We start from the raw sequence: 285,917 nt of genomic DNA, 5'->3' as shown, positions 1-285,917 counted from the left end.
AAGAAAGATGTTATACATACCTAGGGCTTCCTCCAGCCCCATAAGCCTTGATCGCTCCCACGCCGCCGTCCTCCGCTGCCTCTATCGCCGGTACCAGGTCCCGTCACTTCCGCCGGACGCGACCAGTTGTACGCATGCGAAGGGTCTCCCTCCGGCTCTGCATGCAGGCGCCTGCGCAGTACGGAGGGAGCGGACTGCACTTGCGTCGACTGGCCGAAATTACGGGACCTGGTACCGGTGGACAGAGGCAGCGGAGGAGGGCGGTGTGGCAGCGATCCAGGCTGATGGGGCTGGAGGAAGCCCCAGATGTGTATAACATCTCTAATGTTCGTCGTCTCTGGTTCTCTTTAAAGGAAAGCTTTAGTGAGGGTTTGTTTACACTAGGGGGGTTTTCTGCCTTTTTTCAAGAGCAGGGAGGGATGAGCAGAAACTACGCCAGTGCGAATTTACGCATCGTAGTTCGCATCTATTTCTAAAGAAATTAATGCGTACAATTTTCTGCATACGGGCATAAGTATCCGCATACACTACGCTTCGCACTACGCGTAATTGCGTATTTTAACGCGTATTCTACGAAATGCATACGAAGCGAATAATTGTTTTCGAAGCCGTAGTTTGGTGGAGCGTAATTGCGTAAAACTACGCGTATTTCCAGCGTAACGAAGTTGGCTGACTACGACCATCTAAAATCGCCCACAAAACGCTTGTGCAATGATTCCCTATGAGAAGGTTCATATCAGCATATCAGGAACTACAAGGAGGACGTGATTTTTTTTTTTTCCATAAAGACTGCAGCCTCTGACAAGAAGCCGTCGGTTTTTCTCCCGGGGACTTAGATCAATGAATGGGAACAATGTGAAAGTCACGTCCAAAAGGCGAAAATGGTTAAAGTGACACTGAAGCAAAAAAAAAAAAGAAAAGTATAATATAATGAACTGTTTGTGTAGTACTAATAATGAATAGTACATTAGTAGCAAAGAAAATAGTCTCATATATTTATTTGCATTTATAGGGTTAGGGTTAGTTTACAAACTACACTCTGTATTTTAAATTATGAAACAGAGCAGAGCTAATGACCCTGGAACGTCCTGGCAGTAAAACATTAAAAAAAAAAAAAACAGTGAGAGACAAGTTGAGATAAGTGCTTCAGAAAACAGCACTGTAGCCGACCCAAGTTGTGGAGGAGAGCTCAGAGAAGCTCTTTTGCATAGAGATAGCAACTGGAGTTTCTTAACTCTTCCTGTACTGGAAGCAATATGGGACTCATATCTGTGCTAATAATGTTTCATTAGATCTGAGATCAGGAAACTTTTTGGCTGAGAGAGCCGTAAATGTCACATATTATAAAATATAATTCTGTGAGAGCCATACAATATGTTTCAAACTAGCTCAGTGCGCATGCTCAGCAGGGGGCTTACATCCCTGTTGCCATGGTGATGTGTATACAGTTGATCCTCCGGAAGTGTCAGACACGTCTTCACCTTCTCTTGGGTTTCAGCAACATCAGCAATTTCCCAGAGAGCCAGATAGGAGAACTACAGACTAACAGCTTGTACAATTAGCTAGCTGACTTGGGGGTTGATTCACTTTGTAGGAAGAGATTCCCGCACTTTGGCCCAATAGGCTGCCTGTCAAGTGACAGGCAGCCTATTGGGCCAATCAAAGTGTGGGGATCTCTTCCTACAAAGTCACTGGGCCTGACAGGGTCCAGAGTGGGACAATTGGAGCAGCCGTTAGTTTTGTGGTAGTGCGAGTAAGTTAGTAGTGCATGCTACAGCAGTAGTGAGTAAGTTAGTAGTGCATGCTACAGCAGTAGTGAGTAAGTTAGTAGTGCATGCTACAGCAGTAGTGAGTAAGTTAGTAGTGCATGCTACAGCAGTAGTGAGTAAGTTAGTAGTGCATGCTACAGCAGTAGTAAGTAAGTTAGTAGTGCATGCTACAGCAGTAGTGAGTAAGTTAGTAGTGCATGCTACAGCAGTAGTGAGTAAGTTAGTAGTGCATGCTACAGCAGTAGTGAGTAAGTTAGTAGTGCATGCTACAGCAGTAGTGAGTAAGTTAGTAGTGCATGCTACAGCAGTAGTGAGTAAGTTAGTAGTGCATGCTACAGCAGTAGTGAGTAAGTTAGTAGTGCATGATACAGCAGTAGTGAGTAAGTTAGTAGTGCATGCTACAGCAGTAGTGAGTAAGTTAGTAGTGCATGCTACAGCAGTAGTGAGTAAGTTAGTAGTGCATGCTACAGCAGTAGTGAGTAAGTTAGTAGTGCATGCTACAGCAGTAGTGAGTAAGTTAGTAGTGCATGATACAGCAGTAGTGAGTAATTTAGTAGTGCATACTACAGCAGTAGTGAGTAAGTTAGTAGTGCATGCTACAGCAGTAGTGAGTAAGTTAGTGGTGCATGCTACAGCAGTAGTGAGTAATTTAGTAGTGCAGGCTACAGCAGTAGTGAGTAAGTTAGTAGTGCATGCTACAGCAGTAGTGAGTTAGTGGTGCATGCTACAGCAGTAGTGAGTAAGTTAGTAGTGCATGCTACAGCAGTAGTGAGTAAGTTAGTAGTGCATGCTACAGCAGTAGTGAGTAAGTTAGTAGTGCATGCTACAGCAGTAGTGAGTAAGTTAGTAGTGCATGCTACAGCAGTAGTGAGTAATTTAGTAGTGCATGCTACAGCAGTAGTGAGTAAGTTAGTAGTGCATGCTACAGCAGTAGTGAGTAAGTTAGTAGTGCATGCTACAGCAGTAGTGAGTAATTTAGTAGTGCAGGCTACAGCAGTAGTGAGTAAGTTAGTAGTGCAGGCTACAGCAGTAGTGAGTAAGTTAGTAGTGCATGCTACAGCAGTAGTGAGTAAGTTAGTAGTGCATGCTACAGCAGTAGTGAGCAAGTTAGTAGTGCATGCTACAGCAGTATTGAGTAATTTAGTAGTGCATGCTACAGCAGTAGTGAGTAAGTTAGTAGTGCATGCTACAGCAGTAGTGAGTAAGTTAGTAGTGCATGCTACAGCAGTAGTGAGTAAGTTAGTAGTGCATGCTACAGCAGTAGTGAGTAATTTAGTAGTGCAGGCTACAGCAGTAGTGAGTAAGTTAGTAGTGCATGCTACAGCAGTAGTGAGTAAGTTAGTAGTGCAGGCTACAGCAGTAGTAAGTTAGTAGTGCAGGCTACAGCAGTAGTGAGTAAGTTAGTAGTGCATGCTACAGCAGTAGTGAGTAAGTTAGTAGTGCATGCTACAGCAGTAGTGAGTAAGTTAGTAGTGCATGCTACAGCAGTAGTGAGTAAGTTAGTAGTGCATGCTACAGCAGTAGTGAGTAATTTAGTAGTGCAGGCTACAGCAGTAGTGAGTAAGTTAGTAGTGCATGCTACAGCAGTAGTGAGTAAGTTAGTAGTGCATGCTACAGCAGTAGTGAGTAAGTTAGTAGTGCATACTACAGCAGTAGTGAGTAAGTTAGTAGTGCATACTACAGCAGTAGTGAGTAAGTTAGTAGTGCATGCTACAGCAGTAGTGAGTAAGTTAGTAGTGCATGCTACAGCAGTAGTGAGTAAGTTAGTAGTACATGCTACAGCAGTAGTGAGTAAGTTAGTAGTGCATGCTACAGCAGTAGTGAGTAAGTTAGTAGTGCATACTACAGCAGTAGTGAGTAAGTTAGTAGTGCATGCTACAGCAGTAGTGAGTAATTTAGTAGTGCAGGCTACAGCAGTAGTGAGTAAGTTAGTAGTGCATGCTACAGCAGTAGTGAGTAATTTAATAGTGCATGCTACAGCAGTAGTGAGTAAGTTAGTATCGCGTGCTACAGCAGTAGTGAGTAAGTTAGTAGTGCATGCTACAGCAGTAGTGAGTAAGTTAGTAGTGCAGGCTACAGCAGTAGTGAGTAAGTTAGTAGTGCATGCTACAGCAGTAGTGAGTAAGTTAGTAGTGCATGCTACAGCAGTAGTGAGTAATTTAGTAGTGCAGGCTACAGCAGTAGTGAGTAAGTTAGTAGTGCATGCTACAGCAGTAGTGAGTAAGTTAGTAGTGCAGGCTACAGCAGTAGTAAGTTAGTAGTGCAGGCTACAGCAGTAGTGAGTAAGTTAGTAGTGCATGCTACAGCAGTAGTGAGTAAGTTAGTAGTGCATGCTACAGCAGTAGTGAGTAAGTTAGTAGTGCATGCTACAGCAGTAGTGAGTAAGTTAGTAGTGCATGCTACAGCAGTAGTGAGTAATTTAGTAGTGCAGGCTACAGCAGTAGTGAGTAAGTTAGTAGTGCATGCTACAGCAGTAGTGAGTAAGTTAGTAGTGCATGCTACAGCAGTAGTGAGTAAGTTAGTAGTGCATACTACAGCAGTAGTGAGTAAGTTAGTAGTGCATACTACAGCAGTAGTGAGTAAGTTAGTAGTGCATGCTACAGCAGTAGTGAGTAAGTTAGTAGTGCATGCTACAGCAGTAGTGAGTAAGTTAGTAGTACATGCTACAGCAGTAGTGAGTAAGTTAGTAGTGCATGCTACAGCAGTAGTGAGTAATTTAGTAGTGCAGGCTACAGCAGTAGTGAGTAAGTTAGTAGTGCATGCTACAGCAGTAGTGAGTAAGTTAGTAGTGCATGCTACAGCAGTAGTGAGCAAGTTAGTAGTGCATGCTACAGCAGTATTGAGTAATTTAGTAGTGCATGCTACAGCAGTAGTGAGTAAGTTAGTAGTGCATGCTACAGCAGTAGTGAGTAAGTTAGTAGTGCATGCTACAGCAGTAGTGAGTAAGTTAGTAGTGCATACTACAGCAGTAGTGAGTAAGTTAGTAGTGCATGCTACAGCAGTAGTGAGTAAGTTAGTAGTGCATGCTACAGCAGTAGTGAGTAAGTTGGTAGTACATGCTACAGCAGTAGTGAGTAAGTAGTGCATGCTACAGCAGTAGTGAGTAATTTAGTAGTGCAGGCTGCAGCAGTAGTGAGTAAGTTAGTAGTGCATGCTACAGCAGTAGTGAGTAATTTAGTAGTGCATGCTACAGCAGTAGTGAGTAAGTTAGTAGCGCGTGCTACAGTAGTAGTGAGTAAGTTAGTAGTGCATGCTACAGCAGTAGTGAGTAAGTTAGTAGTGCAGGCTACAGCAGTAGTGAGTAAGTTAGTAGTGCATGCTACAGCAGTAGTGAGTAAGTTAGTAGTGCATGCTACAGCAGTAGTGAGTAATTTAGTAGTGCAGGCTACAGCAGTAGTGAGTAAGTTAGTAGTGCATGCTACAGCAGTAGTGAGTAAGTTAGTAGTGCAGGCTACAGCAGTAGTGAGTAAGTTAGTAGTGCAGGCTACAGCAGTAGTGAGTAAGTTAGTAGTGCATGTGCATGCTACAGCAGTAGTGAGTAAGTTAGTAGTGCATGCTACAGCAGTGGTGAGTAAGTTAGTAGTGCATGCTACAGCAGTAGTGAGTAAGTTAGTAGTGCATGCTACAGCAGTAGTGAGTAATTTAGTAGTGCAGGCTACAGCAGTAGTGAGTAAGTTAGTAGTGCATGCTAAAGCAGTAGTGAGTAATTTAGTAGTGCATGCTGCAGCAGTAGTGAGTAAGGGCTGGTGCACACCGAGCGGCTTTTTCAGCGTTTCTGCAGCCGCTTGCGGCTGCGGATCCGCTTGGTCAATGTATCTCAATGGGCTGGTGCACACCAGAGCGGGAGGCGTTTTGCAGAAACGAAAAATGCCGGGGTCAGGCATTTTTTGGATTTCGGATGCGTTTCTGCCTCAATGTTAAGTATAGGAAAAACGCAAACCGCTCTGAAAAACGCCTGTTCAGAGCGGTTTTGCAGGCGTTTTTGTTACAGAAGCGGTTCAGTAACAGCTTTACTGTAACAATATATGAAATGTACTATACTGAAATCCGCTGCAGCAATCCGCAAAACGCTATAGAAAAATAACAAAAAGCGTTTCAAAATCTGCTAGCATTTTGCGGATCTGATAGCGGGTTTTGGTGTGCACCAGGCCTCAGTTAGTAGTGAATGCTGCAGCAGTAGTGTGCACTACTTTGAACATTTTACTTGCGCTGCCACACTGAGCTGTGCTGCTTGAGCCGTGTATCTTAGTGAATCAACCCCTACTGATTTGTCTGTGAGCCAGATGCAGCCATCAAATGAGCCACATCTGCCTCCCGAGCCATACGTTCCCTACTCCTGCATTATATCATAAGTTTATTTTCACTTCAGATCAGATTCCCTTTAACAGTACAATTTGTAGCCACTGATCTTTTTTTCAATAAGGTCATGCAAATCAGAAGAAAAGATTTTATTTAATCAGTCCAGAGTACTAATGAATCTAACTTACAATCATATTTGCCATCGTATCGTTGAGCCTCCCCGCCTCCCCAATATTGGTCATTCCCTCCCTGTTGCCTGATTGGTCAGCAGCAGGAGGAGGACCTGAAACTGTCTCACCTGCCCTGCCCCGTGTTTGCCCCACCCCCTCCTGTCCACCATTCCCTTCTTCAGAGACCACATCCTTTTCCCTGCGGAAGTCGATCAAGTCTCTGCCACTAGCACCAGGTAAAAGTGAGTGCGGCACCCCCAGAGGCATCCCTAGCACCTACATGGCACCCTGAGCAACTACAGTGCCATCTCTAGCAACCACTTGGCACTCTGAGCATCCCCAGTGCCATCCCTAGCACCTACATGGCACCCTGACTCCCTGAGCACCCCTAGTGGCATACCTAGCAACCACTTGGCACCCTGAGCACCTACAGTTGCATTCCTGAGCACCCACTTTGCACCCTGAGCACCTACAGTTGCATTCCTGAGCACCCACATGGCCCCCTGAGCACCCACATGGCTCTCTGAGCACCCACATGGCACCCTGAGTGACCACCCACATGGCCCCCTGAGCACCCACATGGCACCCTTAGCGCACACATGGCACCCTGAGCACCCACATGGCGCCCTGAGCACCCACATGGCCCCCTGACCACCCACATGGCACCCTGACCACCCACATGGCACCCTAAATACCCCCATGGCACCCTGAGCGCCCACATGGCACCCTGACCAGCCACATGGCACTCTGAGCACCCACATGGCACCCTAAACACCCACATGGCACCCTGAGCGCCCACGTGGCACCCTGAGCACCCACATGGAACCCTGACCACACACATGGCATCCTGAACACCCACATGGCACCCTGAGTGACCACCCACATGGCCCCCTGAGCACCCACATGGCCCCCTGAGCACCTACAGTGGCCCCCTGAGCACCCACATGGCACCCTGACCACCTACATGGCACCCTAAGCACCCACATGACCCCCTGAGCACCCACATGTCCCCCTGAGCACCCACATGTCCCCCTGAGCACCCACATGGCACCCTGACCACCCACATGCCCCCCTGAGCACCCACATGGCACCCTGAGCACCCACATGGCACCCTGAGCTCATACAGTGGCACCATAAGCACCCACATGTCACCCTAAGCACCCACATGGCGTCCTGAACACCCACATGGCACCCTGAGCACCCACATGGAAACCGGGACCACCCACATGGCCCCCTGACCACCCACATGGAACCGTGACCACCCACATGGCCCCCTGAGCACCTACAGTGGCACCCTGAGCACCCACATGGCCCCCTGAGCACCCACATGGCACCCTGAGCACCCACATGGCACCCTGAGCACCCACATGGCACTCTGAGCACCCACATGGCACCCTGACCACCCACATGGCACCCTAAGTACACACATGGCACCCTGAGCACCCACATGGCACCCTGACCACGGACATGGCACCCTAAGTACACACATGGCCCCCTGAGCACCTACATGGCCCCCTGAGCACCCACATGGCCCCCTGAGCACCCACATGGCACCCTGACCACCCACATGGCACCCTGACCACCCCCCACATGGCCCCCTGAGCACCTACAGTGGCATTCTGAGCACCTACAGTGGCATCCCTGAGCACCCACATGGCACCCTGAGCTCATACAGTGGCACCATAAGCACCCACATGTCACCCTAAGCACCCACATGGCGTCCTGAACACCCACATGGCACCCTGAGCACCCACATGGAACCCGGGACCACCCACATGGCCCCCTGACCACCCACATGGCACTCTGAGCGCCCACATGGAACCGTGACCACCCACATGGCCCCCTGAGCACCTACAGTGGCACCCTGAGCACCCACATGGCACCCTGAGCACCCACATGGCACTCTGAGCACCCACATGGTACCCTGACCACCCACATGGCACCCTAAGTACACACATGGAACCCTGAGCACCCACATGGCACCCTAAGAACACACATGGCACCCTGAGCACCCACATGGCACCCTAAGTACACACATGGCCCCCTGAGCACCCACATGGCACCCTGACCACCCACATGGCACCCTGCGCACCTACAGTGGCATTCCTGAGCACCCACATTGCACTCTGAGCACCTACAGTGGCATCCCTGAGCACCCACATAGCACTGGCATTATTAATTAGAGAAGGAAGTTGGCAGCGTCTGTATTCCTCTCACCTCAGCTTCCCTTTACAAGGGAGATTTTCAGTCTGCCTGGAGGTTCCTGTACTGATTTCATAGATAATTCGATTCAGCTAAGGCTTATCTGAATTTAATCAGCACAGAAATGATCTATTAGTTTGTGTCTGTCATTCAAATCAGTCTGCTGCCAGCATGAAGTCAGAAATCCACAAGCCTGACCTAACTGCTGGCACAGATAGGTGGCACTGCTGGCACATATAGGTGGCACTGCTGGCACATATAGGTGGCACTGCTGGCACAGATAGGTGGCACTGCTGGCACAGATGGGTGGCACTGCTGGCACAGATAGGTGGCCCTGCTAGCACAGATAGGTGGTCCTGCTGGCACAGATTGGAGGCACTGATGCCACATATAGGTGGCACTGCTGGCACAGATAGGTGGCACTGCTGGCACAGATAGGTGGTACTGCTGGCACAGATGGGTGGCACTGCTGGCACAGATAGGTGGCCCTGCTAGCACAGATAGGTGGCCCTACTGGCACAGATTGGAGGTACTGCTGGCACAGATGGGTGGCACTGCTGGCACAGATAGGTGGCCCTGCTGGCACAGATAGGTGGCATTGCTGGCACAGATAGGTGGCACTGATGGCACAGATAGGCGGCACTGCTGGCACAGATAGGTGGCACTGCTGGCGCAGATAGGTAGCACTGCTGGCACAGATAGGTGGCACTGCTGGCACAGATAGGTGGCACTGCTGGCACAGATAGGTGACACTGCTGGCACAGATACGATGGCCATACACTGGTCGATTTGCCATCAGATCGACCAACAGATAGATCCCTCTCTGATCGAATCTGTTTAGAGAGGGATCGTTTGGCTGCCTTTACTGCAAACAGATTGTGAATCGACAAAAACTCGGTATACAGAGGCGCCAGAGTAGAGTAAAACATTTTAAAAACCGCTTAAAAGGAGAGGGGGATGTTAAGGTGGACTCACCTCCCTCTTACAAAAAAAGAAAACTCACTTGAGTCTCGATAAAGCAGAATTGACAAATAATTTATTCGACTCCACAAATGCAACGCGTTTCGCGGGCGTGACCCCGCTTCCTCAGGCAAAAATGGGAGCACAACTCAGTGAGTCAAGCAATAGGTTTGAGCGCCTCATAGAGGCGCTGCTGCGTGTTTACATATCGCCTGCGAGCCGCGATCGGAGGCTCGCAGACTGTTCATGGAGACACCCTCCATGAACTGACATGGAACGGCCTCCATGGAAAGTCACAAACGACCAGCCGCCGCCTATCGGCGTTAGGCGGTCGTTATGTGGTTAAATCGGCCCTAGACTAAGATACAAAACTACATAATACATACAGGATCTTTTCAAAAAATTAGCATATTGTGACAAAGTTCATTATTTTCTGTAATGTACTGATAAACATTAGACTTTCATATATTTTAGATTAAAATACACACAACTGAAGTAGTTCAAGCCTTTTATTGTTTTAATATTGATGATTTTGGCATACAGCTCATGAAAACCCAAATTTCTATCTCAAAAAATTAGCATATTTCATCCGACCAATAAAAGAAAAGTGTTTTTAAAACAAAAAAAAAGTCAACCTTCAAATAATTATGTTCAGTTATGCACTCAATACTTGGTTGGGAATCCTTTTGCAGAAATGACTGCTTCAATGCGGCGTGGCATGGAGGCAATCAGCCTGTGGCACTGCTCAGGCGTTATGGAGGCCCAGGATGCTTTGATAGCGGCCTTAAGCTCATCCAGAGTGTTGGGTCTTGCGTCTCTCAACTTTATCTTCACAATATCCCACAGATTCTCTATGGGGTTCAGGTCAGGAGAGTTGGCAGGCCAATTGAGCACAGTAATACCATGGTCAGTAAATCTTCATCTCCATAAAGCTTTTCAGCAGATGGAAGCATGAAGTGCTCCAAAATCTCCTGATAGCTAGCTGCATTGACCCTGCCCTTGATAAAACACAGTGGACCAACACCAGCAGCTGACATGACACCCCAGACCATCACTGACTGTGGGTACCTGACACTGGACTTCAGGCATTTTGGTATTTCCCTCTCCCTAGTCCTCCTCCAGACTCTGGCACCTTGATTGCCAAATGACATGTAAAAGTTGCTTTTATCCGAAAAAAGTACTTTGGACCACTGAGCAACAGTCCAGTGCGGCTTCTCTGTAGCCCAGGTCAGGCGCTTCTGCCGCTGTTTCTGGTTTAAAAATGGGTTCATGCTTCCATCTGCTGAAAAGCTTTATGGAGATGAAGATTTCATTTTTCAGCACGACCTGGCACCTGCTCACAGTGCCAAAACCACTGGTAAATGGTTTACTGACCATGGTATTACTGTGCTCAATTGGCCTGCCGAATCTCCTGACCTGAACCCCATAGAGAATCTGTGGGATATTGTGAAGTGAAAGTTGAGAGATGCAAGACCCAACACTCTGGATGAGCTTAACGCCACTATCAAAGCATCCTGGGCCTCCATAACACCTGAGCAGTGTCACAGGCTGATTGCCGCCATACCATGCCGCATTGAAGCAGTCATTTCTGCAAAAGGATTCCCGACCAAGTATTGAATGCATAACTGAACATAATTATTTGAAGGTTGACTTTTTTTTTTTTTTAAAAAAACACTTTTCTTTTATTGGTCGGATGAAATATGCTAATTTTTTGAGATAGGAATTTTGGGTTTTCATGAGCTGTATGCCAAAATCATCAATATTAAAACAATAAAAGGCTTGAACTACTTCAGTTGTGTGTAATGAATCTAAAATATATGAAAGTCTAATGTTTATCAGTACATTATAGAAAATAATGAACTTTATCACAATATGCTAATTTTTTAAGAAGAAGATCCTGTACATGGGCATAGGACTATGTGAAGTCCATTCTACACGATACGATTCTTTGTGCGATTCGATTACATGGCAAAACAATGGCAAATTGAATTGAATTGAATCGAATCCCGATTGGACATGTCGGATTTAATCAGATCGTAAATAGAATCGTAATCGAATTGCACAAAGAATCGTATTGTGTAGCTGGGGCTTTAGGGATTAGATAGTGAGCCCCTCTGAACAGTTGGTGAGTGGTGACAAGACTATATACTCTGTACAGCTCTGCGTAAGATGTCAGCACTATATAACTACTTTGATTGCTGCTTAGTAAAATAAACAGCCTGCCAGCACCAAAATGCTGGCTGGCAGGCTGATCGCTGAGGTCCACTATGCTGGCTGATGGGAGCGAGTGCTCGTGCGAGCTCCCGTCACAATGCTTTCCTCGCAAGATGACGCATGTATGCATCACGGAGGAACGAGAGAGCTGCTGTCCTGCCGCCACTCTGCGTTAGGCGGTTGGGAAGCAGTTAAGGTGGCCATACAGTACATCTATCGATTTTGTGCCCAATTCAACCATCCAATTCTTTCATTTTATTGAATCGGATGAAAATTGGTGCCGCAACAAGCATTGGATGCAACATGGTGATTAATCTCAGGCCAAAATGGCCGATCGCTGGTGACTTATAGAGTCTCTAAGACAGGGGACTAAAAAAAAGTATACATAACTGGGGCTTCTTCCAGCCCCCTTCCCGCTGTTTGCTACCTCGCCGTCCTCCCACGCCTGCCGGGATCCTCTGCTTGCTGCCCTGGTTATTCCTTGTAGCCAGACGGCGCATGTGCAGTCCGTCTGCACGCTCACCCCCATCACACTCTCGTCGCCGGGAGTGTTATGCGCACTCGAGCAGAGGGGCACCCAGCAGAAGCAGCTTACCCAACTCCCGGGCTCCGTCTGCTACACTTCCTGCATCTTCCAGTGGCTTTCCTATACGGCTCCCGACGCGTCTATGCATGCCCCCCAACCGTCCCGTTTTCGTCGGGACTGTCCCGATTTCGGGGGGGGGGGGGGGGCTCTCCCGCTATCCCGATATGAGCCCCTCAAGTCTCGGGCGGTAGTGGGCAGAGAGGGTAAATAAAATGATCGAGGCGCCAGCCGCGCCTAAGTGGGATGCCGGCAATACATTACTACCTCCCTCCCTTGGAATCTGCCCCCCTGTGTCCCCCTTGCTAGCAGAGTGCGCAGCTGAGCGGAGCGGGCTGTCATCTTACTGGCGTCCATCCATATGTACCGGTATCCGACTTCACTCTGCTTCCTGTGACGTAACAGGAAGCAGGAAGCCAGATGCCGGTACGCATGGATGGACGCCGGTAAGATGACAGCCCGCTCCGCTCAGCTGCGCACTCTGCTAGCAGGGGGACACAGGGGGGCAGATTCCAAGGGAGGGAGGTAGTAATGTATTGCCGGCATCCCGCATCCCACTTAGGCGCGGCTGGCGCCTCGATCATTTTTTTTACCTTCTACAGTGGCACCCTCCTCCCCACTCACAGCCATCCTCACCCTCCTCCCCACCCACAGGCACCCTCACCCTCCTCCCCACCCATGGGCAGGGTATATGAGGGATATATTTATTAAAAAAATATAAGGGCATTGATATTAATTAAAAAAAAATCTTCAAAAAACGTTATGGTAGGTGTGACTAGGGGCGTGTTGGGGGTGTGGTTAGGGGTGTGGCCTGTGTCCCGATGTAGATCAGGTGACACACTGTGTATGCATGCAGGAAAGCTGCTGGGTACGGCAGGAAGTATAGAAGAGGTTTGGTAAGTTGCTTCTGCTGCGCAAAAACTCTGCAAACACCAAAAAGTTCCATCCACGTTCTTCCCCTCAGGCACGCTGGTTAATTGAGACTTACGGATGCCTGAGTTCTGTTACCGTATTATCCTTGCCCTCAGTGCAGCAAGAGTACTAACCACTGCACCACCGCTTCACTCGTTCGGGCAATGAGAGCAATTTGGGTTTCGCTGGGAATTTTTAGAAAACCTTCTGCTGGATGCAAATAAATAAGTAGGGTTTTCAACAGCATTCATTTGCAGAAAGACACAATATGGGTGAAAGAGGTGCCCTGATGTGTATAAAATTCTTTAAAAACAAATAAAAAACGAAAGAAAGAAGGGTAGCTTACCTCAAATAACAAAATATTTGTAACAACAAAAGATTTTTATTACTACGCATAAGCAACATGTTTCACGGGTCTAAGCCCAGCATCCTCAGGCCAATTACAGTGCCAAATGACCTCTACCTCTAGAGGCTCTCTATGCTAATGAGGTTTTTTCCATTTGGCACTGTTATTGGCCTGAGGAGGCGGGTTTAGACCCGGGAAACGCGTTGCCTGTGGTTAATAATAAAAATCTTTTGTTGTTACAAAGATTTTGTTATTTGAGGTAACCAGAAGCATTGCTAGGATCCTAATAGATCCGGGGCACTATTGGGCACTCCAACTGAAAAATGGGTGTGGCCATGCACCAGAATGTGGGTGTGGTCATGGGTGGAGCAACATTTACATAAACGTAACAGCGGTCTAAGTAGGCCTGCCCAGCAAAATGTTGGATTAAGCTCCCCTCTCCATTTATACAAAAAAAAACAATAACAAAAACATTGCAGCATATCACATAAATAGGCAGTGCCACTTAAACATAACTAGGCGGAGTTACCTGGTTTCTGTGCTGGCTGGTCTGGCTTTCTGCTGGGCGGGCCGCCCTCCACCAGGTTATCTTGGAGTTCTCCCCGATAGCATTGCCTGACCTCCCATTGAGGCACCACAACTCCCAACGTGCCCCCATAGAAGAACCACAGCTCCTTGCATGCCCCCATAAAGACATCACAGCACCCAGCATGGAACCACAGCACCCTGTGTGGTGCCATTCTAGGTGCCTCTATTGGGGATGCTGGGTGTTGTGGTGGAGAAGTCCGGAAGAGAAGATGACTGCAGAATCTGGAGACCAAGTAGCTGGAGGTGAGTACAGCCACCTGCTGCCTGGGGGACATCTGGTGCAGATATCCAAGCAGAAGCTAAAATCACCTTCATTGCCAAAAATCCCTTTTGAAGAGAGAAAGAGAGAGAGGGAGAGAGAGAGAGAGAGAGGGAGAGAGAGAGAGGGAGAGAGAGAGAGAGGGAGAGAGAGAGGGGGAGAGAGAGAGGGAGAGAGAGAGAGAGGGGGAGAGAGAGAGAGAGAGAGAGGGGGGGAGGGAGAGAGAGAGAGAGAGAGAGAGAGAGACCTCCGAAAGGGGTTTTTGCCATTTGAAGAGACTTTTGGAAGCATTTTAAAGAGACTCCGTAACAAAAATTGCATCCTGTTTTTTATCATCCTACAAGTTCCAAAAGCTATTTTAATGTGTTCTGGCTTACTGCAGCACGTTCTACTATCACCATCTCTGTAATAAATTAAATGGAACTGAAAAAAGACCTAAAGAAACTCGCACAGCTGGACAGCGACATCTTTTTCTTGACTACATGCAAAAAGGAGAACCTTATACCACAAGGACTGAGGATACAGAATCCCACCCTGCATACATACAATAGCAGGTTTGCAGAACAAATCTGCAGGAGGAGCTCGGAGAGAGTACGAAACAACCTAATAAAAATCTGCTATAACCTGAAGAGGATTGTGAAGGACCATATACAAAGTCTGAAATCATCTTTAACTGATGACCCCACAGGAGCATGGGAACAGCTACAGACCTTTTATAGGAAATTGCAGAGGATCTTAATTGAAAACAAGAAGAAAAAACTTCAGAGACTCAAAATAAAGAGTGGACACTTGGATACCGCAGCAGCAGAGAAAAAGCAACCCACAGGTGTCATTAACCTTTCCTCTTATCAGGCCACTGAAGCTGAAATGGCAGTACTGTCCAAAGGCCTGTCATTTTGCCCTGCAAAGCCCATAGACAAGATTGCACTCTGTGGTGATATGGAACAATTCTTCAGGAAGCTACGTCTCAAGGAACACTACTATGACAAGGAATCTTGCAACACTACTGATAATGAGCCAACACACACCAGATCCACAAAAAAACGCGGATGGACCCCTGCAGCTGGAAAAAAATCCTACCCTGGACAAATACATCAACAAATTTAGACGCCAAATCTCTGACAGGGTTCTGAATAAAAGAAAAACACTGGCTCATAACATAACATTGCAAGAGCAACAAGCTATCACATCCCTTAAGGAGAATAAGGACATTATTATTAAGCCAGCGGATAAAGGGGGTGCCATAGTCATCATGAACACCGGTGACTATATCCAGGAGGCACAAAGACAGTTGTCTAACACCATGCACTATGCCAAATTACAGGAGGACCCAACAAAAAGGTACAGGATGGCACTCAATAGGATGGTAAAGAAATTGCCCGTAAACACCAGGCTTCATGTACAGACTCTTATCCCGGAAAAGCCGAGAACCGCCTGCTTTTACATGCTTCCCAAAGTCCACAAAGAGGGGAACCCAGGCATGCCCATAATCTCAGGGAATGGAACTCTCACAGAGAATATCTCAGGGTGGTTGGAAAACATTTTGAAGCCTCTAGTCTGTAAAAGACCCAGCTACATACAGGATACTACACACCTCCTGAACCAACTGGCAGCCATTGGCCCAGTGCCTGAAGGCACCATTCTTGCCACTATGGATGTAGAGTCTCTGTACACCAACATTCCCCACAATGATGGAATTGCGGCCTGTCGCAAATATCTTCAAGGTTTGGGCACACCTATAAACTCAATTGCTGGACTAATGAGATTCGTTCTCACACACACTTATTTCACTTTTGGGGAGGACCTCTATTTGCAGCAAATGGGAGTGGCAATGGGCTCACGGTTTGCACCGCAGTACGCAAATCTCTTCATGGCAAAGATTGAAGAAGAATACCTGAATACTTGTCATATAAAACCCATGGCCTACTTCCGTTTTATCGACGACATCTTGATCATCTGGTCTGCAAGTGAGGAGGATCTTGTCCAATTTCACAGGAACTTCAATGCTTTCCATCCCACAATCAAACTGAAATTGAGCTACTCTCACAAGGAGATTAACTTTCTTGACACCACCATATACATCAGAGAGAACAGCTTACAAACGTCCATGTACCGCAAACCGACGGATCGTCCCACATACCTCAGGTATGACAGTTTCCACCCTAAACATATAAAGAATTCCATAATTTACAGCCAGGCAATAAGATGCAATCGGATCTGTTCTGACAAGGATGACAAAGACAAACACCTGGATTACCTGAAGAAGAATTTCATAAAACAGGGATACAATCCTCTAATGGCTGAGACCCAAATCAGGAAAGCTAACAACATCCCTAGGACTCAGCTCCTGGAGTACAAGCAGAGCCAGGAAGAGAGCCGTGTCCCACTGGTAGTAACCTACAACCCACGCTTGGAAATCTTAAGAAAGATTGCAAAAGAACTTCATCCTGTTCTACACAAGGATCAGAGACTGAAAAAGATATTCCCTGAACCTCCCCTCCTTGCGTTCCGACAGCCACCCAATCTTAAGCAGATGATAGTGAGGAGTGCCTTAAATAGGCAAGAACAGAATGGAACATTCCCCTGCCGAGGGAAAACATGTGGGACCTGTGAATACATCCATTCCACTGACAGGATACTAATACCGGGTACACAACAGGAATACAAAGTACAAGGCACCTTTTCCTGCGACTCATCTAATGTGGTATACCTGATCATGTGTGCAAAATGCCCCAAAGGAATTTATGTGGGAGAAACAAGTCAACCACTGCGGGATCGCATGACACACCACAGATCCACTATTAACAGCAGGAAAAAGGATATTACAAATTATACTGATCTCCCAATACCAACACACTTTTGTTTACCTGGACACAGTTTAAGCGATTTTCGCGTCACTGTATTAATGGGTGGCTTCAAATCGGGAAACATGAGACTAACACAAGAAACTAAGCTTATACATTGGCTCAAAACTGTACAAGATGGTTTAAACAAGGACTCCAACTTCTTGTGCTGGTACGATGGGTTTTAAATGCCACAGTTCTTTTAATTTTAATTTTTCTATCTTTTCATTCATTTTTGTGCCATATGCTGTGTAAGATGGAATTCACTGTCACTATTCATTTTATTTGCTTTCAGGTGCTGGCTTTAAATGCCACAATTCTCTTAAGCTTAGAATTAATGGTGCATGTAACCAGGCCAGTTACCATTTGAATTCGGAATTTACGATGTCTCTTCATCACCAGAGTCTGCTTTATGTCATGTTGAGGATTCTATTGATCTTATCAATTTAGATAGGATGCCTGGGAAAGCCTCCTCAGTAACAGTTAAGGCATCTAATTACATTTATGTTTGCTAAAGAATGTTTCTCCTCTGTATGTCAGTGTATATAAGCTGTGTTTTTCAGTTCTGGTCAGGAACTAGTCCGACGAAGGCTTTTTATAAGTCGAAAGCTCACTGTTTATCCATCTCTAAGTTAGCCAATAAATGGTATCATCCTGATTCAAAACTTCTTGCTTCTGTAATAAATCAACTTATCTCTCTCTTGTCAGACTTGTCAGGCCTGTGTCTGGAAGGCTGCCAAGTTCTTCAGTGTTGTGGTTCTGCTATGAACTCCCCCATCCAGGCCCCTCTCTGCACACTGCCTGTGTGATATTTAGATTAGTGCAGCTTCTCTCTGTTCTATTATCTTTTACAAGCTGGATAAATCCTCCTCTGAGCTGGCTGGGCTTTCACATACTGAGGAATTACATACAGACACAGCTGTCTGCACTCTGCAGGAAGAAATAGCCTGACACTTCAGTGGAAGATAGCTGCAGGGGGAAAGAAACACACAAATGATCTCTTGAGATTCAAAAGGATGGCTGTATACAGCCTGCTTGTGTATGGATGTATTTTCTATGTGTGGACATACTGTACATCAATCTACTTCCTGTTTTGGTGGCCATTTTGTTTGTTTATAAACAAACTTTTTAAAACTGTTTTTAACCACTTTTAATGCGGCGAGGAGCGGCGAAATTGTGACAGAGGGTAATAGGAGATGTCCCCTAACGCACGGGTATGTTTACTTTTGTGTGATTTTAACCACTTTACCCCCGCGCGTACGTATTTCTCCGCCCCTTTTCCCATCCTTTAAAAACCAGGGACGGAGAAACACGTACTTTCCGCGTTCCCGACGCTGTCCGCGCTCCCGCTCGTAAACACGCCGCCCGCCGCTAGTAAAACCGCCGCCGCCCGCTCGCCCGGAGATCAATGAACGGGAAAATCCATTCCCGTTCGTTGATCTAAGCCCCACAATGACCCGCTGCTCTCCTATGGGCAGCGCGATCATTGTGAGAAGAAACTCACGTGTCCAGCCTCCTTATTCTTCCTCCAAGCTTCCGGAAGGAGGCTTGGAGGTCGCAATAAAGCAAAAAGTTACTGTGGCCATCTTGTGGCCAAATAGTAAACTACACCCTACACATTTTTCACATACAAATAAATGACTTTTACACACAAAATTAACTCATTACCTCCCACACTCCCCATTTTTTTTTTTTTTGTAATTAAAAAAAAATTAAAAAATGTACAATTAAAAAAAATACATAATTAGTTACCTTAGGGACTGAACTTTTTAAATATTTAAGTCAAGAGGGTATAACACTGTTACTTTATAAACTATGGGCTTGTAATTAGGGATGGACGCAAAACTGAAAAAAATGCACCTTTATTTCCAAATGAAATATTGGCGCCAAACATTGTGATAGGGACATAATTTAAACGGTTTTATAACCGGGACAAAAGGGCACATAAATTTCATGGGTTTTAATTACAGTAGCATGCATTATTTAAAAACTATAATGGCCGAAAACTGAAAAATAATTTTTTTCCCCCACATTTTTCCTATTTTCCCATTAAAACACATTTAGAAAAAAATAATTCTTGGCATAATGTCCCACCTAAAGAAAGCCTAATTGGTGGCGGAAAAAACAAGATATAGTTCATTTCATTGCGATAAGTAATGATAAAGTTATAGACGAATGAATGTAAGGAGCGCTGAAAGGTGAAAATTGCTCTGGTGGTCAGGGGGTAAAACCCCTCAGTGGTGAAGTGGTTAACAATACAGATTCTCTTTAAGCCATTTTCAGGTCACTTACGGTTTTCTATCCGGATATCCAGGATAATGGGTTCGGATATCCGAGTTTACTCGGATACCAAAAAGTTCGGATTCGGATATCGATTCGGATCCGGATATCTGGGTATCCGGATCCGAATTCAGTTCGGATTTTGAAAAGGGGTATCCGAGCAGCACTGATCCTGTTAGAGGGATTCAGACAGACTGCATGTGGTTTACACCACAGGGGAAAACTGTCTATTTTCCTAAGAGAGCGACCACCACCAGGTCCAGCTGGACCACCCCGAGTGGAGTCGGGTTTATTGTCTCCACCTACTTCTTGCGGTCAGGGCCGGATTTCTGGAAAGGCCACAAAGGTCAAGGCCTAGGGCGATAAAATTCAGCAGGGCGCAGGACTTGGAAGGATAAGAGGTCACATGTCAAAGTAAATCACTTCTGCTTTGCTCTATTCTGCCTAAATTCCAGAGATCCCTGCATCTCTCTCACTGTAGAGTGTGTGTAATGACAGCATCTGTTGTCATCTGAGGATCTTGTCCTTAGTATAATGAGTGGGGACATACAAGCTGCTGTGAGAAGAAAAATATATGGGCTCAAGAAGTAGAACTTTTGAGTTCAGATTAGTTTCTTTATGCAGCACGCATTCACGGACAGGAATTATCAGCTCTCCTCTCCCCCTGACTGATGTTTTATTACTTGGTCAGAGCTGTTAAAGATCTGAGACCTGTTGAATTTATGGTTTGTTTTCTTTCCTGACAGCAACATTCTCTCTTTGCTACAGTTTAACTCTTTCCTGACATGTTTTAGAAGCAGCAAAGCATTGTTCTGTGTTAGCCATCAGTGAAAGCAGGATGTTTTGAAACAGAATGACAACTGTATTACATTTATTTATATTTACAAAACAATGTATGCATCTCCTGCTGACTTTATATATATATCTGGGTTCCCCAACATCTTACATCTTGTATACAGGAACAAAGTCTGAAGATGACTCATTAGCCAAAGGCTCACTATTTTCTTTTGGTTAGCCAATAAATATTATCATTCTATTACAAAACGTAAAAACTTCCTGCTGACTGATTAAGATCTGTCTTAACTTGCCCCAAGTGCTAAATTGTCACTGTGTAAAGTACACCTGAGCTTATGCTAGGTACACATGATGCAATTTTCTGACAGATTTACTGTCAGATCGACTATTTCCAACATGTCCCATCTGCTATCCGATAGATTTTCTGAATGATTTTTTTCATAGAAATGAACGGAAAATCGATTGAAAAATTGATCGGAAATCAGATCAGACACTGGAAATAATCGATCTGACAGTAAATCTGTCAGAATTGCACCGTGTGTACCTAGCATTACACGACATCTATGCCAGCGTGTGTAGTGTTGGATCCTTCTACTTACCTGTTCTGGTTTGGATGGGTTTCTCTCCTTTGCGCTGCACCATCACCTGTTTGTGGCTCTGACTGCAGCTAGTCGCACAGAGGACAAAGAAGCAGTGCATGCTCTGTGCTCTCGGGCTTCTTGTTATTACGCACTCCTGTACTGATGTGCACAGCAGCCGAGGCTGGGAGTGTTATGGGTATGTGTACTTGACAAGTGCTGCTCATATATGAGCATCATTTCTGAATTATGCAAGCCCAGAACACTATCGGCTGCTGTGCATCCAGGCTGGAGTGCAAAATTACATGGAGTGGCCAGAGCATGCACTGCTTCTTTGAACAGGGGGGGGGGGGGGGGGCAAAGCAGCAAAACAGACAGGAGCCCATGTAACCCAGTGATCACTAGTCAGAGTTGGACAGAATGGGGGGGGGGGGGGGGCGGTTGGTGACAGCCGGCCTAGGGCGCTGGAAAGTACAAATCCGGCCCTGCTTGCGGTCAGTTGCCCCTCTGCAACCCGCCTTTGTGAGTAGTTTTTATTATACCACTTATAGACCTAATACTAAAACACATTACGCTATTGGGCTCCCGTCCTTTTTGTGTTTCCTGTGTCTTTTCTCCAGGGTATGAAGACACCCCACCATACCACAAATTGCAGGAAAACTCATGTAGATGAGATACGTCTATGTCAACTTTTATTCACAATCACAACAGATAAAGTTTCACTTTAAATGTAGGGAGGTGGGGTGACCGTGTTTCCAGAAATTATTATTGTCGTTATTTGTGCTATTATTGAAATGTCAGCCTGCCTAAAGCGTGTTGTGCTGGGAGAAAAATGTCACACATTTCAAGAATGACGTTTGCAGAGAGAAGAGGCCTCATATACAGAAAGCGGAAGAGATGAAAAGCTGCCAGCAGCCATCAGTCACAAGCGTGTCTTCTTTACATAGCTGCCACTTTGTTGTTTTTCTTTATAACTCAATCTCAGATGTAACACGCCATTGCCACGTGGCCCAATCCAAATCAGTCAGGCTTTTATCGGAACGCTCTCTGATTGGGTGGGTAACTAGCCTAAACTTTTGACTAGTGATAATCATAATCGTAATTATGATCATGCGTTATTACGATTTGGACATTCAACTGATTTTGTGTAATCCATTTGTAATTTCACGTAATTTTCACACAAATTAATGCCGACTTTAGTGGTTAATAGCAAAGCCCCCTTAAAGGACAACTGAAGAGAGAGGGATATCGAGGCTGCCATGTTTATTTCCTTTTAAGTAATACCAGTTGCCTGGCTGTCCTGCTGATCCGTTGCCTCTAATACTTTCAGCCATAGCCCCTGAACAAGCATGCAGCAGATCAAGGGCTTGATTCACAAAAGGGTGCTAACTTAGTTAGCATGCCTAAAGCCCTTTAAGTTAGCGCGCGCAAAGTTTAGCGAAACGTCACACCGGGTGCGACTAAAACGTCACACTGGGTGGACCTAAACCGTCGCACCGGGTGCACCCGAAACATTGCACACTGCGACATCTTCATTAAGAAGCTGGAGTGGTAACCAATCATTTCTACTACTGGTATTGTTTCTGTTGTCCTTTAATGATGGTGACAACATGTGTGGAACGCGTACGTTAAAAAGGGGCGCTGGGAAAAAAGGGTGCGGGGTTTTAAACGATAAGCATGGATAACGTTTAAAAATGTATTGTACTGTATTTCGTTTAAGATTAATGTTTTATAAAGTTATAAATCATTAAATAATGTGCATTAAATCGGCAATTGTAAAAACGTTAATGTTTCGTTTAAATAGTGAAACGTATAATAACGTTTAAAAAAAAAATTACTAAGTAACCCTCCCTGTACCTACCCCTAACCCCTAGACCCCCCTGTTAGTGCCTAAACCTAAGACCCCCCTGTTGGTGCCTAAACCTAAGACCCCCCTGTTAGTGCCTAAACCTAAGACCCCCCTGTTGGTGCCTAAACCTAAGACCCCCCTGTTGGTGCCTAAACCTAAGACCCCCCTGTTAGTGCCTAAACCTAAGACCCCCCTGTTGGTGCCTAAACCTAAGACCCCCCTATTGGTGCCTAAACCTAAGACCCCCCTGTTGGTGCCTAAAGTCGGCACTCCCACACTTGCAGCTGGCCACATGAGTTATTTATCAGCCACTGCGATCGTGTAATCCACATCTGGTTGGTTCAGATGTCTTTTGCCTTCTTGGTGTCCTAAATGTGCATTGTCCACAGGATTGGCAGACAGTGCTTTCTGCAACTTGGCCTGATGAAGGGCCTTCTGTGCCCGAAACGAGCGTGTCGTTGCCTTTTTTAAAATTTGCATTAAGTCTACAATAAAGCCGATGTCTGCACTTTAAATTCTGTATTGGAAATATCCACAAGGAACCTCCAATGGGGGATTTTTTACCCTTCTCTGTCTGTGTCAATAAAGTTTTGATGTTTTTTGCATTGGAAAGTCCCTGCCCGAATTTTTTCATTTTCATAGTCCTTTCTATATATGCGAAGCTTTGATAGGGGAGAGTGGATCACCCCAAAAAGGATTATAAGGTTTTCTCTTTTTCCCTTTTGTGTAAAAAGACTATACTCCCAACTATATACGAAACAGGTGCCTAAACCTAAGACCCCCCTGTTGGTGCCTAAACCTAAGACCCCCCTGTTAGTGCCTAAACCTAAGACCCCCCTGTTAGTGCCTAAACCTAAGACCCCCCTGTTGGTGCCTAAACCTAAGACCCCCTGTTGGTGCCTAAACCTAAGACCCCCCCTGTTGGTGCCTAAACCTAAGACCCCCTGTTGGTGCCTAAACCTAAGACCCCCCTGTTAGTGCCTAAACCTAAGACCCCCCTGTTGGTGCCTAAACCTAAGACCCCCCTGTTGGTGCCTAAACCTAAGACCCCCTGTTGGTGCCTAAACCTAAGACCCCCCTGTTAGTGCCTAAACCTAAGACCCCCCTGTTGGTGCCTAAACCTAAGACCCCCCTGTTGGTGCCTAAACCTAAGACCCCCTGTTGGTGCCTAAACCTAAGACCCCCCTATTGGTGCCTAAACCTAAGACCCCCTGTTGGTGCCTAAACCTAAGACCCCCCTGTTGTTGCCTAAACCTAAGACCCCCCTGTTAGTGCCTAAACCTAAGACCCCCCTGTTAGTGCCTAAACCTAAGACCCCCCTGTTGGTGCCTAAACCTAAGACCCCTTGTTGGTGCCTAAACCTAAGACCCCCCTGTTGGTGCCTAAACCTAAGACCCCCTGTTGGTGCCTAAACCTAAGACCCCCCTGTTGGTGCCTAAACCTAAGACCCCCCTGTTGGTGCCTAAACCTAAGACCCCCCTGTTGGTGCCTAAACCTAAGACCCCCCTGTTGGTGCCTAAACCTAAGACCGCCCTGTTGGTGCCTAAACCTAAGACCACCCTGTTGGTGCCTAAACCTAAGACCCTCCTTAGTGCTCACTGTATTGTGTGTAGAATAATGTTTTAAAAACAGTAAGGGATAAAATATATTACAATTTACATTACGTACTGATCGCTTTGTTTTGTGAATAATAATGTTTTACAAACAGTAAGGGATAACATTTAAAATAATGTTTTATTGAAATAAGAAACGTAAATTATCACAAGCAGTTATAAAACATGAAAAATCTTCGGGCGCCGTTGAAAAACGTTATTATTCTCGGGCGCCCTTTTTTCCTGTTCGGCGCCCATTAAACGATAATTATTATAGGAGTGAATGGCGGCGCCCGATTTGTCCACTAGCCTCCTGCGCCCTTTTTTACTGTATACAAGGGAGCTATAGATGCAGATGGACAGAAGCCCTTCATCCCTTATAGCTTGTCTCTCCTCACCACCTCAGCAGAGTACGGAGGAAGCTGCTCTCACGACTGGAGTACAGATTATACCTCAGATGCAGGGAGACCCAGAAGATCTGGAAGAACAACTGGATGTGCAGCCAACACCCGAAACTGGGACATCACTGCCACCCTGCCATTACTGAGAGCAGCAGCTGATACGGGCCATAAAACCATGGATAAACTACAACCATGGATAACCTACAGTCATGGATAACCTACAACCATGGATAACCTACAGTCATGGATAAACTACAACCATGGATAACCTACAGTCATGAATAAACTACAACCATGGATAAGCTACAGTCATGGATAAACTACAACCATGGATAACCTACAACCATGGATAACCTACAGTCATGGATAAACTACAACCATGGATAACCTACAGTCATGGATAACCTACAACCATGGATAACCTACAACCATGGATAACCTACAGTCATGGATAAACTACAACCATGGATAACCTACAGTCATGGATAACCTACAACCATGGATAACCTACAGTCATGGATAAACTACAACCATGGATAACCTACAACCATGGATAACCTACCGTCATGGATAAACTACAACCATGGATAACCTACAACCATGGATAAACTACAACCATGGATAAGCTACAACCATGGATAACCTAGAACCATGGATAAACTACAACCATGGATAAGCTACAGTCAGCCCGGAGGCTGAGGTCCCGTTTACACTGCGCGCATCACACGAAAATGCCACATCCCATCGCAGGAGCGGTATTAGCCCTATGGGGCTATCACAGTGCGGTAGCTTGTTACATGCGCGTGTACCAAACACAAAAGGATTGTTCACTCCCAGACAGCACCCCGCCACTTACATGTATATAGTCCGCAGACTGCCAGTCAGCCAATAAGAAGTGCAAATACATTACACCTAGTCTGCAGTACTTAATTGAGCAGAGGCTGTGCAATACAGCCAATCGTTGGAGAGGGCTTCAGTCGCATATAGACAAAGGCTATATGCCAGCAGGGGGCACCAGCATGCAGGAAACTCTCATCTGCCCCCCTCCTAACTAAACTGCATAAGGAGCTGCAAATTAAGTTTAAAATATGCAAACACTACTGCACATGACAGGCGGGGGCCCTGAGCACTGCCACTGATCGGGACCCCCAAACCAGCATGTAACGCAAGTGCAGGTGAGTCCCGGAGCTGCCACCACCAGGAACTCACCCCCACCACTCCTTCAACTTACCAAACACAAAAGGATTGCTCACTGCCAGACAGCACCCCGAACTACCAGTCAGCCAATAAGAAGTGCAAATACATTACTTGCATGTGTACCCCAGAAGTGAGGCTTCTTTTCAATGGTGGCCAGGGCCGGATTTGTACTTTCCAATGCCCTAGGCCTGCTGTCACCAAATGCCCAGTACACAGCGGAACTTAGTTCTATCTGCTTTGTAATGTAAATCTCTGGTATTTCTCACATCATCTGTATGTCCATTGTCCATCATACAGAGGAATGGATTATCAGGTGACAGTTATGATTGATCCTGATTGTTATAACACCCCAGGAAAGGTGAGCGAGAGAAGCAGGGATTGGGGAACTCTGGAATTCAGCTATTAGTGCAGAGCAGGGCGCTGACTGGCTGCGCTGCGGGACCAGAAGAGATGATTTACTTTGACGTATGACCTCTTCTCTCTCCAAGTCATGACGCCCTTTTTATCTAATCTGATTTTATCTCCCTAGGCCTGGGCCTTTCTGACCTTCCCAGAAATCCGGCCCTGATGGTAGCACTGATGTGCAACTTCTCGGGACCGCTGTGGTGTGTTCCCGACAGTGATGAGCGAAAATGTCCATATTTTTTCCACATTAATTTTCGGGAAAATAATCCGATTTTCAAGTGAAAAATATGTTTTGTTATATGAGTTTCAAAAAAAAATAGTTTTTTCTGCTTTTCGTGAATGTTTGCGGTAAAAATAGCTTCTTTTTTTTTTGCGTTTTCATTGTAAAAATTGTCACTGTAAAAATATTGGTGTAAGAATACTGCAACAATATTAATGGCACATGCTCGCCATCTGCTGGCTATCTATGGTAGTACTCATCCTATTTTCTATTTGCTTTCTTCTCTCTCTTATCCTCATTCTATCTATATCCGGGGCTCTCCCTTCTATTCGGGCAAACAGGCTGGAAAGCTTTCCCCAGGTCTCTCCCTAAGTGCATAGTGCATAGTGGTCCCCAATCCCCGTGGTTCCCTGTAGAGCAACAGAGCATGTTTTGTGGAAATCCAGAGGTAGTTACACAGCTCTGCTGAGACACTAATTACCCCTCCTGTGCATGTTTGTGGTTTCCTGCAAAACATGTACTGTTGGTGGGCCTTGAGGACAGGGTTGGGGAACTCTGAGTATTCACCTGTGAGTAGAGATTGCTCGAACCTCCGATTTTAAAGGTTCGCGAACCTCGAACGCGAGCTTCCGCAAAAGCTCACGAACATGCAAACTTTTCGAACCGCAATACACTTCAATGGGCAGGCGAACTTTCAAAACTTCAAACATTAATTCTGGCCACAAAAGTGATGGAAAAGATGTTTCAAGGGGTCTAACACCTGGAGGGGGGCATGGCGGAGTGGGATACATGCCAAAAGTCCCGGGGGAAAATCTGGATGTGACGCAAAGCAGCGTTTTATGGGCAGAAATCACATTGCATGCTAAATTGCAGGCCTAAAGTGCTTTAAAACATCTTGCATGTGTATACATCAATCAGGGAGTGTAATTAGAGTACTGCTTCACACTGACACACCAAACTCACTGTGTAACGCACCGCAAGCTGTTTGTGTAGTGACGGCCGTGCTGGACTGGTGCGCACCATGGCGATAGTGCAGGTGATGGCGGTTTTCAAGCCCATATGGTCGCCGGGCTGAGGTAGCTCAATGACAGAAGCAAAAAACAGGAGCACCAATATTTTAAAGAAGAGCCTCAAAAGGATCCAAAAACACAAAATCTTTATTATAGACCAAATCTTGATTTTCAACACACATATATAAAATCAATTAAAATTAGGGCCCCCGGAGCTCCTCATCCACCCCTCACACCTCATACCGCATCACACATACAATTCGCACATTGATCCTGGTAAATGGATATTGCAGCAGCTAAAGCAAAGCAGGTAAGTATCAATAAATTATTTTCTACGTGGCTGTCCCTTTAAGAGCTAATGCATTGCCCATATATGTTAATTTGGGAGTCCCACGAATGCCTCCAGTATTTTTTAAAGCCGGGGCAAGTTGTGATGTTCTGTGCCTGGGTGGCACAGGCGCAGAACGATCCAAGCAGCGTGAGCACGACAGAGGGTGCTCATGCCCAGGTCATGCAGGTGCAGAACACCCCCATACCCCACTGGGCGGGATCCTGGGTGAACCGTTATCACGGATGTAAAATGCAGAAATCATTACCACAGATGTGAAATGCAGAAAGCATTACTCTACATATATGAAATGCAGAAACTGTTACCACGGATATGAAATGTAGACACATTTCTTTAATGGGTACTGGAACTACCGTTTGAAGGTCATGTTGTGGATAATTCTTATTGCACATGGTTTGCAATTGTTTACGCTGGATAGCTGCCTCTTATATGCTTTTGGATGTATAGTATGCTGAACTTCACGTGACATCAATTTATGTTTTCTGTATTTTTATACCTTTTATAAATAAAGAATCTTAAAAATAAAGAAATACTGTACAGACACTGTTATCATGTGAAATGGGATTCGTGTGAAATGCTCCCTGCGCACACTCACGCATTTTCAGTGCGGAGCCCCCCAAAGGCTTCCAAAGCCTCCTGTGGCGGCAGATTTGAATGGGGGTGACAACACTGGAACAAGGGCACCGTGAGAGGAACAGGAAGGCTCTATTAGATCCAGACCCGCCCCTCTCCATAGGTAAGTATCTGACTTATTTATTTTTAGCTCACTTTACATTCCCTTTAATAGGCACAATAACTAAATACTGTAAATCAGGGATGCTCAGATACCCCTTTTTATTATTCGAGTTTGGTCGAATTCGAATAGTAAATTATTCGAGGTCGGTCGAATATTCGAGTCGAATATTTTTTACTATTCGATTCGACCTCGAAACTCGAGCTCACTATTCGAGTCGGTATTCGAGCTCATTATTCGAGCTGACTATTCGAATTGGCCTTAAATAGCTTCCAACACTTGTTTTGAGGGTGAATGATGCAAGAAACATCTTTTTTTCCAAGTAACAACAGCAAGTGATTATGTGGGGATGTTCCTTTAAAAAAAAAAAAAGGTGGAAAGAGAAGTTGTGTCCAAAATGTTGTTCAGTACTGTATATACTTCTTCTTCTTCTTTATCTTCTTCTTCTTCTTCTTTATCTTCTTCTTCTTCTTCTTCTTCTATATCTTCTTCTTCTATATCTTCTTCGTCTTCTATATCGTCTTCTTCTTCTTCTTCTGTATCTTCTATATCTTCTTCTTCTTCTTCTATATCTTCTTCTTCTATATCTTCCTCTTCTTCTTCTATATCTTCTTCTTCTATATCTTCTTCTTCTATATCTTCTTCTTCTTCTTCTATATCTTCCTTTTCTTCTTCTTCTTCTTCTATATCTTCTTCTTCTTCTTCTATAGCTTCTTCTTCTTCTTCATCTTCTTCATCTTCTTCATCTTCTTCTTCTTAATCTTCTTCCTTATCATCTTCTTCTTCTTAATCTTCTTCTTCATCATCTTCTTTTTCATCTTCTTTTTCTATATCTTCTTCTTCTTTTTCTATATCTTCTTCTTCTCCTTCTTCTTCTTTTTCTATATCTTCTTCTTCTTCTATATCGTCTTCTTCTTCTTCACTTTTTTCTCTTCTATTTTTTTAAAGAAATGCAGCTATTTTTGAGCATAATAAATAGCTGGTGGCGCATGGTGGAAGCGCCATTGTATGTGCTCCCTGGCAGTGGAAACACACAGACAGCAGGAGGTAAATTCAGCAGCAGGAGGAGGATGATTGTGTGGCAGCAGGCAGTCAATGAGGCTGGCAGCGAGACATAATAGGCTGTGGTACCTAGCGGTGGTACCAGGCCGTAAATACACAGCATGAGGTTCCAGACAGCGGTCGTGAAGCCCACATCGTGTCCAATACACAACTGGGACAACACAGTTTTCAACCCGGACACCTCTAAAAATAATATCACAGAGTATTAAAAAAAGTATATATATTTTTTTCATTTTTTTAAAGAAATGCAGCTATTTTTGAGCGTAATAAATAGCTGGTGGCGCATGGTGGAAGCGCCATTGTATGTGCTCCCTGGCAGTGGAAACACACAGACAGCAGGAGGTAAATTGAGCAGCAGGAGGAGGATGATTGTGTGGCAGCAGGCAGTCAATGAGGCAGGCAGCGAGACATAATAGGCCTTGGTACCTAGCGGTGGTACCAGGCCATAAATACACAGCATAAGGTTCCAGACAGCGGTCGTGAAGCCCACATCGTGTCCAATACACAACTGGGACAAGACAGTTTTCAACCCGGACACCTCAGAAAAATTAAACCTTTTTTTTTACAGCAAATTTAACATATAGCTATTGTTGGACGTAATAGCTGGTGGCAGAGTGGCAGCAGAAGGTAAAATCTGTGTACCCTGGCAGTGGGAAACACAGACAGACAGCAGCAGCAGCAGGAGGAATGGAGGAGTAGTTTGAGTGTGGCAGCAGGTAGGTAGGCAGCGTGACATAATAGTCCTGGTACCTAGCGGTGATACCAGGGCTGTAAATAAACACAACAGGAGGTCCCAGACAGCGGTCATGCAGCCCACATCGTGTCCAATGCACAACTGGGACAACACAGTTTTCAACCCGGCACCTCAGAAAAATTTAAACTTTTTTTTTTTTAATGGTTTACTTTTTTTTTTTTTTTACAGCAAATTTAACATATAGCTATTGTTGGACGTAATAGCTGGTGGCAGAGTGGCAGCAGAAGGTAAAATCTGTGTACCCTGGCAGTGGGAAACACAGACAGACAGCAGAAGGGCAGTACACAGCAGCCCACGGTAGGTGTAAAATGTGTGGCTGCAGGCGACGTAATAGTCAAAGTGAACCAGGCTGGCTTAGTGAGCAGGAGCCAGGAGGTGGTAAAGGGTGGTAAGGCACATTAACGATGGTTCTTAGCCAGTTCATGTCCCCCTCTCGCCGACAACAGGGGCCAGGAACTCGCCTTCCACCCACGCCTGGTTCATCTTGAGAAACGTCAGTCTGTCCACAGACTTGTGAGACAGACGTGAGCGTTTCTTGGTGACCACGCCACCAGCTGCACTGAAGCAGCGCTCGGACAGCACGCTGGAAGGGGGACAGGACAGCACTTCCAGGGCGTACTGCGCCAGCTTGCTCCAGATCTCCAGGCGCTTGACCCAATACTCCATGGGATCAACAGGGGCATCGCTGTCAAGCCCGCTGTAGGACCCCATGTAGTCAGCCACCATGCGGGTCAGGCGCTGGCTGTGACCGGAGGAGGATGCTGCTGCATGCACCTCCTCTCTAGTCACTGCTGCCGGAGCCTCTACAGTCCTGTAGAGCTCGTTGCTGAGAGACAGCAGGTCTGTGGGGCGCTTGCTGCTGGATGCAGGCACCTGCTGCTGCCTCTGTGCTGGCTGGACAGTGGGGGTGGAAGGCTGGGGGAAGGCTTCCTCCAAGCGCTCAACAAGGGCCTGCTGCAAGCTCCTTATTTGTTGCGCTGGGTCTCCTCCTGCAGGAGGCAGGAACTGGCTCAACTTCCCCTTGAGGCGCGGGTCCAACATCATGCTGATCCAGATGTCCTCCCTCTGCTTCATCTGGATCACCCTGGGGTCCTTGCGCAGGCACGTCAGCATGTGCGCTGCCATTGGGAAGAGGCGGGCCACGTCTGCTGGCACATCGATGGCAGTGCTGTCCTCATCCTCCTCCTCTGCCGCCTCATCCTTTCTCCACCCCCGCACCAACTCAGCTGCACTGTGCTGATCCACCTCATCAGCAGCAAGGTCAGGGACCTCCACCAAGTCCTCCTCCTCCTCCCCCTCAGAGGTGGACTGTGCAGCTGCATGCCGCTCCTGCTGGGCCAAGGCTGCCGCTCCCTGTTCCAGCAAAGCATCGAGGGCCCTGTTCAGCAGACAAACCAGGGGCACCCACTCGCACACCATAGCATGGTCCCTGCTCACCATGTTGGTGGCCTGCAGAAAGGGAGCCAGCACTAAGCACACCTGCTGCATGTGCCCCCAGTCGTCATCGGGGACGATGGACGGGATGTTCTTGTCCCTTTTCTGAGCGGCGGACACAGTGGCCAGGGCAAGGTACTGGTTGACAGCGTGCTTCTGTTCAACCAGACGCTCCAACATCGCCAGGGTGGAGTTCCAGCGAGTTGGAACGTCAAGGATCAGCCCATGGCGTGCCAGCTCCTTTTGCACGTCTTCCAGGCTCGCAGAGGCTGCAGGTGAGCGCCGGAAGTGACGCACAACATTCCTTGCCATTTCCAGCAGTTCGCCCATCCTCTGGTAGGTGCGCAAGAACTTCTGCACCACCAGGTTCAGCACGTGGGCAAGACAGGGGATGTGGGTCAGGTTTCCCCTGTCGATCGCGGCAACCAGATTGGCCCCATTGTCAGCCACCACCTCTCCGACTCTGAGGCCTCTGGGGGTCAGTCAAATCCTCTCCTGCTCCTGGAGTTTGGCCAACACATGGGTTGCCGTCAGTTTGGTCTTCCCAAGGCTGACCAACTGCAGCAGCGCTTGGCAGTGGCGGGCCTTCACGCTGCTGCTGAGGCGGGGGGTTTGGCCTGGTGTGCCGGAGGATGGCAGAGGATCGGAGGAACCTGCTGCAGTTCCCCTGACCCTGCGGGGTGGCACCAGCCACTGTGTTGCTGCTGCTGCTGTGCCCGCTGCTGCTCTCCCATCCTCACCCCCTTCCACCAAGCTGACCCAGTAGACAGTGAAGGACAGGTAGCGGCCTGCTGCTCCAGGAGTCCATGGTGACGTGGACCCTTTCACCAACCGCGTGCTCCAGCCCTCGCTCCACATTGGCCATCACAAAGCGGTGCAGTGCAGGAATGGCCTTGCGGGCGAAAAAGTGTCTGCTGGGGAGCTGCCAGTCTGGGGCTGCACAAGCAAGCAGCGCACGCATGTCGCTCCCCTCCTTCACGAGCGTGTACGGCAGGAGTTGGGAGCACATGTCGCTCCCCTCCTGCACGAGCGTGTACGGCAGGAGTTGGGAGCACATGGCCCGTGCCAGCAAGCCGTTCAGCTGCCGCACGCGACGGCTGCTGGGAGGCAGAGCCCTAACCACCCCCTGGAAGGACTCGCTCAAAAGGCTCTGGCGTTGCCTTTTGCTGGCACGGGAATCAGCGGAGACAGCAGAGGAGGCCACTGAGGACTGGCTGTCAGAACAGGCCTCAGTGTCAGCGGCAGGAGTTGCAGAGGGGGGAGGGAGGAGCAGTGCATGTCCGCACTCCTGCTGGTGCTGCTGGAGGAGCAGGAGGGCGAGTGACTGCTGTTGCTGCTGCTGCTGCTGAAGGCTGTGCAGTGATGGGTGTGGTGCCACTGCCAGCACCAGATGCCTTCAGCCTCTGGAACTCCTCATGCTGGTTGTAATGTTTAGCAGCAAGATGGTTGATCAGAGAGCTGGTGCTGAACTTTAAGGGGTCTGCACCTCTGCTCAACTTCCGCTGACAGTGGTTGCAAGTGGCGTACTTGCTGTCAACTGTGGGCATGGTGAAAAATTGCCAGATTGGTGACAAGAAAAGCCCCCTACGGCCTGGAGCCGCTGCTGCCTGTCTTCCTGTGGTGGTTGGGGGGGGAAGCATAGGTGCGGCTGGTGGTGGTACTGGCAGATGCTGCTGCTGCTGCTGAGCCTGAGACACCAGCAGGCTGTGGGACCTGCCTACTGCTGCCAATGCTTGCAATGATGCGCCTCCTTGCAAGGCCCACAAGCGCATCCTCCACCTCCTCCTCAGAGCTGCTGATGATGACATCCCCAGGTGCTGGTGGTGGTGGCACCCAGTCTTTGTCTGTCACCACGTCATCATCATCATCATCATCATCCTCCCCCTCCTGAAACATGTCCTGCTGGGATGATGACCCCCCAAACTCCTCTCCTGATGCATGGATGGGCTGCTTGACTGTCGCCACAGTCTTGCTGTCCAATCCCTCCTCCCCCAAAGTGCCCATCAGCATCTCCTCCTCAAAATCGCCAACAACAGCAGACAATTGACTCATGATGCCTGGGGTCAAAAGACTGCTGAATGACAGATCGCCAACTGACAGTGAACTGGCCTCCTCCCCAGGCCCTGCTGGGTGGCTGCTGCGAACAGTGGTGGTGGTGGTGGTGAGGGTGGAGGCCTCGGATACAGAGCTAATGGCGGGCTGCTCATCCTCCGTCATCAGTTGCACCACAGTGGCTGCATCCTTTTCCTCAATGGGACGTTTCCGACCCGGCTGGAGGAAAATAGGAGCAGGTACTACACGCTGCTGCTGCTGCTGCTGCTGCTGTGTCTCTGCAGCGTGAGTTGCTCCTGCTGGGCGGCGCCCTAGGCGTCCACGGCCAGTGGCTATAGGCGGAATGTTAGCCACTGACGCAGCTGCTGCGGAACTGTGCATGGTGGCGCGGCCGCGGCTTGCCACAATGCTGCTCCCTCTCCTCTTGATTCCCTTGCTGCCCTTCCCCTTGCCCAAACCGCGCTGGCTGCCACTTCCAGACATCTTAGATGTTTTGGGCGTAAACAAAAAAGTTTTTTAAAAGGGCGGGTGAAAAAGTGGGGTACTTTAAAGTGGATCCGAGATGAAAAACTAACTAAAACTAACTATAACAAGTAACTTGTCTATATATCTTATCTAAAGTTTAGATAGTTTACACAGCAAATCTAGCTGCAAACAGCTTTAATAGAATATGATCATGTCTTCCTGTGATACAATGACAGCAGACATGTTGTTTGTAAACATTACACAGAAGCAGGCTTATCTGCATCTTGAGCAAAAAAACCTAATCCCCCCTCCTACTCCCTCCTCCCCTCTGCCTCTGAAATCTCTGGCTAGTAATATCTCCCCCTCCTCCTGCCCAGACTGAGCTCCCATGAGCTCTTGCTACTGTCTGAGAGAGCCTTGGCTCTCTGAAAACCTGTGGGCGTGGCTTGGTTAGTTTATAGGGAATTAGAGTATTAAAACAAAAACAAAAAACTATTTGGCTTGAGGAATGCCCTATAAACAATAGGAAAGGAACACAATTATGCAATGTGTAAAAGTTCATCTCGGATCCACTTTAATGGAGTGGGTTGGTGGGTGAGGTGACACTAATCACTAAGTGATTAGATCGCTAAGTGATTACTAGTACAGTACAAATACAAAATACAATAATTCAGTAATCAGTAAGTGTGAACAGTGAACAGTGAGTGTGTCCCCTAGTACACTAACTAGAAAATACAATAATCAGTAGTAATCAGATTCAGTAGAAGGTAATAGAGTGTGTGTACTGTACAGACAGTGCATGCACACACACGCAGGAGCTAGCCTATGAACAGTGACTGAGTGTCCCTCTAGTACAGTAAGTACAACTAGAAAATACAATAATCAGATTCAGTAGTAATCAGATGATTCAGTAGAAGGGAATACTGTGTACTGTGTACAATACAGACAGTGCACGCACACACACACGCAGGAGCTATGAACAGTAACAGTGAGTGTCCCTACTCCCTAGTACAGTATACAAAATACAATAATCAATCAGTAAGTAAAGGACAAGACAGGGTAGAATAAACAGCAGAAACACTGACTGGTATAGATGAGAAATAAACTAACAGAGGACATAAGGACAGCTGCCCACACAGGCAAGGCCCTGAGGCCTAAAGCTGTGTAAGCTTGCCTGCAGCAGCAGCTGTCTCTATGTAACACACAAGCTACTAACTAAAATACAATCTCTATCTAGCTAACAACAATATAGGTGTATATAGCAGGTGTATGTGAGCAAAAACGCTAGGTAATTGACCACTATAGAGCACCTGCTAAGCCAAAGCACAAAGGAGCAGATCTCTCTCTGTACAAAGTCAGGCAAGGACGGAAAAACCGAACATGGCGGCCGCTATTTATAGGGTAGGGGCTGGCCAGGGTCCCCCTCTGTGATTGGCTGCCGTCAGAGGGCCTGGGAGCCCTCTGATTGGCTCTAAGGACATTAGTCTGGGCTATGACGCTATTCGAGCTCGGTATTCGAGCTCGAATAGCGCTGTTTGCTCGAATAGTGAGTGGGCTATTCGAGTTCACTCGAACAGCCCATTCGAATAGCTGTAGCTATTCGAGCTCGGTATTCGAGCTCGAATAGCTGAAAAAGAGCTCGAATATTCGAGCTACTCGAATATTCGAGCTCTGCTGAGCACCACTGCTGTAAATACAAGAATAAAGCATAATGTTATGCAGTATTGTACTGCAATTTCCAGAAAGGCCACTAGATGGTGCTCTTGGTGAACAAAAAACAGTGAATAATAATGTGCTGTACAGCGTAACACTCAATGCAGCAGATATACCCTCTGTTTCTGCATTCTAGGATTTTATAAGCAGCAGTGACTATTATCAGCATCTGGCTGCTAGGATAAGAGACCATTAGTTGCATCTTAAGGTAGCCATACACCTGACAATTATGGGAAGAATCGACAAAGAGACAAATGTATCTCTAATCGAATCTGATTAGAGATATATTTGTCTTTTGCAGATTCTGCCCATACACTGCAGGCCGATTCCCGTCCAATTTCAGCATGAAAGGAATTGGCTGAGCCCGCCGTGTCCGCCCCGCCGCTGCCGCAATGTATAAATGTTCCCCCCATGTGTACATTTATACATTACCTGTCCTGTTGCAGCCTCCACGCGGTGTCCCTCACCTCTGGGCGGCTCTCCGCACACGCTACTGGCGCATAGCGTTTGACATCTCCGCATAACGTCTGACGTCAGACGCTAGGCGCCAGTAGCGTGTACGGATAGCCGCCAGGAGGTTACGGACACCGCACGGAGGCTGCAACAGGACAGGTAACGTATAAATGCACACAGGGGGCACATTTATACATTGCGGCGGGGGTTTCATCATCTCCCGGAAATCACCGCCATACTGCCCCACTCCCGACCAAGCAACTTCAGCCTGACAACTTGCGGCATGCGCGATAGACAAAGAGACCAATTTCTGTCCCGAAACTGGTTGCTTTGTCGGTCAGGCATGCACTTGGCGGCAATGATTTTCATCCAATTTGATTATAATAATCGAATTGGATGATCGATCAGCTGAAAGTCACCTGATGTATGGGCACCCTTAAAAGCAAATCTGTCAATTTTAAGAGAGAGAGAGTCGGACACTCACCTAGGTAGAGGGACGTCTCTAGATCAGGGGTGTCACACGCTTTTGGCTTGCTAACTACTTTGAAAATTACCGAGTCTGAGATCTACCAACATTTCAAATGCTCCCCCCCCCCCCCCCCCCATTTGCCTGAAACCTCCCCAACCACCACCACAGAGAAAATATAATTCTATATATCTCATTAATATTATAAATGGGAAAGGTTGTTTGTTACTCGATCACGCAACAATGGCTGAACGGATGTGAATGACATTTGGCCACACACATAGTACATTACCTGGAATAACATATGGGATACTTTTTATTCCCATAACCATAAAGTAGGCGGAGAGACAAGACAAATAACATTTATATTGTGCTTTTCTCCTGGCGGACTCAAAGTGCCAGAGCTGCAGCCACTAGGACACACTCTATAGGCAGTAGCAGTGTTAGGCCGGAGCTGCAGCCACTAGGACACACTCTATAGGCAGTAGCAGTGTTAGGCCGGAGCTGCAGCCACTAGTGGGCGCTCTATAGGCACTAGCAGTGTTAGGCCAGAGCTGCAGCCACTAGGACACACTCTATAGGCAGTAGCAGTGTTAGGCCGGAGCTGCAGCCACTAGGGCGCGCTCTATAGGCAGTAGCAGTGTTAGGCCAGAGCTGCAGCCACTAGGGGGCGCTCTATAGGCAGTAGCAGTGTTAGGCCGGAGCTGCAGCCACTAGGGCGCGCTCTATAGGCACTAGCAGTGTTAGGCCAGAGCTGCAGCCACTAGGACACACTCTATAGGCAGTAGCAGTGTTGGGCCAGAGCTGCAGCCACTAGGACACACTCTATAGGCAGTAGCAGTGTTAGGCCGGAGCTGCAGCCACTAGTGGGCGCTCTATAGGCACTAGCAGTGTTAGGCCAGAGCTGCAGCCACTAGGACACACTCTATAGGCAGTAGCAGTGTTAGGCCGGAGCTGCAGCCACTAGGGCGCGCTCTATAGGCAGTAGCAGTGTTAGGCCAGAGCTGCAGCCACTAGGGGGCGCTCTATAGGCAGTAGCAGTGTTAGGCCGGAGCTGCAGCCACTAGGGCGCGCTCTATAGGCACTAGCAGTGTTAGGCCAGAGCTGCAGCCACTAAGACACACTCTATAGGCAGTAGCAGTGTTAGGCCGGAGCTGCAGCCACTAGGGCGCGCTCTATAGGCAGTAGCAGTGTTAGGCCAGAGCTGCAGCCACTAGGACACACTCTATAGGCAGTAGCAGTGTTAGGCCGGAGCTGCAGCCACTAGGGCGCGCTCTATAGGCACTAGCAGTGTTAGGCCAGAGCTGCAGCCACTAGGACACACTCTATAGGCAGTAGCAGTGTTGGGCCAGAGCTGCAGCCACTAGGACACACTCTATAGGCAGTAGCAGTGTTAGGCCGGAGCTGCAGCCACTAGGGCGCGCTCTATAGGCACTAGCAGTGTTAGGCCAGAGCTGCAGCCACTAGGACACACTCTATAGGCAGTAGCAGTGTTAGGCCAGAGCTGCAGCCACTAGGACACGCTCTATAGGCAGTAGCAGTGTTAGGCCAGAGCTGCAGCCACTAGGACACACTCTATAGGCACTAGCAGTGTTAGGCCGGAGCAGCTGCAGCCACTAGGGCGCGCTCTATAGGCACTAGCAGTGTTAGGGAGACTTGCCTAAGGTCTCCTACTGAATAGGTGCTGGCTTACTGAACAGGCAGAGCCGAGATTCGAACCCTGGTCTCCTGTGTCAGAGGCAGAGCCCTTAACCAGACAATTCAAATTGGAAAATGTAAACTTCAGCCATTCTTACACTGTTAATGGCAGAGTTCTCACACTTTGCACAGTTGGTCATTGGGTGACGGGATTCAAATTCAGAAAAAGGGGTGGAGCCACAAACAGCCAATCAGATTTGTTTCAATTCAGGCCTCTTTCACAGTGGGACGTTAAAGTCGCACGTTATAAACATTTATAACGCGGAGTAACGCACAGCAATACAAAGTCTGTGCGACAGTCACAGTGCACACGTTGCGCTGTGTGTAACGTGTAGCAATATTTAGAAAGTGCTGCATGCTGGGCGTTTAGCAATAAATCTTCCGCGTTGTGTGTGTTGCACATGCTCAGTAAGGTTTTTTTTTTAATGTACCGCATGCGCCGTTTTCGTTCCATCAGTATGCGACAAAAACGCTGCACCAAGAGACACATAACGCAGTGCAAAATAACGTCCAAATTCATAACCTACATGCGCTGCGTTAGGGGCACGTTGTGCGACTTTAACGTTGCATCAAATGCAACGTCCCACTGTGAAAGAGGCCTCAATGTAAATTATTGATGCCAAAGACCGCAAAGCTCACAAACTTGGTCATTGAGTGTTTATGTGTTAGGGTTAGAAAATGGGCGGAGCCAAAACCAGCCAGATACATACCCGCGCAACGCCGGGTCATCAGCTAGTATATATATATATATATATATATATATATATATATATATATATGTGACCTAATAATCTATCTCTTGGTTGTTGTTTTTTTTACCACAAAGTGGACTTTTGGGGGATGATATTTATTTTCAGTAATTACCTTTTTTTTAATGCATTTTAAAGGGGAAAACAAGAAAAAATTTAAAAATACACTATTTGTCAATTCTCAAATTCCACCCCCTGTAGTTTTAAAATAAACAATGTCACTGTAGATGAAACCCACACATATTATTTATTTGCCCATTTGTCCTGGCGATCACAACATTGAAATGATGTCCCTAGTACAGTGTATGGCGACAATATATTATCTGGAAATAAAGGTGTATGTTTTCTGTTTGGTGTTTTCTGTTTTCTCCCTGTACCCTATCTATAATCACAAGCCCTTATTTACTAAAATAACAGTATCATACTTATGAAAAAAAGGCCCTTGGGTAACTATTTATGTATTTTTTTAAATGTCACTTTTTTGTTACGCTTTATTATGGTAACTATGGGGGGGGGGGTTAATTTTTTTTTTGTATTTATTTATGTAGTATAGTAGTATAAAAGGTGTATTTTTTATGTAATTATTTTTGTACCACTAGATGTCTCCACACACTTTATTCTGAGTACTCTGAAAAGAGTTCAGAGCACACAGGCAGTGTTTATTACAGGAATGACCATTGGCTTTTTGTAGAAGCCCTTACTGACACTTACTGACACTGTGGTTGGCTCAGGGAACAAAGGATCCCATTCACCAATCACAGATGTCAACTCCAAATATTTACTGGATTTTTTTTGTTAATAAGGGATGCCTAGAAATATACTTTTCACAGGTTGCTACATGATCAAATACAACCCCCCCCCCCTTTCAAAAAAAAAAAAAAAACATCTTCCAAAGACTATCCAAACTTATGGAAGACAATTAAAGATTATTATTTATTTACTGCATGCTTACCGCTGAAATACCTCATGTTTTACCTCACTTTATGCATTTACCTCATGCTTTACCTCATGTTTTACCTCACGTTTTACCTCATGTTCAGAAATGAAGAAAAATCTTTCAGAATTTCTAAAAAAAAAAGAGGAAAATACCTCTTGAGCTATTTTACTTACAAAAAAATATTTACCTCACATAGCTACCAGAATTGAGGCCATGAGCGTCCGTGCGATGCAACTTTTTGTAACTGTTGCGCCTCCATTAACATACAATCACCTCTCAATATAAAGCAAGAAGTGAGATGGATTATAGGGCCCTCGGCAAAGTAGAAGATTTTGAGCCCCCTTGTGTTTCTTTTGGTAAGATGAAGTGAAGAGAGGTCAAAGAAGGAGGCAAGTGGGCTCCTTGACACCCAGGCACCTGCCTAGGATGCCTAGTGGATAATCCTACTCAAGGACCTCAGGGAGAGGTGGGGACTGTTGGTGACGACTATTTAGGATCCAGATAAACTCACTGGCATTGTAATCTACTGGAAGGAAAGCTTATGTTTTCTTTGGCTTAATGGTTATTATTATTTAGTATCTATATAGCGCCAACATCTTCCGCAGCGCTGTACAGAGCATATTGTCTTGCCTAATAACTGTCCCTTAGAGGGGCTCACAATCTAATCCCTACCGTAGTCATTTTAGCGGGAAGCTGTAACGATCGGTGTCAGCACGCAGAGAGAATCTGATTATTGATGATCTGCAGAATTACAGATAATACAGATATTGTACTAACCTCTGGACACCTATATATATTGGTGAGTGTTTGATGTAACAGTAACTTTGAGTAACACACCTGATGAGCAGGTGATATTAGGCAGTATGGGCAATACTGCTCTTAGAGAGTACCGGAACCTTCCAGCAGCCTGAGACTCTCCAAGGGATGGAGTCAGGCTGAAGGTAGGAAGGACCAGAGAGTGAGTGACACCTGAAGGTGGATGTCACTGACTGATCTGGAGACTATCTCTTAAGTGGAGAGAGATAGCTCTGGAGGTCAGGCAAGCCAGGTCGGCAACACACGGACAGACAAAGTACAAAGACAGATTCGGTATCCAAGATAGGCGGGGTATGGCAACGGAATATCAGATATGCGTGGTACCGAATCAGAGATCAGAAGAGTAGTCAGGAAAGCAATAAGTCATAACAGATATCAAACAATGCCTAATCTGAGTGTGAGGTCCGTGGTCTCCACACCCTGGAACTAGTCTGATGTATAACAGAATGATAACACAAGTTCCCTAGTCTGGGTGTGAGGTCTGTGGTCTATAAACCCTGGAACTAGTCTAATAAATAACAGAATGATAATATAGGTAAACTGGGTCAGTTTGAATTCCCAGGTCCTCCTGGTTCAAATACACTGTTGGATCTGACTAAGGTCTGAGTACTTCCACTTAGTGTTCGCAACGGCAGACAACTTGTGACTGGCCAGCAGTAACTATATATGGAGTAACGCTCTCTGGCGCCACCCCTAAGTGATCAACCAATAGTTACCAACTCTAGGGTCAGTTGATCGGCTTGGTCAGCTGATCCCCCCTTGCCCATCATAAAAGTTTTGCCTCTCAGCGCGCACGTGCGTATTCCTAAGCCTGTGTGAACTAACAGACTCAGCCACACCAGACACACGCTGCTGCGTGCAAACCGCCACGCTGGAAGCGGAACCAGCCACCTTGCTGTCAATACATGCGGCGGCTTTTCCGCGTTCTGCCATGTTACCAGACACACGCTTCCGCGTGCAAACCGCCGCGTTAGACATGGAATCAGCCGCCTTGCTGTCAGTACACGCGGCAGCTTTTCCTCGTTCTCTCACAGAAGCCAATTAGCTTATCTGTATGGTTTTTTGGGGGGATATGGGAGGAAACCTAAGTGCTTGGAGGAAACTCACACAGATATGCAGAGAACATACAAACTCCATGCAGATAATGCCCTGGCTGGGATTTGAACCGGGGACCCAGTGCTGCCACTACACCACTACACAGCAGCCCATGGTATAATACAAGAAGTTGTACAATTAAGGTACAGACTAACCAGCAGGCTCATGGTGACCCAGAACTGATTGGAGTGTGTGAGGGGCTACAATGGTCCGAAAAGCCCCCTTACTAAAATACTATGGAAAACAAAAGTTTGCTTTATTAAAACAGAAAGAATTTGCGATAATTCAAAGGGCACTGCAGCGAAAAACTGTAAAATGTAAAATACTGTATGTACAAACATATACAAATAAGAAGTACGTTTTTTCCAGAGTAAAATGAGCCATAAATTACTTTTCTCCTATGTTGCTGTCACTTACAGTAGGCAGTAGAAATCTGACAGAAGTGACAGGTTTTGGACTAGTCCATCTCTTCATAGGGGATTCTCAGCAAGGCTTTTATTCTTTATGAAAATATTCCCGAAAAAGGATTTAAGCAATGATGCTGGCCAACTTCCCTGCTCGCTACACAGTTTTTTGGCAGTTGGACAGAGCTACTGCCATTCACTAAGTGCTTTTGAAAATAAATATATCCCTGAGAATCCCCTATAAAGAGATGGACTAGTCCAAAACCTGTCGCTTCTGTCAGATTTCTACTACCTACTGTAAGTGACAGCAACATAGGAGAAAAGTAATTTATGGCTCATTTTACTCTGGAAGAAATGTACTTCTTATTTGTATATGTTTGCACACATTTTAAATGTTACAGTTTTTCGCTGTAGTGTCCCTTTCAGGTTGGAGTGAGCTTGAGATGTCTCCCAGTGCATCACTGCTGAATATATGCAAATTAACCATTGTCGCCCTTAGAAGCTAAACGCGCCTCCAGAACCGCTGGAATGCAATGATGTGTCAGTTTGTTAATTTGTACAGAGCCATAATAATCCAACGTGCATACAGACTGTTTCCGATTGTTTGATCCATGCACTGATGAGGATCAAACAATCCGAAACAGTCTGTATGCATGTTGGATTATTATGGCTCTGTACAAATTAACAAGCTGTTTAGCTTCTAAGGGTAACAATGGTTAATTTGCATATATTCAGCAGTGATGCACTGGGAGACATCTCAAGCTCACTCCAACCTGAATTATCGCACATTCTTTCTGTTTTCAGAAAGCAAACTTTTGTTTTTCTTAACATCTTAGTAAGGGGGCTTTTAGGACCATTGTAGTCCCTTACACACTCCAATGAGTTCTGGGTCACCATGAGCTTGCTGGTTAGTCTGTACCTCTCGGTTTACAAGCCCTACTCCATAGAGCCAAATTAATCCATGCCATGCACTGATGAGGATCAAACAATCTGAAACAGTCTGTATGCATGTTGGATTATTATGGCTCTGTACAAATTAACAAGCTGACACATCATTGCATTTCAGCGGTTCTGGAGGTGTGTTTAGCTTCTAAGGGTAACAATGGTTAATTTGCATATATTCAGCAGTGATGCTCTGGGAGACATCTCAAGCTCACTCCAACCTGAATTATCACAAATTCTTTCTGTTTTCAGAAAGCAAACTTTTGTACAATTAAGTTTCTAATATTTGTTTTCTCTCCACAAACTGCGAACCGCCCGGAAAAACTGGTATAGCAGTGCGCGGGCGTCATAGGTGGGGGTAATGTGTGTAAAATAAACCTGTCTGCCCGCCTGAGCTCGCCTATCTGTGGAAACACAGCAGTTTTGCCTTCAGCAGCAGCAGCAGCAGCAGCAGCATATAAACCACTGATGTATAAACAGAGACTCCCACATACAAATATCTCCCAGCTGTGCTTTATCTGCAAAGTTTACACAGAGCACCATCTCTATGGCTACTCAGCCATCCACAGGGTTAACAGCTTCCCAGTATCTGCTGTTCCTGGGATGCCATTGGCTGGAGGTGGCTCTGCCTGAAGCATTTAATAGAGTGATTGCTGGAATGTGACATTATTCCTGAGGTGCGGAGAGAGAGGAGCAGCAGCACTGCTCTGTGTCACACAGGGGAGCCTTTCTGCTGCTGATACCCCCCAACATGGGGGCCACATCCGGGGTGTCCTGGCTGCTGCCCTGCCTCCTGGCGGTTCTGGTCCAGGCACAGAAGGAAACCGACAAGTCGGTGAGTAAACCATCCAACCATCCATCTCACACAGATGACAGGGGTGTGTGTCTTCTGTATATTATTGTGCAGATGCTTCCTACACAGACAGCTGGGGCTGACCCAGAGCCGCTAGGAGAGTGTAAAGGACTAAATGAGACTAAAAATCCTGCAATTAAAAAGCAAAATTGAAGTGGACCTGAACGCAGAACTTCCTCTCTTCTCTAAAAAATACACAACACCAGCATAATAACCTTTAAAGAAAAAAAAATTGCAGTGTGTCTACTTCTTGCTGTCATGGAAGCAGACATATTTTTAACATTCTGTGTTTACAAATTAGGTGCTCTGCCGAGGCAGCCAGCTGACACATATCTAACTTGTGATTAGTCACAGATGAGGGGGAAATAGACAGGCTAAACTCTCTAAATACATACAGGGTGAATTTCTCTCTGTTTTCCTTCTGTCCTGTGCAAGAGTTCAGGTCCACTTTAAATGTAATTTTGCCTTCCTATTCAGTTAAAAAAACACAAACTGAGCGGCGTGGAACCAGACAAAGCGCTCGTTAAACTGGCACAATCAGATGGCAACGTGGTGCTGAGCCAGGGGCATAACTACAGGGGAGCGGCCCATGCGACCGCAGGGGGGGGGGGGGCAGAGCTGCGAGGGGCCCTAAATACTACTTCACTCCCTCTGAAAAAAAGGGGCTATCCTTCAGATCAGGTGTTTTTGTGGCTACACTTGTTATTATGATGTCCACACTTGCAGACAACAGGAGCACAAATGGTGCAGCATGTCACCGTAGTGGGAGAATATTGTAAGAGTGAAGGTAGATTATACTGACAGAGGTGGGTTGCAGAAGGGCAGCCAACCACTGCCGGCAGGTGGAGATGCACAAACCCGACTCCACCCGGGGGTCCGGGCAGAGCTGGGGGTGGTGATAAAAAACAACAACAACCTCAAGTGACCTGTAAATGGTCCAAGAGGGATGTTTCCTCTCCAAAAGGAGGGTGACAGCACAAGATACAGGGGGAAGAGGCGCCTCTGCGGCTACTCCTACTGCTTGGCACTGCTATTTGGCCTGAGGAGGTGGGCAAGTACCCACGAAACATGTTGCCAGTGCAATAAAAACTCTTCTATTAAGTGAGTTTGTTTTCCTTGGGGTAAGCCACCTCACTTTTTTTTCATTTCATTTGTTTTTAAAGTACTGTATGTTATTACTCCCGGGCGCTCTCTTTCCCCTATATAGTCAATGAGATGCAAAAGAATGCCGAATTTATGCAAATTTTATGCTGATTTCAAGAAAAGACGCCGCGGCTGCATTTGGTCCTTTTCTTTAGCTGCGCACATTTGCATGATATTCGCATAGAATTTGCATCTGAGTCACCATCCCTGCTGGTTTTCACAGAAATGGCAGCAATATTAAGGTGGCCATTAACGGTACCATTGCCATGGTGATCAATCGGAAATGATTAGAAATGTCTGAATTCCTGAAGAAGGGATCAATGCCATTAATCTGGTCGAATGAGCTAGCGGGAATTCAGCCATTATTGGGCACGGTCAATTGTTTCGGAAGTGATCCATCTGCCGCAGGATTGTATATTGTATAGTATATGGGCAGCTGTACAGCGGGGGAGAATTTACTGATTGTCTTTCCCCAGTAATCCCAATACTCAGCTTGTTATTGCTGCATTGATGTCATTATGATGTCATTATGATTATTGATGTCATGAATCTCGGCTCTGCCTGTTCAGTAAGCCAGCACCTATTCAGTAGGAGACTTTGGGCAAGTCTTCCTAACACTGCTACTGCCTATAGAGTGTGCCCTAGTGGCTGCTGCTCTGGCGCTTTGAGTCCGCCAGGAGAAAAGTGTGATAAAAATGTTCTGTGTTTGTCTGTTTGATTAGTGTGATCGTAGGTTGTAAGTCATGGCAGAAGCAGCACATGACAGCATGTTGGTTGTATAACCTGTGATCTGGGCTTAGCTGAGGCCAGTGGTAATCATCATCAGCCTGAATCATAAGCCCCAGGCTAAATCCTACACCCAGTTCCCAGCCTTCCCTTCCCACTGTATGTATAAAAATCACATGCTACTCACCTGGGCTGCCAAATCATACCTTTAATGCTATGCTATGCAGGGGGTTCTGGGGCTGCTTACACCTAACCAGTGCCTAAACTGCATGTAACAACCAGCCACAAGACCTGTATAATCCATATGTGTCAGTAATTAACCATTTCTGCCGCCCGGACGTGTAGCTCACGTCCGGGCGGCTGCTCTCCTGCGCTCCCATGCTTCGGCGCGATCGCTTGCGCGCCCCCGTGTCCCCGTAGGGTCCCCCGGTAGCCCTGGGATCAGTGAACGGGAACATGGTTCCCGATCACTGATCCCTTTCCCCCGCAGAAAAACCGAAGCGCTCACACATGAGGCTTCAGTTCTTCTGCCTGGAAAAAATTCCGCATCCCCCTTGTACTTCCGCTTAGTGAGAAGTGCAAGGAGGGAAAACAAAAATGAAGGTGGCCATCTTGTGGCCAAATAGTAAAACTACATCTACACATTTTTTACATTACAATTTACACATTCAACAACATTAAAAATGAACTGTTTATGTCCCACACCAAAATATTACCCAAATAAAATTTTTAATGGGAAAAAAAATTACATTAAAAAAAAAAAGATAAATAGTTACCTAAGGGTCTGAACTTTTTAAATATACATTTGAAGGGGGGTATACTGCAAACATTTTTTAAATGATAAGCTTGTAAATAGTGATGGATGCAAAGCGGAAACAATGCACCTTTATTTCCAAATAAAATATTGGCGCCATATGACACTGTGATAGGGACAAAATGTAAATGGTATAATAACCGAGACAAACGGGCAAATAAAATACATAGGTTTTAATTATGGTAGCGTGGATTATCTTACAGCTATAATGGCCGAAAACTGAGAAATAATGAATTTTTTCCATTTTTTTCTTATTAATCCTATTAAAATGCATTCATAAATAAATAATTCTTAGCAAAATGTACCACCCAAAGAAAGCCTAATTAGTGGCGGAAAAAACAAGATATAGATTAATAAATTGTGATAAGTAGTGATAAAGCTATTAGCAAATGAGTGGGAGGTGAAAATTGCTCTGATGCATAAGGTGAAAAATCCCCGTGGGCTGAAATGGTTAAAGGACACTTGAAATGAGAGGAGTATGGAGACAGACATATTTATTTCCTTTTAAACAATGCAGATCACCTAGTTGTCCTGCTGATCCTCTACTTCTGATAATTTTATCCAAAGCCCCTGAACAAGCATGGAGGATATCAGGTGTTTCTGACATTATTGTCAGATCTGACAAGATTAGCCGCATGCTTGTTGCTGGTGTTACTCAGACACTACTGCAGACAAAGAGATCAGCAGGACAGCTAGGCAACTGGTATTGTTTAAAAGGAAGTAAACATGGCAGCCTCCATATACCTCTCACTTCAGGTTCCCTTAAAGGACCACTATCGCAAAGAAAAGAAAAATACATGAAAAAGTAGAAATCTGACAGAACTGGCAGGTTTTAGACTAGTCCATCTCCTCATGGTGGATTATCAGGGGTTTCTTTATTTTTGTGCTTAGTGCTTAGTTTTACGACAGTTGCTCCGCCCAACTGGCAGAATAGTGTGCATAGAGGTGAGGGCGGCCTGCACCTTTGTATAGATCCTTTCCAGGGAGCGCTTTGTAAAGAGTAAGGGCATATTTCCACTAGACGCAGATTGGATGCAGAATGGATGCAGAAAAACTGACTCCAATGAAAGCCTATGGGCCTGTTTCCACTAAACGCGATTTTTCTGATGCAGATTTTCCCATAGGCATTCATTGGAGTCAGTTTTTCTGCATCTAATGTGCATGTAGTGGAAATAGGCCCTAAATGAAATACTGAGGTTCCCCTTTGAAGAGATGGGCTAGTCAAAAACCTGTCAGTTCCGTCAGATTTCTACTACGTACTGTAAATGACAGCAACATAGGAGAAAAAGAAATACCTGATATATTCATGAATAGGCCTAATTTTTCAGTACAAAAATGTGCAGAAAAGTTACCCCCCTAGGCTTATATGTGAATCAGTGGAGCAGAACGGATGGTTGATCAGGTTTTGTTACTGTCAGAGTAGTGTAAGGATTGTGCACCAGTGGTCCTGCTCTTATCAGCTGCCTCTCTGCTGTGTCCCCCCCATCCCCTGCAACATGGTGTGCAGAGTGTGCTGCTCAGGACTACCTGTGTCCCCTGGCTTGTGGAGCGGAGCGTGCAAGCAACGTGTCAGCAGTGCAATGATCGGGGATTCTTCCTGTGTGGCTATCACTGTGTCTCATATCTATGACGCCATCTAGTGGCTTCTTGAGACACAGCTGTATCATCCTTATGGCACATCTGGCTATGGGGAGAGAGGCTGGCTTATACTGGGGGCACATCTGGCTACTGTGGAGGGGGCTATATTGGGGAGGGGGCTTATACACGAGTCAATCACTTTTTCCTGGTTTCTGAGGGAAAAGTGGGTACCTCGGCCAGGGCCGGCCCTAGACTTTTTGCCGCCTGAGGCAAATTTAAGAGATGCACATATAGAGGTGATCGCTGATCATTACCAGCATAGCACCAATAATTAGCTAGTACAGAGGCTGGAGGGGCCCCCTCAGGTTCACGAGAATGGGCAGCCATCGGTATTGGCTTTTACCGTCATACACGCAAACGCTGCGCTCAATCACGGAATTTCCCTTCATCTTATTTAGTCCCAGAAGCTACATGAAGCTTCCAGAATCGCTTAAAGGGGAACTGAAGAGAGAGGTATATGTAGGCTGCCATATTTATTTCCTTTTAATCAATACCAGTTGCCTGGCAGCCCTGCTGATCCTCTGCCTCTAATACTATTAGCCACAGCCCCTGAACAAGCATGCAGCAGATCAGGTGTTTCAGACTTTAAAGTCAGATCTGACAAGACTAGCTGCATGCTTGTTTCTGGTGTTATTCAGATACTACTGCAGAGAAATAGACCAGCAGTGCTGCCAGGCAACTGGTATTGATTAAAAGGAAATAAATATGGCAGCTTCCGTATACCTCTTACTTCAGTTCCCCTTTAAGCACAGCACTTAATAATGAATAAAATTGCTTATTTTCTACTATATTCATTTATAGATTATTTAGCCAGTGTTCTCTCATTGTAAAATCTTTCCTCTCCCTGATTTACATTCTGAAATTTGTCACTGGTGGTGATCTCTTTAGTTCTGCCAGGTGATCTGTGCGGAATGTTCGTTACTGAGAGTTCTATGCACAGAGGGAGATACTGCTTGCTTGGCAGTTGGGAAAAGCCGTTATTTCCCACAATACGAGGTTCACAGACAGGAAACTGTCATGGTCATGACATCACACTGTGGGAGGGGTTTCACCACAATATCAGCCATGCAGAGCCCCCTGATGATCAGTTTGAGAAAAAGAAAAAATTTCTCATGGTAAAGGGGGTATCAGCTACTGAGTTAAAGTTCCTTTTTAAGTTAATAGCTACCTTTAAGTCAGGGAACACACATCTTAGAATTGTAATCAGTGGTGTGCTTGGGAACTGGATGTCGTTTGTCCATTTACGTTTTGCATTAGTGATTTTTGCCGCGACTTTAAAGCAAACCAGTAAGATATTTTGGGTGGGAAACAGTCACCAGTAGAGACTTCCCATGTCCTCCCCTCCTCGCCATCCCAGCGCTGGGACCCCCTAAGCTCGCGGACGTGCTCCTGTAAGATGATGAGTGCAGCTGCACTGTAGCGTCGCGCAGTAGCATGGTGCCACCGCTTGTGCACACCAGAAAAAGGCACTCAGCTCCGTGAAAACAGTGTGGCCAAGCTCCGCCTACTGGCCCTTGCAACGGGGGGAGGGGCCCCAGTGCTGGAACGGCGAGGTGGGAGAGCATGGGGAAAGCCGCTGGATTATCCAAATTTGCCCCTTTTTTTTATCTTCAGGTAGACTTTAAAGGAAAACCGAAGTGAGAGGTATATGGAGGCTGCCATATTTATTTCCTGTTAAACAATACCAGTTGCCAGGCAGTCCTGCTGATCTATTTGGCTGCAGTAGTGTATGAATCACACCAGAAACAAGCATGCAGCTAGTCTTGTCAGATCGGACTTTAAAGTCTGAAACACCTGATCTGCTGCATGCTTGTTCAGGGGCTGTGGCTGAAAGTATTAGAGGCAGAGGATCAGCAGGATAGCCAGGCAACTGGTATTGCTTAAAAGGAAATAAATATGGCAGCCTCCACATCCTTCTCGCTTCAGGTGTCCTTCAAATTGCACAATGCGGAAAATGGCGAACAATCGTGAAAACAACATGCGAGAGACAAGATCGCAAACTTTCAGAAACATGCGTGAAATTGTCTATGCAAATATGCTCCCACCTTCAAACGGCTTCTCCCCGCAGGTTCACTTTAAAGGACCACTCCAGTGAAAGAATAAAGTAAGCAGTTAAAATCTGACCGAACCAACTGATTTTTGACAAGTCCATCTCCTCATGGGGGATTCTCAGGGTTTTCTTTGATTTCAAAAGCATTTCTTGAAGGCAGTACACTGCTGCGCTTGGGCTTGATTTTTAAATCGCAAATCCTTCATGAAAATAGAAAAATCGCATCGCACCAGTGTGTACAGGTCTTTGAGATTTTCATGTTTGTTCAAAAGAGCTTGCGATTAAAAAACGCATGCGATTTTAAAAGCGCGAGCGCAGCAGTGTGTGCAGGCCCTAACTGTCAAAATAGTGTGCAAGTGATTTGGGAGGCCGGCTGGTATCTTACTATACTGGCAGTTAAACTGCTGTTCAGGAATTGCTGTTGAAAACAAAGAAAGCCCTGAGAATCCCCCATGAGGAGATGGACTGGCCCCAAACCTTCAGGTTCTGTCAGATTTTAACTGCCTACTTTTTTCACTGGAGTTCTCTTTAAGGACTTGTTCACATCTAGGGGCATTTTTTGGCCTTAATTTCAAGCGCAGACGATTTTCAAAATCGCCCACAAAATGCTTGTACAATGAATCTCTATGTGAAGGTTCATATCAGCGCGTTTCGTATGCCTTGCACTCCGCAATGTGGTGCCTGTACCATTTTTTGTGGCGATTTTGGTCTAATGGAAGGTATAGGAAGAGCGCTGTACGCTTACAAAATCGTTTTGTGCAGCGATTGCGTTCGCTATTTTAAGAATAATTACATTGTATTTATTCTTTTATGCGTCAAAGAGTTCACTTCCTGACTTGCATCAGGGAGTGAATAAAAAAAGAATCATTCTGCAAAAGTGCTTTAGAAAAGCGCTTTTAAAAAAACGCAGTGTGCAGGCAAGCACCGGGAGGCGCTAATAAAAAAACGCACAAAAAAATCGCAAAACCCTTGCGTCTGCGATTTCGATTTTAGATGTGAACAGAGTCTCAGCCCTCTGCCTGCACTCAGCAGTGACTGCAGCTGTAAAACAACATACAATACTTACAAAATGTTAAAAACTAATTGCCAAGCTCTCCCCAGGGCCGGGCCGAGGCATAGGCTGGAGAGGCTCCAGCCTCAGGGCGCAGTGTAGGAGGGGGCGCAGAATTCATTCAGCTGTCATTCATAATTGTGTTTGAAGCAGAAATAAATAAGAAAAGGGGATACATGGCAGTTACCGCAAGCCAGATAACTAGATATTAAGGTGTTGGGGAGGTTGTGGGCCCTGTGGCGCCTCTTAGTCTAATAGCAATCAGTGTGTGACGGCTGGGGTGGCAGGGATGGAGGGGCGCACTTTGCTGTCTCAGCCTTGGGTGCTGGAGGACCTTGTCCCGGCTCTGGCTCTCCCTGTGATATTACAGATGTACAGCGATCTGCCGCCCCCGTTTCCCCGCCGTGGAGACACACGCCGCTCTGCCAACCGCCGCACGCTGTTCTCAGCACTGATCTCCAGGGACCCTGAAGACTGCTGCAACAGGAGTTGCGTTGGATCATCCAGGGCTTGTGGTTGCGCGGTTGTGTTTTCATAGTACAGATTAACCAGCAGCAGATGGTGTTTTCACCGATTTAAGCGCAAACAACGAGAAACTCTGACATTTTCACCCCGTCGCCTCTCTGGCAGAGACACTCGCAGAACATTCCGTAAACAAACACTGGAATAGAAGCTTGTTTTGGTGGATCGTGTCTGTGAAAGGGAAAGCAGAGGATTATGGGGGAATGTCAAAGGGTTTTTACAAATCAGAGGATGCTGTTTAAATGCAGTTTAATTTACAGCATCCAGGTGGCGCTAGCGACAAGACAAGATAAATAACATTTATAGGGGTTGATTCACAAAACTTACTTATTTTTCATCTTAACTGTGAGGAATGCTAATGCATGTAAGGAGAGATAATTCATGAGATAAACAGATAAGGAGAGCTAAACCATGAGTTATGCCAAATAAGGAGAGCTAAACCACGAGTTATGTCAAATAAGGAGAGCTAAACCATGAGTTATGTCAAATAAGGAGAGCTAAACCATGAGTTATGTCAAATAAGGAGAGCTAAACCACGAGTAATGTCAAATAAGGAGAGCTAAACCATGAGTTATGTCAAATAAGGAGAGCTAAACCATGAGTTATGACAAATAAGGAGAGCTAAACCATGAGTTATGTCAGATAAGGAGAGCTAAACCATGAGTTATGTCAAATAAAGAGAGCTAAACCACGAGTTATGTCAAATAAGGATAGCTAAACCATGAGTTATGTCAAATAAGGAGAGCTAAAGCATGAATTATGTCAAATAAGGAGAGCTAAACCATGAGTTATGTCAAATAAGGAGAGCTAAACCACGAGTTCTGTCAAATAAGTAGAGCTAAACCATGAGTTATGTCAGATAAGGAGAGCTAAACCATGAGTTATGTCAAATAAAGAGAGCTAAACCACGAGTTATGTCAAATAAGGATAGCTAAACCATGAGTTATGTCAAATAAGGAGAGCTAAAGCATGAATTATGTCAAATAAGGAGAGCTAAACCATGAGTTATGTCAAATAAGGAGAGATAAACCACGAGTTCTGTCAAATAAGTAGAGCTAAACCATGAGTTATGTCAGATAAGGAGAGCTAAACCATGAGTTATGCCAAATAAGGAGAGCTGAACCATGAGTTATGTCAAATAAGGAGAGCTGAACCATGAGTTATGTCAGATAAGGAGAGCTAAACCATGAGTTATGCCAAATAAGAAGAGCTAAATAGTGAGGTATGTCAAATAAGTAGAGCTAAACCATGAGTTATGTCAAATAAGGAGAGGTAAACCATGAGTTAAGTTAGATAAGGAGAGGTAAACCATGAGTTAAGTCATTTAAGGAGAGATGAAATGGGAGTTAATAAATAAGGTGAGATAATTTAACAGACAAGCTTTGTGAATCAGGCCCAAACTGCGCTTTTCTTCTGGCGCACTCAAACGCCACAGCTGCAGCCACTAGTACACGGTCTATAGGTAGTAGCAGTGTTAGGGTGCCTTGCCCAAGGTCTCCTTACTGAATAGGTGCTGGTCTACTGAACAGAGCTGAGATTTGAACCCTGGTTTCCTGTGTCAGAGGCAGAGCCCTTACCCATAACTAGGGAGACAGTCAGTTTGGAATACAGGCTATCCCACACTAACAGGTTACTATCCAGGAGTTTGTTAGCTGAATGGGTGTGTAAGTCACGTCCTGTGTTATACATAGAGAAACATGGATAAATGGTTTCATTTTGGACAACTCCGGATTTGGACATACACGGTAGTATAAACAATGTTTGGTTTTTTTTTGGTTGTTTTCAGTGTACTTTAATTTGTTTTAAAGTGTCCATTAACAGTACTATCTCTTGAACGATTGCCTGTATGATCGATAGGGTCGGGCACTGTTAATGCTGATGACTGATAATAAAAAATCATTCTATTAATCGTTTTGTTGATCGAAATACCAAACAATTCTTTTAGGCTGATCGGATTGCGTACCATTTTCCCCTTTATTAGTGGGCCAAAATGATCGTTTTCAATGATCGCAACCATCGGGTGGTCAGTCGTTTGGGAAATCGAACGTTTAATGGGCACCTTTACACTACTTACAACAATTTATACAATAATGTAACCTGTAACAAGAAAAGCAGCAACAACAAAACAAAACAGAAATGTACCGTTTATGCTTGAATATAAGTCCATCTCGTGTATAAGTCGACTCAATCTTGGACCCTCTTAGGCTGCTATTTTTATTGACTCAAGTATAAGTCTACCCAGCAAAGTCTACGGCTGCTCTTGGGGACCAGGAGGGGTTAATGATTGCACTGCATGCAGTATTGAAGCTATTAACTCCTCCTCATGGGCGTAAAAATAGACCCTGCAAAGGATGCAATGCTGGGGGCCCAGAAGTCACAGGGGGCCCTGTGGGGGGGAGTTTATTTCCCCTGTCCTAAGAGACTGACAACTAAGGGCTCAGAGAGGAAAAACATTCTGCACAATTGTTCTAATGACTGCACCTGCCCAGCCACTGATAAAGAATCATACAAAGTTTTTTAGAGAACGATTTGTACACAGCCCCTATTCAGTGTCCCATCCAAAGTTTCGCAGGGGGCCACTTTCCTTGTTAATTGTTGTGCCCAGGACTTTCATACCTGTGTTTTTTTGGCATTTCCTTTATCAAAAAAGTGTCACTTATTTGTCAATTCAGAGGCGTAGCTTGGGGGGAGTGGGGAAAAGGTGGGGCATATGTCCCTGGGCGCAGCACTGTAAGGGGTCTCAGCGCAGCTGCTGGTTGTTTTTTTTTCTACACATGATCAGGAGCGAGAGTTGGCTTGCTGACTGAAGCACACAAATAAATATGCTGTGTTGCTTTTCTTCTTTCTCTGCCTGAAAGATGAATATTCAGCATAGGCAACTGACAGTGTTTCTCCAGTCAGACTATAGCGTCCCTCACTAATAAGGAATTACAGCCATAGAAAACTTTCCTGGCAGAGAACTGAGGTTATTAAGTGTAGGGGATCACGGTGTAGGGCAGCACGGTGGCGTAGTGGTTAGCTCTCTCGCCTTGCAGCGCTGGGTCCCTGGTTCGAATCCCAGCCAGGGCACTATCTGCAAAGAGTTTGTATGTTCTCTCCGTGTCTGCGTGGGTTTCCTCCGGGCACTCCGGTTTCCTCCCACATTCCAAAAACATACGGATAAGTTAATTGGCTCCCCCTAAAATTGGCCCTAGACTACAGAACTTACACTACATAATATAGACATATGGTAATGGTAGGGATTAGATTGTGAACTCCTTTGAGGGACAGTTAGTGACAAGATATATATATACACTGTACAGCGCTGCGTAATATGTCGGCGCAATATAAATACTAAATAATAATAATAATAATAATAATAAAAAAATAGGGGATAGATTAAAAAAGCCATTAGTAAATGGCTTTTGTCCCTAGGCTTTCACAAAGGACTAGAGCAGTGATGGCTAACCTTGGCACTCCAGCTGTGGTGGAACTACAAGTCCCATGAGGCATTGCAATACTCTGACAGCTCTAAGCATAACCCAGGGAGGCAGAGGTGTGATGGGATTTGTAGTTTTGTCACAGCTGGAGTGCCAAGGTTAGTCATTACTGGACTAGAGGACATAATCTGCGCATGGAGGAAAAACGTTTTAGCCTTTAATTTATTTAAGGGTTCTTTACAGTAAGAGTGATTAAGATGTGGAATGCATTATCACAGGAAGTAGTTATGGCAAATTCTATACCGGCATTTAAAGGGGGCTTTCCTTGCGTTGAAAGACATCCATGGCTACAATTACTAGGTAATGCCTAATGATGTTGATCCAGAGATTTTATCTGATTGCCATCTGGAGTCGGGAAGGAATTTTTTCCCTTTTGGAGCTAATTGGACCATGCCTTGTAAGGGTTTTTTTTTCTGGTTGAACTCGATGGACGGTTGTCTTTTTTCAACCCAAATAACTATGTAACTATGTAATACAGTGGTGTAAAAAAACTATTTGCCCCCTTCCTGATTTCTTATTCTTTTGCATGTTTGTCACACTTAAATTTTTCTGCTCATCAAAAACCGTTAACTATTAGTCAAAGATAACATAATTGAACACAAAATGCAGTTTTAAATGATGGTTTTTATTATTTAGTGAGAAAAAAAACTCCAAACCTACATGGCCCTGTGTGAAAAAGTGATTGCCCCCCTTGTTAAAAAAATAACTTAACTGTGGTTTATCACACCTGAGTTCAATTTCTGTAGTCACCCCCAGGCCTCATTACTGCCACACCTGTTTCAATCAAGAAATGACTTAAATAGGAGCTATCTGACACAGAGAAGTAGACCAAAAGCACCTCAAAAGTTAGACATCATGCCAAGATCCAAAGAAATTCAGAAACAAATGAGAACAAAAGTAATTGAGATCTATCAGTCTGGTAAAGGTTATAAAGCCATTTCTAAAGCGTTGGGACTCCAGCGAACCACAGTGAGAGCCATTATCCACAAATGGCAAAAACATGGAACAGTGATGAACCTTCCCAGGAGTGGCCGGCCGACCAAAATTACCCCAAGAGCGCAGAGAAAACTCATCCGACAGGCCACAAAAGACCCCAGGACAACATCTAAAGAACTGCAGGCCTCACTTGCCTCAATTAAAGTCAGTGTTCACGACTCCACCATAAGAAAGAGACTGGGCAAAAACGGGCTGCATGGCAGATATCCAAGGCGCAAACCACTTTTAAGCAAAAAGAACATTAAGGCTCGTCTCAATTATGCTAAAAAAACATCTCAATGATTGCCAAGACTTTTGGGAAAATACCTTGTGGACCGACGAGACACAAGTTGAACTTTTTGGAAGGTGCGTGTCCCGTTACATCTGGCGTTGAAGTAACACAGCATTTCAGCAAAATAACATCATACCAACAGTAAAATATGGTGGTGGTAGTGTGATGGTCTGGGGTTGTTTTGCTGCTTCAGGACCTGGAAGGCTTGCTGTGATAGATGGAACCATGAATTCTACTGTCTACCAAAAAATCCTGAAGGAGAATGTCCGGCCATCTGTTCGTCAACTCAAGCTGAAGCGATCTTGGGTGCTGCAGCAGGACAATGACCCAAAACACACCAGCAAATGTACCTCTGAATGGCTGAAGAAAAACAAAATGAAGACTTTGGAGTGGCCTAGTCAAAGTCCTGACCTGAATCCTATTGAGATGTTGTGGCATGACCTTAAAGGCGGTTCATGCTAGAAATCCCTCAAATAAAGCTGAATTACAACAATTCTGCAAAGATGAGTGGGCCAAAATTCCTCCAGAGCACTGTAAAAGACATGTTACAAGTTATCGCAAACGCTTGATTGCAGTTATTGCTGCTAAGGGTGGCCCAATCAGTTATTAGGTTCAGGGGGCAATTTCTTTTTCACACAGGGCCATGTAGGTTTTGAGGTTTTTTTTCTCACTAAATAATAAAAACCATCATTTAAAACTGCATTTTGTGTTCAATTATGTTATCTTTGACTAATAGTTAATAGTTTTTGATGAGCAGAAACATTTAAGTGTGACAAACATGCAAAAAAATAAAAAATCAGGAAGGGGGCAAATAGTTTTTCACACCACTGTATATTTTAGCACTCTGAGACATAGGACAGACTGTGTCATTAAGATGAGACAAAACAGAAAATCTATTTTTTTTAAACCATAACATAGAACTGTGGGATATCTTAAAGTATTTTTTTAGGAATAGGAAGATATCTCATCAGTTTTTATTAACTTGCAGACAAGGTTTTTGCAACTTTATTTTTAAAGGGGAACTGGAGAGGTATATGGAGGCTGCCATGTTAATTTCCTTTTAAGCAATACCAGTTGCCTGGCAGCCCTGCTGATCCTCTGCCTCTAATACTATTAGCCATAGCCCCTGAACAAGCATGCAGCAGATCAGGTGTTTCAGACTTTAAAGTCAGATCTGACAAGACTAGCTGCATGCTTGTTTCTGGTGTTATTCAGATACTACTGCAGAGAAATAGACCAGCAGGGCTGCCAGGCAACTGATATAATAAATATGGCAGCCTCCATATACCTCTTACTTCAGTTCCCCTTTAAAACATTTTTAATGCATTTTGAACGAAAGCTTTAATGCAGCCTTGCATGTATTTTAGTTTGATTTGTGGTGGGCAGCTCTGAGCCCGATGTTTTTGCTGTGAGGGTCAGATGATGATGGTAGGTGACAGTGACAGCATGTCCGCACTCTGGGAGTGACAGTGACGGATGTCAGGGGACACAGATATGTAATGCGTATAACAGGCCCCGGAGGGACAGATAACTGTGTCAGTCTACTGTGAAGGTTAGATGTGTCCGGGACATGCAGCATAGATACAATGTTCCAAAAAAACTCAAACACTGCAGAGTTTTAAGGCCCATACTTAGGCCCATTTCTGATTCAGGCGCGTTTGTTCTCTTTGGAGTATTGTACAATTTTGCAGGGGTGGCCACCTAAATACATTTTATAACTATAATATTAATTATACAATGTGACTAAACTTCCTGCAGTATTTATACAAATTAAACCTCTTGCTGCATTAACTACTTAAAGGGGTTCTGTGGATAGTTCTAAAAACAAAAACTGACACTTACCTGGGACTTCTACTGGCTCCCTGCAGCTGTCATGTCCCGCGCCGTCCTATATACTCCTCCATTCCCTGCCGCCGGTCCCGGTCAAATTTATTCATCTAACTAGACAAATGCAACCGCGCCTGCGCGGCCGCGTGCATCATGGCTCCCACCCGCGTCTCCGGTAGCTTACAGTACAGGCACAGTACATGAAAACTTTGTACTGCGCCGACACAGGAGGCTCCCGGAGACACGAGTGGGAGCGATGACGCACGCGGCCGCGCAGGCGCAGTTTGAGCCTCGCTAACCCAATTAGGATGTACAGGCTCATCCTGTCATTCAGCGACGTATGCACGCGTGTGCGCTCCCGCCGCTCGTTCACAGCAGAACTTACATGTCTGGGATTGGTGATTGGGAACATGTGTTCCCTGAGCCAATCAAATGCCTGTATATGAATGATCATGACTCCACTCCAATCAGGAATCATGTTTATTACTAAACATTAAAGGGAAAATGATTGTAAAAAAATGATCAAACACTTCCTCGCAATTCAGGAAGTAGCACCATCTTGTGACTAAAAGTAAAAATAGAATAAAAATGCACAAATAAATGTACTATAGTTTTTAACCTCTTCTAACCCCCCTCCTCCATAGTTACCAAATTGAAACACTTTTAATAAAAACAAACAAAAAAACACCAAAGTGACAGCATTTAAAAAAAAATATATTAATAGTTACCTACCTAATATGTAAGTTATGAGGGTATATTACTGTTATTTTTGCAAATAAGGGCTTGTAATTATTGATAGGGTACAGCAAGAAAGCAAAAAAATACAAAACAGTAAAAACACACCTTTATTTCCAAATAATATATTGTCATCATACATTGTACTAGGAAAAAAATTAAAATTTTGTGATAGCCGGGACAAATAGGCAAATAAAATGTGTGGGTTTTATCTATAGTAGCATTGTTTATTTTAAAACTACTTGAGAAATGATATTGTTCCTTGTTTTCACTGTAAAATACATAGAAAAAAAGTAATTGCTGAAAACAAGTATCGCCCACAAAAAGGCTAATTTGTGTTGACAAAAACAAGATATACAGTAGATCATTTAGGTGTGATAAATAGTGATAAAGTTATTGGTGAATGAATGGGAGAAGTGCTGAAAGGTGAAAATTGCTAGCATGAAAACAACCCGCGGGCTGAAGTGGTTAGTATGTATCTTGTTTTTCTTCTCTGTACAATATTCATAGGCCAGTCTGCATTTTAGACAGCTGCATTATCTCTAAGGTAGCTAATAGCAGTTGTCTATTTACTCCCTGGAATAGTGATGTATTTATTTGTTTTGTTTTTTTATTATAAAGTTGTCTTCAGGCATACATTTTCTAGCAAGGTACATGTGGACTTTACATGTTTCAATTTTCAAATGATCATTCCTGATTGGCCAAATGTTCAAAGGAAGATCCTGCAGTACAGCGCATCTTGCACACCTCCCCTCCCCATACAACAGGACACACTACTCAAACAGCATCTCTGTACAACAATCAGTCCAAAACAGTCACATTTGTTTTGGACCACAGAAGTTATCACTGTGTACGTGGCATTAATTATGTGTGAACATACAGTGGCAACTGGCAAATGTGGTTTTACTTGTTTAAAAGTTCTTTAATAAACCACATAAGTATGCACTTTTAACCACTTCCCTACCTTGGTCATTTTCCCCGTTCAGCTCAGCTCTGATTACTTTAGCAATAACTTTATCAATAATTATCACAACTAAATGATCTACCATATTTTTCGGACCATAAGAAGCTCTGGACTATAAGACGCACCTAGGTTTAGGGGATAAAAACCAGGGGAAAAATATATACTAAACTTGGTGCATCCATGGTGAAATGGCATCTTGTGGATCTTCACCCCGGCCCAAATTATATGTCCCCCTTGTACCTCTTGTGTCCCTGTCTCCTCTTTGTACCTTTAATGTCTCCCTTGTGGCCTCCTCTGTCCCACTGTGTCCCTTTAAATGCCCCCATGTCCTCTAAAGTGCCCCCTGTGTTGTCTTAAGTGCCTCCTGCGTCCTAAAGTGTCCCTTGTGTCTTTCAAAGTGCCCCCTGTGTCAATTTAAGTGTCCCCCGTGTGCTTTTAGATGCCCCCCTGTGTGCTCTCAGTTGTCCCTTGTTTCCTTTAAAATGCACTGTGTGCTCTTAAAGTGAACCTTAAGTCAAAAATAAAAAATGAGTTTTACTCACCTGGGGCTTCCCTCAGCCCCCTGCAGCTGATCGGTGATCACTCGCAAACGCGAAAATTCGCCCGAAAACAGCCGTGCTAACAGTTAGCACTCTTTTGTGAATCAAGCCCTATGTGTCCCCGCGGCTGTCCCGACCCTCCATACAGGTGTGTTACCGCCCCCTGTCCTCCTCTGCCCCACCCCCGGTTCTCTAAGGGATACGAGTGGAGTGTGAAGGCTGCAGCTTACCGATTAATGCTAGCACTGATCAGGGGTAATCTTCTGTGATAAAGCTGCTGGGTGGTCCGTGCACGCTGCCAAAGTGTCTCTCTCTCTTCACTTCCGCTTACATCACCAATGCGGAAGTAATGAGAGAGAGACGCTTCGGCACTCGGCAGCGTGCTCGGACCACCCAGCGGCTTTATAACGGAAGATTACCACTGATCAGCGCTAGCATTAATCGGTAAGCCGCAGCCTTCACACTCCACTCGTATCCCTTAAAGAGCCGGGGACGGGGCAGAGGAGTACAGGGGGCGGTAACACACCAGTATGGAGGGGCGGGGCAGAGGAGGACGGGGTGGTAACACACCTGTATGGAGAGGCGGGGCAGAGGAGGACAGGGGCAGTAACACCCCTGTATGGAGGGTCGGGGCAGAGGAGGACAGGGGGCGGTAACACACCTGTATGGAGGGACGGGATGGCTGCGGGGACACATAGACTCTGCATTATGATCCTGCAAACCTCACACAGATGACTTGGACAGACAGGGGGACTTGACAGTTGCGGGGACACAAGATTTAAAGGGGGTGACAACTGGCGCTGAGTAGAAATTGCAGCATCTGGACCATAAGACGCAGGCACTTTTTCCCCCATGTTTGGGGAAGAAAAAGTGCGTCTTATGGGCCGAAAAATACGGTATATATTTTTTTCAGCACAAATTTGGCTTTTTGTGGCTAATATTTGTTTTTATTCATTACCTTATTTTCCATGCATTTAAAAGGAAAATAAGGAAAAAAAGTGAAAAAATATACCATTTATCCACTTTCATAAATTCTATCTTAAATGTAAACAGTTCTATTGTACATTAAAGGGGTTCTGTGGAGGTTCTAAAAAGACAAAATCCGACACTTACCTGGGGTTTCTATCTGCCCCCTGCAGCTGTCATGTCCCGCGCTGTCCTCATCCGATCCTCGGTTCCCCGCCGCTGGTCCCAGTCTAATATTCGTCTAAATAGACCAATACTGCTCGCTATCACGCGCATCATCGGTAGCTTACTGTGCAGGTGCAGTATGAAGTTTTCTTGTACTGCTCCTGTGCAGTAAGCCCCAGATGAGGCGCGCGACCGCGCAGCCACAGTGTAATTTGTCACGTATTTAGGATGGGACCGGCGGTGAGGAACGGAGCATTGGAGAAGGGCGGCGCGGGACATGACAGCTGCAGGGGGCAGATAGAAGCCTCAGGTAAGTGTTGAATTTTGACTTTTAAACAACACCAAAGAACTCCTTTAAACACACACATTTTATTTGTCTATCTCTCTTGTTTATTTAAACAGTTCATTTCGTTTGATAATGCATTAGATGTAACAATTAAGTAATGTATACAATCTGCTACTGTCTGCTCCTGGAATGTGTATTTTACACTTGTTTACTAATTAACTCTGCCAGTTAATTAGGGAGGAGGAGAGGGGTTAGCTATAATTCCTTTTCAACTCTGTAGTGATGTTATCAGGTTAGAGATAAATAAACAGTGTTATCTAAGATTTTGTAGGGAGGAGAGTGCAGAGACTTATTTTCACGTCATGGGGCAGGAAGTGGTTAAAGTGGGGCGGGTGCAAGAATAACCAATGGTAATCCTTTGAGCCTCTTTTCCGCTTTTGTGTCTGTTTGGCTCCAGTTCTCCTTGTGCTGATGTTTGAAGGGCACCAGTTCCCCAGGCATTATTTCACAGTTTCCTGTTAGCTGGCACTATGGTTCTGACTATCTACATGTTTTACAACGCATTCATTTCTCCTGTCTGTGTACATTAGGTGGACTGCTACAGCTCGGTGACTGGGACCATCTATGACTACGGGGCCCTCAGCCTGGAAGGGAGCCAGTTCATCCCCTTCAAACAGTATGAGGGGAAGACGGTGCTGTTTGTGAACGTGGCCACTTACTGAGGTCTCACCATGCAGTACCTAGGTATGCCTTTACGTGGAATGTGATATGTTGTCTGTATTACATTGGTACAGTCTTTTTATGATACCATAAGTATTGTATAGAAATGTTTCTTACTTGCTGTTCACAGCCAGCAGGTGTCACCCATGTTAATCTGTAATCCGTACACTGACCGCTTATTGAATGGTGCAGAACTGACAGGGCCGGCCTTACCATGAAGCTATGGGAGTCCAATGATTCAGGCGGTAATGTCTAGGGGGAGGAGGCTGAAGAATGGCCCAATCTGAAGGGAGGCACTTAGACCTAATCCAGTGCCGGGTCTTCTCCTCCTCTTCACTGCAGCTTATTACCTTGCAGCAATGCCTTTACCTAGGCTCCTGATGTCACATGACAAACATTGGGAGCCTATGGAGAGATGCTGCCACATGGTGATAGGCTGCAGGGAAAAAGACAAGAGCTGACTCAGTGCTGGAGTAGATATTCAGATGGGGGGGTTAGACTTCTTATACTGGGTGGGGGAGAGACTAGTCCATCTCCTCAGGGGGGACTCTCAGGGTTTTCAACAGCATTTCCTGAACGGCAGTTGCTAAGTCTAACTGCCAAAATAGTGTGCAAGTGAGTAGGGAGGCTGGCTGGTATATTACTATTTTGGCAGGAAAGACGTATTTACCTCTTCCCTTCTAAAAATGCTTGCCTTGTGGAAAAAAAAAACAAAAAAACTTGAGGGCTGTTTCACACTAGGAGCTGATCCGAGCTCGCACCCCCCACCCTCTAATGCCACGTCACCCCTTCCATGGTGACACCCCAGTGCGGCTCACCCCCCCGGCCCCCCTTCTAATGCCAGGTCACCGCTTCCATGGTGACACCCCAGTATGGCTTGCACCCCCCCGGCTCCCCTTCTAATGCCACGTCACCCCTTCCATGGTGACACCCCAGTGCGGCTCGCCCCCCCCCCCCCCCTCCTTATAACACAGCTGGGCAGATGCGCACATGTGGGAAGCTTTTCGTGGCAGTGTTGCAGTAAGCCTGGCTGTGGTTAGGGTTTGGGCATATCATGAGGACCATCAGGCTATCAGGCTGCAGTGTTGCAGTAAGCCTGGCTGTGGTTAGGGTTTGGGCGTATCTTGAGGACCATCAGGCTGCAGTGTTGCAGTAAGCCTGACTGTGGTTAGGGTTTGGGCATATCATGAGGACCATCAGGCTGCAGTGTTGCAGTAAGCCTGGCTGTGGTTAGGGTTTGGGCATATCATGAGGACCATCAGGCTGCAGTGTTGCAGTAAGCCTGGCTGTGGTTAGGGTTTGGGCGTATCATGAGGACCATCAGGCTGCAGTGTTGCAGTAAGCCTGGCTGTGGTTAGGGTTTGGGCATATCATGAGGACCATCAGGCTGCAGTGTTGCAGTAAGGATGGCTGTGGTTAGGGTTCGGGCGTATCACGATGACCATCAGGCTGCAGTGTTGCAGTAAGGATGGCTGTCGTTAGAGTTCGGGCGTATCATGAGGATTATCAGGCTGCAGTGTTGCAGTGAGGATGGCTGTGGTTAGGGTTTGGGTGTATCATGAGGACCATCAGGCTGCAGTGTTGCAGTAAGGATGGTTGTGGTTAGGGTTCGGGCGTATCACGATGACCATCAGGCTGCAGTGTTGCAGTAAGGATGGCTGTGGTTAGGGTTCGGGCGTATCATGAGCACCATCAGGCTGCAGTGTTGCAGTAAGGAGGACTGTGGTTAGGGTTCGGGCGTATCACGATGACCATCAGGCTGCAGTGTTGCAGTAAGGATGGCTGTCGTTAGAGTTCGGGCGTATCATGAGGATTATCAGGCTGCAGTGTTGCAGTGAGGATGGCTGTGGTTAGGGTTTGGGTGTATCATGAGGACCATCAGGCTGCAGTGTGATGTTTGATGTTCATATTTGTGGTTGGGATAATTTCACCCTGGCTTTTGTATTCTGAAGGAACACAAATATTGAATATGCCACATGGACAGCGCTGTGTCAGCAGAACGTCTGGGACAGGTCAGGGATAATCCGGTTTGTTTTCTTGTCATGTTCTTATTTGGCTAAAGCCATTAAATCAGCAGAAATAAAGTAAACAGGATGTAAAATTATTTAAAGGAAACTTGAAATCTTATAACTGCATTTATTTATACTCACCTCTGGGTTTCTCCAGCTCCCTCGTCGTTTTCTCCGTTCTGCCGCTACGCCCATCCAGGTAATCCAGCCAGTTGCGGTCTTCTGCGCATGCAACCACAAGGGGTGCCCTTGTCATGCTCCCGTCGCAAGGAGCGTTCTGTGCCTGCGTACCGAGCTGCGCATTCACAGGAGCACACGAATGGCACAAGAATGGAGCGGCCGAAGAGGCCGGCGATAAAGCCCACGGTCCTCATATGGCTGGAGGAAGCCCCAGGTAAGTATACATAAGGCACAATGTACCATCTCCGGTACACTTCAAACAGGAGTGGTCAGCCATCTCTATCTCAGAAAAGAACACATATATAAGTAGATAAACATTCTACTTATATAACATATGTATTGCACTGTCCAGGTTTTGATTTTAGTGATTTTTCTACAGTAAAAAAAAAGAGAAAATCCTTCTTAGCATTTCCCATTTTAACTGTGGCTATTTTGAAGCCAATCCTGATGTCATTTCCTCCCTTACTCTCTTCTGTCTGATTGTGTATGCATTGCCCGCCCTCCACTATAGAAAGTGTATTGTCTCAGCATGAGAAATATTGGCCAATCAGAGAGGAACAGAGGTGTGGGAGGGGAAAACAGGAGGGAAAGAGGCTTCAGCCAATCAGGCTGCATTAGTTAAGTCTGAGGGGAAGTACAGAAGCAAAAAAGGACAACCCAGCATGCCCTGCAACTTCCCTTTTGCGTACCAAATTTTGTGTGTACCAAATGGGAGTCAGATAACCTGGGGAATGATCATTTATCAGCAAGAAAAGTAATAGTGATTTTATCTTTTGGATTGCCTAGTTAGCATCCTTATTACTTGTTTACCAGATAAAAATAAAGACTTGATTTTTTATTTTATGCCCGACAGGTACACTTTAACACAGCAGGAGAATGTGTAAAATAATAATAACAATGATGGTGGCCAGAAGATTATGTCTGTATTGCTTCTGGCAGTATACAGACTACATATACACCGCAGGCCCCATTCACACTTGTAATCGAATTACAAGTACGATTGCGTTCACAATTTTGTTTAGAGATTTTCCGCAATTGTGCTTTGGGATTCTCATTTCAGTGAATGGAAAATGCTGGAAAATGCAGCTGGTTTGGGGTCGCTGCAAATTGCAATCGTGACACAAGCACTGCAGTGATTACTTGTGCTGCAGCGCTTTGCAGATCGCTGACGATCAGTAAAGTGCCTGAGTGTGAACAGGGCCTAATGCCTGGTGCACACCATGCAATTCCCCATCCCGAAAGGATTATTTCCAACAGGTCTGATCTGATTTCCAATTGTTTTTATCATCGATTTTTGTATAGAAGTGATCGGAAAATCGATCATAAAAATGGTTGGAAATTAGATCAGACCTGTGGAAAATAATCATGGTGTGAACCAGGCATTAGATTTCCTGATTATCTCAGCTGAAAAATCTAGAGTGCGTGAGTGTCCCTCGATGTCATGGTCCTCGTTTTCAGTAATCTGGCAGAAGCAGGGGCGTTTTTAGGCATAGGCATTCCAGGCCACTGCCTGGCGTTCCATTGGTCCTGGTGGGCGACATGCCCCTGATTAAGCCCTGCCCCAGGATTAAGCCCTGCCCTGAACTAAGCCACACCTCTTGAATGAAGCCACGCCTCCCAAGAGTCCTTTTGTGCCTCCTTTTCCCCTTTGTGCCTCCTTCTGTCCCTTTGTGCCTCATTCTGTCCCCTTGCACCTCCGTCTTCCCCCCTTTGTGCCTCCTCCTGTCACCTTGTGCCTCCTTCTGTCCCTGGGGGAGTTCAGAAAGGGACAGGGACAGACAGGATGGTCACACAGGCACAGCCCTGGACTCCAGTGGAGAGGTGAGAGCACAGCTTCTGCTGCATTATACTCTGCATTACACACTAAGCTGGAGGAGTGCAGGAGGGGGATGGGGACAGACAGGATGGTCACACAGGTACAGCTCTGGACTCCAGTGGAGAGGTGAGAGCACAGCTTCTGCTGCACTATACTCTGCATTTACACACTAAGCTGAGGGAGTGCAGGAAGGGGATGGGGACAGACAGGATGGTTGTACAGACACAGCGCTGTACTCCAGCGGAGAGGTGAGAGCACAGCTTCTGCTGCACTATACTCTGCATTTACACACTAAGCTGGGGGAGAGCAGGAGGGGATGGGGACAGACAGGATGGTCACACAGGCACAGCACTGGACTCCAGCAGAGAGGTGACAGCACAGCTTCTGCTGCACTATACTCTGCATTTATACACTAAGCTGGGGTAGTGCAGGAGGGGGATGGGGACAGACAGGATGGTCGCACAGGCACAGCACTGGACTCTGGCATAGAGGTGAGAGCACAGCTTCTGCTGCACTATACTCTGCATTTACACACTAAGCTGGGGGAGAGCAGGAGGGGGATGGGGACAGACAGGATGGTCATTGTCTTCTGACCACCATTGTTCCTTTGAAGTTCCCACACCAGACTGCTTCCCGCTCATCTTCCCTTCCCCCCTCTCCATAGAACAGAATATGCTGCCCAACCAAGCCAAACAACGTGTCTGTACAAGGCTCACTACAAAGCTGCCTCCTGAAACGAGAGTGTGAATGTCCAGAAATCCTTATCATTTTTGTAATACTGCTTTTGCTCTCTTCCAGAACTGAATGCACTACAAGAGGAGCTGGGAAATAATGGGTTTGTCATCTTAGGGTTTCCCAGCAACCAGTTTGGTCTACAAGAACCTGGGTCGAATGAAGAAATCCCTAAAGGACTGCAGTAAGTGGAGAATACACATCAGACAGTCACTCTCATAGAGAGAACGGTCATGTGACCTCAAATTGCACTGTAGACTTTGGTCGCAGACTTATAAATTGTAAAATTGGTCACGGAAACAAGATAGTCAGGGTTAGACTTCTGGAAATGCCACAAAGGCTGTGGCCTTGGGTGCTAAAAAAAAGCAGAAGGGCGGCAGGACTTGGGAAGAGATAAGAGGCTACATGTCAAAGTAAATCAACTCTCCTGGTCTGAAGCTGCCCTGCTTTGCTGTACACACAGCCTGAATACCAGAGTTCCATGCATCTGGCTTACTTCCTGGTGTGCAATGAGACGGCGCTATCTCCTGTGCTGCACACCGCCTGAATACCAGAGTTCAATGCATCTCCCTTACTTCCTGGTATGCGATGAGACAGTGCTATCTCCTGTGCTGCACACACAGCCTGAATACCAGAGCTCCATGCATCTCCCTTACTTCCTGGTGTGCAATGAGACAGTGCTATCTCCTGTGCTGCACACACAGCCTGAATACCAGAGCTCCATGCATCTCCCTTACTTCCTGGTGTGCAATGAGACAGTGCTATCTCCTGTGCTGCACACACAGCCTGAATACCAGAGCTCCATGCATCTCCCTTACTTCCTGGTGTGCAATGAGACAGTGCTATCTCCTGTGCTGCACACACAGCCTGAATACCAGAGCTACGTGCATCTTCCTTACTTCCTGGTGTGCAATGAGACAGTGCTATCTCCTGTGCTGCACACACAGCCTGAATACCAGAGCTACGTGCATCTTCCTTACTTCCTGATGTGCAATGAGACAGTGCTATCTCCTGTGCTGCACACACAGCCTGAATACCAGAGCTATGTGCATCTCCCTTACTTCCTGGTGTGCAATGAGACAGTGCTATCTCCTGTGCTGCACACACAGCCTGAATACCAGAGCTATGTGCATCTCCCTTACTTCCTGGTGTGCAATGAGACAGTGCTATCTTCTGTGCTGCACGCACTGCCTGAATACCAGAGCACCGTGCACCTTCCTTACTTTCTGTTGTGCAATCAGACAGCGCTATCTCCTGTACTGCACACACAGCCTGAATACCAGAGCTCTGTGCACCTTCCTTACTTCCTGGTGTGCACTGAGACAGCGCTATCTCCTGTGCTGCACACACAGCCTGAATACCAGAGCTCCATGCACCTTCCTTACTTCCTGGTGTGCAATGAGACAGTGCTATCTCCTGTGCTGCACACACAGCCTGAATACCAGAGCTCCGTGCATCTTCCTTACTTCCTGGTGCGCAATGACTGAGACAGTCACAGCTTGCTCTGCTGCATCAGCTGTGTCCGATGATCCCAAGCCTTGGGTGCTGGAAAGTACAAATCTGGCCCTGAGGATAGCGTTGCTTTCAGTGTTAGATTTGTCTTTTCCTGCCTCACTGAACTGTGTGTAAAGTTCCTTCGATGTAAGAAACAGAGCTACTTCTCAGAGAAGGCAAACCCCGCCCACATGAAGGCAGCAGGAAGTGATGACACTGTGGACACGCTCCCCAGAAGGATACAGAAGGCGTGTCACTGACCACTTCTGTGTGAGCCTCCAGCAGGCTGAGAGCACAGGCCTATTCGATTAACAAGCTATTAGGCCTTGTTCACATCATAAATCGCCAGCGCTTTTTCAAGCACTGAGCAATTTTTTGCAATTTCCCTGCGCTGTATAAAGGGATTTTTTTTTTCACTTCCTGACGTTAGTCAGGAAGTGAACTCTTGTACTCCGGAAATGAATAAATACAATGGCCTCAATTCACTATGCTTATGTCCTATCTTTAATTACGTTTTTAGTGTTATCACCATGGTGATGAGGCATGTCGTATTCAGGAAACATTTTACCGGCAAACCTAAAGTTAACTCTTCTGTCTCTAAGTTAACTCTCCAATTCTTAAAATAACTCCAGAATTCTAAAGTTAAAGACAGGCTGTTACTTAACTTCGTGTGAAAATAACTACAGAGGAGGTAACTTAACTACAGAGGAGGTAACTTAACTACAGAGGAGGTAACCTAACTACAGAGGAGGTAACTTAACTACAAAGGAGGTAACTTAACTACAGAGGAGGTAACCTAACTACAGAGGAGGTAACTTAAGGAATGAAGAGATAATATAACTCTCTCACTGCGTGGAGGTAAGTTTTCTCTTGCCTTTTTATCTCCAGCATGATCTTAGTGAATTGAGGCCAATGTATTTATTTATGAAAGCGTTGGGAAAATCGCTATACAAAGCGCTTTTTCAATCGCTTTGCGATTTCCCTATATCTTCCATTGTAGGCAAATCACCCCCAAAATGGTCCAGGCAGCGCTTTGCTGAGCGTGATATGCCAGACTGCAGTGGCATAGCTAAGGAGCTATGGGCCCCAGTGCAAGTTCTACATTGGGCCCCCCACAAACAATCTATACAGAGGATAGATAGAATTGTCAATCTCATCAGTGAATTTTCCCCCTGGGTTTTCTTTAATGAATTAACATATGACTAAATGAACCTGTTGTTAAAGGGAAACATGGCGAATGGCGATTATTGCTGTGACAGAATCAAGTGATGTATTTCTCTCTCCCCCGCAGATATGTCCGTCCCGGCGGTGGCTTCATTGCCAATTTCCAGCTGTTTGAGAAAGGGGACGTCAATGGGAAGAAAGAACAGAAAGTATACACATTCTTGAAGGTATATAAGAGTCTGCCTTCCCTGCACTCATACAGCATGTGTCTCTTTTCATTGCGTATTATGCTGTATTTCGCTGTGAACCCATGGCATGCTACAGCGTGCAATCACACATGCGGCGCTGTCCATTCCTCTCCATGTTCTCCCAGCAGCCACAATTACTGTATTTTTCAGACTATAAGACGCACCCCCCCCCCCCCCCTTCAAAAAAATGTGTGTGTGGGAGGAGGATTTAGAGTGAGTTAGAGAGTCCTCCAGTGTCCCCCTTCCTATGTCTCATGTCCGATGTACATATTTACATCGGGATGCTGCCCCAGACCGCTCTTCTTAATTGGAGCCGATGGTCTCGAGGGCGGGACCACGACTCTGCCATTAGGGCCAATCACTGCACTCCCTCAGTAGCAGGGAGTGCAGTGATTGGCCCCAATAACAGAGCTGTGGTCCCACCCTCGAGACCATTGGCTCCAATTAGGAAGGGAGCAGTGAGTGGCTGTTATTAGCATTTTGGGGTAGTGTCCCCCACCTGATTGGTAGATTGCTACCCAAAGGATACCATGCTTCTTTAGATCAGAGCGGTGTGGCTGCTATATAAATATGTACATCAGACATGGGACAGAGAAGACGGGACATAGGTAGGGGGACATGGGGACATATGGACAGGGGGCCACCGGACACAGGGGGACATGGGGTACTGGAGAACAGATGACACTGGGGGACAGAGGGGGACATAGGGGACACTAGAGGTACAAGGAAGGGGATATAATATTTGGGGGAGAAGGTCTATAAGACTCCCCTGCACCATGGACCTACCAGGTTTAGTATATTTTTTTCCCCTGGTTTTGTCCTCTACAGCTAGGTGCGTCTTATGGTCTGGAAAATAATGTACATCTTCAAAATTTCATTTCTGGCTAAAGTCAAATTTTAAGACAGGTGGACGGAGGCGGGTTTGCTGAGATGTTTCCTCTTTTCACGCTCCCATTTTCTTCTCTTAAAAAGGCACAAGCACAAAAAAATGTAAAAATTAAAATACATGTATGTTAAATGTACATTTTTACCAGAGTAACATGCTCAATAATGTACTTTTTCCTATGTTGCTATCACTCAAAGTAGATAAAAAAAAAATCTGACAGGTTTTGGACTAGTCCATCTTTTCATGGGGGTTTCTCACATCTACCTTTATTCTTTACATAAGCACTCCCTGGAAAAGATCTACAAATACACATCACTCGGATTCCTTTCTTATTTGCACACTATTTTTGCATTTGGACTGAGCAACTTCCGTTCAGTAAGAACTTGTAAATAAAGAAATAAGTAGGAACCCCCCGTGAGGAGATGGACTGGTCCAAAATCTGTCAGATTTTCAATAACCATGGTGACAACTAGGGATGGTGAATGAGATGCAAATAATTTTGTGTTGATGTAGTATTATGCAAATTTTGTATGCAACTTTATGCAGCTTAACCAGTTCGGCCTTTCTGGACGAGCTTTCTCATCCAGAAAGGCACTGCTACTTTCCCTGCGTGGTGCACGCGATCGGGCGCACGCCCGCACGCGCACCCGCCGCCCGATCAGTGAATGGGAATATAATTCCCATTCACCGATCTAACTTCCCCGCAGAAATACCGACGCTTTCTATCCAGAGAGCGCGGTATTTCTGCCCCCAGGAAACAACTCCCCTGCATTTACGTTCCTGGATGCGACATCGTTCGCATCCAGGACTTTTCTCACTGTGGCCATCTTGTGGCCAAATAGTAAACTGCACCCACACACAGTTTTAATTAAAGAATTAAATTATCTTACATTTAAAATTAGCAATTTCCCTCCCACACCAAAAATTACCCACATACACTTTATATTAAAAAAAAAAAAATACAATAATAAAAAAAAAAAAACATCATAAATAGTTACCCAAGGGTCTGAACTTTTTAAATATGCATGTCAAGAAAGTATGTTATTATATTATTTAAAATTATAAGCTTATAAATAGTGATGGACGCAAATTGAAAAAATGCACCTTTATTTCTAAATGAAATATCGGCACCATAAATTGTGATAGGGACATTGTTTAAACGGTGTAATAACCGGGACAGATGGGCAAATAAAATACATGCGTTTTAATTACGGTAGCGTATATTTATTTCAAACTATAATGGCAAAAAACTGAGAAATAATAAATTTTTTAAATTTTCTTCTTAATCTTCCTGTTAAAATGGATTTAGAAAAAAATAATTCTTAGCAAAATGTACTACCCAAAGAAAGCCTAATTAGTGGCGGAAAAAACAAGATATAGATCAATTAATTGTGATAAGTAGCAATAAAGTTATAGGCGAATGAATGGGAGGTGAACGTTGCTCGGATGCATGAGATTTTCGGCACTGCGGCGCTGAACCGGTTAAAGTGGATCCGAGGTCCGAGGTGAACTTTTACTCATTGCATAATTGTGTTCCTATCCTATTGTTTATAGGGCATTCCTCAAGCCAAATACTTTTTTGTTTTTGTTTTAATACTCTAATTCCCTATAAACTAAATAAACCACGCCCACAGGATTTCAGAGAGCCTTGGCAGTAGCAAGGGCTCATGGGAGCTCAGTCTGGGCAGGAGGAGGGGGAGGTGTTACTAGCCATTGATTTCAGAGGCAGAGGGGAGGAGGGATGAGGAGAGGGGATTAGGCTGAGTGCTCAAGATACAGATAAGCCTGCCTCTGTGTAATGTTTACAAACATGGCTGCTGTCATTGTATCACAGGAAGAAATAATAAGTTTCTATTAAAGCTGTTTGCAGCTAGATTTGCTGTGTAAACTATCTAAACTTTAGATAAGATATATAGACAAGTTACTTGTTATAGTTAGTTTTTCATCTCGGATCCGCTTTAAAAATGAACCAATCAGATTTTGCCTCAGCAGGATTTGATTAGTTAACTTCCAAGCTGCATACTTTGGCATACAAAATTTGCATAATGCTGCATCAACTCGAAAATTATTTGCATCTCATTGATCATCACTAATGAAAACACCATAGGAAAAATGTAATTTATAGAGCCTTGTATTCTGGGAGAAATGTACATTTTTTAGATATGTATTTTAAATGTTACAACCAGGGCTGCTCATCACGGAATATTCATGCTTAACCACAGTGGTTACTCGTGATTTAAATTTGCTTTAATTGCCCCAGCTGAGTGGGTAGATGCGGCGGGGTTAATTACCCATAATGCTGCTCTCCGCGCAGCGTTTCAACGAGCTTGCATGCGTCCTAATGGATGCGTTGCAAGCCTCGCTATGGAGCACTTCCTGCTTGAAGGAGGAAGTTCTCCATAGCGAGGCTTGCAACGCGTCCAATAGACGCTTGCAAGCTCGTTGAAACGCTGGGCGGAGAGCGGCATTATGGGTAATTAACTCCGCCTCATCTACCCACTCAGCCCACTCAGGAAAAATCAAGTGCAGACGTTGCGTTGGTGTCTAACGCTGCACGGTAAATGAAAGTGCAGCATGCTATGCGTTATACACGTTTTTAGCTGCGTTAGACTGTTTGCACATGCTCAGTAATGTTTTCTTTTTTCGTTCTATCACTGTGCGAAGAAACGGCGCACCAAACGCAGGGCTAAATAATGTCCAAGTTATAGTCTTTCAATGCGTTGCATTAGGGGCACGTTATGCGACCTTAACGTCGCATCAAACACAGCGTCTTACTGTGTAAGAGGCCTAAGGGTACTCACAAACCATGGGTGCCGTTAGGAATAACTACTGTAAACTGGTGGAGGATGACCAATCACCCTAAAAAACAAGACTACAGAGACAACGAGGGCCCTAATGGTGCACTACGTCATAGATTGCTTGGTAAAAGCGAAAGAGAAAACTGTGGTGCTCACAAAGGGGTGACCGACCAACCACTGAAGGCTGGTACAGATGTATAAACCGGACTCCACTCCGGTATCCGGCTGGAGCTGGATGCTGTCGTACTCTTGGAAAAGTACCAAGGTCCACCCCTCCCAAAGGGATTGAGAGGCACCCAAAAGTAGATAAAACATATCATGATATATTGTTGTGCCCAAGCACTGAGCCCCTTGTGATTGATGTTTGTAGGCACTGTATTTGGCCTGAGGAAGGGGGCGCAGACACACGAAATGTGTTGCCTGTGCTTATTGAAATTCATATTTATATGAACATGTCATTATTGAGGTTAGCCACCTCTTGTTTTACTTTTATGCTGGGTACATGAGATGCAATTTACCCACCCAATAGAAGGGAATCAGGTGATTATTTCTGACATGTCCGATAAGCTTCCGATCGATAAAGTGATCGATTTTGCACACTTATAATTGGTAAATTGATCGCTTCATCGATCGGGTGCAATTTAAACATACACACACGATGTAATTTCCTCTCTGATCACGCATCAATTAGACAGGAAATTGCATCGTATGTGTGCCCAGCATTAGATGTTTTAACCCAGTTTTATCTATTATTGGGTGCCTCATAATCCCTGTGAACGACTGTAAACGCCGATGAGGAGTTTGACCCCGCCCTCTCTCGGGTGTGTCATCGCTCCTGTTACCTACGGCTGTACTCCAAAAAATGTTTTCTGGCATAAAGAGAAATAAATTAACACCCAACAGAGGTAATAATAAAGTACGGTAGATAAAATGAAGGTGGTTTCTAGTGCTGATGAAATATGTCTAGACGCGCTCGACGCTCATTTACGTTGTGGCACTTTGTATGACCCGATGAAGTGGGCGGGTGCGACTCACAACATGTGTTTCCTGTGTTGTGCATGCCAATAAACGTTTTGGCTGGTTGGTGATGTCTGTGTGGAGGTAAGCCAACTCTTACACATTCATTTTTAATGGTTTTTTTTAAGTGTTTTATCATTACTGGGCACCTCCTCAAAGCTTTCTGGTATCTTTGGTGTAATTTTCGTGAGAATTCAATAAAGGTGTCACAACCCAAACTAACCAGACTCCTTTGTCTCCAGAACTCCTGCCCCCCTGTCGGTGAGATCTTAGGCAATCCCTTAAACCGTCTCTTCTGGGACCCAATCAAGGTGAACGATGTTAAGTGGAATTTTGAGAAGTTCCTGGTTGGGCCTGACGGCCGCCCCATGAAACGCTGGCACCCCCGCACGCCGGTGGCCCAAGTGAGAAGAGATGTGATGGCCTACATGAAAACACAGTCTGGTCTTCAGAAGATACTCATGATGGAGCGGGAGCAGAGCTAGACTTTCATCAGTACCACTGCTTAATGTTGCCCTGCTTGTTTATATAGATATATATATTTTTTTTGTGCTCTTTTTTGCAGAGTTTGGAGTGGTTGGCAGGAGACCGAAGGTAGTCTGAGATCCCATCTGTGTGAAGGATGGGTCCAAAAGTACCACAGTACGGGATCCATCCAGAAACCAGGACTGGGTAGGCTGCTGTTTAGTGCATTCCAGCATGTCTGCCATTCTGGGATGGGTCTGCAGCTCTACCGGAGGCCACCTGCCTTCCGCCTGGACTCTAGGGTGAAGCTTCAACTGTGCTGGTACTTAATAAACATAGTCTATTGATAAAGCTAGTCTGCAGTCTGGCATGATTTTCTTTAACTGAATGTATTGAAGTATATTGCCATATAAAAATGAGCACCACTATAAGTCATAATTCACCTTACAGCCTATGGTGGCGCCCAAGTGCCGGCCACTATGCTGTGCCCCAAATTCGTTGTTTTCGTTGTTCTATGCTTCTCCTCCTCTGTTTCTAAGGTGATTCCGAGCTGAAGCAGAATAATGCAAATTTTCTATGCAAATATATATGTAGGTTGAGAACAGACCAATCTAAAACCACCTCAGCATTCATTGGACTGGCCAAAAGTTTGCATAACTGAGCATCATCTGGGAATTACTTGTAGCTCATTGACTATCCCTAAATGAAAGCAGTCTTTGCGTTAATGCACACCTTGCACCTGAGACGTGTACAAATAAAATGTAAAAAAACAAAATCCAGGCTCCTCACCTTCAGCTAGGACATTTACACACTTGTAGTTTTAATGGGGAGGTGCTGGAAGGGGTGTGGCAAGCAAAACATCAAAATGAACTTCCGCACACTCATGCGAATCCTCATGCGAATCCACTTACAAAAATCATGCAGCAATCAATGCTGTCCCTACAGCTAAGTTAAAAGCTGGGATCTTTGGTACAAGAATAAGTCTCTTGCGTAGTCACACACACCGCGTAGAGGTAGCCCAGTGTCGCATGTGTCCTAACCCTGGCCCTGTAACATGCATAGCATAAACATGCACACATTCAGCGTATCAAAACCTATGTAGGGAATAGGAGCACATAACCTTACCGTCCTCCCTGGGACAGATAGTGCATCTAACTAATCCTGCAAGGGAGCTGCTAGTACCTACACATGTACCATGCGAACACACCATGTTAAAGGATACCCGAAGTGACATGTGACATGATGAGATAGACATGTGTATGTACAGTGCCTAGCACACAAATAACTAGGCTGTGTTCCTTTTTGTCTTTCTCTGTCTGAAAGAGTTAAATATCAGGTATGCAAGTGGCTGACTCAGTCCTGACTCAGACAGGAAGTGACTACAGTGTGACCCTCACTGATAAGAAATTCCACTTTTTATCTCTTTCTTGCTCTCAGAAGCCATTTTCTGCTAGAAAAAGTGTTTTATAGTTGGAATTTCTTATCAGTGAGGGTCACATTGTAGTCACTTCCTGTCTGAGTCAGCCACTTACATACCTGATATTTAACACTTTCAAACAGAGAAAGAAAAAAAGGAACACAGCCTAATTATTTGTGTGCTAGGCACAGTACATACACAGTTCAGTTCAGGAAGTTCATTTTGATGTTTTACGTGTACAGATAAGACTGGATACACTTATGCCTGTTCATCTCAAGTCACTCCTGGTTAGTAGGGCTGATCAGTGAGACGCAAATATTTCTGACTTCATGCAGGGTTATGCAAAATTTAATGCAAATGTATGCAGCTTGAAATGGACCAATCAAGTCCCACCCAGGTTTAAATCGATTGGTCCATTTCCAAGCTACATAGAAGTTTACATAGTCCTGTATAAACTCAAAAATATTTGCATTTCATTGACCATCCCTATTGGTCAGAAGTTGGGGGGGGGGGCGCATCCAAACTTTCCAGAAGGAGGACATCAAGATTAGAGACAGTCCATAAGATATGAATGATTCTGGATTACCTCCATAGTGTAGGCAGAGTATTAGGGATGTCTTTGCACCTTGCGGGAAAAGACACAGGAGACAAAAGACGGGAGCCCAATAGTGTGATATGTTACACGTCAATGTAAAAATAAATAAGTGGATTACTACTTACAAATGAGGGTTGCAGGCAGGGGCGTAACAAGGTCCCACCGGGCCCCCTGCATAAATACTGAGCGGACCCCCCCCCCCCCCCAGGGGCCCGCTTGGGGGCCGTTTTGGGGGGTCTGGAGAAGTCGCAGCATGAGGGGAAAGTCATGCTGCAGTTTGGCAGGGAGGGGGGACGCCCCCCCCCCCCCTCTAGTGTCTGATGCGACTTCCTGTTTATACAGGAACTCGCGTCAGAGACTAGAGAGAGGAACGTCCACGCTGGAGGGCACGGAAGGTATGTATCTGCCGCTGCTCACACAATCGTATTGATGCTGGAGGGGAGCGCAGAGGGGAGAGCCCTTGGTGAGGGAGGGGGGGTACCATCCCCCCTCCCCGCCGAAATGCAGCATGGCTTTCCTCTCATGCTGCGACTCTTCCAGCCCCCCAAAACGTCCCCAAGCGGGCCTGGACCCCCCCCGCGAGGGCAGGGGCTGCAGGCCCTATTGTTACGCCAGTGGTTGCAGGGGGTCCAACCGACCACTGGATGCAGGTGGAGAGCATAAACTCGACTCCACTCGGGGTGGCCCTTATGGACCTGGCTGCGGTCGCTCTCTTGGAAAAAAAGGGGTAAAGAAGTCCACCGTGGTGGAACCACGTCTGTCACCACCCCTCGTATGTACGAGGGGTAGAATATGCACAAATAGGGAAAAGAGGCACCCTGGTGGATAAAAGCTTACAAAAGCAGGTTAAAAAACGAAAAGGGAAATGAGGTAGCTTACCTCAATGACGAAATCTTTGTGTTAATAAAAGATTTTATTTAGCACAGGCAACGCGTTTCGCGGGTCTAAGCCCGCTTCTTCAGGCCATTAACTGATAAATTCAATCTAGCATAGGGAGCCTACCTATTTGTGCATATTGTAGGCAGCTCACAAATGCGCAAGTCGAAATGAACCATTTCTCATTATGATCCAGATATCCAAGCCCCGAAAATTGAGAAAGCAGGGACTAAAGTTGTGTACACACTTGAAAGATTAATGAAAGATCCCAGACCAATTTTACCCCCTTCCATGTAGTATGAGAGCCATACTCTACACAGTCTATTCTATGGAGCTGCACTCCCCATCAGACAGAAATCTTACCCCCTTCCATGTAGTATGAGAGCCATACTCTACACAGTCTATTCTATGGAGCTGCACTCCCCATCAGACAGAAATCTTACCCCCTTCCATGTAGTATGAGAGCCACACCTACACAGTCTATTCTATGGAGCTGCACTCCCCATCAGACAGAAATCTTACCCCCTTCCATGTAGTATGAGAGCCACACCTACACAGTCTATTCTATGGAGCTGCACTCCCCATCAGACAGAAATCTTACCCCCTTCCATGTAGTATGAGAGCCACACCTACACAGTCTATTCTATGGAGCTGCACTCCCCATCAGACAGAAATCTTACCCCCTTCCATGTAGTATGAGAGCCACACCTACACAGTCTATTCTATGGAGCTGAACTCCCCATCAGACAGAAATCTTACCCCCTTCCATGTAGTATGAGAGCCACACCTACACAGTCTATTCTATGGAGCTGCACTCCCCATCAGACAGAAATCTTACCCCCTTCCATGTAGTATGAGAGCCACACCTACACAGTCTATTCTATGGAGATGAACTCCCCATCAGACAGGAATCTTACCCCCTTCCATGTAGTATGAGAGCCACACCTACACAGTCTATTCTATGGAGCTGCACTCCCCATCAGACAGAAATCTTACCCCCTTCCATGTAGTATGAGAGCCACACCTACACAGTCTATTCTATGGAGCTGCACTCCCCATCAGACAGACAGCTTACCCCCTTCCATGTAGTATGAGAGCCACACCTACACAGTCTATTCTATGGAGCTGCACTCCCCATCAGACAGAAATCTTACCCCCTTCCATGTAGTATGAGAGCCACACCTACACAGTCTATTCTATGGAGCTGCACTCCCCATCAGACAGACAGCTTACCCCCTTCCATGTAGTATGAGAGCCACACCTACACAGTCTATTCTATGGAGCTGCACTCCCCATCAGACAGAAATCTTACCCCCTTCCATGTAGTATGAGAGCCACACCTACACAGTCTATTCTATGGAGCTGCACTCCCCATCAGACAGAAATCTTACCCCCTTCCATGTAGTATGAGAGCCACACCTACACAGTCTATTCTATGGAGCTGCACTCCCCATCAGACAGAAATCTTACCCCCTTCCATGTAGTATGAGAGCCACACCTACACAGTCTATTCTATGGAGCTGCACTCCCCATCAGACAGGAATCTTACCCCCTTCCATGTAGTATGAGAGCCACACCTACACAGTCTATTCTATGGAGCTGCACTCCCCATCAGACAGAAATCTTACCCCCTTCCATGTAGTATGAGAGCCACACCTACACAGTCTATTCTATGGAGCTGCACTCCCCATCAGACAGAAATCTTACCCTCTTCCATGTAGTATGAGAGCCACACCTACACAGTCTATTCTATGGAGCTGCACTCCCCATGAGACAGAAATCTTACCCCCTTCCATGTAGTATGAGAGCCACACCTACACAGTCTATTCTATGGAGCTGACCTCCCCATCAGACAGAAATCTTACCCCCTTCCATGTAGTATGAGAGCAGGGGCGGCGCCAGGGGGGTGCTTGGGGGTGCTCGAGCACCCCCTAGAATTGTCCAAGCACCCCCAAAGCACCCCCTGGAGTGAACTGACTTCAGGCGTCTAAAAGACGCCAAGTCAGTTCACACAGCGGCAGCACGGAGCAGCAGGCAGGGCTACGGTAAGATGGCCGCCCGGAGCCCTGTTCTGCAGACTTTGAGTCTGCAGTGCATGGCTTCGGGCGGCCATTTTCCCGTAGCCCTGCTCTCTGCATGCAGGCAGGAAGTCTCGTCGTGACGTCGGGAAGGAAGAGGATCGTGGGCGCGTGGGCGCTGCGCGCCACAAGGAGGTCGGGACTCGGGACAGGAGGTCGGGAAAGAAGGTCTTCTGGCTGTAGGTGAGTAAATGGGTTTTTCTTTTCTTTTTCAGTTGATGCTGATTGTGCATATTGGGGTCATATCTGCTACGGATTGTGCATATTGGGGTCATATCTGCTACGGATTGTGCATATTGGGGTCATATCTGCTACGGATTGTGCATATTGGGGTCATTTCTGCTACCGATTGTGCATATTGGGGTCGTTTCTGCTACCGATTGTGCATATTGGGGTCGTTTCTGCTACCGATTGTGCATATTGGGGTCGTATCTGCTACGGATTGTGCATATTGGGGTCGTATCTGCTATGGATTGTGCATATTGGGGTCGTATCTGCTACGGATTGTGCATATTGGGGTCATTTCTGCTACCGATTGTGCATATTGGGGTCATTTCTGCTACCGATTGTGCATATTGGGGTCATTTCTGCTACCGATTGTGCATATTGGGGTCATTTCTGCTACCGATTGTGCATATTGGGGTCATATCTGCTACCGATTGTGCATATTGGGGTCATATCTGCTACGGATTGTGCATATTGGAGTCATATCTGCTACCGATAGTGCATATTGGGGTCATATCTGCTACCGATTGTGCATATTGGGGTCATATCTGCTACCGATTGTGCATATTGGGGCCATATCTGCTACCGATTGTGCATATTGGGACCATATCTGCCACCGATTGTGCATATTGGGACCATATCTGCCACCGATTGTGCATATTGGGACCATATCTGCCACCGATTGTGCATATTGGGACCATATCTGCCACCGATTGTGCATATTGGGACCATATCTGCCACCGATTGTGCATATTGGGACCATATCTGCCACCGATTGTGCATATTGGGACCATATCTGCCACCGATTGTGCATATTGGGACCATATCTGCTACCGATTGTGCATATTGGGACCATATCTGCCACCGATTGTGCATATTGGGACCATATCTGCCACCGATTGTGCATATTGGGGCCATATCTGCTACCGATTGTGCATATTGGGGCCATATCTGCCACCGATTGTGCATATTGGGGCCATATCTGCCACCGATTGTGCATATTGGGGCCATATCTGCCACCGATTGTGCATATTGGGGCCATATCTGCCACCGATTGTGCATATTGGGGCCATATCTGCCACCGATTGTGCATATTGGGACCATATCTGCCACCGATTGTGCATATTGGGGCCATATCTGCCACCGATTGTGCATATTGGGGCCATATCTGCTACCGATTGTGCATATTGGGGCCATATCTGCTACCGATTGTGTATATTGGGGCCATATCTGCTACCGATTGTGCATATTGGGGTCATATCTGCTACCGATTGTGCATATTGGGGTCATATCTGATAACGATTGTGCATATTGGGGTCATTGGACGTGTTTTTTGTTAAAATCTGCTCACATTACGTGTATTTTCTTGAGAAAACCTGCACAATTATGTGAATTTTCTGGGAAAAGGGTCACAAAACTTGGGCCCTCTGTCTTTGCGTTGCACTTTTAAAGGGAACCCGAGGTGAGAATAATATTGAGGCTGCCATATTTATCTCCCTTTAAGCAATACCAGTTGCCTGGCTGCCGTGCTGGTCCTCTGCCTCTTATTCTTTCAACCATAGACCCTGAACAAGCATGCAGCAGGTCAGGGGTTTCTGACAATATTGTCAGAACTGACAAGATTAGCTGCATGGCTTGTTTCTGGTGTAATTCAGTTCACTACTACAGCCAAATAGATCAGCAGGGCTGCCAGGCAACTAGTATTGTTTAAAAGGAAATAAATATGGCAGCCACCATATCACTCTCACCCTGGGTTCACTTTAAATTACAGTTAGCCCCGCCCTCATCCGGCCATGACCACGCCCATTTTTCGCAGGTTGTAGCCACACCCATTTTTTGCCGCGGCGCGCTTCGCGCGCCGCAGGTCGTCAGCTCCCCCCGGAAATTGGTCCAGCACCTGCATAGCACCCCCTAAAAAATTTTCCTGGAGCCGCCACTGTATGAGAGCCACACCTACACAGTCTATTCTATGGAGCTGACCTCCCCATCAGACAGAAATCTTACCCCCTTCCATGTAGTATGAGAGCCATACTCTACACAGTCTATTCTATGGAGCTGCACTCCCCATCAGACAGACAGCTTACCCCCTTCCATGTAGTATGAGAGCCACACCTACACAGTCTATTCTATGGAGCTGCACTCCCCATCAGACAGAAATCTTACCCCCTTCCATGTAGTATGAGAGCCACACCTACACAGTCTATTCTATGGAGCTGCACTCCTCATCAGACAGAGATCTTACCCCTTCCATGTAGTATGAGAGCCACACCTACACAGTCTATTCTATGGAGCTGCACTCCTCATCAGACAGAGATCTTACCCCCTTCCATGTAGTATGAGAGCCACACCTACACAGTCTATTCTATAAAATCTTTGCAAGATGCTGCACACACAGATGCTGTACACATGCAACAGATCAGTATCTGCAAAAGATCAGTTCCTGCAAAATGCATTCATAGTCTATGAGATCTGCAGATCCTCATACACACCTTGTTTAACCACTTCACCCCAAAGTGTTTTTACCCTAATGGACAAGAGCGATTTTCACCTTTCAGTGCTCATCCCTTTCATTTGTCAATAGCTTTATCACCACTAATCACAATGAAATGATCTATATCTTGTTTTTTTTCACCACCAATTGGGCTTTTTGGGGTTGATATTTGTTTTCAGTAATTATTTTCTATGCATTTCAAAGGGAAAAACAAGGAAAAAATACACTATTTCTCCAATTTCATCCTCTATAGTTTTAATATAAACACTGCTACTGTGCATAAAATTAGCTCATTTGCCTATTCAGTGGCGTAGCTAAGGAGCTGTGGGCCCCAATTCAAGTTTTACAAGGGCCCCCCAAGCACACTATACATAACAATTACGGAATTACGGAACACCAAAACCTGCTAATGGCAACTACAGTGTCAGAGGTGCAAGAAGGGGATGGGGAACTGTTTGTTAATGATTACTGCTATTCAAAGTATCTAGAGAAGTGATTATTATATGAGCACAGGACCAAAAGAGAGCTAATACTGCAATTAAAGGGAGGGCTCTTCGGGGCCCCTCTGGCCCAAGGGCCCCGATGCGGTTGCAACCTCTGCAACCCCTATTGCTACGCCCCTGTGCCTATTTGTCCTGGTTATCACAAGATTTTAATTATGTCCCTAGTACAAAGTATAGTACAATATAGTATTTGGAAAAAAAGGCGTATTTTTTCTATGGTGGGTTTTTTTTCCCCACTATTTTCACACACACAGCACAGCGCCAGCAGCACTGTGACTTATAAAAACGTCCTGGAGCCATTAAGAGGCGCTAGCAAGATGTTTTTATAAGTCAAGTTGTCATTAAGCGGTTAACAGACATTCATCTGCAGATTTGAAGATCCTTCCTGGTGGATCTGATCTGCAGATAATTGTCAGTTAAACAAGGTGTGTATGATGATCTGCAGATATCATAGACTATGAATGCATTTTGCAGGAATGGATTTTTGGCAGGAACAGATCTTTTGCAGATAATGATCTGTTGCATGTGTACAGCATCTGTGTGTGCAGCATCTTGCAAAGATTTCTGTCTGATGGGGAGTTCAGCTCAATAGAATAGACTGTGTAGGTATGGCTCTCATACTACATGGAATGGGGTAAGATTTCTGTCTGATGGGGAGTTCAGCTCCATAGAATAGACTGTGTAGGTGTGGCTCTCATACTACAGGAAGGGTGGTAAGATTTCTGTCTGATGGGGAGTGCAGCTCCATAGAATAGACTGTGTAGGTACGGCTCTCATACTACATGGAAGGGGGTAAGATTTCTGTCTGATGGGGGGTGCAGCTCCATAGAATAGACTGTGTAGGTGTGGCTCTCATACTACATGGAAGGGGGTAAGATTTCTGTCTGATGGGGAGTGCAGCTCCATAGAATAGACTGTGTAGGTATGGCTCTCATACTACATGGAAGGGGGTAAGATTTCTGTCTGATGGGGAGTGCAGCTCCATAGAATAGACTGTGTAGGTGTGGCTCTCATACTACAGGAAGGGTGGTAAGATTTCTGTCTGATGGGGAGTGCAGCTCCATAGAATAGACTGTGTAGGTGTGGCTCTCATACTACAGGAAGGGTGGTAAGATTTCTGTCTGATGGGGAGTGCAGCTCCATAGAATAGACTGTGTAGGTGTGGCTCTCATACTACATGGAAGGGGGTAAGATTTCTGTCTGATGGGGAGTGCAGCTCCATAGAATAGACTGTGTAGGTATGGCTCTCATACTACATGGAAGGGGGTAAGATTTCTGTCTGATGGGGAGTGCAGCTCCATAGAATAGACTGTGTAGGTGTGGCTCTCATACTACATGGAAGGGGGTAAGATTTCTGTCTGATGGGGAGTGCAGCTCCATAGAATAGACTGTGTAGGTGTGGCTCTCATACTCAGTGCAGTTTCTAGGCTAAAATGCACCCAGGGCGAGGGTGTAAAAATTGCGCCCCCCCCCTAGGTTAGATAGGTAGGTGCCTCTCAGTATAGGTTAGATTAGGTAGGTGCCCCCTAGTATAGGCTAGATTAGACAGGTGCCCCCCAGAATAGGTTAGATTAGGTAGCTGCCCCCCAGTATAGGTTAGATAAGGTAGCTGCCCCCCCAGTATAGGTTAGGTAGGTGCCCCCCCAGTATAGGTTAGGTAGGTGCCCCCCAGTATAGGTTAGATAGGTAGGTGTCCCCCAGTATAGGTTAGATAGGTAGCTGCCCCCCAGCGTAGGTTAGATTAGCTAGCTGCCCCCCAGTGTAGGTTAGATAGGTAGCTGCCCCCCAGCGTAGGTTAGATTAGGTAGCTGCCCCCAGTATAGGTTAGATAGGTAGCTGCCCCCCAGTGTAGGTTAGATTAGGTAGGTGCCCCCCAGTGTAGGTTAGATAGGTAGGTGCCCCCCAGCGTAGGTTAGATTAGCAGCTGCCCCACAGCGTAGGTTAGATTAGGTAGGTGCCCCCAGAATAGGTTAGATAGGTAGATGCCCCCAATAATGGAGGGGGGAGCCGCAGGGAGGGCAGCCCGACCTCTCCCTCCCTCTCCTCTCCCGGGCGCCCTCCGTGCTCCCCCCTCAGATGCAGAGTCCGTGAGCAGCAGGGAAGCGCTGTTTACAACTCACCGGCTGCCTGGCTCCAAGCGCTGCTCTCTCGTCTCGCCGCTGGTCTCCTCTCTCTGTATACATACTGATACACGCTGCTTCCGGCTACAGGAAGCAGCGTGTATCAGTACGTATACAGAGAGAGAGAGGAGACCAGCGGCGAGAGAGCAGCGCTTGGAGCCAGGCAGCCGGTGAGTTGTAAACAGCACTTCCCTGCTGCTCACGAACTCTGCATCTGAGGGGGGAGCACGGAGGGCGCCCGGGAGAGGAGAGGGAGGGAGAGGTCGGGCTGCCCTCCCCGCGCTCCGGCTCCCCCCTCCATTATAGCGCCCCCCTCCCAACAGCGCCCCGGGCGGCGGCACGCTCCGCACGGGGCAAGAAACGGGGCTGCTCATACTACATGGAAGGGGGTAAGATTTCTGTCTGATGGGGAGTGCAGCTCCATAGAATAGACTGTGTAGGTGTGGCTCTCATACTACATGGAAGGGGGTAACATTGGTCTTTCACTAATCTTTCAAGTGTGTGCACAGCTTTAAGGCGGATACATACATCCAACTTACATTGGCCAATTTTACCACCTCCATGTAGTAGGAGTACTTACCTACACAATCTGTTCATAGTAATCAATATCTGTTGGCTCTCATACTACATGGAGGTGGAAAAAAACTGGCCACGGACAGTCATCGACCAATCAATATGGATGTGTGTACCAGGCTTTAAAGGATACCCGAGGTGACATGTGACATGATGAGACAGACATGTGTATGTACAGTGCCTAGCACAGAAATAACTAGGCTGTGTTCCATTTTTTTTCTTTCTCTGCCTGAAAGAGTTAAATATCAGGTATGTAAGTGGCTGACTCAGTCCTGACTCAGGCAGGAAGTGACTACACTGTGACCCACGCTGATAAGGAATTCCAACTATAAAACACTTTCCTAGCAGAAAATGGCTTCTGAGAGCAAGAAAGAGATAAAAAGGGGAATTTATTATCAGTGAGGGTCACACTGTAGTCACTTCCTATCTGAGTCAGCCACTTACATACCTGATGTTTAACTCTTTCAGGCAGAGAAAGAAAAAAAAGGAACACAGCCTAGTAATTTGTGTGCTAGGCACTGTACATACTCATGTCTATCTCATCATGTCACATGTCACTTCGGGTATCCTTTAAAGTGAACCGAGCACCATTTTTTAGCACCCAGGCCATTTCAATAGCACATCAAACATGCATGCTAAAAATGTGCCTGGTTATTAAAAAAAACAAGTTTCCTCTTATTTTTACATTTATAAGTTTAGCAGAGGCCTTTCTTATCCTACCTTTTTCTAATCCACGGTCCTGCCGTACCGCAGAAATATCAGACAGATGAGGACTGATGTATTTATTTTATTGCTGTAACGGTTGGATTCTGCAACTCAGACGTCTGATTATAGGTGATCTGCAGTATCACCAATAATACAGACACTATACCTGATTATGTGGTGATCTGCAGAATCACCAATAATGCAAGTATAGCCAGTAGAGATCCTGACAGAGTTGTGTATTAGTGCAACCGTAACTTTAATAGTAGAGAGGAACTTTACCAGAGGAGCTGGTAAAGTACTATCAGTACACTGACTGTATATACTAGCTAAAGAATGTTTCTCCTCTGTATGTCAGTGTATATAAGCTGTGTTTTTCAGTTCTGGTCAGGAACCAGTCCGACGAAGGCTTTTTATAAGTCGAAAGCTCACTGTTTATCCATCTCTAAGTTAGCCAATAAATGGTATCATCCTGATTCAAAACTTCTTGTATATACTAGCACAGACCTTTCCAAAGGGCTGGAATAGGTACAAACAGTGAGAGAATAGGAAAATACAGACTAGTCCTTCACCAGAGGGGCTGGCCAGGTACTAGTAGTGAAAGTGACTGCATAGACTTGATCAGACCTTTCCAGAGGAGATGGAAAGGTGCTATCAGTCACTAATGGAGCAATAACAAACTATCTCCCCAGAGAAGCTGGTGAGACAATAGTACCTCACCTGTGGCGAGGGCCCACTGGTGATTAGAGAGGTCAGACAGGCTAGGTTCGGCAACAGAGAGGTAAGTATCAGCACAGAATCGTGAGGCAGAAGAGTAATCAGTAATCAGGCAGAGTTCAGCAACTAATCAGATAGGCAGAAGTACAGAAGCGTAAGCAGGAAGCAAGGTCAGAGGTATAGCCAGAATCATACACAGGTAATCAAATACAATATAACAACAATCCTAGTCTTGGTGTGAAGTCCTTGGTTTCAACACCTGGCACTAGTCTAAGGTCTGAGCACTCACACAAAGTATTCACGACAGCAGACAGGGAACGAATGAAGACTGGAGGCTTAAGAAGCGGAGGCACGCTTCCAGCCACTCCCACCACGGAATATGCCAAATCGGCGCGGCGAGAGTCATCAGTGACGTCAGCCGACCGGCAGGTCAGCTGACGCGCCTTCTGCCCGCATAAAGGTCCTGTCTCCGTGCGCACCCGCGCGAGACAGAAACCCCATGAGCTGGAGATATCCATTCCCTTGGCGTCTAGCACGCCGGGAACGATGTTAACGCCTGAGAGCCAGGGAGAGAGGCGGCTGCACACCCCCCGTGCGAGTCAGCAGCCGCCAGATCCATGCTTTTTACAATTGCACACATTAGCAAAAAGCTGTCATCAGCATAGGGAGTGGCGATATTGGTCACTATGCAGCTAAGAGTTTAGAGAAGTCACAGATGCCCTCTTCACACTTTCTCCTGGATAAATAATGGGCAGCTAGAAGTGGGAGGGGGGACATGTCAGCATCTATAGCCGTTTGAACCAGGGGACAAAAAAGTGGTGCTATGTTCCCTTTAAAGAGAAATAGAGATGAAGCACCCTCATGTATTTTACCTTATAAATCAGTGGGAACATGACAGGAAACACCTAATCTGCTCTTTGTTTCATTGTTCTCTGTTTAATCTGACTGTTCTCACAGCTGATAAGAATCCCCGACTGAGCACTCAGTTTGGCTTTGCTACGGAAAGATTATAGCTGAGTCTGTCTTCTCTGGTGTCTTTTCAAGCCCAAGCCTGCCCCCTTGTGGCTCTGCTATAATGACTCAGCTATAATTATTCCCTGAAAAGCCAGACTGAATGCTCAGTCGGGGATTCTCAGCTGATAACAGACACTTTTAGCAGTGAGAATGAAACAGAGAGCATGGTAAGTGTTTTCTCTAATGTTCTTACCGATATATATGGTAAAATACATGAGGGTGCTTCGTCTCTGGTTCCCTTTAAGGAGCAGTGTTTACGTCACTCAGAATGCGTTCAGGCCTTGTCCATGCTATTTGATGCATTGGAGTAGGTGTATCAATATGCACCATTTTCATTAGTGCACGGTAAAACAGGTACCTCCACAGCTGTATACAATTCAACAGACAGAAAAAACCCACCAAGATATTCTTGAAAAAAATCATCATGCCGCGTTTTGTTTTAAGGCCCACAGCATTAAGTGTGAACAAGGCCATTGGCTTGCATGGGCAGTTTTTTTGCTTTGCAAGATAACGTACAGCTGCAGTGTGAAGGGGCCCTGGGAGTTTTGTTTGCGCATGCGTAGCAACCTCTGCTATTCTTCCACAGTTTGAGCCGGGGGCCTGAATGCTCTGAACTCCGTGGCCGACTGACTGTGACTAAACACATTCTGCACCCATCGGGAATAAATGACATTGTGCATGCGCACTCAGGGCCCGCGCTATTTGTAAGGCAAAGGGGGCAATTGCCCCAGCACCTGAGCACTGCTGGATCCCACACAGTACTGGACCCCCTCCCCTCAGATCTCCCCCGACTGCTCTCTGTGGCCGCCACAAGATTTGTGTAAGGATAACAGCTCACCTGTTCCGACACGGTGCTCCATTCATGCATCCGGTCTTCATCCTCGCTGCCTGCATCTCCCTCAAGCTACATACACATGAGGCACGAATGTCTGCAGTTGCATGGAGACAAGCAACAGTTGAAAGTCTCCAGCAACGACAGTTGTATACAAGCGACTATTGTATACACGCGGCAACAACCTGTCTGCAACATAGCGGAAACTGTTGCTCAGCAACTTCTGTCGCAGGTTCAATGAACTGTCGGACTCACAAGAGTTGCTAGAGACTAGCATACACACGACCGCACCGACTTGAGACTAGGGACGGTTGCTGCAACAGCTGTTGCCGGGGATTGAACAAGTCAATCGCCTGGAGACAGCTCTGATTAGCAACAGTTGCTTGCGCGCGCCTCATACACATGGAGGACCTGTTGCCGCAACATGCGCGTGCCATGTGTTTCCAGCAACAGTTGTAGCCTGTGTGTATGGGCCTTTAGACACCGCTCACTGTGACAAAATGCAGCACAAACTGATCCCCTCTCGGTGAGAGGCTGCTACACAAAGCTTTCGGACATGCTCAGCCACATCCTAATCCTGCCAGCGGCGCTGTATGATGGTAGACATGATCTGGAGGATGTGATGTCACAGGACTCAGACGCCCCACCCACACACGGGAGAATGTCGACTCGGATGAATCGGGAGTCTGGATCAAGTGGCCACTTCATTTAAATCAAACTTCAGGCTGTAATAAAGACCTCCTTTTAGAAGGAGAGAGCGCTGCAGGAAATCTGCTGCCAGCAGGCTGTGCCACGGTGCCCTTACACTGGATTTTGAAATGCCACATTAACCAGTTCAGGACTGGCCTTATTTAAAACTAACATAATACGGCGTAGTTTGAACGCTGCCTGATCCCTTGCACAGGATGGGATTGCACGTCCCCACCGGCACCACCCTCAAAGACAGCTGAGCTCCGTACCTCGGTCGACTCCTTCCCCCTGATCACTGTGAGCCAATCACAATGATCCGGAGGTGTAAAATAAAAATAAAGCTCTGGTCCTTAAAGGCGTCAGAGCCTGCAGTACGCAAGTTATTAGTTTTAGAAAATTATATCAATTGCTGACCTCTTGCTGCATACAGGGTTGTTTTTAGGCATAGGCAAATCAGGCAGATGCCTGGGGCATTAACTGTAGGAGGGAGCACCACAGATCTATTCTTACAGCACCGCGCTTTATGGAAACAGAAAGAGATGGTATGTAAATGGTAGTAGGCACTGCTGATGAGCATAACAAAAGGAGGTCTGAACATCATAACAGTCATATGACAGGTAAAAAAATGAATGTGCTATTTAACCACTTGATGACCCAGCCTCTACCCCCCCCCCCCCTCTTAAGGACCAGCGCTGATTTTGCTGATCTGTGCTGGGTGGGCTCTACAGGGGATGATGTGCTGGGGGGGGGGGTCTGATCGCTCCTGCCTGCGTGTGGTTGGCGGGGGGGGGGGCACCTCAAAGCCCCCTCCACCGCAGGATTCCCCCTCTCCCTCCTCCCTTCCCCGGAGATTGGAGGCTGCACAGGAACGGATCTGTCCTGTGCAGCCTCTAACAGGAACAAGGGTAGGAGGCGCCCGTGGACATATATTGCTTATATCGATCATATAAAAAATAATTGTAATGCTTGAATTCCTACCTTATAGTAGTAAAACTCACTGGTAGGCAGTAATTGGTAATTTTCAAACTTTATTAGGGCAATAATGACAACGCGTTTCTCGGTCAACACCGCTTCCTCAGGTCTATAGATGTGCCCTTGGGGCATATGAAATAATCCTGGGCGCCTCCTACCCTTGTTCCAGTCTCTTACACCCCAGGTTGGGGAAGTGTACACTTGGAAGTTTTCCAGTGATCATCTTTTTGGAGTTGCGACCATCCATTCTATTTGAAGCAAGGCTGAGTGGGGACGGTACTTCCTCACATGCGATAAAGGTGGTTGCTCTATTCGGCAACCCAATTTTGTGAGTATAATACTTTGTAGTTTATATACTCCCAGTGTCTGTTGGAGAATACACGAGTGGGCTCCCGGTGTCCCTGTGTTTCTTTTTGTTTTCCATAAGAACTCAGCCTCTAACAGGCTCCTGCCTGTCATGTGACAGCGATCCCTGGCCGCTGATTGGCCGAGGATCGCTGATCACACAGTATTCTGACCCAGACCTGACTCCGACAGGAAGTGCCACTTACATACCTGATGTTTAACTCTTTCAGGCAGGGAAAAAAAGAACGGAACACAGCCTAGTTATTAGTGTGCTAGGCACTGTACATACACATGTCTATCTCATCATGTCACATGTCACCTCGGGTGTCCTTTAACAGGAAGAGGTTTTTTGTGTGGGTTTTGCGAGTTTGGGTGGGTGACAGGCACCTGCATATTCACAAGCCCCTCGTCTGGGCACTAAAATGGACAGAAACCCCCCGACTGCATACATGTTCTGGGCCAGTGACTGAGAGGTAAACACAGAGGATATGCATGACAACCAGGAAAGTCAGCAATAGCAGCAACCACTTCTAATTGATAGTGCCCATACATGGTACAATTGTTTCATTTTTGTTTCCCTCGACCAGAGAAATTTGACCAATTACTCCGTTTGGTTGAATAGTTTTTAAAATTCTTTTCGAGGTACCATACATGAACGTTAATTTTTCCAAAAATCCGAGAAAAACGATCGAATATGAAGAAAAAGTTGGTTTATCTAATAGAATTTTCTTATATAATCTACTATACACTATACAATTTCACAAACACCCAGATTTTTCCAACATGTCCGATAAGATTTTTATCGAAAAAACTGAGTGATTTTTCAATAAAAAAAGATTTTTTAGATTTTCACTTTATTCGATCGTTTTTGTTGAAAAAATTGGAAAAATCGAACGTTTTAATCGTACCATGTATGAGGACCATTATCGTGACCAGTCCACTTTAAGACGCTGTCTCGAGATTATGAATTAAACCACTTGGGTGTGCAATAGTCAAGCTCTGGCCCTTTGAAAGTCATTTTATAGCTCTCTGGAATTGTCCATTATGTAATCCCGTCTCCCCATTGGCTACAAATGGTCACATGCACAAGTCAGCCTTATATTAAGGACACAAATGTTCAGAGATTTAATAAAAGAAGATACTTTATTAGCATATTTGGAATGGAACATTATATGAACAGGTCTGAATACACATTTAACATACAGGCCTAAAAGGCTTTTAATGGAATGCATAGTGTTTTTTTCAAAATAATTATTTTATTAAGTGAAGCTATTCATTTCAATTAGGGAAATATTAAACATTTTGTAGCTCTTCAGAATCCCTTTTGCGGGTGTAATTTTCGGTAATCGAAAAACATCTTACTGCTACGCCGTATACATTACAACACCGCGTACATAAGCTAACACATTATTGAGTTCAGGCATTGGCTGTCCTCCTCACTGTGGAAGGTGCAAGACACTCCTCTGTGAAAGAAAAAAAGGGTGCTGCCACCTGCTGGATGTCTCAGGTAGTTCTAAAGAATCCATATATGATATTTCACATTATCCAACACTCAAAAACAAAATCATGTTTTATACCGCATTATTAATGAAAATGATTATGAAGAAATCACTACACATTCCTTTTAAGAGGTAATTAGGTGCATCTAACAAAAATTAAAAAAACATAAATATATGCCTTAATGTAATTATAACTGAAAATTAAAATATAACACAGATTGATAATATTATTAAGAGACATGAAATATAGTTTTAAAAATACAACGAGTTATTATTATTAGAAAACTATACAGCTACTAACAGCAGCCAGTCTTACTGAATGAAAGTACTGATGTACGAAGATAGCAGGCATCTGATTGGCTGCATATATTTAGAACGCTGTGCTCTATGTTTTGCATGCCAAACTATTTTTCTCTGCTGACAGTGTGATAAATAGGGTGGATTTTCTAAGGCTGCAGAACATAAGTGGCCGGCACCGCCTTTTCCGCCATAAGCCCAATGTCTGACATAGGAATACTGGCTGCCACTAGATGGCGATATTGAGGGAAAAAAAAAAAAACTCTCTTTACATCAAAGTGTCTGCCTAACGCTAGGTACACACTATACAATTTTCTGGCAAATTTACCTGCCAGATCGATTATTTCCAACATGTCCTATCTGATTTTCGAATGATTTTCTGATCGATTTTCTAATCGCTTTCCGTTGAAGTGAACGGAAATCGATTAGAAAATCGATCGCATTTCAGATCGGACATGTTGGAAATAATTGATCTTGCAGGTAAATTTGCTGGACAATTGTATGGTGTGTACCTAGCATTAGGCAGACACTTTGATCACTGCCGGTCCCAGTCGCGGCTGCTGTGCCACGTAATGTAAGTTACGTGGGTGCATTTTGGGCTGTCACTAGGGGTGCTGTTGCTGGATCTAGTTTGGTATGGCATCCTCCCATGTGGATCATGCAGCGCCACATAATTACATGCAAGGGGCGGAGCTACACTGTGCAAGCTGGTGCCGGGCCTGCTCTGCCCCCTAGAGCGAGGAGGTACAAACCCTTCGTATCACCGCCGGCACACAACCCGATCACCCACATCCCCCCCAAGTACACCGGAAACCAGTAAGTACTGGGAGGGATGTGGGTGAACGAGATATTGAATTGGAAAGGGTTGATAAAAGACACAGAAAATCCAGTCCACATTTGCTGGATTGTCTTAGGACGTCAAATGTTCTTCCAGCCTTAGTAAATCTGCCCAATTGTGAGGAGTCTCATCGATTTTTCTATCAACTCTGTTCCTGCCATGAACTATAGATATCATTCTGACTTGTATGTACATTAAATGCAAACTGAAAGCAACTTTCAACCGGGCAAATTAAAATCAAACCGGAAGTGCCCATAATGAGATGCATACAATCTGCATTCATTTTGCATGCTCACTGCTATGGATAACATCTGCATTATTCATGGGCTTAAAAGTCAAGATACTTCATAGCTCAAAACTGGTTTTGAAAAGAACTGGCTCTATGACTTCACAACCAAAAATCAGCCTCTATATGGCTGTGTTAGCAGGAAGGTCATCAGGCTATTCAACGATGCAAATCAGTCACCAGTCGTGACTTGGAGTGATAAAATGTGGAGGCTGCTATTGCGGACCTCCTAAATATTGCAACTTTCCTTACTAATGCTGATGCTTAAAGGAGTCATCAGGGTCCCCGGCGATGACGTCAGAGCGACCTCCAGGTCGGCCTGTACTGCGCAGGCGCAGTACTACCACCTGCACAGTCCACTCCGGCCTACGTGGCAGTGATTGACAGCGCCGCTCGCACAGACGCAGTACAGAGCGACCTGGAGGTCACTCTGACGTCATCGCCGGGGACCGGGACAGACCTGCGGCGATCGGCTGAAGGCAGAGCTGCGGCGAGGGACGTCCTGGGAGCTTGGAGCTGGAGGAAGCCCCCGGTAAGTAGCACTCATTTTCTTAAATATCCCCTGATGACTCCTTTAAGGCTGTACTACTATTCTGGCACTCCCACCGTGTATTCCCACCCCAGAGGAGCATTTCAAATGACTTTGTGCAGAGGAACTAGCACGATTGTTGGGGGCAGGCCAGCAATGCAAACCTCTGGTTATAAGTGCGCTGTTATATCAACGTAAAGTTCTTTTACAGTACTTAGTATATAGTTCAGTAATCAGATCACTCTGATGTTGCCTTTTACTGTATATACTCGCATATAAGCCTAATTTTTCAGCATTAAAATGTGTTGAAAAGTTACCCCCTTGGCTTATATGTGAGTCAGTGGAGCAGAACGGATCGTGGAGCAGGTTTTGTTACTGGCAGGGGAGTATAAGGATTGTGCACTACTGATCCTGCTCTTGCCAGCTGGCTCCCTGCTGTGTCCGTGACCCCATCCCCTGTAACATGGTGTGCAGAGTGCGCTACTCAAGACTACCTGTGTCCCCCCCCCCATCCCCTGCAACATGGTGTGCAGAGTGCGCTACTCAAGACTACCCGTGTCCCCTGGCTTGTGGAGTGGAGTATGCAAGCACCATGTCAGTGGTGCAATGATCAGGAATTCTTCCTGTGTGGCAATCGCTGTGTCTCAGTTCTATGACGCCATCTAGTGCCGTCTTGAGACAAAGCTGTATGATCCTGGGGCACATCTGGCTATGGGGAAGGGGGCTGACTTGTACTGGGGGAACATCTGGTTGCTGTAGAGAGGGTGGCTGTATTGGGGAGGAGCTTATACACGGGTCAATCACTTTATGAGGGGAAAGTGGGTACCTCGGCTAATATGTAAGTATATACGGCATTTGGGCTTCTGCAGCCAACATTTAAGTCTTTAAATTATTGATCACATGACTAGTTACTGAGATTAGTGGTGCCTGGGCTACAACTTCAACAAGCAATCAAATCAATTTATTTTTTTTAAATAAAAAATGGACACTTTTGAAGCAAATGGCACACACAAATATAACAGACATGAATAAAGAGTTGAGGAGTGATCAACAATAATAATGAACTACTTGGAACTCTGTGACAAGAGTTCACTGAAGGTCTGACACTAGACACACCTCGTGGCGTCCTGCATCTCCACTGCTCACAGTCATCACTGATCGTACAACATTCCTGCATAATATACACTGAATAGGTTATTGATGGGTATCATTGGTCTTTGACCTTCTCTATACACAGAGGTAAAACTCCTTCTCTACCCAAACTGTGACACCAGCTTTTTGTAGCTCTTGGTGGTTTACCAGATAAATACTTTATTGACAAAGCTTGTCCTTTGACCAAAAAGGTCTTTAACCGTGCAATGCGTCAAGGCATTTTTTGGGTCATTAGGGCGAGGCCAGTCCTAGCTTTCCTGATACAAAAGGACTATTGTTCCCACAGCTGTTACATTTTGTGACCTTCATGTGTGGGACTTTTTGACAATTAGACGAGACAAACCTCTACGTACAATAAATCCTAAGCTACTGTATAGTTCTTCTGTCAACTATTGTGATCGAGTTTTAAAGAGGAACTTTAAACCAGGATTGAACTTCATCCCAATCAGTAGCTGATACCCCCTTTCTCATGAGAAATCTCAATTTTTTCGCTAATAGATCATCAGTGGGGGTATGTATGGCTGAGATTGTGGTGGAACCCCTCCTACAGTGTGATGTCATGGCCATGGAAGTTTACTGTCTGTGAACCTCGTTGCATTGTGGGTTTAAAATTGCCAAGCAAGCAGCATCTCCCTCTGTGCATAGAACTCTCTGTAAATTAAAGGAATACTGTAGGGGGGTCGGGCAAAATGGGTTGAAGTTACCCGGGGCTTCTAATGGTCCCCCGCAGACATCCTGTGCCCGCACAGCCACTCACCGATGCTCCGGCCCCACCTCCGGTTCACTTCTTGAATTTCCGACTTTAAAGTCGGAAAACCACTGTGCCTGCACAGGTGTGTCCTCGCTCCCGCTGACATCACCAGGAGCGTACTGTGCAGGCACAGACCATACTGGGTCTGCGCAATACATTCCTGGTGACGTCGGCGTGAGGGAGGGCGTGGCCGTGCAGGCGCATTGGTTTTCCGACTTTAAAGTCACAAATTCCGGAAGTGAACCGGAGGCGGGGCCGGAGCATCGGTGAGTGGCTGCGTGAGCACAGGACGTCTGCTGGGGACCATTAGAAGCCCTGGGTAAGTTCAACTCATTTCCCCCCAACCCCTCTACAGTAGTCCTGTAACTTTCCATAGTGATGCACCTGACAGGACTAAAGCTGTCACCACCTGTGATGGATTTCAGAATGTAAATCAGGGAAAGGAAAGCATTTACAATATGCAAACACTGACTAAATAATTTAAAAATGAATTTTGTAAAAATTATATTATTGATATTAATATTGTTTTTTTCACTACAATTCCTCTGTACAACCTTCATTAACTAGACTCTGCAACATCAAACTTTGTATTCACGTTTATTATAGTCACATCTGTTAGATCTGTGTGTCCCATGTGCGGCTTTCACATCAGAAGCGAAAGGACAACTGTAACGAGAGGGATATGGCGCCTGCCATATTTATTTCCTTTTAAACAATACCAGTTACCTGGCAGCCCTGCTGATCCTCTAATACTTTTAGCCGTAGCCCCTGAACAAGCATGCAGATCAGAGGTTTCTGACAATATTGTCAGAACTGACAAGATTAGCTGCATGCTTGTTTCAGGTGTATGATTTAGACAAAGCTGCAGCCAAATAGATCAGCAGGACAGCCAGGCAACTGGTATTGTTTAAAAGGAAACAAATATGGCAGCCTCCAGATCCCTCTCACTTCAGTTGTCATTTAATTAAAAAAAAAAAAAAAAACATTAAACTTTGTTGTTTTAAAGATATGATGTGTGCCAAGCGATTTATCTTTCACATATGAAATAACCGACATATTTTATGTCACATAAGAAGATTTTAAACTTCTCGCCCCTTCCTACATTTTCTAGAAACCAAACCTTACCCCAAAGCCATCCTCTTCATACATACAGTTCCAGGGGACCTACTGACTAATTGTTCATCTACTGCTCCTCACAGACAGTAACTGTCCTCTCCAGCAGCAGAAACATCTGTTTGTCTGGCTGGAGACTGAGTTTATTCTTGAGAATCACAACAACTTGTTCCCAGACCTGTGGGGAGATCTCACCAGAGTTTCTGGGCCTGATCCAGGCCCTTCTGACAGCTGGACATTCTACAGGTCCAATAACCCCCTCCAATTCCCCTAATTGATTTTTACTGGCCACTGCCCTCCTAGTTCGAGTCTGACAACAAGAAACAGGACATGTGCCTCAATAGGAACCCCAGTCCCTTAAAGTTATATTGTATGCAAATTTCATCTATGGTCTAAAGCATTAAACACAGCATAACAGCTAAAACCATCTATTTCTCAAGATCAGCAAAAACTCGGTATACAGAGGCGCCAGAGTAGAGTAAAACGTTTTAAAAACCGCTTAAAAGGAGAGGGGGATGTTAAGGTGGACTCACCTCCCTCTTACAAAAAAAGAAAACTCACTTGAGTCTCAATAAAACAGAATTGTCAAATAATTTATTCAACTCCACAAATGTAACGCGTTTCACGGGCCCGACCCCGCTTCCTCAGGCAAAAATGGGAGCACAACTCAGTGGGTCAAGCAATAGGTTTGAGCGCCTCTGTCAGCGGGCGGGCGCTCAAACCTATTGCTTGACCCACTGAGTTGTGCTCCCATTTTTGCCTGAGGAAGCGGGGTCGGGCCCGTGAAACGCGTTGCATTTGTGGAGTTGAATAAATTATTTGACAATTCTGTTTTATTGAGACTCAAGTGAGTTTTCTTTTTTTGTAAGAGGGAGGTGAGTCCACCTTAACATCCCCCTCTCCTTTTAAGCGGTTTTTAAAATGTTTCACTCTACTCTGGCGCCTCTGTATACCGAGTTTTTGCTGATCTTCTAGTCCACCCTGGGTGGAGGGGTGCATCCCCATCTACTATCTACAGAGAGCGACTTCTTAACCTGAGTGGGGTCAGGTCCTAATGCTCCCCACCTGCATTTAAAGTGGTTGCCTATGGGTAACCCGTGTTTGTGAGTATATACCGTATATATACATAAAATTGTATTGAACTCTTCATTTTACCTGACAATACTGCACCATATTGGGCTCTCGATTCTCTTCTTGTTTTTAAGCATCTATTTCTCAAGGTACTGGAAGGGTTAAAAAACTCCAGCTTTTACTTCATTTAGCTGCTAATTGATACACTTGCCTTTTCCAACCTGCATTGTCAAATTCTTCTGGATGTGATAATAAACTGTGTAAACAAGGTTGAAAAGTCCCTGCTGTATCCAGGGGGAAGCAGGTAACTTTATCACCTTTATTTGCTCACTAATTACTTATTTGGGAGTCAGTCTGATCATCTGTCCTGCAATGACATCGGTTTGCTTCAATGAGGTGCAAATATGCACTGAAATGACATCAGAGCAGTCTTATAGTGTTTCGTATTCATTTATTTTTTACTGTGTTTAATGCATTAGGGAAGAAATATAATTTTATCTGTAATCCTACGTTCAGTAAATACCCAATCCTGTGACAGCCACTTGTTTATCTCCTGTCTGCCAATAATTAACAAGCTCTATTTCCTGGCCTGAACAGCACAAACCTCTGTGAGGCACCTGCTAATCCAATTCCTTATATTACACCTGCATTTTCCAGCCACCAAACTTCCATCGCAGCAGTTCTGAAGCACTATATCAGGGGTCTCAAACTTGCGGCCCGCGGGCCATTTGCAGCCCTCGATACAATATTTTGTGGCCCGCGCCGGCAAAAGCTTCCTTATAGTTCGCTTCAGTACTCCCAAGTAATCCGCTGCATGTTCGCCGCTAAACGAGGGCTGCAGAGCCCCCAAATCGCCTAGGGGACAATCCGCCGGCATTTCCTGGAAGGGGCAGAGCTTTCAGCTTCAACTCTGCCCCTCTTGACGTCAATCGGGGCGCATCGCCGCCTCTGCCCGCCCCTCTCACTCTTCCTTCACAGAGAGGGGCGGGGAGAGGCGGCGATGCAAAACGATTGACGTCAGGAGGGGCAGAGCTGAAGCTGAAAGGAAATGCCAGCGGATTGCCCCCCGGGCGATTTGGGGGCTCTGCAGCCCTCGTTTTGTGGTGGGGAAACGGCAGATTACTTGTAATGGGAGCACTGAAGCGAACTATAAGGTAAAATAGGCAAAATAGTTCGCTTCAGTGTGAATTTGATTTTGAAATAAAAATCAATGCAAGGGACGGGGGGTGGGGGGGGGGGGGGATTGGCAGGAGCTGCTGATTGACTTTTTTTGTGAAATCTTTTATGCGGCCCAGCCTCATCCTGACTTTGCCTCGTGTGGCCCCCAGGTAAATTGAGTTTGAGACCCCTGCACTATATATATCCAAATCCTCACTCCAACATGTATGTCTTTCCTCTATTTTTTACTGACTACGTAAAATAACACTTCTAACACAATAAACCAATATATATATATATATATATATATATATATATATATATATATATATATATATATATATATATATATAGTTTTTTGTTTATGGATTGTGGTGGTCAATTTACAGTAATGGAACAGAGAAAAAGGGGGACTAGACATATTTGTGTAAGACAGACCAATCAAGGTCTGCAGTATTTGAAAACGGACCTGACTTCCCAAATGCCGGTACTACAACGTGCCTTCTAGAATCTTTGTTATAATCCAAATAATTTTGTGGGTGATCATTAAGTCTCCTGACACAAACAAAATATATGGAGCAGTGTTTCAGCTGTTTCCACCTATCACAATCTGTTAGGAGAACTGATTACTAGTGCAGGATGCTGTGACCCTAGAAAGTTCCTGCTTAGAAGGTGGGTTTAGACGGAACCTAGAAGGTTGGCCTGCTTCACCAAAACTCAATAACCATCCTAACCTTGGGGTTGGTGCCTGCAGCCTTGCATCCAAAGTCTATCAAAGTCTTTCACTAACCTAGCTTTTCCTTGGTTGGCCGGTAGACATGTTCTTCAGCAGGCGACATTGGTAGAGACTAGCAGAGAAATGTTCTTCAGGTCATTCATCTAGCTCTGCCTTGGTTGGCAAGGAAATGTCTTCTTCAGGTCATTCATCTAGCTCTGCCTTGGTTGGCTGGCAGACATCTCCTTCAGTTCATTCATCTAGCTCTGCCTTGGTTGGCCGGCAGACATCTCCTTCAGTTCATTCATCTAGCTCTGCCTTGGTTGGCCGGCAGACATCTCCTTCAGTTCATTCATCTAGCTCTGCCTTGGTTGGCCGGTAGACATCTTCTTCAGTTCATTCATCTAGCTCTTCCTTGGTTGGCCGGTAGACATCTTCTTCAGTTCATTCATCTAGCTCTGCCTTGGTTGGCTGGCAGACATCTTCCTCAGTTCATTCATCTAGCTCTGCCTTGGTTGGCTGGCAGACATCTTCCTCAGTTCATTCATCTAGCTCTTCCTTGGTTGGCCGGCAGACATCTTCCTCAGTTCATTCATCTAGCTCTGCCTTGGTTGGCCAAGGAAGCGTCTTTCTCATGACACTGACCTAGCTCTTCCTTAGTTAGCCATGACATCTTCCTCATGTCATTGACTTAGCTCTTCCTTGGTTGGCCAAGGAAATATCTTTTTCCTAGGTTTCTGATAGAAGCCTTTTGTGACTACCTTGTCTTTAGGTGTGTGCTCCAAGCAGTCAATACAACGTAATTGTCCACTCTTCATTCCAGTGACAATGGTGTGTGTGTTTGTATATATAGGCAACACAACTCAGCACTAGCTTCATTCTTCACATGCCATTGTCCTCTAGAGGCCCATAGATTTCTCATAAGCTTTTCACATTTACACCCAGATAGGTAAGGACCTCTTTATTAGAATCCCATAGTAGGACCTTAAATAATCATATTGCTATCCTTCAGTTGTTGACAGCAAGAATGTGGGTGAAACTTCAAGGCTTCTTTTCAGTGTGAGCTTGAAGACAGTCTCTGACATGAATAAGGCAAAGACTTTGGTTTATAACAAAGATACAGAAGTGCTGGTAAACAGGCCTTGCTCACACTGATTGGTCGGCGTCTAGCCATTTACCCCTCGAAGATAATCTACTGCCCACTTTCAATGTCTGCCTATTTTGAGTTAAAATTCTATTCATCATGAAGCTCTCACATCTTCCATGCTAGATGTAGCATATTTCCATCACCGTATGACAGATCAGAATATTCTCCAACAGCATCTGCCTCAGCCACCCTGGTGATCATCATCAAGGGTTTTCTATGCCTCTGCAGGTCTCCAGACCTCTGGACAAGGTTACTTTGTTGTACCAGAGGTCAGAGAAGTGTCTAACATTCTGCCAGTACTGATGACAACCCCAAAACCTCACAGACAGACTCTGAAAGGGATTTCCAAACCATATGCATGGAATCTTTGTTATGGAAACTGATATTTCTTGTCTGCCAAATAGTTTTCGAGTTTAGGCCTAGCTTATACTGTAAAATAGATTACAATTGGCTGAAAAAGGCAAAGACATTCGGAGCAGCTGTCCAGAGCATCCAATCGGCTTTCACTTGTTAAATCAAAACAAGAATTATTTTGCTCCAGGCTTCTTTGCAGTGGTCATGATAAATGTGACCTTTGGTTAAAGTGGACCTGAACTCACAGACAGGACAGGAGGAAAATGGAAAGAAATGCACCCTGTATGTATTTAGAGAGTTTAGCCTGTGTATTTCCCCCTCATCTGTGACTAATAACAAGTGTCATTTGACCTCTCAGCTGTATCAGCTGGCTGCCTCCGCAGAGCAGCTAATTTGTAAACACAGGATGTTAGCCCTATGTCTGCTTTCATGAAAGCAGGAAGTAGACGCACTGTGCAGATTTATTGCAGAATGTGTATCAGCTGTAACACAGAAATGCTTTTTTCTGTAAAGGTCATTATGCTGATGCTTATCATTTGGAGCAGAGAGGAAGTTCTGAGTTCAGGTCTGCTTTACCTTACTACGTATGAAGATTATGGGGTGAATTCCTTTCCATTTGGTCACTCTCAGTAATGTCCTCATAAACTGGTCTCCATCAAAATGGCTGCCTACACTTTACATAGACTAAGGCTACTTTCCCACCAAGACGTTACGTTTTAGGGGACGTTAAGGTCGCATAACGTGCCCCTAACGCAAAGCATTGTGGTGTTGAAGTTGGACGTCAGATTGAGCTGCATTATGCGGCTCTCAAAGCAGCCGCTCCAGGTTAGTCATAGGAAGTCCGGATCTTTTTAAGGATTCAGATCATTTGAATCGGATCATTGAAAAGATCCGGATCTTTGAACCGAATCATTTGAATCAGTTTACTAGGGAAGCAGACTGGGTGAAATGATTAGCAGGACAGGACTTTCCCTGCACTGTACATTCTGTATGTTCCTGTTTCTTCCAGACAGACATCCACTGTGAACCGAATCTTTCATTGTGATGATTCGACTCACAAAAAAGATCCGGACCAAATGAACCAAATGTTCATGATCCGGACAACACTACAGTCCCACCACGAGTCACCACGGTGCAGTGAATATTAATTAGCCATGTGGCTGGCTGCAGAGGAGGAGGGGAGACCTCCTCCTCCAACATTACTGAGCATGTGCAAACAGTCTAACGTGGCTTAGCCCATTATAACGTACAGCATGCAGCACTTTGTTTAAACGCGCTGCGTTACTATGTAACGCAACGTGTGCACTGTGAACAGCAACATTGATTTTACAGTGCTGTGAGTTAGGCTGCGTTACTGGCTGCTGTAACGTGGGACTTTGAAGTCCCACTGTGAAACCAGCCTAAAGATAGCAGGGGAAGGGTCACAGTTGTCCTTAATCTACTAAATGCTCTTTATTTTTTGTTCCTCTACCCTATTCAATCAATCAAGAGATGTTGGGTGGAGTTAGGATGTATGCAGTGCAGGGATTGGGGGAAAACTACTCCATGAAGGATTCATTCATTCCCTTAGTGGGATTTTTAACATTTTCAGTTTTACAGAAGTTAGATTATCTATTGTTTAAAGGAATTTGTCCTGTAAAATAATGGTTACAAATATAATCGTATAATTAGTATTAATTGAAATAATGTTTACAAACAATCATATATAATCCTTTAAATTAATTCAGAGGAGTGCTACATTAAACGTGAGTATCTCTTTGGTAAAACCGTGTGATCTGGGCTAAGAGGACGGGGTCCTCCTAAAGAAATGATATAAAGACACAGCTATGCTGTAAGAGAAGCGAAGGATTACATATCCCTGGTGGTCTCCATGCTTTGCCAGGCACAGGACCCAGTTGTCCTAACGAGCGCCATCTTGTTCTGGTCAGAACTGAACAGCCTCCACTCTTCCCATGTGAGCAAGCTAGCTGGAAAGATGGAGAGCAGACCCACACTTAGAGAGGTGGAAGCAGGAAGGGGACTGGAAAACCTGTTTGCCCTCTTTGCTGATGCTCAGGTTGGTCTTTGTGGATTTGTGGTTCCTCTCTTGGCATCTAAAACAAACAAAAATATATAAATATAAGAGGAGTAACCATAATCTAAAATGACACAATGCTGTGAAGGATCACTAGAGATGTTTGTAAAGGTACATACACACGTCTGACTTTTCCAAACGACCGGCCGTTCGGACGTCAAGTCGGGCGTGTGTACAAATGGTCTTTCGGTCGTTCAGCCTTATCAGCCGAATGACCGTTTGTACGCACGCCCGATTTGACGTCCAAACAACCGGTCCGAACTACCGGTTGTTTGGAACAATCAGACGTGTGTACGTACCATAAAGGTGGCCATACACTGATAGATTTGCAGCAGATTCGACCATCAGATAGATTTCTGTCAGATGCCTGTCAGGCCGAATCTCACAGGAATCTATCTGATGTGTGCCACACACTAGGAATGGATATTGGAAATCTATTGAAAATCGATCTAAAGGCATTACTGCACCATTAGATTCAATGCAACCCTATGGGCCATCGATCTGCTGCCAGCAGCAGATCGATTTATATCTTCCATCCTGTCAGATAGATCAAATTGGCTGCAAATCGATCGAAATCAGCCAAAAATCGATCGAACGGGGAATTTGATAGAATTGATTTCCGATCGATTGATTCTATAGAATTGATCGATCGATGACTGAAATCGAACAGTGTATGGGCCCCTTAACAGTCTGGTTACATAGTTAATTGGGTTGAAAAAAGACAAACATCCATCCAGGTCAACCAATAAATAAGGTACAAAACCCACCAGCACCCTCACATATCTCAGCTGATCCAGAGGAAGGAGAAAAACCCTTACAAGGCATGGTCCAATTACTGTAGCACCAGAAGGAAAACAAATCCTTTCCAGATGACAATCATAAAATCCCTGGATCAACGCCACTAGGAATGACCTAATAATCATGATCATAGCCGTGGATGTCTTTCAACACAAGGAAAGCATCTAAGCACCTCTTAAACGCACACATAGAATTTGCCATAACTGCAATAGTTCCTGTGGTAATACATTCTACATTTTTATCACATTTACAGTAAAGAACCCTTTCCTAAATATATGGCTTAAACTTTTTTTTCATCCATGTGCAGATCATGTCTCCTTATCCTTTGCACAACCCTAGGGACACAAAGCTAATCTGCCGAGCTTTTATATTGTGATCTGATGTATTTATTCATGTTAATTAGATCTCCTCTAAGGCGTCTTTTCTCCAGAGTATATAAGCCCAGAGTTGTCGCTCTTTATACCTGGCTCCTCCCATTATTCCGATCACATAACAGCATAGCCCTGACACTTTATAGTTGGACACTGCCATTACCCTGATCACATGACAGCATAGTGCTGTCACCCTTTACACCTACCAGTGTTGCCAACTCATCCATTTAATTACTGACACATACGAATTATACAGGTTTCGTGGCCAAGTAGATGCAGGTAAGGCACTGATTACGTGTAAGTAGCCCCAGAACCTGTATAACTTAGATGTGTCAGTAATTAAAGGGATGAGTTGGCAACACTGACACCTACCCCTCCCATAATTACAATCACATGACAGCAAAGCCCTGACACTGTATATCTAGCCCCTCCCACTACCCCACCACATAACAGCACAGTGCTGTCAGTCTTTATACCAGTCCCTCCCCCTTATCCAAATCACATAAGAGTACAGCGCTGTCAACCTTAGCACCTGACCTCTCAGACTATCCCAATCTTATAACACCACAGTGATGTCACTCTTTACACCTCTCCCCTCCTATTACTCCGATCACATGACAGCACAGTGATGTTATTCTTTACACCAGCCCCTCCCCCTTATCCCAATCACATGATAACACTGTTCTGACGCCCTTTACATCTAACCCCTCCCATTATTCCTATCACATGACAGCATAACCCTGACACTTTATACCTGGCCCCTCCCATTATCCCATCTCATGACAGAACAGTGCTGGTACTCTTTACTCCAGCTCCTCCCCATTATCCCAATCACATAAGAGTACAATGCTATCGACCTTAACACCTGACCGCTTGCGCTATCCCAATTACATGACAGTACAGTGATGTCACTCTTAACAACTGACCCTCCTATTACTCCAATCACATGACAGAACAGTGCTGTTACTCTTTACACAAACCCCTCCCCCTCTTATCCCAATCACAGAGTACAATGCTGTCAACCTTAACACCTGACCGCTTGCATTATCCCAATTACATGACAGTACAGTGCACAGGGGATAAGTCAATAGGATCCTAATTACTTACCATGCTCCTTCTTTCTAGGCCTCAGCATCTCTGCTGCCTTCTGATTGGGCCTCGGAGGGGCGCTGGGTGCTCTCCACTGATATGCAGGCTACGAACAGAAGAAATGTCAGGGTACAGCCACAGCCATAAGGATGGCCTAACACTGGAACCAGCTGCTTGGCATAACTCACCGGAGAAGCATTAGGCAAGTCCTGGACCTGGCTGTGTTCTGATGCAACAACTGGAGGCGGATAGCAGATCTGCCAGTCATCAAAGCCTGTGTAGACCAGTCCAGGAGGACTGTATGGATAGGGGTACGGAGGGCAGGCAGGTCCTACGTGACGCTCTTGCATGTATCTGTCTCCCTGGAACAGAAACCACAATGAAGATGAGCACCATGAGTGGAGATTGTAGACTGTAGACAAACGAAAGATCACAAATTGGCCAGATTTCCATGAAAGACCACAAATTGGCCAGATTTCCATGAAAGACCACAAATTGGCCAGATTTCCAAGACCACAAATTGGACAGATTTCTATGAAAGACCACAAATTGGCCAGATTTCCAAGACCAAAAATTGGCCAGATTTCTATGAAATACCACCAATTGGCCAGATTTCCATGAAAGACCACCAATTGGCCAGATTTCCATGAAAGACCACCAATTGGCCAGATTTCCATGAAAGATCACAAATTGGGCAGATTTCTATGAAAGACCACAAATTGGCCAGATTTCCACGAAAGATCACAAACTGCCCAGATTTCCACGAAAGATCACAAATTGCCCAGATTTCCACAAAAGACCACAAATTGGCCAGATTTCCGATCTTCTCAACCTATCTTGAAGAAGAGATACCCATTTCCACCACTGACCAATTAGATGGCTCTATAGCATTAATAGAATATAGGCACGCTGTTAACCAGTGACTCTGGATGTACATCTGGATTTAAAACCCATAAAGGAAGTATTTGCATATTCCATCATGGACCAGAAGTGATACGTTGTGGCTGCACCTTCTCGCTCATGGGAAAAATTATTATTTGCAAATACCTTTAGATTTCAGAAGATAATTAAAGCAAACCTGTGACAAAAATTACAACCCCGTACCCCCCCCCCCCCAACCCCCCGCAAAAGTCAGATGCATACCAAGGTAGAGAGAGGCATCTGTATGATCGAGAGGCTTCCACGGTCCTCCTACAGCCCACTGCTGCTCACGAGGACCCGCTTCTCTTCCTGGCTGCAGTCCCGTCTGTGTACGAGCCACACTGCACAGGGGCAAGTACCGCCCACACCTACACTGCATGTCAAAGCAGCTCGTCCTCTGTGCACAAAAGGCTGCATGCTACTGAGCAGAGGTGAAGCATACTTGCACATGTGCAGTGTGGCCACGCCCGTATACACAGGGGAGCATGTCCACGAGAACATATTCAACATGTTCCCTACTGGGATGATGAGGCCAAGGGGGAAGCTGGACATGACAGAGGACCCCTTTTACTGAGGTAGCTAAACTTTTTTTTGTCTTGGGTATACTTTAACATAGCTGGAGGGGGGGGGGGGGGGGGGGGAGAGACTGCAGGGGATTTTGGATACCTTTAGGACCCCTACATAAGAAGTTGTATGTATATAGAGAGAGGGCACGTGTTTATATATTTATTGATATTACATTATGTACAGTACTCCCCTCCTTCTGAAAATCAGTAAACAGAGTATTGCTCCCAAGCTATTTTTTTTACTATAATAGGCATTTGGGAACTGGGATGAACTTGCCCCCCGATCGTTCTCCAGACTCTCTGCTGAACCAGGGGCGTAACTAGACATCACTGGGCCCCCCTGCGAAACTTTGGATGGGCCCCCCCCCCCCACCCACGCGAAACTTTGGATGGGCCCCCCCCACCCCCCTCGCTTTCTGCACAGGAAAACTGAGGACCAATGTGTTTTCCCCATGCAGATAAAAACACTTAGACTAAAGCTCAACACACACCATACAATCTTGGTTGTACAGATTTACCAAATCTATGTAGTATAAGGGCCAACAGATTGAAAATACCTTAAATGATTGATTGGATAAGCTCTTATACTACATGAAAGTGGTAGGATTGAACAACCACGATTGTATGGTGTGTGTTGAGCCTTAAAGGAAATGTCAGGCAATCTATGCTACCCCCAGATCTACTTACCCAGGGCTTCCTCCAGCCCCTTGTAGCCGACAAGTCCCTTGTTGCAGGTCTGCTCCCAGTACATACAGTACATGCACACACAGCCGTATTATTTTACTAAAGGTGGGTACACACGTCAGACAGGGGCGTAGCAATAGGGGGTGCAGAGGTAGCGACCGCACCGGGGCCCTTGGGCAAGAGGGGCCCCGAAGGGTCCACCCTTTATCACAGTATTAGCTCTCTATTGGTCCTGTGCTGGTAATAATCACTTCTATAGATGCTTTCAATAGTAGTAATCCTTAACACACTGTTCCCTATTCCCTTCTTGCACCTCTGACACTGTGGTTGTCCTTGGCAAGTTTTGGTGCGCTGTATCAATTGCTATGTATAAAGTTCTTGGGGGGGCCCCATGTAAAACCTGCACCAGGGCCCACAGCTCCTTAGCTACGCCACTGACGTCGTCAGATAAAAGTCTTTGGAAAATGAAAGATCACAGACCAATTTTACCCCATTCCATGTAGTATGAGAGCCATACTCTACACAGTCTATTCTATGGAGCTGAACTCCACATCAGAAAAAAATCTTTGCAAGATGCTGCACACACAGATGCTGCACACATGCAACAGATCAGTATCTGCAAAAGATCTGTTTCTTCAAAAGATCTGTTCCTGCAAAATGCATTCATAGTCTATGATATCTGCAGATCCTCATACACACCTTGTTTAATGGACAATTATCTGCAGATCAGATCCACCAGGATGGATCTTCAGATCGGCAGATAATTGTCTGATCTGCAGATGAATGTCCGTTAAACAAGGTGTGTATGAGATCTGCAGATATCATAGACTATCAATGCATTTTGCAGGAACGGATCTTTTGCAGGAACGGATCTTTTGCAGATACTGATCTGTTGCATGTGTACAGCATCTTTGTGTGCAGCAGCTTGCAAAGATGTCTGTTTGATGGAGAGTTCAGCTCCATAGAAAAGACTGTGTAGAGTATGGCTCTTATACTACATGGAAGGGGGTAAAATTGGTCTGTGATCTTTCATTTTCCAAAGACTTTTATCTGATGTGTGTGACCTTTAATGAGAGCACATGCTATATGGAGAAACAATGACATGCTTAACATAACATATAGTATTCACTGAAACTTTGGCAAAACATTCAGAATGTCACTGATTGATTCACTCTTATTACGGGATCTTTTAACTCAGTATGAGACAAGCTCTCAATGAAGCAGCAACAGTAGACCAATCTCCACTCTGCTGTGTTGTAAAAGTAATTAGAGGCCATAAGGTCAAGCCTGTGTGATAAGATCTAGGAATCCTTTCAGAGTGAACAAGGGAAAGTCTAAAAGGTTTTTTCAAAATGTGACTTATTCTTTGTTAGGTTTTACATGCAGCCATCAGATCTTTGCAGCAGTGAGAGACAGATGTTTTTTACGAACCCTAGGGAGCAGGGACAGTGTATAAATTCCAGAGTCCTTATCTGTGTTTTGGACACATGCAGTCAATATAGCAATGGTGCGAGAGCAGAATACGTTTTTTTCTCTTTTTTTCTCTCCTTCCCTTAGCTGTCAGTCTCTCAAGCTTTTCCCCCCACGGGCCCCCTGTGGCTTCTGGGCCCCCCTGCGGAGGCATCCCTTGCAGGGTCTATTGTTACGCCCCTGTGCTGAACGTTTATGTAATGTGACATTGCTACGCATGTGATACGAAGGCTCTGAACACAGCGCTTTCCTCCCTCTCTCCGAGGCCAGAGAAGATCATGCTTCACATTCAGACCTCTGACAAACATTGGCGGTCGGAGCCATCGCTTAACCAGAGAGGAGCAGCAATTAATCTCTATTCAGCAGAAGTGTAATTGCAGCTGAGGCCTGGACCATTTCATTAGCGCTGCCTGGATGACGCACACACGATGACTCAGCCGCGCCACATCAATAACCTCTGTGCAGAGGAGCACAAAGCTGCGCGATACGCCCGCCACTCCACTCAATCAACCCAATCAGGGCTCTAAAGAGACGATTATGTCTTCAGCACGCTTCATAGGTATCGTGCAGCTTATGTGATAATGCTTAAAGGGGGATTGTCAACCATAAAACCAAATTCCATCTACCCACTGCTCTGTGTTAATTATGCAGTCTACAACCTGACCATGCATTGCAAGCATTCCAATGTAATCATAAATGTTTCTGCTGTAATAAATCTTATCTCAATCAGACTTGGCTCTATGTGGTACATTGGCCAGGAAGAAGTAAGCTTATTATCTTCCCTCCCACATGCCTGCTCCTCACTGATTGGCTGAGGGCAGTTCAGTGTGACCGGCTGAGGCTGAGAAGGGAAATACACCTCACCCCCATGCAGAAGCTGTTGAAATACAATCTATGCTGTGCTCACATGCATTTACAAAGCAAGCTAGATATGACAATGCAGTTTCAAGGAGGAAAAATAAAAGAGTAAGGGAGGAAGTGACATCAGGATTGGCTTCAGTCAGAGGCAGTAAAGATGGAAAATGCCTGCAACAGTTTTCTCTTTATTTACTATATAAAATTCAATGAAATAAAAATGTGGACAATACAATACATATTTTATATAAGTAGAACAAGTATTTATCTACTTACGGTATATATGTGATTTTTTTTCCTGGGATAGAATGGCTAATCCCTGCTGCTTTAACCGTTTGGGGAGCGCCTGTATTAGATCCTATGCCGCATTTGTGGCTGTTCTAGCCTGATGTTGCGTAGGATTTACGCCGCCCGCCGTTTCCGCTCCCAATGCAATCGTGTGAACCCGAGAGGGGAGATTAAGCTGTCATATGACAGCCGACAACTCCCCTCAGTGATTAGGAGCCATCGCAATTGGCTCCTGATCACATGATCACTACGATCGCCGGTGAATCGTAGTGATCACCAATACAGCCGTGGTGGTCTGAGGGGGAAGAAGAGGATACACACTTACCTCCCTCCCGTTCCCACGACGATCGGCAATCCCCTCCTCTCTGGCCAGCATCCCCGCTCTCTCTGACGTCAGCGCCGGGTCCTGGCTTGATGACGTCATCAAGCCGCGACCCGGAATGAGCGGCAGTAGGAGCGGAGACGCCGGCCGGAGCGAAAAGGGTCCACTGTGGCTCATCGCTGGAGCCTGGAAGGTGAGTAATGGCTGCCAGCTACAGGGGGAGACCTGGCTACACAGGGGGGAGACCATGCCCAGCTAGCCCTCCCAGGGATCCGTCTGCCTGACCCCCCCCAAACGCGACGCCCCCTTCAGCAAAAACGCCTGGTCCTTAAGTGGGGTTAGGCGGCCGGTCCCCAAAGGGTTACAGTACACTGAAGTGAGAGGGATATGGAGGCTGCCTTATTTATTTCCATTTAACCAATACCAGTTGCCTGGCAGCCCTGCTGATCCTCTGACTCCAGAAAGCCAGGTACACATATCCACTTTTGATTAGCCAATGACTGGCTAATGTTACCACTTCCATGTAGTATGAGAACTTACATACACAATCCGTTAATGGCATTCAAAATCTGTTGGCGATCCCGCTTTATGGAAGTGGTCAAATTGGTCAGTGATTAGCCAATCAGAAGTCGATACGAGTATTTACAATTACTATAAACCCTGAACAAGCATGCAGATCAGATATTTGACTTAAAGAGAGCCTGCGGTGGGATCATATAATGAAATAAAATCTAGGCTACCTGATCCGAGGGGGCTGGGTGGATCAGGTAGCCGCCATCCACACCGCTCTCCACTCCTGAGGCCAGCAATGCCCCACTTCTGGGTCACGACGCTGGAAGGAGAGAAATCTCTCTCTCTCAGTGTGCGGGGAGGCAGGGGAGCGGCAGTGGGCGTGGCCAGGGAGAGAGAGCTGCCCAATGGCAGCTCTGGAAAGCCTGCAGGAACGCCCCTAGCGGGGTGTAAAGCAGGGAATCCCTCTCCTCCTCTTACCCTCCATGACAAATACTGTCTCTAATTTCGAGGGGGGCTATAGTGCGGCGCTGGAGGGGCTGAGGGCGGCTGGGGGGGGGAGGGTGGAGGACAGAGGCATGTCAAGAGGCAGAGAACATGCCTCTGTGTTCCATCTGCCCCCCCCCCCCCATGCACCAGACACCACCCCCCCCCCCCACCCCCAGCCGCCCTCAGCCCCTCCAGCGCCGCACTATAGCCCCTAAGTTTGATCGGATTTACCGCATGCTTGTTTCAGGAGGGTGATTCAGACACTATTGATGATCGAAAGATAAGCAGGGCTGCCAGGCAACTGGTATGATTCAAAAGTAAATGTAAATATGGCAGCCTCCATATCCTTCTCACTTCAGGTGTCCTTAAGAGAAACTTTACTGAATATAACGTAATGAATATCACTTTATAAATAATTTAGTCTGTGTTTGCCCATTTTAACATCTTTCCTCACTCTTATTTACATTCCTAAACTCATCATGGCTGGTGATATATTTACTGCTGGCAGGTGCATCACTGTGTAATGTTTGTTTACTGTGAACCAAAATGAGCAGAAGCAACACCTGGTTTCCCAGAATGGTCTGGGAGGAGAATTCCGTATAGCTAAACAGACACCACTGGGAGGGTGGGACTGCATACCAATTTACAGCAATATATCACTATAGAAAGGTAAAAGTGGGTATCCTGAATGATATCGTACATTCTACAATGTGCTACTAGAGTTCCTCTTTAAATGCTGTAGTTCTGGTATTTTTTTTTAGAATGGCAATTCAAGGAGTGCCATAATAAATAATTAGGCTAATAACACAGAACAATACTCAATACAATACAATACAGCCATTACTTGACTACTATCTTTAAAAACCATGCAAAGTATATTCAATCAACCTAAAAAGTTATTTAAAGTGTAGCTGAACTTATATGTGACACAATGTTTTTCACGATGTAATTTAGTTTAGTTTTTTTTATTGTAAGTGTTAATAAATCAGTGCGGTTATCTATGCAAATGAGGTAGTCTGACTAGCAGTCTACTGCAGCTCTCCTGAAAAATATATAAAAGAAGAAGCACTTGTATCTGGCTAAACAAACACTCCTGATATCAGAATAGTGCTGAAAAGTTCAAAAGGTCCTTATTTCTCTGCATTAGAGCTGAATGAACCAGATTTAATGATACATTGACATTGCTGCAGTTTACACTTCACACTTAGAATTTCAGCTATAAGGCTCAGTGCACACCAAGCGGATTTGGTTGCGATCCGCCGGCCGCATCCATCTGTTAATCCGCTTGGGTAATGTATTTCAATGGGCTGGTGCACACCAGAGCGGTAGGCGTTTTGCAGAAACGCATACTCCCGGGGCTGCAGCATTTTTGGGATTTCGGAGGCGTTTCTGCCTCCAATGTTAAGTATAGGAAAAACGCAAACCGCTTGATAAAACGCCAGATCAGAGCGGTTTTCCAGGCGTTTTTGTTACAGTAGCTGTTTAGTAACCGCTTTACTGTAACAATATCTGTAATCTGCTACACAAAAAAAGCTACACAAAACCGCAAAACGCTAGCAAAACTCTTCAGAATAATAAGAAAAAACGCTTCAAAAACTGCTAGCGTTTTGCGGATCTGCTAGCGTTTTTTGGTGTGCACTAGGCCTAACACTGAAAATAAGAATAGGAGACTCCAGGAAGGTTATATTTACCATTACCACTACACATACAACTGATTATCTTATAAGTTTATCTTCACTTCAAGTTTGCTTTAAATGTATAGCTATAAATGATATATGGAGGCTGCCATATTTATTTCCTTTTAAACAATACCAGTTGCCTTGCACCCTGCATATTTATTTGGCTGCAGTAGTGTCTGAATCACACAGCAGAAGCAAGCCTGCAGCTAAACCAGCCACTCTTCAGTCAGAGCACCTGATCTGCATGCTTGTTCAGGGGCTGTGGCTAAAAGGATTAGAGGCAGAGGATCAGCAGGACAGCCAGGCAATGTGCATTGTTTAAAAAGAAAAAAAAATATGGCATCCTCCATATCCTTCTCACTTTAGGTGTCCTTTAAGACTTCATGGAATTCCCATTAATAATAGCACTGGCAACAGATGCTGTTGGAAAATGTAAGATGCAGCTAGCAGTGATCGTCACCACCAGTTAGTGTCAGTTATTCTTTACAGCCCATCTTGGCAAATATTAACGCAGTTACTAAAAAGCATGATGTGCTCCAGTAGTAATAATCATCCAGTGGGCCAATTAAAGAGCACAAACATGCCGGGTCAGGAGGTAGCCGGGTTCACTGGCGCTAAGTCAGCAAGCCGACGCCCACGTTTATTAACTGCTGACACCTTCAGCTTCCACGACGAAAACCACAAAGTATCAAACAAAAAACTCACCAGTAACACAGCACAGCAAAATGCAAAAATAAATAAATAAATAAAATACTAAAGATAAAAAAAAAAAATCCGGAAAAAGCAACTGGACCTTACTGAAATCCAGATGACAATGTTGCAGGAAGAAAACCGTTAGAGGCTCTGCCAGGAAATGAAGGTAGAGTGGTAGAAGCCTTGCATGACAGCGTTGCTACTTTACCTGTTGCCGTGTGGGTTCCCGAACACCGTCTCTCTCCCGCCTCAAGTCCTCCTGGCAGGAATGCAACTGAAAGAGGGAAGGGAGAAAAATAGCATTTAGGGCTAAGCATCGCTGGGGGTGGGGTTAGGAGTTTAGGGCTGGGCATCGCTGGGGGTGGGGTTAGGAGTTTAGGGCTGGGCATCGCTGGGGGTGGGTTAGGAGTTTAGGGCTAGGTATTGCTGGGGGTGGGGTTAGGAGTTTAGGGCTAGGCATTGCTGGGGGTGGGGTTAGGAGTTTAGGGCTAGGCATCGCTGGGGGTGGGGTTAGGAGTTTAGGGCTGGGCATCGCTGGGGGTGGGGTTAGGAGTTTAGGGCTGGGCATCGCTGGGGGTGGGTTAGGAGTTTAGGGCTAGGTATTGCTGGGGGTGGGGTTAGGAGTTTAGGGCTAGGCATCTCTGGGGGTGGGGTTAGGAGTTTAGGGCTAGGCATTGCTGGGGGTGGGGTTAGGAGTTTAGGGCTAGGCATTGCTGGGGGTGGGGTTAGGAGTTTAGGTTAGGAGTTTAGGGCTGGGCATCGCTGGAGGTGGGTTAGGAGTTTAGGGCTAGGCATTGCTGGGGGTGGGGTTAGGAGTTTAGGGCTAGGCATTGCTGGGGGTGGGGTTAGGAGTTTAGGGCTAGGCATTGCTGGGGGTGGGGTTAGGAGTTTAGGGCTAGGCATTGCTGGGGGTGGGGTTAGGAGTTTAGGGCTAGGCATTGCTGGGGGTGGGGTTAGGAGTTTAGGGCTAGGCATCGCTGGGGGTGGGGTTAATAGTTTAGGGCTAGGCATTGCTGGGGGTGGGGTTAGGAGTTTAGGGCTAGGCATTGCTGGGGGTGGGGTTAGGAGTTTAGGGCTAGGCATTGCTGGCAGTGGGTTAGGAGTTTAGGGCTAGGCTTGGTGGGGGTGGGGCCAATCTCCCCCAATGCCTACCCCCCCACTCACCATTGCCTAACCCTAACCGACCTCCCTACTGATGCCTACAGACCCGCTCCCGATGCCTAAACCTAACCTACACATCACCATGCCCAACCCTAACACCTCCGCCGCAAACCCGCCTATAACCACGCCACCTAACCCGCTGTACAGATTTTCTAAAGATTTCAGAGTGAAATCTGTTAAAAATCTATAGCCCCGCAGCATTACCCTATTGGATCCAGTATAGCATTATGGGCCATCAACCTGCTGCCCTCGACCCGCCGCCGATTAATCTACATTTTCGTCAGGACTGATTGGGTCTGCAAATCAATCAGTCAATCAATTAAGCTGCCTGCTGCATTGATTTATGGCCAAATCGATCTGAGCAATCAAATTGGCCATATATCGACAGAATAAATTGATAGTGTGTAGACACCGTTACAGCCAGAAAACAAGGCTATTTTCTAAACATCAGCATGGCTCTCTTCAGATTTTTCAGTTTAGAAGATACGGTATTCTATATCACCTGGGAGTTGGCCTGCAACAGCTGCGTCTGAAGCTGCTCCAGCTGTTTCTTTAGCTCCTCCTTCTCCTCATTCATACGTTCTCGGTCACTGCGCTCCCTTTTAAAGTCTTCTTCAAAAATTGCCACCTGGTCAGAGAAAGGGAGAACGAGAGGATTTCGATAATATAATGCGCTATTAACTCATAATCAGCCTCAAAGGAATTATCTTGTTTGAGATAAGAGCACTGCTTTTATCTTTAGCAGGAAGAATGGTGCTGTAAATTCTTGGGATGCATTGATGGCTCTCTGCTAGCAGAGGATATAGAAACTGAAAGCAGAAGACCTCTGTTATTGTCTAACACTGCCCCCTAGTGACAAGTGACCATAATGACACATTACAGTAGTACTAATTAGCAGCAAGGAAATTTAACAAATAAGACGTAAACATTTTTGTTACTAAATTTAAAGAGATCCCGAGGTGGGTTTTAAGAATCCTATTAGCACACAGAGGCTGGTTCTGCATATAATCACCAGCCTCTGTTACTATACTGTTCCCCCCCAGGCCTCCCCCGACCTCTGCTGTCTCCCATAAATCGAACCGCTGTGCTAGCAACACGCAGCGTGTCGCTAGCAGGCTGTTTACATGTAGACTGTCACTCTCCGCCGCTTCCCGCCTGTGTCCCTTCCCTCCAATCAGCTTACAGAGGCGGGGAGGGAAGGGACGCACACCGGGAGCGGCGCTATAGAGGAGGCGGGGAGCGGCGGACAGTGACAGTGCAGATGTAAACAGCCTGCTAGTCATATCTAAGGTATGCTGTACAACCAAAGTCTGAATGTTCCACCCGGACCTAAGCACCAAGTAGATATCCTAAACCACACTGCCTCTAGGTTTAGGAGGCAGTGTAGTTTATCTTGCCTTGAAACCTGCCATTGCATTTTATTTATTATTTTATTATATATTAACATCTTCTTATTAGCTGTTCTGAGCGTTTGTGTACTTGAAGCACAGAGAGCTTCACAGAGAGGTCCTTTTCATTTGTTACACACATTGTAACAACATTGGAATGTAAACAAAGATACTGTTATCTCAAGTCTGGATGCGGATTTGAAGCTGAATAGCAGGACAAAGTGCTTTGTTTAACCATTTCAGTGATGTTCTGCTAAAAAAAGAATTCTGGGATAGTAGCTTTCAAGCTATGAGGAAATGCTGGCTTTCCGACCACTTTAATGTCACCAATTCTGTATTTTGTACAGTTTCTGTATTTTGTATATTGGTGTATACCATTGTCTGTATTATTTTGTACACCATTTTTTTCCTTAGTTTGTACAGCGCCACAGAAATTAATAAGGATAATAAAACATTTGCACTGTGAAGCTGAATAAAGGAACTCATTCCGTGTAAGGAACACATTACACATCACACACAGGAGGATTCAATTCACAGATTCTCTGGGTTATCTAAAAAAATATCACATTACCAAATACCTTAACTTTTACTTTAGGATAAATGACAATATTCTTTCCCAGTAATACCTGCATCTGTTTCTTCCATCATCCTCTGCATTGTGTATTGTGCAGATGTGTAGGGGAGATTTTTAGAGTTTGGGGAGAAGGAGATCCCTTTAACCTCTTTAACCCATTCACGTTCCGTCGTTTTCATTTGAGAAATGTTTACCTCCCATTCATTAGCCTATAACTTTATCACTACTTATCACAATGAACTGATCTATATCTTGTTTTTTCCGCCACCAATTAGGCTTTCTTTGGGGGGTACATTTTGCTAAGAGCCACTTTACTGTAAATGCATTTTAACAGGAAGAATAAGAAAAAAAACGGAAAAATTCATTATTTCTCAGTTTTCAGCCATTATAGTTTTAAAATAACACATGCCTCCATAATTAAATACAATACGTGAGTGTATTGTATTTGCCCATATGTCCCTGTTATTACACCGTTAAAATTATGTCCCTATCACAATGTATGGCGACAATATTTTATTTGGAAATAAAGGTGCATTTTTTCCGTTTTGCATCTATCATTAATTTACAAGTTTAAAATAAAAAAAAAAAATAGAAATATTTCATCTTTACATTGATATTTAAAAAGTTTAGACCCTTAGGTAAATATTTACATGTGTTTTTTTTTTTATTGTAATGTTTTTTTTTTTTATAGTAAACATTTTATTTGGGTATTTTTGGGAGGGTGGGAGGTAAAGAGCAGTTTTATAATGTAAATGTGTGTTGAGTTTTATTTTTTCACTTTTAGTTGTAGTTTTACTTTTTGGCCACAAAATGGCGGCCATGAGTTTGTTTACATGACGTCACTCTAAGCGTAACATACACTTAGAGAGATGCATGGGGGACGCTACAGCCAGAAAAAGCACAGCTTCCGAGAGAAGCTGTCGCTTTTTCAGCGGGGGAGAGGAATCAGTGATCGGGCACCATAGCCCGATTCACTGATTGCCTGGCTAACGAACCGCGGGCCGGGAGCATGCATGCGATCGGCCGCGGGAGCGTGCATGGTTCCTGGACGTAGTTTCTACGTCCAGGAACTAAAATAGGTTAAAGGATACCTGAAGTGACATGTGACATGATGAGATAGACATGTGTATGTACAGTGCCTAGCACACAAATAACTAGACTGTGTTCCTTTTTTTCTTTTTCTGCCTGAAAGAGTTAAATATCAGGTATGTAAGTGGCTGACTCAGTCCTGACTCAGACAGGAAGTGACTACAGTGTGACCCTCACTGATAAGAAATTTCAACTATAAAACACTTTCCTAGCAGAAAATGGCTTCTGAGAGCAAGAAAGAGGTAAAAAGGGGAATTTCTTATCAGTGAGGGTCACACTGTAGTCACTTCCTGTCTGAGTCAGGACTGAGTCAGCAACTTACATACCTGATTTTTAACTCTTTCAGACAGAGAAAGGAAAAAAAGGAACACAGCCTAGTTATTAGTGTGCTCGGCACTGTACATACCCACGTCTATCTCATCATGTCACATGTCACTTCAGGTATCCTTTAAACAACCTTAAAGAGGAACTGTAGCGACAATGATGTAATTAATAAAATTGCTTAAATTTTTTACGATATTCATTATTAAAAGGAAAGGTAAATAACAGGCTAGTGACAATCTGCGTGTCGCTAGCCTGGAGTTTTTTTTTTTTAAATGGGGGACAGCAGAGCACGGGCGAAGACTGGGGGGACACTGTAAGGACACAGACGCTTTGCATTGCATGCAGAATGTGCCTCTGTGTCGGAATATTAAAATACCTCGGATTCTCTTTAAAGAGGAGGATTGTTTGCTGCAGCAGTAAGACACATGGCACGCCCCCTGACAGCAGCTCTGTGCTGGGCCAGCGTGACCGGCTCCAGTACAATCTATGGAACCAGTCAGTGGGGGGCAGCACAGCGCTGCTGTCAGGATGTGTACCATACAGCAGACACCAGCTCAGGGTGGCAATGCATAAACCACACCTGGAAACAGACTTAAAGGGGACCTGAACTCAGAACTTCCGCTCTGCTCTAAAAGATAAGCAACAGCATAATAACCTTTATAGAAAAACATTTATTTGTTACAGCTGATACAAATCCTACAATCTATCTGCAGTGTGTCTACTTCCTGCTTTCATGGAAGCAGACATAGGGTTAACATCCTGCCTGTGTTTACAAATTAGCAGCTCTGCAGAGGCAGATGAGATTCCTGAGCTGACACGGCTGAGAGATCAAATTACAGTTGTGATTAGTCATTGATGAGGGGGGAGTTAGACAGGCTAAACTCGCTAAATACATACAGGGTGCATTTCTCTAGGTTTCCCTTCTGTCCTGTGCAAGAGTTCAGGTCCCCTTTAAAAGACAACTGAAGTGAAATTAATATGTAGGCTGACATATTTATTCCCTTTTAAAAAATACCAGTTTCCTGGCTGTCCTACTGATCCTCTGCCTCTAGCGCTTTTAGTCACAGCCCCTTAACAAGCATGCAGGTCAGGTTCTCTAACTGAAGTGTGACTTGATTAGCCATATGCTTGTTTCATGTGTGATTCAGACATTATTGCAGACAAAGAGAGCAGCAGGATTGTCAGGCAACTGGTATTGTTTAAAAGAAAACATACATTCAGGGGGGCACATAACCTTCATAAATGTAATGGCGTATAAAAAATATGTTCTAGAAAATTATGAACTGTATATAAACGAATCCAAGTATGTGGTTTAAATTATTAAAAAAAATACATAGTAACGTTCACAAATGTATATTTGTCAACAGGTACTTTAAGAAGAACTGTAGTGGAAGCAATAGAATAAAATTGCTTATTTTTTACAGTATTCTTATATAAATGATTTAGTCAGTGTTTTCCCATTGTAAAATCTTTCCTCTCCCTGATTTACATTCTGACATTTATCACTGGTGGTGACATCTTTAGTCCTGGCAGGGGATCTGTATGGAATGTTTGGTTACTGAGAGTTCTATGCACAGAGGGAGATACTGCTTGCTTGGCAGTTGGAAAAAAATTCTGTTATTTCCCACAATACAACAAGGTTTACAGACAGGAAACTGTCAGGACCATGGTCATGGCATCGCACTGTGGGAGGGATTTCACCACTATATCAGTAATACAGATCTATTTGAGAAAATGGAAATATTTCTTGTGGGAAAGGGGGCATCAGCTACTGATTGGAATAAAGTTCAATCCTTGGTTTAAGTTCCTCTTATTTTGAGATACTTTTACCTAGACCAAGGGTACTTAGTAAGCCCAGGATTTTATAAGGGCTAAATACTAAAATAATGACTAAAAGCATTCAAACACTGCTCTACCTAACGGCAATAACAGGGTAACACCATGCCAGCTCGTGATTGGGCGGCACTGAGCAAGGTTTGTGTACCTGGAAGTGTACATTGCCTTTACACCAAAGTACAGTACGTTACTAATGAGCTGGATAAGATGATTTACTAGTAACTCTACAACTGGAATTCTCATTAAACGCTAATCCTTTGTGTTATAAAGGTCATAGATTATGTCATTGTTAACACAGCACAAGTTATATCCCATAATAAATCCTCCCCGTTTGTACAAGGTGACCCTGATGGGAGGAAATCACTTACTAGGAGGGTCATTATAGTGGAGGAAGTGTAGGGTGGTAAATAGTCTCTGGGCTAAGAGGAGAAGAGTCGGATCGAGGAAGAGGTGAGAGAGGCTCCAGCCTCAGGGCACAATGTAGGAGGGGGCGCAGGGCGGGGCAGAGAGGCTCCAGCCTCAGGGTGCAGTGTAGGAGGGGGCAGGGCCGGGCCGAGGCAGAGGCGAGAAAGGCTCCAGCCTCAGGGCGCAGTGTAGGAGGGGGCGCAGGGCGGGGGCAAGGCAGAGGCGAGAGAGGCTCCAGTCTTAGGGCACAGTATAGGAAGGGGCGCAGGGCGGAGCCGAGGCAGAGGCGAGAGAGGCTCCAGCCTCAGGGTGCAGTATAGGAAGGGCACAGGGCAGAGCCGAGGCAGAGGCGAGAGAGGCTCCCAGTGTAGTAGGGGGGCGCAGGGCGGGGCCGAGGTGAGAGGCTCCAGCCTCAGGGTGCAGTGTAGGAGGGGGCGCAGGGCGGAGCCAGGGCAGAGGTGAGAGAGGTTCCAGCCTCAGGGCGCAGTATAGGAGGGGGAGCAAGGCAGAGCCGAAGCAGCGGCGAGAGAGGCTCCAGCCTCAGGGCACAGTGTAGGAGGGGGTGGAGCAGGGCGGGGCCAAGGCAGAGGCGAGATAGGCTCCAGCCTCAGGGCGCAGTGTAGGAGGGGGTGGAAAAGGGCGGGGTGGAGGCAGAGGCAAGAGAGGCTCCAGCCTCACGGTGCAGTGTAGGAGGGGGCGCAGGGCCGGGCTGAGGCAGAGGCGAGAGAGGCTCCAGCCTCAGGGCGCAGTGTAGAAGGGGGCGCACAACTCACTCAGCTATCATTCCCCTATTGTGTTTGATGCAGAGAGGAATAAGAAAAGGGGATACATGGCAGTGACTGCAAGCCAGATAACTAGAGATTAAGGTGTTGGAGGCCCTGGGGCGCCTCTTAGTCTAATAGCAATCAGTGTGTGACGGCTGGGGTGGGAGGGATGGGGAGGGGCCTCTTAGTGTAATAGCAATCAGTGTGTGACGGCTGGGGTGGGAGGGATGGAGGAGGGGCCTCTTAGTGTAATAGCAATCAGTGTGTGACGGCTGGGGTGGGAGGGATGGAGGAGGGGCCTCTTAGTGTAATAGCAATCAGTGTGTGACAGCTGGGGTGGGAGGGATGGGGAGGGGCCTCTTAGTGTAATAGCAATCAGTGTGTGACAGCTGGGGTGGGAGGGATGGAGGGAGGGCGCCTCTTAGTCTAATAGCAATCAGTGTGTGACGGCTGGGGTGGGAGGGATGGGGGAGGGGCCTCTTAGTCTAATAGCAATCAGTGTGTGACGGCTGGGGTGGGAGGGATGGGGGAGGGGCCTCTTAGTCTAATAGCAATCAGTGTGTGACGGCTGGGGTGGGAGGGATGGAGGAGGGGCCTCTTAGTGTAATAGCAATCAGTGTGTGACAGCTGGGGTGGGAGGGATGGGGAGGAGCCTCTTAGTCTAATAGCAATCAGTGTGTGACGGCTGGGGTGGGAGGGATGGGGGAGGGGCCTCTTAGTGTAATAGCAATCAGTGTGTGATGGCTGGGGTGGGAGGGATGGAGGAGGGGCCTCTTAGTGTAATAGCAATCAGTGTGTGATGGCTGGGGTGGGAGGGATGGAGGGGCCTCTTAGTGTAATAGCAATCAGTGTGTGACAGCTGGGGTGGGAGGGATGGGGAGGAGCCTCTTAGTCTAATAGCAATCAGTGTGTGACGGCTGGGGTGGGAGGGATGGGGGAGGGGCCTCTTAGTGTAATAGCAATCAGTGTGTGATGGCTGGGGTGGGAGGGATGGAGGAGGGGCCTCTTAGTGTAATAGCAATCAGTGTGTGATGGCTGGGGTGGGAGGGATGGAGGGGCCTCTTAGTGTATTAGCAATCAGTGTGTGACGGCTGGGGTGGGAGGGATGGGGGAGGGGCCTCTTAGTGTAATAGCAATCAGTGTGTGACGGCTGGGGTGGGAGGGATGGGGAGGAGCCTCTTAGTCTAATAGCAATCAGTGTGGGACGGCAGGGGGGGGGGGGGGGGGAGGGATGGAGGGGCGCACTTTGGTGTCTCAGCCTTGGGTGCGGGAGGATCTTGTCCCGGCTCTAAAGAAGAGTAACATGTCCAGCTCATTTTGTGGAAGACTGTAGACCTGGGATCCACTGGGAGCAATTTTGCAGCACTTGCTATTATCCAGCAATCTCCAAAGCGATATATATCCTCGGATCCCTATAGGGGGTGGTCCCACGAAAAGGCAGAACACAACAACAGTTAAGCGTTCTTCAGAAATACCACAAGAACTGGTCTTATTTTTACAAACATCTGACCACTGGTCAAAATACAGATGTAAACATTTATATGCACAGAGGGAGATACTGCTTTCTTGGCAGTTTGAAACAGCTGTTATTTCCCACGATGCAACAAGGCTCACAGACAGGAAACTGTCAGGACCATAGTCATGACATCACACTGTGGGAGGGGTTTCACCACAATATTAGCCACAAAGCAGTTCCTGATGATCTATATGTGAAAAGGTAAAGATTTCTCATGGAAAAGGGGGTATCAGCTACTGATTAGGAATGAAATTGACTCTTGGGTTAAAGCTCTGCTTTTAAACAAAACAGAAAAGCTTGGCCTTAGCCTGGCATTAACTTGTAAACAAACTCATTCATTCCTCTTCCAGAGAAAAGGAACATATCAAGTTCTCAGTAAATGTGAAAATGGTTCGTTTGGACACAAAAAATGAAGCAGCTACAGATCCGACAATTCCAGAACTGGGAGTACGCACATCAGTCAGGCTCATCAGACAGCACCACCAGTGACCCCTCCCCGGCCGGACAGCGGTCTGGATACATAGACACTGAAAGATGAGTGGACCTGCGGGAGCAGCAGATGTGATCATTGGTCAGAACCGCCAGCGACCCCCCTTCGGCCAGACAGCAGATCTCAGAGGTCTGGATACATAGACACTGAAAGATGAGCGGACCTACAAGAGCAACAGATGTGCTGATCGGTCTGCCAGGAAATCAATCACCGTGACACACTGCGTCAGGACATTTCATAAATCCTCATATTTGAAAAATAGATCATTTATTGCCCTGACAATAGATATTATTTCATTTTCCCCTGACCTCACAGACAATAACAAAACAGAGCATGCGTGTCATCCGTAAAATAAAGGACATAGTCATTTAAGGACAAGGTCATTTAATTAACCAATTAACCCTTCAGCAGCCTATTTAGAGACTTGCAAGTACTCCAGGCCAATTTATTTCAGTACATTTTTTTTTTATTTCTTCTTTGTTGCATTCCCATGTTTCTAATTAGTGCAGCTGTAATGTGTATTTATGGCCATTTGTCACTAGGGGGCAGTGTGAGACAATAACAGAGGACTTCTGCTTTCAGTTTCTATATGTTCTACTAGTAGAGAGAGATCAAAGCATTCCAAGAATTTACAGCACAATGGGTTCTGCCAACCGAGGTAAAAAAAAAAAAAAAACAGTTCACATATCTCAAGCGATAAAACTCTATTGAAGCTGCTAATGGGTAAAGGAAACATTTTAAATTATCTCATTTAAAGGACCACCGTCGCAAAAATCTTAGAATGTAAAACACATACAAATAAGATGCATGTTTCTTGCAGAGTGAAATGGGCGTGACCGCAGCGGCAGCCCCAGGACCGCCTAACGCCAATTGGCGTCAAGTCCTGGGGCTGGCTACTGCAGGGGATCGCCGCTCGGAGACTGTTAGACGGCAAAACCGCCACCTATAAACATTGAACAAGCTCTGCGATCTTCACTGGGGACAGCTATGTGACACGGCTGTCCCCCTGTGGAACACAGGAGCGATCGGCAGTGATAGGATGGGCGGGGGAGGGAGGGTGGGAAAATTAAAGAAAAATATACTTTTTATAAAAATAAAATAAAAATTTGTCAAAAAATAAATAAACATACTGGGGCAATCAGACCCCACCAACAGAGCTGTTGGTGGGGAGAAATCACTTGTATGCTGTGTTGTGCGGCCCCGCAGCTTGGCCTTAACCTTCCTGGCGGTAACCCCGAACGTAGTTTTTCTCAGGCCCTGCTGGGCCGATTTGCATAAATTTTTTTTTGCTGCACGCAGCTAGCACTTTGCTAGCTGCGTGAGCACACCGATCGCCGCCCCGCGCTCGATCGCCGCTATCCGCCGCCCCCCCACCCCCCCCAGACCCCGTGCGCTGCCTGGCCAATCAGTGAGGGGTGGATCGGGACTCCCAATGACGTCACGACGTCGCTGACGTCATCCCGTCATTCTTTGAACGGGATTTCCTGATCGGAGATCGCCGAAGGCGATCGAAGCGGGCGGGGGGATGCCGCTGCACAGCGGCTATCATGTAGCGAGCCCTAGGCAAAGTTTAATAGACCGCCAGGAGGGTTAAAGCTGCAGTGGTCTTAAGGGGTGTTTAACACTGCGGTCCTCAAGTGGTTAAAGCGGATCCGAGATGAAAAACTAACTATAACAAGTAACTTGTCTATATATCTTATCTAAAGTTTAGATAGTTTACACGGCAAATCTGGCTGCAAACAGCTTCAATAGAATATGATTATTTCTTCCTGTGATACAATGACAGCAGCCATGTTGTTTGTAAACATTACACAGAGGCAGGCTTATCTGCATCTTGAGTAAAAAAAAAACCTACCGGTAATCCCCTCTCCTCCCCTCTGCCTCTGAAATCTCTGGCTAGTAATACCTCCCACTCCTCCTGCCCAGACTGAGCTCCCATGAGCCCTTGCTACTGTCTGAAAGTGCCTTGGCTCTCTGAAAACCTGTGGGCGTGGCTTGTTTAGCGTATAGGGAAAAACAAAAACTTATTTGGCTTGAGGAATGCCCTATAAACTATATGAAAGGAACACAATTATACAATGAGTAAACGTTTATCTCTGAACCACTTTAAGACATGATGGCCCATCTGCAATGAACTTTTTCTCCTGAGTTTTCTCCAATGAGACACATTTTAAAATTATTTTTCAGCACATTGCAACAAAAAAAAAAAAAGTGCAATAAGTAGATTATAAAGTACTGTCAACATTATTTTGAGTATTTTCTAGTTTGCTGGTGGCTTAAAAGGCATTTTATTGTCAAGTTGTGAGCATCAGAAAGGAGAAAACTCAGGAGAAAAGGTTACCTGCATATGGGCCAAAGTTCAGTTCACTTTTTCATCTAAGTTTTCCACTAGGTGATATTTTCACATTTTAAATAAAATGTCTTTCGAAGAGAACCCGAGTTGGGTTTGAAGAATTCTATTAGGACACAGAGGCTGGTTCTGCATACTATCACCAGCCTCTGTGTCTGTACTGTGCCCCCCTCCCCCCCCCCCCTGCGCTCTGCTGTCCCCCAGAAAAAAACCAGCCGTGCTACTGACATGCAGCGTGTCGCTAGCTGGCTGTTTACCTTAATGCTGCCAGTCTCTGCAGCTCCCCCGCCTCCTCTATATCACCGATCCCCGCCTGTGTCCCTTCCCTCCCCGCCTCCATAAGCTAATTGGAGGGAAGGGATGCCGGTGGGGGAGCGGCGCTATAGAGGAGGCCGGGGAGCGGCGGTGGCTGGCAGCATTAAGGTAAACAGTCAGCTAGTGACACGCTGCATGTCTTTAGCACTGCGTTTTTTTCTGGGGGACAGCAGAATGTAGGGGGGCCTGGGGGGAGGCACAGCATAGTAACAGAGGCTGGTCATTGTATGCAGAACCAGCCTCTGTGTCCTAATAGCATTCTCAAACCCACCTCGGGTTCTCTTTAAAGAGAATCTGAAGCTTTAAAAAAATATCTATTTTTACTTACAATTCCTATAGAGTAGTATGGCGCTAGCTGAAACACCGCAATCCCGCGGCTGAATGATGTTTTTTCCCCTCCCCCCCAAATACCCAGGACAAAATCCGGGGATCGCTTCCTGTTAGAAGCAATGCTTTCTGCTTTAGCTCTGCCTCTGCTGTGTCAATCAACGCTAATCACCGCCTCTCCCCACCCCTCTCAGTCTTCCTTCACAAAAAGGGGCGGAGGAGAGGCAGAGATTTGCGTGTAGATTAACACGCATAAGGCAGAGCTACAGTGGAAAGCTCTGCCTCTAACAAGACGCGATCCCCGGATTTTGCCCCGGGGATTTGGGGGGGGGGGGGGCGGGGGGGGATTGCGGCGGGGCAGCTAGCGCCATACTACTCTATAGGAATTGTAAGTAAAAATAGATATTTTTTAAGGCTTCAGAGTCTCTTTAAGCCACCGGCAAGCGAGAAAATACATAATGTTGTCAGTACTTTTATACCTACTTTTTGGTACTTCTTTAAATACAGAGTGCTGAAAAGTTATTTTGACAGGAGAAAATGTGAATTGAATAAGGGTCCATGGCCTCTTGATGGGAAGGGGGTGTGGTGGTGTTCTTTTATTGCTTATATTTGAAGCTCTCAAGACGTTTGTCACCGGTGATTTAGTGATTCTGGTAACCGAAGCCGATCTCTCCTGATCGAACGTGGCACACACATACCTGCTGTTTGAGGAGGTCTATCTGAGTGAGGAGTTCTTGGTGTTGCAGGAAGCTGGTGTCCTCCATGGAGGTGGTGAACGAAGGAGAGCGAGGTCCCGATCCCTGGAGCTGCAGTGCTTCCTCCAGGGCCTGCAAACATTACACAACAAGTTAGAGAATCTGGCTACACTCCCGGCTAAATATGGGCAATGAGATACTTAGGCTTGCTTATAAATTCCAGGCCAACTGGATTCTATGAAGAGTAGAATTGGGCCAATCAGAACTGACAGGAAGTGCATTTGTGAACTGCCAGGAAGTGCATTTGAGAACTGCCAGGAAGAGCATTTGAGAACTGCCAGGAAGAGCATTTGAGAACTGCCAGGAAGAGCATTTGAGAACTGACCGGAAGAGCATTTAAGAGCATTTGAGAACTGACCGGAAGAGCATTTGAGAACTGACCGGAAGAGCATTTGAGAACTGACCGGAAGAGCATTTGAGAACTGACCGGAAGAGCATTTGAGAACTGACAGGAAGAGCATTTGAGAACTGACAGGAAGAGCATTTGAGAACTGACAGGAAGAGCATTTGAGAACTGACAGGAAGTGCACTTGAGAACTGACAGGAAGTGCACTTGAGAACTGACAGGAAGTACATTTGAGAACTGACAGGAAGTACATTTGATAACTGACAGGAAGTACATTTGATTGGCCAAGTTTTAAGCTGTACACCATTTGAGTGAAATTTGCCAGCAAGCCTAAATTATTAGCCTCTCACTAACCACCTCCTCTACCATACCTTTATTTATCACCTCAACTATTAAGAGAGACAACTCGTGAGAAAACATACACAAATAAGGAGAGGAGGAACTTCACTGAATATAAGTGAACCACTTCAGGCCCTTTAAGGACCAGAGGCTGCTGGCACAAAAAAACAGGAATCGCCGACGTCACGTCACACAGAATGCCGCTCTCATCGATGTCCCATTGCGTATTTTTACAACGTCTGGATGCTGAACAGCCTTTTTGATGCAGAGCTTCCTTTTGAAGTGCAAGATAAATATGCAAAGACCAAACGCCCAATTTTATGGAAAACCGTCATCACTAAATAATAATATATCTGCTAGTCCAGAAGAATTGGCTAGCAAACCGTTTGGGTGTGATGACCTGATCACATGGGTGATTGTTATATACATAGTGTGTATGTCAGGAAGCGATATGACGTCTGTGGCGAGCTTACTTTATTAAGTCGGCTGATCTCGCGCTCCTGGTACTCGCGCTGCTTGCTGGTGGAGGTCAGTTGGTCGTGCAGAAACTTGCTCTTCTGTTTTAAATCTCGTATGTCGGACTCCAGCTTCTGGATTTGGGCCTGCAAACAAAAAAGACACAAAAGCTTCTATATTGGCACTCCCGAGTCAAATCGCTCTTCACAGTTTTATCTACCTGAGGAAGCGTGTGGATGGCCACGAAACGTGTTGTTCAGTGTTTTTGAATAAATTATTTTTGTATGTTATCTTAGTCCTTAATGTGAAGTAGAGGGAAGGAGCATGCCTTCCTTAGTTACGCGTGTAACTTTAAATGCGGTAGGTCCTGTAAAGTATCATGACTGCGATACTTCACTAGCGGACGTTACTATGTTACTTAAAGCGGTATTGTCACCATAAAAATCAAATTTCAACAGCAACTGGTCTGAGTGTATTAAGTGATAAAGATGCTAACCCTGCATTCAAAACTTTTTTCTGCTGTTATGGTTTGGAGTTATCGCATACAGTGCCAAAAAGTTGAATGCTGGGAGTTCTTTTGAATGCTGGGAGTTCTTTTTATCTATAATATATTCCTCCTCTTCCATTAATTTCCCTGCCTAGCTGATCACTTGTTTACAAGCAAGGCTGAGGTGGCTCAGTGATTGGATGTGTAAATAAAAAAAGACTCTGGGAGGAGGGCAGCTAATGAATACACAATGAGCAAGAGAAGGGAGGGGGGGAAAACAAGAGTCAGGGAGGATATGATGTCAGCATTAGCTTGGCAAAATGGCCACTGCCTAGAATAGGATTTTCTGCTTTTCCTTTATAAAATTCACAGGAATCATTACGTGGATAGCACAATACATCTGTTATGTAAGTAGAAGTAGTATTTATCTATTTATATATGTGTTTTTATGTCTAGGTTAGCATGGGTGTCGCTTGTTCTTTAACATAGTTTAGTAATGGCTGCAATACTTCTCAGGAACGCCCAAATTTAAATTTGCGCGTGTTACTATGTAAGCAAAGTGCATAACTAAGGAAGGCACTCTCCTTACATGGCAACGAGCGCTGCTCTGTAAGGAAGACATAGTGGCTGCTTCTTTCCATTAAAGGGAACCTGAACGGAGAAGGATATGGATTTTTCTCTAATACTTTTAGCCATAGCCCCTGAACAAGCATGCAGCAGATCAGGTGCTCTGACTGAAGTCAGACTGGATTAGCTGCATGCTTGTTTCAGGTGTGTGATTCAGCCACTACTGCAGCTAAAGAGATCAGCAGGACTGCCAGGCAACTGGTAAGGTTTAAAAGGAAACATCCATATCCCCTCAGTTAAGGTTCCCTTTAAGCTGCACTGCTTTAGCACCACAGCTTAATGAATCAAGCTCAATTTCATCAACTACTTTACATCCCCCCCCCCTCCCCCCAAACGGGCCAACTGATAAGACCAAACCTCCTCCCCACCACCTGTTGCTCTCCTGGCGCCATACCAACTCAAGTCCAGAGAATCGAGGTTCCCAAGGCCTAGGACAACAAGTCAGACCACAGTTTAAATCCGATTATACTTACATGTTGAAAGATTACCCAGCAAGCCCATGGTGAACTAGAACTCCCAGGAGTGTGTGAGGGGCCACAAAGGACCAAAAAGCCCTCTTACTAAAATGTTATGGAAAACAAAAGATTGCTTTCTTAAAACAGAAGGTATTTGTGATTATTCAGATTGGAGTAAGCATATGACGTGTCCCATAGTGCATCACTGCTGGATAAGAAAATCATCCTTTGTTGTCCCTGAAAGCTAGCCACACCTCCAAAATCGCTCAGTAATCTGTAACTCCTGAGGTTTCTAGTCCTACTCCAGCCACATTAAACCATGCCATGCACTGATGAGGCTTAACCAATCCGGAACAGTCTGTATGCATGTTGGATTAGTGAGGCCAAGTACAATTAACAAGCTGACACATCATTGCATTCCAGTGGTTCTGGAGGTGTGGCTAGCTTTCAGGGACATCAAAGGATGATTTGCATATTCAGCAGTGATGCATTGTGGGGGACATCATATGCTCACTCCAACCTGAATAATCACAGATACCTTCTGTTTTAAGAAGGCAGATTTCTGTTTTACTTGTTGTGATCCTATGCGATATTTCCAGTTTTTCAATTTGAGTGACAACAATAAGCGGCATCTACACCTTACATGATTCCAAGAGCTCTGAGTGTCCCCCGAATGCTGCTCTTTAAAGCAAACCTGAAGTGAAAATAAACCTATGAGATAATGATATGTATGTGTAGTACAGATAAGAAATAGAACATGGGTAGTACAAGTGGGCCTGAACTCTTGCACAGACAGGAAATCCTCACAAGTTTGCCTCAGGCAGCAAAAAGTCTAGAACTGGCCCTGAGCTTATCTGCCTTATCTGCTGTGGCAGTCATGTGACAATAGGTCTGCTTCCATGAAAGCAGGAAGTAGACACACTGCAGATTTATTGCAGGATTTCTATCAGTTGTATCAAAGAAGTGTTTTTCTTTAAAGGATACCTCAACTGACATGTGACATGATGAGATAGACATGGGTATGTACAGTGCCAAGCACACAAATAACTATGTTGTGTTCCTTTTTTTCTTTCTCTATCTTTAAGAGTTAAATATCAGGTATGTAAGTGGCTGACTGAGTCCTGACTCAGACAGGAAGTGACTACAGTGTTACCTTCACTGATAAGAAATTCCTCTTTTTATCTCTTTCTTGCCCTCAGAAGCCATTTTATGCTAGGAAAGTATTTTATAGTTGGAATTTCTTATCAGTGAGGGTCACACTGTAGTCACTTCCTGTCTAAATCAGGACTGAGTCAGCCACTTACATACCTGATATTTAACTCTTTCAGGCACAAAAAGAAGAAAAGGAACACAGCCTAGTTATTTGTGTGCTTGGCACTGTACATACACATGTCTATCTCATCATGTCACATGTCAGTTGAGGTATCCTTTAAAGAGACTCTGATGTCTCGCTAAAATCCCATTTTTACTCAACTAACTTCATTAGCCCTAATGCCCTACCTAAAACGCAGCATCCCCGCGGTTGAAATCGCTATAAAAGCCCCCTGGAATCCCTGGGGGGAGATTTGGGCAGCGCTTCCTGTAGAGGCAGAGCTTTGGGCTGTAGCTTTGCCTCTACTCCCGTCAATTGGCGCTGATTGTCACCTCTCTCGGCCCTCTCAGTCTTCTTTCACTGAGAGGGGCGGGGAGAGGCGGCGATCAGCGCAGATTGACGAGAATGGAGGCAGAGCTACAGCCCAAAGCTCTGCCTCCCCCAGCAGCAAAATCTACGACCAAGAAAGTCGTGGCTTTTTGTCCTGGGATTTGGGGGATTTTATCACGATTTCAGCCGTGGGGATGCGGCGTTTTAGGTAGGGCATTAGGGCTAATGAAGTTAGTTAAGTAAAAATGTGATTTTAGCGAGACCTCAGAGTCTCTTTAAAGGGAACCAGAGATGAACGATCTCTGAAAAATGAAAAGATGTCATACATACCTGGGGCTTCCTCCAGCCCCATAAGCCTGGATCGCTCCCACGCTGCCGTCCTCCGCTGCCTCTATCGCCGGTACCGGTTCCCGTCACGTCTGCCGGACGCAACCAGTTGTACGCATGCACAAGGGGCTCCCTCCGGCTCTGTACGCATGCACCTGCACAGTACGGAGGGAGCGCACTTGCGTCGACTGGCTCGACTGGCCGAAAAGACTGGACCCGGTACCGGCGGACAGAGGCAGCGGAGGAGGGCGGCGTGGGAGCGATCCAGGCTTATGGGGCTGGAGGAAGCCCCAGGTATGTATAAAACTGGTAAGTAGTTCGTCTCTGGGTCTCTTTAAAGGAGAACTGTAGTGAGAGGTATATGGAAGCAGCCATATTTCTTTCCTTTTAAGCAATACCAGTTGCCCGGCAGCCCTGCTGGTCTATTTATCTGCAGTAGTGTCTGAATCACACCAGAAACAATCATGCAGCTAATCTTGTCATATTTGTAAAAATTGTCAGAAACACCTGATATGCTGCATGCTTATTCAGGGCCTATGGCTGAAAGTATTAGAGGCAGAGGATCAGCAGGATAGCCAGGTAACTGGTATTGCTTAAATGGAAACAAATATGGCAGCCTCCATATACCTCTCACTACAGTTCTCATTTAAAGGTTATTATGCTGTTGCATGTCTTTTACAGCTGAGAGGAGCTTGTTTTGAGTTCAGCAGCAGCAGTCCCGCTGCTGCTTAGTGCAAGTGTGTGTTCCATAGGAAATACATTTGCACCCTCTGCTGGCTAAAGTGCAGTACTGCATGCTGGCATGCTCCTTGTGTACTTCTGCTAGGATTGTGCTGGTTTACTTCAAATCTGCTCTGGACAGATTCACCTCCTGCTCTGCTGACTGTTCTGCTCAAACTTACAGTTTCCCTCCTGTCTGTGCACATCTTAAAGTGAACTTGAAGTGAGAGGGATATGGAGGCTGCCATATGTATTTCCTTATAAACAATACCAGTTGCCTGGCAGCCCGCTAGTCTATTTTGCTGCAGTAGTGTCTTAATCACACACCAGAAACAAGCATGCAGCTAATCCTGTCAGATCTGACAATAATGTCAGGAACACCTGATCTGCTGCATTCTTGTTGAGGGGCTATGGCTAATAGTATTAGAGGCAGAGGATCAACAGGACAGCCAGGCAACTGGTATTGCTCACGGGCGTAGCAATAGCTATAGCAGCCATAGCAACTGCTATGGGGCCCGGGAGCAGAGGGGGCCCAGGTGGTACTGGATGTGTTTACTATTAACTTTCCTTTGTTTCTCCACCCTCTGACTTTGTCACTTAGCCCAAGGACTGTACACAGTGTACACAAGGCCAGATTTGTACTCTTTACTGCCCAAGGCCAATGTCACCAGCCACCCCTCCAGTATAGGTAGCTAGCTGATCCCTCCCCCTTTCCCTCCAGTATAGGTAACCAGATAATCCCTCCCCCTTTTCCTCCAGTATAGGTAGCTAGCTGATCCCTCCCCCTTTCCCTCCAGTATAGGTAGCCAGATGACCCCTCCACCCCTTTCCCTGGCAGCAGAGTACCATGGTCAGGCACTTGCCTGATTTCCCTGCATTGAAGCATTTGCAAGCTTGCAAATGCTGCATAAATTTAGCCTGCTGCTTTGGTGCCCTCGCTCCTGTGGTGCCCTAGGCCATGGCCAAGTGGCCTTGCCCTAAATCCGGCCCTGAGTGTACATTGTGCGGGAATGTAAATTGCCCAGTCAATAGGGTAGGGGCAGGTGGTGGCATCGCTCAAGAGCGCCTAGGATGGAGGGCCCTATGAAAATGTTGCTATGGGGCCCGTACAATTTCTAGCTACGCCACTGGTATTGCTTAAGAGGAAATAAATATGGCAGCCTCCATGTCACTCTCACTTCGGGATCACTGGAAGCCCCACTAAACCACAAAAGTGAACAATTAAAAAAAAAAAAAAAAAGATAGTAAGGCAGGGCATTGTATATATTATACAATACAGTTTTGTTTTTTAATTTTTCATTTTTTAGAGCTCAAAGTAAGCCTGGACCAATACAAGCACAAGCATTTATACTTACCTAGGGCTTCCTCCAGCCCCCTGAGGTTTCCGTTTCCTCCGTGTCGGTCCGGTCCGTTCTTTTGCTGTTGAGTTTGCAGTCAGGCCGTGTTGTTGCAGCCACTGCGCATGTGCAGTCTCTGTGGTGCGCAGCACCCGATCCCGAGCGTTCTGCGCAAACGCAGTTACAGTGTTTGTCTTCTGTGCATGCGCAGAACATTCCCGGCTACAGGAGTGCGATCGGGGGAGCTGCCGGCGGTAACCCCACATGTGCTGTGTCCACTGCCTGACATTGGCAACACTGAGGGGACCAGGGGGACAGTAAGACTGCAGGGAGCTGGAAGAAGTCCAGGAAAGTATAAATTCTTGTGCTTGTATTGTTGTCTCTGACACACTTTAATACAATGCATTTAAAAAGGAACCTGAGGTGAGGGGGGTATGGAGGCTGACATGTTTATTTCCTTTTAAATAATGCACATTGCCTGGCTGTCCTCCTAATACTTTAAGCCAGAGACCTGAACAAGCATGCAGCAGATGAAATATCTATGACAAATCCGACAAGATGAGCTGCATGCTTGTTTCAGGTGTGCGATTTAGACCCTACTGACCAGAAAGATCAGCAGGACTGCCAGGCAACTGGTATTGCTTAAAAGGAAATAAATATGGCAGCTTCCATAGATCTCACACCTCAAGTTCCTTTTCAGTTCCAAGATTTTTAAAACGGAGAAAAAAAACAAAAAAACAACAAAAAGTTATCTGTCTCTTAGCCAGAATGTAAGCACCATTCTTCCTCAGCCTCGATCTACCGATCCTCTGCGGAGTCTCCCTTTATTGCTGCTGATTACTGGCTATAGAATAAGCAAGAATGCCGAGATCAGAAGAAGCAGAAATAACTGCCTCACGTTCTATAAACTTTCATCACGCTGTGATTAATTTCTCTTGTACGCCGAAGAAAAGCCGTCTCTATGGCAACACATCTGTACTCCGCACCTAAAAGCCATCGCATGCAGGCCTTCACAAAGGACGGAGGAAGAGGAGTATGGAGGGTGCTGCTACCGCCTCGCCACTTACCCGCCGCTGTGCTACGCCTGCACATTTACACCTTTCACTGCCTGACAGTTCTTCAACTGCCAATATTATAGTTATTTGTATGTATATAGAGCTGACATCTTCTGCAGCACATGACAGGGTACATAGTCATGTCACTTACTGTCCTCAGAGGAGCTCACAATTTAATCCCTACCATTGTCATAGCCTAATGTCCACAATTTAATCCCTACCATTGTCATAGCCTAATGTCCTACCATATTATTATTATGTATTTATATAGCACTGACATCTCCTGCAGCACATTACAGAGTACATAGTCATGTCACTGACTGTCCTCAGAGGAGCTCACAATCTAATCCTACCATAGTCATAGTGTAATGTCCTACCATATTATTATTATGTATTTATATAGCACTGACATCTTCTGCAGCACTGTACAGAGTACATAGTCATGTCACTGACTGTCCTCAGAGGAGCTCACACTCTAATCCTACCATAGTTATAGTCTAATGTCCTACTATCAGAGCCGGATTAAGGCTAAATGGGGCCCTAAGCAAAGTAACTGATTTGGGCCCCCCCATCATGTCGTAATAGAATCAGAAGATGCAGCTGCACAGCAATATGTCGCACACACCAGGCAGCCGAGCTACTGGTTGCTATGGGCAACAGCATGCTTTCCTCTGTGGGTGCACAATGCAGGGAATAGCAGCGGCAAAATGCAGAGTGAGAGATGAATGGCTGGGACATTTGCACTCAGGGGCTGGGGCACCCCTGTGAAGAGGGCGCCAGATATCACAGCAGCAGCACTTTACCCCTGCATCTTCAGCCTGGCAATAGCAGAAAGCTCTGGACACCGCCAAACCTGAAGCCGTTCCCCAGACAGAATTACATAACCACTCCCACCACCGAACAACCAATTTCCTCCCAAACTAGACAGTCACCATGCAGCCTCCATCCCAGTGAATACGATAGTCCAGCAGAGAAGGCAGCCGCAGTGGGGGAGAATGACAGCACCAGATGAATCACATTCACCTATTGCGATCCAAGCAATAGAGGTCCCGTCATCCGGAGCCCATCTGTCTCCTCTAGAGTGCTGCCGCTCTGTTACTACTACTATTACTACTTCCTACTTCATGTCTGATCTGAGAATCAGGAAGTTCAGAGCGAGCGGCTGCACTGTAGAAGAGACAGATGGGTTTCAGATGACGGGATCTCTATTGCTTGGATCATGGATAGGTGAGTGAGCGTTTGCCATCTGCTGCTATCATTCTTGCTGCAGCTGTGGTTCTCTGTGGGAAAGGAGGGTGGAGTGGGCAGCGGCAGAGCGCACAGTAGCAGGAGGGGGACCTAGGAGGAGAGCCTGGCTCTGAAGACAATCAGCAGCGCACGGCATCATTTGACAAGACAAGACAAATAACATTTATATCGCGCTTTTCTCCTGGTGGACTCAAAGCGCCAGAGCTGCAGCCACTAGGACGCGCCCTATAGGCAGTAGCAGTGTTAGAGAGACTTGCCTACGGTCTCCTACTGAATAGGTGCTGGCTTACTGAACAGGCAGAGCTGAGATTCGAACCCTGGTCTCCTGTGTCAGCGGCAGAGCCCTTAAAGGGACTCCAAGCAGTGCCTGTGGATATGCCTTTAAGCATACCCACAACTAATTCATTACATCCGCACACCTACCAGCATGATGTTTGTAATTATATCCCCCTGGGTTCCTTATATTTCATTGCATTGTGCTGAATCGAGCTGCCAACTTTGGAGAAAAGTCGTCCTGTGGCCGTGATTTCGATCGTGAAAATATCAAAAACAACTAAACTAAAAGGCATAGAGCAGCCGTTTATATATCATTGGAAAGAGGAGAAAAAGAGCTTTAAAATGATATGCATCTTTCCATAGTTACTGCACTGCTCAGAGTCCCTTTAACCATTATACCATCCAGCCACCGCTGACTTTGGAGAAAAGTCGTCCTGTGGCCGCGATTTCGATCGCGAAAATATCGAAAACTAAAAGGCATAGAGCAGCTGTTTATATATCATTGGAAAGAGGAGAAAGAGAGCTTTAAAATGATATGAATCTTTCCATAGTTACTGCACTGCTCAGAGTCCCTTTAACCATTATACCATCCAGCCACCGCTGACTTTGGAGAAAAGTCGTCCTGTGGCCGCGATTTTAATCGCGAAAATATCGAAAACTAAAAAGCATAGAGCAGCTGTTTATATATCATTGGAAAGAGGAGAAAGAGAGCTTTAAAATGATATGAATCTTTCCATAGCTACTGCACTGCTCAGAGTCCCTTTAACCATTATACCATCCAGCCACCGCTGACTTTGGAGAAAAGTCGTCCTGTGGCCGCAATTTCAATCGTGAAAATATCGAAAACTAAAAGGCATAGAGCAGCCGTTTAGATATCATTGGAAAGAGGAGAAAGAGAGCTTTAAAATGATATGCATCTTTCCATAGTTACTGCACTGCTCAGAGTCCCTTTAACCATTATACCATCCAGCCACCGCTGACAGGATGGCAAGGGCTGGTTTATGTGCTAATGGGGCCCCTTTGACTCTGAATGGGGCCCCAAGCGACTGCTTTTGTTGCCTGGTCGGTAATCCGGCCCTGCCTACTATATTATTATTATGTATTCTTCTGCAGCACTAGATCTGCATGATTACTGTTAAGAGTCAATTTATGATAATGGTGAAGTTCTCCTTTAAGTATATAGTTTATGGTTTACCTCTTTCTCCTCTATTTTGTCTCTAGCCAGAAGGAGCTTGCGATCAAAGTCTCTCTGCTTGCGGTCTCTCTCTGCCTCCTGCTCGCTCTCATGTTTTGTGGCTTGGGCGATCTTCTGACGCAGAGATGTGATCTGTACGGATGCAGCCAATATGGTGAAAAAGACAATATAAAAGGCAACAGATGTTTTCAAGAGCTAGCCACAACATAACAACAAACAAGCAGGAGAAAAACTAAACAAAACAAAAATCCCAAACAAATAAAGAAACAAAGCACCTATACATCATGTAATGCCCTCTGACAACAAAACAATACTGCCAGTTCATACACACAGGGCTGGGCAGAGGCGAGAGAGGCTCCAGCCTCAGGGCTCAGTGTAGGAGGGGGCGCAGGGTGGGCCGAGGCAGAGGCGAGAGAGGCTCCAGCCTCAGGGCTCAGTGTAGGAGGGGGCGTAAGGTGGGCCGAGGCAGAGGTGAGAGAGGCTCCAGCCTCAGGGCGCAGTGTAGGAGGGGGGTGCAGGGCGGGGCAGAGGTAAGAGAGGCTCCAGCCTCAGGGCGCAGTGTAGGAGGGGGTGCAGGGAATGGCCGAGGCAGAGGTGAGAGAGGCTCCAGCCTCAGGGCTCAGTGTAGGAGGGGGCGCAGGGTGGGCCGAGGCAGAGGCGAGAGAGGCTCCAGCCTCAGGGCGCAGTGTAGGAGGGGGTACACAACTCACTCAGCTTTCATTCCACTATTGTGTTTGAAGCAGAGAGGAATAAGAAAAGGGGATACATGGCAGTGACTGCAAGCCAGATAACTAGAGATTAAGGTGTTGGGGAGGTTGTGGGCTCTGTGGCCCTCTGTCTAATAGCAATCAGTGTGTGACGGCTGGGGTGGGAGGGATGAAGGGGCGCACTTTGGTGTCTCAGCCTCGGGTGCTGGAGGACCTTGTCCCGGCTCTGATGCACATCTGCCTGCAACTATATGCTATGTAGAAGTAACAACAACAAAACATTTGTAAAGCACTTTTCTCCAATAGGACCAAAGCACATAAGCTTGCCTCAGATCGGTGCTTAGTGATGTGTACAGGGGAGAAAATTATGTGATCAAAAATACCAGACTAAACTGATGGCTTTTCAGTTTTGATTTGAACACCTCCAGGATTGGATCAGTCTTGATTGGGTGTGGCAAGGCGTTCCAAAGAGTAGGGACAGCATGACAGTAGGCTCTGGCTCCAAAGCCTCTGGCTCCAAATAACCTACTAGTCAATGAGCACAGTATTTTTGCTTAAAGTGAACAGAGCACCATTTTTACCACCCAGGGCATCTCAATAGCACATAAAAAAAAATGCATTCCAACAATATGTCTCATTATTAAAATAAACTCCCATTTACTCTTTATTTTACATTCAAAGTAGTTTTATTAGCCTACTTCAGCAGGCCTGCCCGTCCGTCCCGGCCGAAGAGATTTCAGGAAGCTAATTGTTTTACTGTAGTCATTACCAAGATATAAACAATACCTTTTCATCAACAGAGCTGCGTGGGCAATTAGGACAGTTTCTTCAAAGAGACTATCTACAGTGAAAGTGTCAAGATAGCATCTCTAACTTCTATAAATAAGAACTGTGAGAAGGGGAGGGGACAAGACAGCTTTTATGCCAGGAGAAACTCCAGTAAAAGAAAGGGTGCTTAGTTCCCTTTAAAGACTGGTGTGCAGCCGGAAACTGTTCTAGGCCAGCGTCTGTTACTGTGATGTACGGAAGATACAAGCTCTGTGATTGGGACGCTGTCTTTTAGCCTGTAAGATCAGTGACAAGCGGGTTATTTGATGGACTTTGGGAACCTGTGGTTACCCATCTACTGCCTGTAGCGTGCACTGGCGTGTCACAATAAGCTTTTTGTACGCTATGAAGCTCTTTTGCAATAAATGCAAGAGAATATTTTTGCAAGGTTAATCGGCTTGTGCTGGTTTCTTGTATATTGTTTCTTGCACTGAAACACATCCACGACTATAATTACTAGGCAATGCCCGGTGGTGTTGATCCAGGGATTTTATCTGATTGACATCTGGAGTCGGGAAGGAATTTTTTTTCGCTTTTGGGGCTAATTGGACCATGCCTTGTAAGGGTTTTTCACCTTCCTCTGGATCAACAGGGATATGTGAGGGAGCAGGCAGGTGTTGTACCTTATTTATCGGTTGAACTTTATGGACATTTGTCTATTTTTAACCCGAAAAACTCTGTACCCATGTTCATTGTTGTGTGCAGAAGCTGAAGGCCACACCCAGAGGGGGCAGAGAGAAGGGAATCTTATCGAAAGGCTCCATCTCAACTCTCTACACACCAAACTCATTCAAACTTTATAGAACAGGTGTAGTGAGGCAGTACTTTCATTTGGCATTTAACGTTTCGATGTCCATCTTTTTGCTTTGCGAATTTAAAAAAGTTCATTTTTCCAACTAAAAACGGTCATTTTCCAAATAAAAACGATAAAACACACCTTTGCCGCATACAATGTTTCCAAGTAAACGACTTTTGTGAATGCGCATGTTCAGTGTTTACCAATTTTGTACGGTAAATAAAACACACGTCTTAACATTTCCGTAAGCAATAAAGCTTTGTGAATTCAGCCTATGGTCCCCCACTAACTCCTACAGAGCCTGGAGGAAGCCGCGGCTTTTTCAACAACAGTTGACGCTGAGGGATCACGAGTGTGGAGTAGTCACATGACCACATCTGCAACACTAAAACAAGATGGAGGTGTTATAATTTTTTGAGGCTACTATTGGGTATCAATGGGTAGAGGGTATCTGGTTCATTTTACTTCTCCAAAGTGTTAGTACCGGCGCTAGCTTAAGATGGGTATGGCCCTTTAAATGGATATCACCTCGGTGCTGCTCTGTAAACTGGGTGGTGCCAGTATGCTAAAAATGGGGAACACAAAGGGAAAACGGAGCGCTCCGATGGTGCGTTACCACTTTTAATAATTTAACACGCTTAAAATCAATGCACTTACAATGTATGTGCAAGGAATGCACATTTAAGAGGCCACCAGCGAGTCCCCTCTGCGTCCTGTGCCTGGCCAGGGCTAAAAGGGTCCGTGCGGATGGTGGGCAGGTATGGAGGAGGACAACCGCCGGCTCACGATCCTCTCGGCAAGCCGTCTGACGTCACTACGCGTTTCGGCGCTTAACCACGCCTTCTTCGGGTCAACCCGAAGAAGGCGTGGTTAAGCGCCGAAACGCGTAGTGACGTCAGACGGCTTGCCGAGAGGATCGTGAGCCGGCGGCTGTTAGCCCTGGCCAGGCACAGGACGCAGAGGGGACTCGCTGGTGGCCTCTTAAATGTGCATTCCTTGCACATACATTGTAAGGGCATTGATTTTAAGCGTGTTAAATTATTAAAAGTGGTAACGCACCATCGGAGCGCTCCGTTTTCCCTTTGTGTTCCTCATTTTACTTCTCACCAGAATTCAACCTCCGAAAGTGATTCTGGTATCAGAGTTTATCTGCTGTGATTAGGACGAGAGACGTGGATTTCCGTGCCCATGAGCCAATAAAGGTTTATGTTAATTTAACACCGTGATAAGGCTGAAAACTGAAACCCAATCAGGATGAAGGAAGCCTGGGAAAGCAGCTAATGTCAGATTATGGTGTAATCTATGTCCTAACAGAGTATAAAATGAAGCAGAAGCTGTGATGGTAGAGAACTACTTCCGAGAAGGCTGCAAGGTTCATATGTGTATTAGAAGGGGGGGGGGGGGTGCTGCAGGGTCAGGGCTGGTTCATACAGGCTTCGGCTGAGCTTCTGCTCTGAGTCTTGTTCAAACGCTGTGGGTTTGTTTTTAAGAATGTCAGCGTTTAACAAGCTAAGCTTTTAATGGCTTTTGAAGGCTTCTAATGGCTTTCCGGAGAACGTTGCGTTTTCTGGGCTTTTGCAGGAAGTATATGGAAAGTCTGGGCTATTATGGGCTTTCAGTGGCTTTTGCTGGCTTTCAAGCGCCTTCTAGAAGCTGCATGTTGCTTTTGAGACGAGGCGCTGGGAACAACTGCCAGGCCTGCAAAGCTTGTACTAAACGCTTCCATTCACCTGCATGGGAGGGTCGGTAGATCCCTAAAAAGGTTACTTTTAAAATGCTGCGTTTAACGCCAGCAAGACATTCATGTGACCCAGCCCTATAGCTGCCTGGGGTGCAGCGGCTGCTTATCTAGAAGTCACTTTTCAGAATATCAAACTCGCAGTTCCCAAGAAGTTTCTCAGGTAGTAAACACAAAGTTATACATTTTGGAGTCTTAGGGCTGGTTCACTGGGACGCTTGGAGGCGTTTACCGCCAAGTGTTCAGGACTCGTTGGCAAAACGCTCCCATTGGGAGCGTTTAGCATCGCGCGGTTACCGGCGATTATGCAAACGCGGCATTCCGATACCGATTTAACGCGTTGTTTCGGCCGGCCCTAGAAGCCGCATGCGACGTCCAGAGTCACCTAGCTGCCGCGGCTTCATGTCCCCTTGCGGGGACGAGAAACGCCAATCGCGACGGGAAGCTGACGATCGCCGTACCGCCGCCCCCCGAACGAGACGGCACAGGACGACGACGCCTGCCGTTCGTGTGAACCACCCCTTAAAGAGACCCAGACGAAGATGATACTAAATTTATAAATACCTGGGACTTCCTCCAGCCCCATAAGCCTGGATCGCTCCCACGCCGCCGTCCTCCGCTGCCCCTGTTCACCGGTACCGGGTCCCGTAATTTCGGCAGTCGACGCAAGCGCAGTGCGCTCCCTCCGTACTGTGCAGGCGCATGTGTACAAAGCCGGAGGGAGCCCCTGCGCATGCGTACAACTGGTCGCGTTCGGCGGAAGTGACGGGACTTGGTACCGGCAATAGAGGCAGCAGAGGACGGCGGTGTGGGAGCGATCCAGGCTTATGGGGCTGGAGGAAGCGCCAGGTATGTATAACATCTTTATTCATTTTTCAGCTACCCTTCGTCTCTGGTTCCCTTTAAGATTGTGAAGCCTACATGAAAAAAGAAAAAAAAAAAAACAGGTGCTTACCTAAGGAGAGGGTCCCATAGAGCATTCCTGTTCCTCTACTCGCCTCCTGCGGGGGAACCAGAGGATGAGAAGAGGAACGGGAAGGCTCTGTAGGACCCAGAGCCTCCTCTCTCCTTAGGTAAGTATTGTTCTGTAGATTTACTATAACAGACAGCTACAAATTGATGTAAACGGATGAGACAGAGGCACCAATCAGATTAAAATAAGTTAAAACAGTAAAAACAGGAGGAAGGCACCACGCTTGTTATAAGCAGCAGCTGCTCCTGTTTTCGCTGCCTGAAGAAGTAGGCCAAGAACCGCGTCACAATTTTTGGGATTATATGATAAAAGAATGTTGATGATAGTATCTTGGTGAATCTTCTATGGGGAGGCAAGTTTTTCTCCCCCCTGTTTCTACTATTTTAATTTATTTTAACCTACACCTATTTTTCCTAATTCTACAGACAGCGTCATCTTAATCCCCCGATGGTATGACTTTAAATTTCCCTCACGCCTGACACACACACACACACACACACACACACACACACACACACACACACACACACACACACACACACACACACACACACACACACACTATATTATATATATACTAGCTGATTGCCCAGCGTTGCCCGGGTATGTATTTGGCTGGTGTTGGCTCCACCTACTTTTTCTAACCCTTACTCACTGACCAAGTTTGTGAGCTTTTCAGTCTTTGGTATCAATAATTTGCATTGAAATGAAACAAATCTGAATGGCTGTGTGTGGCTCCACCCCCTTTTCTGAATTTGAACCCCAGTCACCCAATAACCAACTGTACCAGGTTTGAGGCCTGTGCCATTAACAGTTCAAGAATGGTAGCAATTAAATATTCCCTTTGAAAAGCAACAGGTGAAGTTTGATTCACTTTTGTAGACTCCACCCACTTTTTTGAATATTAATCCCAGTCACCCAGTGACCAACTGTGCAAAGTTTAAAAACCCTGCCATTAACAGAATGGCTGCAGTTTACATTTTCCCAGTGAAATTTGTATTTGTCTCCACCCACTGATGACCCGGCGTTGCCCGGGTATGTATTTGACTGGTGTTGGCTCCGCCCACTTTCTAACCCTAACACCCAAACAGTCAATGACCAAGTTTGTGAGCTTTGGGGTCCTTGGCATCAATAATTTGTATATTCCCATAGAAATTAAACAAATCAGATAGGCTGTTTGTGGCTCCACCCCTCTCCAGCATTTGAACCCCAGTCACCCAATGACCAACTGTAGCAGGTTTGAGGCATCTGCTATTAACAGTGTAAAAATGGCAGCAATTTAAATATTCCACTTGAAAATCAACAGGGGAATTTTGATTGGCTATTATAGGCTCCACCCACTTCCCTGAATATTAATCTCAGTCACTCAGTGACCATCTGGGCAAAGATTGGGAACCCTGAAATAAACAGTGTAAGAAGGGCTGCAGTTTACACTTTCCCAGTGAATTTTGTTTTTGGCTCCGCCCACTTTTTGTAACCCGGACACAAAGTCACCACTCAATGCCCAAGTTTGTGAGTTTTGGGGTCCATGGCATCAATAATTTGTATTTTCCCATGAAATGAAACAAATCTGATTCACTGTTTGTAGCTCTGTCCCCTTTTCTGAATTTGAACCTCAGTGACCCAATGACCAACTGTACCAGGTATGAGGCTTGTGCCATTAACAGTGCAAGAATGGAAGCAATTTTAATATTCTCCTTGAAAAGCTACATGTGATTTTTGATTGGCATTTTTAGGCTCCACCCACTTTTCTGATTATTAATCCCAGTCACCCAGTAACCAGCTATGCTAAGTTTGAGAACCCTTCTATTAACAGTGAAGAAGGGCTGCAGTTTACAATTTCCCAGAAAAATCTGTTTTTAACTCCACCCACTTTTTGTAACCTGGACACACAGCCACTGACCAAGTTTGTGAGCTTTTGGGTTCCTGGCATCAAAATTGTGCTAATGGAAGCAGTTTATGCAGCAAAGAAATCTGGCTCCGCCCTTTACTGAATTTGAACCCCAAACACTTAACGACCGACTGTAGCAGGTTTGAGGCCTCTGCTATTAACAGTGTGAGAATGGCTGCAGTTTCAATATTCCCCTTGAAAATCAATAGGTGAATGTTGATTGGCTCTCGTAGGCTCCACCTGCTTTTCCTAATATTAATCCTAGTCACCCAGTGACCAACTGTGTGAAGTTTGAGAACCCTGCCATTAACAGTGTAAGAAAAGCTGCAGTTTACATTTCCCCATGTAAAAAGTTAGTTGTTTTTGGCTCCGCCCACTATTTCTAATGTTGACATACAGTCACTTAATGACCAAATTTATGAGCTTTGGTGTCTTTGGCATCAATAAGTTGCATTTTACCATTGAAATCAAACAAATCTGATTGGCTGTATTTGGCCCGCTCCCTTTAGAATTTAAACCCCAGTCTCCCAGTGACTGACTGTAGCAGATGTTAGGCCTCTGCCATTAAGAGTGAATGAATGGCAGCAATGTAAATATTCCCCTTGAAAATCAATAAGTACATTTTGATTGTCTGTTGTAGGCTCCACCCACATTTCTGAATATTCATCCCAGTCACCCAGTGGCCAATTGTGTAAAGTTTGGGAACCCTGCAATGTAAAAAACCCTGCAATGTAAAAAGGGTGAATTTTGATTGGCTGCTGTAGGCTCCACCCACTTTTCTGAATATTAGTCCCAGTCACCCAGTGGCCAACTGTGTCACGTTTGAGAACCCTGCCAATAACAGAATGGCTGAAATCAATCTAACAAATCTGATTGGCTGTTTGTGGCTCCACCCCTTTAGTGATTTTGGACCCCAGTCACCCAATGACTGACTGTATCAGGTTTGAGGCCTCTGCCACTAACAGTGTAAGAATGGTAGCAATGTGAATATTCCCCTTGAAAATCAATAAGTACATTTTGATTGGCTGTTGTAGGCTCCACCTACATTTCTGAATATTCATCCCAGTCACCCAGTGGCCAATTGTGTAAAGTTTGGGAACCCTGCAATGTAAAAAATGAAGTTGTTGCCACCGCCCACTTTTTCTAACCTTGACATACTGTCACTCAATTATCAAGTTTATAAGCTTTGGGGTCCTTGGTATCAATACTTTGTATATTCCCATTGAAAAATAAACAAATCTGGCTGTTTGTGGCTCCGCCCCCTTCCTGAATTTGGACCCTAGTCACCCAGTGACCAACTGTACCAGGTTTGAGGCATCTGCTTTTACCAGTATAAGAGAATGGTAGCAGATGAAATATTTCCTTTGAAAATCAACAGGTGAATTTTTATTGGCTGTTGTAGGCTCCACCCACCTTGCAAAATCCTAATCTGTCACCCAATGACCAACTGTGCAAAGTTTGAGAACCCTGCCATTAACGGTGTAAGAATGGCTGCAGTTTATATTTTCCCAGTAAAAGTTGTTTTGGCTCCGCCCACTTTTTGTAACCTTGACACACAGTCACTCAATGACCAAGTTTGTGAGCTTTCTGGTTCCTGGCATCAAAAATGTGTGAATGGAAGCAGTTTATCCACCAAGGAAATCTGATTGGCTGTATGTGGCCCCGCCCCTTTAGTGAATTTGGACCCCAGTCACCCACTGACTGACTGTAGCAAGTTTGAAGTCTCTGCCATTAAAAGTGTAAAAATAGCAGCAGTTTAAATATTCCCCTTGAAAATCAATATGTGAATTTTGATTGGCTGTTGTAGGCTCCACCCATTTTCTTGAATCTTAATCACATTCACCCAGTGACCAAGTGTGCCAAGTTTGAAAACCCTGTGATTAACAGTCTAAGAATGGCTGCAGTTTACATTTTCCCATTTAAGATGAACGGCTGAAATTTGATTGGCTGTTTTATGCTCCTCCCACTTTTCCTGGATTCGTAACCTCGGTCACCAAGTGACCAACTGTGCCAAGTGTGGGGACTCTGGCTTGATTACTGTGAGAATGGCAGCCTTTTACATTTTTTCCATTGACTTGAATGGGTGAAATCTGATTTGCTGTTTGTAGCTCCGCCCAGGTGTGCAAGGGGGGCTGCGAGACACCCAGAACATATCATCCCAGGTAGTAAAGGAATCTGTACTGTGTATACACACACACACACACACACACACACAAACAAACACAAAAACACACAGACCACACACCACACCGTATACACACACACACACACTGTGTGTATGTATATATATATATATACACACACACACACACACACACACACACACACAGACACACACACACACACAAGACACACACACAGACACACACACAGACACACACAGACACAAGACACACACACACAGACACACACACACAGACACACACACACAGACACACACACACACACACACACACAAAAACAGGCCGAGCAAGCGAATGCCAATCCAGCCCCCATTTTTGGAGCACTGATCTAGGTAAGGAAGTAACAGCAAAAACAGATATAACACCAATTACAAATGGTGTGTATTAAAGTGGAACAACAACAATAAATATTGTACCTTCTCTTCGTACTGTAGCTTCATAGTGCGAAACTGCTGATCCCACTGCTTATTCACCTCCAGAAGCTGAAATAAAACGTTCAATAAACAAAGTGAACATCAGTAAGGTCTTATCTACGCCAATCAATCTCTTAAAGGAACCCTTTAAGTGAAAGGAGACCGGAGGCTTGCAACCTTATTTAAAGGAATACTATCGATTCACATATTTTTTGCAGTTGACACAGGAATTGTTTGGGAAGTGCTGCTAAGTACTGGAGTATACATTTTAGTAGCAACTTCTTTGTTTACTGTTATCAAAATACATTCAAAGTTTACTGACACCAAAACGGACGGCTGACTGAGCCATGAGGAGAGGGGAAATTCCCCTCACACTTGATCAGGTAACTATGTGTAGCTCTGTGTGTGACAGAGAAGAGAGCTCCCAACAGCTGCAGCTCCTGTGTCCTGTGTTTCTGACTGACGTGTCTGAAGAGAGCAGAGGAAATGTAACTGATTGTCACAGCTTTTCATACTGTTTTTGCTTTCAGAGTTTGATATGTTTGATATTTGCTTTCTGTAGTCTGATATGCAACTCTGGCTGTGCATTGAAGCAGACACCCCTTCTGCAATTGATTTGTCCCAATATAGCTAAATCCTACCTTCAATAAATTAAAGCTCGTGCCTCTGATATTTAACATGAAAAGTAGGAAAATGTTTACACAGCTACTTAGACATTATTTGTACACTTTCATTTTAGATCACTTGGGTATCGATAGTATTCCTTTAAGGACACCTGAAGTGAGAGGGATATGGAGGCTGCTATATTTATTTTCTTTTAAACAATACCGGTTGCCTGGCTGTCCTGCTGATCTCTTTGGCTGCAGTAGTGGCTGAATCACACACCTGAAACAAACATGCAGCTAACCCCGTCACACTTCAGTCAGAGCACCTGATCTGGATGCTTGTTCAGGGGCTGTGGCTAAAAATATTAGAGGCAGAGGATCAGCAGGACAGCCAGGCAATGTGCATTGTTTTAAAAGGAAATTACATGGCAGCCTCCATACCCCTCTCACCTCAGTTGTCCTTTAAACGTGGCCATACATCTATCGACTTGGTGGCTAATTGACTATCCGATTCGATAATTGTTGAAACGGATCACAAATCGGTGCCACTAAGAGCACCTCCCGATCAACGATGGGACCTATTTTGTGCTGAAAGTGGTCGCACATATCAATCAGTCATGCTATAAGATGTTGGCCATCGTGGTCGATCGGTTGTGCGGTGGTAACAGCGAGCGATATCTGGATTGACAATACCCCTGGTGCTGTACCTGTAATGTCAAATGTGCCCCTCTGGTGTCATACAATTTATCTATCCGTGTCTGCCACTGGCTACGGGCTCCATCTGTATACATGCACTACACATGTTTGCCAGGGTAACGTGGGCATGTGTGTGACGGCGCACGTTCCCCTGTATAGGCTGGCAACCACATGGGGTGAGGGTACACAGATTGTGGACAGAGCCTGGAGCCAGCGGTGGTGGGCGGTGCCAGCCAGGCAACATCATTTTATTTATTTATTTTTTATAGTTGGCAGCCTCCATTCTCTCGCTTTGAGTTCACTTTAAGCCATGTGTGATCTCACCTCCGCCCTCTGATGCTCCAGAACTTTCACCTTCTTCTGTAAGACTCCACTCTGATCCTTGCTTGATGGCTTTTCCAGTAACTTGGCTGCCTAAAAGACCAGATATGATCATTATTCTGGTGTTCTCCTTCTATAAAGTGATGACACACTATCTGCAGCTTGTTTTACTAGTAACAATGACTTGTTGGTTGCAGGGACTGATTTCTGCCAAGGCCCAATAGGCTGTGGCCTAGGGCGCCAGAGGAACAAGGGCAGGCTGTGGGCAGCATGCTGATGCTGGTACTGGCAGTTTAACTGCCCAGATAGTGGCAGTTGGTGCTGTCTAGCAACCTTTTGACCTACCACATTGTTGGCGGGTGTGCTTATAGGTAATGGCAGTTGGCGCTGTCTTTTTTTTTTTTCTTGTCTGCCAGCAGTAGAGATGATTACCTGCTGGATCATTGTGAATCAAAAACCATGAACACATTACATGACGAATATCATTTCTTGATCTCACTTGTATTTTTTAACTTCTCACTGCAATGTATTGATTTATTTTTTTTCTTCTTACTATTAGTTTTCGATAACTCTTTAAACAGGAGTGCACGTCATTTATGCTGGGGATACACAATGAGATTTTTCAGCAGATTTACTGTCTGATCGATCTGCCAATCGCTTTTTCCGATCTTTTTTCTTAGCAATTTCCATTCACTTCTATGAAAAATCGATCAGAAAAACGATTGGAAATGAGATCAGACCTGTCGGAAATTATCTATTGAACCATCTATCTGCCACTATATCTCATGGTGTATTCCCAGCGTTAGAATACCAATACATTCTCTGCTGTGGATAAAGTACAAATAAAATAAATAAATAAAAAGGATTAAAATGGAAGCCATCCTGTACAACAGATTTCCTTACACAGATAATGACACATGAGAACAGGATCAGGGTAATTACACGCATGTCCCGTGTGCTTATCGCTCCTGGCCCACGCTTATCACTTTATATAATGGCAGGGCACTCAAAGAGAGGACAGCAAATTAGATTAAAAATTACATAAACAAACTAGTGTGCTCTAGATGTGGTAATCCCCCCCCCCCCCCAAAAAAAAAAAAAATAGTTCTCCCACATGCAATTAACCATTTCTGCCACCCGGAGGTGATCCTCACGTCCAGGTGGCTGCTCTGCTGCAGTGCCGCGCTTCGTGCCCCCGCGCTGTCCCCCGGTAGCCCTGGGATCAGTGAACGGGAACATGGTTTCCGATCACCGATCCGTATCCCCAGCAGAAAAACCGATGCACTCTCACCAGAGGCTTCAGTCTTTCTGCAAAAAAAAAGGTTCCCCGTCCACCTTGTGCTTCTGGTGATCGAGATGCACAAGGAGAAAAAAAAATAAACTCAAATAGTAAAACTACATCTACATATTTTTTACATTACAATTTACACATATAATAAAATTCAAAATTAACTATTTCCCACACCAAAATATTACCCAAATACAATTTTTAATGGAAACAAAAAATTACAATAAAAAAAACAAAACATAAATAGTTACCTAAGGGTCTGAACTTTTTAAATATGTATGTGAAGAGGGTATACCACAAACATTTTTAAAATTATAAGCTTGTAAATAGTGATGGACGCAAAACGGAAAAAATGCACCTTTATTTCCAAATAAAATATTGGCGCCATACATTGTGATAGGGACAAAATTTAAATGGTGTCATAACCGAGACAAACGGGCAAATAAAATACAAAGGTTTTAATTATGGTAGCCTGGATTATTTTAGAGCTATAATGGACGAAAACTGATAATAATGAATTTTTTCCATTTTTTTCTCATTAATCCTGTTAAAATGCATTGATAAAAAAAAAAATAATTCTTAGCAAAATGTACCACCCAAAGAAAGCCTAATTAGTGGCGGAAAAGACAAGATATAGATTAATAAATTGTGAGAAGTAGTGATAAAGTTATTAGTGAATGAATGGGAGGTAAAAATTGCTCTGATGCATAAGGTGAAAAATCCCAGCGGGCTGAAATGGTTAAAGGACAACTTAAGCCACAGGGATATGGAGGCTGCCATATTTATTTCCTCATCAGCAATACCAGTTGCCTGGCAGCCCTGCTGATCTACTGGCTCTAATACGTTTAGCCATCCGCAGGGCTGCCAGGCAACTGGTATTGTTTAATAGGAAATAAATATGGCAGCCTCCATAGTCTTCTCACTACAGTTGTCCTTTAAATCTTTTGCGACTAGGAATAATTTGGGCCTAGAATAGTACCATCCCCGCCACCTACAAACTAAAAAGACAGTAAGGGCCTTTACACACTGCTGTGCTTGCGCTGAGTTTTTAAAATCGCAAAGCCTTAGGGCCCTTTTCCACTGCAAAGCGTAAATGCATGCGTTTGCGTTTTTGACCTATTTTGATGTGCGTTTTTCATGCATTTGCCTTTCTGTTTTTCTGATTGGCAAGTGTTGTCTTGATTATTGAAAATAGATATTAGTGGTTAAACCAAAACAAAACGCAAACACATTTCTATGCGTTTTTCATTTGTTCCTATACATTACATTGAAACACAAAACACATAATCGCACAGACATGCGTTTGCGGTTTTTTAAAAATCGGAAATGCAACAGTGGAAAAGGCCACCTGAGATTCTGATTTTAAACAGGCTGCACTTAAGAATCAGCAAATGCATGCGTTTTGCGTTTTTGGCAAGGGTTGGGTTGACACTGAAGTTAGTAGTTTTGGCCCAGCATAGAATGCAATGTTACTTTGTAATTATTCATATCTGGATTACTTGGATAGTACACTCACTTCCTGTCCCACAGTCCGTGTCACATGGAACAGGAAGTGAGGTAATAGCTCCCTGACAGGGGCACGGAGAGCAATAAAACAGAGTTTATGACTCTTTCTCACTGTACCTAGAAGTAGAAATCATTTCATGTATTTACCTGTTGATGGGCCTCTTTCTCGACATTGCCGGGGTCTTCCCCAGCTGGGGTGGTGCTCCCACTCGCTGGGGCCCTCCCTTTGTCTAGAATCAACTTTTTCAGCTCCAGGTTTTCATATCTTCAGGGAGGTCAACCAGACGAGGTGCAACCAAAAAAAGGGGGAAGATAAGAGACAAAGGAAAAGTATAAACATCATGTTATAAAGGAAAATTATAATAATCACATTATAATGTACAGTGTTATTCTGAACGCCTTCCCATTCAGTGCAAAGCATCCAAAACACAAAAGACAAAACAAAAGGCCAAGATTGCGATTGCCTTTATTTCTGCCCTTAGGGCCCACTCATACTTGAGCGTTTGGCCGCGATTTCGGCAAACCGCTCAAACGCTAGCGCTTTTTAAAAGCGATAGTGCAATGAAACCCTATGGGCCCGTTCTTACTTGGGCGATTTGCGCTAATCGCTGCAAATCGCCCAAAACCGCTAAATGCAAACGCGCAGCCTGCACTATTTTCAGGCGATTTCCGGGTGATCGCGTTTCAGTGCTATAGAAGCGATAAACGCGATCGCTAAAAAAAACGCAAGTGTGAATGGCGATTTTTTTTGCATTCAACACAAAAAAAAAAAAAGAAAAAAATTGCCAAAGCAAAACGCTAGCAAAATCGCTAGATTTTAAATGGGCCCTCAGTCCTTGCTCTGTTTGAGAAAAGAAATAGAGTTCTCATGTAAAAGGGGGTATCAGCTACTGATTGGGATAAAGTTACATTCTTGGTCGGAGTTCCTCTTTAAGACCGCGACCAAGGAGGCGGTCACTGTCCAAGTCCTCTGTTATTGTCTCTCACTGCCCCCTAGTGACAAGTGGCCAGAAATACACATTTTGCAAAAATAAATTGGCCTGGAACACCTGCAAGCCTCTAAATACAAGGGTTAAAAAAAAAAAAAGGTGAAAAGAACATATGCCACTTGCTTTTTATGCAATATTTGTTGCCTCTAGCAGTGCAGTTTCTGCAGTGCACAGTCAAGCTCACTCCTTTAGGCCTCTTCTGCTGGAGCTGTGTGCGCCATCAGCCACTTCAGAGGTTTATATCAGGTGATTGTCTGCTGTACACAGAATGAGCAGGGCGGAGCATCGCAGGCGTGGCCATTACATTACCGATGCAGTGTTTGTACTTTAAATGCTTCCATTAGCACCACTTACTAAGGCAGAAACTGAGGCGAACCATAACTAATCACTGCACTGCGTCACAATAATGGCTCGGCTCTTACTAAACCTGTCATTGGAGGGAACTCTTTCTGATTTATGGTCTGTCAGTAGCTGCAGAGAGTGAGACTACATACAGCTGCTCCTCCTGCTGCACAAAACTAGCCATGTGTTAAAGGACACCTGAAGTGAAAGAAATATGGAGGCTGCCATATTTATTTCTTTGTGGTAAAGAAGAAAGGAGGAGCACCAGCTCTGCTTGTTACGGTTTATTGCGGACACTTTGGCAGTACAGGCATACCAGTTAAGGACTAGGTGTGGATACCGGCCTGTATCCACACCTAGTCCTTAACTGGTATGCCTGTACCAGCCAAAGTGTCCGCAATAAACCTTAACAAGCAGAGCTGGTGCTGCTCCTTCCTTCTTTACCACAAATTGATCAAAGATACCTGTGAGCACAACTCTAGGGAAAGGAGCCAACACTTTGAGTCTGCGGTCAGCCAGCACCTGGTGCCAACCATCTCTAATCTCTACTGCAAAGCCATATTTATTTCCTTTCAAAGTGAACCAGAGACGAAGCACCCTCATGTATTTTACGATATATATCAGTGGGAACATTAGAGAAAACACCTACCCTGCTCTCTGTTTCATCCTTCACTGCTCAGCCTTCTTGTTATCAGCCCTGATAAGAATCCCCCACTGAGCATTCAGTCTGGCTTTGCTCAGGAATCATTATAGCTGAGTCATAGCTGAGCCAGAAGGGGGCAGGCTTGGGCTTGAAAAGACATCAGAGGAGACAGACTCAGCTATAACTATTCCTGAGCAAAGCCAGAATTAATTATCAGTTGGGGATTTTATCAAGCCTGGAAACAAGCAGGCTGAGCAGTGAAGGATGAAACAGAGAGCAGGGTAGGTGTTTTCTCTAATGTTCCCACTGATATATATGGTAAATACATGAGGGTGCTTCATCTCTGGTTCACTTTAAGCAATACCAGTTGCCTGGCTGTCCTGCTGATCCTCTGCCTCTAATACTATTAGCCATAACCCCTGAACAAGCATGCAGCAGATAAGGGGTTTCTGACATTATTGTCACATTTGACAAGATTAGCTGCAAGCTTGTTTCTGGTGTGTGATTCAGACACTACTGCAGCCAAATAGATCAGCAGGACAGCCAGGCAACTGGTATTGTTTACGAGGAAAAAAATATGGCAGCCTCCATATCCCTCTCTTCAGTTGTTCCTTTTCACCTCCCCCAGCACGAGTATCTTAGTCCCTGTATTTACACAAATATAAACAAATACAAACACTTGGTTCTGTTTCTATTTTTAGAACAAACTAACTCTGTATCTCCATCTTGTAGCCAAAAAGTAAAACCACTTCCAAATACCCTATTATACACCTTCCCATAGAAAAATGAAATACATTTATATTATTTTTAAAAGCCCTTCGAGGTGAAATGGTTCGCCACGCAATCTGATTGGAATCTGATGAGAGAGGCATTGATTTCTACCACACACACGGCACATAATGGTTCTGATGCATTTTTAATGCAGTTTTGATTGAAAACGGTGCGATGCAGTCTTCAGTGTTTATTAGGTGCAGAAAACAAGGAGAAATTCAGATCGCCCAGCGAGCTCATGGTGAACCAGAACTCCCAGGAGTGTGTAAGGGGCTACAAAGGACCAAAAAGCCCTCTTCCTAAAATGCCATGCAAAACAAAAAAGTTTGCTTTCTTCAAACAGAAGGTATTTGCGATTATTCAAGTTGGAGTGAGCATATGATGTCTCCCACAATGCATTACTGCTGAATATGCAAATTATCCTTTGTTGTCCCTGTAAGCTAGCCACACCTCCAGAGCTGCTGGAATGCAAAGATGTGTCAGCTTGTTATTACAGAGCCACACTAATCCAACATGCATACAGACTGTTTCAGATTGGCTGATCCTCATCAGTGCATGACATGAATTATTGTGGCACTATAGGGTAGGACTTGAAACACGCAGGGCCTGATTCACAAAGCGGTGCTAACAGTTAGCACGCTGGTGAAAAGCCCTTTATCATGCCTAAACTCAGTTTAGGCATGATAAGTTTAGGCGTGATAAGTTTAGGCGTGATAAGTTTAAGCGCCAACTGGGTTAGCACCGCAGTGCACAGCTGATCAAATGTTTTACGCTAGCAAAGTCTGGTGCACTTCGCATAGAGTTTAATGGCGCTGCTTTGTGTGCGGGACTTTGCAAGCGATCTAAACTTATCTAAACTTATCATGCCTAAACTTATCAGACCTAAACTTATCATGCCTAAACTTATCACGCTTAAACTGGCTTTTCACCATCGTGGTGCAATGGTTATCATGCCTAAAGTCTCTAACTGGGTTAGCACCGCTTTGTGAATCGAGCCCGCAGAGTTACAAATTACCCAGCAAGCTCATGGTCGGATTTACAACTCAGAGGCCTGTAGGCACAGGGGTTCTGGTGACTTAAACTCCGCCCCTGAACACAGGCCACACCCCAAGTAAAAATATTTTGAACTCTGATCCCTGCCTTATATCACTAACTATCCTTAGACTCTTACACTCTAATCACTGTCTCATATCATCATTAGTGACATGAGACAAGGATTAGGGTGTAAGTGCCTGATGGGGGGGGGGCACCTCTCCCATATAAGACGCCTGTAGGCATGTGCCTAAAGTGCCCTATGGAAAATCCGGCCCTGCTCATGGTGAAGCTGAACTCCTAGGAATGTGTCAAGGGGCTACAACGGACCAAAAACCCTCTTACTAAAATGTTATGGAAAACAGAATTTTGCCTATTTAAAGAGGAACTGTGCAAAAATCTTAAAATTTAAAACACATACAAATAAGAAGTATACCGGTATTTCTTCCAGAGTAAAATGAGCCATAAATTACTTTTCTCCTAGGTTGCTGTCACTTACAGTAGGTAGTAGAAATCTGACATACCGACAGGTTTTGGGTGATGTCCATCTCTTCCTGGGGGATTCTCAGCATGGCCTTTGTTCTTTATAATGACATTCCCTGAAAAAGATTTATGCAACGATGCTGGACAGCCTCCCTGCTCGCTGTACACTTTTTTGGCAGTTGGCCGGAGCAACTGCCATTCACTAAGTGCTTTTAAAATAAAGAAAACCCTGAGAACCTCCCCCTATGATAAGATGGGCTAGTCCAAAACCTGTTGGATCTGTCAGATTTCTACTGCCTACTGTAAGTGACAGCAACATAGGAGAAAAGTAATTCATGGCTCATTTTACCCTGGAAGAAACATACTTCTTATTTGTTTGTGTTTACATGTATTTTACATTTTACAATTTTCGTGACAGAGGTCCTTTAAAATTAACAGGGACACTCCATGTAAGATGTGAAGTGAATGGCCCCCCAGAAATACCCAGCATGCCGAGCGGAGTGACAGTATAGCGGCACGCGGTGCCTCTCACCTCAACGCCTGCTCCACCTGGCTGCGCTGCTTCCAGTCCGCCTCCAGCTTAGATCGCAGATCTTCATTCTCCTTCCTCAGCTGCTCACACAACGTCTACAAGAGACCAAAAGCACCAGAAGAAAATAAGACAGGCCCACCTGCTGAGTTACCCTGCCCATTAACCATCCAATTTCCAGAAGGACTGACTGATTGAACGACTGGTCTGATTTGATTGATGGGAGCGATCGGAAAGGATCGCTCAGGCCCACTAATCAGCAAGCGATAGGCATTCCAATCGGACTAAAAGAATCGTTCCAATATTCAGATTGAAGGAACGATCCATAGAAGGATTTTTTGTAGTTGCTCGGCATCATTAACAGCACCCGATCTGATTGATCGTACGGTCGATCTCTTGTACTGTTAATGCACACCTTTAAAGCAATATTGAAGTAAAAAAAATATTTTAACTTACCCGGGGGCCTCTTGCAGCCCCCTGGAGTCATGCTGTGCCCGTGACATCCTCCTGAATCTCTCCGGTCAGCAGGTGAGACTCCCACAAAGCTGGCCCATTGCCACCAGTCCCTGGCAACTGCGCATGCACCGCCCTGATCGCACCCTGATCGTACTTCTGAGGCCAGGAGTGCTCCGTGCATGCGTTGTATAGGGATGCTCATTCGGATTCCGCGGAAATGCAATTTCCGAAATTCCGATCGGAATTTGCATTTCCGCATCGGAATGCGGAAATCGGTAATGCAAGTGTGTTAGGCGGATTTCCGCCGGAAATCGCGGAAATTTCCGCCGGAAATCGCGGAAATTCTGCCTGACTTTGACATCGATTTTCTCAAAAACTATAAGGTCTTTTTGAAAACTTTTTTTTGCATATTGTTCACAAGATTGAGTTTAATAAACCCTGAAAATTTGGTGTTTCTAGGACTTACGGGGGCTTTGCTATTAACCACTAAAGTCGGCAGATTTTTACTGTAAAGTAAAATGCAGAAAATCTGCATCTGCCTATTTTCTGCATTTATATTACAGTAAAAATCAGCCGACTTTAGTGGTTAATAGCAAAGCCCCCGTAAGTCCTAGAAACACCAAATTTTCAGGGATTATTAAACAGAATCTTCTGAATAAGATGCAAAAAAAAGTTTTCAAAAAGACCTTATAGTTTTTGAGAAAATCTATGTTAAAATCGGCCGGAATTTCCGCGATTTCCGGCGGAAATTCCGCATTGGGATGCGGAAATTGGTACCGGAAAGCGGAATCGGTAATTGGCAATGGCGGAATGCGGAATTACCGCGGAATCGGAAATTGGCATTTTCGACCATCCCTAGCGTTGTAGAGAATTTCATGGCTCGGGGGCCATGCTTGCGCAGTAGCCGGTGGCGGGACAGCTTTCCGGGGGTCGCCGCTGCTGGCCGGAGGGAATCAGGAGGATAAGGGGCCCAGGATGACTCCAAGGGGCTGCAAGATGCCCCAGGTGAGTTAAAATAAAAAAATAAATAAATGAAATTAAAAAAGCAGCATTGCCGGCTATATTTTCCCCCACTGGAGAAAACCGCACATTGCTGCCAGTGCACTGCGATTGTGCATTGGGAAGCATTATGTGCGGTTTCGTGTTGAGCCAATAGCTCAAAAACGAACCGTGTATTCCCAGTATAACACTAGATAATACTCAGCTGAAGCGGCCAAGTCTACTGTGTGGATTCCCAGTCTTATTTTTATTGCCATCAGTCATGGCACAAGAGTCAAACTGTAGAGAATGAATTCACAACACAACTCTGCTCCCTCCGGCCAGGTGTTTGGCTTGCACACGTCTCAGCGTATGAACGTCACCCGGCGATATACCTGTAACACTGACGTTCGCACGTCACATGACGATGTACCTGTAACACAGACGTGCGCACATCACGCGGCGATGTACCTGTAACACAGACATATGCATGTCACGCGGCGATGTGCCTGTAACACAGACGTCCGCAGGTCACACGGCGATGTACCTGTAACACAGACGTCCGCAGGTCACGCGGCGATGTACCTGTAATACAGACGTCCGCAGGTCACACGGCGATGTACCTGTAACACAGACGTCCGCAGGTCACACGGCGATGTACCTGTAACACAGACGTCCGCAGGTCACACGGCGATGTACCTGTAATACAGACGTCCGCACGTCACACGGCGATGTACCTGTAACACAGACGTCCGCATGTCACACGGCGATGTACCTGTAACACAGACGTCCGCATGTCACACGGTGATGTACCTGTAACACAGACGTCTGCATGTCACACGGCGATGTACCTGTAACACAGACGTCCGCACGTCACACGGTGATGTACCTGTAACACAGACGTCTGCATGTCACACGGCGATGTACCTGTAACACAGACGTCCGTACGTCACACGGTGATGTACCTGTAATACAGACGTCCGCACGTCACACGGCGATGTACCTGTAACACAGACGTCCGCATGTCACCCGGCAATGTACCTGTAACAGACGTCCGCATGTCACGCGGCGATGTACCTGTAACACAGAAACCCGCACGTCACCCGGCAATGTACCTGTAACACAGACGTCCCCACGTCACCCGGCAATGTACCTGTAACACAGACGTCCGCATGTCACCCGGCAATGTACCTGTAACAGACGTCCGCATGTCACGCGGCGATGTACCTGTAACACAGAAACCCGCACATCACCCGGCAATGTACCTGTAACAGACGTCCGCATGTCACGCAGCGATGTACCTGTAACACAGGAACCCGCACGTCACCCGGCAATGTACCTGTAACACAGACGTCCCCACGTCACCCGGCAATGTACCTGTAACACAGACGTCCGCACGTCACGCGGCGATGTACCTGTAGCACAGACGTCCGCATGTCACATGGCGATGTACCTGTAACACAGACGTCCGCACGTCACCCGGCAATGTACCTGTAACACAGACGTCCGCACGTCACGCGGCGATGTACCTGTAACACAGACGTCCGCGCGTCACGCGGCGATGTACCTGTAACACAGACGTCCGCATGTCACGTGGCGATGTACCTGTAACACAGACGTCCGCACGTCACACGGCGATGTACCTGTAACACCGACGTCCGCACGTCACACGGCGATGTACCTGTAACACAGCCGTCCGCATGTCACGTGGCGATGTACCTGTAACACAGACGTCCGCACGTCACGCGGCGATGTACCTGTAACACAGACGTCCGCGCGTCATGCGGCGATGTACCTGTAACACAGACATCCGCACGTCACGCAGCGATGTACCTGTAACACAGACGTCCGCATGTCACGCGGCGATGTACCTGTAACACAGACGTCCGCACGTCACACGACGATGTACCTGTAACACAGACATCCGCACGTCACGCAGCGATGTACCTGTAACACAGACGTCCGCACGTCACACGACGATGTACCTGTAACACAGACATCCGCACGTCACGCAGCGATGTACCTGTAACACAGACGTCCGCATGTCACACGGCGATGTACCTGTAACACAGACGTCCGCATGTCACACGACGATGTACCTGTAACACAGACATCCGCACGTCACGCGGCGATGTACCTGTAACACAGACGTCCGCATGTCACGTGGCGATGTACCTGTAACACAGACGTCCGCACGTCACACAGTGATGTACCTGTAACACAGACGTCCGCATGTCACGCGGCGATGTGCCTGTAACACAGACGTCCGCACGTCACACGGCGATGTACCTGTAACACAGACGTCCGCAGGTCACGCGGCGATGTGCCTGTAACACAGACGTCCGCATGTCACGCGGCGATGTACCTGTAATACAGACGTCCGCACGTCACACAGCGATGTACCTGTAACACAGACGTCCGCATGTCACACGGCGATGTACCTGTAACACAGACGTCCGTACGTCACACGGTGATGTACCTGTAATACAGACGTCCGCACGTCACACGGCAATGTACCTGTAACACAGACGTCCGCATGTCACCCGGCAATGTACCTGTAACAGACGTCCGCATGTCACGCGGCGATGTACCTGTAACACAGAAACCCGCACATCACCCGGCAATGTACCTGTAACAGACGTCCGCATGTCACGCAGCGATGTACCTGTAACACAGAAACCCGCACGTCACCCGGCAATGTACCTGTAACACAGACGTCCCCACGTCACCCGGCAATGTACCTGTAACACAGACGTCCGCACGTCACGCGGCGATGTACCTGTAGCACAGACGTCCGCATGTCACATGGCGATGTACCTGTAACACAGACGTCCGCACGTCACCCGGCAATGTACCTGTAACACAGACGTCCGCACGTCACGCGGCGATGTACCTGTAACACAGACGTCCGCGCGTCACGCGGCGATGTACCTGTAACACAGACGTCCGCATGTCACGTGGCGATGTACCTGTAACACAGACGTCCGCACGTCACACGGCGATGTACCTGTAACACCGACGTCCGCACGTCACACGGCGATGTACCTGTAACACAGCCGTCCGCATGTCACGTGGCGATGTACCTGTAACACAGACGTCCGCACGTCACGCGGCGATGTACCTGTAACACAGACGTCCGCATGTCACGTGGCGATGTACCTGTAACACAGACGTCCGCACGTCACGCGGCGATGTACCTGTAACACAGACATCCGCACGTCACGCAGCGATGTACCTGTAACACAGACGTCCGCATGTCACGCGGCGATGTACCTGTAACACAGACGTCCGCACGTCACACGACGATGTACCTGTAACACAGACATCCGCAAGTCACGCAGCGATGTACCTGTAACACAGACGTCCGCACGTCACACGACGATGTACCTGTAACACAGACATCCGCACGTCACGCAGCGATGTACCTGTAACACAGACGTCCGCATGTCACACGGCGATGTACCTGTAACACAGACGTCCGCACGTCACGCGTCGATGTACCTGTAACACAGACGTCCGCATGTCACGTGGCGATGTACCTGTAACACAGACGTCCGCACGTCACACAGTGATGTACCTGTAACACAGACGTCCGCATGTCACGCGGCGATGTGCCTGTAACACAGACATCCGCACGTCACGCGTCGATGTACCTGTAACACAGACGTCCGCATATCACGTGGCGATGTACCTGTAACACAGACGTCCGCACGTCACACAGTGATGTACCTGTAACACAGACGTCCGCATGTCACGCGGCGATGTGCCTGTAACACAGACGTCCGCACGTCACACGGCGATGTACCTGTAACACAGACGTCCGCAGGTCACGCGGCGATGTGCCTGTAACACAGACGTCCGCATGTCACGCGGCGATGTACCTGTAATACAGACGTCCGCACGTCACACAGCGATGTACCTGTAACACAGACGTCCGCATGTCACACGGCGATGTACCTGTAACACAGACGTCCGCATGTCACACGGCGATGTACCTGTAACACAGACGTCCGCAGGTCACGCGGCGATGTACCTGTAACACAGACGCCCGCATGTCACACGGCGATGTACCTGTAACACAGACGTCCGCAGGTCACACGGCGATGTACCTGTAACACAGACGTCCGCATGTCACACAGTGATGTACCTGTAACACAGACGTCCGCATGTCACACAGTGATGTACCTGTAATACAGACGTCCGCAGGTCACACGGCGATGTACCTGTAACACAGACGTCCGCATGTCACACGGCGATGTACCTGTAACACAGACGTCCGCAGGTCACGCGGCGATGTACCTGTAACACAGACGTCCGCAGGTCACACGGCGATGTACCTGTAACACAGACGTCCGCAGGTCACACGGCGATGTACCTGTAACACAGACGTCCGCATGTCACACGGCGATGTACCTGTAACACAGACGTCCGCATGTCACGCGGCGATGTACCTGTAATACAGACGTCCGCAGGTCACGCGGCGATGTAACTGTAACACAGACGTCCGCAGGTCACGCGGCGATGTAACTGTAACACAGACGTCCGCAGGTCACACGGCGATGTACCTGTAACACAGACGTCCGCAGGTCACGCGGCGATGTACCTGTAACACAGACGTCCGCATGTCACACGGCGATGTACCTGTAACACAGACGTCCGCGCGTCACCCGGCGATGTACCTGTAACACAGATGTCCGCAGGTCACACAGCGATGTACCTGTAACACAGACGTCCGCATGTCACGCGGCGATGTGCCTGTAACACAGACGTCCGCATGTCACACGGCGATGTACCTGTAACACAGACGTCCCCACGTCACGCAGCGATGTACCTGTAACACAGACGTCCGCATGTCACACAGTGATGTACCTGTAACACAGACGTCCGCAGGTCACACGGCGATGTACCTGTAACACAGACGTCCGCATGTCACACAGTGATGTACCTGTAACACAGACGTCCGCATGTCACACGGCGATGTACCTGTAACACAGATGTCCGCATGTCACACGGCGATGTACCTGTAACACAGACGTCCGCATGTCACACGGCGATGTACCTGTAACAGACGTCCGCACGTCACGCGGCGATGTACCTGTAACACAGACGTCCGCATGTCACACGGCGATGTACCTGTAACACAGACGTCCGCATGTCACGCGGCGATGTACCTGTAACACAGACGCCCGCATAGCACACGGCGATGTATCGGTAACACAGACGTCCGCACGTCATGCGGCGATGTACCTGTAACACAGACGTCCGCAGGTCACGCGGCGATGTACCTGTAACACAGACGTCCGCATGTCACGCGGCGATGTGCCTGTAACACAGACGTCCGCAGGTCAAGCGGCGATGTACCTGTAACACAGACGTCCGCAGGTCACACGGCGATGTACCTGTAACACAGACGTCCGCAGGTCACACGGCGATGTACCTGTAACACAGACGTCCGCAGGTCACACGGCGATGTACCTGTAACACAGACGTCCGCATGTCACACGGCGATGTACCTGTAATACAGACGTCCGCACGTCACACGGTGATGTACCTGTAACACAGACGTCCGCATGTCACACGGCGATGTACCTGTAACACAGACGTCCGCATGTCACGCGGCGATGTACCTGTAACACAGACGTCCGCACGTCACGCGGCGATGTACCTGTAACACAGACGTCCGCACGTCATGCGGCGATGTACCTGTAACACAGACGTCCGCACGTCACGCGGCGATGTACCTGTAACACTGACGTCCGCACGTCACGCGGCGATGTACCTGTAACACAGACGTCCGCATGTCACGCGGCGATGTACCTGTAACACAGACGTCCGCACGTCACACGGCGATGTACCTGTAACACAGACGTCCGCATGTCACGTGGCGATGTACCTGTAACACAGACATCCGCACGTCACGCAGCGATGTACCTGTAACACAGACGTCCGCACGTCACGCGGCGATGTGCCTGTAACACAGACGTCCGCACGTCACGCAGCGATGTACCTGTAACACTGACGTCCGCACGTCACACGGCGATGTACCTGTAACACAGACGTCCGCACGTCACACGGCGATGTACCTGTAACACAGACGTCCGCACGTCACGCAGCGATGTACCTGTAACACTGACGTCCGCACGTCACACGGCGATGTACCTGTAACACAGACGTCCGCACGTCACGCAGCGATGTACCTGTAACACTGACGTCCGCACGTCACACGGCGATGTACCTGTAACACAGACGTCCGCATGTCACACGGCGATGTACCTGTAACACAGACGTCCGCACGTCACGCAGCGATGTACCTGTAACACTGACGTCCGCATGTCACGCGGCGATGTACCTGTAACACAGACGTCCGCATGTCGTTCTTATTCACTTTGCTTGCCAAGCGGTTAAACTCCAGCGCCATGCGGCTCATGTGAGTGAGGAGACGGCTCTGGTCGGGCTCTTCGGCGAACATGCTGAGCGAGCTCTCCATGCGCTGCAGGTGATGGTGGAGGGTGTCTTCCTCGTGTTGTACGGTCGGGCCCGGGTCCTAAAGCAAAATATCCCAACCACAGTTAATTAGGAGACAACAATTACTGTTTAGACCATACATGTCAAACTCCGGCCCGTGGGCCAAATCTGGCCCTCGGAGCCATCAGATTTGGCCCTCATATAACTTCAAAAAGACAGGAATACGTGGGCACCAGATCATTTAATTCCAGGAGAATAGTACATAACAGGTTTAGATGAAAAGTTGTAAATACATCCCCATCCGTAGTAGCGGACAGTCACAGTGGGGTTACGTGTAGTCGGTTGACCCTAGATTTGGCCCTCAGGTGGTTTCCCCACTTTGCATGATGTTTGGCCCACTTAGAACCACCAGAGCGCCTATATTGGAGGGTAAGCCCGAGATCACCAGGGAAGCCATATGGGGAAGGGGAAAGCCCTAGGCACCAGGAAACTGTATAAGAGAGGGAGTAGGGGCCACTACACTTCATGGAACTGTATAGGGGAGGGAGAACCACTAAACACCAGGAAACTGTATAGGGGAGGGAGAACCACTAAACACCAGGGAACTGTATAGATGAAGGCCACTAGACACTAGGGAACCGTATAGGGGAAAGAAGGGGGCATTAGACATTAGGGAACTTTATAAGGGAGGGAGGTGGACACTAGACATTGAGGTTGGCCAGCGACTTGGTCCAAGAGCTCAACTTTGGCCCACTTTGTATTTGAGTTGGACACCCCTGGTTTAGACACATTTGCAGTTAGGAAAACTTGATGCAATTGCAGACATGGTTTTGCATCACACTCAGGAAAACCATTAGCCTGCCAATAATCTGTACTCCAAGGCATTGTTGACATGATTGCAAAGAAATGTCATTTTAGCTGAGGTCAATGATTCATAACTGTCTGCAAATAAAAATGGAAAGACATTTCTGTCACTGTAGGAAACCGGCTGTTGACGTCCGTGGCACAGGACTATAGGGGAAAAACCAACTGTAAACGTCCGTGGCACAGGAATATAGGGGAAAAACTAACTGTAGACGTCCGTGGCACAGAAATATAGGGGAGAAACTAACTGTAGACGTCCGTGGCACAGGAATATAGGGGAGAAACTAACTGTAGACGTCCGTGGCACAGGAATATAGGGGAGAAACTAACTGTAGACGTCCGTGGCACAGGAATATAGGGGAGAAACTAACTGTAGACGTCCATGGCACAGGAATATAGGGGAGAAACTAACTGTAGACGTCCGTGGCACAGGAATATAGGGGAGAAACTAACTGTAGACGTCCGTGGCACAGGAATATAGGGGAAAAACTAACTGTAGACGTCCGTGGCACAGAAATATAGGGGAGAAACTAACTGTAGACGTCCGTGGCACAGGAATATAGGGGAGAAACTAACTGTAGACGTCCGTGGCACAGGAATATAGGGGAGAAAGGTCAGTTTAGACTTACCTGGTAAAGATGTTTCTAAACATCTCAGTGTACGGCAGGAAAAGGAGAGACTCCAGGCTCCTCCTCCAAGGGAAACACAATTGACAAGAAGTTTAAAAGGCCCCCACCCCCTGCTACCCTCAGTATCTAGACAAGAAATCCGGCCAATGAGACACCCAAACGTGACCCAGACTCCTGTCTACAGCTCAATCCACACCAAAACAGTGCAAAAAAAGTCAGGAAGAAAGGATAGAAGGCAGCATAGAGGGAGGGATGTAGTATGCCGTACACTGAGATGTTTAGAAACATCTTTACCAGGTAAGTCTAAACTGACCTTTCTCTAACCATCTCAGTGTACGGCAGGAAAAGGAGAGATAGGCGAGTAACCCCCTACTCACATGAGGGAGGGACTGCTGCCTGAAGCACCTTTCAACCAAAATGTTGGCACTGACTGAAGAAGATTCCCATCTAAAATGCATATCTGGACCAATCAGTCTTTGGTTCTCCCAAAAAGCTTAATCGCTTCACACAAGATACTGAGGGTAGCAGGGGGTGGGGGCCTTTTAAACTTCTTGTCAATTGTGTTTCCCTTGGAGGAGGAGCCTGGAGTCTCTCCTTTTCCTGCCGTACACTGAGATGGTTAGAGAAACTAACTGTAGACGTCCATGGCACAGGAATATAGGGGAGAAACTAACTGTAGACGTCCGTGGCACAGGAATATAGGGGAGAAACTAACTGTAGACGTCCGTGGCACAGGAATATAGGGGAGAAACTAACTGTAGACGTCCGTGGCACAGAAATATAGGGGAGAAACTAACTGTAGACGTCCGTGGCACAGGAATATAGGGGAGAAACTAACTGTAGACGTCCGTGGCACAGGAATATAGGGGAGAAACTAACTGTAGACGTCCGTGGCACAGGAATATAGGGGAGAAACTAACTGTAGACGTCCATGGCACAGGAATATAGGGGAGAAACTAACTGTAGACGTCCGTGGCACAGGAATATAGGGGAGAAACTAACTGTAGACGTCCGTGGCACAGGAATATAGGGGAGAAACTAACTGTAGACGTCCGTGGCACAGAAATATAGGGGAGAAACTAACTGTAGACGTCCGTGGCACAGAAATATAGGGGAGAAACTAACTGTAGACGTCCGTGGCACAGGAATATAGGGGAGAAACTAACTGTAGACGTCCGTGGCACAGGAATATAGGGGAGAAACTAACTGTAGACGTCCGTGGCACAGAAATATAGGGGAGAAACTAACTGTAGACGTCCGTGGCACAGGAATATAGGGGAGAAACTAACTGTAGACGTCCGTGGCACAGGAATATAGGGGAGAAACTAACTGTAGACGTCCGTGGCACAGGAATATAGGGGAGAAACTAACTGTAGACATCCGTGGCACAGGAATATAGGGGAGAAACTAACTGTAGACGTCCGTGGCACAGAAATATAGGGGAGAAACTAACTGTAGACGTCCGTGGCACAGGAATATAGGGGAGAAACTAACTGTAGACGTCCGTGGCACAGAAATATAGGGGAGAAACTAACTGTAGACGTCCGTGGCACAGAAATATAGGGGAGAAACTAACTGTAGACGTCCGTGGCACAAGAATATTGGGGAGAAACTAACTGTAGACGTCCGTGGCACAGGAATAGAGGGGGAAAATCAACTGTAGACGTCCGTGGCACAGAAATATAGGGGAGAACCCAACTGTAGACGTCCGTGGCACAGGAATATAAGGGGAAAACCGTCTATAGACAACCGTGGCACAAGAATATAGGAGGAAAACCGGCTGTAGACGTCCGTGGCACAGGGCTATAGGGGGAAAACCGGCCGTAGACATCTGCGGCACAGGAATATAAGGAGAAATGCCTATAGAGGTCTGTGGCAGGCAGTCGTTTGTAATAATACAACTTTATATGTCTGTGGCACATGGATGTGAAAACACAGAACACCTATAGACGTCCACAGCAGTCTTGGGGCCGTTGTTGTTTTGTTTTTTTACTATGAAACATGATCACAGTTGCAGTTGCGCAGCAATTGCGTTTCTTGCTATTTCTACCATCGCAATTTTGCAGTGATCTAATTGCTAGCAAACCCATTTCAAACCAGATGGAAGCTAGTGGAAAAGGGCCTTTAGGGTTAAATGTGTTACAAGTGTACTCTAAACTTATTGAAAACTCCCAGGACACTTTCTAGACATAAGAGCCATCATTGATCCAGGAAATATTTCTAAGAAATAATTAGAAAATGAACATCCTCACCAAGTACAGCACTTCTGCCTTTTACTGACGTTCTGTCAGAGATCAGTGAAACCACTTCAACAAAAACACTCGCATCAAATTGTTTGTATGGAACTTCCTGTATGAATTCAAGACCAACAAAGATCAACCAACATCAACAAGGAAAGCCAAATACAGCAGAGGAGCCAATCTATCATGTCTCAAAAAAGCTATACACATTTTCATTGTGAAATCGTGGAAAACCCCTGATTCGCCCTCCCAGCATAGAGGCTGTCATAATCCAGACTTAGAAAAATGCTCCTCTGATCACGGCAACGGGCTGAACGTTAAACATGGTTACAGCATTTCTACAGAACAGAAGATCTAGTAAAGTGGTTCTCAAGGATTTTTACATATTGTAATAAACAGCTGTATAAAAAGTTTCTGTAGATACTTCTATTTGCTCTCACCTAACCTCAATGGTCGTCCAGAGGGAGTCGTTTGGCTTCCCCCGGTAGTGCCGGGCTACGGCTACCACAGCAATCGGTGAGAGAGGGAGTGGCTTGGACTGTCTTGGAGCCATAGCTTGCTTAGTGAGGGGAAACAAGCTGGAAAAACACAATTGGCAAAATTTAAAAGGACCTTTGGACCAGGGCTGTGAAGTTGGTACAAAAATCACCCGACTATGACTCCAAAATCCGCAGTTTTTGAAACCAATGACTGACCCAAAATTGCTCCGACTCCTTGACTCCACCTCCTTAGCCTAATAATTTCCAGGGCTGTGGAGTTGGGACAAAAATCATCCAACTCTTCAATTATGAAACCACCATCTCCAACAGGTAACCCAAAATCGCTCCAACTCCACAGCCCTGCTCAGGACAAAACAACGGATTCACAAAGTGCCTCAAAAAACGAGATTGTTGGTTCCACATATGGGCATGCGGGGACAGCAAGAAGAGGTAATGGACACTGAGAGGAGACAAGGGACAGTAGGCATGCAGGGACAGCAATAAGAGGTAATGGACACTGAGAGGAGACAAGGGACAGTAGGCATGCAGGGACAGTAGGAGGAGGTAATGGACACAGAGGAGACAAGGGACTGTAGGCATGCAAGTACAGTGGGAGGAGACGAGAGACAGTAGGCATGAAGGGGTAGTGGGAGGAGACTAGGGACAGAGGTTTTGCAGGAGCAGGAGACAGGGTGTTCGCAAGGGCAATGGGAGGAGATAGAGGTTTCTCGTGGCAGTGGGAAGGGACAGAGGCTTTTGCAGGGGCTGTGGGAGGAGACTAGGGACAGAGGTTTTGCAGGAGCAGTGGGAGCAGACAGGGGGTTCGCAAGGGCAATGGGAGGAGATAGAGGTTTCTCGGGGCAGTGGGAAGGGACAGAGGCTTTTGCAGGGGCTGTGGGAGGAGACACACTATTTGCAAGGGCAGTGGGTGAAGACCCAGGTCTTGAAGGGGCATGGGGGTGCGACAGAGGGATTACAGGGGCAGTGGGAGGAGACCGGGATCTTGCAAGGGCAGTGGGAGGAGACAGAGGGTTCGCATGGGCTGTGGGAGGAGACAGAGGATTTGCAGGGGCTGTGGGAAGAGGACAGGGGACTTGCAAGGACAGTGGGAGGAGATGCAATGTTTGCAGGGGCATTTGGAGAAGGCACAGGGTTTGCAGGGGCAGTGGGAGGAGACTGGGATTTCCCAAGGGCAGCAGGAGGAGACAGAGGGTTCACAGGGGCAGTGGGAGGAGACTGGGATTTCCCAAGGGCAGCAGGAGGAGACAGAGGGTTCACAGGGCCAGTGGGAAGAGACTGGGATTTCCCAAGGGCAGTGGGAGGAGACAGAGGGTTCACAAGGGCAGTGGGAGGAGAAAGAGGGTTCACAGGGGCAGTGGGAGGAGCCCGTGACCACTGAGAGGAGAAAAACAGAAGATGAGTGTTTGTAGAGGCAGTGTACGGAGAAAGTGGGTTTGCAGCAAGAAAATATGAATGGACCATTTTAAATGTGTGACAATAATTATGGTCTATTGCTTGGCCTTAATGGAAAAAGAAAAATTGCTTCTTTCTGGTGATCTTTATTTAGTTTAACTGCTCAGCCAAGCTGTGCAGATTTATAAACCTCCTGAGGCACCACATTTCAAGCAGAAAAAAAATCCCTAAAAACATTCCCAGTAAATTCTTCAAAACAGGTTTGGGCACCACAATGATGGAACATGATCTCCACCTTGTGGGAAATGTTAGAAGTTCCTGCAAGTATTTATTGTAAGAGGTTTTAGGTAGTTTTTCTTTCTAAAGGTTAACAGCGTCACATGACTGCAAACAAACGCATTCACGATGAAAGAATGTTGTCGGAAAATGGGGCAAAAAAAACAACTAACCGGGAAGCTGGTAAACCACTTCAAGGTGACTAAAGATTATAAAGAACTTCGAGGCTGAGGCATCATTGCAGCAATAGAGTAAAGGTGACCACACATCAGGTGACTTGGTGGCTAATCGACCATCCGTTTAGAATATTATAATCAAATTGGATGAAAATCTGTGCCGCCAAGTGCATGACCGACTGACAAAGCAACCAATTTCAAAGCAAAAATTGGTTGCATTGTCGATCGTGCCTGCTGGAAGATGTCGGGCCGAAGTTGGTTGGTCAGGTGTGCGGTGGAACGGTGGCCGATTCTGGAACGAGCAACGAAATGATAAAACCCCCACCGCTGCTGTCGTTATATATAAATGTGCCCCCCCCCCCTTCCCATATGTGCATTTATACATTACCTGTCCTGTAGCAGCCTTTGCGCGGTGTCCGTCCATCTCTCCGGGATGTAACAGCCACATAAACGCTGGCGGTGACGTCAGACCCTATGCTCCATCAGCGTGTATGTAGCTGTTAGAACCTGGCGAGTTGGATGGGCACCACACAGAGGCTGCTACCGGACAGGTAATGTATAAATGCACACGTGGCACTGACATCACACTGTGGGAGGGGCTTCATCACTGTATCACATGCCTGTTATGATCTGTTGGAGAAAAGGTAAAGCTTTCTTGAGGGAAAGGGGATATCAGCCACTGATTGTGATGAAGTTGGGGAGGCTGCCATATTTATTTCCTGTTAAACAATACCAGTTGCCTGGCAACCCTGACAAGCATGCAGCTAGTCTCGTCAGATCTGACAATGTCAGAAACACCTGATCTGCTGCATGCTTGTTCAGGGGCTATGGCTAAAAGTATTAGAGGCAGAGGATCAGCAGGAAGCCAGGAAACGGGTATTGATCAAAAGGAAGTAAATATGGCAGCCTCCCTAAGCCTCAAGCCTCAGTTGTTCTTTAAATACATTTGCACAGCCTGGCGCCAGAAATATTGCATTCTTCTATTTTTTATGATTTGTTTTTCTGTATGAGTTGTCTTTTTTACAAGAGGTCATAAAATGGACCATGCCTGGTGGGGTTTTTTTCGCCTTCCTCTGGATCAACAGGGGTATGTGGGGGACGGGCTGGAGTTGTACTTTGTACTGGTTGAACTCGATGGACGTATGTCTTTTTTCAGCCAAAATAACTATGTAACTATGTAATTGTTGAAATACTGTATAATTGATTTATTTAACGGTGTGAAAACAGCCCGTGAAAGTGCGGGGGAATAGGAAAATGAAAGTAGCCAGTCTGTTACTAGAAACTGAAAGTATTCTGGTAATGGGTGCGGCTAAAAGCATATGTATGCAATTAAAGAGACTGAAGTCTCCAAAAAATGATGTTTTTACTTTAAAAACCTCATTAACATTATCGCCCCTCTTAAAGAGACACTGAAGCGAAAAAAAAATAGGATATAGTGAATTGGTTGTGTACTATGAATAATTACTAGAAGATTAGCAGCAAAGAAAATATTCTCATATTTTTATTTTCAGGTATATAGTGTTTTTTCTAACATTGCATCATTCTATAATATGTGCAGATTACACAACACTCAGCATTCAAAATGAGTCTTTCAGAGCAGTCTGTGAAGTAATGACCTCTCCTCTAGCAGAGAAAAAGTAAATAGTCCAGGAACAGTTGAGATAATAAAAAAGTCAGATAACAGCCCTCTCCACGACTAACTTAAGCAGCCCATACACTCAGCCGATTTTCTGGCCGACCGATCGATCCCGATCGATCGATCAATCGATTGCAAATCGGTTGGCCAATCGACCGATCGACGGCCGATTTCGATCGATTTCGATGGATTTCCATCGAACTTGCAGGGTGGAAAATTTAGGTCGATCTAATGAGATTGCTTATCAGTTTGCATTGGCCTTAATGGAAATCTGATGGCAAAAAAATGCCATCAGATCGAATTTCAATAGATTTCAAACTGAAATCTATTGGAATTCTATCCTGGTAAAAAATGTTCTAAAAACGCATCAGATAGATCATCAGATGCATTTCTTATCTATCTGCTGCCAATCTGACGAGTGTATGGGCACCTTTAGTCAGAGAGCTTAATGGCTTGTTTGCATAGTGATAACAACTGGAGTTTCTCAACTCTTCTTGTACTGGAAACAATTAGACTGATGTATCTGATCTTAATGTTTTATTTCTTAGCTGTGCTACACATACAAATCATAACATCATCATTTTTTTTTTTTCGTTTCAGTGTCTCTTTAAAGAGACTCTGAAGTCTCCAAAAAAATCTCTGCGGCTTAAAACACCCTAAGTCCCCCCCAAACTCTCTGGGGTACTTCGCAGGCTCCTTCCGCATAGAGGCAGAGCATTTGGCTGCAGCTTTGCCTCTATGCGTGTCAATCAGCGCGGATCGCCGCCGCTCCCCCGCCCCTCAGTCTTCCTGCACTGAGAGGGGCGGGGAGAGGCGGAGATCAGCGCTGATTGACGCGCATAGAATCGGCAGCAAAATCCACGACCAAGAAAGTTGTGGAATTTGCGGGGGTGTTTGGGGTGATTTAGAGTGTTTTCAGCCGCGGTTCTGCGGCGATTTAAAGTCTAAAGCCAAAAGTGGAGAAAAAAAATTAAACATACTTACCTAAAGAGAGAGGGAAGGTTCTGGGTCCTATAGAGCCTTCCAGTTCCTCTCCTTGTCCAGGCGTCCCTGCGCTAGTTCACGTCTCCCTCTGGTGGGTCAGAGGCTGCTTTAAAGTGGATCCGAGATAAACTTTTACTCATTGCATAACTGTGTTCCTTTCATACAGTTTATAGGGCATTCCTCAAACCAAACACTTTTTTTAATTTTATTTTAATACTCTAATTCCCTATAAACTAAACAAGCCATGCCCACAGGTTCTCCAGAGTGCCTTGGCACTCTCAGCCTTAGTAGCAAGGGCTTATCGGAGCTCAGTCTGGGTAGGAGGAGGTTACTAGCCAGAGATTACAGAGGCAGAGGGGAGGAGGGAGGAGTGGAGGGGATGGAGCAAAGGGCTGCAGATGTTATCAGTTTGCCTGTGTTAAATGTGACAAACAGAACATGGCTGCCCTCATTGTATCACAGGAATAAATGATCATAAACTGTTGAAGCTGTTTGCAGCTAGATTTGCTGTGTAAACTATCTAAACTTTACATAAGTCATAGAGACAAGTCACTTGTCATAGTTAGTTTTTCGTCTCAGATCTGCTTTAATGCACACTTGTCCTCTAGGTGTGGGCAGGTTAGACGTGGCAATCAGTGAAGCATCAGAAAGTTGTGGAGATAAGAAAAGCAAATATAAAGAAGAGCATGAAGGGCGCACAGCATTCAAGGTTTCGATTAAAAGTGTTATTGAGGCTACAAGTGAAAGTGAAAGTATAACACAACTAACGTTCTGACACGCTCAGATATATGTACGTTACTCCAGGGCAGATACCCATCAGCAGTCAACCTCTCCCACGCAAGAGGCACTCAAAGTATATAAAACACTTTAAAATCAATAAAATGAAAAAAAGATTGAGGTGGCCTACCTCACAGACGACAAACTCACTTTAGGTAAGGAAGTTTAATTGAATATTAAGCACAGGCAACGTGTTTCGCGGGACCATGCCCACTTCCTCAGGCCAAATAAAAGCGCCCTAGCAGTATGTATGCTGCATTCGGGGCGCCTCTCAGTACTACATGGGAAATTACAAATGAATTCCTCTCAACACATCACAAGGAAGGGGCGTGGCATGTACCATAAAGAGAGGTCAATGTAGGAAGGGGCGTGGCATGTACCATAAAGAGAGGTCAATGTAGGAAGGGGCGTGGCATGTACCATAAAGAGAGGACAATGTAGGAAGGGGAGTGGAATGTGCCATAATGAGAAGTAAATGTAGGAAGGGGTGTGGCATGTGCCATAATGAGAAGTCAATGTAGTCGAAGTACGACTAGGGGTTAAATAATGCTTCTGATCCTCCATAAAGCAGCCACAGCCGTTCTGCCCTTCTTGGAGGAGACGGGTAAAGGGAGAGAGAGAGAGAGGGAGAGAGAGAGATAGAATACTTTAAAGGTGGCCATACATCTAGCGATTTGGCTGTACAATCAACGATTCGATTCGATAATTTTATAGAAGAGAGAGAGAGAGAGAGAGAGAGAGAGAGAGAATAGAGAGTGTTCCAGAATTCACAATCGATGAAAAGTGGCTGATTGTATGTCGACCAGCTTACTCGATCGAGCAGGATGCAAGATATCGGTCGATTGCACAGGAATTGGAGGCACAACATTGGTCAGATCAATTAGTGTTAATCGCATAGGATATCGCTTGTAGTGTGTGGGCCACTACCTCCCTGGTGGTAACACTGATCTGAGCTCGGGGTATGAAAAATGAGCTGCTGGTACAAGTAGTCTTGAGCACATGAGCCACTGTATCTGGTAGTGGTTTTTATATTTAAAATAAACTTGGTTAGCTAAATGTTGACGGCAATGATGCCAGTATATGTTGCCTCAGAGCTGCTGGCATCAAATATTTGATCATGTGTATACCCTCTGCTTTTGCAGACCCTATTGTACTATGTACTACTCCTATGTTAAAGGAATACTATCGATTCACATATTTTTTTCAATTGACACAGGAATTGTTTGGGCAGTGCTGCTAAGTACCGGTGTATACATTTTAGTAGCAACTTCTTTATTTACTGTTATCAAAATACATTCAAACTTTACTGACGCCAAAACTGACGGCTGACTGAGCCATGAGGAGAGGGGAAATTCCCCTCACACTTGATCAGGTAACTCTATGTGTAGCTCTGTGTGTAACAGAGAAGAGAGCTCCCAACAGCTGCAGCTCCTGTGTCCTGTGTTTCTGACTGACGTGTCTGAAGAGAGCAGAGGAAATGTAACTAATTGTCACAGCTTTTCATACTGTTTTTGCTTTCAGAGGTTGATATGTTTGATATTTGCTTTCTGTAGCCTGATATGAAACTCTGGCTATGCATTGAAGCAGACACCCCTTCTGCAATTGATTTGTCCCAATATAGCTAAATCCTACCCTCAATAAATTACAGCTTTTGCCTCTGATATTTAACATGAAAAGTAGGAAAATGTTTACACAGCTACTTAGACATTATTTGTACACTGTCATTTTAGAACACTTGGGTATCGATAGTATTCCTTTAACTGCAATATTGTTAAACGCACTTTAAAATTGTATTGTTTATCTGTTTTGTATTGAAAAATTTAATAAAAACTTTTGTGAGAAAGAAAAATGAGCTGCAAGCGGTAAGCCCAAGCTCAGGTCAGGGTAAGGAATTACCTGATTTGCAGATTGTTTTGGAGTCCCGTGCGTGATCGGCGCTGCGCAGCAGGACTCCAGCCTCCCTCTTCCACTATCTGCCGCTGTCTGTGGCTTCTCTGGCCGCCGGGATCCCCATATCCACGCTCTTGTACCGGGGACTCGGCAGCCAATCAGTACGGTGGAGCAGCGGCGTGACGCAGGACCAATTTTAAAGCGGACCTGGACTTTTAGGAAGGAAAAAGTAAGCCATGTATATATACATATATAGGTTTATACATGTACCTCTTGACTCATAATTCCAGACAGAAATGCACCGTCAGGGAGATGAATAAAGTCGATCGCTTTGCCAATTGAATCAGAATCGCTAGATGTATGGCTACCTTAAGAAATCACAGATGAAAGCTTGCCCTATGGAGACAGCCGTCTCCCATACAGAGAGACACCTCCCATGGACAGCAACTCCTCTCTTCCACATGTCCATCTCCCATTTGCAGCCCATTTTTTCTATTTGCAGCCTCTTCTAAATTAAGCAACCTCCGCCCCATTGGACAGCAGGCACCCAAGGCCTGGACCGCTGAGGCCTTTCTATAAACCAAACCCAAATTCTAAGCTATAACCCAGTGAATCTGTCAGAGTCCACACCGAAGTGCTTATTGATACTTAGAGAAGCACAAATGCTAAACAAAGCAGTTTATTAGAAGTTTGTTCCTCGATGACCAGAGGGGTGTCTAGAATCCAGTCATACGGTGTAACCAGTATCCAGCCAAGATATGATTCACTACATACACCTCACCTGCTGAGCACAGAGTCTCTGCATGAGTCAATGCTGAGAGAACAACGCTGAGGAGACAGAGAGAAAACTACACGATTGCACAACGGGGAAATGAGGGAATGACTAACCAAGTCTGCTCTGACCAAAAAGGGGAAACGCCGACCACCGAGGAACATTAGGTGAAAAAGTCACACAAGCTGCACAGCAAAAACAACCTGCAGCAAAGAAGGTTCAGCCTAGGCAAAGGTTTTTATATGCATTGAGACCTCATTCACACCTAAAAACAAAACCGCGTTTTGCGTTTTAGTTCGCTGTAGTCTGGATAATCCTCCTTAAGGGGAACCTAAACAGAGAAGGATATGGATGTTTCCTTTTAAACAATACCAGTTGCTTGGCAGTCCTGCTGATCTCTTTGGTTGTAGTAGTGTCTGAATCACACACCTGAAACAAGCATGCAGCTAATCCAGTCTGACTTCAGTCAGAGCACCTGATCTGCTGCATGCTTGTTCAGGGGCTGTGGCTAAAAGTATTAGATGCACAGAATCAGCAGGAGAGTCAGGCAACTGGTATTTTAAAAGGAAGAATCCATATCCTTCTCAGTTCAAGTTATCTTTAAAGAGAACCCGAAGTGTGTTTAAAGAATGTTATCTGCATACAGAGGCTGGATCTGCCTATACAGCCCAGCCTCTGTTGCTATCCCAAACCCCACTAAGGTCCCCCTGCACTCTGCAATCCCTCATAAATCACAGCCGTGCTGTGAGGCTGTGTTTACATCTGTAGTGTCAGTCTCGGCTGCTCCCCCGCCTCCTGCAAAGCTCCGGTCCCTGCCCCCGTCCCTTCCCTCCAATCAGCAGGGAGGGAAGGGATGCAGGCGGGGACTGGAGTTCTGCAGGAGGCGGGGAGAGCAGCAGACTGACACTATAGAGATAAACACAGCCAGCTCTGACAAGCTGTTTGTCAGCAGCGTGGCTGTGATTTATGGAGGGATTGCAGAGTGCAGGGGGGACCTTAGGGGGGTTTGGGATAGCAACAGAGGCTGGGCTGTATAGGCAGATCCAGCCTCTGTATGCAGATAATATTCTTCAAACCCACCTCGGGTTCTCTTTAATTAAGACATTAGTGCCGCATTAATTAAACATTACAGCAATAACAGTACAACAGCCTCATTTACGGGAATGACAAACCTCCTCCCTGCGGCCGCGCAGCAGCTGGTGATCTCAGCCGCTCTGCAGACAAATGCTGAGGCCGTGTTCCTGGGAAAGGAAGCTGGACTTTCTGCTTTGTGAAATAGCAATAACACAGAACGCCGGGATTACACAAGCACCTGCTGGGAGCAGCGCTACAGCCCAAACCATTGTGCAACGTCTTCACGGGAAAAGAGAAAGCCAATCTCATTCTAGTCATGTGACCAAACCGCTGCGACTTTCCTGGAAGGCTTATCTGGGACACATCTGGCCACATGCATAAAGAGCCATGGAGGGGGGAAGTAACCAATTACGTTTTCCCTTTCAATTCTGCAAACACGTGGTAGTAAAAAGGGGGCATCTGATTGGCTACCAGGAACGGTTCATCTTTCAGTAATGCTATTCAATACTTCTTGGTTTATTACTATCAGCCCCATGCAGGATACACATGCTTAATCGGCCTCATGGATGAGGACAGCTGGTCAACCCTTACTTAGGGTGACATATCTGGAAACAAACACTGTACAGGTATGCTGCTTGGCTATAACCGATCAATGGAAACGAGACATGGGTGACAATAAGCAGATAAGCAAGGCAGGGGCAAACCCAGGATTCTCAAGGGGGGATTCCTGAAAGGTCTCTCTCAGCCATGCACAATACAGTATAATAATATGGTAGGAAATCTTGCTGGGTACACATAATGTAATTTCCCGTCCGACTTACAGGATCTGACAATTATTTCCTGAATGTCCGATCTGCTCCCGATCAAAAACTGAATTGTTTAGGAGCAGTTTGCATACAGATAATAATGAGGACAGACAACATTGGTAATGAAGGGGAAAGTAAATCATTCACCCAGCAGGGGCACAGGGCTGTGTTCATACCTGACTCTGTGCTCTTTTAAAGAGAAACTGCGACCAAGAATTGAACTTTATCCCAATCAGTAGCCGATACCCCCTTTTACATGAGAAACCTATTCCTTTTCACAAACAGACCATCAGGGGGCGCTGTATGACCCGATATTGTGGTGAAACCCCTCCCACAAGAAACTGGGGACCGTGGTACTCCTGGCAGTTTCCTGTCTGTGAACCTTGTTGCATTGTGGGAAATAACTGTTTACAGCTGTTTCCAACCGCCAAAACAGCAAGCAGCAGCTACATCACCTGCCAGCAGTAAAAATGTCACCATGTAATAAATGTCAGAATGTAAATTGGGGATTTAAAAGATTTTACAATGGGCAAACACTGACTAAATCATTTATACATAATTATTGTAAAAATGAAGCACTTTTTTATTACATTATTTTTACTGGAGTTCCTCTTTAAGCTCCCCAGAGCTGCTCCATGCTCTGTATACACGCTGCTGCGCCATGCTCTGTACACACGCTGCTGCTCCATGCTCTGTACACACACTGCTGCTCCATGCTCTGTACACACGCTGCTGCTTCATCCAAAGTCAACTGTAGCTGGGAAAGAAAGGGGACGGGGCTGTGAGCTGCAGGATACCTGTAGCTATTCTGGTGTCTCACCTTGTGCCTGTCCCCGGACACTGCACCAACCTGAGGGGGGATTCTGGGCAGCTGTAATCCCCCCCTGCGTTTGCCTATGCAAGGGGACCCCAACGGCGTGAGGATAAAGAAAATAAAGTAAAGGACTCATCATTGCAGTATCACTGCACAGAGTCTTGGCCAAGACAGCCCAGAACGATTGTCTATGACGATTTTTCGCTACTTTTAAAAGGGACCCTGCTATATCCAGATAGCGATTTTGTGGAAGACCGTCCATTATTGGGTACGGTGTGAGCTTAACCTATCTGCACAGGATGATTTATAGATACTATGCTCAATTCACAATACACATATTATAGACCAACAGACATGGCAAAGTGGAGCTGACCTCTTGCACAGGACAGAAGGAAAACAGAGAAATGCACCCTGTGTGTATTTAGAGAGTTTAGCCTGTCTAATCCAACCTCATCTGTGACTAATCACAACTGTAATTTGATCTCTCAGGCTGTGTCAACTGGCTGCCTCGGCAGAGCAGCTAATTTGTAACCACAGGATGATAACCCTGTGTCTCCTTCCATGACAGCAGGAAGTAGACACTCTGCAGAGTTATATCAGCTGTAACAAAGAAATGTCTTTATGTAAAGTGGACCTGAACTCAGAACTTCCCCTCTGCTCTAAAAGATAAGAAACAGCATAAGAGCCTTTATAGAAAAATATTTCTTTGTTACAGCTGATACATATCCTGCAAGAAATCTGCTGTGTGTCTACTTACTGCTGTCACGGAAGCAGATATATTGTTATCATCTTGTGTTTACCAATTAGCGCTCTGCAGTTGAAAATCCTGAATTGACACAGCTGAGAGATCAAATTACAACTTGTGATTTTATATTTTAATTTTTAATGATTTGAAATGAAATAAACAAAAAGTTCACTGTTTTTGGAGGAGGCGGACAGGATTTATTTCCATTTCTGTTTTAAAGAAAAGGAATCTGGAAATCAAAAAAACCCGAAAAATGAAAACATGAGGAACATTCTGACCGCTCTGGTGACAATGTGTTCCCTGCTCAGTGTGCAAGTGAAATACTGAGGGGTCCTCACGGTCTACGGGGGGCTGGAGGAAGCAAGACAGACCACATTTTAATGTTATGCCTCTGCGCAGGGTCTCTTTAATTGAGGGAGGAGAGAGGCCTATTTCTCAGCTCTTGCCCCGTGAGTCCTTACAGGGAAAACGTATCAGGTCTCTCATATGTTCCACTCACTGCCATAACCGGCTAGCAGAGCAGGATCACCCACAAGGCAACCTAGGCAGGTGCCTGGGGCCTAATGGGTGTCAAGGGGCCTACCTGCCAACTCCTCTAAACCCTCTCCATCTCAGAGGGGGAGCCACAGCTACTACCTTGTGTAGGGCCCTGTTACAGCTTAATCCCCCCCTGCCTGCTAGTATACAAGTTTTCTGCTATAGGTAACCTACAAGAATAAGAAGGTTCCCGGGCCTATTCTCTGCTCCCTCCGTGAATCTCAAAGCCAAATATTTCACTCACCGACATTCTGTTCTCAAGAGGTTTTCTTTTTTCACTGTGCCCCAAGATTTCAAACTCTGAAGAGGATCCCTATACAAGGAAAGCATAGGATTAAAGAGGATCTGTAAGTTTGAAAAAAAACAAAACTTGCCTCGAGGAGGGGAATGCGTCTGGATTCCCCCCCCCCCCCCCCCAACTAGCCCCGATCCAGCACTGGCAGTCCTGAAAAAAATCAAAACAATAATTTATGCTTGCCAAAGCAGGCGCACTAGCCGATTCCCGATGACCCCATCAAGCTCGGTTATTTCCGCCAGAGCCCGAGTGGAAAGCTGCTAGTGCGCCTGTGTGCAGTGGCAACAGGCAGGGCCGGATTTAAGCCAGAGGAGGAAAGGGGAAGCCTCTTTAGGATCCAGAGGCTTCCACCTCCTGAGGTAAGTACACCCCAGCAGCGCTTTGTTTTACTTCAGGATCACTTTCATTATATGGGACACAATAGGCCCAATTTGCTCTTCTCAATTTACTGAATTCTGAGAGGTGGATTTCTTGGCCAAGGCCCATCTAACGTGTGTACAAGGCTTCAAGGCGAACATGAAGTCAATAGATACTCACCACCTTCAACTGTGGATGCTCCAGAGACTTCCCCGATTCTTAAGGACCCCTCCCCTGCTGGCCGGGCGTGTCTTCATCCGTGATGCCTGCCGAGTACGGATGTGGGCGCATTGCGCAGGCACCAGTAGGGTTCACATCTGCTCAGTAGCATGGAGCCACTAATGCTCGGAGGGAAAAGCTATGTAACATGTGGATCCAGGGCACTGCTCAGGCTGTACTTTACACCTGCACAGTGAGGCCGTGCATGGAGGGGGCGTGGCCGTTAGCAATATTGAGCATTAATGTTAGATATTGTAACAAAGGTCCCAGCGCAGGAATGGAGGGGCGTAGCAAGATCGGGGAAGCTTCTGAACTATCCAGAGGCCTCCCTCTACTGAAGTAAGTATCTAATTTATTTTTTGTAATCCTAACCTCAGGTACCCTTTAATTTGTACTAGCTGAGTGGATGATTGCGTTACATTCTTCCTGCACCATACAGGTCTCTTTATTAGTCCAACAATGGATGGAGCTCTGATAGACAACACTAAAGGACTGAACGGTTGTATAAAAGTCTCTCACTAAGCTATTCACTTCACTATCCCACAAAGGAAGGCAAATCCGAACAGTCCACATCACCAGCATGAGGGAGGGGCTATAGAAGCTTGCTCCTCCTTCCTCCCATACGTTCTCTGCTGACATCCTCCGGATCCCGATGCAGGTCATGTGATCAGGTATGCGGCATAGAGGGAATGGCTACAAGGTCAAGAGGAGACCTGGTACAGCAGGAACAGGTAAATATTACACTGCTCAATGCCCCCACAAAGCCAAGCAATGGTGGAGGGGAGGGTGAACACCCTGTGCCTGGCCAGGAAGGAGGGAGGGGGGGGGGGGCATGGGAGTACTTATGTTAGAGGGTCTCATGGAAAATATTCATGGGGGTCCTGGAAGCATCTTGTTATGCCCCCCCTCCACATCACAGGAGAACGGTCTCAGATCCAGGGGTACCATAACAAGTGAAGGCCATCAGGACAACTTAGGCTACTCACACTTCCTGGAGATTTCTGGTTGGTCTTCAGGTGGAATTTCGATTCCATATCTTTTACAGTCTCCATCTTGACGTGTAAGAAATCATCTACTTGCTCTTGTTCTGTAACAGATTGGCCAGAGTTCATGAGATTAGTCAGAATGGGTGCAGAGTTTAGGACATACAGACAAGTATAATATTCCCCATCTCCCACCCATTATCTGGTCACCACTGAGGTCAGCAATATAGGACTTCTCACAAGTAATTGGTCTCTCCTCAGACCTGGCAGTCACCTGGCTGCTCTTTCCTGGGGCTCTAAGATAGGACTGGGAGAGATGAAGGTTGGGGAAAGAGTTGCCATCACCAACTCTGCAGAAGTCAACAACTGCCCTCCCGAGCCAGAGGAGGACGCAGCGATCACATGACTGTCCTCCCGAGCCAGAGGAAGACGCAACAATAACATGGATTGTCCTACTAAGCCAGAGGAGGATGCAGCAATAACAGGATTGTCCTACAAAGCTAGAGGAGGACGAAGCAATAACATGTTTGTCCTACTAAGCCAGAGGAGGAAAACCGCAATAACAAGACTGTGCTCCCGAGCCAGAGAAAGACGTAGCGATCACATGACTGACCTCCCAAACCAGAGGAAGACGTAGCGATCACATGACTGACCTCCCAAACCAGAGGAAGACGTAGCGATCACATGCCTGACCTCCCAAACCAGAGGTAGACGTAGCGATCACATGCCTGACCTCCCAAACCAGAGGAAGACACAGTGATCACATGACTGTCCTTCCAAACCAGAGGAAGACGTAGCGATCACATGACTGTTCTCCCGAGCCAGAGGAAGACATAGCGATCACATGACTGTCTTCCCGAGCCAGAGGAAGACGTAGCTATCACATGACTGTCCTCCTGAGCCAGAGGATGATGCAGCAATCCCATGACTGTCCTCCCAAACCAGAGGAAGATGCAGCGATCACATGACTGTCCAAGTATTAAAATCTGGCTACTCAAGTGTCTAGTGTACTTATACTGAATGACCATGCCTAGGAACTGTGGCATGTGTACTAACACAAACTAAGACATGGTGCACTGACTAAGAGATGGTCAATGAGATGCAAATTATTCTGAGTTGATGCAGGATTATGCAAATGATTTGCTTCTTTTTAACTGTCCCTAATAATCTGCACGGAGAAGAGAACATCAGAACTTTTTGAAGGGTACGTTTCAAGCAGAGATGTACACAGAGACTGGCAACTTTTGCAAAAAATAAATAAAAATAGTCGATATGGCAGTATTTAGGACATCAATAATTCAAGTATATTTATGACAGCTCGGTAATGTTAGTTAAGCCAAACCTGAATTTATTTTTGGCTGATTTAAAGCTGATCTGAGATGAAAAACTAAAGGCCCATACACACGTCTGATTTTTTGGAACGACGGGTCGTTTGAATGTCCCGTCGTTCAGTCGTCCGCCCGCTAAATCGGGCGTGTGTACAGACTGTCGTTCGCGTGATAAGACTGAGTTTGAGCGATCCGCCTGGCGGATAACAAGTAACTTGTCTAGATATCTTATCTAAAGTTGAGATAGTTTACACAGCATATCTAGCTGCACACAGCTTCAATAGAATATGATTAATTGTTCCTGTGATACAATGAGAGCGGCCATGTTCTGTTTGTCATCATTACACAGGTAATGTGCAACTGCATCTCCAGCCCTCAGCTCACTCTCTCCTCCTCCTCCCTCCTCCCCTCTGCCTCTGAAATCTCTGGCTAGTAACCTCCTCCTCCTCCTCCTGCCCAGACTGAGCTCCCATAAGCCCTTGCTACATGGGTCTGAGTACCTTGGCGTTTTGGAGAAGCTGTGGGCGAGGCTTGTTTAGTTTATAGAGAATTAGAGTATTAAAACAAAAATAAAAAAGTATTTGGCTTGAGGAATGCCCTATAAACTACATGTAAGGAACACAATTATGCAATGTGTAAAAGTTCATCTTGGATCCACTTTAAGTTCTGGCATGTCCTAATTGCAAAGATAATACGGTTTTACTAATGAACATTTCTCTATAATACTTCAGCGTTAATTCTTTCTCAAGCCTGTATTACACCACCATACCAAATAAAAGGCAAGCTTAAAGAGACTCCGTAACAAAAATTGCATCCTGTTTTTTATCATCCTACAAGTTCCAAAAGCTATTCTAATGTGTTCTGGCTTACTGCAGCACGTTCTACTATCACCATCTCTGTAATAAATCAATGTATCTCTCTCTTGTCAGATTTGTCAGCCTGTGTCTGGAAGGCTGCCAAGTTCTTCAGTGTTGTGGTTCTGTGATGCATCTCCCCCCTTCAGGCCCCTCTCTGCACACTGCCTGTGCATTATTTAGATTAGAGCAGCTTCTCTCTTCTCTCATCTTTTACAAGCTGGATAAATCCTCCTCTGAGCTGGCTGGGCTTTCACATACTGATGAATTACATACGGGCAGAGCTGTCTGCACTCTGCAGGAAGAAACAGCCTGACACTTCAGTGGAAGATAGCTGCAGGGGGAAAGAAACACACAAATGATCTCTTGAGATTCAAAAGGAAGGGTGTATACAGCCTGCTTGTGTATGAATGTATTTTCTATGTGTGGACATACTGTACATCAACCTACTTCCTGTTTTGGTGGCCATTTTGTTTGTTTATAAACAAACTTTTTAAAACGGTTTTAAACCACTTTTAATGCGGCGAGGAGCGGCAAAATTATGTCAGAGGGTAATAGGAGATGTCCCCTAATGCACTGGTATGTTTACTTTTGTGCGATTTTAACAATACAGATTCTCTTTAAGATGGAGTAAGATGGGTCTCCAGCGTATAATGTTAATATTCAAGAATTAACATTCAATGGATCATATTCAAAATGGGAGACTGTTAGCAGTGGGGTCCCACAGGGGTCTGTTCTGGGTCCAGTGCTCTTCAATTTATTTATTAATGATCTAGTAGATGCAGTAGTGAGCAATGTTGCTATTTTTGCAGATGATACAAAATTGTGCAGAATCATCAACTCTCAGGAAGATAGTGTCATATTGCAACAGGATCTGGATAGGATGGCTATATGGGCACATACATGGCAGATGAAATTCAATGTTGACAAATATAAAGTCATGCATTTTGGTCATACCAATGGTCTAGCACCATACAAAATAAATGGGATACAGATGGGGACATCAAACTTGGAGAAGGACTTAGGAGTACTCATCGACAACAAGTTAAATAATCGTACTCAATGCCAAGCCGCTGCAGCTAAAGCTAACAAAATTTTGGGATGCATTAAAAGGGAAATAAAAACTCGAGATGCTAGCATAATATTGCCCCTGTTTAACTCTCTAGTAAGGCCACATCTAGAATATGGAATTCAGTTCTGGGCACCACATTACAAAAACGATATTGCAGTTTTAGAGCAGGTGCAGAGACGAGCAACAAAATTGTTACGTGGGATGGAAGGTCTCACTTATCAAGAAAGGTTAGATAAACTGGGTTTATTTAGTCTGGAGAAAAGACGCCTTAGAGGGGATCTAATTAACATGTATAAATACATCAGAGGGCAATATAATAGCTTGGCGGATGAACTTTTTGTCCCTAGGCCTTCTCAAAGGACTAGAGGACATGATCTGCGCATGGAGGAAAAACGTTTTAGCCATTTATTTAGGAAAGGGTTCTTTACAGTAAGAGTGATTAAGATGTGGAATGCATTGCCATGGGAAGTCGTTATGGCAAACTCTATATCTGCATTTAAAGGGGGTTTAGATGCTTACTTTGCATTGAAATACATCCATGGCTACAATTACTAGGTAATGCCCAGTGATTTTGATCCAGGATTTTATCTGATTGCCATCTGGAGTCGGGAAGGAATTTTCTCCCTTTGGGGCTAATTGGACCATGCCTTGTAAGGATTTTCGCCTTCTTCTGGATCAGCAGGGATATGTGAGGGTGCAGGCTGGTGTGCCTTCCTCTGGATCAGCAGGGATATGTGAGGGTGCAGGCTGGTGTTGTGCCTTCCTCTGGATCAGCAGGGATATGTGAGGGAGCAGGCTGGTGTTTTGCCTTCCTCTGGATCAGCAGGGATATGTGAGGGAGCAGGCTGGTGTTGTGCCTTCCTCTGGATCAGCAGGGATATGTGAGGGTGCAGGCTGGTGTATTACCTTCCTCTGGATCAGCAGGGATATGCGAGGGAGCAGGCTGGTGTTGTGCCTTCCTCTGGATCAGCAGGGATATGTGAGGGAGCAGGCTGGAGTTGTGCCTTCCTCTGGATCAGCAGGGATATGTGAGGGAGCAGGCTGGTGTTGTGCCTTCCTCTGGATCAGCAGGGATATGTGAGGGTGCAGGCTGGTGTTGTGCCTTCCTCTGGATCAGCAGGGATATGTGAGGGAGCAGGCTGGTGTTGTGCCTTCCTCTGGATCAGCAGGGATATGTGAGGGAGCAGGCTGGTGTTGTACCTTCCTCTGGATCAGCAGGGATATGTGAGGGTGCAGGCTGGTGTTGTGCCTTCCTCTGGATCAGCGGGGATATGTGAGGGAGCAGGCTGGTGTTGTACCTTCCTCTGGATCAGCAGGGATATGTGAGGGAGCGGGCTGGTGTTGTGCCTTCCTCTGGATCAGCAGGAATATGTGAGGGAGCAGGCTGGTGCTGTGCCTTCCTCTGGATCAGCAGGGATATGTGAGGGAGCAGGCTGGTGTTGTGCCTTCCTCTGGATCAGCAGGGATATGTGAGGGTGCAGGCTGGTGTTGTGCCTTCCTCTGGATCAGCAGGGATATGTGAGGGAGCAGGCTGGTGTTGTGCCTTCCTCTGGATCAGCAGGGATATGTGAGGGTGCAGGCTGGTGGTGTGCCTTCCTCTGGATCAGCAGGGATATGTGAGGGAGCAGGCTGGTGCTGTACCTTCCTCTGGATCAGCAGGGATATGTGAGGGTGCAGGCTGGTGTTGTGCCTTCCTCTGGGTCAGCAGGGATATGTGAGGGAGCAGGCTGGTGTTGTGCCTTCCTCTGGGTCAGCAGGGATATGTGAGGGAGCAGGCTGGTGTTGTACCTTCCTCTGGATCAGCAGGGATATGTGAGGGTGCAGGCTGGTGTTGTGCCTTCCTCTGGATCAGCAGGGATATGTGAGGGAGCAGGCTGGAGTTGTACCTTATTTTCTGGTTGAACTCGACGGACGTATGTCTTTTCTCAACCCAATTAACTATGTAACTATGTAAGGATGACACCATTCCAGGGAATACAAACCAGCCTTTTCTTCATATATTACTGAAGTCCAGGACCCAACAAAGCATGTCATGAAGGAAAATAATGAACCCCTGATTGCGCTACACTTGCGAAACAGGTTGGACGGAGTGCACATCGGTACAGTGGCTGTGCCCATACTGTGATTTATGGTACACTGGGCCCTGGACATATGAGTAATGAAGGAAAGGCTAGCTCAAAGGCCTGGATTTACCTCACAGGAGCCTATATTGGCACAGGTGTCCTGGTACCTTAGACTCCGCCCTCCATGACCCTACAAACCATCACCAAACTGCACTGCAAGTGTCCTGGCTTGTGCAGCTGTCACGCCTCCCTTACTTCCCTTGCCCATCATAGGTAGCTACAGGCGCCCCTTAGTATTAGGTAGCCAGACCTATCCTTAGTATTAGGTAGCCAGAGGTACCCTCAGTATTAAGTAGCTACAGGTGCCCCTGACTGACGGGAGATCTTGTCAGTGGAATGCTGAGAGCAGGTTGAGTAACCTTACACTCTCATCAGAGAAGGAGGGAGAGAGGCACTCTTGGAGGGAAGTGGGATGCCTTTCCATCATCAGGCGCCCATAGGCATGTGTCTACAGTGCCTTATGGTAAATCCGGCCCTGCTAGCTCATATAACATGGAAAAGTCTCATCCTTGAATGTTAACATCACACGCTGGAGACCTTATAATCTGGCATGGTGGTGGAATACAGACTTGAGAAAAACTAGCACTTAAAGTGACTCTGAAGTCTCTAAAAAAACATTTTTATTTCAAAAATATGTTTAATATGTTATCCCTAACTAAACCGCCGCATCCCCGCCACTATAAACTAAATCCCCCCCCAAACTCCCCTGGGCACACTACAGGGAGCGCTTTCGTGAGCGGCAGAGCTATGCGCTGCATCCCAGCCTCACACGCGTCTGCCAGTGGCACATTGCCGCCTCTCCCCGCCCCTCTCAGTCTTCCTGAGAGGGACGGGTGAGAGGCGGAGTTCTGGCATAGCCAGAGGCATAGCCCTGCCTCACAGAGAAGCGCTTAGGGCAGCAAAATCCACGCCCAAGAAAGCCATGGATTTTGCAGGAGAGAGGGACGGGGGAGTTAGGGGGGATTTAGATAGTTTATAGCGGTGGGAATGCGTCGGTTTAGTTAGGGCTAAGGTATTAAACACATTTATGAAATAAAAAGACTTTTTTTTAGGAGGCTTCAGAGTCTCTAAGTATTACACAAAATTTCAGAAGGTTCTACTTTTTTTTTTATTTGAGGATTAGTAAGGCCACATCTGGAATATGGAATTCAGTTCTGGGCACCACATTACAAAAACGATATTGCAGTTTTAGAGCAGGTGCAGAGACGAGCTACAAAATTGATACGTGGGATGGAAGGTCTCACTTACCAAGAAAGGTTAGATAAACTGGGTTTATTTAGTCTGGAGAAAAGGCACCTTAGAGGGGATCTAATTACCATGTATAAATACATCAGGCGATATAAAAGATTGGCGGATGAGCTTTTTTTCCTTCGGCCTTCTCAAAGGACTAGAGGACATGATCTGCGCATGGAGGAAAAACGTTTTAACCATTTATTTAGGAAAGGGTTCTTTACAGTAAGAGTGATTAAGATGTGGAATGCATTGCCACAGGAAGTCGTTATGGCAAACTCTATACCTGCATTTAAAGGGGGCTTAGATGCTTTCCTTGCGTTGAAAGACATCCATGGCTACAATTACTAGGTAATGCCTAATGATGTTGATCCAGGGATTTTATCTGATTGCCATCTGGAGTCGGGAAGGAATTTTTCCCTTTAGGGGCTAATTGGACCATGCCTTGTAAGGGTTTTTTCGCCTTCCTCTGGATCAACAGGGATATGTGAGGGAGCAGGCTGGTGTTGTACTTTATACTGGTTGAACTCGATGGACGTATGTCTTTTTTCAACCAAAATAACTATGTAACTATGTAACTATGATTAGACTTTGGCTGCTACTATTTGTTTTTATGTTACTCCATGCGCACACATAGTTTATTTATTGATATCAATGAACATTGTCCCCTACCCTTGCTGTACAGAGCTGCAGAATGTGTTCTTCCTGTTTTTTAGGGGGCTTCCAACTCGCTTTCTGAAAATTCTTTCTGCACAGTTCATCGAACACTTCAGATATTAAACTATATATTCCAAGCAATGAGCTATAATTACTGGAGGTCTCAAGAGATAGAAGCTTGAAATTTTGATCACTTATGGTCAGGGATTAAAGAGCGAAGATTTTTCCAACTTTTGTGCAGGTCAAGCAATGCGATCGGACTAAAAGAATTGTTCCGAAATTTGGATCAACCAACATAATGATCATTTGTTGTCGGTCGACAACGTTAACGTTTTCTGGTCGATCGCTTGGGAAATTGTACCGTTAATGGGACCTTTACAGTTGTGACCCAAACGAGAGATCGAGATACAAGTTACAAGAGAAAACTACTCCAGTAAATACTAGACAGATCCTTAAAGGGAACCAGAGACGAAGCATCCTCATGTATTTTACCATATATATCAGTGGGAACATTAGAGAAAACACCTACCCTGCTCTCTGTTTCATCGTTCACTGCTCAGCCTGCTTGTTATCAGCCCTGATAAACTCCCAGACTGAGCATTCAGTGTGGCTTTGCTATAATGACTCAGCTATAATGATTCCTGAGCGCAGCCCTAAAGGGGCAGGCTTGGGCTTGAAAAAAGACAACAGAGAAGACAGACTCAGCTATAATGATTCCTGAGCAAAGCCAGACTGAATGCCAGTCTGGGATTTTATCAGGGCTGATAACAGGCAGGCTGAGCAGTGAAGAATGAAACAGAGAGCAGGGAAGGTGTTTTCTCTAATATTCCCACTGATATCTATGGTAAAATACATGAGGGTGCTTCCTCTCTGGTTCCCTTTAAAACTGTAGTTCACCTTTTCGTAATGTATTTATGAGCAAGAGCTTTGAAAAAAATGCATATAAAAATTTGCTGCAAGAGATCAGGTTTTAACTAAGGGCTGTTTTACACAGAAAATCAAGATTCTACACTGGGCACACTGCAATATGATTTTCATGCAATCGTGTGTGTTTCAATGCGATATTGCATTTGTAATATTTCAATGGGGAGAAAATAATGAAAACAGGCAAATCCAGGGCCGGATTTACCATAAGGCAAGGTAGGCACGTGCCTACAGGCCCCTGATGATGGGAAGGCAGCTCACTCCCGTCCCCTCCCTCCTCCCTCCCTCCTTCCCTATGCAGAGTGCCGAGCAGAGTGTTACTCACCCAGCTCTCGGCATTCCACCAATCAGATCTCCCTTCAGTCAGGAGCACTTCTAGCTACTTAATACTGAGGTTACCTAGGCTGCCAAATACTAAGGGACATCTGCAGCTACCTATGACAGGCAAGGGAAGCAAGGGAAGTAAGGGAGACGTGACAGCTGGGACAGCCAGCACACTTGCGGTGCGGTTCAGTGGAAGTTTGCAGGTTCATGGAGGGCGGAGTCTAAGGTGCCAGGACATCTGTGCCTATAGGCTCCTGTGATGTAAGTCTGGGCCTAGGCAAATCGCATAGCACTGTGTTTCCTGTGACTTTAACCAATGCGCAACACAAATATGCTGAACGCGCTGCATTTGTGTCCGGTGTAAAACTGAGATAGCATCAGTGCAAAAAAGGCAACGCAGTAACCAGAATAACTGAGGTGCCCTCGAGACTGGCAAAAAATTTAAAAATCGGATGGAATCAGAGTCAGTGGAATACAGCTTAAACGCTGAGCTGAGCTCGGGCTATGCCGCGCAGGAGGATTTCTCAGGCCCTGCTGGGCCGATTTGCATAATTTTTTTTTTGTACACACAGCTAGCACTTTGCTAGCTGCGTGTACTGCCCGATCGCCGCCGCTCCAACCCGATTCGCCGCTACCCGCCACCCCATGCGCTGCCTGGCCAATCAGTGCCAGGCAGCGCTGAGGGGTGGATCGGGACTCCCTTTGACGTCACGACGTCGATGACGTCATCCCACCCGTCGTGGAAATCCCGTTCAGAACGGGATTTCCGGATGGGTTTGATCGCCGGAGGCGATCGAAGAGGGTAGGGGGATGCCGCTGCACAGCGGCTGTCATGTAGCTAGCGCTAGGCTAGCTACATGATTTAAAAAAATAAAAATAAATAAAAAATAAAAAAAATAGTGCTGCGCTGCCCCCTGGCTGTTTTAATTGACCTCCAGGAGGGTTAAAGGTGGGCACGTACCATACAATTTTTTAAATATCTGTTCAATTTAAGAATTGCAATCAATTTCTCTGACTGATTGTAACATTTCAAAAATATGACCAATGTACCGCACACCTATGTTCAATTTTTCCCCAATTATGATACAAATGATTGGAAACTCTGATAATATTGCTAGGGTGTGTATAGTAATAAAATTGACAATGTAACACACACCATACAATATTTAGAAAAATTGAAGAGAAATTTCCAGCATTCCAAATCGATAAAAATCGAAAAGAAACTGGAAATCTGATCGGATTTTTCAGTCGAATGAAAAAAAAAAAAAAGCTTTCAATTTTAAATCTGATCATTTTACTGTATCGTGTGTGTGGCCACCTTAAAAGCTAAGAGACATATAGTGGCTGCCATAATTATTTCCTTTTTAACAATACAAATAGATCAGACCTGCTGGAAATTGTCGATCGATCTGATGGAAAAATTGCATGGTGTGTATAAAGGCCTGTACCCACGATGCATTGTTTCTGACAATTTTCCAGATGACCGGCGATTTTTTGGAGTGACGAGCAACGGTTTCTGCAATCTGGCAACATAATTACAGACACGCGAACGACGTTTAGCAACGTGCTGCATCAACGACTGTCACTGCAGATTGGATCTTTAAGATCCCCGACGACTACGCGTATAGTACCGCGATCGCTTGACTTCCTGTTTGCGTCACATGGATCGTGGAACGCCCATTGTCAGGCCTTTCTATGTACGGTTGGGAGTACTTAGCTTAAAGGACAACTGTAGTGAGAACTGAAGAATATGCAGGCTGCCATATTTAATTCCTCTTAATACCCAGTTGCCTGGCAGTCCTGCTGATCTATTTGGCTCCAGTAGTGTCTGAATCACACAACAGAAACATGCATGCAGCCAATATGGCGGGAAAAAAAAACAGATATAGATTATTTAGGTCTGATAACTTGGCGAATGAATGGAAAGAGCGCTGAAATGTGAAAAATGCTCTCGTCCATAGGGGAAAAAAACCCACGGGCTGAAGTGGTTGAAAGGAACCTTAAGCTGATGGCGGCTGCCATATTTATTTCAATCTAAACAATTGATCTATTGCTGATCTATTTGCCTGCAGTAGTGTCTGAATCACACCAGAAACAAGCATGCAGCTAATCTAGTCAGATCTGACAATAATGTCAGAAACACCTGATCTGCTGCATGCTTGTTCAGGGGCTATGGCTAAAAGTATTAGAGGCAGAGGATCAGCAGGACAGCCAGGCAATGTGCATTGTTTAAAAAGAACAAAAATATGGCAGCCTCCATATCCCTCTCACTTCAGTTTCCCTTTAGGGCCCGTTCAGACTGCACGCGCTTCCAGCCGCGTTTTGGAAACGCGTGCGGGGGGCCGACACGCAGGACATCAGACAGTGCATAGAGTGCACTGTCTGATGTTCACACTGCATGCGTTCCGGACCTGTGCGGTCCGGGAACGCATGCTGCACGCAGATTTTACAAAAACGCGCGGCTGTCCCATTCACTTTTCAGTGATGGGATTAGCCACGCAACGCATATGAACGCGGATGGCGTGCGTTCGTACGCGTTGCGTTCTGCATGCGTGGCCGTCCGCGTTTTGCAGTCTGAACGGGCCCTTACGCCCCACACGTTCAGCTAGATTCTGTTGATCTCTGATTTGCACCATGCCCAATGGGCACAAGCCTGCTAATACTATTAATAATAATTATTATTTATTATTATTAAGTATTAACAAACAAGACCACCAAATAACTATAAAACTAGTTACACCGTCCCTAAAATGCTATGAATGTCTATTCTCCTATACAGGGTGCATGAGATAAGACTCACCTGCATTAGTGGATTCAGGGTGAGGGGCTTTGTAAGAGGGGGATGAAGATGGCTGCAGATCTTGGTTGTCCTTCCCCAGAGCCTCTGCCTTCTGCCTTAGAGAGGAGGCCACAGTCTGGGACTCCTCCAGCAGCTCACCTGCAGGAACAGGAGGAGGCAGTGAGTGATGGAGGGAGAGGGAGTGACTCACTGACTGCAGGAGGGGAAAAGGAAACAGAAACAGAGAGAGAAAAGAAACTAGCTGCACTGACCTGTGGAAATAGAGGGAAACCTTCATATTGCAGGTATTGTGTAATAAATGCTATCAGATATTAAAGGCAATCTTAAAGGTCAGTGACATGACTATGTACTCTGTACAGTGCTGCAGAACGTGTCAGTGCTATATAAATACATAATAATATGGTAGGACATTAGACTATAACTATGGCAGGATTAGATTGCGAGCTCCTCTGAGGGCAGTCAGTGACATGACTATGTACTCTGTACAGTGCTGCAGAAGATGTCAGTGCTATATAAATACATAATAATAATATGGTAGGACATTAGACTATAACTATGGCAGGATTAGATTGCGAGCTCCTCTGAGGGCAGTCAGTGACATGACTATGTACTCTGTACAGTGCTGCAGAACATGTCAGTGCTATATAAATACATAATAATAATATGGTAGGACATTAGACTATGACTATAGTAGGATTAGAGTGTGAGCTCCTCTGAGGACAGTCAGTGACATGACTATGTACTATGTAATGTGCTGCAGAAGAGGTCAGTGCTATATAAATACATAATAATAATATGGTAGGACATTACACTGTGACTATGGTAGGATTAGAGTGTGAGCTCCTCTGAGGACAGTCAGTGACATGACTATGTACTCTGTAATGTGCTGCAGGAGATGTCAGTGCTATATAAATACATAATAATAACAACAACTCACCCAGATTCAGGATCCCATCCATGCTCTGTCTCAGTGCAGAGCGCTGTATAGGGGAGTGGCCGCCTGGATCATAGATTCTGTAGGGACTTCTGCCTTCCATTAATCAGCTACACATCCAACCGAAGGCAATACAACCTGTCTAGAAAAGAGAAGCAATGTATGTACTTTGTGATATATGGCTAAACAAAAACAAAACAAGTCCACATAGCTAACCAGCCTAGGCTAAGCATCACTTGGTGGGTGGGGCTCCATACCAATATACAGCAATATATAGATATAGGAAGCGTTACCGATACTGAAACCAGGAAAATAACCGTAAAAGTGGGTATTCTGAACAATGTACTGCATTCTACTATAGATCATGACAGCTCCTCTTTAATAAAAATCATAAAGAACAGATAAACATAGGAGGCTAAGATGAGCCTTACCTACAGGAGGACAGAATGTATAGGCACTCAGACATTGGGCCTGATTAGCAAAGCAGTGCTAACAGTTATCACGCTGGTGAAAAGCCCTTTATCATGCCTAAACTCAGTTTAGGCATGATAAATTTAGGCATGATAAGTTTAGGTGTGATAAGTTTAGGTGTGATAAGTTTAGGTGTGATAAGTTTAGGCATGATAAGTTTAGGTGTGATAAGTTTAGGCATGATAAGTTTAGGTGTGATAAGTTTAGGCATGATAAGTTTAGGTGTGATAAGTTTAGGCATGTTAAGCTTAGGTGTGATAAGTTTAGGTGTGATAAGTTTAGGTGTGATAAGTTTAGGCATGTTAAGCTTAGGTGTGATAAGTTTAGGTGTGATAAGTTTAGGTGTGATAAGTTTAGGCATGTTAAGCTTAGGTGTGATAAGTTTAGGCATGATAAGTTTAGGTGTGATAACTTTAGGCGTGATAAGTTTAAGCACCAACTGGGTTAGCACCGCAGTGCACAGCTGATCAAAAGTTTTGCGCTAGCAAAGTCTGGTGCTCTTCGCATAGAGTTTAATGGCGCTGCTTTGCGTGCGGAGCTTTGCGTGCGATCTAAACTTATCTAAACTTATCACACCTAAACTTATCACGCCTAAACTGACTTTTCACCAGCGTGGTGCAATGGTTATCACGCCTAAAGTCTCTAACTGGGTTAGCACCGCTTTGTGAATCGAGCCCAATGTGTTTTGGGGCAAGTGATACTTTGGCGGGTTTATGCTAAAGTCATTTAAAAAAATTGTAAGACAAAAAAGGAAGACCGAGAGCCCAATATTGTGTAGTACCTTCAAGTTTCTCAATATGTTCAACATAAAATGTGAAAATATACTCACAAACACAGGTTACCACAAAGGCAACCACTGTAATCGCAGTGAATTATTACCTGACCCCACTCAGGTTTAAGAAGTCTCTCTCTGTAGATATAAAGAAAAGGGGGCAACACCCCTCCACCCAGAGTGGACTAAATGTTTGAAGATTTTGAACAGAGGCCCCAAAATATAATAAAAACATCTAAAAACCATTTAAAAGGGAAAAGTGGTGGACTTGCCTCCCTCAAGGAAACACAGACAGGAATTCATTATTTTATATCAAAAACAACAATAAATAATCCACTTTCCAACGCGTTTCGCGGGCACAATCCCGCTTCATCGGGCAGTTATTGGAGAAACTCAAGGAAGTCTGTAGCGTGGCTGTGAGGCGCTTGGCCACGCTACAGACTGCCTTGAGTTTCTCCAATAACTGCCTGTTGAAGCAGGATTGTGCCCGCGAAACGCGTTGCAAAGTGGAGCTTTTAATAAATGTTATTTTTGATATAAAATAAATTCCTGTCTGTATTTCCTTGAGGGAGGAAAATCCACCACTTCCCCCTTTTAAACGTTTTTTAGACGATTTTATCCTATTTTGGCGCCTCTGTTCAAAAAGTCAAACATTTTAAAAAAATGTGGCTCTTATAGAGCTGCAGGATAGTAATAATAATAATAATAATAATAATAATAATAATAATAAGAGCATTTGTATAGCGCTTTTTTCTGTCGGACCCAAAGCGCTCAAGAGCTGCAGCCACTAAGGGAGCACTCAAGAGGTCACTCTGCAGCGTTATGGAGTCTTGCCCATGGACTCCTTATTGAATATGTACCGACCCCAGACAGGATTCGAACCCTGGTCTCCCATGTCAAAGGCAGTGCCCTTAACCAGTACACCAGGGGTCTCAAACTAGCGGCCCACGATATAATATTTTGTGGCCCGCACTGGCAAAAGCTTTCTTATAGTTCGCTTCAGTGCTCCCAAGTAATCCGCCGCATCCCCACCGCTAAACGAGGGCTGCAGAGCCCCCAAATAGCCTGGGGGGGCAATCCGCCGGAATTTCCTGGAAGGGGCAGAGCTTTCAGCTTCAGCTCTGCCCCTCTTGACGTCAATCGCGGCCTCCGCCCACTCTTCAGTCACAGAGAGGGGCGGGGAGAGGCGGCGATGCGCCGCAATTGACATCAGGAGGGGCAAAGCTGAAGCTGAAAGCTCTGCCCCTTCCAGGAAATGCCGGCGAATTGCCCCCCGGGCGATTTGGGGGCTCTGCAGCCCTCGTTTTGCGGTGGGGACACAGCAAATTATGTGTAATGGGAGCAAAATAGTTTGCTTCAGTGTGAATTTGGTTTTGAAATAAAAATCAGTGCAAGGGACCGGGGGGGGGGGGGGGGGGGGGGGAGAGACAGCTGCTGATTGACTTTTTTTGTGAAATCCCTTATGCGGTCCAGCCTCATCCTGACTTTGCCTCCTGCGGCCCCCCAGGTAAATTGAGTTTTAGACCCCTGCAGTACACTATCCAGCCAGATTTGTGTTTTATTTAAAAGCAGCAGTAACATATACATAAGTAGATAATTACTTTATCTACTTACATAACACATGTATTGTACTGTCCACATTTTGATTTCAGTGAATTTCATATAGTAAAGAGAAACTGTATCAGGCATTTTCCATCTGTACTGCCTCTGACTGAAGCCAATCTTCATATCATCTCCTCCCTTATGCCTGGTACACATCATGCAAATTCCTGTCAAACTGACGGTCAAACACATTTTCCGACAGGTCAGATCTGATTTTTGATCATTTTTCCGATCAATTTTGTATAGAAGTGATCAGAAAAATGATCAGAAATCAGATACGACCTGTCAGAAATTATCGATATGACCGATCTATCTGACAGGAAATTGCATGAGTGTACCAGACATTACTCTTTTTCCTCCTAGAAACTGCACTGTCATTTCTAGCTTGCTTTGTAAACACATGTGAGCACAGCATAGATCGTATTTCAGCAGCTTCTTCAGAGGGGTGAGGTGTATTTCCCTACTCAGCCTCAGCCTGTCACACTGATCTCCCCTCAGCCAATCAGTGAGGAGCAGAAATGTGGGAGGGGAAATAACAAGCTTCCCTCTCTCCCACAATGTACCAGAATAGAACCAGGCTGACTGAGATCAGATTTATTACAGCATAAACATTTCTAAATAGGTTGGAATGCTTGAAATGCAGGGTCGGGTTGCAGGCTACATAATAAACACAGAGCAGTGGGTAAATGGAATTTGATTTTGTGGCTGACTATCCCACTTTAACAACTTTGGCATAGTCCTGAGGAAGAGGCAAGTGCCACGAAATGCAGAGTGCCTAATAAAATCTCTGTATCCGTTTCAGCGCACATGGAAGTAAGTCCCATCTATTTTACATGACTTTATTCAAGTCACAACAGTGTTTTGGGGCACCCCAGAGTTCGTGTCACTGCCAGCCGACGGTCTCTGTCAGGAACACTATGGAATAGCTGCTGTCTGTATGTTTCATGGGTTTCAGCTGGAACCATCCTTGCCGTGGGTTCTTCTCACAAAATGATATAAAAATAATACGGTTTCACAATATTTACCGTAACCGTAAGAGTAAACACAGAACAGAGCTGGAAGAGGACTAATAGCAGGCTAGCGGTTTTTATATGGGAATTTCTAATGCATTTCTTGGAAGGAAGTCACGTGTTTGGAAAATACCCAAAATAGGAATGTGATCTAAGTAGAGCGAGTACAGCTGTTGCTGGAGAGTTATTTAAAGCCATTCACAACGTATTATTGTATAAAGAAAGCAATAAAACCAGTTGAAGGCCAACTCCAGCAAAAAAAAAAAAAAAAGTATCTGACAGAGTTGAACAGGTTTTGGACTAGTCCATCTCCTCATGGGGGGGGTTCTCTGGGGTTCCTTTGTTTTCAAAAGCATATGAAGCACAGTTGGTCACCCGGGTGACTGGGATTAATACTCAGGAAAGTGGGGTGGAGCCTACAACAGCCAATTAAAATTCACCTATTCATTTTTAAGGGGAATATTTAAATTGCTGCCATTCTTTGATTGTGTGTTAGGGTTAGTAAAAGTGGCCAGACCCAGCAACAACCAATTACATACCTGGGCGACGCTAGGTCATCAGCTAGAATAAAATATATCATTGCCAAGCCCAAGTCAATGCCCTTTTGTATTGCATTTGGGTAAAAGTGGTGAAGGATTCCTCACTTTAAATGAAGACTTAGAGATAACCTGGGATTATTGGGATTGTTACCTCTCCCGAGACCTGGATTACAGGAAGGAAATAATGTTTCATGATTTTTTCTTCATGTAACCATTTGTGATAATGCTCACTAACATACTTATTCCACCTTTAACTAAGAGAGGTACCTCATGATTATACCACAAATCACCCCGAGATCAGGTGCGTAACTAGAAATCACTGGGCCCCCCGTGAGGCTGCATATGTTGCAGGGTCTATTGTTACGCCCCTGCCCAAGATCTACTCTTACATCCATCTCCTCCTTGAAGATCAGGATGAGCTCTTTGTCATTGCAGAAGTGTGATACTTTTGCCACCTTTGTGAAAGTGGTTACACCCCCCCCCCACACACACACACACACACACACACACACACACTCCTCCCATGACAAGGACCATGGGGGCTGGTATTGTTAAGGCGGTGGAACCCCCCGCTTGGCTCAGGGGTCCTGCATATACCAGGCGGCTCAGCATGAAAAGAAAGGGCTGATCGAAAGTAGGTGTGCTTCTAGTTTGTGTGTGTGTGTGTGGGTGGGGGGCGGGGGGGGGGCAAGGTGTAGGGGGTTGAACAAAAACTTGTAAAAAGTAATAAGGAAACCAAAAGAGAAAAAAAAATGAAAAGTCCCAAATGCCTTTCTCTGTGCTTGTATACATTCCTTAGCTTTCTCTTTCATAATGACATGCGTTCAGCGGCGTGTAGGACTATAAGTGTCATTTGGATGTGCACAAGAAAACGTACGCAATACCAGAGCACATATCGCAGGCATTCAGAAAATAGTCTGCAAATGTGAATAGTGGGAAAGCGCCCCGATTCCGGCCTCTTTTACACAAAATGCTAAAGAAAACTTACGTTGTTTTAACTTTCCATAGGGAAGCTTTCAGTAAAAGTGGTCGGAAAGTCAGCATTTCTACTTTACTCTAAAAGATTCCTTACAGCTTGAAAGCTACTATCCCAGAAACAAATTCTAGCAGAACATCACTGAAATGGTTAAACACAGCACTTTGTCCTGCTATTCAGCTTCAAATCCGCATCCAAACTGGAGATAACAGTACCTTTGTTTACATTCCAATGTTGTTAAAATGTGTGTAAACACACAGTGTAACAAGTGAAAAGGAGCTCTGTGCTCTCTGTGCTTCAAGCACACAAACCGCTCAGCACAGCTTAATTAGATGATGTTAATATATAATAAAAAGCAGTTTGAATAAAATGCAATGGCAGCTTTCAGGGCAAGATAAACTACACTTTGGAAACTTGTAATTTGTAAACAGACAATAATACTTGTGCACACAAGCAAATATGATAACTGTATGAGTAATAAAAAGTAGAAAAACACATTTTTATTGAATGTTATGTCGGAGTTTCAGACTACAGTGTTTCTCCACATTTTATTGGTATGTACCTCTTTTAAAACCCTGAACTCACCAAGTACCCCCTGGCATCGTAAACATTATCACAAGTATTCCTTCGACAAATATATATTTAATTGTAATACATGATATTTGGTTCTAAACCATTTACAAGCATTTACTGTTGCTTTTAATAAATTAAAATACTAATTTGGTGTTTAAATAAGATTTATCACTTTCTAAAAAACTCTAAATGTGTTATTCTTGGTTAAGTATATCCAGCCAGAGTACCCCCTGGAACCATCAGAAGTACCCCCTGGGTACGCGTACCACACATTGAGAACCTAGAAGTTAAAAGCACCTATAAAGTAAACTGAGCCACAGGGACACACAGACATTACCTCCACCTGGGCTGCACATCAGCTGCCCATACAATTATCCCTGAAAGCAACGGACACAATGTTAACCAGTTCAGCCTTCAGTCGTTTTCACTTTATGCATCCGAGCAATGGTCACCTCCCATTCATTAGCCTATAACTTTATCACTACTTATCACAATGAACTGATCTATATCTTGTTTTTTTCCGCCACCAATTAGGCTTTCTTTGGGGGGTACATTTTGCTAAGAGCTACCTTACTGTAAATGCATTTTAACAGTAAGAATAAGAAAAAAAATGAAAAAATTCATTATTTGTCAGTTTTCGGCCATTATAGTTTTAAAATAAAACATGCCTCCATAATTAAAACCCACGTATTGTATTTGCCTATTTGTCACGGTTATTTCACCGTTTAAATTATGTCCCTATCACAATGTATCGCGACAATATTTTATTTGGAAATAAAAGAGCATTTTTTTCTGTTTTGCATACATCACTATTTACAAGCTTATAAAAAAAAAAAAAAAAATAGGAGAGAAATATTTCATCTTTACATAGATATTTTAAAAGTTTAGACCCTTAGGTAAATATTTATGTGTTGTTTTTTTTATAGTAATGTTTCTTTTTTTTTTTTTTTTTTATTAAACATTTTATGAGGGCATTTTTGGGAAGGTGGTATATAAATAGTGTTTTATTTGGGGAAATATTTGTGTATTGTAATGTTTTTTTACTTTTACCTGTAGTTTTACTTTTTGGCCACAAGATGGCAATCTTGAGTTTGTTTACATGACGTCACTCTAAGCGTACAATGTACGCTTAGAGGGACATAGCTTCAGAAAAAGCGTAGCTTCCGAGAGAAGCTGTTGCTTTTTCAGCGGGGGAGAGGAATCAGTGATCGGGCACCATAGCCCGATTCACTGATTGCCTGGCTAACGAACCGCGGGCCGGGAGCGCGCCTGCACGCGCGCGATCGGCCTCAGGAGCGCGCAGATGCGCACGTGGCCTCCTGGACGTAGGTACTACATCCTGGAGGCATAAATGGTTAAAAGACCCTTTAGGTGAACATAAGTAATATTGTCTGTTTACAAATTACAAGTTTCCAAAGTGTAGTTTATCGTGCCCTGATAGCTGTCATTGCATTTTATTCAAACTGCTTTTTATTATATATTAACCTCTTCTAATAAGCTGTTCTGAGCTGTTTGTGTGCTTGAAGCACAGAGCGCTTCTCAGAGAGCTCCTTTTCCGTTGTTACCCTGTGTTTACAAACATGTATCAACATTGGAATGTAAACAAAGATACTGTTATCTCCAGTTTTGATGCGGATTTGAAGCTGAATAGCAGGACAAAGTGCTTTGTTTAACCATTTCAGTGATGTTCTGCTAACAAAAAAACGGGTACAATTCAGCGGTCAATTGGTCGTTTCCAATCAGAAACAATTGGTTGTACCTGTAACAGCCAAATTCACACCAGCCAATCTGCTCGGATCGATGGGATCAAACCGAAAAACAGAATGATTCCATTAATCCGATCAAATTGACTAGCATGAATTCACCCTTTAATGGTCACGCCTGATCATTTCCAATCGATTGCCACGGCAATCAGAAACGATCGATCAGCTGCAGCATGGTACCGGTAACAGGTACCTTTACCGTTTGTTTTCACCAGTAACGTCAGTTAAACATTTCCAACCCTGACAGTTAGAAGAGGAAGTTGTGTGTCTTCTTAGGATACTGTGAGATATTTCATAATTCAGCATCCCTGGTTCTGTCGCTGACAAGTTTCTCAATGAATCCAGAGCAAATGGGACTTTCTGGTCCTTCAGTTAAACAGTTTGGGTATTTTATTATGCTCTATCTAAATACAGCCAGCATTTAGATCTGTGTGCGTGTAACATAGCAGCTGGCTTGTGGTAGTCTCTTCCGTTCCTTTCTAAACAATGTAGAACAAATCTCACACTCCGGGCCGTCATGTGATCACCGCCGGTCTGACACGGGGAGTTCCGCTGCCACATATAAACAACCCACAAAACACCACACCTCATAAAAGCGGCAGATAATGGCACGCTAGCTAATATCTGCCAAATATACCTGCAGTAATTTCTGCAGGCTGTAGTAACCCATAGCAACCAGAATTCATCTTCAGACCAAAGGAGAACACTTGTCCGTTAAATCATGTAATCGGCTGCATCTTAAAGGACAACTGTAGTGAGGGGGATATATGGACAGGGCCGGCGCTACCATAGAGGCAATGGAGGCAATTGCCCCAGGGCCCCATAGCCTGTAAGGGCCCCCAGTGGCTACAAGAGGAAAAATGTTTTTTTTCAAAAAGACCTTATCGTTTTTGAGAAAATCGATTTTAAAGTTTCATAGGACAAAAAAATATACATTTAAAAACTCGCCGACTTTAACCTCCCTGGCGGTTTATTTATTTTGCCAGGGAGGCTGCAATGTGGTTTTTTTTAAATTAAAAAAAAAATATTTCATGCAGCCAACTGAAAGTTGGCTGCATGAAAGCCCACTAGAGGGCGCTCCGGAAGCATACTTTCGATCGCCTCCGGCAATCGAAAGTAACAAGATAGGCCGCAATGAGCGGCCTATCTTGTTTCGCTTTCCTCGTCGCCATGGCGACGAGCGGAGTGACGTCATGGACGTCAGTCGACGTCCTGACGTCAGAGCCGCCCGATCCAGCCCCTAGCGCCGGCCGGAACTGTTTGTTCCGGCTGCGCTGGGCTCGGGCGGCTGGGGGGACCCTCTTTCGCCGCTGCACGCGGCGGATCGCCGCGGAGCGGCGGCGATCGGGCAGCACACGCGGCTGGCAAAGTGCCGGCTGCGTGTGCTGCTTTTTTCAGAATGGAAATCGGCCCAGCAGGGCCTGAGCGGCGACCTCCGGCGGCATACCCCGAGCTCAGCTCGGGATTACCGCCAAGGAGGTTAACGGTTAATAGCAAAGCCCCCTTAAATGCTAAAAACCCCAAATTTGCAGAATATGTTAAGGAGATCATTGGGAATAAGATGAATAATTTTTTTTTTCATAAGGACCTTTTAGTTTTTGAGAAAATCGATTATAAAGTTTCAAAGGAAAAAAAGTATACTTTTAAATGCAGTAAATGTCACTTTTCAGTAGCAAAAAGTGTAATTTTACATGTATCAAAAAAAAGAGCAATACATTTCCTGATGGAGCTTCCTGGGGGTCCATATGCAGTACATATGGCCCCCCTGGACACCCCTCCGCAGCCCTTTGGCCAGGGATCGCTATACAGCCGCAATATGGCTGTTGGGGGGGGGGGGGCCCAGGTTTATTTTGCCCTGGGGCCCCATTGTTACTAAAACCAGCCCTGGATATGGAGGCTGCCATATTTATTTCCTGTTAAATAATACCAGTTGCCTGGCAGCCCTGCTGATCTCTCTGGTATCAGTAATGTCTGAATCACACACCTGAAACAAGCATGCAGCTAATCCAGCCACACTTCAGTCAGAGCAACTGATCTGCTGCATGCTTGTTCAGGGGCTATGGCTGAAAATATTAGAGCCAGAGGTTCAGCAGGACAGCCAGGCAACTGGTATTGCTTAAAGTGACACTTAAAGAGAGTCTGAAGCAAGAATAAATCTCGCTTCAGACCTCATAGTCAGCAGGGGCATGTGTGCCCCTGCTAAAACACCGCTATCCCGCGGCTGAACGGGGGTCCCTTACCTCCCAAATCCCCTCCGTTCTTTGCGGGGATCTCTTCCTGGTGAGTCTCTTTAAGGCTAGAAAAAAAAATGAGTTTTACTCACCTGGGTCTTCCACCAGCCCCTGCAGCTGTCCGGTGCCCTCACCGACTCCATCAGATCCTCCTGGCCCCGCTGGCAGCTACTTCCGTTTTCGGCAACAGGCGGCAACAGGCGTCGACAGGCCTGGGAACGTGATCGATTCTTCGCTTTCCTGGCTGCAGTAGCGCCCTCTATACTGCAATTGCAGCCGGGAACGCAAAGAATCACTCGCATTCCCAGGTATATCGCCAAAACCGGAAGTAGCTGCCAGTGGGGGGCTGGTAGAAGCCCCAGGTGAATAAAAAAAAAACTATTTTTGAGAGGCTTAAGTGACCCTTTAAAAGGAAGTAAACATGGCAGCCTCCATATCCCACTCACTTCACTTGTCCATTCACCATTTCAGCCTTTTGGACGTAGCTGCTATGTCCAAAAGGCTGCTGCACGCTCCCCTGCCGCCATCAGTTAGCCCGGAGATCAATGACTGGGAATGCAGTTCCCCATTCATTGCTCTAAGTCCCCGTTGGAAAGACCAACGGCTTCTATGAGAAGCCGCGATCTTTCTGAAAAAAATAAAATAAAACTTCCTGTATGCGAGAGCACTTGCTTACAGGATGGGTGGGGGAAAAAAATGACTGTGGCCATCTTGTGGCCAAATAGTAAAACTACATCTACATACTTTTTTTTTTCATTTAAGCACAATCAATTATATTTAAAGTTAACTGTTTACCTCCCACACTCCAAAAAATACTCAAATAAAATGTTTTACTAAAACAAAACAAAAAAAAAATTACAATTTAAAAAACAAAGCAAACATAAATGGCTACCTAAGGGTCTGAACTTTTTTTTAATATGCATGTCAAGAAGGTATATTGCTAATATTTTTTGTAATTTATAAGCTTGTAAATAGTGATGGACACAAAACTGAAAAAACGCACCTTTATTTCCAAAATATTAGTGCCATACATTGTGATAGGGACATCATTTAAATGATGTAATAACCGGGACAAATAGGCAAATAAAATACGTAGTTTTTCATTATAGTAGCATGTATTATTTCAATGCCGAAAACTGAGAAATAGAGTTTTTTCAAATTTTTTTTCTTAATATTCCCATTTAAAATGCATTTAGAAAAAAAATAATTCTTAGCAAAATGTACCACCCAAAGAAAGTTTAATTGGTGGCGGAAAAAAAGATATTGATCAATTCATTGTGATAAGGAGTTATAAAGTTATTGGCGAATGAATGGGAGGTGAAAATTGCTCGGATGCATAAGGTGAAAACCGACTGAAGGCTTAAGTGGTTAAAGTATACCTGGAGTGAGAGGGATATGGAGGCTGCCATATTTATTTAGTTTTTTAAATAATACCAGTTGCCTGGCTATCTTGCCATTTCATGCATCAGTACTGTCTGAATCACACACCTGAAACAAGCATGCAGCAAGTCCAGTCAGAATTCAGTCAGAGCACCTGATCTGTATGCTTGTTGAGGGGCTGTGACTGAAAGCATTAGACACAGGATCAGCAGGAGAGTCAGGCAACCGGTATTATTTTAAAAGGAAAAATCCATATCCTCCTCAGTTTATGTTCCATTTAAGGGTCTGACGGAACTCTGGATTTAGCTTGTTCAGGGACTGTTGCTAAGCACTCATACATCTAGCGATTTTGGTGGTCGAATTGCCCAAGAGAAAGGTTGAATCTGATCGGAGAGAGATCTGTTGGCTGCCAAACAGGAAACCAATTCCCAATCGATTTCTGCACAAAATCTTGCGGGAATCATCCTTGTGCCCCCGACCGGTGTCCCCCCCCTGATGTCCGTACAGTAATACTTTACCTGCCGCCGTCCACATTTACGCCCCCCCTCGTGGTTCCCGCGTTATAGCACATGGGGAGCGTATGTGACGTCACACGCACACTTTGGAAGTTCTTTAGGACAACTAAAGAACTTCCAGAGAGTGCAACCACCCAGTTCCTGCCACAGACCTGGGAAACTGTGCGGGGACGGTCAATCTGTGCTATATGCCGGCAGTCACAAGGGGGCGCACGAGGACGTACTGCTGTATTTGGTTTTTCCTTCTTGTTTTATGCTTGGTTCACCTTTTACCACAAGCTGATTTAGTAGACGGATCAGCTACACTCCTCACCTGTGGCTCAGCTGGAGGGCAATAAGTCTGTTTATTGAGGCGGTATCATTTTACAATGCGTCTGACAGTTACAGAAAAGCAGAAGCTGAAAGAACGCCAGCTCACATATCTGATTTTCCACTAACTAATGATACAGGAAATAAAGACAATAACTGCGCAGACTAGGCCTCCGAAGATGGGCATACAGCATTGAAATCTGGGCGATTTCGATCATTTGATTGAACGTGCTAGAAATCAATGCCGCAAATGATTCCCGATCGATCGTTTCTCTTCAGAAACTGACAGATTTGGTCGAGCCTGCCAGATAGAAGATTTCGCTCAATCGGTGGTGGGTCCACAGCAGGTCAATAGCAGCATTCAATCTAGTGACGAGCGAAGTGCTGTGTATGCAGTGAACATTGCGCTCATCTGTCCACCTGCGTGTCTCCTCCCATCTCTTCTCTCCTTAGCTTCAGAGTGCTCCTCCCCATCTCTTCTCTCCATTCCGGGCGCTCCTCCCCATCTGTTCTCTCCCAGGGTGCCTGGAGGAGCCCTCTAGAGGTCAGATAAGGCAAAACAGGAAAAAAAAGGCGCAGAAGCCCTTGTAGTAAAAAAGGCCACTGCCAAAGTGCCCATTAAGGGTAAGCCATCGGTAGAGGGACGCCCTAGGGTCAGGCATCGGTAGAGGGACGCCCTAGGGTCAGGCATCGGTAGAGGGACGCCCTGGGGTCAGGCATCGGTAGAGGGACGCCCTGGGGTCAGGCATCGGTAGAGGGACGCCCTGGGGTCAGGCATCGGTAGAGGGACGCCCTGGGGTCAGGCATCGGTAGAGGGACGCCCTGGGGTCAGGCATCGGTAGAGGGACGCCCTGGGGTCAGGCATCGGTAGAGGGACGCCCTGGGGTCAGGCATCGGTAGAGGGACGCCCTGGGGTCAGGCATCGGTAGAGGGACGCCCTGGGGTCAGGCATCGGTAGAGGGACGCCCTAGGGTCAGGCATCGGTCGAGGGACGCCCTAGGGTCAGGCATCGGTCGAGGGACGCCCTAGGGTCAGGCATCGGTCGAGGGACGCCCTAGGGTCAGGCATCGGTCGAGGGACGCCCTAGGGTCAGGCATCGGTCGAGGGACGCCCTAGGGTCAGGCATCGGTCGAGGGACGCCCTAGGGTCAGGCATCGGTCGAGGGACGCCCTAGGGTCAGGCATCGGTCGAGGGACGCCCTAGGGTCAGGCATCGGTCGAGGGACGCCCTAGGGTCAGGCATCGGTAGAGGGACGCCCTGGGGTCAGGCATCGGTAGAGGGACGCCCTAGGGTCAGGCATCGGTAGAGGGACGCCCTGGGGTCAGGCATCGGTAGAGGGACGTCCTGGGGTCAGGCATCGGTAGAGGGACGTCCTGGGGTCAGGCATCGGTAGAGGGACGCCCTGGGGTCAGGCATCGGTAGAGGGACGCCCTGGGGTCAGGCATCGGTAGAGGGACGCCCTGGGGTCAGGCATCGGTAGAGGGACGCCCTGGGGTCAGGCATCGGTAGAGGGACGCCCTGGGGTCAGGCATCGGTAGAGGGACGCCCTGGGGTCAGGCATCGGTAGAGGGACGCCCTGGGGTCAGGCATCGGTAGAGGGACGCCCTAGGGTCAGGCATCGGTAGAGGGACGCCCTAGGGTCAGGCATCGGTAGAGGGACGCCTTAGGGTCAGGCATCGGTAGAGGGACGCCCTAGGGTCAGGCATCGGTAAAGGGACGCCCTAGGGTCAGGCATCGGTAGAGGGACGCCCTAGGGTCAGGCATCGGTAGAGGGACGCCCTAGGGTCAGGCATCGGTAGAGGGACGCCCTAGGGTCAGGCATCGGTAGAGGGACGCCCTAGGGTCAGGCATCGGTAGAGGGACGCCTTAGGGTCAGGCATCGGTAGAGGGACGCCTTAGGGTCAGGCATCGGTAGAGGGAAGCCTTAGGGTCAGGCATCGGTAGAGGGACGCCTTAGGGTCAGGCATCGGTAGAGGGACGCCTTAGGGTCAGGCATCGGTAGAGGGACGCCTTAGGGTCAGGCATCGGTAGAGGGACGCCTTAGGGTCAGGCATCGGTAGAGGGACGCCTTAGGGTCAGGCATCGGTAGAGGGACGCCTTAGGGTCAGGCATCGGTAGAGGGAGGTCCTAGGGTCAGGCATCGGTAGAGGGAGGTCCTAGGGTTAGGCATGGGTAGAGGGAGGTCTTAGGGTTAGGCATCGGTAGAGGGGGGTCTTAGGGTTAGGCATCGGTAGAGGGAGGTCTTAGGGTCAGGCATCGGTAGAGGGACGCCTTAGGGTCAGGCATCGGTAGAGGGAGGTCCTAGGGTTAGGCATCGGTAGAGGGAGGTCCTAGGGTTAGGCATGGGTAGATGGAGGTCTTAAGGTTTGGCATCGGTAGAGGGGGGTCTTAGGGTTAGGCATTGGTAGAGGGGGGTCTTAGGGTTAGGCATCGGTAGAGGGGGGCCTTAGGGTTAGGCATCGGTAGAGGGAGGTCTTAGGGTTAGGCATCGGTAGAGGGAGGTCTTAGGGTTAGGCATCGGTAGAGGGAGGTCTTAGGGTTAGGCATCGGTAGAGGGAGGTCTTAGGGTTAGGCATCGGTAGAGGGAGGTCTTAGGGTTAGGCATCGGTAGAGGGAGGTCTTAGGGTTAGGCATCGGTAGAGGGAGGTCTTAGGGTTAGGCATCGGTAGAGGGAGGTCTTAGGGTTAGGCATCGGTAGAGGGAGGTCTTAGGGCTTTGTCCGTGCCCCCCACCCCCTGCAACATGGTGTGCAGAGTGCGCTGGCCAAGACTACCTGTGTCCCCTGGCTTGTGTAGCGGAGCGTGCAAGCAATGTGTCAGCGGTGCAATGATCAGGGATTCTTCCTGTGTGGCAATCTCTGTGTCTCATATCTATGACACCATCTAGTGGCATCGTAAGACACAGCAGTATGATCCTTGGGGCACATCTAGCTATGGGGAGGGGGGCTGACTTGTACTAGGGGCACATCAGGCTAATGTGGAGGGGGCTATATTGGGGAGGGGCTTATACACGAGTCGATCACTTTTTCCTGGTTTCTAAAGGAAAAGTGGGTACCTCAGTTTATGCGCAGTCGGCTTATATGCGAGTATATATGGGTACTTTGGCTAAGGCTACTTTCAAATTGATACACTGGCGCAACTACACGGGTCAATATAATCGCATAGCAAACGCTAATTGTATCGTTTTCCCCACCGATGTATGGCAAGCCTGTCTTTACAAGATGCGCAACGCAACACCTCTCTGTAAAACTCGCCTAAAGAGGAACTTCAGCAAAAAGGCGACAAAAATAAATCAACACATTGCAAAGCGAGAAGTTAAAAAATAGATTCAAGAAATGATAAATATTCGCCATGCAATTCGCTGCTTCTGCCCTCGTACTTCTGCATTTGGTCACTACCGGCATATAGCTTAGTGTGACGTTACCCACACGCCCCACGTGCTGGAACGCCAGCTACTACGTGGGCGTGCAAATGCCAAAGTACAAGGATGGCGGCAGGACAGTGGTAGGGGGCGGTGTGGTGGCATCATGAGGCCGATTCCTGGAAGATTTGATGCTGAACCAAATGCGGACTTGGTCTGCAGTTTATGGTGACCAACAGATCTCTCTCCAATCAGATTTGTCTCTTGTTCCCTCCAAAATTGCTAGAAGTATGGGTAGCTTAAAGAGAACCTGTACTAAAGAAAAAAAAATCCCCTGGGGGGTACTCACCTCGGTAGGGGGTAGCCTCAGGGTCCCAATGAGGCTTCCCCCTCCCCTGTAGCTGCAGGCAGTCCAGCGCTGGCTCCCCCGAAGTGTCCTGCAATCCTGGCTCGACAAGCCTGACAAGGCTTGCTATATTTACCTTCCCGGCTCCAGCAGGTGGCGCTGTTGCGGCTCTCAGCACACAGATAGGCGGAAATAGCCGATCTCTGTCGGGTCCGCTCTACTGCGCAGGTACAGGAGTCTTGCGCATGCGCAGTAGAGCGGACCAACAGCGATCGGCTATTTCCGCCTATCTCCGAGCGGAGAGCCGATACTGCGCCTGCGCTGGAGCCTGGAAGGTAAATATTTACATCCCCGCTGTTCGGAGGGCACAGCGAGACCGCTGTGGGACACAGGACGGGGGAAGCCTCGATAGGATCCAGAGGCTTCCCCCTACCGAAGTGAGAACCCCCAGGGGAATTATTTTAAGTTACAGGTTTTCTTTAACTGCACACGTTATGATTCTCCACCGAAATATGTAGTCAAGCTGGCTCATATTATGAGTAGTTTCCCCTCAAGGACGCATAAGGAAAATGGAGATCACTGATATCCATAGGATATCCTTACACTAGTCACAAAGATGCTGGACTTGGGAATCCCCCAACTAAGCTGATACTATGAGGTGGAAAAAGCAACCACAGTCACGAATAAGATGACTGTCAGCCGAGCAGAAAGGACGCTGTGATATCACGGGATGGAAGAGACGCCAGATTCAGTCATGCCCATAACCATCCACTGAATCTACAAGACAAATATTGGTTAGACCGAAGAACTAATTCCCCTAAGAAGTTGCCCGAAGACATAACAATAAAAGTTGTTTAGGAGAGTTCTTTAATGACTAGCTGTACAAGATTTCTTTGCAAGCTTTCAAAACTTTAACCACTTAAAGGAGTTATCCGGGAAATTTGAATAAGATAAACGCTACTTACCGGGGGCTTCCTCCAGCCCCAAGCTCCCAGGACCTCCCTCGCCGCATCTCCGCCCGCAGCCGTTTGCCGGAGCTCCGACCCGGTCCCCGGCGATGACGTCAGAGCGACCTGGAGGTCGCTCTGTACGGCGCCTGCGCGATCGGCGCTGTCAATCACCGCCACGTGGGCCGGAGCGGACTGCGCAAGCACAGAACTACTGCGCCTGCGCAGTCCGCTCCGGCCCACGTGGCGGTGATTGACAGCCGATCGCGCAGGCGCATTACAGAGCGACCTCCAGGTCGCTCTGACGTCATCGCCGGGGACCGGGTCGGAGCTCCGGCAAACGGCTGTGGGCGGAGATGCGGTGAGGGAGGTCCTGGGAGCTAGGTGCTGGAGGAAACCCCCGGTAAGTAGAGTTTATTTTATTCAAATTTCCCGGATAACTCCTTCAAGCCCTCAGTCGTTTTCACTTTATGCATCCGAGCAATGTTCACCTCCCATTCATTAGCCTATAACTTTATCACTACTTATCACAATGAACTGATCTATATCTTGTTTTTTCCGCCACCAATTAGGCTTTCTTTGGGGGGTACATTTTGCTAAGAGCTTCCTTACTGTAAATGCATTTTAACAGTAAGAATAAGAAAAAACGGAAAAAATTCATTATTTCTCAGTTTTCGGCCATTATAGTTTTAAAATAAATACATGCCTCCATAATTAAAACCCACGTATTGTATTTGCCCATTTGTCCCGGTTATTTCACCATTTAAATTATGTCCCTATCACAATGTATGGCGACAATATTTTATTTGGAAAAAAAAAGAGCATTTCTTCCATTTTGCATCCATCACTATTTACAAGCTTTTTCTGCATGGGAGAGGAATCAGTGATCGGGCACCATGGTCCGTTTCACCGATTCCTGGGCTAACAAATCCGCAGCCGGGACAGCCGCGGGAGCGCGCATGTCCTCCTTGACGTATTTATACGTCAAGGAGGACAAAGTGGTTAAGGAGACTCTAAAGCCATATTAAAAACTAGTTTTACCTTTTATTTAGCTTTAGCATGATGGCCAGGGCTAAAACGCTGCATTCCCGTGGCAGAATGAGGGTTTTATAACCCTCAAAATCCTAGGGCAAAAATCCATGAAAGTCGTGGATTTTGCTGCCCGGGAGGCAGAGCTTAGGGCTGCAGCTCTGCCTCCATTCGCGTCAATCCATATGCACTGGCTGACCCGGCACAGACCAGCAAACTCGCTTAGCATGGGGCTTTCAACAGCCTCTCCCCAGATGGTGAGGTTCTAAAAAACTAAAAAGCGCTGACATAGCATAACTCTGTCTTTTATTGTAAAAAATTAAAAATCCAGTGCACTCACAATGCTTGTAGTTAAAAATGCGCATATCAATATCCACATAGCCACTCTGCGTCTCCACCACTGCTTAGGCTCCGCCCAACTAGTTTCGTCGTGACGACTCATTAGGGGCATCTATATATGATCTTTAGCTGTACCCGTCTGCCACCTCCTCTGAGATTTGGCCTGGTTTGTGATCTATGATTCAGTATCCACTCTACTGCCCCTTACCCGTAGGAAGAGCCGCTACTGCGCAGGATCCCGGGATGGTAAATGAATCTCTGCTTGTCAAGCTTGTCGGGAGAGAATTTGGGGGAGCCAGCGCTGGATTCCTGCTGTCTTCAGAAGTCGGGGAAGCCTCATTGGGACCCGGAGGATTCCCCCTCCCGAGGGAAGTGTAACCCAGAGGGGTTTTTTTTCAAGTTAAAGGACAAAAGAAGTCAGAGATATATGGAGGGCGCCATATTTCCTATTTCCTGCTGATCCTCTGCCTTAAACACTTTTAGCTATAGCCCCTGAACAAGAATGCAGCATATCAGGTGTTTCTGACGTTATTGTCAGATCTGACAAGATTACCTGCAAACTTTTTTCTGGTGCGATTCAGACACTACTGCAGCTAAATAGTTCAGCAGGACAGCCAGGCAACTGGTATTGTTTAAAAGGAAATAAATATGGCAGCCTCCATACACCTCTTGCTACAGTTGTCCTTTAAAAGCAGTTTCTGTTTTTCAGAGACATCTATTCTGGTAGTCTTATTTTAGCTCATTACAATAAACACTGAAACAGAAAAGCACAAGGCTATAAACAAAATGACATGTTGCTAGTTTCACTTCTTCACTGAACATATGTTTTAAAGTACAAGTCACCTGAGAGGGATATGGAAGCTGCAATATTTATTTTTAAACACTAAAAGTTGCCTGGCAGTCCTGCTGATCTCTTTGGCTGCAGTATGGTCTGAATCACACCAAAAAAAAACATGCAGCTAATCTTGTCAGATTTTTTTCAAACATCTGATCTGCTGCATGCTTGTTCAGGGGCTACGGCTAAAAGTATTAGAGGCAAAGGTTCAGCAGGCTAGCCAGGCAACTGGCATAGTTTAAAAGGAAATACATATTTCAGCCTCCATATCTCTCTCAGGTTAGTTGTCCTTTAAGCTTGGCACCTGCTCTGTTGAGCCAACAGCCTCATCAAAAGCTGGTCCACATGAGCTGATGGTCACACCTAACCGATCAGAAATTAATTTCACTTGGGACAGACTGAAAACAAATGATAGACCATCTTTTCCTTGGTAATCAGACACTCTAGTAAGATATCAGTTGGCACTGTACCGACTCCACAGCTCTAGGTGCAATGCAGTTGGTCATGTCAGTTGCGCACAGCTGGTGGCAAGTATTCCAGACAACACATTAAATGCCCAAAAAAAAAAAAAAAAGTGGAGACCGAGAGCCCAATATAGTGCAGTATGTTTATGAAAATGGAAGATAAATAAATCCTAAGTATTATACTTACAAATCTGGGTTGCTCATAGGCAACCACTGTGTAGGCAGGTGGGGAGATTAGGCCTGACCCCACTCAGGACTAAGATGTCGCTCTCTATGGAAAGAAGAAAGGAGGGTTTGTCACCCTTCCACCAAGGGTGGTCGACTTGATGTATGGAAGAACAGAGGCGCCAATGGGATAAAATTAGATAAAAGGTTTAAAAATGTTCAGGTGGCGGTGGTGGACCAGCCACACTAAAACAGACAAAATGCTGTTGATTGAAGAAACAACAATTTATTCACATACTCCTATACAAAAACTGCTTACGCGTTTCACGGGCAACATCCCGCTTCATCAGGCAATGAATAACCGGAGTATCACACTAAAGATGACAGAAATGTAAAGCATATCAGTGTGATACTCCGGTTATTCATTGCCTGATGAAGCGGGATGTTGCCCGTGAAACGCGTTGCAGTTTTTGTATAGGAGTATGTGAATAAATTGTTGTTTCTTCAATCAACAGCATTTTGTCTGTTTTAGTGTGGCTGGTCCACCACCGCCACCTGAACATTTTTAAAACTTTTATCTAATTTTATCCCATTGGCGCCTCTGTTCTTCCATACATTAAATGCCAAAGCCATTGTACACAGACTATATTGGGGGTAGAGGAAGTGCCACCTCGCCCATCGCCCTTTCTCGTAAGGCGATTTCAGTCGTCTTTGTATCACCGAATCCCTATTTATTTCAAGACCCAGGTGAGTAGCCTCTCATTTATACTCTGCTTGGGACTCTGCCTAGGGAAGGTGGGAGGGAGGTGCTTGGGGAGGAGAGTGAGCCGCCTCTCCAGCATCAGGCGCCCGTAGGCACGTGCCTATGTGCACGGACAGAAGAGTCCACACACCCGAGGGGAGACGAGTGTTCCTCACACATGCTGATGGAGTTTGCTGGCTAGCACCCCAGGAACGATGGAGCGCTGCCGGAGTAATGTAAGACGGGAGCAGGGTGAGTGGGGAGAAAAATGCCCTTGGCCATGGCTCGGCTGTAGTGACCCACCAGGACGGCTCTCTCTTTGGCCGAGATGGGTTGGAAGCTGTTCTACACACACTGGAGTCTCAGCAGAGGCAGTCAGTCATCAGTCGCCTCGGTCGAGTTTCATCTGGTGTGTGTATTGATGCTTTGAACTAGCCACATGCAGTATGTACAATTAGCATTAGTGTATAGATGTACTGTGCATCTCTCGGCTGAGCTACCTGCAGTGGACAAGGGTGGTGGAAGAGGTCTTGGAGGCCCCGCTTTGGGTGCTATAAAAGAAATACAATGTCTATTGAGAAAGAGTCGTCCAAAGTTGTAGTCACATGTTTCATCATGGGCTCATGCTAGATTCTCACCCAAACCAATATAAAAGGGTGGTTTGGGGGCGATGCTGAATCTGGTTTGTGGATGTAGTTAAAGTCACCTGAGAAGATTATGTCTTCCGCCTCCTTTCACAAGATAGACAGGTAGTCTGTAGGGAACAGAGATAAGAGAGCAATGAAACTGAGGGAGAGGAAGCTGGAACTTCCGAGACAGGATGTCACTGGAGGATGACCATGCTGATCAGGAACTAGAGTGATATACCCACCAGCAAAGTTCCATATGAACCAAAGGTGGAAGAGTACCTCCATCTCAAAACCACAACTAGCATTTGTGGTGGTAAAGAACGGCAACTCCAGTCTAAAGCTGAACACTCAGCTCGCGGCGAAGGAAGATGGATCACAGAAACATTCCACGGCGGAAGGCGTCCCGTTCCATCTGCAGGTATGGTAGGCATGTGTGACGGCCCACGAGAGGCGCAAACAAGGGTCTGGATTCACTACACCGTGCTAACTCATAGCATGGCTGCACTGACGTTTTTGCGCAAATTCTCTCGCACAATCGCAGGCGCAAATTCGCGATTGCACACGGAAATTCACGATTGAGCGCAAAAACGCACGCGAAATGCTAGCGTGGCTGTGCTATGAGTTCGCACGGTTTAGGGCCTGTTTCCACTACACGCAGAATGGATGCAGAAAATCTGACTACAATGAATGCCTATGGGAAAATCTGCATCAGAAAAATCTTATTTAGTGGAAACAGACACATAGGAATTCATTGGAGTTTTTCCTGCATCCAATCTGCGTGTAGTGGAAACGGAAGTTGTTTGGGATCTTAACCACTTGAAGATTGTAGGCTTACACCCCAGTGTTCTCCCCAGGCTCTTTTAGCTGGGTGCTCCACCCGGCTAGTTTTGGTGACCACCCGGCTGTTATCGGCTCAACTCCACCTCTGCTGTAAGCGGAGCTGTGCAGAGAAGCGCCGGCCCTGCATTCTCTTGCATTGCCCCACCCGGCTACTTTTTCAGGCCACCCGGTAACTTTTTCAGGGGATCAGCCTATGAGAGCCAATCGCTCTTGTGCCTCCCCAGGGGGACAGCCAAATGACACGGCTCACCCCAGTACAGCGATGGCCTTAAATGGCAGCGCTGTACAGTGTAAATAAATGGTTGTTTTTTTGCCGTCTAACAGTGATCGCCACGGGGAGACCATTCAAGCAGGTATGATCCTCTGCAAACCACGCCCCCAGGACTTAACGCCAATTGGCATTACACGGTCCTGGGGGAGCCGCCGTGTTCACGCCTATCGATGTGACGCGGTCGTTAGTAGGTAGTTAAACATCTGATCTGCTGTGATGGTTTTTATCGCTGTGCGACTAAATGAAGTTTGCTTAACCACTTCACCACTGAGGGGGTTTACCCCCTGACCACCAGAGCAATTTTCACCTTTCAGCACTCCTTCTATTCATTCGTCTATAACTTTATCATTACTTATCACAATTAAACGATCTATATCTTGTTTTTTCCACCACCAATTAGGCTTTCTATAGGTGGGACATTATGCCAAGAATTAGTTTATTCTAAATGTGTTTTAATGGGAAAATAGGAAAAAATGTGGGAAAAAAATTAATTATTTTTCAGTTTTTGGCCATTATAGTTTTTAAATAATGCATGCTACTGTAATTAAAACCCATGAAATGTATTTGCCCTTTTGTCCCAGTTATGAAACCGTTTAAATTATGTCCCTATCACAATGTTTGGCGCCAATATTTTATTTGGAAATAAAGGTGCATTTTTTTCAGTTTTGCGTCCATCCTTAAAGAGACTCCGTAACAAAAATTGCATCCTGTTTTTTATCATCCTACAAGTTCCAAAAGCTATTCTAATGTGTTCTGGCTTACTGCAGCACGTTCTACTATAACCATCTCTGTAATAAATCAACTTATCTCTCTCTTGTCAGACTTGTCAGCCTGTGTCTGGAAGGCTGCCAAGTTCTTCAGTGTTGTGGTTCTGTGATGCATCTCCCCCCTCCAGGCCCCTCTCTGCACACTGCCTGTGTATTATTTAGATAAGGGCAGCTTCTCTCTTTTCTCTTATCTTTTACAAGCTGGATAAATACTCCTCTGAGCTGGCTGGGCTTTCACATACTGAGGAATTACATACAGGCACAGCTGTCTGCACTCTGCAGGAAGAAACAGCCTGACACTTCAGTGGAAGATAGCTGCAGGAGGAAAGAAACACACAAATGATCTCTTGAGATTCAAAAGGAAGGCTGTATACAGCCTGCATGTGTATGGATGTATTTTCTATGTGTGGACATACTGTACATCAACCTACTTCCTGTTTTGGTGGCCATTTTGTTTGTTTATAAACAAACTTTTTAAAACTGTTTTTAACCACTTTTAATGCGGCGAGGAGCGGCGAAATTGTGACAGAGGGTAATAAGAGATGTCCCCTAACACACTGGTATGTTTACTTTTGTGCGATTTTAACAATACAGATTCTCTTTAATTACAAGCCCATAGTTTATAAACTAACAGTGTTGTACCCTCCTGACATAAATATTTAAAAAGTTCAGTCCCTAAGGTAACTATTTATGTATCTTTTTTTATTGTACATTTTTTTAATTACAAAAAAAAAAAAATTGGGAGTGTGGGAGGTAATGAGTTAATTTTTTGTGTAAAAGTAATTTATTTGTATGTGAAAAATGTGTAGGGTGTAGTTTTACTATTTGGCCACAGTAACTTTTTGTTTTAATGCGACCTCCAAGCGTCCTTCCGGAAGCTTGGAGGAAGTACTTGGAGGCTCACAATGATCGCGCTGCTCATCGGAGAGCAGCGGATCATTGCGGGGCTTAGATCAACAAACGGGAATGGATTTTCCAGTTTATTGATCTCCGGGCGAGCGGGCGGTGGCGTGTTTACTAGCGGCGGGCGGCGTGTTTACGAGCGGGAGCACGGGCAGCGGCGGGAGTGCGCAAGGTACGGATTTCTCCGTCCCTGGGGGTTAAAGGATGGAAAAAGGGACGGAGAAATTCGTACCGGCGGGGGTAAAGTGGTTAATATCCTGCTGCACCCACGTCACTAGGGGAAAAAAGAAAAAATAAATAAATATAAAAAAAAAAAAAAATCGCTGGTCAACAAAATTATGCGGTGGGTACGGGCCTTTAAACTGCAACTCAAGTCAAATATGAACACCAGCTAAACGCTTCTCTTATAGGAACCAGCGTGTACAACAGTTAGTGGGCCAGAGACATAAGCTAAAAGCACATATTACACGGCTAGTCCTGTATATTTGAACAGAGGTGCCAGCAAGGATAACAGCAGTATTTACTAATTATAAAAAAGGTGGTAGTGGAGGACTTGCCTACCCCATAGACGATACAATTTTACGACTACTCCACAGTGCAACGCGTTTCGCAAGTCCTATCCTGCTTCCTCAGGGGTGCTTTAGCATTCCTCAGACCCAATCTAGTTACTTCTTTATTTGCCTGATGAACAGGGGTGTTGCTAGGGTCCTAAGAGATCAGGGCAGGTGCAGTGTGGCGGCAATTCTCTCGGTCTCAAAACTGGAACGGCGTGACAGAAAAGGACGGGAAGCGAAGAGCATCAAACGTTGCCATTCGCAAACCTCGCAGGTTTCCTTTTAATCTGTGATAACGCAGGTCACCTCTTTGAAATGGGAACCAAAAAGGAAGTTCTACTTTTTGTCAGTGGCCCACCTCTGACTCCAGCGCCGCGCAATATATTGGTGCTTTATAAATCAATAATAATGTCACGGGGGACAATTTATCAAGAGGGTCCGAGACAAAATATTGGTAGGTTTTTAGAAATCCGTGCAGAACTGTCTCAGACATCTTAAAGGGGAACTGAAGTAAGAGGTATAAGGAGGCTGCCATATTTATTTCCTTTTAATCAATACCAGTTGCCTGGCAGCCCTGCTGGTCTATTTCTCTGCAGTAGTATCTGAATAACACCAGAAACAAGCATGCAGCTAGTCTTGTCAGATCTGACTTTAAAGTCTGAAACACCTGATCTGCTGCATGCTTGTTCAGGGGCTATGGCTAATAGTATTAGAGGCAGAGGATCAGCAGGGCTGCCAGGCAACTAGTATTGCTTAAAAGGAAATAAACATGGCAGCCTCCATATACCTCTCTTCAGTTCCCCTTTAAGAAATCACTAAATAGTGCAGATTCCTTCTAAAACTGTTGTATAATAGGAGGAGCTAGGAAGGTCTCAAAGACAGTGCAGTGTGTGAGGGGAATAGCTGTTGCTGAGGTAACCAATACACCTGCTGTATTGATAGCAGCAGGCTCTGAGGAGGAATTCAGCAGGGGGGAGGAGCACCTCACAAATCATGTCTAGCCTGCACTCTGCACTATCTGTAGAACTGCTATCTAGCACTTCTTACTCTGCACCAGTTTAGGGATGGATTTGCACTTTTCTTAACTGTAGTGCAGCTCTAGAAATTCAAACTAAACTGCTACTATTACCTAGGATTTAAGAAGGTTTTTATCATGCAGAATTGTTCTCACTGCTGGTTAGAACAGAATACCACCTTGATACAGTCCGATATACCAACGGAGGGTAAGGCCTCGTTCACATCATTTAGCGCAGATGGCTGTGCGATTGGAACGCAACGCGTCCGATCGCACGCCATCTGCGCTCCTATGCGCTGCGCTGCAGATCCCATTCATTACAATGAATGGGATCTGCGCTGCGATTCCCAAAAATGCGTGCAGCACGCGATAGCGCAATCACTCTGCCACGCAGCGCATATGATGGGAACGGTAGAAGGGCTGTCTATGCCCTTCTACCGTTCTTGCGTGTCGCACACTATACGCACTGCCAAAATGCGCACGGCAGCGCGTATAGTCTGAACGAGGCCTAAGAGCTATGCTGTTTGCATAGCATACAGATTGAACATTATCAGCTTTGCTTTGCTGTCTGCCTGCTTTGCATCTCACTACCTCCATATGGGCTGCTGCATGTTTGCTTCATTTGCACTGTGAATGTTTCCTGTTATGCTGCATGGAGTACCCTTGAACTGATTCATCTTTGCCATTGCGGCCTGTATGTGCTATAGATGTCCATGTGCTATTGTTATCTTTTGCTCATTATCTTAATTGACGATACCAGCTTGCTATCGGTCAAACCAGCATCATTACATTGCTTCGGACATTACCTGTGTTATGCGCTGGACTCTTTAGATCTACATATGACAATAAGTTTGGCTAGTTGCATGAGTGAGCGGTGTGTTTGACGGCGCCTGGGGAGGTTGGGTGGCCACCTGGCAAGTTCTATATATATATATATATATATGTTAGGGTTTGTGTGTGTTTTTTGAATAACAATAAATAATCTTTTTTGATATGTTTATATATATATATATAAAAAAAAAAAAAAAACTTTGTGGTCGTTTTGACTCATAATCCCTTCCTTTTTTTTTATCCTTAAACTTTTTTGATAATGGTTAGAACAGATTAAGAAGAAAAAACTGTCGGTAATGCTTTGATAAATCTGGACAACATACCCCTCATTTCTCTTACTTGAATGGACGGTATGGAGAGAAGGGACAGTTGGCAATCCCGGGCAAGGAACACCCAGTAGCGGCATTTCATTTGGGAACTCTGGAAGAAAAAAATCTCCACCCTGTTCTCAGGAAACAAATGCGACATTCTTATCAGAGATCTTCCAGCTCCGAACCCCTGGCAGAGACACCGTGTGCACAGCAGGGGGTTTCCAGCCTGACAGATCGTCAAACATAAATAAATAATAATGGCACGCCCGCAAACGCGACCACACTTCAAGAAATGAAGCGGATATCTGGGTCAAACCTTGGTTTTATTTTTAGAGCTTCCCTTTTTTAGGTGAGGGTAATCTATAATACTAATTCACAGCAATGCAGATGGCCTGGCTGCCTTGCAGATCCTCTGTCTCTAATACTTTTAGCCATAGCCCCTGAACAAGCATGCAGCAGACCAAGTGCTTTGACTGAAGTGTGACCAGATTAGCTGCATGCTTGTTTCAGGTGTGTGATTCAGACACTACTGAGGCCAAATAGATCAGCAAGACTGCCAGGAAACTGATATGGTTTACAGTGGACCTAGGTGTCTCCTATCCCCCCTCCCCGCCCCCAAAAAATAACAATACTCCCCTCAGAAAGCCCAGAGGCTTCCCCAATCGTCCAGTGGCCCACCGCTCCAGTGCAGGTTACCTCTAAATCCATTCGGCAAGTGGCCGAGCTCCCAATCGTGCCCATACCTGCACCATAGGATAAAGCTGCTCGTCCATGTATGTCTTCCCCCATCCACATGCGGTTTGGCGCTGCTGTGCAGGAATGAACAGTACCCGTGCATGCACAAACTGCTCATACACGGATAGGAGCATGCCCTTGAAGGCACCCAGCAGGTGCGCTGCCCACCAGGAGGGCCCAGGAAGCCTCTGTACTATCCAGTGTCTTTGTTTGATTTAAAGGAAATAAATATGGCAGCCACCATATCCTTCTCAGACTCCCTTTAACCACTTGAGGACCGCCCCCAGCCGATGGGCGGCGGCAAAGACCGGGCCCAAACGACCGCAATACGCCCATCGGCGGGGGCGGCTGCGGGAGTGTCTGTGCGGCGATCGCGTCATTCGTGACGCGATCAGCCGCCGGGGACTGGCTCCGCCCACCGTTCGTTGTAACCCGCCGGCCGTTCGGAAGCGCCGGCGGGTTACTAGCACCCGGATCGCCGCATGTAACAAGTATAATAGGCTTTGTAATGTATACAAAGCCTATTATACTGGCTGCCTCCTGCCCTGGTGGTCCCAGTGTCCGAGGGACCACCAGGGCAGGCTGCAGCCACCCTAGTCTGCACCCAAGCACACTGATTTCCCCCTCCCCTGCCCCCTGATCGCCCACAGCACCCCTCAGACCCCCCCCTGCCCACCCCCCAGACCACTGTTTGCACCCAGTCACCCCCCTAATCACCCATCAATCACTCCCTGTCACTATCTGTCAACGCTATTTTATTTTTAAGTCCCTAATCTGCCCCCTACTCCCTCCTGATCACCCCCCCACCCCTCAGATTCTCCCCAGACCCCCCCCCCCCCCCGTGTACTGTATGCATCTATCCCCCCTGATCACCTGTCAATCACCTGTCAATCACCTGTCAATCACCCGTCAATCACCCGTCAATCACCCGTCAATCACCCCCTGTCACTGCCACCCATCAATCAGCCCCTAACCTGCCCCTTGCGGGCAATCTGATCACCCACCCACACCAATAGATCGCCCGCAGATCCGACATCAGATCACCTCCCAAATCCATTGTTTACATCTCTTATCTCCTCTAAACACCCACTAATTACCCATCAATCACCCCCTATCACCACCTGTCACTGTTACCCATCAGATTAGACCCTAATCTGCCCCTTGCGGGCACCCAATCACCCGCCCACACGCTCAGATTGCCCTCAGACCCCCCCTTATCAATTCGCCCGTGCAATATTTACATCTGTTATTCCCTGTAATAACCCACTGATCACCTGTCAATCACCCATCAATCACCCCCTGTCACTGCCACCCATCAATCACCCCCTGTCACTGCCACCCATCAATCAGCCCCTAACCTGCCCCTTGCGGGCAATCTGATCACCCACCCACACCAATAGATCGCCCGCAGATCCGACATCAGATCACCTCCCAAATCCATTGTTTACATCTCTTATCTCCTCTAAACACCCACTAATTACCCATCAATCACCCCCTATCACCACCTGTCACTGTTACCCATCAGATTAGACCCTAATCTGCCCCTTGCGGGCACCCAATCACCCGCCCACACGCTCAGATTGCCCTCAGACCCCCCCTTATCAATTCGCCCGTGCAATATTTACATCTGTTATTCCCTGTAATAACCCACTGATCACCTGTCAATCACCCATCAATCACCCCCTGTCACTGCCACCCATCAATCACCCCCTGTCACTGCCACCCATCAAACAGCCCCTAACCTGCCCCTTGCGGGCAATCTGATCACCCACCCACACCAATAGATCGCCCGCAGATCTTCTCTCCTCTAAACACCCACTAATTACCCATCAATCACCCCCTATCACCACCTGTCACTGTTACCCATCAGATTAGACCCTAATCTGCCCCTTGTGGGCACCCAATCACCCGCCCACACCTCAGAACGCCCTCAGACCCCAGCCCTGATCACCTCGCCAGTGCATTGCTTGCATCTATTTCCCCCCTCTAATCACACCTTGAGACACCCATCAATCACCTCCTGTCACCCCCTAGCACACCTACCCATCAGATCAGGCCCTAATTTGCCCCGTGTGGGCTCCTGATCACTCGGCCAAACCCTCAGATCCCCCTCAGACCCCCTTCCGATCACGTCCCCAGTGCATTTATTGCATCTATTTTCCCCTCTAACCGCCCCCTGAGACACCCATCAATCACCTCCTGTCACCCCCCTAGCACTCCTATCCATCAGATCAGGCCCAATACATCCTGTCATCTAAGAGGCCACCCTGCTTATGACCGCTTCCACAAAATTTGCCCCCTCATAGACCACCTGTCATCAAAATTTGCAGATGCTTATACCCCTGAACAGTCATTTTGAGAAATTTGGTTTCCAGACTACTCACAGTTTTGGGCCCGTAAAATGCCAGGGCAGTATAGGAACCCCACAAGTGACCCCATTTTAGAAAGAAGACACCCCAAGGTATTCTGTTAGGTGTATGATGAGTTCATAGAATATTTTATTTTTTGTCAAAAGTTAGAGGAAATTGGATTTTTATTGTTTTTTTCACAAAGTGTCATTTTTCACTAACTTGTGACAAAAAATAAAATCTTCTATGAACTCACCATACCCCTAACGGAATACCTTGGGGTGTCTTCTTTCTAAAATGGGGTCACTTGTGGGGTTCCTATACTGCCCTGGCATTTTAGGGGCCCTAAACCGTGAGGAGTAGTCTAGAATCCAAATGCCTCAAAATGACCTGTGAATAGGACGTTAGGCCCCTTAGCGCACCTAGGTTGCAAAAAAGTGTCACACATGTGGTATCGCCGTACTCAGAAGAAGTAGTATAATGTGTTTTGCGGTGTATTTTTATACATACCCATGCTGGGTGGGAGAAATCTCTCTGTAAATGGACAATTGTGTGTAAAAAAAATCAAATAATTGTCATTTACAGAGATATTTCTCCCACCCAGCATCTGTATGTGTAAAAATACACCCCAAAACACATTATACTACTTCTCCTGAGTACGGCGGTACCACATGTGTGGCACTTTTTTGCACCCTAAGTGCGCTAAGGGGCCCAAAGTCCAATGAGTACCTTTAGGATTTCACAGGTCATTTTGCGACATTTGGTTTCAAGACTACTCCTCACGGTTTAGGGCCCCTAAAATGCCAGGGCAGTATAGGAACCCCACAAATGACCCCATTTTAGAAAGAAGACACTCCAAGGTATTCCGTTAGGAGTATGGTGAGTTCATAGAAGATTTTATTTTTTGTCACAAGTTAGCGGAAAATGACACTTTGTGAAAAAAAACAATTAACATCAATTTCCGCTAACTTGTGACAAAAAAAAAAAATCTTCTATGAACTCACCATACTCCTAATGGAATACCTTGGGGTGTCTTCTTTCTAAAATGGGGTAATTTGTGGGGTTCCTATACTGTCCTGGCATTTTAGGGGCCCTAAACCGTGAGGAGTAGTCTTGAAACGAAATTTCTCAAAATGACCTGTGAAATCCTAAAGATGCTCATTGGACTTTGGGCCCCTTAGCGCAGTTAGGCTGCAAAAAAGTGCCACACATGTGGTATTGCCGTACTCAGGAGAAGTAGTATAATGTGTTTTGGGGTGTATTTTTCCACATACCCATGCTGAGTGGGAGAAATATCTCTATAAATAGACAATTGTGTGTAAAAAAAATAAAAAAAATTGTCATTTACGGAGATATTTCTCCCACCCAGCATGGGTATGTGTAAAAATACACCCCAAAACACATTATACTACTTTTCCTGAGTACGGCAATACCACATGTGTGGCACTTTTTTGCAGCCTAACTGCGCTAAGGGGCCCAAAGTCCAATGAGCATCTTTAGGCTTTACAGGGGTGCTTACAATTAGGCACCCCCCAAAATGCCAGGACAGTGAACACACCCCACAAATGACCCCATTTTGGAAAGTAGACACTTCAAGGTATTCAGAGAGGAGCATAGTGAGTCCGTGGCAGATTTCATTTTTTTTTTGTCGCAAGTTAGAAGAAATGGAAACTTTTTTTTTTGTTGTTGTTGTCACAAAGTGTCATTTTCCGCTAACTTGTGACAAAAAATAAAATCTTCTATGAACTCACCATGCCTCTCACTGAATACTTTGGGATGTCTTCTTTCCAAAATGGGGTCATTTGGGGGGTATTTGGACTATCCTGGAATTTTAGCCCCTCATGAAACCTGACAGGTGCGCAGAAAAGTCAGAGATGCTTGAAAATGGGAAAATTCACTTTTGGCACCATAGTTTGTAAACGCTATAACTTTTACCCAATCCAATAAATATACACTGAATGGTTTTTTTTTTATCAAAGACATGTAGCAGAATAACTTTCGCGCTCAAATGTATAGGAAATTTTACTTTATTTGAAAAATGTCAGCACAGAAAGTTAAAAAAGTCATTTTTTTGACAAAATTCATGTCTTTTTTGATGAATATAATAAAAAGTAAAACTCGCAGCAGCAATCAAATAGCATCAAAAGAAAGCTGTATTAGTGACAAGAAAAGGAGGTAAAATTCATTTAGGTGGTAGGTTGTATGACCGAGCATTAAACCGTGAAAGCTGCAGTGGTCTGAATGGAGAAAAAGGCTCTGGTCCTTAAGGGGCGAAAAGACTGTGGTCCTGAAGTGGTTAAAGGACAACTGAAGTGAGAGGGATATGGAGGCTGCCATATTTATTTCCTGCTACACAATACCAGTTGCCTGGCAGCCCTGATGGTCTATTTGGCTGCAGTGGTGTCTGAATCACACCAGAAACAAGCAGTATTAGAGGCAGAGGATCAGCAAGACAGCCAGGGAACTGTTATTGCTTAAAGGGACTCCGAGCACCTCTCATGGGCATGCCTTTAAAGGGAAGGTTCAGGGAGGGTGGGTAAAAAATAAAAATCAATTTCCACTTACCTGGGGCTTCCTCCAGCCCGTGGCAGGCAGGAGGTGCCCTCACCGCCGCTCCGCAGGCTCCCGGTGGTCTCCGGTGGCCGACCCGACCTGGCCAGGCCGGCTGCCAGGTCGGGCTCTTCTGCGCTCCAAGGCCCGGATATTTCTGCGTCCCACGCCGGCGCTCTGACGTCATTGGACGTCCGCCGGGCTGTGCGGCGCAGGCGCAGAACTACTGCGCCTGCGCAGTAGAGCCCGGAGGACGTCCGATGACGTCAGCGCGCCGGCGTGGGACGCAAAAGTTCCGGGCCTTGGAGCGCAGAAGAGCCCAACCTGGCAGCCGGCCTGGCCAGGTCGGCCACCGGAGACCACCGGGAGCCTGCGGAGCGGCGGCGAGGGCACCTCCTGCCTGCCACGGGCTGGAGGAAGCCCCAGGTAAGTGGAAATTGATTTTTATTTTTTACCCACCCTCCCTGAACCTTTCCTTTAAGACAGACGACTTCCAACAAAGTTGTGCTATGACCCCTCTTGGAGGAGCCTCTTGCAATGGCCATGCGTGTCACTTCCTCTTCCTGCTTCATTCAGTGATGCACTTCTCTAACAGAGAAGACAGGGGTGACCTGGAAGTTATAACATAGCCAAGATGGCAGCCACGATTTTTAAATTAAAATCGAATGAAAACTATTTGGTGTAGAATGATGATTCAGGCATCAAATGAAAGAGGAGAGCACAAGCTACAGAAAGGCATGCATCTTTAAGTACTTTGCAGTACTGGTCGGAGGCTTAAAGGCATGTCCATGAGAGGTGCTCGGAGTGCCTTTAAAAAAATAAAATAAAACCCTCTCAGAAAACGAGGATAGGACTGTCTGCACGGCTGTACGCACTACGGCAATGACCAACATGGCTGCATGACCTGAACAGAGACATTGTATGACTAAAGGTGAGCACAGGCCTTTGACAGATGTCGCCCGTCGGTGATCAGGACCTCATCCCCTTGGGGGACATCGCTGGGCCGTGACGTAAACACTTGTGTCACACTGTGCAGCTGTGTTGGTATGTGGGAGGGTGGGGGGGGGGGGGGCAATGGGGAGGAGTTAGGACTAGTGGCATATGCGTGATGTCATGCGGCGGGTAGAGGACCCCAACGATTGGATCGGTGGTGGATCAGCATCGCTGGGGTTGAGAATGTCCATCCTGCGGATCGCTCGTGAGTTGGGGGTCGCCGGTGGCCATACACACGCCTGATTGTCGGCTGAGGCGGTAGTTAGCCACCTCAGCAAACTTAAAGTGAACCTCCAGACTAAAAATCTACTCAGCAGCACTGAAAAGGCTTGGTGTTTCTTTAACAGTTTCACAGCATCAGAACTTTGTTTTTCTTACCCAAGCCTCATTTTTAGCTGCACAGAAGCAAAGCTCTGCCCCATCAAAAAAATCTGCCCCTACATTTTTCCCCTGATGCTGTGCAAAGCATGATGGGATTTCTCATATACCAGTAGTTGTTCTTGTTGCTTAGCAGCTAGTAGGGGTGATCAGGACACAGGACAGTTGGAACTGTGTCTCATGCTCCCTGTCACCTCCTTTCAACCAAAAAGATGGCTGCCCCATGAAATCACAAACATTTGCCTGTTCTTTTAAAACAGGGTGGGTAAGAGATTATATTACTTGTCTATTTTAATTAACTTAACTAATGTAACTTAATGACAGTATGTTTGTTTAGGCTGAAGTTCCTCTTTAATTAAAGTACCCTTGAACCGAGAGGGGGTTTGATTGATGTCCGTTTCGTTTTGTGAATGGTGCTGTGCTGCGACATATAAGCTCCCAGAGACACGAGCGGGAGCGCGCACTATTCGTCTTGTTAGACGAATGATTGACCGGTGCCGGCGGTAGGGAACGGAGGATCGTAGGAGGGTGACGCGGGACAGAACAGGGGGCCGATAGAAGATGTTTTTTTTTTTTTTTTACACTCCACAGTTAAGACCTGCAAAAAAAATAAATAAAAAAAGTACCACCACACAACTCACTTACTCCTGGATCCCTCCGCTGCCTTCTCTGCCTTGTCAGTGCCCCCGTTCTGCCGCTGTGTCTTATGGTATCAGTCGGCACCTCCACTGCTATGGCACTGACCTGGAAGTACTTTCGGGTTATTTCCGGGTCAGCGCCATAGCGGTTGAGATGCCAGCAGGTATGGGGCACACGACGGCAGTATGGGAGGGCTGACAGCAGGGCCGGTTCATGTAACAAAGGGGCCCTTGGACAAAGTGAACCCAGGGGCACACCTGACAGACCCCTGACAGACACCCCCCCCTTTCCCCCGACCACAAAGCAGAATTAGGGTCACTTTGTTGCAGCCATGTTTCCCCACAGGGCCACTGAGCTGGCTGCACCCCTTCCCAGTCACTCCCAACTTAAATGTGGGCATGTCTATGAAGATAAGTACAGGAGTACTTAAAGTCAGGTGTGTGTAGGAGGCTTAATATGCTCATGTTAAGTAGTGACAACATGTAAATCCAAAGTGCTGATACACAGATGTGCCTCTGCTGATTACACTTAAGCTGGCCACTAACGGTCCAATTTCTAGCGAAAAATCGTTCGAGCGATCAGAAATTCTGATCGGACGAAAAATCGTTCACTACACCATCAACTAACCAATCATTGCTTCCTATCTATCACGACCACCAAGAAAATTCAAATTTTCGTTCGACGAAAATTCATTCGGGCGACATTTTTTTCACTCGTTCATAATCGATTGTGTCCACCAATGGAGATTATTTACAACCAATCCGATCAGAATTTCTGATCGCTCGAACGATTTTTCGCTAGAAATTGGACCGTTAGTGGCCAGCTTTATGCAATCACATGAGGAGGAGACTTCTTGAGCGCTGTGACAAGTGTGACCACAACTCCCAGTGACATCGCCGGTACAGAGCATTGTGAGAGCTGTGTGACGTCTGTAAGCGGCCCCTTCCTCACTGCACTGTTCTCACATCATACGGGATCAGATCCTAATCATTGTGTTTACTGCAAATTGGTGCAGCACCCCAGCAACGACTGCCAAGCTCATCTGCTTGATCTAAACCAAAACCTCGTGTAATTTCAGGGCCTGCGTCAGTGTGTGCAGAGGGCGGTACTGACAACCGTGCATTGGCCTGTCAACAGACAGTAATGTTCTAACCACGACAAGGACACGATACGTCCAATAAAACAGGCGAGTGCAAAGCGCGATGAGCTGTCCTTATCCACTGGTGCTGATGGCCTGGAGGCATAAACTGGCCAACTAGAAACCCCGGCAGATAATGGCAGGTGTGGATAAAAGCAGTAGATGCAAAGAGAAACTTGCGTTAAAAATTGCTGCACATTTATTTGAGGGCCTGTTTCCATTAGATGCAATTGCTGCACAAAAAGTTTGCATGGCAATGCATTTAAAACAGGGCTGTTTCTATCATCAGATGCAAAATTCACATCCAGGAAAAATCTGGACGGCAGTACGTCAATATTTTCGGACGCCGCCTGCAGTTTTTGCTAGGGCTGTGGAGTCGGTGTTGGAGCAATTTTGGGTACCTGGAGTTGGAGTTTTCATAAACTGAGGAGTCGGAATCAGGTGTTGGATGATTTTTGTATAAAATCCACAGCCCTGGTAAGTATTAGACTAAGGAGTCTGAGTAGAGGAGTCTCAGTCATTTTGGGTACCTGGAGTTGGTTTTTGTGGTTTCATAAACTGAGGCGTCGAGTTGGAGTTAGATGATTTTTGTACTGACTTCACAGCCCTGGTTTTCGAGTGAGTTTTTGCATTCACTTTTTTTGCACATTTTCGTGTATGTCAATAGAAAAGAAAAAAAAAAAACCTAAAAAAGCAATTGTGCATGCATAGAGCTGGAGGATCACTAGAAATCTTGAATTGCAAAAGAAATGACCTCCCTGGCGGTATGAACGAGTCTGACTCGTCCAGGAAAAAAAATCTGAAACCATTATGGACGAGTCACGCTTGTCCAGCAGTTCTAAGCTAGGGTTCCGTTTTTCGAATTAAAAATATGTGTTCGTAGGCAAATTTCACATGGGCGCCAGTAAACCTGGAAGGACGGAGGCCTCCGAGTAGCAGAATCTGACATTACAGCAGCTGGAGATGGAGGAGGAGGAGTTGGAGGACCAGAGCACGCCGGCTGGATAGGTGAGGGCATCTGCTGTGCAGGCGTAGGTGGTAGTGTAGCTGGTGGGGGCAGCAGGGGTTAGTGTAGCTGGGATAGAGACAGCTTGGGGGAGAGGTTCCATATTACACACCTTCACCATAGAGGCACCCAGGATTATTGCATCTTTTTCCCCTAGTTGTAGTCCTCTAAATCAAGGTGTAACTTATGATCAGGAACTTCTTCAGGTCTAAAACAATACAGTTCTCTGAGGACGAGCAGAATATTTACCTACCACGATCCTGCGCAGGCACAGTAGCGGCTTTCCGATGGGGCGCAGGCAGAAATAGCGAGCATGATCGGGTGCGCTCTACTGCATAGGCGACTTGTGTCTGGGCAATAAAGCAGACTAAATTGGACTAGACTATTTCCGTCTGACCCTGATCAGAAAGCCACTACTGCGCATGCACGGATCGTGGTAGGTAAATACTGCAGGCGCTACCAGTAGTGCACCTGCACCATAGCAGACATCCTTGTCAGCTGTGGTTTTGGGGGCTGCCAGCACTGGATCCCTGAGGACGGGAAGCCTCATTAGGATCCAGAGGCTTTCCCATCCCGAGGTAAGTACCCTCCAGGGGCTGTTTTTTTATTTTTGTTACAGTGTTTCTTTAAAGAAAGAAAAAATAAAATTACCAACATTTCCATGCAAATATACATTTTGTACGTTTTAAAAAAATTTCAAGACAAGCTATTTTCAAATGAGTCTGGATGTTTAATAAGTAGGGACTTTAAACAAGGGATTTTTCTACCTCGGAAATGTAGCAGTTCGGCGGTGAAATTCTTTTAGCCGCTGCAGTGACATCACAGGCGAAAGCACCCAAAAACTGAACTTCCAATAGGAATGCGGGGCGATTTCAGCTGAATGAATCACAAATATGAACGTCCGCCAAAAGCAAACCGTGTAAATAAATTGTAATTTCATCGACAACGAAAAACCACAATTCAAAGCTCTCAACCTCACTCTACAAGAACCTGTCTATGCAAGCCCGGTGCAGCATATCTGCAGATTAGTGGCAGCCAGCACCTGCTATCACCCCATGAGAAGAGAACCAGTCTATACAAGTCCGCTGCAGCATATCTGCAGATTAGTGGCAGCCAGCACCCGCTATCACCCCATGAGAAGAGAACCGGTCTATACAAGCCCGGTGCAGCATATCTGCAGATTTCTGGCAGCCAGCACCGGCTATCACCTCATGAGAAGAGAACCAGTCTATACAAGCCCGGTGCAGCCTATCTGCAGATTAGTGACAGCCAGCACCGGCTATCACCTCATGAGAAGAGAACCAGTCTATACAAGCCCGGTGCAGCATATCTGCAGATTAGTGGCAGCCAGCACCCCGCTATCACCCCATGAGAAGAGAACCTGTCTATACAAGTCCGGTGCAGCATATCTGCAGATTAGTGGCAGCCAGCACCCCGCTATCACCTCATGAGAAGAGAACCAGTCTATACAAGCCCAGTGCAGCATATCTGCAGATTAGTGGCAGCCAGCACCCGCTATCACCTCATGAGAAGAGAACCAGTCTATACAAGCCCGGTGCAGCATATCTGCAGATTAGTGGCAGCCAGCACCCGCTATCACCCCATGAGAAGAGAACCGGTCTATACAAGCCCGGTGCAGCATATCTGCAGATTACTGGCAGCCAGCACCGGCTATCACCTCATGAGAAGAGAACCTGTCTATGCAAGCCCAGTGCAGCATATCTGCAGATTAGTGGCAGCCAGCACCGGCTATCACCTCATGAGAAGAGAACCAGTCTATACAAGCCCGGTGCAGCCTATCTGCAGATTAGTGACAGCCAGCACTGGCTATCACCTCATGAGAAGAGAACCAGTCTATACAAGCCCAGTGCAGCATATCTGCAGATTAGTGGCAGCTAGCACCCGCTATCACCTCATGAGAAGAGAACCAGTCTATACAAGCCCAGTGCAGCATATCTGCAGATTAGTGGCAGCCAGCACCCGCTATCACCTCATGAGAAGAGAACCAGTCTATACAAGCCCGGTGCAGCATATCTGCAGATTAGTGGCAGCCAGCACCCGCTAGCACCTCATGAGAAGAGAACCAGTCTATACAAGCCCGGTGCAGCGTATCTGCAGATTAGGGGCAGCCAGCACCCCGCTATCACCTCATGAGAAGAGAACCAGTCTATACAAGCCCGGTGCAGCATATCTGCAGATTAGTGGCAGCCAGCACCCGCTAGCACCTCATGAGAAGAGAACCAGTCTATACAAGCCCGGTGCAGCATATCTGCAGATTAGTGGCAGCCAGCACCAGCTATCACCCCATGAGAAGAGAACCAGTCTATACAAGCCCGGTGCAGCCTATCTGCAGATTAGTGGCAGCCAGCACCCGCTATCACCTCATGAGAAGAGAACCAGTCTATACAAGCCCGGTGCAGCATATCTGCAGATTAGTGGCAGCCAGCACCAGCTATCACCCCATGAGAAGAGAACCAGTCTATACAAGCCCGGTGCAGCCTATCTGCAGATTAGTGGCAGCCAGCACCCGCTATCACCTCATGAGAAGAGAACCTGTCTATACAAGCCCGGTGCAGCATATCTGCAGATTAGTGGCAGCCAGCACCTGCTATCACCTCATGAGAAGAGAACCAGTCTATACAAGCCCGGTGCAGCATATCTGCAGATTAGTGGCAGCCAGCACCCACTATCACCCCATGAGAAGAGAACCTGTCTATACAAGCCCGGTGCAGCGTATCTGCAGATTAGTGGCAGCCAGCACCCCGCTATCACCCCATGAGAAGAGAACCAGTCTATGCAAGCCCGATGCAGCGTATCTGCAGATTAGTGGCAGCCAGCACCCGCTATCACCCCATGAGAAGAGAACCAGTCTATACAAGCCCGGTGCAGCATATCTGCAGATTAGTGGCAGCCAGCACCCTGCTATCACCCCATGAGAAGAGAACCTGTCTATACAAGCCGGGTGCAGCATATCTGCAGATTAGTGGCAGCTAGCACCGGCTATCACCCCATGAGAAGAGAACCTGTCTATACAAGCCCGGTGCAGCATATCTGCAGATTAGTGGCAGCCAGCACCCGCTATCACCTCATGAGAAGAGAACCAGTCTATACAAGCCCGGTGCAGCATATCTGCAGATTAGTGGCAGCCAGCACCCCGCTATCACCCTATGAGAAGAGAACCAGTCTATACAAGCCCGGTGCAGCATATCTGCAGATTAGTGGCAGCCAGCACCCGCTATCACCTCATGAGAAGAGAACCAGTCTATGCAAGCCCGATGCAGCATATCTGCAGATTAGTGGCAGCCAGCACCCGCTATCACCCCATGAGAAGAGAACCAGTCTATACAAGCCCGGTGCAGCATATCTGCAGATTAGTGGCAGCCAGCACCCGCTATCACCCCATGAGAAGAGAACCAGTCTATACAAGCCCGGTGCAGCATATCTGCAGATTAGTGGCAGCCAGCACCCGCTATCACCTCATGAGAAGAGAACCAGTCTATACAAGCCCGGTGCAGCATATCTGCAGATTAGTGGCAGCCAGCACCCGCTATCACCTCATGAGAAGAGAACCAGTCTATACAAGCCTGATGCAGCGTATCTGCAGATTAGTGGCAGCCAGCACCCGCTATCACCTCATGAGAAGAGAACCAGTCTATACAAGCCCGGTGCAGCATATCTGCAGATTAGTGGCAGCCAGCACCCGCTATCACCTCATGAGAAGAGAACCTGTCTATACAAGCCCGGTGCAGCATATCTGCAGATTAGTGGCAGCCAGCATACGCTATCACCCCATGAGAAGAGAACCTGTCTATGCAAGCCCAGTGCAGCGTATCTGCAGATTAGTGGCAGCCAGCAGCCCGCTATCACCCCATGAGAAGAGAACCTGTCTATACAAGCCCGGTGCAGCCTATCTGCAGATTAGTGGCAGCTAGCACCCGCTATCACCCCATGAGAAGAGAACCTGTCTATACAAGCCCGGTGCAGCATATCTGCAGATTAGTGGCAGCTAGCACCCGCTATCACCCCATGAGAAGAGAACCTGTCTATACAAGCCCGGTGCAGCATATCTGCAGATTAGTGGCAGCTAGCACCCGCTATCACCTCATGAGAAGAGAACCTGTCTATACAAGCCCGGTGCAGCATATCTGCAGATTAGTGGCAGCTAGCACCCGCTATCACCCCATGAGAAGAGAACCTGTCTATACAAGCCCGGTGCAGCATATCTGCAGATTAGTGGCAGCCAGCATCCGCTATCACCCCATGAGAAGAGAACCAGTCTATACAAGCCCGGTGCAGCATATCTGCAGATTAGTGGCAGCCAGCACCCCGCTATCACCCCATGAGAAGAGAACCTGTCTATACAAGCCCAGTGCAGCATATCTGCAGATTAGTGGCAGCCAGCACCCGCTATCACCTCATGAGAAGAGAACCAGTCTATACAAGCCCGGTGCAGCATATCTGCAGATTAGTGGCAGCCAGCACCCCGCTATCACCCCATGAGAAGAGAACCTGTCTATACAAGCCCGGTGCAGCGTATCTGCAGATTAGTGGCAGCCAGCACCCGCTATCACCCCATGAGAAGAGAACCTGTCTATACAAGCCCGGTGCAGCGTATCTGCAGATTAGTGGCAGCCAGCACCTGCTATCACCTCATGAGAAGAGAACCTGTCTATACAAGCCCGGTGCAGCATATCTGCAGATTAGTGGCAGCCAGCACCCGCTATCACCTCATGAGAAGAGAACCTGTCTATACAAGCCCGGTGCAGCATATCTGCAGATTAGTGGCAGCCAGCACCCGCTATCACCTCATGAGAAGAGAACCTGTCTATGCAAGCCCGGTGCAGCATATCTGCAGATTAGTGGCAGCCAGCACCCGCTATCACCCCATGAGAAGAGAACCTGTCTATACAAGCCCAGTGCAGCATATCTGCAGATTAGTGGCAGCCAGCACCGGCTATCACCCCATGAGAAGAGAACCTGTCTATGCAAGCCCGGTGCAGCATATCTGCAGATTAGTGGCAGCCAGCACCCGCTATCACCCCATGAGAAGAGAACCTGTCTATACAAGCCCAGTGCAGCATATCTGCAGATTAGTGGCAGCCAGCACCGGCTATCACCCCATGAGAAGAGAACCTGTCTATGCAAGCCCGGTGCAGCATATCTGCAGATTAGTGGCAGCCAGCACCCGCTATCACCTCATGAGAAGAGAACCTGTCTATACAAGCCCGGTGCAGCGTATCTGCAGATTAGTGGCAGCCAGCACCGGCTATCACCCCATGAGAAGAGAACCTGTCTATGCAAGCCCGGTGCAGCATATCTGCAGATTAGTGGCAGCCAGCACCCGCTATCACCTCATGAGAAGAGAACCTGTCTATACAAGCCCAGTGCAGCATATCTGCAGATTAGTGGCAGCCAGCACCGGCTATCACCCCATGAGAAGAGAACCTGTCTATACAAGCCCGGTGCAGCCTATCTGCAGATTAGTGGCAGCCAGCACCCCGCTATCACCTCATGAGAAGAGAACCAGTCTATACAAGCCCGGTGCAGCATATCTGCAGATTAGTGGCAGCCAGCACCCGCTATCACCTCATGAGAAGAGAACCAGTCTATGCAAGCCCGGTGCAGCATATCTGCAGATTAGTGGCAGCCAGCACCCGCTATCACCCCATGAGAAGAGAACCTGTCTATACAAGCCCAGTGCAGCATATCTGCAGATTAGTGGCAGCCAGCACCGGCTATCACCCCATGAGAAGAGAACCTGTCTATACAAGCCCAGTGCAGCATATCTGCAGATTAGTGGCACCCAGCACCCGCTATCACCCTATGAGAAGAGAACCAGTCTATACAAGCCCAGTGCAGCATATCTGCAGATCAGTGGCAGCCAGCACCCGCTATCACCTCATGAGAAGAGAACCAGTCTATACAAGCCCGGTGCAGCATATCTGCAGATTAGTGGCAGCCAGCACCCTGCTATCACCCCATGAGAAGAGAACCAGTCTATACAAGCCCGGTGCAGCATATCTGCAGATTAGTGGCAGCCAGCACCTGCTATCACCTCATGAGAAGAGAACCAGTCTATACAAGCCCGGTGCAGCAGATCTGCAGATTAGTGGCAGCCAGCACCCGCTATCACCCCATGAGAAGAGAACCAGTCTATACAAGCCCGGTGCAGCATATCTGCAGATTAGTGGCAGCCAGCACCCGCTATCACCTCATGAGAAGAGAACCTGTCTATGCAAGCCCGGTGCAGCATATCTGCAGATTAGTGGCAGCCAGCACCCCGCTATCACCCCATGAGAAGAGAACCAGTCTATACAAGCCCGGTGCAGCATATCTGCAGATTAGTGGCAGCCAGCACCTGCTATCACCTCATGAGAAGAGAACCTGTCTATACAAGCCCGGTGCAGCATATCTGCAGATTAGTGGCAGCCAGCACCCGCTATCACCCCATGAGAAGAGAACCAGTCTATACAAGCCCGGTGCAGCATATCTGCAGATTAGTGGCAGCCAGCACCCCGCTATCACCTCATGAGAAGAGAACCTGTCTATACAAGCCCGGTGCAGATCTGCAGATTAGTGGCAGCCAGCACCCGCTATCACCCTATGAGAAGAGAACCTGTCTATACAAGCCCGGTGCAGCGTATCTGCAGATTAGTGGCAGCCAGCACCCCGCTATCACCCCATGAGAAGAGAACCTGTCTATACAAGCCCGGTGCAGCCTATCTGCAGATTAGTGGCAGCCAGCACCCCGCTATCACCTCATGAGAAGAGAACCTGTCTATACAAGCCCGGTGCAGATCTGCAGATTAGTGGCAGCCAGCACCCGCTATCACCCCATGAGAAGAGAACCTGTCTATACAAGCCCGGTGCAGCGTATCTGCAGATTAGTGGCAGCCAGCACCCGCTATCACTCCATGAGAAGAGAACCAGTCTATACAAGCCCAGTGCAGCCTATCTGCAGATTAGTGGCAGCCAGCACCCGCTATCACCTCATGAGAAGAGAACCTGTCTATACAAGCCCAGTGCAGCATATCTGCAGATTGGAGGCAGCCAGCACCCCACTATCACCTCATGAGAAGAGAACCAGTCTATACAAGCCCGGTGCAGCATATCTGCAGATTAGTGGCAGCCAGCACCCGCTATCACCCCATGAGAAGAGAACCAGTCTATACAAGCCCAGTGCAGCATATCTGCAGATTAGTGGCAGCCAGCACCCCGCTATCACCTCATGAGAAGAGAACCAGTCTATACAAGCCCGGTGCAGCATATCTGCAGATTAGTGGCAGCCAGCACCCGCTATCACCCCATGAGAAGAGAACCAGTCTATACAAGCCCGGTGCAGCATATCTGCAGATTAGTGGCAGCCAGCACCCCGCTATCACCTCATGAGAAGAGAACCAGTCTATACAAGCCCGGTGCAGCGTATCTGCAGATTAGTGGCAGCCAGCACCCGCCATCACCCCATGAGAAGAGAACCTGTCTATACAAGCCCGGTGCAACATATCTGCAGATTAGTGGCAGCCAGCACCCCACTATCACCTCATGAGAAGAGAACCAGTCTATACAAGCCCGGTGCAGCATATCTGCAGATTAGTGGCAGCCAGCACCCGCTATCACCCCATGAGAAGAGAACCTGTCTATACAAGCCCGGTGCAGCATATCTGCAGATTAGTGGCAGCCAGCACCCGCTATCACCCCATGAGAAGAGAACCTGTCTATACAAGCCCAGTGCAGCATATCTGCAGATTAGTGGCAGCCAGCACCCCGCTATCACCTCATGAGAAGAGAACCAGTCTATACAAGCCCGGTGCAGCGTATCTGCAGATTAGTGGCAGCCAGCACCCGCTATCACCCCATGAGAAGAGAACCTGTCTATACAAGCCCGGTGCAACATATCTGCAGATTAGTGGCAGCCAGCACCCCACTATCACCTCATGAGAAGAGAACCAGTCTATACAAGCCCGGTGCAGCATATCTGCAGATTAGTGGCAGCCAGCACCCGCTATCACCCCATGAGAAGAGAACCTGTCTATACAAGCCCGGTGCAGCATATCTGCAGATTAGTGGCAGCCAGCACCCGCTATCACCTCATGAGAAGAGAACCAGTCTATACAAGCCCGGTGCAGCATATCTGCAGATTAGTGGCAGCCAGCACCCGCTAGCACCTCATGAGAAGAGAACCAGTCTATACAAGCCCGGTGCAGCGTATCTGCAGATTAGGGGCAGCCAGCACCCCGCTATCACCTCATGAGAAGAGAACCAGTCTATACAAGCCCGGTGCAGCATATCTGCAGATTAGTGGCAGCCAGCACCCGCTAGCACCTCATGAGAAGAGAACCAGTCTATACAAGCCCGGTGCAGCATATCTGCAGATTAGTGGCAGCCAGCACCAGCTATCACCCCATGAGAAGAGAACCAGTCTATACAAGCCCGGTGCAGCCTATCTGCAGATTAGTGGCAGCCAGCACCCGCTATCACCTCATGAGAAGAGAACCAGTCTATACAAGCCCGGTGCAGCGTATCTGCAGATTAGTGGCAGCCAGCACCAGCTATCACCCCATGAGAAGAGAACCAGTCTATACAAGCCCGGTGCAGCCTATCTGCAGATTAGTGGCAGCCAGCACCCGCTATCACCTCATGAGAAGAGAACCTGTCTATACAAGCCCGGTGCAGCATATCTGCAGATTAGTGGCAGCCAGCACCTGCTATCACCTCATGAGAAGAGAACCAGTCTATACAAGCCCGGTGCAGCATATCTGCAGATTAGTGGCAGCCAGCACCCACTATCACCCCATGAGAAGAGAACCTGTCTATACAAGCCCGGTGCAGCGTATCTGCAGATTAGTGGCAGCCAGCACCCCGCTATCACCCCATGAGAAGAGAACCAGTCTATGCAAGCCCGATGCAGCGTATCTGCAGATTAGTGGCAGCCAGCACCCGCTATCACCCCATGAGAAGAGAACCAGTCTATACAAGCCCGGTGCAGCATATCTGCAGATTAGTGGCAGCCAGCACCCTGCTATCACCCCATGAGAAGAGAACCTGTCTATACAAGCCGGGTGCAGCATATCTGCAGATTAGTGGCAGCTAGCACCGGCTATCACCCCATGAGAAGAGAACCTGTCTATACAAGCCCGGTGCAGCATATCTGCAGATTAGTGGCAGCCAGCACCCGCTATCACCTCATGAGAAGAGAACCAGTCTATACAAGCCCGGTGCAGCATATCTGCAGATTAGTGGCAGCCAGCACCCCGCTATCACCCTATGAGAAGAGAACCAGTCTATACAAGCCCGGTGCAGCATATCTGCAGATTAGTGGCAGCCAGCACCCGCTATCACCTCATGAGAAGAGAACCAGTCTATGCAAGCCCGATGCAGCATATCTGCAGATTAGTGGCAGCCAGCACCCGCTATCACCCCATGAGAAGAGAACCAGTCTATACAAGCCCGGTGCAGCATATCTGCAGATTAGTGGCAGCCAGCACCCGCTATCACCCCATGAGAAGAGAACCAGTCTATACAAGCCCGGTGCAGCATATCTGCAGATTAGTGGCAGCCAGCACCCGCTATCACCTCATGAGAAGAGAACCAGTCTATACAAGCCCGGTGCAGCATATCTGCAGATTAGTGGCAGCCAGCACCCGCTATCACCTCATGAGAAGAGAACCAGTCTATACAAGCCTGATGCAGCGTATCTGCAGATTAGTGGCAGCCAGCACCCGCTATCACCTCATGAGAAGAGAACCAGTCTATACAAGCCCGGTGCAGCATATCTGCAGATTAGTGGCAGCCAGCACCCGCTATCACCTCATGAGAAGAGAACCTGTCTATACAAGCCCGGTGCAGCATATCTGCAGATTAGTGGCAGCCAGCATACGCTATCACCCCATGAGAAGAGAACCTGTCTATGCAAGCCCAGTGCAGCGTATCTGCAGATTAGTGGCAGCCAGCAGCCCGCTATCACCCCATGAGAAGAGAACCTGTCTATACAAGCCCGGTGCAGCATATCTGCAGATTAGTGGCAGCTAGCACCCGCTATCACCTCATGAGAAGAGAACCTGTCTATACAAGCCCGGTGCAGCATATCTGCAGATTAGTGGCAGCTAGCACCCGCTATCACCCCATGAGAAGAGAACCTGTCTATACAAGCCCGGTGCAGCATATCTGCAGATTAGTGGCAGCCAGCATCCGCTATCACCCCATGAGAAGAGAACCAGTCTATACAAGCCCGGTGCAGCATATCTGCAGATTAGTGGCAGCCAGCACCCCGCTATCACCCCATGAGAAGAGAACCTGTCTATAGAAGCCCAGTGCAGCATATCTGCAGATTAGTGGCAGCCAGCACCCGCTATCACCTCATGAGAAGAGAACCAGTCTATACAAGCCCGGTGCAGCATATCTGCAGATTAGTGGCAGCCAGCACCCCGCTATCACCCCATGAGAAGAGAACCTGTCTATACAAGCCCGGTGCAGCGTATCTGCAGATTAGTGGCAGCCAGCACCCGCTATCACCCCATGAGAAGAGAACCTGTCTATACAAGCCCGGTGCAGCGTATCTGCAGATTAGTGGCAGCCAGCACCTGCTATCACCTCATGAGAAGAGAACCTGTCTATACAAGCCCGGTGCAGCATATCTGCAGATTAGTGGCAGCCAGCACCCGCTATCACCTCATGAGAAGAGAACCTGTCTATACAAGCCCGGTGCAGCATATCTGCAGATTAGTGGCAGCCAGCACCCGCTATCACCTCATGAGAAGAGAACCTGTCTATGCAAGCCCGGTGCAGCATATCTGCAGATTAGTGGCAGCCAGCACCCGCTATCACCCCATGAGAAGAGAACCTGTCTATACAAGCCCAGTGCAGCATATCTGCAGATTAGTGGCAGCCAGCACCGGCTATCACCCCATGAGAAGAGAACCTGTCTATGCAAGCCCGGTGCAGCATATCTGCAGATTAGTGGCAGCCAGCACCCGCTATCACCTCATGAGAAGAGAACCTGTCTATACAAGCCCGGTGCAGCGTATCTGCAGATTAGTGGCAGCCAGCACCGGCTATCACCCCATGAGAAGAGAACCTGTCTATGCAAGCCCTGTGCAGCATATCTGCAGATTAGTGGCAGCCAGCACCCGCTATCACCTCATGAGAAGAGAACCTGTCTATACAAGCCCAGTGCAGCATATCTGCAGATTAGTGGCAGCCAGCACCGGCTATCACCCCATGAGAAGAGAACCTGTCTATACAAGCCCGGTGCAGCCTATCTGCAGATTAGTGGCAGCCAGCACCCCGCTATCACCTCATGAGAAGAGAACCAGTCTATACAAGCCCGGTGCAGCATATCTGCAGATTAGTGGCAGCCAGCACCCGCTATCACCTCATGAGAAGAGAACCAGTCTATGCAAGCCCGGTGCAGCATATCTGCAGATTAGTGGCAGCCAGCACCCGCTATCACCCCATGAGAAGAGAACCTGTCTATACAAGCCCAGTGCAGCATATCTGCAGATTAGTGGCAGCCAGCACCGGCTATCACCCCATGAGAAGAGAACCTGTCTATACAAGCCCAGTGCAGCATATCTGCAGATTAGTGGCACCCAGCACCCGCTATCACCCTATGAGAAGAGAACCAGTCTATACAAGCCCAGTGCAGCATATCTGCAGATCAGTGGCAGCCAGCACCCGCTATCACCTCATGAGAAGAGAACCAGTCTATACAAGCCCGGTGCAGCATATCTGCAGATTAGTGGCAGCCAGCACCCTGCTATCACCCCATGAGAAGAGAACCAGTCTATACAAGCCCGGTGCAGCATATCTGCAGATTAGTGGCAGCCAGCACCTGCTATCACCTCATGAGAAGAGAACCAGTCTATACAAGCCCGGTGCAGCAGATCTGCAGATTAGTGGCAGCCAGCACCCGCTATCACCCCATGAGAAGAGAACCAGTCTATACAAGCCCGGTGCAGCATATCTGCAGATTAGTGGCAGCCAGCACCCGCTATCACCTCATGAGAAGAGAACCTGTCTATGCAAGCCCGGTGCAGCATATCTGCAGATTAGTGGCAGCCAGCACCCCGCTATCACCCCATGAGAAGAGAACCAGTCTATACAAGCCCGGTGCAGCATATCTGAAGATTAGTGGCAGCCAGCACCTGCTATCACCTCATGAGAAGAGAACCTGTCTATACAAGCCCGGTGCAGCATATCTGCAGATTAGTGGCAGCCAGCACCCGCTATCACCCCATGAGAAGAGAACCAGTCTATACAAGCCCGGTGCAGCATATCTGCAGATTAGTGGCAGCCAGCACCCCGCTATCACCTCATGAGAAGAGAACCTGTCTATACAAGCCCGGTGCAGATCTGCAGATTAGTGGCAGCCAGCACCCGCTATCACCCTATGAGAAGAGAACCTGTCTATACAAGCCCGGTGCAGCGTATCTGCAGATTAGTGGCAGCCAGCACCCCGCTATCACCCCATGAGAAGAGAACCTGTCTATACAAGCCCGGTGCAGCCTATCTGCAGATTAGTGGCAGCCAGCACCCCGCTATCACCTCATGAGAAGAGAACCTGTCTATACAAGCCCGGTGCAGATCTGCAGATTAGTGGCAGCCAGCACCCGCTATCACCCCATGAGAAGAGAACCTGTCTATACAAGCCCGGTGCAGCGTATCTGCAGATTAGTGGCAGCCAGCACCCGCTATCACTCCATGAGAAGAGAACCAGTCTATACAAGCCCAGTGCAGCCTATCTGCAGATTAGTGGCAGCCAGCACCCGCTATCACCTCATGAGAAGAGAACCTGTCTATACAAGCCCAGTGCAGCATATCTGCAGATTGGAGGCAGCCAGCACCCCACTATCACCTCATGAGAAGAGAACCAGTCTATACAAGCCCGGTGCAGCATATCTGCAGATTAGTGGCAGCCAGCACCCGCTATCACCCCATGAGAAGAGAACCAGTCTATACAAGCCCAGTGCAGCATATCTGCAGATTAGTGGCAGCCAGCACCCCGCTATCACCTCATGAGAAGAGAACCAGTCTATACAAGCCCGGTGCAGCATATCTGCAGATTAGTGGCAGCCAGCACCCGCTATCACCCCATGAGAAGAGAACCAGTCTATACAAGCCCGGTGCAGCATATCTGCAGATTAGTGGCAGCCAGCACCCCGCTATCACCTCATGAGAAGAGAACCAGTCTATACAAGCCCGGTGCAGCGTATCTGCAGATTAGTGGCAGCCAGCACCCGCTATCACCCCATGAGAAGAGAACCTGTCTATACAAGCCCGGTGCAACATATCTGCAGATTAGTGGCAGCCAGCACCCCACTATCACCTCATGAGAAGAGAACCAGTCTATACAAGCCCGGTGCAGCATATCTGCAGATTAGTGGCAGCCAGCACCCGCTATCACCCCATGAGAAGAGAACCTGTCTATACAAGCCCAGTGCAGCATATCTGCAGATTAGTGGCAGCCAGCACCCCGCTATCACCTCATGAGAAGAGAACCAGTCTATACAAGCCCGGTGCAGCGTATCTGCAGATTAGTGGCAGCCAGCACCCGCTATCACCCCATGAGAAGAGAACCTGTCTATACAAGCCCGGTGCAACATATCTGCAGATTATTGGCAGCCAGCACCCCACTATCACCTCATGAGAAGAGAACCAGTCTATACAAGCCCGGTGCAGCATATCTGCAGATTAGTGGCAGCCAGCACCCGCTATCACCCCATGAGAAGAGAACCTGTCTATACAAGCCCGGTGCAGCATATCTGCAGATTAGTGGCAGCCAGCACCCGCTATCACCCCATGAGAAGAGAACCTGTCTATACAAGCCCAGTGCAGCATATCTGCAGATTAGTGGCAGCCAGCACCCCGCTATCACCCCATGAGAAGAGAACCAGTCTATACAAGCCCGGTGCAGCGTATCTGCAGATTAGTGGCAGCCAGCACCCGCTATCACCTCATGAGAAGAGAACCTGTCTATACAAGCCCGGTGCAGATCTGCAGATTAGTGGCAGCCAGCACCCGCTATCACCCCATGAGAAGAGAACCAGTCTATACAAGCCCGGTGCAGCGTATCTGCAGATTAGTGGCAGCCAGCACCTGCTATCACCCCATGAGAAGAGAACCAGTCTATACAAGCCCAGTGCAGCCTATCTGCAGATTAGTGGCAGCCAGCACCCGCTATCACCTCATGAGAAGAGAACCTGTCTATACAAGCCCGGTGCAGATCTGCAGATTAGTGGCAGCCAGCACCCGCTATTACCTCATGAGAAGAGAACCTGTCTATACAAGCCCAGTGCAGCATATCTGCAGATTAGTGGCAGCCAGCACCGGCTATCACCCCATGAGAAGAGAACCTGTCTATACAAGCCCGATGCAGCATATCTGCAGATTAGTGGCAGCCAGCACCCCGCTATCACCCCATGAGAAGAGAACCAGTCTATACAAGCCCGGTGCAGCATATCTGCAGATTAGTGGCAGCCAGCACCCGCTATCACCCCATGAGAAGAGAACCTGTCTATACAAGCCCGGTGCAGCCTATCTGCAGATTAGTGGCAGCCAGCACCCCGCTATCACCTCATGAGAAGAGAACCAGTCTATACAAGCCCGGTGCAGCATATCTGCAGATTAGTGGCAGCCAGCGCCTGCTATCACCTCATGAGAAGAGAACCTGTCTATACAAGCCGGGTGCAGCACATCTGCAGATTAGTGGCAGCCAGCACCTTCTATCACCCCATGAGAAGAGAACCTGTCTATACAAGCCCAGTGCAGCATATCTGCAGATTAGTGGCAGCCAGCAGCCCGCTATCACCCCATGAGAAGAGAACCTGTCTATACAAGCCCGGTGCAGCATATCTGCAGATTAGTGGCAGCTAGCACCCGCTATCACCTCATGAGAAGAGAACCAGTCTATGCAAGCCCGATGCAGCATATCTGCAGATTAGTGGCAGCCAACACCCCGCTATCACCCCATGAGAAGAGAACCTGTCTATACAAGCCGGGTGCAGCATATCTGCAGATTAGTGGCAGCCAACACCCCGCTATCACCCCATGAGAAGATACCTGTCTATACAAGCCTGGTGCAGCGTATCTGCAGATTAGTGGCAGCCAGCACCCACTATCACCCCATGAGAAGAGAACCAGTCTATACAAGCCCGGTGCAGCATATCTGCAGATTAGTGGCAGCCAGCACCCGCTATCACCCCATGAGAAGAGAACCTGTCTATACAAGCCCAGTGCAGCATATCTGCAGATTAGTGGCAGCCAGCACCCACTATCACCCCATGAGAAGAGAACCAGTCTATACAAGCCCGGTGCAGCATATCTGCAGATTAGTGGCAGCCAGCACCCGCTATCACCCCATGAGAAGAGAACCTGTCTATACAAGCCCGGTGCAGCGTATCTGCAGATTAGTGGCAGCCAGCACCTGCTATCACCTCATGAGAAGAGAACCAGTCTATACAAGCCCAGTGCAGCATATCTGCAGATTAGTGGCAGCCAGCACCCGCTAGCACCTCATGAGAAGAGAACCAGTCTATACAAGCCCAGTGCAGCATATCTGCAGATTAGTGGCAGCCAGCACCTGCTATCACCTCATGAGAAGAGAACCAGTCTATACAAGCCCAGTGCAGCATATCTGCAGATTAGTGGCAGCCAGCACCAGCTATCACCCCATGAGAAGAGAACCTGTCTATACAAGCCCGGTGCAGCGTATCTGCAGATTAGTGGCAGCCAGCACCTGCTATCACCCTATGAGAAGAGAACCAGTCTATACAAGCCCAGTGCAGCATATCTGCAGATCAGTGGCAGCCAGCACCCACTATCACCCCATGAGAAGAGAACCAGTCTATACAAGCCCGGTGCAGCATATCTGCAGATTAGTGGCAGCCAGCACCCACTATCACCCCATGAGAAGAGAACCAGTCTATACAAGCCCGGTGCAGCATATCTGCAGATTAGTGGCAGCCAGCACCCGCTATCACCCCATGAGAAGAGAACCTGTCTATACAAGCCCGGTGCAGCGTATCTGCAGATTAGTGGCAGCCAGCACCTGCTATCACCTCATGAGAAGAGAACCAGTCTATACAAGCCCAGTGCAGCATATCTGCAGATTAGTGGCAGCCAGCACCTGCTATCACCTCATGAGAAGAGAACCAGTCTATACAAGCCCGATGCAGCATATCTGCAGATTAGTGGCAGCCAGCACCCGCTATCACCTCATGAGAAGAGAACCAGTCTATACAAGCCCGATGCAGCATATCTGCAGATTAGTGGCAGCCAGCACCCGCTATCATCTCATGAGAAGAGAACCAGTCTATACAAGCCCGGTGCAGCATATCCGCAGATTAGTGGCAGCCAACACCTGCTATCACCTCATGAGAAGAGAACCAGTCTATACAAGCCCGGTGCAGCATATCTGCAGATTAGTGGCAGCCAGCGCCCGCTATCACACCATGAGAAGAGAACCAGTCTATACAAGCCCGGTGCAGCATATCTGCAGATTAGTGGCAGCCAGCACCCCGCTATCACCCCATGAGAAGAGAACCTGTCTATACAAGCCCGGTGCAGCATACCTGCAGATTAGTGGCAGCCAGCACCCGCTATCACCCCATGAGAAGAGAACCAGTCTATACAAGCCCGGTGCAGCATATCTGCAGATTAGTGGCAGCCAGCACCCGCTATCACCCCATGAGAAGAGAACCAGTCTATACAAGCCCGGTGCAGCGTATCTGCAGACTAGTGGCAGCCAGCACCCGCTATCACCCCATGAGAAGAGAACCAGTCTATACAAGCCCAGTGCAGCGTATCTGCAGATTAGTGGCAGCCAGCACCTGCTATCACCTCATGAGAAGAGAACCAGTCTATACAAGCCCGGTGCAGCATATCTGCAGATTAGTGGCAGCCAGCACCCGCTATCACCTCATGAGAAGAGAACCAGTCTATACAAGCCCGGTGCAGCATATCTGCAGATTAGTGGCAGCCAGCACCCGCTATCACCCCATGAGAAGAGAACCAGTCTATACAAGCCCGGTGCAGCATATCTGCAGATTGGAGGCAGCCAGCACCCCGCTATCACCTCATGAGAAGAGAACCAGTCTATACAAGCCCGGTGCAGCGTATCTGCAGATTAGCGGCAGCCAGCACCCGCTATCACCCCATGAGAAGAGAACCTGTCTATACAAGCCCGGTGCAGCATATCTGCAGATTAGTGGCAGCCAGCACCCCGCTATCACCCCATGAGAAGAGAACCAGTCTATACAAGCCCGGTGCAGCCTATCTGCAGATTAGTGGCAGCCAGCACCCCGCTATCACCCCATGAGAAGAGAACCTGTCTATACAAGCCCGGTGCAGCATACCTGCAGATTAGTGGCAGCCAGCACCCGCTATCACCCCATGAGAAGAGAACCAGTCTATACAAGCCCGGTGCAGCATATCTGCAGATTAGTGGCAGCCAGCACCCGCTATCACCCCATGAGAAGAGAACCAGTCTATACAAGCCCAGTGCAGCGTATCTGCAGATTAGTGGCAGCCAGCACCTGCTATCACCTCATGAGAAGAGAACCAGTCTATACAAGCCCGGTGCAGCATATCTGCAGATTAGTGGCAGCCAGCACCCGCTATCACCCCATGAGAAGAGAACCAGTCTATACAAGCCCAGTGCAGCATATCTGCAGATTAGTGGCAGCCAGCACCCGCTATCACCCCATGAGAAGAGAACCTGTCTATACAAGCCCGGTGCAGCGTATCTGCAGATTAGTGGCAGCCAGCACCCGCTATCACCTCATGAGAAGAGAACCAGTCTATACAAGCCCAGTGCAGCATATCTGCAGATTAGTAGCAGCCAGCACCTGCTATCACCCCATGAGAAGAGAACCAGTCTATACAAGCCCGGTGCAGCCTATCTGCAGATTAGTGGCAGCCAGCACCGGCTATCACCTCATGAGAAGAGAACCAGTCTATGCAAGCCCGGTGCAGCATATCTGCAGATTAGTGGCAGCCAGCACCCGCTATCACTCCATGAGAAGAGAACCAGTCTATACAAGCCCGGTGCAGCGTATCTGCAGATTAGTGGCAGCCAGCACCCGCTATCACCTCATGAGAAGAGAACCTGTCTATACAAGCCCAGTGCAGCATATCTGCAGATTAGTGGCAGCCAGCACCCGCTATCACCCCATGAGAAGAGAACCTGTCTATGCAAGCCCGGTGCAGCATATCTGCAGATTAGTGGCAGCCAACACCCCGCTATCACCCCATGAGAAGAGAACCTGTCTATACAAGCCCGGTGCAGCATACCTGCAGATTAGTGGCAGCCAGCACCCGCTATCACCCCATGAGAAGAGAACCTGTCTATACAAGCCCAGTGCAGCATATCTGCAGATTAGTGGCAGCCAGCACCCGCTATCACCCCATGAGAAGAGAACCTGTCTATACAAGCCTGGTGCAGCATATCTGCAGATTAGTGGCAGCCAGCACCCCGCTATCACCCCATGAGAAGAGAACCAGTCTATGCAAGTCCGGTGCAGCATATCTGCAATTTTCCTTCTGTCCTGTGCAAGAGTTCAGGTCCACTTTAACCTTACAGGGCAGTGCCTTTGTGTAGATGGTGCTTTTGAGCAAAGGCCCAGGTTCAAATCTCACCCGAGACACTATCTGCATGAAGTTTGTATGGGTTTCTTCTCATATCCCAAACATACTGGTACATTGTGGCTGAGAGAGCCATAAACGACACATATTTTAAAATGTATTTCCCTGAGAGCCATACAATATGTTTGAAACTGGGACAGTGCGCATGCGCAGCAGAGGGCTCACGTCCCTGTTGCCATGGTGATGTGTACACAGTTGCTCCGCCAGGCAGCAGATCTGTCAGACACGTCTTCAGCTTCTCTTTGGTTTCAGCAACATCAGCAATTTCCCTGAGAGCCAGACAGGAGAAATACCGACTAACAGCTTGTACAATTAGCTAGCTGGCTTGGGGTTTGGTTCACTTTGTAGGATGAGATCACTGCACTTTGGTCCAATAGGCTGCCTGTCAAGTGACAGGCCGCCTATCGGGCCAATCAAAGTGCGGGGATCTCGTCCTACAAAATCACTGGACCTGACAGGGTCCAGGGTGGGGCAATTGGAGCAGCCGTTAGTTTTTTTTTTGGGGGGGGGGGGGAGCGTGAGTAAGCCACATCTGGCTCCCAAGCCATAGGTTCCCTACCCCTGACCTAGTGGATGAATCGGGAGCCCCAGTGGAGAAGCGGACAGCAGTGGTGGCTGTCACATCGGATGCCATGGGCGTGGCACAGCAGCTGACGATGCCCGGAGTGCCATCATGCAGCGCAGAAGTGAGTTAAGGGGCAATCTACGGGGACCAGTGGCTGAGGACCCTTCAATCAAGATTTAAATAAGAAGAAGAAAAAAAGAAAGAAGTGACAGTAATCTATTGCTTCACATATCTGATCGATACACTTTCAGGCAATTAGTCTGATTGGTGATTGGACGTGTTGGAAAATTTCTAAAGCCTCATCTACATGGTACAATTTTCTGTCAGATCGGATCTATTACTTAATTTTCAACCAGTCCAATCAGATTGCGTTCGATTTTGCAATAGATTTTGGGTACTTATCAAAGCAAAATCTATCGTGAAATTAATCTGAAACACATTGGACATCTACACACGATGCAATTTCTTATTAGAGCTATCTAATAGATCCGTCTATCTGATGGAAAATTGTACCGTGTAGATGAGGCTTACTGGGGCAAGAAATTGGGTGGAGCAGGAGCGCTGGAGCATAGACGACTCATCGAGAGCGTTGCACTCCATCGAATATTACGTTGCTTGCAATTGATCGATGCTCGATAGATTTCTGCTGAGATTTATAGAAACTGAGCTCACAGTGTATGGTCCATATCAGCGGTGCTATTTTTGCCTTGATTTTATTTTCCCACGACTGGAAACTTTTTCTACAAACTAAAATTAGCTAAACAATGTGTAACGGCGTGCGGGGATCGCGACTGTCCTGTCGGATCACTGAATGACGATCGTTGTGATCCCCGTTGACTGCCGCGGATATTTTACCATGACCGTTTAAATAATAGTTCCAACGATCATGGTCAAATATTGAGTCGTCATTTCCCAATTTTCGGATTGGAAAGCCGCCAGTGGCAAAGCTATTTTAGGGGTGTTTCACATTGGGGGCGATCGAGGAGGTTTTCTCTGCGATTGCCGATCAGCAAAACACTAATGCCATGTCTACCTATGGGAGCATTCACACTGCAGCGTTGCAAGCCCAAATCGCTGCATGTACATGTCAAGAACGATCACACCGCGACTGGTTTCCGGAACGAGAATCGCAAATGAAATTGTCATGGAATTATTGTGAAAAAAAAAAAAACGCAAGACCCAAACGCTGGCGATTTTTCAGTGTAACATAGCCTTGAAAGGCCTGGCTATCTATAACCCCCACATTCTCTGCTAGGAGTAGTGATTGTACGTTGCTTTAGGCTGCTTTCACAGTGGGAGGTTGCAGGAGCACGTTAGAGCAGCCTGTAACGCAGCCCAACGCACAGCAATGAAAAATCAATGGGCTGTTCACAGTGCCCACGTTGCGTTACATTGTAACGCTTCACGTCAAGACAACGTCCTGCATGCAGTACTTTATACGCGGCTAAGCCGCGTTAGACTGTTTGCACATGCTCAGTAGGGTTTTTTTCATTTTATGGGCGGAGAGGAGGCTGGAAGAGGCCGCTACGTAGCCAGGCACATGGCTACTTGACATTCACTGCACTTGCAGTGTTTACATCCTGGAGCGGCCGCGGATTGGCTGGTGGGACCACGTGATGCGGAGAGCTCCGCTCACGTGGTCTCCGCAGTGCCTCCGACAGAGCAGGCGCACCAAGAGCTGCTTGTAACGCGGCTCTTGGTAGCGTCCTGCTCCAACACCACCAGGCGTTGCGTTAGGGGCGTGTTATGTGCTCTATAACTTCCCCAAAACGCAACGTCCTGGTGTGTAAGTAGCCTTATTGTATTATGTCACTGCAGATGTTAACAGATGCAAAGCAGCAGCAATATCACCTAGGCAACAGGTTCCAGAGGGCTGCAAACCACACAAACACATGAACAATATGTACTGATCGTTACATACAGCCGTAGTTTCACTTTCGTACTTAAAGAGAATCTGTACTCTGAAATTCTTACAATAAAAAGCATACCATTCTATTCATTATGTGCTCCTGGTCCCCTCTGTGCTGTTTCTGCCATTCTCTGCTGCAAACCTGGCTTGTAATTGCCAGTTTTAGGCAGTGTTTACAAACAAACTAACCAGCTTCTAATAGGCTCAGCTAAGCAGAGTGTGTTAGTCACACAGAGCCTGCAGGGGGTGTGTACAGCTTCTAGCTAATCACAAGCAGCCCTGCACATTCCAGTCTGACTGCCTCAGCCTGACTGTGCCGACTATAGAGAGAAGATTAGATCATATAACAGAGATAACACAGCTACTGTGCAATTAGGAAAAGCTGCAGTAAGCCAGACCACATTAGAAAAGGCATAGGAACTTATAGCATAGAAGAAATAAAGATAAACAATTTGTTACAGAGTCTCTTTAAAGAGACACTGAAGCGGGACTAAATCTCGCTTCAGGTCTTATATATAGCAGGGGCACGTGTGCCCCTGCTAAAACGCCGCTATCCCGCGGCTTAACGGGGGTCCCTTCACCCCCAACCCACCCCCCCCGCAAAAGTTGGTCGTAAAATGGTCGCTGGGAATCTTCTTCCTGGAGGCAGGGCTAACGGCTGCAGCCCTGCCTCCCAGCGCGTCTATCAGCGGCGCATCGCCGCCTCTCTCCCGCCCCTCTCAGTGAAGGAAGACTGAGAGGGGCGGGGGAGAGGCGGAGATACGCGTCTGACAGACGCGCATGGGGCAGGGCTGCGGCGGTTAGCCCTGCCCCAACCAGGAAGCGCTCCCCCGCTGCACGGAGGGCGTTTGGGGGGACAGGGACCCCCGTTAAGCCGCGCTATAGCGGAGTTTTAGCAGGGGCACGCATGCCCCTGCTAGCTATGAGGTCTGAAGCGAGATCTATTCTCGCTTCAGACTCTCTTTAAACAACTAAAAAAAAAAAACACACACCTTTACAAGTGTACAGAATTTTTTTTTTTTCTTTTTTAAAGGACAAGTGAAGTGAGAGGAATATGGAAGCTGCCATATTTTATTTCCTTTTAAACAGTACCAGTTGCCTGGCAGCCCTGCTGATCTGTTTGGCTGCAGTAGTGTCTGACTCACACCAGAAACAAGCATGCAGCTAATCTTGTCAGTTCTGACAATGTCAAACGCCTGATCTGCCGCATGCTTATTCAGGGTCTGTGGCTAAACGTATTAGAGGCAGAGGATCAGCAGGGCAGCCAGGCAACTGGTATTGCTTAAAAGGGAATAAATATGGAAGCCTCCATATGCCTCTCACTTCAGTTATCCTTTAGGGCTCTTTTCCATGAGCAGTTGAACTTTGTGCTCAGCAAGCAGTTACCAGACAGACGTAAGCAGTTACCAGGCAGCAACAAGCAGTTACCAGGCAGCAGTGAGCAGTTGTGAGAGTTTTATGCTGGGGATACACGGTACGTTTCTGTACCGTGCATCGACCAGCTGATCCGGCCAGCTGATAATATTCAACTGGCCTGATCATGCCGCTCGACCCGCGCCTGCTAGATTCCCGCCGGCGGACACGAGCGGCAAGGAAGCTGATAAGGAAGCGCCGGCGGGGACGAGCGGCAATCGATCCGCGCGCACGCGCGAGGATGCGCTGGCTCGAGCCGGCGCATAAAACGAGCCGTGTATTCACAGCATTAAGGCATTTCACTGCCTATCAGCAGTCTATGGAAAAGAGGCCTCTTTCACAGTGCGACGTTAAAGCAACATTTAACGCAGAATAACTCACAGCAATCAAAAATCAATGCCCCATTCACAGTGCACACGTTGCAATGGTATCTAACGCTGCACGTTAAGTGAAAGTACTGCATGCTGTGCGTTATACACGTTATTAGCTGCGTTGGACTGTTTGCACATGCTCAGTAATGACCTGGAAGCATACTTTTCATTACCTGTATGCTCTACTGTATGCGACCGTAACGGGGCATTAAGTTGCGTTGCGACTTTTTTGGGGGGCATTGCGGTGTAATTTGCGTTGCAGCTTTAACGTCGCCTCAAAACGCAACATCCTACTGTGAAAGAGGCCCTAGTGAATCAACCCCAAAACATGCTGGGTTTGACTGATCCACTTCCAAGCTGTATAAAATGAACATTAACTTATCATACAATTTGCATCAACTCAGAACTGCTTACATCTCATTTACCAGCACTACCTCACATTCAAAAAATAAATGTTGAGGGAATTCTCCCCTCGGGACACCAGGAAGGAAACTGTCAGAGAGTGACAAGGGGGGAAAAACAGGACTCCTGAGGCGGCCATAAGACAGTCACACGTTTATGACTCCTCTGTGAATAATATCCCCAGCATGCCTCAGTCTGGCAGCATCAGCAGGGAGAGAGAAGCCATACAGCTATGAGCTCATACCAACACAACTATATTAACTGTATACAGGCATTGATTCTTAAAGAGAACCCGAGGTGTGTTTAACCTCCCTGGCGGTAAGCCCGTGCTGAGCACGGGCTATGCCGCCGGGAGGCACCGCTCAGGTCCCGCTGGGCCGATTTGCATAATTTTTTTTGCTGCACGCAGCTAGCACTTTGTTAGCTGCGTGCAGTGTCCGATCGCCGCCGCTACCCGCCGATCCGCCGCTATACGCGTCGCCGCAGCTGCCCCCCCTCCCAGACCCCGTGCGCTGCCTGGCCAATCAGTGCCAGGCAGCGCCGTGGGTTGGATCGGAGTCCCCTTTGACGTCACGACGTCGATGACGTCGGTGACGTCATCCCGCCCCGTCGCCATGGCGACGGGGGAAGCCCTCCAAGAGATCCCGTTCTTTGAACGGGATCTCTTGATCTCCGATCGCCGGCGACGATCGGAGGGGCTGGGGGGATGCCGCCGAGCAGCGGCTATCATGTAGCGAGACCTCGTCTCGCTACATGAAAAAAAAAAAAATTAAAAAAAAAAAAAAAACTTATTTGCTGCCCCCTGGCGGATTTTTACAAACCGCCAGGAGGGTTAAAGAATGTTATCTGCATACAGAGGCTAGATCTGCCTATACAGCCCAGCCTCTGTTGCTATCCCAAACCCCCCTAAGGTCCCCCTGCACTCCGCAATCCCTCATAAATCACAGCCATGCTGTGAGGCTGTGTTTACATCTGTGTCAGTCTCAGCTGCTCCCCCGCCTCCTGCATAGCTCCGGTCCCTGCCCCCGTCCCTTCCCTCCAATCAGCAGGGAGGGAAGGGATGCAGGCGGGGACTGGAGTTCTGCAGGAGGCGGGGAGAGCAGCAGACTGACACTATAGAGATAAACACAGCCAGCTCTGACAAGCTGTTTGTCAGCAGCACGGCTGTGATTTATGAGGGATTGCAGAGTGCAGGGGGACCTTAGGGGGGTTTGGGATAGCAACAGAGGCTGGGCTGTATAGGCAGATCCAGCCTCTGTATGCAGATAATATTCTTCAAACCCACCTCGGGTTCTCTTTAAAGAGGAACTCCAGTGAAAATTATGTAATAGAAAGTTCTTAATGTTTACAATAATTATGTATAAATGATTTAGTCAGTGTTTGCCCATTGTAAAAGCTTTCCTCTCCCCGATTTACATTCTGACATTTATCACATGATGACATTTTTACTGTTGGCAGGTGATGTCACTGGAAGGAGATGCTGCTTGCTTTTTTTTGGCAGTTAGAAACAGCTGTTATTTCCCACAATGCAACAAGGCTCCCACAGTGTGATGTCAGCACCATGGCACTGACATCACACTGTTGGAGGGATTTCGCCACAACAACAGCCATACAGAGCCCCCTAATGATCTGATTGTGAAAAAGAAGAGATTTCTCATGGGAAAGGGGGTATCAGCTACTGATTGGGATGAAGGTCAATTCTTGGTTACGGTTTCTCTTAAGAAAGCTTATTAGCTGAAATCTCACCATTTTTCTCTTGGGGCTTCTACCAGCCTCCCGCAGTACTCCAGTTCCCCGCCATGAGTCAGTTTAGTTTTTGTGCAACCGTCCTAGATCACGCTCCAGTCGCCTTCCCGCGCAGTACGAGATTTTCTCCTACTGCGCATGCGCAGGACGCTGTCACAGGGAGGCTGCAGAGGGCCGGTAGAAGCCCAAGGTAAGTGAAACACTTTTTTTTTTAGCTATCAGTTTAGGCTCACTTTAAAGGATAACTGTAATGAGAGGGATATGGAGGCTGCCCTATTTATTTCCAATTACGCAACACTGGTTACCTGGCTATCCTGCTGATCCTCTGCCTCTAATACTATTAGCCATAGCCCCTGAACCAGCATGCAGCAGATCAAGCGTTTGACATTATTGTCAGATCTGACAAGATTAGCTGCATGCTTGTTTTTGGTGTTATTCAGACACTACTGCAGCCAAATAGACCAGCAGGGCTGCCAGGCGACTGGTATTGTTTAACAGGAAATACATTTGGCAGCTTCCACATCCTTCTCACTTCAGTTGTCCTTTAAGTTAGCCAACAAATGGTATCATCCTGATTCAAGACTTCTTGCTTTCACTGCTGGCTGACACGGTACAACACTCTACTGCTACCACTAAAATAATTCCCAAAATAATCGCTCACTGCTGGTGAAAAAATTAGCAATGATCACTGTATAGACAAATATATAACTGTGCAGTTGTATGGAAAGGCGAGGGGGGTGAGTGGAAGGCACCCTACTGTGGGTGTGCAGTCCGATCATTTATTTTAGTACAACAGTAAACTGCAATGCAAATTTGCGGATATGGTACGTTGACAGATTAATTTGGCCGCTGCAGCTCCAAACTCAGGCTTTTGACAGCATGGGATGAGTGTTGACGAATCGACCAAACTCCAGATACTGACGCCGGGTTGCAGCTATTATGTAGTTATTATGAAACAGGGTTAGAGGTTAGTGTTAGGCATAGCTATAGGAGGGTTAGTGTTAGGTGAAAGGGTTAGAGGTTAAGATTAGGTGTAGGAGGGTTAGTGTTAGGGGACAGCATTAGAGATTAGGCATAGTTATAGGAAGGTTATTGTTAGGGGAAAGGGTTAGAGGTTAGGTTTAGGCATAGCTATGGCAGGGTTAGAGTTAGTGTTAGGCATAGCTATAGGAGGGTAGGTGTAAGGTGACAAGGTTAGAGGTTAGGCATAGCTGTAGATGAGTTAGTGTAAGGTGACGGGGTTAGAGGTTAGGCATAGCTATAGGAGGGTTAGTGTTAGGTGAAAGGGTTAGAGGTTAAGATTAGGTGTAGGAGGGTTAGTGTTAGGGGACAGCTTTAGAGATTAGGCATAGTTATAGGAAGGTTATTGTTAGGGGAAAGGGTTAGAGGTTAGGTTTAGGCATAGCTATGGCAGGGTTAGAGTTAGTGTTAGGCATAGCTATAGGAGGGTAAGTGTAAGGTGACAAGGTTAGAGGTTAGGCATAGCTGTAGATTAGTTAGTGTAAGGTGACGGGGTTAGAGGTTAGGCATAGCTATAGGAGGGTTAGTGTTAGGGGACAGGGTTAGAGGTTCATGTTAGGGGACAGGTTAGGTTACCATAGCAAAGCCATTATTGGAATATCATTAGCAATATTCAAAATAACCTGAACACTGGCACACAAATAAATGTCAGAAGAAAACTGTACTCACACCAGATTTTCACGACCAATCATATCGGGCAATGGAAATCTTGCATGTATATGGTTGCAGTGGTTGGTCGGTCAGAGGGCACCTGAATGCCCATCCCCCATCTCTAGGCACAATCCCAGCCCTTCTCACCACTATCCATACAAACACCAGCAATAAAGAACTTCCCAGAATTAATAAAGCAGAGTGAATGTTTACAGACAGCAGGAAGCCTCAGGCAAGGCCCAGAATGCTTTGCAATAAGCTGTATTTACCTGATTCCATGGAAGGATGGGCTGCCTCTGCTCTCTGCCTCTGCTGAGCTCCTCTATTAGTTATAATGTTACATATTATTCACAACAATACTACTCAGCACACCACTCACTTCCGGCTCTGCAGAAACATGGGAATTCCCACCTCCTGCTGATTGGCCCATCCAGGCAGGGGCGTGGGTACGCTGTCAGTCAGCGAGGAGACACGCCCACAGGCTTGCTCTGCCACTCACCCAAATTCGGGGCTGGGCTGTCAGTCAGCCAGGAGGCACGCCCACAAGCTGTCTCGGCGTCTGGTGCAGCGCTGGGCTGTTGTGCGCATGCGCAGTACCTGGGATTCTGCATGGTGGAAACAGTGTTGCTGCGTTTGTCATCAGAGTCTTGCAGTCCAGAGTCACCAGAAATACCCGAGACCCGGTGATTCATGTCACGTGCAGGGAGTACCTGTCACTTTCAGTTACTTCTGATAATCCCAGCTCTGGTGGAGAGGAGTGACGTGCTATGACGTCATGGCAGTGTTGCTGCAAATTGTATGCTGTCTGCAAATGTGTAAATCCAATTAGCATTTCATAGGGGCGTTGCTAGCCCCAAAGATCAGTGGCAAGTGCCCCAGATCTATTTTGGGGTGCCGTGCCACAGATGTCACCCAGGCAGAGTCAGCTGTGGTGGTGCCTCAATGGTGGGCATGCTGGGAGCAGTGGTGCATTAATCGGGGTATGCTGGGTGCTGTGGTACCTCTATGGGGGCATGCTGGGAGTTGTGGTGCCATGCTGGCGCTGTGATGCCTTTAGGGGGGCATGCAGGGAGCTGTGGTTTTTCTATGAGGGCATGCTGGGAGTTGTGGTGCCTCAATGGCAGGCCTGTGGGAGCATGGGAGGGGCTCCACTAGAAGATCAGGGAATGCTATGGGGGGAGTGCCAGACAAACTGGTAGCAGGGCAGCCCACCTAGGAGAAGGCCAGACCAGCCAGCACAGAAGCCAAGTACCACTGCCTATTTATGTGATATTCTGCAATTGTTTTATTAATGGAGAGGGGGCTTCATACAACATTTTGCTGGGCAGGCGTACTTAGACCGCTGTTAAGTTTATGTAAATTTGGCTCCACCCATGACCACACCCATTTTCTGGCTGGAATGCCCAAATATGCCCCAGATCTCTTAGGATCCTAGCAATGTTCCCAACGTCACCTGTGATGCCCCAACGGATGATCCACCATGGCGGATCAACTCGGCAGAGGGCATACTACCCAACTGCCCCTTTTTTGAGGGACAGTCCCTCTTTGGGAACCCAATAGCCTCTGTCCCTCTTTTTTTTCTTGTCTGTCTTTCAGTACTGATGTACCTATCAGTGAAAATATATATACATACATATATATACATATATATATACATACATATATATATATATATACATACATACATATATATATATATATATATATATATATATACATAATGAATCTAGGTCCAGCAGGACATGGATTCAACATCCTGATGAATCGCGCGTCCCTGCCGATACCGCCGCGTGTGCTTGTGCGCGTTCCCGCTGCTGCACACAGTTCCCATTCATCCATCTACAGTAAGTTCCTGTGATCAATGATCACCAGCAGTCATTAATAAAAGTGAAAGTAAAACATAAACGCATTACTTCCTCTGTGTACTGTGCAGTACATAGGAGGAATAAACGGGGGGGGGGGGGGGAGGCAGCATCTGGTGGCCAAATGGTAAATATCACCCTAACACATTTAAAGGATACCCGAACTGAAATGTGACATAATGAGATAGACATGTGTATGTACAGTGCCTAGCACACAAATAAGTATGCGGTGCTCCTTTTTTTTCTTTCTCTGCCTGAAAGAGTTAAATATAAGGTATGCAAGTGGCTGACTCAGTCCTGACTCAGACAGGAAGTGACTACAGTGTGACCCTCACTGATAAGAAATTCCAACTATAAAACACTTTCCTAGCAGAAAATGGTTTCCGAGTGCAAGAAAGAGGTAAAAAAGGGGAATTTCTTATCAGTGAGGGTCACACTGTAGTCACTTCCTGTCTGAGTCAGGATTGAGTCAGCCACTTACCTGATATTTAACTCAGGCAGAGAAAGAAAAAAAGGAACACAGCATAGTTATTTGTGTGCTAGGCACTGTACATACACATGTCTATCTCATCATGTCACATTTCAGTTTGGGTATCCTTTAATAAAAATACATAAATCACCCATTAAAATTAACCCCTTGACTCCCCCACAGTTACCAATATAAAACAGTTGTATGTTAAAAGTTACATTAAAAAAATGCATAAATAGTTACCTTAGGGACTAAACTTTTTTTTAATAAGTATATCATGAGGGTATATTACTTTTATTTTTGCAAGTAATGGCTTGCAATTAGTGACGGATGCAAATCTGAAAAAGTACACCTTTATTTCCAAATATAATATTGTCGCAATACATAGTACTAGAGACCTCATTTAAAGGTTGTTATAACGGGGGCAAATAGACAAATAAAATCAAGCTATAGATCATGTGATGAGTATTGATAAAGTTATTGGCGGATGAAAGCAAAAGCGCTGAAAATTGCTTTAATCCATAAGGGGAAAAACACTCAATGGTGACCTAGTTATTTAAATGATACATTTGAAAATTAAAAAAATAAATCAGATTTACTTTACTGGGGCTTCCTCCAGCCCCTGGAAGCCTATGTGTCCCTCGCCATAGCTCCGCCCCAAGGCAGTCTCCCAGGGGGTCCTCTTTATAGCAGTTGATGACTCGGCCAGATCAGCTGCCCCTGTGTACTTTACATTGCAGAAACGCTAATCGCTAACGCTCAAAAATGCTGCATGTCCTGGGTTTTGTGATTTGGTCATTGCAATTGCTCCAGTGGAATTTGGCCCATCTATTAACATTAGCTGAGCGTTTAGGCTGCTTTCACAGTAAGATGTTACAGGTGCACATTAGTGCAGCCTGTAACGCAGCCCACCGCATAGCAATGAAAAATCAATGGGCTGTTCACAGTGCCCACGTTGTGTTACATTGTAATGCTTCACGTTCTTTCAAAGTGCTGCATGCTGTGGGTTCTACGCGGCTAAGGCCTCGTTCACATCAGGGCCGTTTCTGTGCGCTTTCCACAGCGCACTGCCCTGTGCGTTCAGCAAGGTATTGATTTTTCCATGTAACTAAATGTAGCTGGTTCACATCTATGCGCTGCGCTGAGCAGCGTTACAGAAACGTAGTGTTGCAGGCATTTCTGTGCGTTGAGCTGGAAAGCGCACAGCAATGCAAGTGAATGGGTCCGCTTTTTTAGCGCATAGAAGCGCGTACAAGCGCATAGAAGCGCATGCGTTTTTTACCCCTAATTGGAGAAAAAAATACATTTACATACAAAAACAAAGTTTTATTGACAACTGCTGCTGCTACAGTAAGCAAAACGTGCTTTAAAGAAGCGCAGCGCAACGCACAGAAACGCGGACTAAAGCGCGCACAAGCGCATGCGTTTTTTACCATGCGCTTTAACACGTTTTTCAGCGCAGCAGATGTGAACGAGGCCTAAGCCGCGTTAGACTGTTTGCACATGCTCAGTAATATTGGAGGAGGATCTCTCTTCCTCCTCCTCCTCGGCCGGGCACATGGCTAATTAATATTCACTGCACGGTGTGACGTGCAGTGTTTACTTCCTGGGGCGCCGCTCTGTGCAGCGATTGGCCGGCAGGACCACGTGATGCCGCATGCGTCCAAGAGTACGCATCACGGCATCACAGGACGCATGAAGAGCCGCTTAACGCGGCTCGATCTGACGTCCAGCTTCTACCCCACTATGTGTTGCGTTAGGTGCACATTATGGGACCTTAACATAGCAATCTAACGTCTTAGTGGGAAAGAAGCCTTGGGGAAATTGCTAGCGGTCAGCCCTTAGGCCTCTTTTCCACATATTGTTGAACTGTGTGCTCAGCAAGCAGCTACCAGGCAGCAGTGAGCAGTTACCAGGCAGCAGTGAGCAGTTACCAGGCAGCAACGAGCAGTTACCAGGCAGCAGTGAGCAGTTGTGAAAGTTTGAGAGGCATTTCACTGCCTATCAACTGTTCACGGAAAAGAGGCCTTAGGAATGGTCAGTGAGATGCTAATAAGTTATGCATATATACGCAGCTTGGAAAATAAACCAATGAAATGAAGGGATGATCAACCAGGGTTTAAATTGATTGGGCCATTTTCAAACTGCATATACAGTTGTGTTCAAAATTATTCAATTTCGTTTCATCAGTCCACAGAACATTATCCCAAAACTTTTGTGGTAGTGTTCTGTGAACTGATGAAACAAAATTAGAACTGTTTGGGCCCATGGATCAACGCTATGTTTGGAGGAGGAAGAACAAGGCCTATGAAGAAAAGAACACCTTGCCTACTGTGAAGCATGGCGGGGGGTCAATCATGCTTTGGGGCTGTTTTGCGTCTGCAGGTACAGGGAAGTTTCAGCGTGTGCAAGGTACCATGAATTCTCTTCAGTACCAGGAGATATTGGATGAAAATGTGATGCAGTCCGTCACAAACCTGAGGCTTGGGAGACGTTGGACCTTTCAACAGGACAATGATCCCAATCATACCTCCAAGTCCACTAGAGCATGGTTGCAGATTGAAGGCTGGAACATTTTGGAGTGGCCATTGCAGTCACCAGACTTAAATCTGATTGAGAACCTCTGGTGGGACTTAAAGAAAGCAGTTGCAGTGCGCAAGCCTAAGGATGTGACTGAACTGGAGGCTTTTGCCCATGAAGAACGGGCTAAGATAACCATAGATCGCTGCAAGACACTTGTGTCAAGCTATGCTTCACGTTTAAAAGCTGTTATAACTGGAAAAGGATGTTGTACTAAGTACTGAGAATGAATGTCACTTGGGTGTTGAATAAAACTGATAATGATGTGAGCACAGAAAAGACATTTTGTGGTTATTTTATTATAAATGCTATGTTATATTTGTCTGACTTACAAGTGCGTCTTTGCAGGGCCGAGCCTGGGCGGGTGCAAGGCACCCAGGCGCCTGCCTCTGAGAGGCGCCGCCCGGCCGCCACTCTCCCCCTGTGGCCGCCGCTCGCTCGCTCCCTCCCTCCCTCCCTCTAGCCGCCGGCGCCGCGTCAGACCTCGATCAGGCGGGCGGGCGCTAGGACCTAGCACGCCGCACTGATATGCGGAAGTGACATCACTTCCGCATATAGAGCGGGTGCGCCTGGCGCCTTCTTACTGGTCGGGTCGCCCGCTGATTGAGGTCTGAAGCTGCTGCAAGGTGAGGGGGGAGTGGCGGCGGCAGAGGCAGCAGCGGCGGGAGGGGAGGGTTGGGTGCGCTCCTGTCACTACCTAAACGGGGACCCTATACCACCTGGCTACCTATCCTGGGCACATATTACCCCCTGGCTACCTATCCTGGGCACATATTACCCCCTGGCTACCTATCCTGGGCACATATTACCCTCTGGCTACCTATCCTGGGCACATATTACTCCCTGGCTACCTATCCTGGGCACATAATACCCCCTGGCTACCTATCCCGGGCACATATACCCCCTGGCTACCTATCCCGGGCACATATACCCCCTGGCTACCTATCCCGGGCACATATACCCCCTGGCTACCTATCCCGGGCACATATACCCCCTGGCTACCTATCCCGGGCACATATACCCCCTGGCTACCTATCCCGGGCACATATACCCCCTGGCTACCTATCCCGGGCACATATACCCCCTGGCTACCTATCCCGGGCACATATACCCCCTGGCTACCTATCCCGGGCACATATACCCCCTGGCTACCTATCCCGGGCACATATACCCCCTGGCTACCTATCCCGGGCACATATACCCCCTGGCTACCTATCCCGGGCACATATACCCCCTTGGCTACCTATCCCGGGCACATATACCCCCTTGGCTACCTATCCCGGGCACATATACCCCCTGGCTACCTATCCCGGGCACATATACCCCCTGGCTACCTATCCCGGGCACATATACCCCCTGGCTACCTATCCCGGGCACATATACCCCCTGGCTACCTATCCCGGGCACATATACCCCCTGGCTACCTATCCCGGACACATATACCCCCTGGCTACATATCCTGGGGACACTGGCTGTTTGTCATTATGTGCATTTGCTGGTGAAAAGCAGTCTCTTGTTATGTTAATTTGCTGGTGAAAAGCAGTCTCTTGTTATGTGCATTTGCTGGTGAAAAGCAGTCTCTTGTTATGTGCATTTGCTGGTGAAAAGCAGTCTCTTGTTATGTGCATTTGCTGGTGAAAAGCAGTCTCTTGTTATGTGCATTTGCAGGTGAAAAGCAGTCTCTTGTTATGTGCATTTGCTGGTGAAAAGCAGTCTCTTGTTATGTGCATTTGCTGGTGAAAAGCAGTCTCTTGTTATGTGCATTTGCTGGTGAAAAGCAGTCTCTTGTTATGTGCATTTGCTGGTGAAAAGCAGTCTCTTGTTATGTGCATTTGCTGGTGAAAAGCAGTCTCTTGTTATGTGCATTTGCTGGTGAAAAGCAGTCTCTCGTTATGTGCATTTGCTGGTGAAAAGCAGTCTCTCGTTATGTGCATTTGCTGGTGAAAAGCAGTCTCTCGTTATGTGCATTTGCTGGTGAAAAGCAGTCTCTCGTTATGTGCATTTGCTGGTGAAAAGCAGTCTCTCGTTATGTGCATTTGCTGGTGAAAAGCAGTCTCTCGTTATGTGCATTTGCTGGTGAAAAGCAGTCTCTCGTTATGTGCATTTGCTGGTGAAAAGCAGTCTCTCGTTATGTGCATTTGCTGGTGAAAAGCAGTCTCTCGTTGTGTGCATTTACATGGGGAAAAGCAGTCTCTCGTTATGTGCATTTACATGGGGAAAAGCAGTCTCTTATGTGCATTTAGTGGGGAATTTTTGTCAGTAAAAATAATCTTTTGTCAGTAAATTTTTAGGTATTTGTCAGTAAAAAATAACGTGAAAGGTTGGCAACACTGGCAGGCTGTGTGGCGCAACGGGAAAGATACAGGCAGCCCACCTTGGGCTTGGCAGGGGGGAGGAGCCGACGTCAGCGAGCGAGAGTAGGGTGGCCGCAGGCAGCCATAAATACGCAGTGTGTGACTGCGTCGCACTCGCAGAGCCTCTCAGCCTGAGTCAGTCCAGAGACTAGCAGACTCGCAGGAAGCCAAAGCCAGCCAGGAGCAAGCCCATGGAAGAGGGGTAGGAATGGGGTATCACATGCATGCGTAAAGAGGTGGAAGGTGTGGGTGTGATTAGGAAGGACATGGGTGTGGTTATGTGGTTGGGCGTGGTTAATTTAACCACTCCCATAGGCGCCAGAGAAAATCTTGCACCCAGGTGCCAGGCACCCCAGGCTCACCCCTGCGTCTTTGATTTAATTGTTAACAAGATGACTAAAATGATCAAAATCAATGTCAAACTGGCCAAAACACTCCATTTCAGTTTGGGTTGAATAATTTTGAACACAACTGTATTTGCTTAAAAATGTGCATAATTTCAGAAGAATTTGCATTTTAACGATCATACCTAATGAAATGTAACATCTGTTGCAACTGATTGGTCCATTTCCAAGCTACATAAATTTGCATCAATATTGAATTATTGGCACCTTGTTGACCCCGTCTACTAGGGATAATCAATAAGATGCAAATATTTCCGAGTTCATGCAGATTTATGCCAATTTTTATGCAAATACATGTAGCTTGAAAATGGACCAATCAATTTAAAACTGGGTGGGATTCATTTTTTTAATCTGCCTATATTTGCATAAAAAATTCCATAATCCTGCATGAATTTACATCTCATTAATCATTCGTAATGTCTACAAGGAAGGCAGAATTCTTGAGAAGGAGGAAATCTGTATCTATTTTATTACATTTATGGGCAGCACGGTGGCGTAGTGGTTAGCTCTCTCGCCTTGCAGCGCTGGGTCCCTGGTTCGAATCCCAGCCAGGGCACTATCTGCAAAGAGTTTGTATGTTCTCTCCGTGTCTGCGTGGGTTTCCTCCGGGCACTCCGGTTTCCTCCCACATTCCAAAAACATACAGATAAGTTAATTGGCTCCCCCTAAAAATTGGCCCTAGACTACAGTACTTACACTACATAATATAGACATATGGCAATGGTAGGGATTAGATTGTGAGCTCCTTTGAGGGACAGTTAGTGACAAGACAATATATATATATATACACACTGTACAGCGCTGCGTAATATGTCGGCGCTATATAAATACTAAAAAATAATAATAATAAATAATAATTACAGTTTTACCTTCAATTCAAGAGACGTATTACACTGGCCCACCCAATCCCTCATCTAATATCTATCCCTATGGAAAACAAAAAATATACACAATTGCGGCTGCACTTGTTCTAATACAAGGATGAATGTAGCATAAACCTATTATAAATGACATCAGATAATCTGCTAAGAGAATGGATATGAAGAGAGCCTTACCCCATGCTGATAAGCCGGGCTGTCATCGTGGGTCTGTCTGCTGAATACACAGAAGTTTGAAGGTCTTGTTTGCAGCTATTTGCTCCGGGCTGAGGGGAAATCCCATCCTAGCTAAACCTGATCTGACAACCTGCGCTGGAGTTTCCAGGTTTACTCAGCTGATCTGCTCCGTCCAACAGGCTCTGCTACCCCATGTGAGCATTGTGGCTGCAGCAAAGATATGTGCAGGCTGTAAAGGTGCGTACACACACACTACCAGCGGCAACGATGGGTCTGCCGGACCCTCCCGCTGGGCGGTCTTTAGCCGACAGTAGTCTGTCGGCGGACTGATAGGGCTGGAACCCACAGGAGCGCTTTTGGCAGCACTGCGATACGCTAGCACTTTGCCAAAACGCTCAGCTGATGTTAATGGATGGGGCAACTTCCACAGGAGTGTTTGCGTTTCCCAGAAACGCAAACGCAGGACGTGCAGCATTTTGGGAGCGTTAGCGCTTCAATGTAAAGTATTGAAACGCTAGCGGAAACGGTCAGCAAAACCTAAACTGAGCGGTTTTGCTAGCGTTTTGCGGTTCAGCACACTGTAACAAAATGGAATATAATTCACAGGCCCAATCAGGATAAAAACGCGAAACGCAAAACGATACGCAACCGCTGAGCAAAAAAATACAATGTTGCAAAACGCAACCAAAAACGCGCATGAATCTGCTTGCAAACCGCTCAGACAAAACGCTAGCGGTTGTGTTTCGCGTTTGCTGATTTCAGTGGGTTGCAGGCCATAAGGCTGTTTATGAATGATCTGCTGAGTGGATCGTTCATAAACAGCCTTATCAGTCCGCCGACAGCGCGTGCACACGCATTACTGTCGGCTAAAAGACCGCCCAGTGGGAGGGTCCGACAGACCCGTCGTTGCCGCTGGTAGTGTGTGTGTACGCACCTTAAGGCCTGGAACCCACTAAGAATCGCTGCAGCGCTGTGTGCAGTGACTCCTAGCACAATTGCGCTCATTATTCCCCAACACTTAGATACACTGTACATTGCTTTCAATTAGCAATTTGCGCATTTTTTTTTTTATAAAACTTTATTATACTTTCCAGGTGTCCTGTGCCCGCCCCTAAAGGTAGAGATCATAGGTGCTTCTCTATGACCAATCAGAGAAGCGCCTGTGACCTCTTCCTGTATGGGTGTGTCTAGGGGCACAAGCAGGAAATCCGGACGCCTGGTGAGTATTATACATTTTTTTTCAAGTCGCTCAGCCCCAAAAGCACTCCAAAATTGCTTTGCAAAAGCGATTTTGCATCATATATATATATATATATATATATATATATATATCTTATATACTTAGCATTGAGCGCAAATGCTCTCAAAATGGTACATGTCCTCCGATTGCGATTATCCCTAATTGCAATCGTGCTAGCGGATTCCCCACCACCCACTTTCCTCGGTAAAGCGTTTTTGGGAATTGCCGGAGATTGTCGGAGATACCAAAACGCTGCCAAAAACACCCTCGGGGCACTTTCACACTGTAACTGGTCTATTGCACATCCAGAAAGATCATGGGCGTCCGCACGGTGGGCAAAATGGGGCGGACAACCCCACCGACCATCAGTGACATCACTTCCGCATATGCAGCGCAGTGTAAACGAGGGTACCATGCGCACGCATGCTCCGCTCGCAATGCTCTAGTCTACACATCAAAGGGGCTCTCTGCAACATCACCGTCATCCATGTGCACCGGGCCCCTCTTACCAAGAGGGACCACAGCCACTGATACCATCATTACATGATCAAATATGACCCTTTTTTTCGTCTATGCTTTCATTCCAGTCATCCTGTTTCCTGCAGGTGCCAATTCTGGCCTCTCCAGCAGGGGGCATCATCCCCATGATCTTTCAGACTCCCGCAGTGATTTGTAGTCAGATTTCTGACATTGAGTTATGTGAATGGAATTTCCCCGACATCCGCTCAGCGGACAAATATAGTCACAAAGTCAAACAATTGTGATAGTCGCTGGTGATATTTACACAGCAGGAGAATTGTTTACTGCGCAATCCCCTGAAACCAGAAATGATTAAGGCATTGGGAATGTATGACACATAGATGGGCACTGGAGATGCGGGTTACCGACCACTGCCACAGTTCCTGCTTCTGAAAAGGTTTCACAAGGTTGTAATATGTATAACTGTGTCATAAGAAAGGCACAAATGTCACCGGCTCACTCAGATTCCTTATCTACATACCAAAAACATTGCATAATATGAGAATTTATGCATCCTCAAGCCACAAGTGGAGGGAGAGTGGCAGTTTGGCCACACCCATCAGGAAATGAAGTAAGCTGGAGTCATGACAGCCAATGCCATGCTCCCTCCCCACCTTGAGTTGCAGCTGAGCCACGCCCTATTCCAGACAGCAAGCAGGAAAGGAGAGTGGCAGTCCATTATGTGCAGCTCTTATAGAAGACAAAAGGACACGGAGAGCGAGAGCCCGATCTGGTGTATTATCACTACAACACCAGAAGATGTGATGGATAAAGAAATATACTCACAAAATTGGGTCGCTGTGACAGCAACCAATCAACCAGCATGTGAAGAAGTCCAGTCCTCACTCGGCCTTGTTTCCAGTAGAAGGGTAGGTCGCGGCTCCTGATGAAAAGGATGGCACACTCGGAGAGTTCCAAGTACACATTCCCCTATACAGGGGTGAAGGTAACTGGGAAAGGGTAGGAGGCGCCCGTAGACATATGGCTATGCACCTCGTAGTGTAGGAATAATTTATAATCGTAAAAGATACCAATGTTTCTACCTGAAGGGAGTCAGACTCGGCGTCCAGTATCCTGACATTTTCTACCCAGGCACACCTATAGACCTGAGGAAGTGGCTGTGGCCGTGAAACGCGTTGTCGATTGTACCCTAATAAAAATTGAGAAGCTTTTTACCGTTACCATGCATATAAGTCTGACTCCCTTAAAGAGGAACTCCAGTGAACATTTTACTGTTGGCAGGTGATGTAGCTGCTGCATGGTTTGTGGCAGTTGTAAACAGCTATTTTCCACAATGCAACAAGGTTCAAGGAAACTGGCAAAGGTTCAAACTTTTCTTGTGGGAGGAGTTTCTTGTGGGAGGGGTTTCACCACAATATCAGCCATACAGCGCCCCCTGATGGTCTGTTTGTGAAAAGGAATAGATTCCTCATGTAAAAGGGGGTATCAGCTACTCATTGGGATAAAGTTCAATTTTTGGTCGGAGTTTCTCTTTAAGGTAGGAACATCGGTATTTTTTACTATTACAAATTATTCCTACACTACAAGGGACATAGCCATATGTCTACGGGCGCCTCCTACCCTTTCCCAATTATGTGCAGCTATACACCACAACTGGCAGGAGACTGGAAGCTCCGCCTTACCTCTGCCCAGAAAGCAACGCCAACTTGCCAAGGTCAGATTTATGCTTCTTCCGCCCCTAGGCCGAGTATGTTGGTGCTTCCTTCCATGTGCAGCAGTGCCCCTCCCATTTCACGTGTAGCTTCCTCTTCCATGTGTAACATGCATGTTCTGCAGCCCCTTTGGGCATTTGTCTATATTTTTTATATGTTGCAGCCCATTTGCAGCTTTCACTTTCATATGAGTTTCCAGCTTAAAATTTTTGGGAGTCACCATCGCAGAGAACCTGTCCTGGGCTGACAATGCTTTAGCTCTAACTGGCAAAGCACAACAACGCCTCTACTTTCTGAGAAAACTAAGGAGCGCTAACCTCCCACAGAAGCTGCTGGTTAATTTCTACAGATGCACTATAGAAAGCGTTCTGACCAATTGCATGACGGCCTGGTACAACAGCTGCACAAAGGCTACCAGAGAAGCCCTGCAGCGAGTTGTTACAACAGCAGAAGCCATTATTGGCACTGAACTACCATCACTGGAACTCTTGTATAATACTCGCAGCTTGAGAAGGGCCAAAAACATTATCAAAGACAACACTCACCCTGGAAATGCCTTGTTTGAGCTCCTTCCATCAGGTAAACGTTTTAGATCAATCCGCACACACACAAACAGACTGAAAGACAGATTTTTCCCATCTGCCATAAACTTGATGAACTCTGAATCCTCTCTGTAATAATTAACACTGTGTACAAATTGTTTAAACATCTGTAATACCTGGCATACTTGTATAATTTCTTCTCTTCCTTGTTACTATCACTATGTTCCCTATATGCACCGTGGGGTTGTCATGAAAAGTAATTTCGTTGTGTTACACAATGACAATAAAGTGAATTGAATTGAATTGAAATGTAGCAACAATCTCACTTCCCCTTGGGCTGCAGCCGCCCAAGCCCCGGGCCTTTGTGATCTTCACAGAAATCTGGTCCTGGGCAATGCAGTAAAGTGGAGAGATTGGCTCCCCATGTCATGCTTCACCCCAGACCACAATGGGTGTGAGTGTGTGTGTGTGTGTGGGGGGGGGGGGTGGCAAGCCCTCATGCACTTTAACCATCCTGGCGGTATGGACGAGCTCAGCTCGTCCATTACCGCCGGAGGCTGCCGCTCAGGCCCTGCTGGGCCGATTTGCACCAAATAAAGAGCAGCACACGCAGCCGGCACTTTGCCAGCCGCGTGTGCTGCCCGATCGCCGCCGCTCTGCGGCGATCCGCCGCGAGCAGCGGCGAAAGAGGGTCCCCCCAGCCGCCTGAGCCCTGCGCAGCCGGAACAAATAGTTCCGGCCAGCGCTAAGGGCTGGATCGGAGGCGGCTGACGTCAGGACGTCGGCTGACGTCCATGACGTCACTCCGCTCGTCGCTATGGCGACGGTGTAAGCAAAACAAGGAAGGCCGCTCATTGCGGCCTTCCTTGTTTATTATGGGCGCCGGAGGCGATCGGAAGAACGCCTCCGGAGCGCCCTCTAGTGGGCTTTCATGCAGCCAACTTTCAGTTGGCTGCATGAAATAGTTTTTTTTTAATTTAAAAAAAACCCTCCCGCAGCCTCCCTGGCGATCTTATCAGAACGCCAGGGTGGTTAATGCAAGCTCTGTGATGACGTAGCACAGTATCACGGGGGGAGAAAGAGACCAGCAACAGGTGTATTGTGAGTCAGTCATTACCATCAAAATAGTTTGTTGTGTTGCTAAATCTACAAAATAGAAATAAAAAAAAATGTTAAAATAGTACACGGTTAACACCCCTCGCTGCCTTGTAGTGCTTGGTCCGAGTCACACACAAAGGTCCGTGTAGCGTTTGATGGTTAGAGCTGGTTTCTGCAGCAGCCTCCCATATTCAAAATTAGCATTCAGAAGCCAGTGCTCTCTCTGTGTCCTGCAGGGGCGTAGCAATAGGGGGTGCAGAGGTTGTGACCGCATCGGGGGCCCTTGGGCCAGAGGGGCCCTACCTCAACATCAGTATTAGCTCTCTATTGGTCCTGTGCTCATAATAATATCTTCTATTGGTACTTTGAATAGTGGTGATCATTAAAGCAGTAGGATTAGCCATACTATGCCAGGGAAAAAAAACCATATATAAGTAGATAAATACTTGATCTACTTACATAAGACATGTATTGTACTGTCCACGTTTTGATTTCAGTGAATGTTATATAGTAAATTACGAGAATTCTGTTAGTGGTGGGGGCCATGTCTTTTGCCCACAGTTAAGGCTAACTTGTGATGTCATTTCTGCCCTTTACTTTTTTTCTTGTCTCCTCCAATCGCTGAGTCACCTCAGCCTTGCTTGTAAACACAAGTGAGTAGGGGATTAGGTTTCAGATAAGCAGCTGGCAGGGAAATAAAATAGATAAAAAGAACCCCCAGCATGCAATTCTTTGGCACCGACTACTAAAGGGCCAGTGCTCCTTAAGTATGTGATAATTCCAAATCATAACAGCAGAAAAAGTTTTGAATGCAGGATTAGCATCTTTATCACTTAAAGAGGAACTCCAGTGAAAATAATGTAGTAAAAAAAGTGCTTCATTTTTTACCATAATTATGTATAAATGATTTAGTCAGTGTTTGCTCATTGTGAAATCTTTCCTCTCCCTGATTTGCATTCTGACATTTATTACATGGTGACATTTTTACTGTGGGCAGGTTATGTAGCTGCTCCTAGCTGTTTTGGCTGTTAGAGACAGCTGTCAACAGCTAATCCCTGTCTGTGAACATTGTTACATTGTGGCAGTTTGCCCAGAGTACCGCGGTACTCAGAGCTTCTTGTGGGAGAGGTTTCAGCACAAAATCAGTCACACAATGGCCCCTGATGGTCTGTTTGTGAAAATCATTATATTTCTCATGTAAAAGGGGGCATCAGCTACTGATTGGGATAAAGTTCAATTCTAGGTTGGAGTTTCTCTTTAATACACTCAGACCAGTTGCAGCAACTGTTCCCCATCCCCTTCTTGCACCTCTGACACTGTAGTTGCCATTGGCAGATTTTGGTGCGCCGTATCAATTCTCATGTATAGAGTGCTAGGGGGGCCCCATTGTAAAACTTGTATCGGGGCCCACAGCTCCTTAGCTACACCACTGGTGTCCTGTAAGCACTGTCAGCATTTGCGCTGTTGTGTGTATGGATGTATATTGTAGCACCCTTGTGAGGCTGGTTTGGATGCACTTAAGAGAGGAGCACCAGAACATGTGCGCCTAATCCTTGACGGGTTGATGCACTGAATGCTTGTGCTGACTGCCTGTTGCATTATGTAGATTTAGGCCTCTTTTCCACGAACTGTTCTTAGGCAGTAAAATGCCTCTCAAACTCTCACAACTGCTCACTGCTGCCGGGTAACTGCTTGTTGCTGCATGATAACTGCTTACTGCTGCCTGGTAACTGCTTGCTAAGCACACAGCTCAACAGTTTGTGGAAAAGAGGCCTTAGGCCTCTTTTCCATGGGCAGCTGATAGGCAGTGAAATGCCTCTCAAACTCTCACAGCTGCTCACTGTTGCCTGGTAACTGCTTACTGCTGCCTGGTAACTGCTCACTGCTGCTTGGTAACTGCTTGCTGAGCACAGAGTTCAACTGCTCATGGGAAAGAGGCCTTAGGAAACCTACTAATCCAGAGGAGGACATACGTATAAAATCGCTGCCGGGAGACTTGGGCACAGGATACATCCGTTAAATGGCTTTTCCTGCTGCTGCACAAGTCCCGGCCGTATTAATTACTATTCCCCCTCCAGGTCCTCGTGGCTAGTGAGGATTCTGGGGAATGATGTCATTCAGCTTCCAGCTAATGCTGGAGGCCAAATTATTGTGTTTTAACAGTAACTTCAGCTCTGTCTTCTGACGGCGCTGAAGTTACTCAGTGTGCGCCGCTATAGCCGGGATTCCAATTACAGCCTATGGTGGCGCCCAAATCTCGGGCGCTGTTATTACAGCACGCGAGAGAAGGTGCCTCTGTGCAGCGTGTGCGACTATGCAAAATAATGCATTTTTGTTGCAAACTAAAACCCCTGCTGCTTTTAAAGTAAACCAGTGAGTTTGAAAAGAGAAAACGTGAAATACTTACCTTTGTAAAGGGAAGCCTTGGATTCTCCAGAGCCTTCTGACGCCTCCTCCACCGCGCCCCCTCCACGGCCGCTTCCTGTCCCTGAACAAGCATGGCTGGACAGCGCAGGTGGAAAACGCTGAGTCCGAGCAGACTTTTATGGCTGTGCTATGCTAATTACAGCCATAAATGTTTTCCTGGCGAAATACAACTCCTAAGGACATGGGCCCTTAGGAGTTTTTCTAACTCTGGGACACTTAATAGGCTGCCACTGATTAGAGAGAGTAAAACAGGGGTCTCAAACTCAATTTACCTGGGGGGGGGGGGCACAGGAGGCAAAGTCAGGATGAGGCTGGGCCGCATAAGGAATCTCACAATCGCGGCGCATCGCCGCCTCTGCCCGCCCCTCTCTCTTCTTTCACAGAGAGGGGCGGGGAGAGGCGGCGATCCGTGCGGCGATTGACGTCAGGAGGGGCAGAGCTGAAGCTGAAAGCTCTGCCCCTTCCAGGAAATGCAGGGGGATTGCCCCCCGGGTGATTTGGGGGCTCTGCAGCCCTTGTTTAGCGGCGGGGATGCGGCGGATTACTTGGGAGCACTGAAGCGAACTATAAGGAAGCTTTTGCCGGTGCAGGCCACAAAATATTGTATCGAGGGCCGCAAGTTTGAGACCCCTGCCGTAAAACATTCAACCTACATTTTGAATTGGTAAATATAAAAGAAAACCCTGGGATATTTGACAAAATTATTTTTAGGAGTAGGAGGATAAATATAATTGTTTATCTCATGAGCTTATTTTCACCTCAGGATCACTATAAGGGGAAAGTGGTTAAATTAGCTGTAGGTACTGCAGTGAGTATTTATATTGTAATATACAAAGGGTTCTTTGATTTTACCGCTACTGGATGCAGACATAGTTCTTGTCACACCGTACTCCAAGGGGCTGATGCATGAAAGGGCGGTAATATGTCTGTGCGTTACCACCGGCAACATGTACCGGTAGTTACGCTGTTAGCGCAACCCGCGGTACTCTAGTAGTGCAAGCGTTGGTATGATAACTCGTGTTACTTTTAGTAATATGCATTACCGTAGTAACGCTCGCTCTACTCAAGTACCATGGGTCGCCCAAATAGCGTAACTCCCAGTATAATGATACCAGTAGTAACAATTAAAATCCCTAAAATCTGCCGGATCGGAAATCGCCATTTTTGACCATCCCTAGTTACAGTATCAACCCCCCCCCCCATGTCACTTCAAGTGCACGTTAAGCAGACTCAGCGCAATTTTTATGTCCGGAGGAAAGTCAGACAATCCTAACTTTGACACGATTGAATTTGGCGCTTTGTAAATGTGTTACACTGCGAGGGTTACAACATTTATACTTTCCTAGGAAGCCGGAGATGTAATCAGACTGAGCTGACCTGAATATCCTGCAGAGAGATGGACGCAGAACAATTATCTGACTCAGCGAAGACTTTACAATGAGTGGATGAAGCAGAACTTGTTACATAATACTCCAAACGAAAGCACAAGCCAGGACTCTGCCAGTGTTTCTTAAAGAGAACCCGAGGTGGGATTTAATTATGTTAGTGGGGCACAGAGGCTGGTTGTGCACACTAACACCAGCCTCTGTTGCCCCATGGTGTGCCTCCAGGACCCCCCTGCGCGCCGCTATACCCCCCGCAGTGCTAGCGACACGCAGCATGTGGCAAGCACAATGTTTACCTATGGCTGTCTGTTAGCGCCGCTCCCCCGCCTCCTCCGCATCGCCGCTACCCGCCCGCGTCACTTCCCTCCTATCAGCGGGAGGGAAGGGACACAGGCGGGTAGCGCCGATACGGAGGAGGCGGGGGAGCGGCGCTGACAGACAGCGCTTAGGTAAACATTGTGCTTGCCACATGCTGCGTGTCGTCAGCACTGCGGGGGGTATAGCGGCGCGCAGGGGGGTCCTGGAGGCACACCATGGGGCAACGGAGGCTGGTGTTAGTGTGCACAACCAGCCTCTGTGCCCCACTAGCATAATAAAATCCCACCTCGGGTTCTCTTTAAAAAGGAGCTGTCAGCCATATTATCTCAGAAAATAAAAACACATACATAAGTAGATAAATACTTGCTCTACTTACATAACACATGTATTGCACTGTCCCTGTTTTGATTTTAGTGATTTTTCTACAGTAAAAAAAGAGAAAATCCTTCTTAGCATTTCCCATTTTAACTGTGGTTATTCTGATGCCAATCCTGATGTTATTTCCTCCCTTACTCTCCCCTGCCTGATTTGCCCGCCCTCCACTATAGAAAGTGCATTGTCTCAGCATGAGAAATATTGGCCAATCAGAGAGGAACAGAGGTGTGGGAGGGGAAAACAGGAGGGAAAGAGGCTTCGGCCAATCAGGCTGTATTAGTTAAGTCTGAGGGGAAATAGAGAAGCAAAAAAGGACAACCCAGCATGCCCTGCAACTTCCTTTTTGTGTACCAAATTTTGTGTGTACCAAATAAGAGTCAGGTAAACTGGGGAATGATCATTTATCAAAAAGAAAAGTAATAGTGATTTTAACATTTGCATTACTTGGTTAGCATCCTTATTACTTGTTTACCAGATAAACATAAAGAATAGATTTTTTGATTTTATGCCCGACAGTTACTCTTTAAGGTAACCGGGAAAAATATCTGGCGATATAACACAAAATACAGTGAAAAACAACAAACAGAAGTGAGGGTTTAGAGGCTCAGTAATAACAATCAAGTGTAAAATATAGCTTATTATAATATTTGTTAGTAATCAGATGTGATGCAACACAGTAAAAAAGTTAGTGAGTGACAAGACAATATACTCTGTACAGTGCTGAGTAATATGTTGGCTATATATATATATATACATATATATATATATATATATATATATATATATATATATATATATATATATATATATATATATATATATATACTTAAATAAAGAGTCCTTATTTCACGTTTAGTTTCAACATAACATAGCATGCCATGTTGGAACTAAACGTGATATAAGGACTATTTTTTTAAGGAATATTATTATGAATGGATATCTTGACCCTTAATCGGGGTCATGTCCATTCATTCCAGGCACTGCGATTGGCTCAGGGAACACATGTTCTCCTTCGCCAATCACAACCATGTAAATGCAGCCGGGAACGAGCTGCGGATGCGCACAGTCACAAGCGTGCGCACCCGCCACATCGACACTGGACCCTTACACAGGTCCAGATTGACTAGCACGGCTCCTATCTGGACAACAGGTGCCATTTGATGGTACAATTGTATTTTCAATCAAATTATTCAGATTATATTGCATGAAAACAGAGAAGCTGATGGGTCCAATCTATACTGAATGGTAGCATTATCAATTGTTTCCTTAAAGATATAATGATTCTGCTTTGCGGATTTTTCATAGATACGATCATGACTGATGGACATACAACCACAAGTTGGAACCTTTGAGATGCCAGCTAATGATACAATCCTGTAGACCATTGATGGTTTCCAATCAACCCATTATTCCATTGTTACCAAACAGTCATGCCCATTAACAGCTAACCAATTCGATCAAGTTGATGAGATCGATCCAAAAAACATATATTCTATTAATCTGATCCAATTGGTTAGTGTGTATTTGGTGGTTAGTGGTCACGACCGATCATTTTACTGCTGTGATTGGAAAACGATCAATCAATCATGCGATTGTATACTTAATTTCCACTTTTAGCGTTGTGGATAGATTAAATGCAATCTTTTCTTTCAATCTGAATGATCTTATCGAAAATAAAATCAGTCGCTAAAAATTGTACCATTAACCCTTTAGCAGCCAATTTATTTAGAGACTTGTAATTTATTTTAACACTTTTTTTTATTTCTTATTTGTTTCATTTCCTTGTTTGTAATTAGTACTGCTGTACTGTGTATTCATGACCCCTTGTCACTGGGGGCAGTGTGAGAATAACAGAGGACTTCTGCTTTCAGTTTCTATATTTTCTGCTGGTAGAGAGAGAGATCAAAGAATGCCAATTTTATGCAAATATATGCATCTTGAAATTGGACCAATCAAATGCAGCGAATGCCATATCTATTTGGTCCATTTTCAAGCTGTATAAAATTAACATCAACTTGGGATGGATCTCATTTGCCATCTCTAGCTGTCCGTATTGGCCTATTCCTTCCAGCCAATGTTTTATTCAACTATTTGTATCAATAATAATAATGTAATGTTGTATTCTACCATCATGACACCGCCCAGGGGGAAGGAGGGGCTCAGATGTGCTCCGCCTTCACCAGGACTTCCTCCCGTACTCCTGGTCCTCTCGGGTCTTTTCTTTCCTCTTCTGTGAACAAGTCAGGTGACATGCAGAAAAAGTCAGAGAGGACAGTGACACCTAGTGGCTGGAGCACCAGGTGCAATAGACCCGAAGATGAAAAAGGCAAGCCCTGTCACTGTCACCACACTGATCTGTGGACCTGACAAAGCTGGGGAGCATGGGAGGGGTTTCTGGGGTAGGTGGAGGAAGTCTGGGCCCCTCCTCCCCACAGGCTGCTGCCCCATAGGTACATCACTGCCTGGGCCCCGCTCCATAGCTAGTGTTGTGGATACATTGTCGGTGGGAAAAGTAAGGGTGCCACACTTGGTATATACCCCCAGCAGATAAGGGGAGGGGGGGAATTAAAGTTTTGCTGGGGGTCTCCATGATTTGTAGTAGCCTCTACCAGCAGGTAAGCAACCAGTATCAGGTAGTATGTCTTCACTGGGCAGAACCTGCGCAGTCTTCACCAGCCCCCCTGACTAGGAAGTCACTTTAGAGGGTCGATGCAGGAAAATGTAAAGCGATGAAGGAGCGGTGAGCATGAGGAAAGACCACCACACATACCTGCTCCCAGGGCCAGGCCGAGGCAGAGGTGAGAGAGGCTCCAGCCTCAGGGAGAAGTGTAGGCGGGGCCGAGACAGAGGCGAGAGAGGCTCCAGCCTCAGGGGCAGTGTAGGAGAGGGGCACACACAGGGCCAGGCAGGGGCACACACAGCCCCCCCCCCCCCCCCCCCGTTTTGGATTTCTTTTATGGTCAACAGTATCCTTCAATGAAACATTTGAATTTGGATCCATTTACTAAAAAATTGGGGCTTTCCAAGATTTTACAATAAAAAAAAATGCATGTAGCTTTTTTATGTTATGAAATATTGTTCCTCTTGCATATTTCATTCACATTTATGTTAAGAAAAACGTTTACTGTCTCAAGTTCATAAAGGAAGTTCTAGAATAGATAGAGAAATCGTTTTATCTGAGATTTATTTTTTTTTACTGAAAAGATTTTGATCTATGCAGATGCACTGATAACTATATTAAAATGATTACAAAACCATGGTTTACTGCGGCAATCTGCATTAAGGTGTACCTGAAGGGGGAAAAACTAGAGGTGAGCGTAATGACTTAATTACGATTTCGCGAAATTTCGCGTTATTAGTGTAAGTACGATTATGGCCGTAAGTACATAATCGTAATGAAGGATTTCGCGAAATTCCGCGTAAGCGTAATTTTCGCGTAGCTTTCGTATTACAGTGGGTATCACGAAATTACGTTTGCCTTGCATGGAAACGTTTGTAAGCGTAGTTACGTGATACGCGATAGTTCATATTACTCTGATTGATCACAGTGTAATTATTGCGAAAAAGCTTGCTCTATGCATAGAAACATTCTTGCCAATACACCCTTGAACTGCGCATGCTTAGTTTTTACATTATTTAACGCGAAAAAGCGTTCATATGCGAAAATTTGTTAGCGTTCGTCTGATTCGCTTCAGATTGGCTAACGCGAACAAAAACAACAGGAAGTTGAGCAATCTCATAGGGGAAGAGGCTGCCTGCACGTGCTACAACACCAGCGAGGACAGGAGACTGACAGAAGTGCCGAGAAGTGACTGAGAGATGCAAGTAATTACGAAATTCGCGAAATTACGAAGAAATGCGAAATTACGGTATAGTTGTACGTGAAATTACGTTATGAATGAAACGCGAAATTACGCATTGAAAATTATGCTTACGGTATTATCAATTACTATTTTAATGGCAATTACGCTACCATAATTTCGCGCCGTAATAGCAAATTTCGCATGCGTAATTATAGTAACGTGAAATTTCGGCTCAACCCTATAAAAAAGTGCTCCAAATGGGTTTTACTCACTTCCCCAGGTCAATATTGTCCAAAAACAAAACAACAAAAAGGTTTACAGTGTGTTGTCAGGGCCGGTTCTAGAGTTTTGGATGCTTGAAGGATGACTCAACCCGATGTGTGTGTGCAAAGCCGGACCCGAGAGGAGAGACACATCGGGATGTGAATTGCAGACACTGGCACTGTGCTTACCTCCCTCTGCTTCGTCCAAGACAGCATCTCCTCCCTGCTGGCCCGCAGCCTCTGATCCCCAGGATGCCGGGTATGTGCTGCACCTCCTCCCATAGCATCTCCTCCCTGCTGGCCCGCAGCATCTGATCCCCAGGATGCCGGGTATGTGCTGCACCTCCTCCCATAGCATCTCCTCCCTGCTGGCCCGCAGCATCTGATCCCCAGGATGCCGGGTATGTACTGCACCTCCTCCCATAGCATCTCCTCCCTGCTGGCCAGCAGCCTCTGATCCCCAGGATGCCGGGTATGTGCTGCACCTCCTCCCATAGCATCTCCTCCCTGCTGGCCAGCAGCCTCTGATCCCCAAGATGCCGGGTATGTACTGCACCTCCTCCCATAGCATCTCCTCCCTGCTGGCCCGCAGCATCTGATCCCCAGGATGCCGGGTATGTGCTGCACCTCCTCCCATAGCATCTCCTCCCTGCTGCCCCACAGCATCTGACCCCCAGAATGCCGGGTATGTGCTGCACCTCCTCCCATAGCATCTCCTCCCTGCTGGCCCGCAGCATCTGATCCCCAGGATGCCGGGTATGTGCTGCACCTCCTCCCATAGCATCTCCTCCCTGCTGGCCCACAGCATCTGTTCCCCAGGATGCCAGGTATGTGCTGCACCTCCTCCCATACCATCTCCTCCCTGCTGGCCCGCAGCATCTGATCACCAGGATGCCAGGTATGTGCTGCACCTCCTCCCATAGCATCTCCTCCCTGCTGGCCCGCAGACTCTGATCCCCAGGATGCCGGGTATGTGCTGAACCTCCTCCCATAGCATCTCCTCCCTGCTGGCCCGCAGCATCTGATCCCCAGGATGCCGTGTATGTGCTGCACCTCCTCCCATAGCATCTCCTCCCTGCTGCCCCGCAGCATCTGATCACCAGGATGCCAGGTATGTGCTGCACCTCCTCCCATAGCATCTCCTCCCTGCTGACCCGCAGCATCTGATCCCCAGGATGCCAGGTATATGCTGCACCTCCTCCCATAGCATCTCCTCCCTGCTGGCCCGCAGCCAGGGGCTCGAGCACCCCCTAGAATTGTCCAAGCACCCCCAAAGCACCCCCTGGAGTGAACTGACTTCAGGCGTCTAAAAGACGCCAAGTCAGTTCACACAGCGGCAGCACGGAGCAGCAGGCAGGGCTACGGTAAGATGGCCGCCCGGAGCCCTGTTCTGCAGACTTCGAGTCTGCAGTGCATGGCTTCGGGCGGCCATTTTCCCGTAGCCCTGCTCTCTGCATGCAGGCAGGAAGTCTCGTCGTGACGTCGGGAAGGAAGAGGATCGTGGGCGCGCGGGCGCTGCGCGCCACAATGAGGTCGGGACTCGGGACAGGAGGTCGGGAAAGAAGGTCTTCTGGCTGTAGGTGAGTAAATGGGTTTTTCTTTTCTTTTTCAGGTGATGCTGATTATGCATATTGGGGTCATATCTGCTACGGATTGTGCATATTGGGGTCATATCTGCTACGGATTGTGCATATTGGGGTCATTTCTGCTACGGATTGTGCATATTGGGGTCATTTCTGCTACCGATTGTGCATATTGGGGTCATTTCTGCTACCGATTGTGCATATTGGGGTCATTTCTGCTACCGATTGTGCATATTGGGGTCATTTCTGCTACCGATTGTGCATATTGGGGTCATTTCTGCTACGGATTGTGCATATTGGGGCCATATCTGCTACCGATTGTGCATATTGGGGTCATATCTGCTACGGATTGTGCATATTGGGGCCATATCTGCTACGGATTGTGCATATTGGGGTCATTTCTGCTACCGATTGTGCATATTGGGGTCATATCTGCTACGGATTGTGCATATTGGGGCCATATCTGCTACCGATTGTGCATATTGGGGTCATATCTGCTACCGATTGTGCATATTGGGGTCATTTCTGCTACGGATTGTGCATATTGGGGTCATTTCTGCTACCGATTGTGCATATTGGGGTCATATCTGCTACCGATTGTGCATATTGGGGTCATATCTGCTACGGATTGTGCATATTGGAGTCATATCTGCTACCGATTGTGCATATTGGGGTCATATCTGCTACCGATTGTGCATATTGGGGTCATATCTGCTACCGATTGTGCATATTGGGGTCATATCTGCTACCGATTGTGCATATTGGGGTCATATCTGCTACCGATTGTGCATATTGGGGTCATATCTGCTACCGATTGTGCATATTGGGGTCATATCTGCTACCGATTGTGCATATTGGGGTCATATCTGCTACCGATTGTGCATATTGGGACCATATCTGCCACCGATTGTGCATATTGGGACCATATCTGCCACCGATTGTGCATATTGGGACCATATCTGCCACCGATTGTGCATATTGGGACCATATCTGCCACCGATTGTGCATATTGGGGTCATTGGACGTGTTTTTTGTTAAAATCTGCTCACATTACGTGTATTTTCTTGAGAAAACCTGCACAATTATGTGAATTTTCTGGGAAAAGGGTCACCAAAACTTGGGCCCTCTGTCTTGGCGTTGCACTTTTAAAGGGAACCCGAGGTGAGAATAATATTGAGGCTGCCATATTTATCTCCCTTTAAGCAATACCAGTTGCCTGGCTGCCGTGCTGGTCCTCTGCCTCTTATTCTTTCAACCATAGACCCTGAACAAGCATGCAGCAGGTCAGGGGTTTCTGACAATATTGTCAGAACTGACAAGATTAGCTGCATGGCTTGTTTCTGGTGTAATTCAGTTCACTACTACAGCCAAATAGATCAGCAGGGCTGCCAGGCAACTAGTATTGTTTAAAAGGAAATAAATATGGCAGCCACCATATCACTCTCACCCTGGGTTCACTTTAAATTACAGTTAGCCCCGCCCTCATCCGGTCATGACCACGCCCATTTTTCTCGCCGCGGCGCGCTTTGCGCGCCGCAGGTTGTAGCCGTACCCATTTTTTGCCGCTTCGCGCGCCGCAGGTCGTCAGCTCCCCCGGAATTTGGTCCAGCACCTGCATAGCACCCCCTAAAAAAATTTCCTGGAGCCGCCACTGCCCGCAGCATCTGATCCCCAGGATGCCGGGTATGTGCTGCACCTCCTCCCATAGCATCTCCTCCCTGCTGGCCTGCAGTATCTGATCCCCAGGATGCCAGGTATGTGCTGCACCTCCTCCCATAGCATCTCCTCCCTGCTGGCCTGCAGCATCTGATCCCCAGGATGCCGGGTATGTGCTGCACCTCCTCCCATAGCATCTCCTCCCTGCTGGCCTGCAGCATCTGATCCCCAGGATGCCGGGTATGTGCTGCACCTCCTCCCATAGCATCTCCTCCCTGCAGCCTCTGACCCCCAGGATGCCGGGTATGTGCTGCACCTCCTCCCATAGCATCTCCTCCCTGCTGACCCGCAGCATCTGATCCCCAGGATGCCGGTTATGTGCTGCACCTCCTCCCATAGCATCTCCTCCCTGCAGCCTCTGATCCCCAGGATGCCGGGTATGTGCTGCACCTCCTTCCATAGCCTCCCATAGAATCTCCTCCCTATTGACCCGCAGCATCTGATCCCCAGGATGCCGGGTATGTGCTGCACCTCCTCCCATACCATCTCCTCCCTGCTGGCCCCCAGCATCTGATCCCCAGGATGCCGGGTATGTGCTGCACCTCCTCCCATACCATCTCCTCCCTGCTGGCCCCCAGCATCTGTTCCCCAGG

General features: G+C 46.6%; 2 protein-coding genes across 4 annotated transcripts; one reads left to right on the top strand and one right to left on the bottom strand.

Moving 5' to 3' along the window:
* Nucleotides 1-44,149: 44,149 nt before the first annotated feature.
* On the top strand, nt 44,150-76,503 carry GPX3 (glutathione peroxidase 3). The gene is made up of 5 exons (XM_068273141.1): nt 44,150-44,429; nt 63,210-63,363; nt 68,143-68,260; nt 70,862-70,961; nt 75,926-76,503. Exons 1-5 carry the CDS (start codon nt 44,346-44,348, stop codon nt 76,166-76,168), a joined length of 699 nt encoding a protein of 232 aa, XP_068129242.1. The 5' UTR covers nt 44,150-44,345; the 3' UTR covers nt 76,169-76,503.
* A 24,860-nt stretch (nt 76,504-101,363) lies between these two features.
* Nucleotides 101,364-268,400, bottom strand: TNIP1 (TNFAIP3 interacting protein 1). 3 transcript variants are annotated; one of them, XM_068278378.1, is made up of 18 exons: nt 268,383-268,400; nt 196,670-196,808; nt 195,733-195,870; nt 184,424-184,524; nt 182,811-182,879; nt 166,339-166,533; nt 158,559-158,653; nt 153,914-154,031; nt 150,976-151,065; nt 149,354-149,419; nt 139,822-139,953; nt 130,470-130,598; nt 129,255-129,383; nt 117,681-117,806; nt 116,226-116,291; nt 107,729-107,902; nt 107,559-107,646; nt 101,364-105,301 (listed from the first exon to the last, which is right to left on the bottom strand). In XM_068278378.1, exons 2-18 carry the CDS (start codon nt 196,767-196,769, stop codon nt 105,261-105,263), a joined length of 1,857 nt encoding a protein of 618 aa, XP_068134479.1. In that variant the 5' UTR covers nt 196,770-196,808; nt 268,383-268,400; the 3' UTR covers nt 101,364-105,260. The 3 variants fall into 3 exon arrangements, with proteins under 3 accessions (XP_068134479.1, XP_068134477.1, XP_068134478.1); XM_068278376.1 differs by lacking the exon at nt 268,383-268,400 and adding an exon at nt 259,928-260,031; XM_068278377.1 differs by lacking the exon at nt 268,383-268,400 and adding an exon at nt 259,928-260,031 and having other exon boundaries at nt 196,670-196,804.
* Between the last annotated feature and the right edge of the window lie 17,517 nt (nt 268,401-285,917).

Source organism: Hyperolius riggenbachi, chromosome 3 (genome assembly GCF_040937935.1).
Source record: "Hyperolius riggenbachi isolate aHypRig1 chromosome 3, aHypRig1.pri, whole genome shotgun sequence".
NCBI classification, from domain to species: domain Eukaryota; kingdom Metazoa; phylum Chordata; class Amphibia; order Anura; family Hyperoliidae; genus Hyperolius; species Hyperolius riggenbachi.
The sequence above is the reverse complement of the archived record's forward strand: the minus strand, read 5'-3'. Positions and strand labels throughout refer to the sequence as shown.

What these genes read in the sequence shown, in the direction of transcription:
- TNIP1 (XM_068278378.1), bottom strand. Translation starts at nt 196,769, where the DNA reads ATGGAAGGCAGAAGTCCCTACAGAATCTATGATCCAGGCGGCCACTCC. An exon ending in ACCAGAAATCTCCAGGAAGT is followed by an intron (nt 182,880 to 184,423) that starts GTGAGTAGCCTA and finishes TTCCTTGTATAG; the next exon opens with GGATCCTCTTCAGAGTTTGA. An exon ending in TGTTGCAGGCCAACTCCCAG is followed by an intron (nt 116,292 to 117,680) that starts GTGATATAGAAT and finishes TCCCTCTTTCAG; the next exon opens with TTGCATTCCTGCCAGGAGGA.